The sequence below is a fragment of the Colletotrichum godetiae genome (assembly GCF_030913485.1).
Source record: "Colletotrichum godetiae strain CBS 193.32 chromosome Unknown BDP55scaffold_14, whole genome shotgun sequence".
Lineage (NCBI taxonomy): Eukaryota > Fungi > Ascomycota > Sordariomycetes > Glomerellales > Glomerellaceae > Colletotrichum > Colletotrichum godetiae.
In genome coordinates, this window is record NW_026851262.1 from 1 (window position 1) to 238,902 (window position 238,902).

At 53.1% G+C, this 238,902-nt stretch overlaps 78 protein-coding genes and 2 non-coding genes across 80 annotated transcripts; 38 read left to right on the forward strand and 42 right to left on the reverse strand.

Moving 5' to 3' along the window:
- Positions 1 to 4,181: 4,181 nt before the first annotated feature.
- On the forward strand, positions 4,182 to 7,850 carry BDP55DRAFT_727013 (PH domain-containing protein; the record flags this gene model as incomplete). The annotated part of the gene is made up of 6 exons (XM_060579234.1): positions 4,182 to 4,245; positions 4,359 to 4,492; positions 4,574 to 4,957; positions 5,007 to 5,073; positions 5,128 to 6,496; positions 6,548 to 7,850. 6 exons carry the CDS (start codon positions 4,182 to 4,184, stop codon positions 7,848 to 7,850), a joined length of 3,321 nt encoding a protein of 1,106 aa, XP_060431276.1.
- Positions 7,851 to 10,333: 2,483 nt separating this feature from the next.
- On the forward strand, positions 10,334 to 13,032 carry BDP55DRAFT_80973 (kinase-like domain-containing protein). The gene is made up of 5 exons (XM_060581233.1): positions 10,334 to 10,536; positions 10,603 to 11,161; positions 11,216 to 11,808; positions 11,859 to 12,228; positions 12,283 to 13,032. The coding sequence occupies exons 1-5, from the start codon at positions 10,492 to 10,494 to the stop codon at positions 12,711 to 12,713; spliced, it is 1,998 nt and encodes a 665-aa protein (XP_060431277.1). The 5' UTR covers positions 10,334 to 10,491; the 3' UTR covers positions 12,714 to 13,032.
- Positions 13,033 to 13,859: 827 nt separating this feature from the next.
- On the forward strand, positions 13,860 to 15,316 carry BDP55DRAFT_692651 (PCI domain-containing protein; the record flags this gene model as incomplete). The annotated part of the gene is made up of 2 exons (XM_060577143.1): positions 13,860 to 14,428; positions 14,491 to 15,316. The coding sequence occupies 2 exons, from the start codon at positions 13,860 to 13,862 to the stop codon at positions 15,314 to 15,316; spliced, it is 1,395 nt and encodes a 464-aa protein (XP_060431278.1).
- A 1,120-nt stretch (positions 15,317 to 16,436) lies between these two features.
- On the reverse strand, positions 16,437 to 17,535 carry BDP55DRAFT_692652 (UMP-CMP kinase; the record flags this gene model as incomplete). The annotated part of the gene is made up of 2 exons (XM_060577144.1): positions 16,437 to 17,107; positions 17,298 to 17,535. The coding sequence occupies 2 exons, from the start codon at positions 17,533 to 17,535 to the stop codon at positions 16,437 to 16,439; spliced, it is 909 nt and encodes a 302-aa protein (XP_060431279.1).
- Positions 17,536 to 20,145: 2,610 nt separating this feature from the next.
- BDP55DRAFT_692653 (cystathionine gamma-synthase) lies at positions 20,146 to 22,032 on the forward strand (the record flags this gene model as incomplete). Its single annotated transcript, XM_060577145.1, has 3 exons — positions 20,146 to 20,328; positions 20,443 to 21,192; positions 21,253 to 22,032. The coding sequence occupies 3 exons, from the start codon at positions 20,146 to 20,148 to the stop codon at positions 22,030 to 22,032; spliced, it is 1,713 nt and encodes a 570-aa protein (XP_060431280.1).
- Positions 22,033 to 22,838: 806 nt separating this feature from the next.
- On the forward strand, positions 22,839 to 23,832 carry BDP55DRAFT_740106 (nucleoside phosphorylase domain-containing protein; the record flags this gene model as incomplete). Its single annotated transcript, XM_060580409.1, has 3 exons — positions 22,839 to 22,862; positions 22,893 to 23,397; positions 23,429 to 23,832. 3 exons carry the CDS (start codon positions 22,839 to 22,841, stop codon positions 23,830 to 23,832), a joined length of 933 nt encoding a protein of 310 aa, XP_060431281.1.
- A 1,275-nt stretch (positions 23,833 to 25,107) lies between these two features.
- Positions 25,108 to 26,075, forward strand: BDP55DRAFT_658786 (uncharacterized protein). The gene has a single exon (XM_060574503.1). The coding sequence runs from the start codon at positions 25,465 to 25,467 to the stop codon at positions 25,663 to 25,665; it is 201 nt and encodes a 66-aa protein (XP_060431282.1). The 5' UTR covers positions 25,108 to 25,464; the 3' UTR covers positions 25,666 to 26,075.
- A 364-nt stretch (positions 26,076 to 26,439) lies between these two features.
- Positions 26,440 to 28,444, reverse strand: BDP55DRAFT_703016 (S-adenosyl-L-methionine-dependent methyltransferase). Its single transcript, XM_060577949.1, has 10 exons — positions 28,300 to 28,444; positions 28,197 to 28,226; positions 28,024 to 28,114; positions 27,912 to 27,953; positions 27,667 to 27,821; positions 27,544 to 27,581; positions 27,337 to 27,474; positions 27,023 to 27,271; positions 26,720 to 26,890; positions 26,440 to 26,645 (listed from the first exon to the last, which is right to left on the reverse strand). The coding sequence occupies exons 1-10, from the start codon at positions 28,342 to 28,344 to the stop codon at positions 26,591 to 26,593; spliced, it is 1,014 nt and encodes a 337-aa protein (XP_060431283.1). The 5' UTR covers positions 28,345 to 28,444; the 3' UTR covers positions 26,440 to 26,590.
- A 482-nt stretch (positions 28,445 to 28,926) lies between these two features.
- BDP55DRAFT_579392 (MCM2/3/5 family protein) lies at positions 28,927 to 32,556 on the reverse strand. Its single transcript, XM_060570805.1, has 3 exons — positions 32,016 to 32,556; positions 29,835 to 31,963; positions 28,927 to 29,784 (listed from the first exon to the last, which is right to left on the reverse strand). The coding sequence occupies exons 1-3, from the start codon at positions 32,401 to 32,403 to the stop codon at positions 29,203 to 29,205; spliced, it is 3,099 nt and encodes a 1,032-aa protein (XP_060431284.1). The 5' UTR covers positions 32,404 to 32,556; the 3' UTR covers positions 28,927 to 29,202.
- A 333-nt stretch (positions 32,557 to 32,889) lies between these two features.
- On the forward strand, positions 32,890 to 33,662 carry BDP55DRAFT_658793 (clathrin adaptor complex small chain; the record flags this gene model as incomplete). Its single annotated transcript, XM_060574504.1, has 3 exons — positions 32,890 to 33,051; positions 33,124 to 33,352; positions 33,419 to 33,662. The coding sequence occupies exons 1-3, from the start codon at positions 32,934 to 32,936 to the stop codon at positions 33,657 to 33,659; spliced, it is 588 nt and encodes a 195-aa protein (XP_060431285.1). The 5' UTR covers positions 32,890 to 32,933.
- A 165-nt stretch (positions 33,663 to 33,827) lies between these two features.
- On the reverse strand, positions 33,828 to 35,165 carry BDP55DRAFT_630251 (yrdC protein; the record flags this gene model as incomplete). The annotated part of the gene is made up of 1 exon (XM_060572124.1): positions 33,828 to 35,165. One exon carries the CDS (start codon positions 35,163 to 35,165, stop codon positions 33,828 to 33,830), a length of 1,338 nt encoding a protein of 445 aa, XP_060431286.1.
- Positions 35,166 to 36,472: 1,307 nt separating this feature from the next.
- BDP55DRAFT_548987 (uncharacterized protein) lies at positions 36,473 to 37,306 on the reverse strand (the record flags this gene model as incomplete). The annotated part of the gene is made up of 3 exons (XM_060568894.1): positions 36,473 to 36,832; positions 36,919 to 37,099; positions 37,182 to 37,306. 3 exons carry the CDS (start codon positions 37,304 to 37,306, stop codon positions 36,473 to 36,475), a joined length of 666 nt encoding a protein of 221 aa, XP_060431287.1.
- Positions 37,307 to 38,083: 777 nt separating this feature from the next.
- Positions 38,084 to 39,381, forward strand: BDP55DRAFT_727023 (FMN-dependent dehydrogenase; the record flags this gene model as incomplete). The annotated part of the gene is made up of 2 exons (XM_060579235.1): positions 38,084 to 38,384; positions 38,444 to 39,381. 2 exons carry the CDS (start codon positions 38,084 to 38,086, stop codon positions 39,379 to 39,381), a joined length of 1,239 nt encoding a protein of 412 aa, XP_060431288.1.
- A 1,048-nt stretch (positions 39,382 to 40,429) lies between these two features.
- BDP55DRAFT_81180 (ferritin-like domain-containing protein) lies at positions 40,430 to 42,140 on the forward strand. Its single transcript, XM_060581235.1, has 4 exons — positions 40,430 to 40,635; positions 40,691 to 40,835; positions 40,959 to 41,486; positions 41,547 to 42,140. The coding sequence occupies exons 1-4, from the start codon at positions 40,520 to 40,522 to the stop codon at positions 41,688 to 41,690; spliced, it is 933 nt and encodes a 310-aa protein (XP_060431289.1). The 5' UTR covers positions 40,430 to 40,519; the 3' UTR covers positions 41,691 to 42,140.
- Positions 42,141 to 42,821: 681 nt separating this feature from the next.
- BDP55DRAFT_630255 (GDSL-like Lipase/Acylhydrolase) lies at positions 42,822 to 44,217 on the reverse strand (the record flags this gene model as incomplete). Its single annotated transcript, XM_060572125.1, has 2 exons — positions 42,822 to 43,982; positions 44,056 to 44,217. 2 exons carry the CDS (start codon positions 44,215 to 44,217, stop codon positions 42,822 to 42,824), a joined length of 1,323 nt encoding a protein of 440 aa, XP_060431290.1.
- An 826-nt stretch (positions 44,218 to 45,043) lies between these two features.
- BDP55DRAFT_81144 (uncharacterized protein) lies at positions 45,044 to 46,096 on the reverse strand. The gene has a single exon (XM_060581234.1). The coding sequence runs from the start codon at positions 45,818 to 45,820 to the stop codon at positions 45,185 to 45,187; it is 636 nt and encodes a 211-aa protein (XP_060431291.1). The 5' UTR covers positions 45,821 to 46,096; the 3' UTR covers positions 45,044 to 45,184.
- Positions 46,097 to 50,572: 4,476 nt separating this feature from the next.
- BDP55DRAFT_727027 (patatin-like phospholipase) lies at positions 50,573 to 52,536 on the reverse strand (the record flags this gene model as incomplete). The annotated part of the gene is made up of 4 exons (XM_060579236.1): positions 50,573 to 51,295; positions 51,350 to 52,166; positions 52,238 to 52,368; positions 52,477 to 52,536. The coding sequence occupies 4 exons, from the start codon at positions 52,534 to 52,536 to the stop codon at positions 50,573 to 50,575; spliced, it is 1,731 nt and encodes a 576-aa protein (XP_060431292.1).
- Positions 52,537 to 54,009: 1,473 nt separating this feature from the next.
- Positions 54,010 to 55,792, reverse strand: BDP55DRAFT_81292 (Leo1-like protein-domain-containing protein). The gene is made up of 2 exons (XM_060581236.1): positions 55,201 to 55,792; positions 54,010 to 55,150 (listed from the first exon to the last, which is right to left on the reverse strand). Exons 1-2 carry the CDS (start codon positions 55,453 to 55,455, stop codon positions 54,200 to 54,202), a joined length of 1,206 nt encoding a protein of 401 aa, XP_060431293.1. The 5' UTR covers positions 55,456 to 55,792; the 3' UTR covers positions 54,010 to 54,199.
- Positions 55,793 to 57,578: 1,786 nt separating this feature from the next.
- Positions 57,579 to 58,830, forward strand: BDP55DRAFT_549299 (Mob1/phocein family protein; the record flags this gene model as incomplete). Its single annotated transcript, XM_060568918.1, has 3 exons — positions 57,579 to 58,080; positions 58,130 to 58,241; positions 58,290 to 58,830. 3 exons carry the CDS (start codon positions 57,579 to 57,581, stop codon positions 58,828 to 58,830), a joined length of 1,155 nt encoding a protein of 384 aa, XP_060431294.1.
- An 8,627-nt stretch (positions 58,831 to 67,457) lies between these two features.
- Positions 67,458 to 68,012, forward strand: BDP55DRAFT_630260 (uncharacterized protein; the record flags this gene model as incomplete). The annotated part of the gene is made up of 2 exons (XM_060572126.1): positions 67,458 to 67,721; positions 67,803 to 68,012. 2 exons carry the CDS (start codon positions 67,458 to 67,460, stop codon positions 68,010 to 68,012), a joined length of 474 nt encoding a protein of 157 aa, XP_060431295.1.
- A 2,896-nt stretch (positions 68,013 to 70,908) lies between these two features.
- BDP55DRAFT_727031 (bZIP transcription factor) lies at positions 70,909 to 72,791 on the forward strand (the record flags this gene model as incomplete). Its single annotated transcript, XM_060579237.1, has 2 exons — positions 70,909 to 71,696; positions 71,747 to 72,791. 2 exons carry the CDS (start codon positions 70,909 to 70,911, stop codon positions 72,789 to 72,791), a joined length of 1,833 nt encoding a protein of 610 aa, XP_060431296.1.
- A 2,894-nt stretch (positions 72,792 to 75,685) lies between these two features.
- BDP55DRAFT_713941 (uncharacterized protein) lies at positions 75,686 to 78,210 on the forward strand. The gene is made up of 8 exons (XM_060578253.1): positions 75,686 to 76,108; positions 76,214 to 76,336; positions 76,432 to 76,504; positions 76,645 to 76,771; positions 76,925 to 76,929; positions 77,092 to 77,213; positions 77,436 to 77,660; positions 77,770 to 78,210. The coding sequence occupies exons 1-8, from the start codon at positions 75,944 to 75,946 to the stop codon at positions 77,794 to 77,796; spliced, it is 867 nt and encodes a 288-aa protein (XP_060431297.1). The 5' UTR covers positions 75,686 to 75,943; the 3' UTR covers positions 77,797 to 78,210.
- A 747-nt stretch (positions 78,211 to 78,957) lies between these two features.
- Positions 78,958 to 81,659, reverse strand: BDP55DRAFT_81587 (uncharacterized protein). The gene is made up of 6 exons (XM_060581237.1): positions 80,791 to 81,659; positions 80,370 to 80,583; positions 80,234 to 80,267; positions 80,091 to 80,149; positions 79,697 to 79,761; positions 78,958 to 79,149 (listed from the first exon to the last, which is right to left on the reverse strand). Exons 1-6 carry the CDS (start codon positions 81,516 to 81,518, stop codon positions 79,098 to 79,100), a joined length of 1,152 nt encoding a protein of 383 aa, XP_060431298.1. The 5' UTR covers positions 81,519 to 81,659; the 3' UTR covers positions 78,958 to 79,097.
- A 545-nt stretch (positions 81,660 to 82,204) lies between these two features.
- Positions 82,205 to 84,456, reverse strand: BDP55DRAFT_658861 (uncharacterized protein). Its single transcript, XM_060574505.1, has 6 exons — positions 84,294 to 84,456; positions 84,151 to 84,225; positions 83,626 to 84,099; positions 83,463 to 83,574; positions 83,357 to 83,409; positions 82,205 to 83,237 (listed from the first exon to the last, which is right to left on the reverse strand). The coding sequence occupies exons 1-6, from the start codon at positions 84,343 to 84,345 to the stop codon at positions 82,705 to 82,707; spliced, it is 1,299 nt and encodes a 432-aa protein (XP_060431299.1). The 5' UTR covers positions 84,346 to 84,456; the 3' UTR covers positions 82,205 to 82,704.
- A 134-nt stretch (positions 84,457 to 84,590) lies between these two features.
- BDP55DRAFT_658870 (tho complex subunit 7) lies at positions 84,591 to 86,047 on the forward strand. Its single transcript, XM_060574506.1, has one exon. The coding sequence runs from the start codon at positions 84,914 to 84,916 to the stop codon at positions 85,976 to 85,978; it is 1,065 nt and encodes a 354-aa protein (XP_060431300.1). The 5' UTR covers positions 84,591 to 84,913; the 3' UTR covers positions 85,979 to 86,047.
- BDP55DRAFT_658872 (tubulin-specific chaperone Rbl2) lies at positions 86,048 to 86,970 on the reverse strand. Its single transcript, XM_060574507.1, has 2 exons — positions 86,439 to 86,970; positions 86,048 to 86,341 (listed from the first exon to the last, which is right to left on the reverse strand). Exons 1-2 carry the CDS (start codon positions 86,616 to 86,618, stop codon positions 86,144 to 86,146), a joined length of 378 nt encoding a protein of 125 aa, XP_060431301.1. The 5' UTR covers positions 86,619 to 86,970; the 3' UTR covers positions 86,048 to 86,143.
- A 796-nt stretch (positions 86,971 to 87,766) lies between these two features.
- On the reverse strand, positions 87,767 to 88,863 carry BDP55DRAFT_81747 (Alpha/beta hydrolase fold-1). The gene is made up of 2 exons (XM_060581238.1): positions 88,329 to 88,863; positions 87,767 to 88,262 (listed from the first exon to the last, which is right to left on the reverse strand). The coding sequence occupies exons 1-2, from the start codon at positions 88,737 to 88,739 to the stop codon at positions 87,924 to 87,926; spliced, it is 750 nt and encodes a 249-aa protein (XP_060431302.1). The 5' UTR covers positions 88,740 to 88,863; the 3' UTR covers positions 87,767 to 87,923.
- Positions 88,864 to 89,493: 630 nt separating this feature from the next.
- BDP55DRAFT_81766 (sphingoid long-chain base transporter RSB1) lies at positions 89,494 to 90,940 on the reverse strand. The gene is made up of 2 exons (XM_060581239.1): positions 90,488 to 90,940; positions 89,494 to 90,418 (listed from the first exon to the last, which is right to left on the reverse strand). Exons 1-2 carry the CDS (start codon positions 90,799 to 90,801, stop codon positions 89,689 to 89,691), a joined length of 1,044 nt encoding a protein of 347 aa, XP_060431303.1. The 5' UTR covers positions 90,802 to 90,940; the 3' UTR covers positions 89,494 to 89,688.
- Positions 90,941 to 91,998: 1,058 nt separating this feature from the next.
- On the reverse strand, positions 91,999 to 94,304 carry BDP55DRAFT_658881 (TAM domain methyltransferase). The gene is made up of 10 exons (XM_060574508.1): positions 93,947 to 94,304; positions 93,852 to 93,890; positions 93,647 to 93,737; positions 93,519 to 93,560; positions 93,300 to 93,454; positions 93,191 to 93,228; positions 92,971 to 93,108; positions 92,664 to 92,912; positions 92,416 to 92,586; positions 91,999 to 92,359 (listed from the first exon to the last, which is right to left on the reverse strand). The coding sequence occupies exons 1-10, from the start codon at positions 93,983 to 93,985 to the stop codon at positions 92,308 to 92,310; spliced, it is 1,014 nt and encodes a 337-aa protein (XP_060431304.1). The 5' UTR covers positions 93,986 to 94,304; the 3' UTR covers positions 91,999 to 92,307.
- A 153-nt stretch (positions 94,305 to 94,457) lies between these two features.
- On the reverse strand, positions 94,458 to 96,801 carry BDP55DRAFT_658886 (TAM domain methyltransferase). The gene is made up of 10 exons (XM_060574509.1): positions 96,452 to 96,801; positions 96,364 to 96,393; positions 96,220 to 96,310; positions 96,099 to 96,140; positions 95,890 to 96,044; positions 95,794 to 95,831; positions 95,583 to 95,720; positions 95,271 to 95,519; positions 95,037 to 95,207; positions 94,458 to 94,965 (listed from the first exon to the last, which is right to left on the reverse strand). The coding sequence occupies exons 1-10, from the start codon at positions 96,488 to 96,490 to the stop codon at positions 94,743 to 94,745; spliced, it is 1,176 nt and encodes a 391-aa protein (XP_060431305.1). The 5' UTR covers positions 96,491 to 96,801; the 3' UTR covers positions 94,458 to 94,742.
- An 822-nt stretch (positions 96,802 to 97,623) lies between these two features.
- Positions 97,624 to 98,118, forward strand: BDP55DRAFT_658892 (uncharacterized protein). The gene has a single exon (XM_060574510.1). The coding sequence runs from the start codon at positions 97,647 to 97,649 to the stop codon at positions 97,929 to 97,931; it is 285 nt and encodes a 94-aa protein (XP_060431306.1). The 5' UTR covers positions 97,624 to 97,646; the 3' UTR covers positions 97,932 to 98,118.
- Positions 97,648 to 97,728, reverse strand: BDP55DRAFT_t127. Its single transcript has one exon. It is a non-coding gene; the product is annotated as a tRNA-Gly (tRNA).
- A 211-nt stretch (positions 98,119 to 98,329) lies between the features above and the next one.
- On the forward strand, positions 98,330 to 102,396 carry BDP55DRAFT_658896 (NF-X1 type zinc finger protein). The gene is made up of 2 exons (XM_060574511.1): positions 98,330 to 100,769; positions 100,826 to 102,396. The coding sequence occupies exons 1-2, from the start codon at positions 98,614 to 98,616 to the stop codon at positions 102,045 to 102,047; spliced, it is 3,378 nt and encodes a 1,125-aa protein (XP_060431307.1). The 5' UTR covers positions 98,330 to 98,613; the 3' UTR covers positions 102,048 to 102,396.
- Positions 102,397 to 103,510: 1,114 nt separating this feature from the next.
- Positions 103,511 to 104,927, reverse strand: BDP55DRAFT_549077 (Alpha/Beta hydrolase protein; the record flags this gene model as incomplete). The annotated part of the gene is made up of 4 exons (XM_060568900.1): positions 103,511 to 103,688; positions 103,883 to 104,521; positions 104,610 to 104,653; positions 104,817 to 104,927. 4 exons carry the CDS (start codon positions 104,925 to 104,927, stop codon positions 103,511 to 103,513), a joined length of 972 nt encoding a protein of 323 aa, XP_060431308.1.
- A 6,473-nt stretch (positions 104,928 to 111,400) lies between these two features.
- BDP55DRAFT_548925 (uncharacterized protein) lies at positions 111,401 to 112,646 on the forward strand (the record flags this gene model as incomplete). Its single annotated transcript, XM_060568881.1, has 2 exons — positions 111,401 to 111,439; positions 111,513 to 112,646. The coding sequence occupies 2 exons, from the start codon at positions 111,401 to 111,403 to the stop codon at positions 112,644 to 112,646; spliced, it is 1,173 nt and encodes a 390-aa protein (XP_060431309.1).
- Positions 112,647 to 113,549: 903 nt separating this feature from the next.
- On the reverse strand, positions 113,550 to 114,701 carry BDP55DRAFT_511065 (Pex12 amino terminal region-domain-containing protein; the record flags this gene model as incomplete). Its single annotated transcript, XM_060567713.1, has 2 exons — positions 113,550 to 113,745; positions 113,959 to 114,701. Coding segments are annotated over 2 exons (939 nt in total), but the record flags the coding sequence as incomplete, so codon positions are not given.
- Positions 114,702 to 115,410: 709 nt separating this feature from the next.
- On the forward strand, positions 115,411 to 119,277 carry BDP55DRAFT_658931 (carbon-nitrogen hydrolase). The gene is made up of 12 exons (XM_060574512.1): positions 115,411 to 115,772; positions 115,860 to 115,937; positions 116,022 to 116,414; positions 116,489 to 116,998; positions 117,059 to 117,131; positions 117,194 to 117,669; positions 117,733 to 117,755; positions 117,809 to 117,822; positions 118,070 to 118,197; positions 118,335 to 118,578; positions 118,643 to 118,690; positions 118,765 to 119,277. The coding sequence occupies exons 1-12, from the start codon at positions 115,719 to 115,721 to the stop codon at positions 118,890 to 118,892; spliced, it is 2,169 nt and encodes a 722-aa protein (XP_060431311.1). The 5' UTR covers positions 115,411 to 115,718; the 3' UTR covers positions 118,893 to 119,277.
- Positions 119,278 to 120,283: 1,006 nt separating this feature from the next.
- BDP55DRAFT_548968 (Intradiol ring-cleavage dioxygenase) lies at positions 120,284 to 121,526 on the forward strand (the record flags this gene model as incomplete). The annotated part of the gene is made up of 2 exons (XM_060568888.1): positions 120,284 to 120,961; positions 121,053 to 121,526. 2 exons carry the CDS (start codon positions 120,284 to 120,286, stop codon positions 121,524 to 121,526), a joined length of 1,152 nt encoding a protein of 383 aa, XP_060431312.1.
- Positions 121,527 to 125,737: 4,211 nt separating this feature from the next.
- Positions 125,738 to 127,369, reverse strand: BDP55DRAFT_82263 (uncharacterized protein). Its single transcript, XM_060581240.1, has 2 exons — positions 126,717 to 127,369; positions 125,738 to 126,575 (listed from the first exon to the last, which is right to left on the reverse strand). The coding sequence occupies exons 1-2, from the start codon at positions 126,966 to 126,968 to the stop codon at positions 125,958 to 125,960; spliced, it is 870 nt and encodes a 289-aa protein (XP_060431313.1). The 5' UTR covers positions 126,969 to 127,369; the 3' UTR covers positions 125,738 to 125,957.
- A 2,342-nt stretch (positions 127,370 to 129,711) lies between these two features.
- BDP55DRAFT_82317 (uncharacterized protein) lies at positions 129,712 to 134,136 on the forward strand. The gene is made up of 4 exons (XM_060581241.1): positions 129,712 to 130,199; positions 130,259 to 130,570; positions 130,629 to 130,765; positions 130,823 to 134,136. The coding sequence occupies exons 1-4, from the start codon at positions 130,060 to 130,062 to the stop codon at positions 133,801 to 133,803; spliced, it is 3,570 nt and encodes a 1,189-aa protein (XP_060431314.1). The 5' UTR covers positions 129,712 to 130,059; the 3' UTR covers positions 133,804 to 134,136.
- Positions 133,983 to 135,161, reverse strand: BDP55DRAFT_658944 (uncharacterized protein). Its single transcript, XM_060574513.1, has one exon. It carries the CDS (start codon positions 134,880 to 134,882, stop codon positions 134,469 to 134,471), a length of 414 nt encoding a protein of 137 aa, XP_060431315.1. The 5' UTR covers positions 134,883 to 135,161; the 3' UTR covers positions 133,983 to 134,468.
- A 586-nt stretch (positions 135,162 to 135,747) lies between these two features.
- Positions 135,748 to 138,638, reverse strand: BDP55DRAFT_727047 (uncharacterized protein; the record flags this gene model as incomplete). Its single annotated transcript, XM_060579238.1, has 3 exons — positions 135,748 to 136,294; positions 136,381 to 137,101; positions 138,455 to 138,638. The coding sequence occupies 3 exons, from the start codon at positions 138,636 to 138,638 to the stop codon at positions 135,748 to 135,750; spliced, it is 1,452 nt and encodes a 483-aa protein (XP_060431316.1).
- Positions 138,639 to 139,903: 1,265 nt separating this feature from the next.
- BDP55DRAFT_630279 (RNA polymerase I-specific transcription initiation factor RRN3) lies at positions 139,904 to 141,967 on the reverse strand (the record flags this gene model as incomplete). The annotated part of the gene is made up of 1 exon (XM_060572127.1): positions 139,904 to 141,967. One exon carries the CDS (start codon positions 141,965 to 141,967, stop codon positions 139,904 to 139,906), a length of 2,064 nt encoding a protein of 687 aa, XP_060431317.1.
- A 973-nt stretch (positions 141,968 to 142,940) lies between these two features.
- On the reverse strand, positions 142,941 to 144,568 carry BDP55DRAFT_82338 (histone-like transcription factor and archaeal histone). The gene is made up of 4 exons (XM_060581242.1): positions 144,201 to 144,568; positions 143,761 to 143,871; positions 143,557 to 143,684; positions 142,941 to 143,469 (listed from the first exon to the last, which is right to left on the reverse strand). Exons 1-4 carry the CDS (start codon positions 144,355 to 144,357, stop codon positions 143,257 to 143,259), a joined length of 609 nt encoding a protein of 202 aa, XP_060431318.1. The 5' UTR covers positions 144,358 to 144,568; the 3' UTR covers positions 142,941 to 143,256.
- Positions 144,569 to 148,718: 4,150 nt separating this feature from the next.
- On the reverse strand, positions 148,719 to 149,994 carry BDP55DRAFT_713959 (Prefoldin subunit-domain-containing protein; the record flags this gene model as incomplete). Its single annotated transcript, XM_060578254.1, has 4 exons — positions 149,722 to 149,994; positions 149,532 to 149,622; positions 148,972 to 149,164; positions 148,719 to 148,841 (listed from the first exon to the last, which is right to left on the reverse strand). Exons 1-4 carry the CDS (start codon positions 149,753 to 149,755, stop codon positions 148,719 to 148,721), a joined length of 441 nt encoding a protein of 146 aa, XP_060431319.1. The 5' UTR covers positions 149,756 to 149,994.
- Positions 149,995 to 150,021: 27 nt separating this feature from the next.
- BDP55DRAFT_658959 (uncharacterized protein) lies at positions 150,022 to 150,960 on the forward strand. Its single transcript, XM_060574514.1, has 2 exons — positions 150,022 to 150,297; positions 150,480 to 150,960. Exons 1-2 carry the CDS (start codon positions 150,057 to 150,059, stop codon positions 150,695 to 150,697), a joined length of 459 nt encoding a protein of 152 aa, XP_060431320.1. The 5' UTR covers positions 150,022 to 150,056; the 3' UTR covers positions 150,698 to 150,960.
- On the reverse strand, positions 150,961 to 151,731 carry BDP55DRAFT_658962 (transmembrane proteins 14C-domain-containing protein). The gene is made up of 3 exons (XM_060574515.1): positions 151,577 to 151,731; positions 151,394 to 151,517; positions 150,961 to 151,253 (listed from the first exon to the last, which is right to left on the reverse strand). The coding sequence occupies exons 1-3, from the start codon at positions 151,577 to 151,579 to the stop codon at positions 151,060 to 151,062; spliced, it is 321 nt and encodes a 106-aa protein (XP_060431321.1). The 5' UTR covers positions 151,580 to 151,731; the 3' UTR covers positions 150,961 to 151,059.
- Positions 151,732 to 152,017: 286 nt separating this feature from the next.
- BDP55DRAFT_658964 (DAD family-domain-containing protein) lies at positions 152,018 to 153,216 on the forward strand. The gene is made up of 4 exons (XM_060574516.1): positions 152,018 to 152,514; positions 152,659 to 152,716; positions 152,769 to 152,832; positions 152,891 to 153,216. Exons 1-4 carry the CDS (start codon positions 152,182 to 152,184, stop codon positions 152,955 to 152,957), a joined length of 522 nt encoding a protein of 173 aa, XP_060431322.1. The 5' UTR covers positions 152,018 to 152,181; the 3' UTR covers positions 152,958 to 153,216.
- A 79-nt stretch (positions 153,217 to 153,295) lies between these two features.
- Positions 153,296 to 154,458, reverse strand: BDP55DRAFT_630283 (GRASP55/65 family protein; the record flags this gene model as incomplete). The annotated part of the gene is made up of 2 exons (XM_060572128.1): positions 153,296 to 154,225; positions 154,294 to 154,458. The coding sequence occupies 2 exons, from the start codon at positions 154,456 to 154,458 to the stop codon at positions 153,296 to 153,298; spliced, it is 1,095 nt and encodes a 364-aa protein (XP_060431323.1).
- A 448-nt stretch (positions 154,459 to 154,906) lies between these two features.
- BDP55DRAFT_692680 (RNA cap guanine-N2 methyltransferase) lies at positions 154,907 to 155,731 on the forward strand (the record flags this gene model as incomplete). The annotated part of the gene is made up of 2 exons (XM_060577146.1): positions 154,907 to 154,989; positions 155,059 to 155,731. The coding sequence occupies 2 exons, from the start codon at positions 154,907 to 154,909 to the stop codon at positions 155,729 to 155,731; spliced, it is 756 nt and encodes a 251-aa protein (XP_060431324.1).
- A 64-nt stretch (positions 155,732 to 155,795) lies between these two features.
- On the reverse strand, positions 155,796 to 161,719 carry BDP55DRAFT_727056 (Dopey, N-terminal-domain-containing protein; the record flags this gene model as incomplete). Its single annotated transcript, XM_060579239.1, has 6 exons — positions 155,796 to 157,112; positions 157,168 to 158,630; positions 158,679 to 158,923; positions 158,979 to 161,368; positions 161,436 to 161,563; positions 161,620 to 161,719. 6 exons carry the CDS (start codon positions 161,717 to 161,719, stop codon positions 155,796 to 155,798), a joined length of 5,643 nt encoding a protein of 1,880 aa, XP_060431325.1.
- Positions 161,720 to 162,923: 1,204 nt separating this feature from the next.
- On the forward strand, positions 162,924 to 164,720 carry BDP55DRAFT_549172 (vacuolar fusion protein MON1; the record flags this gene model as incomplete). Its single annotated transcript, XM_060568909.1, has 1 exon — positions 162,924 to 164,720. The coding sequence occupies one exon, from the start codon at positions 162,924 to 162,926 to the stop codon at positions 164,718 to 164,720; it is 1,797 nt and encodes a 598-aa protein (XP_060431326.1).
- A 181-nt stretch (positions 164,721 to 164,901) lies between these two features.
- Positions 164,902 to 166,107, reverse strand: BDP55DRAFT_630287 (uncharacterized protein; the record flags this gene model as incomplete). The annotated part of the gene is made up of 1 exon (XM_060572129.1): positions 164,902 to 166,107. One exon carries the CDS (start codon positions 166,105 to 166,107, stop codon positions 164,902 to 164,904), a length of 1,206 nt encoding a protein of 401 aa, XP_060431327.1.
- A 586-nt stretch (positions 166,108 to 166,693) lies between these two features.
- BDP55DRAFT_713965 (uncharacterized protein) lies at positions 166,694 to 169,405 on the reverse strand. The gene is made up of 2 exons (XM_060578255.1): positions 167,573 to 169,405; positions 166,694 to 167,515 (listed from the first exon to the last, which is right to left on the reverse strand). Exons 1-2 carry the CDS (start codon positions 169,313 to 169,315, stop codon positions 166,955 to 166,957), a joined length of 2,304 nt encoding a protein of 767 aa, XP_060431328.1. The 5' UTR covers positions 169,316 to 169,405; the 3' UTR covers positions 166,694 to 166,954.
- A 1,640-nt stretch (positions 169,406 to 171,045) lies between these two features.
- BDP55DRAFT_82756 (uncharacterized protein) lies at positions 171,046 to 171,765 on the reverse strand. Its single transcript, XM_060581243.1, has one exon. It carries the CDS (start codon positions 171,666 to 171,668, stop codon positions 171,303 to 171,305), a length of 366 nt encoding a protein of 121 aa, XP_060431329.1. The 5' UTR covers positions 171,669 to 171,765; the 3' UTR covers positions 171,046 to 171,302.
- A 1,683-nt stretch (positions 171,766 to 173,448) lies between these two features.
- On the forward strand, positions 173,449 to 175,034 carry BDP55DRAFT_630289 (protein disulfide isomerase; the record flags this gene model as incomplete). Its single annotated transcript, XM_060572130.1, has 2 exons — positions 173,449 to 173,578; positions 173,641 to 175,034. 2 exons carry the CDS (start codon positions 173,449 to 173,451, stop codon positions 175,032 to 175,034), a joined length of 1,524 nt encoding a protein of 507 aa, XP_060431330.1.
- A 2,494-nt stretch (positions 175,035 to 177,528) lies between these two features.
- BDP55DRAFT_630290 (uncharacterized protein) lies at positions 177,529 to 178,312 on the reverse strand (the record flags this gene model as incomplete). Its single annotated transcript, XM_060572131.1, has 3 exons — positions 177,529 to 177,615; positions 177,888 to 177,993; positions 178,164 to 178,312. 3 exons carry the CDS (start codon positions 178,310 to 178,312, stop codon positions 177,529 to 177,531), a joined length of 342 nt encoding a protein of 113 aa, XP_060431331.1.
- Positions 178,313 to 179,236: 924 nt separating this feature from the next.
- BDP55DRAFT_549056 (uncharacterized protein) lies at positions 179,237 to 180,213 on the forward strand (the record flags this gene model as incomplete). The annotated part of the gene is made up of 2 exons (XM_060568898.1): positions 179,237 to 179,501; positions 179,597 to 180,213. 2 exons carry the CDS (start codon positions 179,237 to 179,239, stop codon positions 180,211 to 180,213), a joined length of 882 nt encoding a protein of 293 aa, XP_060431332.1.
- Positions 180,214 to 180,736: 523 nt separating this feature from the next.
- Positions 180,737 to 181,355, reverse strand: BDP55DRAFT_692685 (uncharacterized protein; the record flags this gene model as incomplete). Its single annotated transcript, XM_060577147.1, has 2 exons — positions 180,737 to 181,043; positions 181,165 to 181,355. 2 exons carry the CDS (start codon positions 181,353 to 181,355, stop codon positions 180,737 to 180,739), a joined length of 498 nt encoding a protein of 165 aa, XP_060431333.1.
- A 3,716-nt stretch (positions 181,356 to 185,071) lies between these two features.
- BDP55DRAFT_548970 (WLM domain-containing protein) lies at positions 185,072 to 186,741 on the reverse strand (the record flags this gene model as incomplete). The annotated part of the gene is made up of 3 exons (XM_060568889.1): positions 185,072 to 186,338; positions 186,387 to 186,558; positions 186,609 to 186,741. The coding sequence occupies 3 exons, from the start codon at positions 186,739 to 186,741 to the stop codon at positions 185,072 to 185,074; spliced, it is 1,572 nt and encodes a 523-aa protein (XP_060431334.1).
- Positions 186,742 to 187,048: 307 nt separating this feature from the next.
- BDP55DRAFT_658988 (kelch domain-containing protein) lies at positions 187,049 to 189,848 on the reverse strand. Its single transcript, XM_060574517.1, has 4 exons — positions 189,348 to 189,848; positions 187,772 to 189,268; positions 187,451 to 187,720; positions 187,049 to 187,392 (listed from the first exon to the last, which is right to left on the reverse strand). Exons 1-4 carry the CDS (start codon positions 189,393 to 189,395, stop codon positions 187,120 to 187,122), a joined length of 2,088 nt encoding a protein of 695 aa, XP_060431335.1. The 5' UTR covers positions 189,396 to 189,848; the 3' UTR covers positions 187,049 to 187,119.
- BDP55DRAFT_658991 (uncharacterized protein) lies at positions 189,849 to 190,370 on the forward strand. The gene has a single exon (XM_060574518.1). It carries the CDS (start codon positions 189,966 to 189,968, stop codon positions 190,197 to 190,199), a length of 234 nt encoding a protein of 77 aa, XP_060431336.1. The 5' UTR covers positions 189,849 to 189,965; the 3' UTR covers positions 190,200 to 190,370.
- A 674-nt stretch (positions 190,371 to 191,044) lies between these two features.
- BDP55DRAFT_549093 (diacylglycerol acyltransferase) lies at positions 191,045 to 192,663 on the forward strand (the record flags this gene model as incomplete). Its single annotated transcript, XM_060568901.1, has 2 exons — positions 191,045 to 191,290; positions 191,353 to 192,663. The coding sequence occupies 2 exons, from the start codon at positions 191,045 to 191,047 to the stop codon at positions 192,661 to 192,663; spliced, it is 1,557 nt and encodes a 518-aa protein (XP_060431337.1).
- Positions 192,664 to 193,085: 422 nt separating this feature from the next.
- BDP55DRAFT_82983 (apurinic endonuclease) lies at positions 193,086 to 195,060 on the forward strand. The gene is made up of 3 exons (XM_060581244.1): positions 193,086 to 193,644; positions 193,703 to 194,314; positions 194,379 to 195,060. Exons 1-3 carry the CDS (start codon positions 193,290 to 193,292, stop codon positions 194,816 to 194,818), a joined length of 1,407 nt encoding a protein of 468 aa, XP_060431338.1. The 5' UTR covers positions 193,086 to 193,289; the 3' UTR covers positions 194,819 to 195,060.
- Positions 195,061 to 195,512: 452 nt separating this feature from the next.
- On the reverse strand, positions 195,513 to 198,520 carry BDP55DRAFT_83001 (uncharacterized protein). The gene is made up of 3 exons (XM_060581245.1): positions 198,314 to 198,520; positions 197,776 to 198,261; positions 195,513 to 197,720 (listed from the first exon to the last, which is right to left on the reverse strand). The coding sequence occupies exons 2-3, from the start codon at positions 198,254 to 198,256 to the stop codon at positions 195,559 to 195,561; spliced, it is 2,643 nt and encodes an 880-aa protein (XP_060431339.1). The 5' UTR covers positions 198,257 to 198,261; positions 198,314 to 198,520; the 3' UTR covers positions 195,513 to 195,558.
- A 1,065-nt stretch (positions 198,521 to 199,585) lies between these two features.
- On the forward strand, positions 199,586 to 201,418 carry BDP55DRAFT_658998 (uncharacterized protein). Its single transcript, XM_060574519.1, has one exon. It carries the CDS (start codon positions 200,041 to 200,043, stop codon positions 201,316 to 201,318), a length of 1,278 nt encoding a protein of 425 aa, XP_060431340.1. The 5' UTR covers positions 199,586 to 200,040; the 3' UTR covers positions 201,319 to 201,418.
- Positions 201,419 to 201,915: 497 nt separating this feature from the next.
- On the forward strand, positions 201,916 to 203,453 carry BDP55DRAFT_659000 (uncharacterized protein). The gene has a single exon (XM_060574520.1). The coding sequence runs from the start codon at positions 202,055 to 202,057 to the stop codon at positions 203,006 to 203,008; it is 954 nt and encodes a 317-aa protein (XP_060431341.1). The 5' UTR covers positions 201,916 to 202,054; the 3' UTR covers positions 203,009 to 203,453.
- On the reverse strand, positions 203,147 to 203,967 carry BDP55DRAFT_630300 (uncharacterized protein; the record flags this gene model as incomplete). The annotated part of the gene is made up of 3 exons (XM_060572132.1): positions 203,147 to 203,431; positions 203,513 to 203,706; positions 203,748 to 203,967. The coding sequence occupies 3 exons, from the start codon at positions 203,965 to 203,967 to the stop codon at positions 203,147 to 203,149; spliced, it is 699 nt and encodes a 232-aa protein (XP_060431342.1).
- Positions 203,968 to 205,149: 1,182 nt separating this feature from the next.
- Positions 205,150 to 206,258, reverse strand: BDP55DRAFT_659002 (calcineurin-like phosphoesterase). Its single transcript, XM_060574521.1, has one exon. The coding sequence runs from the start codon at positions 206,214 to 206,216 to the stop codon at positions 205,419 to 205,421; it is 798 nt and encodes a 265-aa protein (XP_060431343.1). The 5' UTR covers positions 206,217 to 206,258; the 3' UTR covers positions 205,150 to 205,418.
- A 546-nt stretch (positions 206,259 to 206,804) lies between these two features.
- On the forward strand, positions 206,805 to 207,839 carry BDP55DRAFT_659003 (TPR domain-containing protein). Its single transcript, XM_060574522.1, has one exon. The coding sequence runs from the start codon at positions 206,850 to 206,852 to the stop codon at positions 207,732 to 207,734; it is 885 nt and encodes a 294-aa protein (XP_060431344.1). The 5' UTR covers positions 206,805 to 206,849; the 3' UTR covers positions 207,735 to 207,839.
- Positions 207,840 to 208,002: 163 nt separating this feature from the next.
- Positions 208,003 to 208,567, reverse strand: BDP55DRAFT_659004 (uncharacterized protein). Its single transcript, XM_060574523.1, has one exon. It carries the CDS (start codon positions 208,418 to 208,420, stop codon positions 208,247 to 208,249), a length of 174 nt encoding a protein of 57 aa, XP_060431345.1. The 5' UTR covers positions 208,421 to 208,567; the 3' UTR covers positions 208,003 to 208,246.
- Positions 208,568 to 210,552: 1,985 nt separating this feature from the next.
- On the forward strand, positions 210,553 to 211,380 carry BDP55DRAFT_630303 (short chain dehydrogenase; the record flags this gene model as incomplete). Its single annotated transcript, XM_060572133.1, has 2 exons — positions 210,553 to 210,583; positions 210,656 to 211,380. The coding sequence occupies 2 exons, from the start codon at positions 210,553 to 210,555 to the stop codon at positions 211,378 to 211,380; spliced, it is 756 nt and encodes a 251-aa protein (XP_060431346.1).
- Positions 211,381 to 211,443: 63 nt separating this feature from the next.
- Positions 211,444 to 212,888, reverse strand: BDP55DRAFT_727072 (uncharacterized protein; the record flags this gene model as incomplete). The annotated part of the gene is made up of 6 exons (XM_060579241.1): positions 211,444 to 211,810; positions 211,865 to 211,891; positions 211,946 to 212,014; positions 212,065 to 212,323; positions 212,406 to 212,637; positions 212,697 to 212,888. The coding sequence occupies 6 exons, from the start codon at positions 212,886 to 212,888 to the stop codon at positions 211,444 to 211,446; spliced, it is 1,146 nt and encodes a 381-aa protein (XP_060431347.1).
- A 2,339-nt stretch (positions 212,889 to 215,227) lies between these two features.
- On the forward strand, positions 215,228 to 216,601 carry BDP55DRAFT_630306 (uncharacterized protein; the record flags this gene model as incomplete). Its single annotated transcript, XM_060572134.1, has 4 exons — positions 215,228 to 215,436; positions 215,527 to 215,964; positions 216,014 to 216,243; positions 216,300 to 216,601. The coding sequence occupies 4 exons, from the start codon at positions 215,228 to 215,230 to the stop codon at positions 216,599 to 216,601; spliced, it is 1,179 nt and encodes a 392-aa protein (XP_060431348.1).
- Positions 216,602 to 217,384: 783 nt separating this feature from the next.
- On the reverse strand, positions 217,385 to 219,337 carry BDP55DRAFT_659013 (FAD dependent oxidoreductase family protein). The gene is made up of 2 exons (XM_060574524.1): positions 219,101 to 219,337; positions 217,385 to 218,999 (listed from the first exon to the last, which is right to left on the reverse strand). Exon 2 carries the CDS (start codon positions 218,944 to 218,946, stop codon positions 217,501 to 217,503), a length of 1,446 nt encoding a protein of 481 aa, XP_060431349.1. The 5' UTR covers positions 218,947 to 218,999; positions 219,101 to 219,337; the 3' UTR covers positions 217,385 to 217,500.
- A 1,491-nt stretch (positions 219,338 to 220,828) lies between these two features.
- BDP55DRAFT_t124 lies at positions 220,829 to 220,915 on the forward strand. The gene has a single exon. It is a non-coding gene; the product is annotated as a tRNA-Glu (tRNA).
- Positions 220,916 to 222,256: 1,341 nt separating this feature from the next.
- Positions 222,257 to 225,642, reverse strand: BDP55DRAFT_630308 (uncharacterized protein; the record flags this gene model as incomplete). Its single annotated transcript, XM_060572135.1, has 9 exons — positions 222,257 to 222,616; positions 222,658 to 222,702; positions 223,160 to 223,317; positions 223,537 to 223,798; positions 223,899 to 224,062; positions 224,302 to 224,572; positions 224,741 to 225,031; positions 225,147 to 225,221; positions 225,271 to 225,642. 9 exons carry the CDS (start codon positions 225,640 to 225,642, stop codon positions 222,257 to 222,259), a joined length of 1,998 nt encoding a protein of 665 aa, XP_060431350.1.
- Positions 225,643 to 229,973: 4,331 nt separating this feature from the next.
- On the forward strand, positions 229,974 to 230,885 carry BDP55DRAFT_549282 (CCAAT-binding transcription factor subunit B; the record flags this gene model as incomplete). Its single annotated transcript, XM_060568915.1, has 1 exon — positions 229,974 to 230,885. The coding sequence occupies one exon, from the start codon at positions 229,974 to 229,976 to the stop codon at positions 230,883 to 230,885; it is 912 nt and encodes a 303-aa protein (XP_060431351.1).
- Positions 230,886 to 232,126: 1,241 nt separating this feature from the next.
- Positions 232,127 to 234,111, forward strand: BDP55DRAFT_659026 (kinase-like domain-containing protein). Its single transcript, XM_060574525.1, has 3 exons — positions 232,127 to 232,753; positions 232,866 to 233,485; positions 233,568 to 234,111. Exons 1-3 carry the CDS (start codon positions 232,379 to 232,381, stop codon positions 233,989 to 233,991), a joined length of 1,419 nt encoding a protein of 472 aa, XP_060431352.1. The 5' UTR covers positions 232,127 to 232,378; the 3' UTR covers positions 233,992 to 234,111.
- Positions 234,112 to 235,819: 1,708 nt separating this feature from the next.
- BDP55DRAFT_630311 (uncharacterized protein) lies at positions 235,820 to 237,006 on the forward strand (the record flags this gene model as incomplete). The annotated part of the gene is made up of 4 exons (XM_060572136.1): positions 235,820 to 235,945; positions 236,003 to 236,311; positions 236,362 to 236,516; positions 236,661 to 237,006. The coding sequence occupies 4 exons, from the start codon at positions 235,820 to 235,822 to the stop codon at positions 237,004 to 237,006; spliced, it is 936 nt and encodes a 311-aa protein (XP_060431353.1).
- Positions 237,007 to 238,902: the final 1,896 nt, after the last annotated feature.

Genomic DNA, 238,902 nt, shown 5'->3' on the forward strand with positions numbered 1-238,902 from the left:
CTTGTACGGAGGTGCGTCTCAATAGTCCTTGCAGTTGCTGCCAAGACCAACCCCTGCCATAGACAGGGGAGTCGACAAGGGGCTGGCTAGGGTGTGTACAAGCGGCAGAATTCGGCCACTTCCACCCACTGTAATTATCGTCAATTCAGCGGTAAAAAGTCGTCAATTGAGGTCAATTAGTGGTCGTTTGACGGTATAATCCAGCCCGACGACCCTCTTTGTATTCATTGCCGCCCTCTAGGGCAATTATCTGTTGGATGTGGTGAGGTACCCTTTCTATCCATTTCTGGATCTCCTCTTGCGGTAATGCTTTCCAGCACTCTTGCCAGCGACGTACTGCTTCGGCCCGTGACGAAGGCGCCCCCTTCCTGGTGGTCCATCTCTTCATCCACGGCCAGCAAGGTTCAATGGGATTGAGGTCGGGCGAATTACCCGGCCAGAGAAGCTTCGTAATCTCGAAAAGGCTGTACGTATAGTGGGTGAAGTGATGGTCGTGAGCGGGTGCCTTGTCCTCTTGTACGATTGGATTACCAGGTAATCCTTTGATATAAGGGAATAATTTGGGTAATAGGATCTCTTTGCGGTATCTGTACCAGTCAATTCCGCCCTTGCCGTTCCGTATTAACTTGCCCGACTTCGCATTCCAATTGAATTGGGGCTTACGGCCCGGTTGGTTCCGTAAGCCCATTCGCTCCATACCACTCTCGAGCTCCCACTGTTGACGTCGAACGGGCTCGAGCTCTGCGTTAAGCTCGGTAATCACTGCGTCGGCAGCCTTCCTCTCAGCAGCAGTCTCGGGAATCCAACAGTGGCACGGCCCTTTCGAATCGTATGAGAAAGACCCCCAAAACATGAATTCGGAATAACCCTTCCACCTCTCTCGTATGCACTGCCTAGAGTAGGCCTCGTCTGGGCGACGCCAGAGCTTATAGCTACCGCGGCGGTGGTTGAGGGCAACCGCGGTCTCGTCTGACCATACAACCCGCTTCCAATCGTCGAGGGTCCAGTATTGGTGGTCGAGGCACCACTTAAGTCGCTCTTGCCGCATCCTTTTCGTTAAGCCTGGCTTGCGGGTTGGTTTGGTCTTGTGGAAGCCATAGCGACGAAGGATTCGCCAAACAGTCATTGCAGATACGTCAACGCCCTCGTCCCTTAATAGGTCCCCAGCAATATCAGTACAGTTCTTTTCACGCCCATACCGGTCGCGGCAGACCTTGCGGATGACGGCATCGTTGACCTCTTTCGTCTGTTTGGTTGGACGGCCACTTCGGGGGGCATCTTCGTAATGGGCGGGCTCAATCGAGAAGGTAGGAGCAGTTGGGTCGAATCCGTTCTTTTTTGCGCGGGCAAGAACGTCGTAAACAGTTCGAACTGGAATTTCTAGAGCCTGAGAGACCTGTTCAGCAGTCCACCCAACAAGTCGACTTCGTAGAGCAAGAATCACTGCCCTGACGCCTGGATCTAGCTTCTTCTTTGTCGGCATCTCAGGATCCATACTGAGGAAAAAAGAGCAGCGTAGTAAGTAGCGATTTGGCGGTTTTGATATTATCGTAGGATTAGTGGTAGTATCGTAATGGCGGTGTATGGGGTAAAATCGTTGCTATGGGCAGTGCTGGGGGGAAAGTAAGTAAAGTGGGTCAAGATCAATCCCTAGGCTCTTATTGGTTCAGATGGGCAGTAATTGTGGGTCTGGGGCTTGGCAGCGACTGCAAGGACTATTGAGACGCACCTCCGTAGAGTATTTGACATTTGGTGACAGGTTGCAAATTCGATGCTGGCGTGAAAAACGCCACACAGGTCGTGAGATTGTCTCCGCAGGAACAAAAGGCTGCTGACGGAGTCAACGGGGCGGCCGCCACAACCGAAGAGAGCCCTGATGGTGATAGGTATCAGGGCGCGTATGAGATCCTCTTAACTTTGCACCAACCAGAGAGCCACGCCGCGCAGGCCATGGCGGCCGGCGTCCGTTAACCGTTGACAGGCGCACTGCTTCTTGGAGAGAAGGTCTGAAACGGCTCTTCATCCTCTTTTATCCGAGAGGCGCGGAATCGGCTGGAATCTGCTTGGCTCATATCTAAGGTAGAGAGGCGTAGATGTTATCCGGGACTTTGGCAGGCATGAGTACAATATGAAGAACCCATCACTGAACCCGACTGGCTAGGCCAGTAGTTCGATCGACGTAAAGACTTTGTTCGTTTGATTCGGAGAGCGTGTTGCATTAGGAGAGCGGCGGCCGATTGACTTTCAAGGCTGTTCAGAGAACTGGGGAGCCCGTCTCCATGGGCCCCCCTCAACAGCTGCCTACCCCTTTTCTTGATGCAATGCAGAGGCATAATTCGTAACCTGCAGGTGGTGTCGTCGCAAGTTGACGACTTGAATCCCGACTCTCTGGAATCTTGGACTGGGAAACGGGCGAAAGCGCCATGATCAAGCGAACAGTTTGCAAGAGCCGCTTTAGTGATGTGAGGCAGCGGCCAACAGAGTTGAACGGACAGGGCCATGTCTCCACGGAGAAGAAACTTGGGGACGGAGACATGGTGTCCGAGAGAGTGTTCAAGATCTCGCGGCTTGCCGGGCTTTGCTTCGCTTCCCCAAGTTGGGAATCTAGGAGGGGCAAACACCTAGGGTGGAGGTGATGCGGAGGTAGGGAAAAGGACGGCCGTACTGTGTGCCCAGTCAGCTCGTTGCTTGTTCGTGCTTGTCATGAAGACATGGTAATTAGTGTCAAGGTGCCTTGCTACGGCCCAACAATGTGTGGGATGGGCAGGACCAGGTGGTGTGGTGATCCCATGCGCTTTGGTCAATTGTCGACGGATCTTGAGCTGGTGACCCCACCAGAGATGGCTAAAAAAGTGAAAGAGGCCGCCGTTGTCCCTGGAATGAAGGAGAGACGTGGATGCTGTTCAGTACCCTAAAGAGGACCTAGGAGGACACATGAAACCCGAGGTGAGATGGCTGGCGGTGATGGTGTTGTTGGTGGTGGTGCTGTTTTTGTATTCGACAAGGCTATGGAACGTTTTGTGTTGGTTGGTGGTGAGGTAAGATGGACGTTCCTGAATGCCATGGACGTTGATTCCGAGGGGTAAGAGCTCTTTGTGTGATACTGTGGTAGATATTGTCATTGATGCAGCCCGGTGCTTGGTATTCCATTGGAAAGGCTTGACAAAGAGAGGCCCACGGGGTGGATAATGGGAATTTGAGGCCGGCGGGCAGGGGTCGGGATAAAAGTGAAATCGGCGCCAATCTCGTCTTTGCCAACCCTGGCGCCTGAAGACCAAGTGGGCTTGATTCAACGTCACAACGGGGGAAGCACCAGCGCTGTGGACAGTATCTGTAGGTACTCCGTAAGGTACCTTAAGGTGAGGTGAATGCGCAGCGCAGCTTTCCAGTGGGCAGTCGCAGCGGCAGCGCGTACCTTTCCAATTCAGACCAGGTGGCATGGTACCTTACCTTACTCCAGACCACCAGAGTGACAAGCCCAGCCTGGCCAAGTCCAGCCCACATGCATTTGTGTATATGTACCTGGCTGACGTTTGAAATCTCCGCGGCGACACAGGTATCTTGAACCGGATGCGGGCCTTGACGACACTGGACCATGCAGGAGGGGGGGCACTGGAGGGGGGCGCACATCAGCGGCAACAGGCAAGCACCTAAGCAATAGCACCACAGTGACAGCGACCGACAAGCAACAGGCCTCTGAGGCAGAGGTGCCGCAGCCCAGCAGCAGGTGGTCCTCCTTCGACATCGGATCGCAACATTCAACCTTTTGCATTTCCATGACTCTCTTATTCATTTCCCATCCATTCTACACTACAACAACCCACTGCTTCTCCGTCATCTTACCTTTCGTTCCCATTCTCCCTCATATATTCCTCGACGTCGCCGGTGCCTACCAATATTGGTTCCCCGCAGCTTTTACTTTAACCCCTTCGCTCAGGCTCTCGTCGCCTCCCGCAGCCGCAGCGTCTCGAACCTGGCTGCTCAGTCCGCGCTTCCGTACCGCCTGCCCGTGGCTGTGGCTTGGCCTCTTCTTGTGTCGCCAAATGTTCACGATCCTGGCTAACTTGCGACCCCGCGCTGCGAAGCTCGCCGACCACCAAAGAGGCGCCCCCTCTGCCTCTGCCTCACCTGCGACCTTTTACATCTCCATGCGCCGTTAACCCCAACTTCAACATCTCATCATGGGCATCGTCAGCAGCAAGCCCGATGACGGGGCTACCCTCTATCTTAGAGACCAGAATCGACGTGCGACCTCCCGCCCTCTGCTCCCCCTGCCTTACTCTCTGCTTGCCTGAGTCTCTGCCTTGCCTGTTCATGCATGCAGCCTTGCGCACCCGCTTGCTAACTCTTCGTCGCAGTATCCATATCTTCTCTCGTCATCTCCAACCCGCGAAGACGCTCTTCCGTAAACATCGTTCCCAATTCATTCCCCGCCACCAGAGTCTCGGCCTCTCGTCCGTTAGGTGACGGCAGTCCCATAGAATTTGTTCAGGTTCGTCGGCGCAATCAGCACCACCAGGCTCCCTCGGCTCTTTCTACTTCACAGTGACAGCGCTGATCATCGCATTTGCAGGACACCGAAGTCATAACGAGTCCCGGCGGCGTCCCGAATTTCATACTGAAGCTCAATCAAGACGATGAGCTAGTCTTCACCTTTACCTTCGTTATTCGTCAAGGCCAGCAGTTTGTCACCAACGGTGGCACTGACACCGTAGCAACGACCGACACTCAAATCAGCGGGCTGACCTATGTCTATGCCTCTACACCCCGCGAAGTAGAGAATCTGGTAACCCGCGAGTTCCACGCAGACCCGAACCTACACAAGAATTCCAACGTTGAGTTGGTAGGCGACTTTGCGACAGGTGGCACTCCCTCCGTCTCCTTTGAATGGACCTGGAAATGGAAACCGCCAAAGAGCATTGAAGACAGGGGTGGTGGATGGAGGAATTCCTGCAGCGTACGTTAACTACGGACCATGGCAAAGAGCATCGCTGACCCCGTCATAGTTCGTCGAGTACGACCCTCGCGCTCACTGTCTCCATACTCTGGCTAGTTTCTCATACTGGGTGTCGAGTAAGGCTTCGCTCGCACTTCTTCCTACTGCGGCCCGCAGCTGACTTCTTCTAGACCCAGTCTACCCGCTCAGCCACCCAAATTCGCCATCCCCTCCCTTCCTCCTGACCGCCCCTCCCAAGATCCGCGTCGCCTCGTCTCAGTCTGTGGATTCTCGGATCAGTCATGCCGAATTAGACGAGCCCTTGTCGCCGTTGCCGGGCAATACATCATCGACCACCATACTCCCTGTTCCCCAGTCTGCATCAGAGCCGATCAAGGTAGACGTCGCATGCCCGAAACCCACCGACGATGTTCTTGTGCCAGACGATGGACCTGTCTTCAGGGCGACAATCAAATCGCTGGAGCAGAAGACTGGTAACATGCGAACGCAGATGAAGCGCGTGCTCAAGATGGCCAAACAAGCACATGAGGCACAGCAGGAGGCCAACAAGAACTTTTCCGAGTTCATTGATACTCTTCGGGAAGCCTCCTCGACAAACGCCAATGCTGTCCAGCCAGCGATTGAACACTACTTTGACAAGATTGCCCGGGAGATTCTTGCTTATGAGCGGACAAACACTGTCAACCTCAAGCGGATTGTGATCGATCCACTGGACAAATTCTACACAGTGGACATCAAGCAAGCCGAATCCAAGAAGCGTGACTTTGAGGAGGAAAGCAAGGATTACTATGCTTACGTTTCAAGATATCTCGGACAGCGTCACGATTCTGTCAAGGCTAAGAAACTGGCAGAGAGTGATTCAAAGTATCAAACCAAACGTCGCAACTTCGAGCTCAAGCGCTTCGACTATTCGAGTTTCATGCAAGACTTGCATGGCGGTCGGAAAGAACAAGAAGTTCTGTCCCACCTCACACGGTATGCCGATGCTCAAACGAAGAGCTTCCTCGAGGCAGCGAAAAAGATTGACACTCTTCTACCCCAATTGGAGGCACTTTCAAGCGAAGTACAAGAGGCCGATAAGGAGTATCAGTACCAAAGGCGGGAGCGTGAAGAAAAGAGACGACTCCTCGAGAAAAGCAACCAGCCATACAATGAGCCTGATCCCGTCCCAGTACCTGGTACAAGCAGTGGTCCGGTTGCGGGCTCAAATGGAAATGCGTATGTTTCCGACAGTGATCTAGGTCGTGCCGACAGCACAGGATCGCAATTGAAGGTGGCAATGTCTTCGGGTTCGAATCCTTCCCTCTCAATGGCTTCCCCTGAGCTATCTCGGTCCCCTGGCAGTCTTGGTAATTCTTCTGTTGGAAGTCCTGCTCAAGCCTCAAAGTTCAAAGGAATTCGTGACTTGGAGGAGAAAGACTACGGACAATCGTCCGGTGCCAGCAGCACTCAGCGTAAAGAAGGCTTGCTATGGTCTCTTAGTAAGGGCGGAAGCAATCATGTTGACCCGCGCAACCTGAATAAACAGGGTTGGCACAAGTAAGTTCAACTGGGAACTCCCAAAGCATTTTACATTCTGACAAGCCGCAGGTTCTGGATTGTTCTCGATCAGGGCAAGCTCTCAGAGTACAGCAATTGGAAACAGAGGCTTGATCTGCACAACGATCCAATCGACTTGAGAATGGCATCTGTAAGGGAAGCACGGAATGCCGAACGCCGATTTTGTTTCGAAGTCATTACGCCCCAGTTCAAACGAGTTTACCAAGCAACATCAGAAGAAGACATGAATAGTTGGATAACGTCTATCAACAATGCGTTGCAAAGTGCGGTCGAAGGCCGTATCATGAGAGACAAGTCGGCGCCAAGCGATTCAGGGTACATCAAGAGAGATATTGGCTCAGTCCTCACCGGCAAGAGCCCATCTGTTGGCCACAATAGTCACCATCACAATCACGCGAATTCAAACAGCGCACCCGTACGCCGAATTACTGTGGGCGCTCGGCCTAGCACGCATCGATCGACCAGCTCGAGTTTTGACGAGAACCCCGACAAGCTGCTTCAATTGCTGCGCGACAACGACCAAGGAAACTGCTGGTGCGCCGATTGCGGGTCGGGCACAAAAGTCGAATGGGTCTCAATTAATTTGGCCATTATTTTGTGTATTGAATGTAGTGGCATTCATCGCTCCCTCGGCACGCACATCAGCAAAGTGCGGTCCCTCACCTTGGACATCAATTCCTTCACCTCCGATATTGTCGAGCTATTACTCCTTGTTGGAAATAGAGTGTCCAACATGATTTGGGAATCGAAGCTCGAGCCTGGGTTCAAGCCGACACCGCAGGCAACTCGAGAGATGCGGTTACGATTCATCACAGCAAAGTACGTGGATAGGGCTTACGTTGAGCCGATTTCAGCCACACTTTCGCGTTATCCAAATCCCGACGACACCTTACTGGCGGCTATCAAGAAGAATGAGATTCAGCAAGTGATATATGCTCTGGCTCTGAGGGCAAGTCCCAACGTCACGGACAGGTCTCGCGGAACCCACGCCGTTTTCCTAGCGTTGGCGGCCGCCGATCCTGCGTCACCTTCTCCTACTCCTGGGCAGCCCCCGGAGACGGACAGAACGGTGCCATTCCCTGTGGCAGAGATGCTGCTACAGAATGGCGCAGAAGTTCCGTTGACGATGCCAGCCTTCCCCTTGAGCCGGAGCGCGCAAATGTACATTGAAGAAAAACGAGGACGGAGCACTGGGTTCTCAAACGACAGCGTCGGATCACTGCCCGGCAATCTGAGTCCCAACGAAAAGCTGCAGCGGGAGAGAGATGCCCGTTTACAGAAGAGAGTGAGCGCGGGAGGACGTCTGGCCAAGAGCCCGATTCCGGAAAGGTAGCGACCTACCTGTCTCGAGCGGCTGGGACAACTCAACATGTGCCTTGCCTTTGCACTGCATGCGAGGCGCAGGTCTTCTCTTGAAGTTCACTTATCAACAGACGATTATGATGACTCTGGGTGTGACGACGGATGAAACATCTTGGCACTGGCAAGGAGGCGAAGATGGGATGCTTGGCGAGCTTTGACACTGTCATTACGAAGAAGCCATGTTGCTTTTGAAGGGTCTGGTGGCCTGTTTTCTACCAGGCGAGAGGCTATCTGTTTTCGTTGCCGACCATGAGGAGAGTCACGGGACCACGTTCTCACATATAGCATGTGTACAGAGTTCTCTTTTCGATGACAAACGCCAGCGACGGGCCGGTCAGGTACATCATTGGAGTAGTCTTCGATTGGAAAAGGCCAATGGTTGGAGAGTGCAGAGACGGCCGGTGTGTGTGCGTGCTTGTCTGTGTGTGTATGGATAGTAATAGTAATGAAATGATGAATACAAAGTAAAATGGCATATCTCGGCTGGTTGGTGGGCCATACGGTAGCCGGAGTGAATGAGGCGTTTGAGGCCGAACTGTTATCGCCACTGACAGCCAGGGAGACGGAGAAACCGAGTTGTGAGTGAGGCGTTGGGCGGCGGGTGAGCCACTCACGTGTGGGTTCGGCGGGGGATGGATCACACCTGCGGTATACCTAGCCAAGCAGGCGATGGGATGCGTACCTATTCTTACAAAGTGACCAAATGGGCTGAGCAAAGGGGGTTGGAGGGGAACATCACTAAGATGCTGGAGAAGGCACATGATGGGGATGTCTCAATTTTGGGCACTCGAGATGGGGGAAAGAACGGGTGTTTGCATCAAGCTCGTTCGGCAACCCGCATGTCAAGAACCAACTTTGGCGAGGTGCGCCGAGTCGGTGACCATGGTATGGGAATCTCGATCATGGAAAGTAGCGTACCTCAAGGCATGGGCAATAGCGGCTGTATGATTTGTGAATAGTTACTTACCAGTCCTACCTTAATCATCTGCTTGTGGTTGAGTGGGCCCCTTTCCTAGGCGAACATGGGGATAGTGTGCAGGTGAGGTTTGCTGAGGAAAGAATGGCTCACATGAGACCTGGTTCTTTCCGCCACATGGTTCGTCTTAGAGGCGGAGTGCGGGAGGGAAGGGGGAGAGAGAGAGCTATCAGTCTCACGCGGGCGCGGTTCACTTTGCCCACGCTTCTTGGACTGGGCGGCGTATTCATATGGAAGGGGATGGGAGTCATTTCCATTTCCAGAAAAATAGATTTTGAAGTGTTCTGCAATTCAGTCTCTTCCATCGTCGTCGTCCTCGTATTACGGTATTCTTGGTTGCGGAAGCACCATTACGCTCGTCGTTTCGATTCACAGCGACCTGGTGAACAACTAACTACCTTACTTCTTCTACCTTGCCTTTAAGAAGTACTTCACATCATCCCTCTTACCTCATCTATCGTATCTGTGTACCTACGTATCTGCCAGATCTGCATAGGTACCTACGCCCTGCGGCACTCGAAAAACGAGAAGGAACGGAAAAAGGACTGAGCAGGGGAAGTCCCCTTGGATCCCTGATTTTTAGCAGAGGGCGAGAGGAAGAAGAGGTCGCAAGGAAACAGCCGATGACTGCAAGTCTAGGCTGCAGCGTACCCAACTGGCAACTGCTGCATCCCGTCGCTACAGTCATTCGATCCTCGAGGACCCACTTTCTCTGGCACGGTCCTCGATCCGAGAAAAGGGAAGGAAGGCCCTGTCAAACAGTGTCAACCTGCCTCCAGCTGTTGAAGGTGACTCTGGGGCGGTCCAGTCTTCACAGTTCAGCTCACCTCAGTACTTACCTTCCGGGTGACGGATCCAGCAAGCCCCCAGCCAGCCCATCCCAGCCCAGCCCAACGGACGGGACCCTCTCCAGGACCAGGACACAGGACACCCGTGGACAGACCAAGCAGGACCACCAAGCACCAGCAACCGGCACTAGGACACAGGGACAACCTGACGGCACCCGGCAGCTTGCACAGGTCCGTTACCAGGGGCATTTGGTTGGTTCTTCCACTTTTTTGCCTGGCTTGGCCGTAGCTTGAGCACCACTGCACTTGCACTTGCACTTGCACCTGCACCAGCTCAACACCTCGAGGCACCTCCCTCACCTTTCCCCCCTCTCCACTTTGAGGGAACTGACTTCCCGGTCCGTCCAATACGCAGGCCGCGGTGCGCAGTAGCTCCTCCATTTTCCAGGCTGCACTCCACGCTCACTCCTCGGGCCTTGCCTTTCCAGGCTTTCCTGAGCAGCTGCTTTATTAATGGGAAGAGCCTCGCCATCCTTCACATCTCTCCCTTAGGCAACACTTCCAACATCCAATCTTCCCATCACCCAATCCGTTACAACATTCACAATCACTCACGTTACACGTTATCCCAAGACCTTCTGTCTGCACAAATCGTTTAGCCGAACAGAGGGTTACCATACTGTACTAGCTTGTCATAACCAGAGATCGACACATACCTGGTATCCATTAATTCACCGACGACGTAACCATTCCCACCTTACCTACCCTGCTTTACCCTCCTGCTGCCTTCGACATCCCACTCCACGAGCTGAATCCCGTAAGACCGTAGTCTTCGCCAAACCGAGGCCATGGCTCCTCCTCAATCCGAAAAGAGTCAATTGAAACGAACTAGAGTAAGTCGTCTACTGATTTGTCCGGCCTTCTGGTGTGCAATCCTAAATCGTCTTTCCCTTCCAAAGGGTTCTCTGCCAGAAAACGAACTGGATGCGAAGAAGCCCCGCCGCTCCGACAGGCAATCACCGGAACCCGAGCACAAGACGCCAGTCTCTAAGAAGCACCAGCTTCCCTCGCCGGTCACAAGGTCCGGCGACTCGGATGAGGTCTATAAGGAGCCCACTGCCACACCCCCGGAAGGACGCCCCAGCCAGGTGAACCACCGCGATAAGGAGGACACGTCACAAATCGTTAATAACATCTCCTCACCGCCGCAGGAGGCTACCCAGGCCTTCTCGCAGTATGCCCACGAGACCAAGGAGGCCCTCTCGGACGAGGTCGAGGACGAGGTGAAGGAGGGCGTATGGGGATACTTGTTCCCGCTCGATACCAAATATGGCAAAGTCGTCGTCATGAAGAGGCGAGCTGCTTGCCCCTTGCCAGATGCTCTCGAGGCGAAAGAGTCAGCGAATAACGGTCAGAAGGGGAAGTCGTCCCTGCAAAAGGAAGAAGAGGCATACGAGCGCACTAAGATCAAGGGAGTTGCCTCGGGCGGATACTTGATTGGCCGTCATCCCGAGTGCGGTAAGCCTGCAGTCCGTTCTCGAGCGTAGCCGTGGTGGTGCTGACAACCCGCAGACATCGTCGTGGACGATCCCATCATTTCCAACAGGCATTGCCTAATCTTCACGGAGAACAAGGGCGGTGATACTGTCGCAATTTTGGAGGACTTGTCAAGCAACGGAACTTTCGTCAACGAAGCTATCGTGGGCCGAAACAAGCGGAGAGAGCTCCAGGAGCAAGACGAAATTGCTGTCATCGACAAGGCTCGTTTCATCTTCCGGTACCCCAAGAGTCGGCAATCTAGTGCATTTCTGAGTCAGTACACTCTGCTCGAGAAGCTGGGCAAGGGTCACTTTGCCGAAGTGTTTTTGTGTGTCGAAAAATCTACTGGCCAAAGGTACGCCGTGAAGATCTTCACCAAAACACCCGGCATGGAGGAGAGATCGAAGCAGGAGGGCTTGCAGCAAGAGATTGCTGTTCTCATGGGCGTCAGTCATCCCAACGTCCTCTGCCTGAAGGACACATTCAATGAACGTAACGCCGTTTATCTGGTCCTCGAGCTAGCTCCCGAAGGCGAGCTGTTCAACTTCATCGTCATGAGGCAGAAGGTGAGTGAGGACGAGACGCGCAAGCTCTTCAAGCAGCTTTTCCAGGGCATCAAATATCTGGTGAGTCTCACATCATGGCAAATACTGAGCTGCGCGCTGACGTGTAACAGCACGATCGCAACATCGTTCACAGAGATATCAAACCTGAGAACATTTTGATGGTCGACAAGGAACTCAATGTCAAGCTGGCTGATTTCGGCTTGGCAAAGATTATTGGTGAAGAGTCCTTCACGACCACCCTGTGCGGCACGCCGAGTTATGTGGCGCCGGAGATCCTCGCCGAGGGCAGACACAGAAAGTACACGAAAGCAGTAGACATTTGGTCATTGGGTGTTGTGCTATACATCTGCTTGTGTGGCTTCCCGCCCTTCTCGGACGAGCTCTATTCTAAGGACTTCCCTTTCACGCTGTCGCAACAGATCAAAAGCGGTCGGTTCGACTATCCCTCGCCGTACTGGGATTCTGTTGGCGACCCTGCCCGTAAGTGTCTTGGAAGTGCATTTTCTCTGTACCACAACTGACGCTCCAAATTAGTTGACCTGATTGATTCTATGCTTGTCGTCGACCCCGAACGTCGGTTCACAGTGGACCAATGTCTCAACCACCCGTGGATGACTCAGAATCAGCCTGGTGTCAACGATAGCACTGATGGCCTCGTTGGCGGCTTTCAAGGCTTGGACGTTAAACGACGAGGCATGGCCAGAGAACGTACGCTCTTGAGTTCATTGAACTCGGTCCAGGTGGCCACCAGAACGCCTGTTGGAGACAGCAAGAAGCCCGTCAACATTTATGCTAAGAACACGAAAAAGATGACGCCGAAGGAGGTTGACCCCACTTCGCAGAGGGCCGTGGGTGAGTTCGTCGAGATGGGCGGCAAGGGCGACGAGGCACTCTTTGGGGCCGATGGGGAGAGCATATACTCGAAGAACGACATCGCCAGTGCCGAGAAGAATGGCGGGAAGTAATGTTGTGTATAATTTCTTGTCGGTTCGTTTTTTGGGAGCATGGGTTATGGGGTGCGTCTGAGGACCGCATCGGCGATGTTTTGGGTTTCTTGGCTTTTCCTGATGCCATGCAGGCATACACTATGCTTGCGACACCAATAGTCATTGTTTTCAGTAGTGTCACAGGCTTGGGGAGAAAGGTTGTGCAGTATAGCATTGGACGACCTCTACAGATGCGCGGGAATGGACGGGCAAAAGTTTGGAGTTTCATGCTGTTTTCGATCCAAGCACCGGCCCAATACAATAATAAGCTTAAACAACATAAATGACTTCCCTGTGGAATATGCTCTACTAACGACAAGTGCGTGTGATTGTAGACTCGCAAGAGCTCGGTAAGTGTGCAGCAAAGCTCTCAGCACTTGTAGGGGAAGTAGTGTAAGTAGATAGGCGGTATGCCGGGCACAAGGAGCCAAGGGGGCGCGATATCACCCGCCAACATGTCGGCTCCGGAAGGATACAGGGTGGCCAGGCTGCTGCGGGTCGCACCGGCGGACCAGATTGACGGCGTGGGGCCGAAACAACGACATGTCCTCACCGGGTCCTCACCTTGTTTTCTGCCACGTGAACGCTTTTCAACTTTTCTAGCAAGATCATGATAATGATTTCAGATTGTGTCACTGGAAAATGTTGCTGAATCGAATTTGACCCAAATTCCAGCAAATCATGATGAATGATGTGATGTAGATGGCCATTGGCGAAACGCCCGACATTGAACACTGTCACCCCGCTTTACTCACCGCCTTCGCCTAGGGCCCCAGTTACGGTTTTTCGCACAACTGCGAAAGTGGCAGAAAAAATTGCTTACCACCACCCCTCCATCAACGACGACGCAGAACGAGTCGGCCTTCGCAAATCGAAGCAGTAGGACTCACCGCACGACAGACCGACCCCCTGTCTCCGTTTTCTCAAACGACACGCCCCCTCTCTCTCTCTGTCTTTCTCACACTTTCGGCCGTCTGGTTTTTCCCGGGTTTAGAACCTCCTCTTTTTGGTTTTTCTCTCCAACCCCCCGATCAACAGCATAAACCACCGACCTCGAAACCCACCCACCCCCTCTCTTCGTCGTCGACCCTCCAAAAAATCCCGAACACCACATCGGAAGCAATCATGGCGGCGGGAGCGAAGCAACAACAGGCGCAGCCGCAGCTGCTGTTCGTCGATGGTTCCTTCCAGGAGCTGGCCCGCGAGATGGCCGAGTACCTCCACATCGCCGACGAGATCAAGCCCCTGGTCGAGAACGAGGCCAAGAAGGAGGAGGTGCTGAGCAAGCTGGTGGCTAAGTCGGCGGCGCTGTCGTCGGTGCCCGAGAAGGAGTTCACGGCCGCCTCGAACCTCATGGTCCACCTCGTCCTGCAGTCCGAGGAGCCCAAGAAGCACCTGCCCGCTCTGTGCAGCGCCTTCAGCAAGCCCATCGCCTCCAGCCCCGTCAACGGCGTCGGCCTGAGCCTCAACGCCCTCAGCACCGTCTTCAACCTCATCGCGCCCGAGAACCCGATCCGGTTCAACGTCTTCATGGCCATCCTGCGCTTCCTCAAGTCCCACGCCATGTACGATGCCGTTCAGCCCTACCTGAAGCACCTCCCCAGCTGGTTCGAAGAGTGGGCCACTGGCGAAGAGTTCCAGAGACAGATGTACGAGGAGATTGCCGAGGTCGCCAAGGAGGCTGGCAAGGAAGAGTGAGTTTTTTGATAGCCCGAGATTTTGGACGAGTGCTGACAGCATGTGCCACCTCTGATAGGGAGAGTTACGAGTACATTCTCAAGGCCTTGCGCACCTTTGACGCCGACGAGAAGGAGGAGATCGGCTCCGAGGACGCCCAGAGACTATCCCTCCGCGCCGTCCGCGACGCCCTCCTGTCCAACACACACTACCTCTTCACGGACATCCGCAGCATACCCTCGGTCCAGAACCTCTCAGAAACCCACCCCGTCTACTCCCAGCTTCTCGACGTCTTTGCCGAGCAGGACCTCGAGGACTACAACGACTTCAACGACGAGCACTCTGGCTTCGTCGAGAAGGAGAACCTCGACCACGACAAGCTCCACCGCAAGATTCGCCTCCTGACCTTTGCCTCCCTCGCCGCCCAGACGACCTCGCGCCGCATCGAGTACGCCGCCGTCGCCAAGGCCCTCCAGGTCCCCGCCGAGGAGGTCGAGATGTGGGCCATTGACGTGATCCGCGCCGGCCTCGTCGAGGGCAAGCTCTCCCAGCAGGACCAGGTCTTCCTCGTCCACAAGGTCACCTACCGCGTTTTTGGCACGCGGCAATGGCAGGAGCTCGCCACCCGCCTCGACTCGTGGAAGGGCACATTTTCGAACCTGTACGACGTCATCCGCAAGGAGCAGGCCAACGCCAAGGCGCAGAAGGAGCGCGAGGCGCAGGAGGCGGAGCGCAAGCAGCAGGGCGGCGGTGAGGGCGGTCGCGACGGTGGCCGTCAGCAGAGGGGCCAGGGACGTCGCGATAACAACCAGCAGCGGGAGCCCAGGGAGCCCAGGGAACCCCGTGAGCCTAGGGAGCCCAGAGAGCCGCGCGAGCCCAAGGAGCGGACGGAGGATGACGACTAAACGGAGAGGCATAGAATCTAGTATGTTGATGAGGAACTTGCCTTTTCCCGCTTAGTACGGCATTTCTCGCCTCGCAGAATCCACGCAGCTTTTTACGGGGATTCAAAGCGGGATGCGGGAATACAAGAGCCGAAACGAACACCAACCTTTAAGGCGAAGGTGGAAACAAGAGGATTTAGGGGGGCCAAAGGGGAGCGAGAGAGAGAGAGGAAACTTCGTTCGTGTTTATTGTAATTACGGCGAGGAGAGACAGGGAGAGAGAGAAGAGTAGGCGACCCTGGGACCGTATATGGGACCCGCACGGATTCCCATACCTTAGAGCTGGGGGCAACGCTTTTTTTTGTTTTCATGGAACAGTGGTGGGAAAAAAGGGATGGTTTTTCCGAGTTTTCAACGCTGGCACCATGACTTGCTTTGCTGCTTTGCATCGCGGGAAAGAAGAAAAGCAAAAGGTCTTTTTTTAACCACTTATTTAGGGAGTCCCCGAATGAATCCGGCGTAACGAAGAGATTTTACGATACAGACGTCTTTTTTATCCTGCTTGATCTTGACACCATCTTGCTCCATTTCTGTGGTTGATGACTACCTACTGTTGAAAAACTGACGGACTATTATGTACGGAGAGCTCTGATGTATCCACGACTAATCACGTCTACTAGTTACCCGGACATGTGATGGTAGAAGCCGCAGGACCAGCATGGGGCGATGAGGGCTAAAGAGGGTGTGAACCAGCAGTTCATGTTTGATACTCGAGTTTTTTTCCGCCTTTTTTTTTTTGAGGGTTTGGGTTGAGAATCTCAATAGTACATGTCTAGATATACAATAGACGACAAAAGAGAAAGGAATCTTCTTAGACTCCGAAACTTCTTATACAAGCACACACAGCGAGAGACCCTCTTCTAGAGTCTACGCAAAACAAACTACACCCTCTCTACCACTCCTTTGGCACTGATTTTGTCTTTTTTTTCCTTCTCTTATCCTTCCAGGCCTTCCCATCTGATGTTTACTCACTCCCAAGTAGCCAAAAGGAAGGTGCGCGTAGTCTCCCGTTCGTCCGAAGCTGTACCCGCAACTCTGCTGCTGCTGCTGCAGGAGTAACAACCAATCCCCCCTTTCAAGCTCAGATACCCAAGCGCTTGGAGAGCTCAGAGCGCGTCTTGCTGTAGACGTCCTCCGGCGAAGGCGTAGCATCGAGCTTGACTACGCGGCCCTCCTTTTCAAAATAATCCACGACGGGCATGCTCGTCTCGACAAACGTGCGGAAGCGCTTGCGGATGCTCTCAGCGTTATCGTCAGCGCGACCGCTCGTCTTGCCGCGCTCGAGCAGACGGCTCTCCATGACGTCCTCGGGGCAGTCGTAGAACAGCACCAGCTTGGAGGGGCAGACGGCCTCCTCGAACTTGACGGCCTGGTCCATCTTGCGGGGGAAGCCGTCAATGAGGAAGCGGGCCGCCTTGCCGGCCGGGTTCTCCTTCATCGTCTCCGTCATGGCGTTCTCGAGCAGCTGGACGGTGACTTCCATGGGCACGATGAGGCCGTCCTTGATGTAGTCCTTGATGAGCTGGCCGAATTGGGAGCCCGGGCGGTCCTGTTCTGCGCGGAGGAGGTCGCCGGCCGAGAGGTGGGTGAAGCCGTAGTCGGAGACGAGGCGGGCGCACTGGGTTCCCTTGCCGGCGCCGGGGCCGCCGAGGACGAAGAGGACTGTCACGTCGGCGGGGGAGAAGGTCGGGGTCGACTTTGTTGGGGAGGGGAGGGCTTGCTTTGCCTCGGGGGCGGGGAGGGCTGCCATCTCTATTGTTTGGGGGGTTTTTTGTCAGTTGAGTCTCAGTCTTGTGGTTTGCACAGCTTGGAATGATTTGTTCAAAGGGTTGAAGTTTTGGGTTTCGTGCTCGTCTTGTTGATGAAAGTGACTCGATATTGTCGGGAGGGCCAAGAAATCTGCTGCCGTGGAGGGTTGAGGGTTAGACAAAGGATAGCTTACCTGCTCTTTGATCGACGAGGAGCTTGTAAGCAAAGCTACCGGCACCAACAACAGCGAGGAAAGGCCAGAACTTGACGCCAGCAGAAGACTTCTTGGGGGGTTCCGAGGAGTAGAAGCGACGCGCCGGGAGTCGCTGCTGAAGACGAAGAGAAGAGCGAGAAGTGGAAGTGAGGATATTAGAAGAACGGATTGGGGAAGAAGAGGCTCGGGAGAGCAGACGGGGCGCAAAGGAGTGCATGATGACGGGGGATATAAGTAGGTAGCAAGGTAGGCGCGGGTTTTGACGGGCGGCAAGCGGCTAGTTCGGGGAGAGGTGGGAATGAATAGGCTTGTCAATGCAAAGTGACGAGACGGGCTGCGGATACACCGAGGACAACGAGAGAGGGAATAAAAAAGAGTGACAACGTGGTGGTGGTTGGTGGATGGTGGTTTCGAAACCTGTCCTGCGTTCACGCACTGCTGCTAGGGTCAGCTAAGGTAGGGAAGTGTTGGCGTGGCACAATTTTGGACGGTCCGGTCACCTCCTGAGAGTGGGGCAGATTTGGGGGTGAATTGGGGATTGGGATTGGCGTCTGGCATCTGGGCTTTCAGACCGCCCGACCTCACGACCCCTGACCACCCTGACGTATGCCCACTTGGCAACAGTGCTGGGGGGTTCTGGCACTATCACGTGGGAGCATCGTTGGGATAAGCTTTCGTCCGTTGATTGAAGTCGTCTAATTCCTCTATGTTTTCGGCAGCCAAGGGATTTTCTGTTCTTCCCGTGCGCTTGTTTTGTTTCTGGGATCAATCACTGACCTGTTATTCTTACATGTTGAAGACGAGAATTACGCTCGGCAGACTATGTTCTTCAAGCTTACTTGGGTAGAGATTCAAATATCTACTCGCTTCTGTCATCCTCTCTGACACCCTCGATGAATGGCCAAAACGTCTCTTCAAAGGCCGTCTCACTTGGCTGCATTTCATGCTTTCGCTCATTCATGGGAACTTTGTTTCACTCATGCCACATACACAATTCCTGCTTGAACATATCACAGTCGCTAATCACAAGGAGCTGTCAGGCTAGGGTACCCTGATCACATGTTCGAGCTAGGAACGTAGTCATGCCGCATAAATTCTGCCATGAGTCTAGAGTGGTGGTCATCCCAGCTACCGGGTGATCTCGTGACGGAGGCCTCGCCCGCAGGATCCGATCACAGCTTTTGCCGACGCAAGCGCGGACTCGGGCGGATAAAAGTTGCGGGCGGGCAACTTCATCAGAGTGACTTACGGTGCGAGTAAGGACTCGATGGCCAATCTTCGTAATCGCGACGTGCCACCGAGGCCTCCAACGGCATAATTGACGATAAGTGAGTGTGCTTGGCTATCTCATGCTCTTCATGCTAGCTCGAGTAAGTCGATATCTTACACGGCTGCGGAAGCGGTCCGGCGGGACGATCTTGGCTCGAACCCGCGACCTTGAGAAAAAAAGAAAAAAAAAAACTATTCATGGCATTATGTAGGATCATGAGCCAACATATGTTCTTTGCTAGAATCATACCGCTCGGCCATCGACTACAACGGACGCTGCTTGTTGACAACTCCTTCATCTTTGGTACCTGTGAGGGGACGGAGATCGGAGGACGTTCCATCGCAGTGCGGGTTAATGGCTCCAAGCTCGAGGTACTGGCTGGATGAACCACTCGAGACGAATACTTTCAAGACGTAGTCAGATCAAAATCATTTCTGAATACTCACCTAAAGCTTACTTACCTTTGTACTTGAGTACACCATATTAGGTAAGTGAAAGGATGGAACACTCATCTAAGTGTAGGGTTTATTATCGATACTCGCAACCCTCATACTTGTGTGCATAGAACAGTATGCTACCTAATTCTTCCGTGGGTATCGAGTGAGCCAACAGCCCTTGCGTATCACAATACATTCTCTCGGCCTAGCATGCTCACACAGGCCGTCGTGAAACCAATAATTGGTGAGAGGGTGAACACCCGACTGAAAGGATACGTCCTCCAAAATCTGGATATGTTCCTAGTCACAAGCTCCAAACCGGAAGAGCTCTCAATATCACTCCGGGCAAGTGAAGGCCCCAACTGCGGTAGGTGAGCAACACCATTCGACAAACCAAGTTTGGCATATTGTAGCGGCCGACGACATCCAATGGAGAAAGACACGAGAGGCGCGTAGCCCAACACCAATCTAATATGGCCAGGCCAGGTAGCCGAATCTCACGTCAATCCAGCGCACCCTGCCAAGGATATCACTCAACACGCAATATTGACTGGTGCCCACTCTTGAGAGGGTATTTGAAAAGCTTCCTCACTCAAGCCTATCAATAAGAGTCGACCAAACCTGCCTATTTAGGCAAGTCTCGTTTCCATTGCATTGGAAACCACGAAATGCTTATGCTGCCAGAAATTCTAGAGAAATAAGCACAAGGATGCTTTAGCCGGATCCCCCAGGTTGCAATTGGAGAGACACTAAAGATGGCACTTGTCAGCATGATGTCGAGCTCGAATTTGGCGTAGGGCTTACATGCGGTTTGCCCGAGATGCTGAGAGGCTGAAGAAACTAACAACGAGTGGCTGCATTTGCGAAAAGAGTAAGACAAGATTGGCGACAAACGAGTTCCACTTTGTCTTAGCTGCCCCTCACGAAGCTCTCCAAGCTCCTCCTGGGAGCACGCTAGACGCGGGGTCTTATTGATAAAGACGTCGGGATCCTCAAAATGGTCCAACGGTCTTGAGTCCGCGGAGATGTCATAACACCCGTGTTCGAGACTTATCACTTATACGCAGCTCAGTCCTTACGACATACTTGTCAAATATTCACCGTAGACCAAGCTTTGACAATGCCCGTACTCAAACCCAACGCTGAATTCGGGCATTGCGTGCCACCAGAGACTCAGTATGGGATAACCACCTACGCTCCAGGATGGGAAAATGCAATCAAGTTTCGAGAGGGAGATCGAGCCACCATGGCTCGCGTGGTGCACATATATCCCAGATTTGGACCCTTCGGGCCCGTCTCCAAGGTCAGTCTTGTTCATCCATGAAACCACACCGCCCTGAAATCAACAACACTACTCTAGACCACAGATGTGAAGAACCTCCCATGCTTGAGAACATAACTGACAAACCCCTACAAGGCACTCATAGCCATCTGCGCAAAGATCAAACCCCCAGAAGGCCACGGAGCACTCTTCTTCACCTCACCAGCTTCCTTCGCCACCGTCCACGCCCACGCTCTTCATCCCCACAGAAAGCAGCACGTCCTGACCGACGACGACCTAGGCTACCGGTGCGTCGATGTCGGTGACGTGCGCCTGTACCTCGTCACCTATCCAATGCCTAAGACACCAGGCGTCATTGGCGCCTGGCAGAACCCGGGCATAGGCGTCTCGATCCGTCTAGCCGAAAAGCTCCTGGAGGACATTGAGTCTCTGAAAGAGGTTGAGTTCGACGGTGCAGGAGACTCGCCTCCGCCTACGGAGTATCTCCCCGAGGGTGAGGCTCACCGCAAGCTAAAAGAGCGTATCATCGGACTCCTTCACAGGGCCGTGATCGACCCCGAACAGGTCAAGGTCGAGACCCGGGACGTCTTTTTGTATCCCACGGGGATGGCCGCCATTTTCGCCGCTCATATGACCCTGCTCGAGTACCGGCCCGGCAGTGTCGTGATTCTCGGCATTGCCTTCCACAGTACCGTTCACTATCTTCAAGACTCCTCGCCGCAGGGCTACAAGCATTTCGGTCCTGTCGACACAAAGGGCCTCGACGACTTCGAGTCCTGGCTCGACGCAGAAACGGCATCTGGGAGAGACGTGAGCTATGTCATCGCCGAGTTCCCCAGTAACCCTCTCCTGGCTAGCACTGATATCCGCCGTATCAGGAAGCTTGTAAGTGACAAAATCATCAGATATCAGGGATTGATGTACCAAGTTAACGTCTTTTTGTAGTCCCAAAAGCATAAATTCATCCTCGTGCTCGACGACACAGTCGGTTCCTTCAGCAACATCGACATCATTCCTCAATCCGATCTCCTAATCTCCTCGCTCACAAAGTCCTTCTCGGGCTACGCAAACGTCATGGGCGGCAGCATCGTCCTCAACCCACTCTCACCACACTACTCCACCCTTCACCCCCTCTGGTCCAAAACCCATCACAACGAGCTCTTCCTCGCCGACGCCGAGGTCCTCCTCTCCAACTCGGAGGACTACCTCCCACGCACCGCAGCCCTGAACCGCAACGCCGCCGCCATGGCCGCCCACCTCCACGCCGAAGCCTCCAAGAACCCCGGATTGGGAGTCGTCAAGGTCCTCTACCCCTCCGTTCTCCCAGACTACGAAACCTACAAATCATTCCTCCGCAAACCGACACCGGAGCTCCCCGAACCGGGCGCGGGATGCCTCCTGAGCGTTGACTTCGACTCCGTCGACGCCGCGCGTGCTTTCTACGACCGGCTGGCGTTTTACCCGGGCCCTCACCTCGGCGCGCACCGCACGTTGTGTCTGGCGTATAACACGCTTGCGTTCGGCAAGGACCCTGAAGAGGCGGCGTTTCATCGGTCGTATGGCATTTTGGAGGAGACGGTGCGTATCTCTGCTGGGTTGGAGGATGTGCAGGACCTTTTGGATACGCTGGATGATGCGTTGGCTGCTGCGAGGGAGGTCAAGGCGAAGTTGGTGGTGGGGCCTACGACCGTGGAGGCTGCTGCTGGTCTTGGTGTTTCTGCCTAACAGTTTGCCTTGCTAAGCTGAGATGGTTTTGCGGCGCAGAAGAGCTCTCGGCTAATAAGGTACATGTAAAGGTTCTTTCTTTCGCAGAACATAGCTCCAGATTCGTGTCTCTTGCGGCAGACGTTTCTTCTGCTGGCCATGCTCTCATTGATGCAGGACTCTAACCAGCTGCCAGCTAGACGCATCATGGCATCTGATTATTCCTAAGGTGACGTATAGTGTTGGAAAGGAACCCTATAGTCACAGAAGTCCTGTCTGCGGTTCAAATCAAGCCTTCATCATTACTATGTACATGTTGTATGTTGACTGAGAGAAGGTGGGATAAGTCGGGGCTGCCGTCGGCTGGACCTCCTCCCTTCACTCGAAACCATTTGCACAGCCATATGCTGTATTTCGTTGGCTCTCCATGTCATGTGTCAGCTTCATCTAGCCGTTGAATGCCCAGATGTTCTGAGACAGGCGGCCCATGTTAACACGAATCAAATTTGTCGAAGGCCCAGCTTGCTACAAGGTGCTGCATCAACACACGTACGGCCACATCACACAGCCAGAGCCCAATCACGCAGACAGAAGGCAACAAAGACAACGTATCCAAGTTCGCTCCTCAAAGCATACTTGATCGTTTGCTATACTTATCATTATTGCCCATCTTTCTTGCGTCCCCTTCTTGCCCATCATTCTTACGTCTATCTCTTACGTCCCCTCCCTTTCTGTTCTTCTTGCCTTGATATCACTCCCGTGCGTTAGTAGACTATTCGGACCTTGTATCCACGACACTACATACTACCGACGATTAAGCCCTATTCATGGCTGATGTTACAAATTACACCGTCGGCTGGATATGAGGCCTCCTGATCGAGTTCATCGCGGCGGAAACTTTCCTCGATGAGACGCACCGAACCCCCATTGATATTGCAAAAAACGATAGAGATGATATTGTCTGCGCTTCGAACAAGATCAAAGGCCACAATGTCGTGATCGCCGTCTCACTCAGCGGGGAGTATAAGCCAGATTCGGCAGCGGTAGTGGCTCAAGGTACGCTGAGCAGATTTCCCAATATACGCATTGGGCTTTTGGTCGGTGTTGGCGGCGGCTCACGTTACTCGAGGCACGGCATACAACTCGGTGATGTTGTGGTTGGCAGTCATGGAGTCTTCCAGTTTGGCCTCAGGAAATCACTCCAAGGCGAGGATTCTTCTTTGGAGCAACCGGTATCCTTGAATCAACCGCCGGTAGCGATTCGATCAGCTGTCTCCATCCTCGATCTTGAGTACAAACAAGACGATTATCGCCTGCATTGGAAGATCAAAAGAGCGCTCGGAGGGTGGCCGTATTTGCAAGATTATGCGCGGCCCCCTTCACATAGTGGCAGGCCCTGAGTCTGGCGTTTCTCAAGGGACTACAGGAGACGATCATCACAGTGCGCTTCCTCGTGAACAAGCTCATCTCGTAAAGTTGGCGGAGAGAGATAGTTCCAAAATTCACCACGGCCGGATTGCTAGTTCGAACCGGATCATGAACAATGCAACTGCCGGGGCATTTCCCGGCGACCTATGCTTCGAGACTGAGGCAGCTGGTCTAACAGACCGTTTTCCATGTCTGCTACTCCGCGGAATCTGTGACTACTCTGATGCATCTAAGCACAAGGGATGGGAACGTTTCGCAGCCGTGGCGGCGGCTGCTTATGCAGCGGACCTGCTACGCTCCATAAAGCCTCAAACGATTGAAACCGAGAAGCCAATCCTGGGCATCCTGGGTCAAAGTCAGTATATTAGTCCGAGTTCAAATGGCACCATCTAACTTCATGTAGCGCAGGAGGATCTTGGATCTTTTCGTGAAGACGTGATGGGAACAAAGACCACTACGATAACCTCCAAACACGATCAGGATGTCAACGAGCAAGACGACAGAGACAGCAACGCCCTACCGCATGCATCAGAGGAAGGAGATTTTTACATTGCAAAAATCCCCGTCTTGCATGTCGCAGCTATCAATGCACAAGGTACCAAGTATAGCAATGCCCTTCAAACAGCATCGAAAGCAGGCCTCGCTGGCAATGTCAAGTTCCCCGACTTGGAGACTTCCAGAGCAAAGTCATCTACGTCACTTTTGTTGCCAGTGGGAGATACCTGAATTTTATAAGCAAATGCGAGATGCATCATCGTCTTCTACTGGAAGCGACATTCTGGGGTTGTTATCCGAGTTCGTCATCCTGACTGGCGATGAAGCGGTCGAATGCTCAACATGCTCCGAATTTCTACACAAGGAATGGCGTTATGCCGGTTATATTGCACCATGAATTATGAATATTGGAATCAGACACCTTCTGTTTTCAGACCCAACTGTCTTAGGACACAAAGATCCCTTCCGTATACAGAGGCGTCTCGACATAGATGGGTTTAGCATACAATATTCAACTACGGAAGACATAGAAGTTTTGTTTCGTACTGCTAACAGCGAGGCAAGAAACATTATCGAGGCAATGATGTGGGTCAGCACAGCCATGCAACCGACTCCATCGACACCTGCAAACACTAGTACGAGGATGTTCAGGTCGACCACAATCGAGCCGCCCCTTGGTGATCTTCTACCTCAGGAAATCAACAGTAATTTCCAGCCACTGGAAGAATGGTACCATGGCACCTTCTCTACTTCTTCCAATTGTTGGACAAAACTATTTCGTACCAGTGTCATAGCTTGGCATAACATCCGTCGAGAGTGGGGGAAGGGCCTCGAAGTATCATTCGATATGATGGTTCGCCTTGCATCGGTAGAAAACTACTATCCCTTGGACAACGGTGTGGTTTTACTTGGATTCACGACAGCACTGGTTTCAGTCGAGTGGTACAAAACACCAAACAGTATCCAATGGCATTTTGAGGCTGTTGAAGCTTCGAGGGTAATTTCATAGACCCAGAAAAACTGCAGACGATACCACAAAGTTGGGTGAGGTTCCAAGACAAGTCTGAAATTCAAGGCTCGAAGTGCTTTGTCGGATGGTTTGAGGAGGCGCATGTGCTACTTGGAACTCGCGAGCTTCTTGAAGCGACAAGTATGTCTTGGAGCCAGACTGGCGAACGTTTCAGGACGCTCCGCCAAACGGGAGTTGAAGCTGGCGCGCAGATCGCTTTCTCTGCTGGCCCCCTCAACATCGCCCCGCAATGCATCAAAACCTGGGTGTTCGCTACTAATGTACAGAGATTTGAACCGACGCAGCAGTACAAGCATGCACTGTATGCATGTCGACGGAGAGTCGCACTTATTATCGATGCCGAGACTAAGCAAGCATGGCTCGCCCCGGTGCTCAGCTTGATCCTTCACCTCTGCCACATATACTGGAAGGACATCACCAGACTACCTCACAACACCAACCCTATTCCGTTTGCAGAGCCGGCACATGATGGCCATCAAGCGGCTCTAGACGCCCTCGGAATGAAGGGAGATGTGATTGTGCTGGGTAGACTCGAAGAGCCTGACACGGAAACATTACGCCAGCTTGTCTTGCGAATACACACGTCTCTCGTGCAGACAGCCCACACAAGGGAGGAACCTAGACACAACACAATTTTTGCGACAGAGCTGATGGCAATCATTGACCCCCCCCTTTCAAGGAAGCGCACTGCGAGAGGTTGACGCTTCCGGTTCAGAAAGCTCGTTCAGCTCCTGGGAAGCGATCGTCAGGCATGTTGATGTTGTTGGAGTTTGCGCAAAACTCGGGGGTGCCATAGAGCCGCTCATTCCACGCTCCACTCCTAAGTGTCCAGATTGTTGTACGCTCCCAGCACAGCGCTACTACCTGGCAGCTCACATGAAATGTCTCATGGCCCTCTCCAAGTCAGAGACAATCAGCACGAACGGGCTCAGTAATGGCTGTCGATTAGGACCTAGGACTTTCTGGCGTACAAGGTCACCATGGTCCAGTTGTTCTATTCCTGGCCACGCGCGTATTCGGAAGGACAGTACACCCTATAAGGGACTCCAGTATATATCAGCAAAGAAGCCCACAAAAAGCCCATCTCCAGTATTATCAGATCAAGTCAAAGCTATAGGTACTATTAATACTAGTGCCGTTGATACTGGTGACGTTGATACTGATGTCGTTGGCACTGGTGTTGTTGTATTCAGAAGTATACACAACGAGAGAAACTTCGTTGGCCTTAGAATAGTTTGAAATCCAATCGGACACAAACACCGTTCTTTCGGGCGTTATCTAGGTACAAGTAATTTTCCATGTTTTTTTGTAGGACAAAAATATTACACATCGGGCCTTACGGATTGGCGAGGGTTTGCATCTCAATACTGGTTCAAAACCTTGAAAAGTTTCCTAGGGCGTGCTTTAGCTTCATTGTGATTTCATGTATGTAGACTGGCTAATCGTCTGACTATGAATAGGTACAGCTTGTGCCAGTTTTACATTGCTCTTTAGAAGCTGGGTGAATAATTGCTGTGTCACAATTCTGCTCTTCCTTCCATCATTTGGTCTCCAGCTTGACTCCATCTATAAGCCCCGAAAGACATTTACTGCAGCCGTCTTTCCGGCGACGAATTCAGCCCAGCACTAAGCAGAAGCTGCGGCCTCTTCCTTCTCGGGCTTACGGCCAACAACGGAGTAGCTAACACCAAGTCAATCAGCACAAATAGACTTCGATAGGCTCGTGTCAGAAAAACAACAAGGCTCGGCACTAACATGGGAAAGTAAGCGTGGTAGCTCCTATTCTTCAAATCCTTGCGGACATTGACGAGAAACACGTCGACTTCGTCGTGGGACCAGCCGTGGACGCGGGTGAGCAGCGCTATGCAAACGGCTTCGAGGGCGCTGGCGAAGTTCTCGTGGCACCAGAGGCCAAGTTTCTTGTATCTATCGCAAGGTAGTGTCAATATAAGTGAAACTTTTGTTCTGACTATCGACGAAGCACGTTGCTTTCCGACAGAACAGTGAATAGTGGGGGGGGGGGGGGGGGGGGGGCAGACGGAACTTGGATGTACGTACTTTCCATCCTTGGGCCAGCCGTTCATAGGCCACTTGAAAATCCGAAGCTCGACGTCGACAAAGCCAGCCTTGACGACAAGGCTTTTGAGGGTAGACACGTCGACGAACACGCGGCCCATCTTCTCGGACCCTGAACGGATGAGGTTGACGTACTCGTGTATTGAAGAATCCTCGGGAAGCGTACCGTCGTCGGAAACGGGGTCAACTTGGTTTTCGAGAAGCTCGAGGTACCCGCCTGGCGCAATGTTGCTGAGGCCAGTGTCAATAAGAAACCCATTTAGCCAGCTGATGATTATTATGCGAAGTGTACTGACTCGTAGCATTTCTTGAGATATTCTTTCCAATTTGCGATGCTTGCGTTCATGAAGCGGCTGTGGATGTAATTGAAAGGCTCCGAGTACGTCCACTCTTCTTCGATGTCGTCTACTTCGAACCTCACGTTTGGAGGCACGCTAAATACATTGAAATCAGCAAGAATAGAAACGGAAGAGTCGTCAAATCAATACGCAAACCCTACTTACAATTCTTGCTGAGGAGCAGAGAGATCGATGCCCAGTATCTAGAAACATAGAACCGTCTTGTTAGATACGCGGATCGCCGCGTTGAGCAGTTCAGGGCATTCAATGGAGAAGGGCAGAAGGTACCTCAGCTTCGGGGTGCAAGTCTCCGAAATCGACGGCCCAGACCCCGGTTCCGGTCCCTACATCGAGAACGCGGCCGACTATGGAGTCTGGTTTGCAGGGAGGGGCTAAGCCAAGTTTGCCATCGAGAGTGTAGATGAAGATCTCATGTTGTTGATCTGATACCCGAGAGAGAGGATGAATCTAGTCAGAGTTTGTGCTTCATCCGAGATGGGGTGAAAGAGTATTTCAGGATGAGGAATAGGCACCTAATCTGTCGCTTTCTCTTGCGTCGTTTGGGAAGATATATTCTGCGTCGACATCAGCTTCTCAAACGCCGAGTATTGTGTAGATCCCTGGAGTAGAGGAGATGTATCTCACTTCCGTCCTTGTAACTGTGATACGTTCTACCATTCTCGATCCGATAGTCTAGGATAGATGCGGTGATGCTCGTGCTCGACGAAGCGATGCTCTGTTCGGCTCTTAGAGACTATCCAACTTCGTACCATCGCATAGAGCTGATAGCGGTCCTTCAGAAGATAAAGTTGGCCTACCTCGAGATCCGACCCATCGTGTTCAGAAGCCTATCACGAAGAGGTAAGCTTTGAACTCGCAGCCTCTGACAGCCCTTGAATTTTTGTAGCATAAAGTAGATACCTCATCTCCTGGCATAATGACGACCTCGTGGGTGACTTCTGCCATATTCTTAGCCTGCGATTGTCCAGTAACTTATTTGTATTGATGGCTTCTCAGTCGATGCTTTGTCTCCCCGATTGTACTTTGATACACGCCAGAACCAAATGCTGGCTTTGATAAGTGTATAAAAATGCAGAAAGTTGAACGCTAGAATGAGAACCTACGCCCTCTCATTATAATTTATATGAGCATCGAACCCCTCTTCCAAGACGGATGGAACCATATGTCCGCAATACCAACCAACATGCATATGCGTGTCGACGGCCCGGTTGCCCCTTTCTGCCCACTTGCAAGGATTCGCCTGTGGAGATACTTCCAGAATAGCTTTTATTGCAGGAGACATGCGATCAAGTCATGCTCTCTCAATAATACATTGATAACCTCGAGTGCACAGAGTTGATTGCTCATGATGGACGTATTCTGACCGAACACCCCGCCCGGAACACGGTGCAGTCAAAAGCAAAGAGGGCGATTAGGCAAATGCAAGCAAAATGGAACTCTGTCCAACCCAATCAAGTTCGCAGATTAAGTCTCTTGGGAGATCGCGTGCCTTTAGGGTTGCCTCTATTCTATCACGAGCATTGTCGAGGCAGTCACCGGTTCGAGGCCTTGTGCATTGATCTTGGTTTGCACTTCACCACTCACTCACTCGTAATTCAAAGTCTGCTATATTGTGCTCTGGCTTCATTATATTCCTCTACAAGCATCCCGCAGCTTGTCAAACGCAAGAGAACAAAAAGGACCAACGCCAAACTTTCCCTTCCTCACCAGGGCCAACGTATCAGAAGCCCGTACATTCCACATAATCTCATCTACAAGGGCGTCACACCATTTTCTATCTCCCCCACCCCAAAAAATGCTCTCTTACACCATCGCAGTCACTCTCCTGACACTTCTCCTCGCGCCTTCACCGCTAACCATGATAAGTCCCTCCATCTCCAAGGTCCGCATCGTCTCATTAAAGTCGCTTTGCTCGACAGGCATGCTAGCCGACTCGCTGAGCCTCCGTGCAACCTCGGCCCACTTGACGGTCTGTCCGTTGCTGGTAAGCTCGTCGAGCAGGTGAAGCACGGCGTTCTTGATCTCCTCCTTCTTGCGGCGATCGGCGGCGCTCGTGCCCTCCGTCAGGAGACTCATGTCGATGCGGCCCTGTGAATCGGTGGCGGCGGTCTTCAAGGCAGAGCGGATGAGGCGGGCGGCCTCCATGACGTCTTCACGAACAACAGTTGTGGACAGACGCATCTTGGCGTGAGCTTCGGAGAGACGGATCATAGATTCAAGTTGACGGGTGGTGGCGGTGATGCGCTTCTCTGCAGCGCGAACATCCTGGCCGAGCTTGCGCATCTCAAGGTACTGGTTGACCAGCTCCTGAGCCGCATCTTGGGCAATGGTAGGCTGTATTTGCGAGCGAGCGTAGGAGATGTAGGTGGTAAGGAACTCAACAGGCTGAAGTCGGTTAGCAATGGTGAAAATCGTACGAGTCATTGGATACTTACGAGAATGTCGTCCTTCTGTTGGGCAGACTCTGGGTTATCTTCCAAGTACAGGGAGAGAAGATGGCGAGCAAGACGAGCATCGCTCTTCTCATCCGCACGATCAAGAATAAGGTAGACCAAATCGAAACGAGACAGCAGCGTGGGGGGCAGGTCGATGTTCTGAGGTACGGGTAGATCAGGGTTGTAACGACTGCCAATAGGGTTGGCAGAAGCCAGGATACTCGTCCGGGCGTTCAAGGTGGTAATGATACCGGCCTTGGCAACGGACACCGTCTGCTGTTCCATCACTTCGTGAAGAACGGAACGAGTTGACTCTGACATCTTGTCGAACTCGTCGATACAGCAGACACCGCCGTCTGACAAGACAAGGGCACCAGACTCAAGAACGAGCTGGCGAGTCTCGGGATCTCTTGTGACGTACGCGGTGAGACCAACAGCAGAGGAACCCTTGCCACTGGTGTATACACCACGAGGAGCAATCTTGTGCACGTAGGAGAGAATTTGGGACTTGGACGTCGAAGGGTCACCGCAGAGCAGGACGTTGATATCGCCTCTGTACCTGGGGCTGCCACCCTTGGTGAAAGTCTTGTTGGTGCCACCAAAAAGTTGCAGCAAGATTCCCTTCTTCACATCGTCCATCTCGTAAATAGATGGAGCGAGTGAGCGGGAAAGAAGATCGTAAATGTCTGGCCTGGCAGCGGTCTCCTTGATCTTGTCTTCCTCCTCTGGGGTGATCTTCTTGGCCTCTTCGAGATTAGGGTCATTGCCAGACTCTTCTTCTTCACCTTCGAGGCCGAGGGTAGAAGGATCAACGCCCATTCTCTTCTTGTCCACTTTTTGGACGTGCAACACATCGACATATGTCTTGTAAATGCTCTTGATGGTCCTTTGGCGAGGGTTCACACGCACAGGGTTGACGCGGAAAATGCCCGTAAGCTCAACACGGTCACCAGCTTTGCAGAAGTCCACCAATTCGTTGTACACGCAGACTGAAACTGAGTGGGGCGTTTGTCCGGCAGGAACCGCATCGGGTGTCTCCTGAAGCTTAATTACCTGCTTGTCGTCGAAAACGCAGCGGTTGTGGATAATCTGCATCGAGTTCTTGGAGGCGCAGCGGGTACGCGGGCACTCAGTGGGCTCGCGGATTTTGCCTCTGTCGAGACCAACGTTAACCGAGTGATTGCAAACACTGCAACGGAAAAACGCATCCTTCATGTCTGGGATGACTGGCGTGGTGCGGATGACAAGACCCTTGATGGTGATGAGCCTATCCATGTCAGAGGGGTTCAGGTCTCGAAGGTTGGTCGTCTTGTCCAGTCCGAAAGGTCGGACCATGTACAGCAAGCCGGAAACCTCGTCTTCTTTGGAAGGGAGGTCCATAGTAGGTCGTGGTGTCGGGGCATCAGAGCCGGCATGGTCTGAGCTTGGGAAGGCAATCTCGGAGCTGGGTGCAGTGTTGCTTCGCCTAGCCGCATCGCCAGCACTGCTCTGAGAGGCACGTTGCCTTTGGTCTTCGGCTCTTGCTAAGTCAACCATCATGTCGCTTACAGACTGATCCATAATAGGGACGATTTCCTGCGGGTAAGCTTGGAGGTGATACCAGAGCTTGCGAGTCGGGGGGTAAGTGTTCAGATCGGCGACGTTGAGATGGAGCCTGGCGGTACCGAGAAGAAGCATGTTTTCCAAAGCCTCCCAGTATGGTTTGGACTCGGCGTCAGGGGCATTTTGGACCTCAGCCTCAGACCAGCCCTCTCTGTACAGCTGGTATTTCCGTGTGAAGTGCCTGAGGAAATCCTTGAAGGCTGCGAAGGTGTCGTCGACGGAAACCGTGGTACCCCAAATAGCACTCTCTCCTTGCCCACCAAGACGATCTGCCTCTGACGTGTTGGGGTCCGGGTTGCTGAATGAGAGCGCATCGGAGCCCGGTGCATCTGTGGTCACTCTGCCTTGGGGATCCAAGACAATGCGGCGGCGGGGTGTTCTGATGCCTTCTGAGTTGATATCACCTCTGCGGGAACGAGAGGCTCTGTCAGAGACGAAGAGACCACTGCTTTCACTGCGCAAGTCTGACTGAGGCGCCCGCATGGGTCCCGGGCTGGAGCTGGCTTCGTATCGGATTGGTGACGATTCTGGGGATACAGGTCAGTAATTTACACGCATATAAACTAAGGAGGTCCTTACCTCTCATCATGCCGCTTGCGCGAGGTGTCCTGTCTCCATCGCCAGTAGATTGAGTGTCAATATCTTGACGCAGCGGTGAGCTGGGAGCAGGCCCATTGGCGGTACTCTGGCTGTTGCTCATATTCCGCAAGGGGGACGACACATCGCCATTGGCAGGTGCATTGCGACGACCATTGGCAGACTGCGCCGGGGAAGATTCATAGAACAGAGGGCTGGATGCAAGCTGGGACCGGCGAGTTGTGCGAGGCGTCTCTGCAGGGCGTTGTTGCGCCTCTTCGTCTGCGGGCGCGGGGGTGCTGCGATCAGCGTCCGGGTTATTTCTCGTGGAACGGCGGGGAGTTCCACCAGCCGTCGAACTTCTTGTCGACCTTTTCGAAGGGGAAGACATGTTTGTTGTGCTTTGACGTTCGTAGTCTTCCTTGCGGTTGTTGATCGAACGGGGGGGGGAGTGGGATGCGGGATGCGACTGAAAGAATATGTGCGTTGCTGGGGAGAGGGGAGGTGTGGAGAGGCGTCGTTCAGGAGCAACTAAAAGGTGGGCTGCATTGCAATCTTGAAAAAGCACTTTACGCGCTCACCCAGCCAGAACGTGTCCCGAAAAGGAGTTTCGCGTTTCCACTTTACGCGCTTCCACTTTACGCGCTGTGGAAGCATTGGCCTGTGCGCTCCATCTACCGCCAATGTCACTGGGGCCACCTATCTGATGGGGCTCAAGGTCTGGTGGGTCCGCACAATCCCTGCTATCCGGCCATCGGCGAAACCACCCACCGACTTGCACCGATTCTGGGATGCTGAGGTGGTCAATTGCATCCCGCCAGAGCTCCCTACCAGGCACCGTTGACTACCTAAAGTGACATTACCCAGCAACCCACCAACAAGCGCAATCCGGCGCAACAAACCCCCAAAACGACCGTCAAGATGGCTCCCGGAATGTCCCTTTTCTCCGTCAATGCGATCCTCATCCTCAGCATTGAGGACGGATCGCGGTTATTCTCCAAGTACTACAGCGCACCCCACCAAGGCACACAAAAGGACGGTATGCGCTGGCCTCCCCCCCTCCAAAGCCGAGCTCTGGAGCTCCATGACTGACGGAATCGATCCACGATAGGCCAGACGAACCCTTACCCCGATGTCAAGTCGCAAAAGGCCTTTGAGAAGGGTCTCCTGGAGAAGACGGCCAAGCAGACCGGCGATATTATTCTCTACGACAACCGGATCGTTCTGTACAAGATGGAGTCGGACGTCATGATGTATGTTGTTGGAGGCGTTGACGAGAACGAAGTTCTTCTCTACAACGTCATTTTGGCCCTGAGAGATTCCCTGCACCTCCTCTTCAAGTAAGCTATACTCCCCCCTGTCCCCTAGGAGCTACATGAAGCTGGCGATTCTAACAGCTCTGCTAGGCAATCTGTCGACAAGCGCACAATCGTTGAGAACTACGACCTCGTCTCCCTCGCTATCGACGAGATTGTTGACGACGGCATCATCCTCGAGACCGACCCTACCATTATCGTCCAAAGAGTCAGCAAGGCCCCGGCGCAAGACGTCGACCTCCGCCGCATCGACCTCAGTGAACAAGGTGTCAACAACCTGGCCCAGCTGGGTAAGTCGAAACTGGCGGACTGGTTGCGGCAAGGCTTGTAAGGGAGAGAGAGGATGGAGGTATAAACCAGGGATGGTTGTGCAAATGGGAGTTTTATGGTGGCTTTCTAAAGGGAACGCATCATTAAAAGTATAGTCCTCTGAAAGGGGGCCGTCATGACGAATGCCTCGAATTTATGCTTGATTCTATTTTTTGCTCAAAGACCCGGTCTATGCTCGAATCTCAGAGGCCGCTTTGCGGAGCCTGTTCATTACCGCCTCTGCAATGTCATTCCTGTCGTCAATGCCGTCCACGAAGATGACACTGGCACCTCTTCTATCTAGATCTCTCAAGGCTGAGAAAAGCCCCTGAGCGATCCCCTTGATGTCGTCGCCCAGGTCTATGTCGAGGATCGTCGCCATCGGCCTATTCTCTGCGTCCTGGAGCTCGCCCTCTTGGACTTCGTACGCCGCTTCGTTCCTCGCATTCGCCGCCACAGCCCCGTCAACGTGAACCTTGGAGACCTGCAACGCGCCGTGGTGCAAACCACCCGCAATCTTCCACCGCCTCGTGCGAATGATTCCAATCTTGAGCGACGTCGGCCCCGCGCCATTCGTCGCAGTCACGTCGCCGTTCTGCTGAATCAGTGCCTTTTGCAGGTCCTCGGCAATGATACCCTCAGCACCCGCCTCGCAAGCCCACTCGTACAACACAACCTTGGCCTTGGGGCTGTAGTGCTTATACTTCATCCCCGGAGCCCGCGGCGTCGCCTTGCCCATCTCGCTCTCATCCTTGTACGCCTTGACGACGCACTCCCAGCCGGGACATCTCCGCAGCTCCTCCATGCCCACACCGCCCGGCCTCAGCACGACGGGCGGGTTGCACAGGCCGTCGACGACAGTGCTCTCCACGCCGACCTGGCACGCCCCGCCGTCCAAGATGAGCTCGATGCGCCCTTCCAGGTCGTGGAAGACGTGCTGCGCCGTCGTGGGAGACGGTTTCGTGGACGCGTTGGCCGAGGGCGCGGCCAGGGGCACGCCGGCGAGCTTGATGAGCGTCAGCGCCAACGGCGAGGACGGCATCCGGACACCGAAGCTCGGTAATCCCGCCGTGACTTCGGGCGCGAGCTTGCTCGGCTCTGGATTCCTCAGCAGGATCGTCAGGGGTCCGGGCCAGAATTTTTCAATGAGCGGCTTGTAGATTTCCGGGATCGGATCCTTTGCTGTGTCGCCGTTGGTCTGTTTCTCTGACTGCAGTAGGCCTCTCAACATGTCTAGATCGCAGACGTGCGATATCAGAGGGTTGTCTGATGGCCGGCCCTTGGCTGAGTAGATGCCCTTGACGGCGCCGCTTCTTGTTGCGTCGGCTCCGAGACCGTAGACGGTCTCGGTTGGGAATGCCACGGGCGTGTCCTTGCTGCGAAGGTATTCCGCGGCATCTCGTAGGGCGGATATTGATGCGCCAGAGGCCGAGTTGGCGATTTCCCAGTTGCTTAACCTCTCAGGTCCCTCTGCACCTCTGAACTTCCCCAGCCCTTGGGCCTCGACTTTCACTACTCGGGTCTCCATTGTGACTTTGCTATTGTGTTGTGATGAAAATAGTCGCTGATAGTTGTGGCTTGAAGTTGCAATTTGACGACTTATACGACGTATTAGAGGTAGTGCAAAAAGATACGTCGGATGAGTTTGCATAAAATCCAAGGGTAGGAGAGAAATAAAGTTGACAGAAGAGGGTCTAACGAGCTGGTTTTCTCCGACGTCAAACGAAGAATCTAGATCGTCGTCATAAGAGATTAATTGGGTATCAACTAAAGGTCTTCATGCAGATCGAGTGGATGAGAGAGATGGTCAAACAGAGTTGAGTCATATGTGGAAAAAATTCTCTGAATAAGGCTAAGTGATTGAAGTGTGTGGCCGTTGTTGGTGCGCTTTAGCGGCGATATTTCCGAGTTTAGGGAACTGGTGGTCGGGTCTTGCCCGTCAGCAGCAGTGACATCTGCCGCTAAGGTCACTTCGCCGATCGGTTTTCAGTGGGCCTGTGATGTGATTGTAGTGGGGGCTGAGTTTGCTCCAGGTGCTCGCCACGTGCTGACTCCCGTGTATGAAGTCTAACATGAGGTATGTACTCATTAGAAGCTTGGGTTGTCAAGTTGCGAGCATGGTCTCTTTCAATCTGCGGTTGAGCGGCATTTTTGGTTTGCATGGGCCAGAATGATCAGTAGATTTGGTCCTCCACCTCGCAGCTAAATCCCTAAGACACTGTTTGTGCAACACAGCATAGTTGTTGTGGCTGCAAAAGCTGTAGGTTGATCTTTTGACAATTACCTAGCCACGAAACCGTCTTCGAGTGGAGGCTAAGAGGTATTCCCAAACAACCTGATCTTTGTGTCCAAACAATTTCCTCGAGGTTCCTATTCTCTGTCCCCAGGGTGGCCGCATCAATGTAGGAGGACCATGCCACGGAATGGAACCTCCCGTCTGAGGCCCGGCCGATCGCAGCAAGTCTCGCCATCGATTTCGCAGGCTCAACGCAAGCAACCAAGTAGTCATGCGACCCTGTATCTCCTACACGGCTTTTTGAGCAGTCAAAAAGATCGAGCCTGCGTTCTCCTGCATCAGCCCCGGCCCGAATCCGGACTGGACGAGTAAATCGCGTAGCCGTCGCAGCAACATAGGCATATGCCGTGACGGCGTGACGTATGAATCTGTCCTGTACCAGCGAGCCTTCATGCCGCTAGCATCAGAGCCAGTTGGGAGTGTGCTTGATCGCAGACAGGTTGGCCTCATATCGAGGCCTCGCTGTCTCCTGTCCGTAGAATCCAAGCCACTGACCAGTGCCGAGCCTGTCCGTTTCTTTGTGCAACTGACAGGGAGCCTCAGACAAGCTCAGCGTTTCCATCGTCAACAACTGGCTTTGCGCTAGACCATCTCAGAACCAAGATGTCTCCCGTCATCGCTAGCACGGAGTCGTCCGCGTCCGTTCCCTTTCCTTCCACTTCTGTATCTCGCAGCATACGGATAAATACTGCGGTATCGAGGTCCGGCCCGTCGATCATGCTAATGTTACCAGCGGTATCGTTGAGGTTCTGTAGGTTTGGCGGGAAGGAGGAGAGGAAGGAGGAAAGATAGTGATTATGCAGTAGCGCCTGATGGCGAGTCGCGTATGCGAGTTCTGTTTCGGAAAGACGGGCGCGAAGAGACGGAGACGAGAGATAGTGGAGAGCGTGCTTATCGATCTGTAGTAGCAGAGTAGACTGTTAGCCACGCTGAGTGCCAATAGAAATGCGCCGGGTCCGGTTGGAGAGCTTAGGAGACTAGGTACCTTTGCAATGCGGGCGCGGAGAAAGCTCCTGACGAGAAACTTGAAGCGCTCAAGCTCAGTCTGAATGACGATGAGGGCGAAGTTGGTCTTGGGGTCCATGTCACCAGTCATATCCTCAACCTTTTCGATCTGGCGCTTGATGCGGTCGTTGACGCGCTCGAAGAGACCACCGGTAGGCCATCTGACGCATCGCATGTCAGCATGACGTGGAAAATAGTTTCGTCTATTGGTAAAATGCCGAGCAACAGGAGGTAGGCACACACTCTAGAAGTTCTGGGGCGGACCGCTCTGCCACCCAAGCACGCGTCAGGGCCTGTAAGTCGCGTGTCTCGGAGGGAATTGAGTATGAGACTGGGTCGACCTCGCGTAGAATGTCGTCAATGTCCATCGTTGCTGGTCTCTATAAGTGTACGATCTGTAGAGGGTGTTATAACATGGCGGTATTATGTTCAGCTGCGCGGTGTTGGTGAGGCGATTTCGAACCTCAAGGTCGATTTTGGATCGCGGGATGCTTGGGGGAGGGAGAATCGCGGGGTGCTAATTGACTTCGATGGTGGGGTCCTGCTGGATGTGGAACCACGGAGCTAGGTAGGCACGGGCAGGGTGCTAGGATAAGAGGGTACACGCAGATGCAATGACAAGAAGCCAGGGTTGAAGTATCTTTCTATCTACTTGATCCTGTCGTTTTCATCATCTTCTGTACAGAGCTTCCTTGTGACCAACATGGCTGTATTCTGGGTTCTTAGAGATCAAAAACACTGACAACCTGTTTTTTTAACTTGCTTGCAAATAATTCGCCTTGAGATCCTCGAAGACGATTTGTTTGGCGGCCGATTCGTAACTGCCGCATTGCAGATTACAAGAACGCCCCGACGGACATAGCTCACTTCCTGATGCTACTATGACGAGTAACATGGGAGCTTCGTGCCGAGGCTCCCAGCCGGGGAGCTTACGGATCTGACACTTTTCGGAGTATTTCAAGACGCCAATGCCACCCCCGCAGTCCCTCGATCTTTCCAAGCTCGTTTCTAGACTCGTTGAGATAATACGACATACGAATGTCCATAAGAAAACAACTTGCTGCGAAGGACGCCATTTGCAGTATCTAAACTGAGCAAATACCATTGATCTTCTCCAAATCTCTACGAGCTCTTACCTCTTCACAATGGCAGACTCTGGCGATGGCGATGAACGGACCCCTTACTCGGCCTACGCCGTCAGCATCTATCGAAACGGCGTTATGGCAGGTCAATTGCCCATCGTCACGACGGATCCCAACGGCTTGCAGGCCCAGGCCAAAAAGGCCATGGGCCCCGAGTCCTTCAACTACGTCTTCGGAGGCGCCGGCGAGCTGTCCACCATGGACGCGAACCGTCTGGCCTTTCGCCAGTGGAAGATCGTGCCTCGCTTCTTGAGACCCAGCAATCCTCGGGATTTGAGAACTGAGTTGTTTGGCGTGACTTATGGTACGTTCCGGACGCCAGCCTAATCTTAAATGAGACATTGCTCTAAGACAACAGCTCAGAGTCTCCCCTTTTGATGGCCCCCATCGGGGTCCAGAGTATCTTCCATGAGGACAAGGAGACAGGATTAGCAGCCGCCTGCGCCGAGCTGCAAGTACCGTACACGTTGAGCACGGCGGCGACCTCGACCATTGAAGAGGTCGCCAAAGTATGTGGCGACCAGCACCGCTGGTTCCAGTTGTACTGGCCCATGGATGATGACATTACGGGTTCGATCCTCAGACGTGCCAGAGCCAACGGGTACAAGGTTCTCGTCGTGACTCTCGACACCGTGACATTGGCTTGGCGGCCGGCAGATCTCGACCAGGCATATCTCCCCTTCATCACGGGCACAGGGAACTCGGTCGGCTTCAGCGATCCCGTCTTCCGCAAGAAGTTTTCCGAGCAGAACGACGGCGACCAGGTAGAGGACAACATCATTAGCGCCTCCCAGTACTGGATCAGCCAGGCATTCCCCGGCGATCATCATTCATGGAAGGATCTGGCGCTGCTGAAGAAGAACTGGGACGGGCCCATCGTTCTTAAAGGGGTGCTGAGCGTCGAGGACGCCAAGCTCGCCGTCGAGCATGGTATGTCGGGCATCATCGTCAGCAATCACGGCGGCCGACAGCTCGACGGCGGGGTCGCCTCCCTGGAGATGCTTCCGGAGATTGTGGAAGCCGTGGGCGACAAGCTCACGGTTATGCTCGATTCCGGGATCCGAACTGGGGCGGACATTGTCAAGGCCATCGCGCTGGGGGCTAAGGCTGTCTTCGTTGGCAGACCCGCCATCTACGGCCTGGGCATTGGGGGTAAAGAGGGTGCGAAGGCTGTCATTGCTGGACTGCTTGCTGATCTGGACTTGACAATGGGACTCTCCGGCTTCAAGAGTCTCTCCGAGCTCAAGCCTTCCATCCTTCGGCAGGTTCGGTACGGTGGGGACATGAAAGCTAACCTGTAGTTATCAGATCGTTCGCTTTCGAAATGGGGGTCTAGCAGGACGGCAAGCCGTTGTGCCGGGAAAATCCTGTGCTGTCAGCGGTCGCTTTCGCAATTACGCTGGAAGAATACAAGCTTATTTTCAGAAATGGTGTCGATCGTAGCCCCATTCCTTTGGTCTCATCACACCTTCTCCACGACTTTATTGAGATTTGATCAGCGTGGGAGCCGTGGACTAACAAAAAAAACACCCATATTGCGGTCCATCATTTTCCCCGCACCTTACCAGCGCCGGAATGCTCGCTATCCGGCGTGCTCGAAGCCCGGGAACGAGGAAAGCCACCGAGCTAACGTTCGGCTCCTGTCGACTGTCTTGGGCCGAGACAAGCCAAGACTATCAGATCGCAAGTGCCACACTTCCAGATGTCCTTCGCGTCAAAACATACCATTGGGTTCTTTGCTATTCATTCCTCACGTGGTTTGGAATCCGTCTAGGTGTAATTCGACCAACCCAGGCTTTCTCTACCTAGCGAGAGTCTTTCTCTCAGCACGCTAACATTAATGCAGTTGAACTAGGTCAAAAACTGAGTTCTTCTTCGCAGTCAATTACAATCAATTATTGGGCCTTCCGGGTATCCCACCGTATAGCCACAGCGCGGCTGGTACTACCGCCCGCAAGAGTTCACAAGCCTTGCCACTGTTCATCTCTTTCCATGACGAGATCATCATCTCTTTCTGGAGAATGTTCGTGATCTTCCGATGTGCTACCACGGGCTAGCGTGCATTCGTTCCAGTTTATCCTTTCCAATAGCTCCATGGGAAAGGGTCTATCCGAGGGAGCGGGATTTGGAGTGCAGTAAGCATATTCCTGCGGAAAGCGGGCTTGTCTCTGAGTAATCTCGTTGCGAAAGAGTCTCATCACAAGGCGTCATGTTAGGTTGTTGACAAATGGAGTGCTCACTTAGAGTTATCTGATATATAAGACGACAGCTTGGCTGATGATATGAAGGAAGAGAAGGAACAAGCCTCAGTAGATACAGCGATCTCACCAACAGTCCTTCCTTACCAAACCATCAATCAACTCTTCTCGTGATTCTATTACACATAAGCACATAGTCACTTCATATCCTACAACTCCCATCTAATACAATCCCACCAATATGCGTACCTCATCCATCATCCTTGCGGCTGCGTCCGCCGCCTCCGTCTTGGGTGCTCCTCTAGAGAAGAAGGCTAACTACGACCCCCTTCCCGGTGGTGATATCACCATCCTGAAGTAAGTCACACTAAGCAGCAAGCTGTTTGCTCCAATTCTAACAAACGTTCAACAGCTATGCTCTTACCCTCGAGTACCTCGAGCGCAAGTTCTACGAGGAGGGCTTGGCGAACTACACCGAGGCCGACTTCTGCAAGTACGCCGGTGAGGTCGGCGAGAAGTTCTACAAGAACCTCAAGACCATCTACGAGGACGAGAAGGTAAAGTTTCTACCCCCGAGCATACCGATCTCTGGAAAACGTGGCCTCTGAGCCATTACCACAACATACACTATTCTTGAATACCAGCAACCCATAAACTAACACCCCTCACCAAACACCCAGACCCACGTCGACTTCCTCAAGGGTGCCCTCGGCGCCTCCGCCATCCCCGAGCCGACCTTCGACTTCCCCGTCTCCGACGCGGAATCCTTCCTCGCCCTCGCCTCCGTCCTCGAGGGCGTCGGTGTGTCCGCCTACCTCGGTGCCGCCGCCGTCATCGCAGACAAGACCTACGTCCCCGTCGCCGGCTCCATCCTGACCGTCGAGGCCCGCCACTCCTCCTACATCCGCGCCGCCCTCCGCCAGAAGCCCTTCCCCACCCCCTTTGACACCCCTCTCGACTTCAACCAGGTCCACTCCCTCGCCTCCCAGTTCGTTGTCGCCTTCGCGCCGGGTACCCCCGCCCTGCCCTTCAAGGCCTTCCCCAAGTTGACCGTCTCGCCTACGCCCAACTCCCACGGCGCGCTGTTCGAGGGTGCTTACAAGGCTGCCGTTGACGCGCAGACCGTTCCTGCCGGAGCGACCGTCTACGCTGTCTTCTTCTCTGGTCTTGACACCTACTACACCGAGGTTGCCATCAGCGGCAACGACGTAAGTGACATCCGTCAGGCACTGCCTCTAAGTTCCCTATGCTTACCATGTTTCCCGCAGTACATCGTCGAGAAGCTGCCCGAGGGCCCCGAGGGCCAGGTCTACTGCGTCCTCAGCACCGCCAACGGCAACAGCACCAAGGTCTCTGACGAGAACACCGTTGCCGGTGTCGCTATCCTCGAGATTGAGGAGGCTGACTGGTAAACAAACCATGACAAAAGGTGTTTGGTGATGAAATGGTTGCATGACGCAGTCTGGAGCACTCTTGACGAACATCTGATACGGCTTTTTATTACTATCTCAAAATCTTCTTTGTACATATTGGAAACTTAGCTCAAACTGCGGAAACCGACTTGATAATTAATGCAATATTGTAACACAGGTTGTATGTGAAGTCTGTTGTGTGACATGCTTTCATACGGATATACCACAGTCACAACAAGGCGTCTGAAGGAGAAAAGTTTCTTCCATCCATGCAATCGAGGTCGCTGATTACCTACCTCTATAATGATAAGTGATAGTAAGATAATCTAAAAGGGGAGTGGTGTCAATCTAGCCAAGTCCTTTTCCCTTTGATCAAAAATGGAATATCCATCTACAGGTAAGGTAGTAGGTAAACAGATAAAGCATGAAAGAAGAAGACACCTTCCCACACGTCCCTTCTTCCCTCCAAAGAGGTGAATCCAAGTCACCTGACCCCCTCACCTGGGCTCTCCCTAGGGTATATATCCCACCCCAACCTCACTTTTTGTCACCAGCATAGCAGCGCCCGTCTAGGTCGGCGAGTTCAGGTCAAGCTGTGTGCGAGTTGGTCGAGTGGTAAAAATAGAGAAATACTCCAATGAAGTCAGAGTCCGGGTTGACTGAGGGGCGCGCTGTTCGAATCCGGGCAGGGGCGTGGATTATACGGTCAGTTATCACCCTCTCTTCCTCCCTTTTCTTTTTCTCCCTTCTATAGATTCTTTGATGTCTATTCTTTTCGTCTCATCCTTCTTCTTGTTTTTTTGCCTCTGGCGCTGGAGGTGTCGATAGATGAATTCCCGTGTGCTTCGAGCATCGCGATGGCTCGTCAGTCACGGACAGATTCTATGGTGTTCGCCGTCCGCTCTAGGGAGGCTTTCACTTCACCAAGCTACAAGTACCTGTGCCGTTTTATCAACAGCCAATTACACACGCGAGGCCAATCATCAACTTCCACGTATACGGCCAACCATCTGACGAATCCTCCTCGTGCTTATACGTTGGATTCGCTTATATACTATCTCTATCTGATTCACCAAACATCGCCCCTTCTTCTAAAGATCTTACCACCGCGCAGTCAGATCATATGGTTCCCTAATTCATCCCAGAAACCCCATCCTTGAACTTCTCAAACAGCGACAGATCGATCCCAGCAGCCATGGCCTCATACCCAGCCGGATTCAAATGCAGATGATCCCCCGTATCATACTCAGCCCTCAACTTCTCCGGCGCCGCAGGGTCCCTTACAATCGCATCAAAGTCAATCACGACATCGTACCGCCCGCTGCTCCGAATCCACTCATTCACCCTCTGCCGCGCCACTTCTCTCGTCGGGTCGGAGTACGGCTGCCCGTCGCCCGTAAGCGGCGTGATGGTCGCCCCGAACACTGCGATGCCGAACCGGTGAAGACGCGTGATCATCTGGTCGTACGCCATCACGAGCCGGTCCCCCACGGCCTCCTGGGCGGCGGTGGTGTTGGTTGCGGTGCCAATGTCGTTGACGCCGATGAAGACGATGGCGTATTTGATGCCGGACTGCGCGATGACGTCCCTGTCGATGCGTCCTAGACCGTTGGGACCCAGGCCGTCGGCTAGGACGCGGTTGCCGCCCGCGGCCTCGTTGACGATGGCGATGGCGTTGGTGGAGGATTCATTTTGCATGCGCGCGAGGAGGCGGTCGGGCCAACGGTTATTCGCGTTCGTCGTGGAGCCCCGTCCGTCACTGATGGAGTCGCCTACAATAGCGACGGCCGAGGCGCCCTTAGGAACCCAGCCCTCTAGAGCACTGATGAGGTACCAGTGATCCGTCGTCGTCGCGGTCGCGTTGGTCCCGTTGCCGGCGGTGGCAGCGAGGTCCTGGTCCGCGACGTGGTTCCCGCTCTTGAGGAAGGACGTGGTGCGGCTGCCCGGGTGGCCGGTGATGCTGTTCGTAGTCTGGCCGTCGGCGAGGTAGATCGTGATGGAGACGATGGACTGTGCTTCGACGGGGAGGTCGATCGGGTCTGAGAAGACGATGGCGCCGTTGGGCACGACGAAGCCGCCGCTTCCCGAGAAGGTGACGACTTGGAGGGAGTCGACGTCGACGCCACTGGTGCCGGCTGTGTTGTTCGCCGTCCGGGCAATGGTTACGGCTGTGATGGGGAGGTCTGAGCCGCCAAATGCGTTGCTGATTTGCAGGCGGAGGGTCGAGGTTGCGAGGGAGACTTTGACGGTTTGGCGGAGGGTTGCGTCATGGAAGACTCGACCTGTCTCGTTCTGGGCGGAAAGTTAGGGGACGACGCTTCTGATAAAAGCCATTGAAACTTTGGGAAGGGAGAAGAAGACTCACAAATGGCGCTGGGGGTAAGTTGGCCGGCTCGACCAGTTGAGGCATTGTTCCCCAGACGGTGACCCATTCGCTCTCATCCCGTGTAGGGTGCTGAGGGCGTGCTTCTGCCAGAGGCGAAAGGAAGAGCAAGGCCGTGAAGGCCGTCTTGAGGGAGGCGATCATCATCGCGACGAGCTACAGAGAAACGAGTGCTGGCTGCAGATGCACCTCTTTTGGGCCCCAATTAAAAGGGGGCCATCGTGAGCCTTATAAAGGCGCCCAGAGACGGAATTCGGTGCTTTCATTGCGTCGCCTGCCCCTCAATATAACATGGTTCTCCAATTGGAGATTTCATTGCAGCGCTCGCTATGTGGGCAGCCGGTGGGCAAGGGCGAGAGGGCATCCGGCAACGCGGAACCTGATGGATCGCTGGATAATGGCATGAAATGGGTTCAACCCGGTTGAAGTTCAGGCTAAATTCAAAGTTGTCGTGGGGAAATTTGGAGATCAGAGTTGAAGTGGGTGCTGCGGGAGATGAGATTGAGCAGTTCGTCCCATGCGATGCGACGCCGTCTCTCCAAGTCCCGCACTGGGGGGCCGGGGCCGCTGTCTTTCCCCGCATGGGTACACTCAATTGGTGCCGCCATGGCCTGGGGAAGATCTTGGGGTCGGCGACGAACGGAGGGAGGGGCCCGGAGAGGTGGGTTAGGTGGGCTAGGTTTATGAGACTTGGTCACGGGAGATAATGCAACTATGACGAGGATGGGAGCGTAGATCAATGATTGGCATTCCAATTGTACACAATGTGCACCTGTGTACAAGAAGAGGGGCGAGCGGCTCAAGTCCTCCAAGAAACGACCGTGGTTCATCCAAACAATTCCAACGTCAAATCAACCAAACGAACAAGTAGCGAGCGACAAGGAACGACATCCATCGACCCAGGTTTTAAACAGAAAGAAATGCCGAGCCATATGGATGGCGAACGAAAGAAGGAATCGAAGTGTGGCCATGATCAACCTTTTGCGATCTCTAGCTTCCTCGAAAACCTCGGCATGGTACAAGGAAAGGGAATCAAGGGAGGTGTAGATTGAGATGCAAAGTAGTCGGCAATTCGTAACGGATAAGAAGAAAAGCTAACAAGACCATCGCACTAGATGTCCAAGTGGATTGCCGCGGGAGCGGGACCGGCAGCCACGTCGGCCCAGTCACCGGCGCAAGTGATGAAAGCTTCGGAAGGATGGTTGGCCATGCCATACTCGTTCTCAAGGGTGTCTGTAGCTCTGCTAACGCGCGAGTGCGAGATGTGGACCTTCATGCTGTCCTTGGACGAGTTGTCCTTGATGTCGAAGCCACCAGGGCAGCCCTGGCCCCAAATCCACCGATAGGTGCTCACGGTACCAAGGGGCAACTGTGTATCGAGGAGGTTCATATTGTCTATGGTCAAAGCGGACCCAGGGACAACTGAAGTTGTAGCCGTGGCTATAGTAGCGAGTGAATTGATGACAGTGTCGTCTGATCCCGCTGTCTCCGAGGTAGTCCTGGAGGCAGCGACTTCGCTGTGAGAGATCATGTCGAAGTCGCCATCATCGTCAAGGTCCGAGGTGTATTTTAGCTCGGGGCCTGGCATGACGCGGGCAACCCGACGGTCAGCGAAGGAGGACGAGGGCTCGTTGGAGACCTTGTACTGCGGACTGCGATGTTCTGAGAAGTTGTCCACGGAAGGATGTTCCGGCGTGGCGCTGGGGAACGAAGGATGTGAGTGCATGTCGTCTTGATGAGCCATCATGGTGATGTGGGGAAGGGCGGAGAGGGAGGAGTGTATCGAGTGTGTATGAGCTCGGCGATTCAGCGACGCAAGCTGATGGTAGATGGGCGGAATAACGCTGTAACAGAGATGTTGTCAGCCTATGTCAAGAGACCGAGGGCAGGAGACATATGTTGCTCACCACAGATGCGGCAGGACTAGAACAGGCCCTGGAAAGACGAAGCAGAAGAGAGTAGAAGAAAAGTGATGGTAGGAAGCTGGTCAGCGTTCAGCTATAAGAAAGGCCTCAAGGTGCTTTCGTCTCAGAGAAGCAGTGTTGCCGTCCGTTCCAGGATAGCAACGGTGGTCAAGAAGTCTGATACCTGAACTGAGAGAACAGGATAGAATGGTAAGGTAGGTAGGTTATAAAGTTGTTGTACACAATAATATGTTTATTATACTGGGGAGTAAATGGGAGAAGGCGAGGAAAGATGGACGGCGGACGCTGAGTGCTTTATACAGAGTACGGGCGTCTGACCAAGTAGGTAAGGTAGGTCTGGAGGTAGGTTGTGACAAGTAGTGGCAGGTTGGGGTATGTGTCGACCGATGCCCGGAGTGAAAGGGTCAGCCAGACTTTTTTTCCCTCCTGAATTCCCCCCTTTCCGTTTTTGTTCTTCCCTTTGCTTTCCCCTCGGACCCTTCAGGCCCTCATCTCAGGTACATCGATCCCAGCGCCACTTGGCTGCACCGACGGGATGTGCAGCTCGCTGCATGATGGTGCTGCAGCGGGCATGTAGGCGTAGAAGGTGATGATGAAGCAAGGTGAGTGGGAACGGGGACGAGGAAAATGCCCGGAGGAGGGAACGTAAAGGAATTTGGGGGGGGCGGCTGGAGTTCCAAGTAACCAGGAAGACTTGGGCAAGGAGGATTGGAGTTGGACTGAGGTGCTAGAGAGTCCGATGCGGGGCACTAATGTGTGGTACTTTCCCACACGGTAAACTTGGTGTTCGAAAGCAGGAGCGTACGGTTACAGTGAGAACCTTGGACTTTCGCTTTTCGACATTTCATCATCTTTTTTTTTCTTTTTTTTTTCTTCAGCTGCTCCCTGCCCGCTCCAGACTTTTATAATTTGCGTCCACGAGTGATTCGTCACCTCCGGTCTAAGGTACCTAGGGTGTTGCGTACCTTAGGCGCCGATTCCCCTCACCAGGGAAGGTAGAAAGAACGTACCTTTCTCTGTTTCTCAACTGGCAAGAGGTTGAATTTGGCCTCAGGGTTGGGCTTGGGTTGGCGCCGGCGCCATGGCGTTGTTGCCGCGCATGCCACTGCCATGCCATGCCAGGCCCATGACACACTTCCGATCTCATACACATTGAACTTGTCTCCTCCTTCCACTTTACCCTTCTCAAGAGTTCTTTGCTGCTCGCCTCGTTTTTCCAATTTGGCTAGCAGCCCGAGTGCAGTACCTCAACGCTTTTACTAGCCCTTGTTTTCGCGTTTTCGGAGCAGATGCTTATGTTTGTCGTCGTCGCTCTAGCTTCTTTTGAGACCGACCAATAATTACCCCGCGTAGCTACTGGGACTTGTTCGTCGTGAGACATGACAGATGACAACCAAGACCGCCGCCAACATCAAACCTCGACAAAGTCCTGGCCTTCGCGGTCCAGAACCAGAATGGACCATCTGAGCGATGCAAAACGGGAAACCCAACGAACCGTTGCCAACCCGTCCGCCCCATTCTCAAATCGAGCTTAGACGCAAGCCACACGATGTGCAAATACACCTACAGACACGGATACTCTCTCAAAAGTCTGCGAAGTCTCGACATTCTTTCATGGCAGTGCCAAGCCACGCTGGCTCGCTGCTGGTGTTTTACCCCGGGGCGATGTCGCAAGCAACCTGGAAACAAGCATAACGTGCTTCTCCACCATCAGCCAATGTCTTGCAGAGCACTGCCCACGCTGGGTCTGCCAGCAGTGGTCAATTGGCTTGCACCATGTAACCGCAGTGCCCATGTGCCCCAAGAGATCGTCAAAATGACGCTCATCTACTCCGTACACAAGCTTTCTCACCGAAGAGGTGAGCCATACCTCCCGTACGGAAGCACATCGGACATCATCAAGAACAACCCGTCGATTTCCCCCGTACAAATCAGTACTGGGTAGTACACTATTAACATTTCTGGGTTCAAGGGGTTCGCGCGAATAGGCACCTTCGCTTTTGATAATCTCCCGCCGCTGTGTGACACAGCCCGCCGGCCACCCACCTGCAACACGATTGCACACAACGTTGCCCTATAGCCTGTTATCTGGACCATTATCAAATTCAATCTTCAAATCACGTTTGCGCACCTTGGCCTTTCACCGATCGCAAGGCCGGATAGGAGCCCCCCGGCCCAATCACCCACTCTCGACGAGTACAAGATTGCCGAGCAAGATTTACCTGAGCTCGTTAGGTTGCGCGGTTACTTTCGGCCTGGGATTCCCCAGGTGAGTATCATATGTCACTACTCGGCGCCATCATTGGTTCGATACCGAAACTTTATTAGCGAAACAATGACATCTTTGTTCCGCGCGGAACCCTCTCCTACGGTTGTGTGCCGGCGGCCAGCCAGCCGGCTCAGGACCTCTCACGTCTCGCAGCAACTTATCTGGCCATCCCAGTATCTTCGTCGGATCTTGGGCTGTGACTCAGATTTGCACTACTGTGTATCCGTAGGCTCAGACATTTTGGCGCTCTGCCATCTGATGTCTCGCATGTCTGTCAGTCACCGTACAGGGCCCGACGTCGGGGATGGACTCCGATCAGCAACCTGCCATCATACTGGTCCTGCATTGCATCAGCAGCAATGCCAGCACACGCAACAGCAACATTTCAGCTGCATTTGATGGTTGGACCAGTAAAGAGACAGGGCCCAGCGACGTCACTACACTAAACCCGAGTGCTAGACATTACCCCCGGCCTGTGTCATTTGTCCCCGGGCAGCCAACCATTCTGCCGGTTGTTTCCCCGTCTTCAATGCGTTCAAGCTCCCCACAGTCGGTGTCGCCGGCAGCATGCCTATGGGGAGCAGTACCGGTGCAGGAAGAGCATGCAAGCTTACACACCACGAACCACCCTTAGAGCCAGGCTATATCAGTCTGCTATAGGTACGATAGCATCCAAGGCCCGAGGGGGCATTATTGAGTAAATAGGAGCCTTCGAGAGCACCACGGGGCGCAACACCGACTGCTATGGGAAAGATCTTCGATGCTGTCCTTCTCACATGACGGCACAGAGCCCGGACAGCACCGAACGGCAGCTTCTAGCCCCGGAACCACAATTCTCGGGCGCGAGTCCTGGACTCTGTCCTATTTTGCGATATGGGACCCAAGACACATGCAGGACTCCCGACTAAGTCCTACACGTTGCAACGCTGTATTTGGCATTACACCGACCACCTTGTCGGATTGTCCAGCTGCTCCCAAATGACGCTCCAAGAGAGTGGACGACGTGTCTGACCCGGCTCCTTGAATTTGATGTGCTTTTGAGCAGCCCGGAATACTTCCCCGAACCCCTTGGCATGCAACGATGAACATGGCATGAGGATCGAGGACCGTCAACCGCCAACCAGCACCCTGCGAACAGCCAACGCCCTGCTTGGGAAGGAGAAGATTCACGCACTATCCGCGGCCCTGTGACCTCTGCGCGAAATATCTACCTACCCTGCCTCGAAAGTCGTTGTGCCGATTCATCCAGGGAAAAGGGCCGCCAAGACCTCAAGGATCCCCGATTATGTTTGACCAGCCCATCGCTGCCAGCCCTGCCCACCAATTCTAGCGTTGGTCCTCAGGGGCCCCATATCGAACTTCGAGAAGGCTTCTAGCGTGCTGATCTCTCCTGCGCCCCTGCCGGCCGCGGCACCGCCCAAGACATGCATACCGTCACTTCCTCCTTCACTGGATATCCCGCCAGCCCGCCAGCCCCCTTTCCCAATCGTGCATGCTCTCGTACCTGTATCTGCTTGCTGGCCCTGTAGGATGTGGCCCTTCCATGCATGACGACTTGACGGGGAACCTTCGCCTGGCCATCCGGACCATTGGTAAGGCTCACAAGCGTCGAGGGGGACAACTGCAACTCTGATGAGGGATAAATGGGCATGCAAGCACCTGCACGGCGAGGGCGCGCGGCAAGGCGTTCACGGTTCCGCCCTTACTTATGCTTCACACTCTTAATGTGCGTTCATCAGGTGCCCACTCGTTCGGTCTCCAAATTTGGCATCATGTAGGTATGGATACAAAACAAAAAAAAAGGCTCTCGTGAATTTGGGTCATCAGACTCGTCACTGGACGCGTCTCTTCGTCATACAAGCTATGGACACCTATCGCACCTCCCCTCATCCCGGCCGAGCTGAACCTCCTGCATCTCCTACACCTCGCGGAGCCCACCTCCAGCGTCTGACCAACAACCCAATGAAGCAAGCTTCGAGAACATCTTCTCCTCGATCATTACCGATGCGATGCGTACTCCCCGTGTCTGCACAACCCTGCGCAGTACACGCATAGCCTCGAGAACACCGTGTCGTTTGTTGAAGCTTGCATGGCCGCCCCGCCTAAGCCAACCAGAACCTGCTTGTATCTGTACATAAGCCGCCCCCAGCTGCGATGCCGCCTTGTGGAGAGGGTAAGCTTGCGTGCATCTGGTCTCAACGTGGGCGTTGCATGCTCCAGGATCATATTGGATTGCTCAATTCGTAGCTCCCTTGTCGTCTCCCGTGACCAGCTGCGGTTCACAGCCTGCTTGTGGTCGACGCTATCAATATGCGGCCCCAAGACTACTAGCCCTCCGTTCCTTGTTGTTGATGTCCATCGATGCTGCTGCCGCCGTTGAACCCTTCCTCCTGAGCCCGCCCGCCTTTAACCTCCGGACAGTTTGATAGGACCTGTCCAGCTCGTTTTCAACCGCGCAACGAATACGAAGCGCAGCGACGGCGGGCCATACGCTCCGCTCCCCTCTCGAGATCCAGTAGTCCAGTGTTTCCCTAGTAGGCGTCTCGAGTAGGCGCACAAAGTCGCCAGCAGTCACTTCTGGGACCAATGTCATGGACGCGCCTGGTACTTGTTCGTCGACGAGGAAGCGCCGGATACCTGCCGGAAGGAGGCGTAATGTGTCGAGCTGGCGCAGCCGGTGTCTGAGCTCCAGCCCGACCATACGAGCTAGGAATGCTGTAATTGACGTCGTGCTGTTACGCGTCTCCATGAGTGATGGGCCATGCATGTCGCTCTGCAGGAACGGAATAAGGTAAGGTCGAGCCTGGCTGACGATGAAGTGGTTGACGTTAAACAGCTCGGCGATTCTCAAAAGGGGTGACTCGCGGTCCGAATAAGATACGTGAGTCCAGTGGTGGAAGTCAATTGTGTTTGCGGGTGCCCATGGAACGATGTTGCCATGGGCATCTTTGCAGAGAACTGTGGTTTCCCGGTGACCATACAGTGTTGCAGTGGAAGCATTCGAAGCTACTGCGGCAGTCCAGATAAGCTTGCACATGTTAGTATGCTGCCGCTTCCTTTGAAGAATAAGAAAAGTACTGACCACGTTCGGTGCCGTCAAGTAGTTAAGCAGCGTTGGAACGCCGCCTTGATCGGCGGTTGCAACAGTGATATTCAAAACCCTTTTGCTTCGATTGTACGCTTCCTCAAAGGTCAGGTCACCCACATTGGCTCGTACGCAGTCCTCCAACACTTTTACGTCGAGGAAATAGCCTTCACGAGTGAATCGCTTCAGCCTCCGCAGAAGCGTATTCCATCTCGTTGCGTAGGACTGCTCCTTTTGCGGGCCCTTTTCAGACTTGGATTTCCCAGAAAAGGCAGACAGGTCAATACCCTCTCCCTTGAGAACGTTAGGAAGCTCCTCTTCAGTGTGGATGGCCACCAATGCGGCAATGAGAGCACCCGTTGCGGTTCCAGTGATGATCCGCGGCAGAAGACCTCGAAGAAACAGTGCTTTCACAACACCAAGATGGCACACTCCGAAAATGGCACCGCCCTGCAAGACGAGCGTGCTCCTACCAAAAGCCTGCCTGGTATCGTGGATAAAATCCAGCTTCATCTGGTTTGTTAGTCCGACAGGCGCTCCATGGGGGTCGGACCCAGGTGTCGTTGGCAGATGAGTGATGTCCTCGACCGCTTCAGCAATCTGCGTAATGTATTCCTCTATAAGATACTTGGTGCCGGCGAAGGATCGGTTGTAAAGCGTCGGGGCAGTGATGTTACCCAAGTTTCGGATCAGGCCGGAACGAAGGAGGTTGACCAGCTGGTTCAGGTTCCCATCTTCTCTCGCAGTGATGAGGGAGTTGAGGCGCTCGTTGATCAGACGGTAATCGTAGTACTTGGACGTTGGGTTATTCCTCCTGTTGCAGCACGAATGCCATTTAGCATGTGCTTGTGAGACACTAACACGAGGTTGACGGTTTTTGCTCACCACAGGTCCAGTCCAAGCAGGTTATCTAGATGCAGGGCCGCCTCTTCCCAGTCTTCGAAGGCTTCAGCATGGCGAAGAAGTTCGAGCCATAGTTCGATGGGGGTTTTGCGTGTATACCAATCGCGGAGTTTCTGCAGATGTGCGCATTCGAGGTTAGCTGCAGCACGGTATTATTCGGTTACGAACAAGCCCGAGTCCAGACGCCCCCGGGGAGTTTGCAAGAAAAGCACCATACGTACCCGTTGCCAAAATTGCGTCACATCTACGGCCACTTGCCAGAGCGCAACGACTACTCCCATGGTTGCGCGACGGCGACTGTGGTGGTGAAGACCATGGAGGATCCCAAGCTGGCGGGGGATAGTAATGCTGATGAGGATAATGACGGGTAATATTGGGCGTTCATGGCAATTATGGCATTATGAGCGGGTGGAGTGAGGCGAGCGGCGTGTCTCTGATTAGAATGTTGCTTGCATTCCAGTTCCTAGGGAGAGGGCTGGACGGGCAAGACAGGTTTGGAAGATGCGTAGTAGATCAAGTAGAAGAATAGATATACAGAGATAACGATAGAGAAGGACGGTGGGTTTGCGATGTCAATATAGGGTGCTGGGGTGAACTTTCGCTGATTCTGACGAGATCGATCGGGATCCAAGGAGAGAAGGATGAGAAGAAGAAGCGCGCGTGCGGTCGAACGAACGAGCGGGCCAGCGGATGGTGGACGCTAAGATGGAGAGGGAGAGAGATGCGAGAGTAAGGTAGAAATCGTGTCTTCGAACGGTCCTGCGGCTGCGGAAGAGGAGGGACGATGAGTTGACTCGAAGGCCGTGTGTTCTTTCTACGCCGAATCGGAAAAGGGAAAGTACTTGTTGACTCGACTCGAACCACCGTGCCGACGATAGGACAGACAGACAGCTGTGAGGTTTGGATGCGTAGGTAGGTCACAGGTCCACGGGTGTCTGTGGTTTGGCTTGGCCCACGGCAATAAAAGGGCTGCGGATATTAATATTACCTTTAAGTCTGCGGCCTGCCGCACAGAGGAAGGACAAGGTAGCAGCGTCCGGATCTGTCGCCGATTTCCCACAGCAGCTTTCATTTGCAATGTTTCCCATGGATGCTGCCGGATGATCTGGGGCAGGCAGCAGCAGCTTTCTTCCCCTCCCTCCCCAGGATTACCCCCCTCCGCAGTGAGTGGTGTTGCTGCATTTGTTCAGTGTAACTGTAATGCCATGGTTCATGTTGACCACGAGACCCCAAGGGGCACCCCACACACCTGCGCTGCCGCTGCTTCCCGAGCTGCTGTACGTAAAGTTGGGGGTGGGCGGGCAAGCTCCGTCAGCTCCTTGGCTGTGCCGCCCCAGTGCCCCATCCCTGGCGGAAAGCTTCGACATGTGACAATGGATGGCAATCTGGCAGTGCAAGGTAAGGTAATTAGCTCTGTATCAAGGCTCCACGGCCCCTTCACGTCATCTGTCATGTTCGCATTTGTGGTGAGCTACAAGAATTGTCTTCATGTCCGAGCAATGTTTTCATATCAGAGCAGGCTGCAGGCTGTAGAGTCCGCTAAATCAATGAGCCACAATAAGTGATGTGCCACTTGCTCAGTTCCCAACAAAGTCAAATTACCTTAGCTACCAACGGCCCGGTCTGAGAGCCATGACACAGAATTAGGTCAAACGCTGCACGTGTCGTGCCGCTTATTCGCGCCAGTCTCAGTACGGCCAAGACTCGGAGGACAATTGTCACGAAGCAACCCTCGTGGACGCTTCAGGTTCATTCGAGATACCGAAACGCATTGAAAAAGGCCCATCTTCCGCAAGCCAAGTCTTGATTTGCATGTAATAGTAATAGTCGCCGCCCTCGGCGCGCAGCTTGCACCGGAGAGAATGCCGTGCTATAGTACAAGTCCTGATCATCTCTGACCACTCTAAAGCTGCAGTCAAGCACCTTTTGTCGTCGTCGATAACCTCACTCCGAATCGTCGTCGTCGACAACGTGACGGCGTCTTCCTCTGCCACTTGTCCCCATGTTGTCATCATCATCTCCATCAGCATCCTCATCGTCCGAAACCCGTCGCTTTTTAGATCGCGGCGCCTCGTCGAGGAGCTCCTCGTCGTCATCGTCATGGTCGACCTCGCTCACTTCGTCGTCACTGGCCACAATGAAGTCATCTTCCATGTCGTACTCGTCTCCTCTGCGTGCGCCACTAGGCAGATCATCGTCAGAGTCATACTCGGGACGTCTTCTCTTTTGCTTCGGTGCGCCAGGCATGCCTCTCTTTCGTGAACCACCACCTCGTCGTCCACCCTCGAGGTCGCCAATCGAGAGGCCTCCACTACGGCCGAACCCGCGGGTAGCATCCATGCGTGCAGTTTGTGTCTCCCGACGTCTTTGCATCTTCATGCGCTCTTTCTCCGCCTGCTCCGCTTGTCTCTTGCGCAGCTCGGGGTCTTGGATGGTGTTGATGATCATGTCCTTCTCCTGAGGCTTTTGCGATATCGATGCCATGCGCTCAGCAAGTGCAGCGAGCGCATCATCCGCCACTTCCTTTCCGGGCCGGACGATGAACTGATCAGTGACATGTCCAACGAACATGAGGAAGTTGCTGGTCAGCTCCGCCGCAGCGGCATAGTAGTGTCCATCCTGAAGCTCAGAGTATGGCTGGTCAGGTCCAGGAGCCAATGCCTTGGTAGAGACTTCAAAGTGCTCGTCTCCGACTGTCATGGTTACAGAACCGTCGCTCCATCTATGAATCATGGTGTTGCTCTGCAGCTTGTTTCCTTGTCTTCGGACACGGATGTCGGCCTTGGGTACGTCGGCCCTGGCATTCTCAATATCGTGTTCGGTAGGCTCGAAAGTCTCGGGATCGTAAATCGTTGGAATGATCTTCATAAACTTGGGAACACGCAGAGATCGTAGCTGGTCATTGTCAGCGCACGTTGGATGTATCAAGCTTTCCATCGACTTACTCTCTGGTCTTTCGACTTGGGAATGCGATGACGTTGCATCTCAACGGCCTCGATGACCTTCGTCTCATAATCGGTCGGCAACGGGGCCTCATCATCTCTTCCGTAGCCATCACCTCCATCACGGTCCGATGCGTCGTCGCGTTCGCTGCCAGCGCGACTTCGGTCCTCCTGAAGATCGTCTGCTGGCGCGTCGCCGAAGAGGTCCTCCTCCTCATCCTCGGGAAGCTCGTTCAATTCTTCTTCGGAATCTGACATATTGACGATTATTGGTGTTGCGATCGATGCAAGGTCTTTGATATTGAAAGGTTGGCGGCCAATTGAGCATGCGTGGTTGGCAGGTAGGTCGCCTAGCTTCTTTCCTCTTGCGCGGAAGATGCAGAGTGAGGCTTGAAAGACCCCTGTCCAAATTCTGACCCACCTGGAGGCTGGAGGTGAGTTCACTTCTGGGTGAGGCTGATGCACCGCCACATGTGCCCGAAGTCATTTCGGACGTGTAAAACTGCCGAGCGGGGATTTCGGCACATGTCCCAGCTGTAGTGGATCTTGTTCAGGGGACTCGGTGGAGGAAATTTGTAATGTCTCCAACTCGTCTTGTTTCTTCTTATTATCGAGGAAATTACGGATACAGAGCATAAGTTGTGCAACCGCATGGTCACATCACCTCCCAACCTCTTGAGCGCCACACGAGGCTGAGAAACGTCCCCTTCCTATGCCTCTAGCGTGAGCCCAATGGCGATGGAGCGAGACCATTCGGACCCAAATGCTGTGGGGATCGGGTCCGTGCACTCGCTTAATGTGACACTTCAAGTCTAGCGCTTCTTATGCCGCTACTCCTCGTGGATGCAGGAGCGAACGTAGTCTGAAGAAGCTCACCTTCAATCGCCCCTTTTCAGCTTAACCCTCTCTCCTTGCTCGATATCCGATCATTTTCGATTATCAAACGGACTGAACTCGAATCAGCAGAGCTGAAACTCGATAGTCCCAGCCTCTTAAGTCTTCCCAGGAGGTGCGCCGGTCGACCCAACTTTATAACCCCCTCCGATTCCCCCTCACCGCGGTACCTCCTCCTACCATGTCGAACCTCTTTTCAGGAATGTGAGTTGCCTTTTATCGTCAATTGTGTTGCTTTTCCATTTTGCGAATTGCTTCTTCTTCTTCCTCCTATCCCTTAACCCCACAGTTCTCTGCATGATGGAAAGACCGAGAACCCAGCGGGCGATCTACGGTGGCTGCACAGCAGACAGCTGTGAAGTTTGGTTCCTCGGCTAGTGCCGCGGCAGCCCGCACTTTGTTACATGCAACACGGCCCGGCCACCATCCGCCGAGACATGGGGTGCATTATCACACATGAAGGCATTGCCAAAACATCCGATATGAAGAGGCGAACCAGTCCTGGGAATTTGAGCAGCATGGTTGGGCAACTTGCGAGGGCTACTTGTCCTTTTGATGATGACGAGGGGCTGTCGGATTACCCACCTCGGCTGTGTTTGACATTGCTGCCATGGCCAAATGTCAGGCTTGGAATCATCCTCCTCAGAGACATGTGAGGCATCAGTAGGGACTGGATGATAAGGTGGCCTTTGGCTACAGCATCACCCTTTGCCAGACTTTCAGCTCGGCTGCACAATGCATCTTCAACTTCAAAGGGAAAAGAGAGACAGGTGGCAACAAGAATCCAGCAACATTCGAAACCGTCGACATTGGGACAGTCAACACAGCACGCATGCAATGGACGACAACGACTTCAAAGCCATAAGATCACGCCAAAGACTGGACGGCCATGATTTGCCGACTTTGACGCTGTGCTGAAGCCATTAGCTCGACAGCCAAGTGAGCTGAGCTGGAAGCTTATCGCCATCCCCATGTTTTGTTCAAGGGAGTACTGAAGGATTTCAATAAGGAAGAGAACCGATTGCTGTCGGGAGCAGGACGGAAGTCTTGCGCTTTTCCATCGCCTCTACGACAAAGAAATCACCGCAAGATACATCTTGGTCCTTCACTACTCCACAGTACCGGACCGTCTTTCTTGGACCGGGTCTCACGCACATGTTCAGCCTGGTGCCTACCTTATATGAGCGTCTCCATCGACAACAGGCCCGCGAGCAGGATATGATTATTGCCATCCAAGCGGGGCAATATGAGCCTACTTTCTAGAAGCCACGACACCTCCAAAGACAAAAACAACTGGATTCTTTTCCTTCCGAATAAGCTCATCAAACCCGAACTCTCGCCAAACAAAACACCCCCAAAACGTATTCTCGGAACCCCAGTTGTGCCTTGTGGCCTAGTCGACACAGGTCTCAGACAGACATCCCTTCCATTGCCAGAAGAAGCCCTTGGAAGTCCCAGATGCTGTGTCTCACTCAGCTCGAAATAACATGGCTGGTGCAAACCCTAGTGGCCTGGTTCCCTCGAGTACCTGGTCTAGTGGTTGGCTTCATCATGATGTTGGACCTTGTTATGTTCTTTACGGTGCTCATCGCGTTCGTGAGATACCATCGGCTAATCAGAATACGATAAATAGCAACGCCCGCTTTCGGGGCCAAGCCGCCAAACCGCCAGGCTCGAACAAATCTCCTACGTCCTCAACCGCCGGTCAGCCAACGTCACCGACCGTTTCTCAGGGAAGCCAGTCATCTACCAACTTGGCTCCTAAAGTCCCGCCTCTGCCCAACTCGCCTTCTCTCGCCCACTCTATTGGCATGGACGACCAGGGTGGCTTGTCCGACGGCGACGGCCTTCTCGGCTCCTACCATCTGCCACGGCCTATGCCCATCTGGCTGAACTCCAACTATGGCAAGCACATTGTCAAGGGCAACTTCATGACTCTGAGTGCGAGACCCAAGACGGTCGAACAGGGCGAGTGGATCGCGCATCAAGGTACGTAGTAACTCTTCCTCCTGAATCTCTAGTCGCTGACTCTTCGCAGTTGTCGAGCACTACCGTAACCTCTGGAATTTCGTGCGTGTTCTCCACGAGAAGGAGGAAGATGGCTCGACAATCTGCAACGGCACTACGTGCCCCAGAATGTCCGCCGGAGCGTAAGTTTTGCTGGCACGTTCATCCTCAACGACCTGACATCCTCGCAGGAACCACTCATTCACTTGGCTCAACAACCGTCGGGAGCCTGTCGAGCTTCCTGCCGCCGAATACATGACTCTTATGCAGAGATGGATCTCAGGCAAGATTGACGACACCAACATCTTCCCGACCGACCCCTCAGGCGTCTCGTATGCGCACAACGCAAACATCACCACCACGCCCCTCTCACAGCTCACAAACCCTGGTGAGCCCGACTGGATCGGCAAGCGATCAGGTTTCCCGCAGAACTTTATCGACGTCTGCCAAACCATTTTCCGCCAGATGTTCCGCGTCTACTCCCACCTCTACTGGGCTCACTTCACCGAGCCCTTCTACCACCTTAACCTCGAGAAGTCCCTCAACAGTTGCTTCAGCCACTTCATCCTTACGGCCACGGCTCTTGACATGCTCAAGCCTCATGAGCTCGAGCCCATGCAGCCGCTGATCGACCTTTGGGCCGCCAACGGCACCTTCCCACCCGAGTCCAAGGCTTACGAGTATGCCAACCTCCGCGCTGGCGAGCGCCTGATGCAACTTGCTGGCGTTTGATTAGACTTCTTATGCAGACGAGTCGGGCACGGCAGTCAGGGGCATCGAACCTGAACAGATGATGGCCACTCTTGTGCCTTTCAGCCATCCCCGAGGTCTGGAAAGTCTAAGTTTCTTGGAAACTTCTTGGACTCGTCTGATAGGGGAATATCTGACACTCTTGCCACCGGAACCTTGGCCCGTCAGACTGGAAAAATGAAGCAAATGGGGCCCCAGAGCCAAACACGACAACAAGAAGGAAACGCTTTTTTTTCAGACGCACGCACGCACGAACGCATTGCATTTGCAGCAGTCCCGGGAGAAAAGAGAAAGAAACGGGCTGTATGTTGGAGTTTTCGGATTTGCTATGAAGGCCAGGCAAGGTCTTGAGACACACACCCGTAAGAGAGACGACCAAATCGTCTCGCATGGGAACGGCCATGGGGAGGGAAGAGGAATTATTGGTAGACGACGATTCCGTAAACAAATCACAGTTAACTTGACAGAACGATGATTTTCTGCTTGGTTAACTAAGTGTGACTGACCGAGTGATGCTCGCATGGCCACCTCTCTGATCATAAATTCGACCTTCCGCGAAACACCTAGACGTCCCGCAAAGTCCTGGAACGATGCGATGGGCTCATAGTAGCTGTGTTTGGCTGTGATTAAGACTTGCCTACAGATCGCTTATCTATACCACAACTTTTGACTCCTCGAGCCTACGTGTGATGGCAAATTTGTCTTCAACTCTCTGGAACTCTCACGTTCGCAGGAAAGCACTTCAAAGGAATGCTACAGACCACTTTAAAGTTTCTATCAAGATCGTCTCATGCATCATTGAGATCTACGTTACGCCAGACGAAGAGGATCCCAACTCGTCCATCAAACCTTGCAAAAGATACAACGGATTGTACATGTGAATTTCGTAACCAGAGTTTGCCTGCTCGTCCTAGGCGTCTACTCCCGACCCCAAAGAGCAAGACGATTCATTCAAGCTTTCATCCAGGGACTGTCGGTAGGTCAGTACATCTAGACCACCCCAAGTTCCCCCAATTCTGGGAGTCATCGAGGCGGCTTATGTTAGGGTTGCCCGTAGGATCCTAACGGGTATGTTTCTCTTTCATCTCTGGGATATCCTGATTTAAAAGGCTGGGGGCGGAAGCTGCTGATATGCTTGCCTTCAATTGTGTGCAAGACTGCTAATCAGAGCCACGGCGGCAAGGTTGGTTTGTTCAGTCCGGTCATCCAGAAGGCTGAACAATCCATCTCCGATGCCTCGGTGGCCCATAATTAGAAATTTCCGAAAATAAGAGCAAAAGAGACTCGATGTCAATATTGAAGAAGCATGGAGTGTCATTTTCTTTCCTCTGTGCTCAAGGAGAGTCGAGGCTGTAAACTCTCTGGCTTACGGGTCCTACTCCAATCCGATATATCTCAACCCTACTGAAACTTACATAGAGTCCTGCTTTTTGCCTATTAGTCAAGTCCTTCATGGTGCTCGTCTCGTGAGACGGCCAGACATTGTCAACTGCAAAATGGACCATGCAAAAGTACCGGACATGACGGGAACCTAAAAACCAACATCAGACGACGAAAACGTTTTCACGACGGTGATCCGGGTTTCCTTATATTTACCCACATGGAGGCTTGGCTACTCATGACAGAGAGCGTTCAGTGAAATTTACCTCTTCCCTCACTCTATCAATGCCCTGCAAAGGATGTATTGAAATCTATTCAGATGCCAAAGCTGTCATCAAATTCAAACTGATCGTCAGATTTAGGATGGATATGGGCCGAACCTCTCACCAAGACTGTCACCCGTATGCCTAGCTTGAAGACTTTATATGGTTCATGGAATATCCTGTCTTATACTTCCGTCGAAAGCAAATTGGGAGAAGCAAGGGTTGAATGGCAGGCCTTGCTCTTGAAGATATGGATGTCCGGGGCTCGCTCGAATCGAAGTTCACTTCATCATAGGGGAGATTTCAGGAGATAATTCACACGTTGGAAAATGCCACCCACATTTGGACATGGGCTGAGTAAAGACAAGAGGCGATCCTGGCGTCTACTTCCCCGAGTTCATCCTACCACTTCTACGGAGAGTCAACCACGAATAGCCCAACTTGCACAAACTTCCGCTTACTGAGAGCATACCCAAGGGCTAAACCACACCCTCATCTCGGTTCCGGATCCCGCCAGATCGACGTCCTCGTCGAAACCTTATCCCATGGTCACTTCATAGATTTCATGTGATGGAAAAAGTCTGAAGTTCAGACGACATATATATAGATCTGGGACGTCTGATCTCTCGCCTCCGCACACAGACGGCACGCTTACACCGATAGAGTTCCGTCAGACCTAGACATCCGAGGACACAAAACTCACGAGAACGAATAAGCTAAACCCGAGTTTGGGTTTAGGATGGTTTTGGCATTGTCTGTTCATTCATCGGTAGAGGGGGTGGTCTGCATCCTAGGAGGAAGGGAATACCGCAACAACTGCCATTTGGAGCGATGACTCATTTCCAGATCCCTTGTTTTCTATCACCAACCATGCCTTTCTATAGCTGAGGAAAACATATCTCATTCTTTGCAGTCAAATTTATCATCAATCTCACTGTCTCTCTTGGAGAGACCAACAACGCAGTCCTCCCGCATCTACGGAATCAAGAAGTTGTTAAACACACTCGAGTGATTCCTCAACAAGCTCCCACATAATAGAACCTGACACAATAACACTAAACCTCGCCATGTGCCTAACCCCCTTCCCCAGAGACTCCAAGCAAAAAGCCTAGTGCTCCGATTTAAAAAATAATTACACGGCACCTCACTCATCACGAAACAGCCGGGAAAGCAGCCAAACCTGAACGCACAGAGCTTTCGGCGCGCCGACCCGATGCTGGCACTTGGCCGTGCTTCGAACCTTCTCCCGCTTCTTCTAGTTCACGTCAGGAAAATGTGTTCCATGAACCGACGCGATTTCGTCATTGTGTAGGTCAGTCCGGGATATACTGGGCTTACTAGCTTCCTTCTGTGATATTATTACACCCCATCATCAATGGCCGCCATTTAGAATCATTGCAGTTTTTGGGATTCACATCCCGCGGTGCTGATACCGCAAAGTGCCAACGCCAGTCTACATGTGAGAGTATACAGCGGTACATTCTCAAAACTGCTCGACTACGTTCTTCCAATTTCGAAAGAGTCATCGTAAACAGCTCAACGATAGTATCCGCATCCACGTAGTCACGGCCTGTCACCGCCGCTGCCAAGCACCGAACACTTCCGTTATCCCTTTAATTTTAGCAAAACCCCATCGACCGCCTCACCCGGTAATCCGAGAGAGGTAGAGAGGCAGGAGGGAGAAAGGTACAAATCGTAGCCCGTGACGTCCCAAGAGTCTCAGTCGTATGACTGAACTAGTGGAGACTTTGTCCCGTGTCTCTGCAGCTTGCGTAACTTTGTATAGATATTCGCAGTGAATACATTGGGAACAACAGTCCGGAAACCTAGTTACCCGCGGCGTGCGGCGGCGCAAGCTTGCGTGTATGCAACAGGCATCCCATAGCTCCGTTTCAGAATATCCGTCAAACGTACAGATGAGTGGCTACCCCCCCAAAGAGCCAGCGAAACTCCTCCTCCAAGTAATTTACACCAAAATCTGTTTTTAAACCTGAACGTCCAAACCCCCCCGGGGGCGGTACAAGCAAGGGGTCCGAATCCGGATATGCAGGAAGCGCAAAGGAGCGTGAAAGGGGAACGCTTCACCGCCAACCTGGGATGGAGGCGTCTGCCAGGCACGACTGGACGAAAAAAAGTGGGACGAAAGAAGCAACCATGCCCAACCCTTCGGGCAGGGAGCGATGAGTCAAACATCTCGAACTTCTCGCAGAACCAACAGTCAGCTTTCGGGGCTGGGGAGAGGAGGAAGGCGATGGAAGTGGCTGGGTGAACTCAACCGAGTCGAGAGATTGTTCCAACTCTACGACAGTCTACCGGGTTGGCTCTTTGTCGCTCATCCGGACATGAACCCTAAGACCAGATCCCAGTTCCCTGTATCGCACACAAACAAGCAGACCAGTACGCAAGGTTGGGGGAGTCTTGGGTTTTGCTTAGTGATGACAATATGCACAAGAGTCTTGGACGGGTTCTTGCGACCGACTCTGCAACGGACGTACGGAGAGTCCTGACGATCGTATAACTGAAGGAGGGTCCGAGGTGTCAAGTGAACGGTTCGGCCTGTCGAAGCACGGGATCTTGATCGCTTGTATCCGTTTGGGGGCCACTTCGATAACGCATGCGCTGCGGGTTTCTGCGATGCGCCATAAACTTTCCGCTTGCGTGTGGAGGTTTAGTTGAGAAGTGACAAAGTGAGGTGGTTGAAAGGAGTGCGATAGGCATTCCTACTGTGGGACCCTTTCTTCAGGAACATCGTGACAACTGATAGGATGACCTTCCGACTGCGTTTGACGCCCAGAGCGCAGAGTTTTCATTTCCAAAGAGTCATTGCTCTGGAGACGAAGTTTTTTTTTTTTTTTTTGCTTCTGAAGATTTCCATATACAAAGCGGGATGATAGCCGTACGTGGGATGGTGGCCTGCACGGCCTCTGTTCACCGCCATGGAGGCGTCCCGAATTTGTGGACGGGGAGAGATTCCGGCAGCTCATTCGAATCCACCAGTCTCAATCACTTGTTTGCAACACGGCAAGAACCCTGGGCGTGTGCATGAATGGGATTCTGGAACCGAATGATCCAAGCTCCGGAGGTTGAATAACCAGGATACAGCTCTATTGAAGCTTCTGGTATAGGGCGGTACCGTGCGCATCGACTCTGGTGATTCTTTTTTTTTTCCCCTGGTGCAGGACCAAAGGAGCAACGAGGATGAAAGACAGCCGACGGCCCAGGACTCTGGAATGACGTCGGAAGAGTGAAACGGAAGCTGTGGATCGCGGCATCGCTTCATGGCACGCGACGGGGGTCGGATCCATCGCTTAATGCTCAATCTCCGACTTTGAAGCTGGACGGGCAAGGGAGAAACTCTGACGGTAGCTCCGGAGTGGATCCCGGGGATGAGAAGCTTAAGCTGCCGGTTGGAGCTCACCGACAAAAATTAAACCTGGTGGCAGAGACCGTGAGACGAGATTGTCTATGACTCAAATTGAAGAAATTTCACGAGGACTGCCAGTCGTTCCACACTCTTCGATCATCGAAGGGGACGCGTAGGTTTTTGGTCATTGATTTGCTAGTCCGCGACACTGGCCGCTATGTTGAACTGGGAACCCTTTGCTCTCAATGCAAAGTGAGACCGGGGATCCTCACCGGGATGCTAATTCGGAGAGGTAGTCTTGGATCTAAGCCGGAAATCCAGGGAACAGGGGTGCTTTAGAGCGTAGATGCCCCGCTGGGATCAGCCCTGTCAGGAAACCGTCCCAGAGTGGCTGTATGAGATATTGCTTCTCGTTGGCAGCCATAGACCTGGTACAAAATTGAATCAAGTTTCTCGGTAAAAAGTTCCTAGTATCAGCGAACACTGGCTGCGGTCGAGCTTTGCAGGATGTTTGCTGAAGCCTGAAAAGCTGGTCAATAGTGGCTGGCCCACCTAGCTTCACTTGTAAGCCACAATCGCAAGACGAAGCCTTGCCCAGTTGCTTGGGTAAAAGGGCAGAACGGCATGGAAATGACCGCGCTTGCCGATAGACGACTCCCTTTCCTGCCGAAGCATCCTTTAGGATCCCAAGCAAAGGGATACGATGGAAGAGGCTCTTCTACGTTCAGGGTAATAGAGGAGCAAGCGATCTCGATCCGATAGGCTGGGTCGGGCAACAACATACGTTCGGGTACGATTCCGATGCCAGCCGCGCCGGCTTCCAAGAATAAGAACTTGGCAGGAGAGAAGAGCGAGGCGGTGGGCATTCTGGGAAATGAAGGGCCGTGGTCATGGCCGGGGAACGACATGACGAAGTGTGTCTCTTGTTCATGCAAGGCGCATGAGAAGTACGATGAGGCAACGCGATCATTGTTGAAGAGACATGGGAGCTTTCCGTGTGGACAATCCGAGTCGAAAGTGACAGGCACGATGCAGGCGTTGGGCGTATTGGGATGAGATGCCGTCGACGAGAGGTGCGTCGCACACCGTACGCAGCGCACCCAATGGTGGGTTTGGCGGTCTGAAAGCTGTAAGTCGTATACATGGAGTCGTTCAGACGATGAAGGGGTCGTCGGCCAAAGTTGGCCAGGTCTAGGCCATAGGTTGGGCTCCGTCGTCAGGAACGCGTGAGAGGCAACGAGGGGAGACGGCGTATGAGAAGTCAACGCTCGGCTCCAGCTCCCATGGCCGCTGACCTCGGCGTGGGCTTGGGTTGACTAGAGTCGAGGTACCTCAGGCACAGGCGGAGGTATGGTCAGGTATCCGCGGCTGTGTGTGGGTGATGCTGTCATCGAGTGGTTTCTCTCCAAGTGGGAGAGCCGAGCTGACCTGACAATACTGCGTAAGGGACCGATTTGGCCAAGAGCCGTTCGACAGTCAACTTTTTGGTTGGTGAGGTGTATCCGTACTTCGCACTAGACTTGGGATTCACAGCAATGGAGACTGGTCACTGAACAGTGAGGTGGATGTCGCAAGTTTCGTTCGCGTCTTGGTAGCAGAATTCGCTCGCCTCACTTGCACGATTGGTTCATGACGGGGACGGCGTCGGTCCATTAACGGGTCGTCTAAGTATAATCTCCACTTTTCAAACGGCGCCATCGCGTTTCCTATTGTCGCCAGGTGCCCACCCGACCTTTTCCCACCTTCCATTCTGTCCAGGCGGTGCCAGGTTCCTTCCTTCCGGCTTTCGCGGTGGCCGAGTTTTTCCAGAAGGTGAGGAGACGACGACGACGACGATGAGGGATCCACCTGCCGGGTTGGTGTGCCCGAGAAACGCAGCTATGGAGTAATACCTTAGCTCAGCCGACCCAGGTATATCGCATCCGTACATTAGGTAAGATCGGTAAAGTACGGAGTACCTTACTGTACTACATAGGTTGGAAGAGGAAAGAGAGCAAGCACCCCTCCGTCCGCTACACCAGATACAATGCGAGGATGTGGGAGTGCAGCATCTCGCCTTTGCAGATTCACCAGATTGTGGTCCCCCGGGGTCCATCGGTGGAGTCGCGCATGATTCACGTCGCCGATGCATCTCCGTGACGTCGCGACTCCTGGAGCACCTCGCTGGTCTTGATCCGGTCGTCTGGCGCGCTTCAGGACGCGAAACGCGTGTGATGAATCACTGGCGGGAGACGATAGCAAACACACTTACAATGGCCTCGTCTACTCCAGACCACTTCCTCTGGTACACCTCACAAGCGAGCAGAGGCGAAGACGTATGTCATGGACGCATGTTCCTCCAATATGGTAGAGCGGGCCTCAAGGTACCTTGCTTTCCCTCTTGCTTGCCTACTCGTTCCATTCATACCTGCTCTGGGCACGAGGGCCGAAACAAGCACCGTGGCACACCGACAAAGCAGAGTGAGGGTCTTCAAGTTGGTGATGGGCCGCTGTGTATGCGGCCATGAAGCACAGTGGAGCTGGGGGCTCACGCGTCTCTTCAGGCTGAGTGGCTGGCCGGTGTTGGATGTTGTTGCTTGGGCATCACCGGCGGCGTTGGAGACGTTTCCCGGATGTTGTTTTCCCAGCCACCGACTTTTTGATCCCCTGTTCCTTTGTTCTGGTCGTGTCTGTTGCGGCGTTGCCCCTCTATCCGTATTGCCACTGGGTGGTTTCTCCCGATGTCAGAATTGACTTTGGTCTGTCGGTCGATGCGTCCGAAATATAGGCGATGGGTGGCTTTCCGTATTCCAGGGATGTGGCTGAGAATTCGTCTGAGGGTACGAGCATAATCCTGACTTCGCAAGAGATGAGGTTGGCCAATTGCGCATTGTGTCTCGCGGGACCGGGAGAACAAAACGGGGCATTCTAGTGAGACTAGAAAGTTAATTAGGAGCAAGAGAAAAAGAATCCATTCCACGGCATTTCGGCCAAGGATGGCAGAGGGATCGATCGGATCGGGGGGCCATTGTCTTCCTGCCGGATCTCTCATGTCATTTTTTTTGTGGTTGAGGCTTGAGCAGGTGAGTCGCGACCCGGCCCAGATGATCTGGGGAATATTGGACGATACGACTCTGAATGAGGACTCGTCATGCTCTATCTCTGAGCCCAAAGGTACTGATATCGTCGCCAATATTAGATTAGGTCAGATTCCCTGGCCTAGTGTGGCTGCTTTCGATTGTGCTTCGCCTTGTCATGGTTTGCCTCGTTATCTGATTTGGCTGCAATGACACTGGAGTGACTGCACTACTGGAGAGAGCTGAACATGACAGTCGATAGCATCATCTCCATGGGATCTGATACGGGACAGGAGGGTTTCCATCTCCATCCGCGCTTACTAGGAAGGTTCAGAGTGAACCCCCCAGTGTACCGCCTTTGCCTCGTAGCCAGTGTCCAGATCCGTGTGATCACCCCACTGAGAGCCGAGCAATAGGAAGCCGGAGACGAGAAACAGTGGCTTGCTAGTGGATGCAGGAGGGCTGCAACGGGCTTCATAGGTCACGTCTCGGGGGGGGGAAGACTGAAGTTGGGGGTTATTCTTGGGCCCTTTGGGTATCAATAACATGAGGGTGAGTGAGCCTATCGCGCAAGAGCCAGCGGCCGTCGATGCCCAACCTGTTGGAGCTGCCCTCTCCGCGAGTCCGCTCTCGTCCAGCCTGGTCCAGTGGATGCGGGAGGCAAGGAGCGAGAACCGCCAGGGCCGTCATGTTATTCGCAAGGGTTCTTTTGGGTGTACCATGTGTTCACCACTCAAAGGGCTCACCTCACCTCTTGACTTTGTATCTTCCCTTCCGTTTTTGGTCATCACCATGGCTTCGCCCATCAAGGTACGAAGGTACGTCATCCTTGGCCGTTTTACTATTTGTTAGAGCGTCAAGTGAGGTAGAAACTATTACCTTACTCCGTAGGAAGGAAGACGTGGAAGAGTCCACTTGCCTCCCCACGTTGGCCGTTTCCCCTCAACGACATTTTGGGCACATAACGGTGTCTCTCCCGTCCCCCAGTCTAACGGCCATTACGTTCCGTTTCGTTCCGCTTACGGTTCAGCCATCCATCCACTGCCGTCCTACGCCACCTTCCCTGCTTCCTTCGGTGCTTCCTCAGCCACTGATCAATGATTTGCCGAACGGACAATGGCCCGAGCTGCAAGCCCAACCCCCACCGTCTATGAACCGTGACCGCCATTCCGTTTTTGCTCATCAAGTTTCCCTTCCTTGAGTTCCCTCCCGTCTGTCTACTTCTTTTTTAGAAAAATTAAATTCTTCTTTTTTTTTTCTGCTCTCTATTGGGCGGTTCCGGCTTGCGGCCGAGCCGTAACCCCATCCGCCGGGCCTCTCAATGTCGTCTCCTCCTCCCTTGACAGACCCGCCCGCCGCTCGCCTGTCTTCCGGCAAGATCCCCGTCCACCCAGACCCGGCGCATCGAGGTCATGACCCAAAAGGCCCAGAACTCTGAATCTCTTGTCATCCTGCTCACCTCTGACCTCATTCGCCGGCCGGGACGCTGTCGTCCCCAGCAGCCCTTCACTGACAGACGCATACCCGGCCACACTTCCCAAGCTGCTGCCCCCCCCAGTCGGGGAGCCACTGGCCCGAGAGAGCGCACAGAGAATCCAGTCGGAGCGCATCGGCTGGACGTGGGGTTGGGTTTCGCTTTGGCTCTGAGCAGTCGTCCACCTTTCGACTTGTTCCTTTCTCTATTCTGTATCCGTACCTCGCCTTTTTTGCCCGCCCTGGCGCGCGCGCCGCGTTCCTATCAACAACCCCCAGAGACTTTTTCGCAACTCGCAAGCCCCAAGTCTGTTTCTAAACCAGTCCTCTCGGCCTCCAGGTACATTGCCCCTAGTTTAGTACGCCGAACAGTACCTTAGCCCGCCTAGCTTGCCTTCTTTTGGGTACCAAGAAAACAAGAGACGATGGCAACCAAGTCTATCAAGTTGACTTGATAGAGTCCGTGAGGAGAGTTCGAGGCGGTCTAAAGCCAAACGGAACCCCTGCTCAATGCTTCTTTACTCTGCCCGCGCCCCTTGTCTCGTCCGTGTCTTGTTCCAAGGAAGTATTCTACGGCGCTGTGTGTCCGTCGCATTGTCTGCCCTTCTGCCTGCCGTTCTCAAGCTCTCGGTTTCGCCAGATTTGGATCAAATCATCGCCACAAGACATTGTGAAGAGACACTGGCTTCACTGTAGACTATCTTCGACAAGCCATAGCGAGAGCAGACTGCGTAGTGAATTACAAGTCGAAAATTGTGTAGCAGGTGCTCACCGTTAAGCTCCGAAGGTACCTTGGCTGAAGGAAACAGGGACAAGAGGACTTATCTCGCCTTGGCATCCTGATCTCTCTCTCTCTCTCTCTCCCGTCTTCTCCCATGGACTCACTCTCTATCTTGCTCGTCCTATACTCGCCGAAGAGCATGGCCGCTCCCACTCGCCAGAAACTTGTCTGGCCGACTGGGCCCGTTTATCACACCCCCACCCGGTCCATCTCCTCGGCCACCCTCCACAAACGAGTGACCACACACCCACCATTGCTCATCGCATCCCACCCGTAACGGGCTGCTCTTTCCCAGTGTCCAAGGTATCCGTAGACTCTAAGGTACCCTCCAGAGTATGAGTGCTTCCTTCCTCTGCCTCTCTACGCAGTACCTAAAGTAGCTCCACTCAGCTCTCCGTCTCGTTCCCCTCCTCTCTTCTCTCGCGCGCCGTCCGTACCGTACCGTACCGTAGTCACCCTCCTCCTCCTCCTCCTCCTCCGTAAGCTCTCATAGTCTATCCGTACGGATGCTCTCTTTCTGTCATACTGCCAGTCTGGATTCCCGATTCCCTCAGTCTCTGGTTCTTTCCCCACTGCCCTTCTAACCCTGGACTGGGATCTGGACCCGGGCCAGCCTGACCTTCCACACTACCCGCGACCTTACATTGCCTTACTGCAACTCTCCCCCCCCCGTCCCATGTCCACCGTATTCTTCTCGAAGCCAAGCAAAGTACCTCACCCCCGGCCACCGTTTCTGACCAGGTACCTCATCCCGGGACTCGCGCAGAAGTGCCGCCTTTGCTGTTGAAAATACAAAACCTTCCCTCTTCCTCCTCCAGCTCTACCTTGTTCGCCCACCAAGAAAACGAGATCACACACCACACACCACACTCACACATACAGACACCATCCGCATTCGCTCGCCCATCCAGCATCAACCGTACATACGTACATACATATACATACTTTCGGCACCCCATCCTTTGGACGGTTTTCCCTATCATTGCAACACACATTTGTTTATTATTGTCCCATCATCCTCTCTTCCACACTTCGTCTCACCCTCGACGCATCCCATCTACGCCGCTTCATCAACTCACGCACATCCTCAAGGCTTTTCCTCCGCCTTGTGTGTCTGACCGAACCAACGACTCTATACCTCGCCACAAGATCTGGAGTGCATCGCAGCACCGTTCCACTCGAGAAAAAAAAAGAATAACCGATCTCCCAAAGCCTGTGAGTGTGTTTCCCCCCTTCCGAGCCGTTGTTCTACCCTCGTCCTGCACGCACTGCCCTTTAAAACTTTCCGACCACCCTCCGCCCGCACATCCTCTCATCCCATCCCCACCAACCTCTCTTATCACTCATCCGCTCGACCACCTCCGCCCTCTGCTTTTTTCCTTACTTTCTTGCCCTCAACTCAACCCGTGCACGTCTTGCTTGGCCCTCTGAACGAGTGTCGCACAAAAAGCTCGCTTCTCGCCTCTGAATGCAAGTTCCCGCTGCGCATTACATGCATCTTCGCCGCTCTATACACAGCAGATTAAGCGCACACTCCGTACCCTCTTCTGCAATTCTCAGAGTGCGCAGCACAGCACCCGTCTCCACATCTCACTCGCACCCAAAGATAAACCCTGGGCCACCAACCATCCTCACCGCTGCCCTCGACTAACACGCCCTCGCAAGATTAGAAAAATAGGCACCATTGCCATCACAGCACAACACCGCAGTCTACACCCGACTGCTGACTTCACACAACCAGAAATGGTCTCAACGTACCAGATGCCGTCCTACTACAGACCGACACCTTTGACTGTAGACACAACACAAGCGCAAAAGTACTACGAAGAGGAGGACCACAGCATCCTCGACGAAACCATCTTGGATCACAGCGCACTCGACTCGGGCCTGGAAATGTCGCCTCCCATGGTTGATAGCAGAAGAGATTCCTTCGCCGTTGGCGGCTCTCTCTTCTCACCAAAGACGGAGGACTGGCAATCGGTCGATATGCAATCCGTGCCATCCAACAACCCCTTCATCGAGCAGCAGCACAACAACAACCCCTTCATGCGCCTGGATCATGCTCAACCCTCTCCTTTCGGCCCCCAAGGCAACGCCTGGTCCCTGAGCAATACCTCTGGCTCTTGCACTCCCCTCCAACAGTTCGATGGCATGCCGGCTGAATACGACAATGGCGCTCCCATGTTCCAAAGACCCATCCCGGGTCAGACGCCTTTCACAAACCCTACCGGTCAAATCAACATGTTTGCGCCCATCGGATCAGGCAACCAGTCCATCCCAACCTCACCGCAAAAAGGATGGATTGGTCAGGCGGAGTCCATGGCCAAGAAGATGCGCCCCGGGAGCCCCACCATTCGCTCACACAACGACATGAGAAGGGGAGATGGCATTCGCAAGAAGAACGCCCGCTTCGATATTCCGGCCGAGCGCAATCTCAGCAACATCGATCACCTCATCGCTCAGTCCACTGATGAGCAAGAGATCAAGGAGCTTAAGCAGCAAAAGCGACTGCTGAGGAATCGTCAGGCAGCGTATGTGTACACCCACTTCCCTTGGATTCCATCTACTGACAGTGCAACAGTCTTGACTCTCGCCAGAGAAAGAAGCAACATACCGAACGCCTTGAGGATGAGAAGAAGCAGTTCAGCGCTGTGCTCACCGACATGGAGGAAGAGATGGCCGACATGAGGAAACAGATGGAGCAGCTGTTGAGAGAGAAGCAGTTCAACCAGGAGTACATTGAGTCACTCACCATGGAGAAGGAAGAGATGATTCGCTCCCACACGATCGAAACGGGCGAACTCCGGAAGAAGGTCAGCGTCCTCACCGACCACGTTCAGCGTCTCGAGAGCGCCGCCATGACTGCCCCTGCCAACAACAACTATGTTTCCGGCTACGACGACATGAACGGCATGACCATGCCAGGCAGTTGGGACAACGTCAACTTCCTCGGCGAGTACCCTATGGAGCAGGAAGTCAAGCAGGAGCTCCAGGTGGTTTCGGCCAAGAAGGCCGATGTTTCCTTCCCCGTTGACTCCGAGAAGTCTTCCTCCCAGGGCGGCATTCTCTTCATGCTCTTCCTCGTCGGCGCTTTTGTGCTGTCCAGCCGCTCTACCCCCGCCATTCCCCGAGTCTCCGAGGACGTCCGCGCCGAAGCTGCCACACTTCTCGAGAACGTTTTCAAGGACGCCGGCGTGAACGGAGCATCCAACACGATGAACGCTCTCGCTCCTCAGCCTTCTGGCGGCTCATGGGTTGACAGCTCTGCCATGCCTATGGGTGATACCTCCATGGGCGGCGTCGCGCCTTCGATGCTCGGCCAGCTTGGCGATTCACTCACTCAACCTACCGATGAACAATCCAATGAGCAACTCTTTGGACTTTCGGCTGCTCAGTACAACGGCGTCAGCTCCCAGGATTTTCTCAACAACTCCCCCGAGCGCACCACCAGCCAAGGACGCAAGAACCTGGCTGATGCCCTCTCAGCGATGCGGAACAACAAGCAATCCGTAGCCGACGTCTACACTAGATCACTACTTTGGGATCAGATCCCCAGCGAAGTTGTCAGAAACTTTGCCAAAATGGTGTCCGAAAGCAACAGCGCGAAAGCGGGCGCTAACGAATAACGAAGACAAAAAAAAAAACACGATCCCATGATCACATCAACGAATCTCAACTCTTAGCACAAAATATCATTCTACCAACCATCTTATTTTTCTTTCAGCCGAAGCTCATCATACACTCCTACCGCTCCCGCGGAAAAAAAACCCCAGACATTGTTGCTCACGCACCAAACAATCCTCTTTTCACCGCCAAATGATCGAAGCTCTTCGGGCATATTTACTTTCCACCGTTTTATCTTTGTGATTTTCATTTGGGGACGCCATTTCCCTCCGGTATCTAGCAAGCGAGCGAGCATTCTGGATTTAGTCTGGTATCAGTGTATTTCACATATCTAGTTTGGTATCTATTGCTCTTTCCAGGCAAAGGGGGACGGGACAGGGGGGGACGAGCATGGGAACACGGGACGGCCAAGCTTTTCCGACGTTTGTACAATGGGGGCAACGGGGTTGGCTTGGAAATGGAGGGTAGTCACATGGAATCTTGGGTTAGCGGAGGAGAGCAGGTCTCACAGAACGAGGGACGTCATCTCACAGGAGACGGGGAAACGGAGGCGATGGTGTTCGGATGGGAATCATGTTGTTCTTGATTTTGTTCCTTTGTTTGACTTTCCTTTTTTTTTCTTTCTATTTCCTTTTTACCCTTTTTTACCTTGACTGGAAAGATGGACAGCACCGCACAAGTTGCAGATTGTTGACGAGAAACGAGAAAGCGTCTCGCGACGAAACGTGGAAACGGAAATGAGTCGAAACGAACCTCATGATCAATGACAATCAAACGAAACGAAATTTACCACATCATTATTCTTCGAAAGCCTTTCTTCTTGCTATTTTTCATATCTTATTGCGACATAAACCGACATTAGTACCGGCACACACGCGCACAAACACCAGGACAGACAGCCAGCGAGCGAGGAGAGAGAGAGCATTTGGATATTCGGGTGACGAGCAGTCAAACAGCCTGCCATTGGCCCCCAACTTCTTTATGTTTTGCCCCCACTGCCTATCTTTTGGCTGGGGGGGATCATTCTATTCGTGTAGCTACTTGCAAATCTCCAAAAAAGATACCAAGGATTCTTCATCATCTTACCGTCTCTTGAATTATGCCTATCTATACTTTGCCATGATGTGACATGCACTCAGCCGACATGGGAAACAGGTGACACTTGAGGTTCCCGGCTTCTCGTTGATCCTAGGTGAGGTTGTCAGTGAAAGCCTAAAACAAGGGAGTCATCTTCCTCGTGTATCGCTGATCGGTTGATCCGATCCGCGAAGAGCGCTGGAAACATTTGGCGCATGGGGAGGGGTTCTCAGTCAACGTCGCAGTGGGCAGAGAGAGAGGAAACAGGCTAGGCAACACCCAATGCGGACCAGAGCTAAGACGCTGAGTAGCGTTTCCTTGCCGAAGGGGGCGATCGCGGGTTACCATACCATATAGCAACGGCTTCTGCTAAGCCGATCAACGTTTTTGGTCACTCCTCGGTCTTGGATGGATTGTTATTGGGGGGGGCAGAGTTCGTTGAGGGGGTGTGAGGTTACGAAGGCAAAGCAAGCCGACGCCGGTCCGGAAACTTGGAATGAGGGCGAGGATATGAGCGTGACTACCTGGATATAGAACGGGGGGAAGGGGCGACGGCACGAACGAGTCGGGAGTCGTCAAAACGCAGCGGCGAATGAGTCCATCTATTGGTTTCTGAGTTTTGGAGTGTACGTGATAAGATGGGCATGTAAGATCGCTGGGTTGTGGCTTGGGGGGGGCGGGCGAGTGAGGTGTACATAGAGGGGGGGCATGATCCATCGTTCCCGGTTTCCGAAGTGCGAAGTGTGAAGTGTGACTTGTTTCCCGTTGGCCAGAGTCGTATTCCATAGGTTCTGTTTCTGGGGCACTGAAAATGCAAGGTAGGACTTTGGGATCATTAGTGTTATTGAATATTGACCACTGAGATGCGAGAGAAGTGGGTGAGTGACCAAGTTTCATCATGGTTTTTGGTTTCTTTCTGCCTACCAACGTGGGGTTTGCCTACGGCCCCCTTAGTTTAGTTTTTCAAGTTTCTACTTTCGGGATGATCGTTCTCTTTTGTCGAGTTTACCTTTGGGGGAATCCGGGAATAGTGCGAGAGTCAGGAGCAGCAGGTTGAGGGACGGGGTGGTGGTGGTGGTGGTGGTGGTGGTGGTGGGAGGGAGCATGCGGGCGTTAGCGTTGGTCGCATGAGGGCAAGACGATTTTGGAGATGTAGGATTGGTTGATAATGCAGCTTATTCTGCCCCATCGGGAGCGGCGCGTGAGACTTTGGTGCGAGGGGATTGGATGGGGTTGAGGTAACTGCTTCTCCAAGGTACTGTGTATACTAGTGACATGCGGGTTTAGAAGCGACGGACTTTTGCGGGTTTGGGGGGAGAATCTAAAGTTGAGGCCTGGCTTGCTGAAGATGTGTGTGTAAGTTTGAGCCTGAAGGTCGCGGGGAGATGAAAATCTGGGTGGCTGGGCAAAGGGGGGAGCTTGGGGAGCTGTGAGCTGTGAGCTTGGGAGCTTGGGGCAGGTCAGTTGCATTAGGTTAGGAATTTAGACCCCCAAGCTTGGGAGAAGAATGGTATTGTTTTTGCTGAAGAAGTATAGAGTAGCGCCGTAGAAACTTCATTGTTTCGCGCGGGTAATGCAAAGATGTGAGGCGAGAGCTGCGGAAAGGTGAGCCGCGAGGGAAAAGAGAGGGAGGCAAGCCACACTTGTACGCGCAACGCTAGGGGTAGTCACTTGGGCGGTGGTGGTGGGCAGGATGCAGATGGTGGTGGTGGCGGCGGTGGTGCGTTTGCCAGGATTCTTCTCTTCCTGCAGGTTTTCTTAGAGACTTGGGCCCCAAAAATTAGCTAGTCTTTTGTTCGATGAGTTCACTTGTGTCATGGAAAGAAACTCGGGTGAATGAAGAGGTGGGGCAAGGTGAGAAGAGGTACGTTAAGAGGGCATATGTGAGATGCTCCTGAACTCTTCGCCATTGTGTGACGTCCCATGTGGTCATGATGGTGATAGAAATGGCAACAAGTCGCACGACGACCGTCTAACCGTATATGAAAAACAGGAAAATCAATGATGGGAGGAAAAGGTGGTGAGACGACAGGCAGACGCATACAGGGGCAGAAACAGAATCCTTCTCTTCCTCGCGATGTTATTGGGAGTTCCGACTTACATCGTGGGCAAGGAAAATACCACCCACCACCCAACATGTCGTCGCTCGTATGCGTGTCTTAGACACTCTCGAGACCGCATGCTTGAGCTCGCGCTCACGGGAGCGCAAGATGTGGGCAGGGAGAGAGAGGGGGAAACGGGGGTCCGTCACGAGTTTGAGCTGATGACAATGTTTCTTGTCTTAACCTCTGCTTGATCTCTGTCATTCTCTCCCATCCCATCTACGGATGTCTCTATTCCCGTGCAGTCCCACGTCTTGTCCTGCATGAGTTCGCATGATGCTTTCCCACCCCCAGCTGCTGCATCAGTAGCCGCCGCCGCCGCTGCTGCTGCTGCTGTGCGTAATACAGGAAACCATGCGAGGAGGCGTGTAAGTTGCGATTGCGAGTACTCATGTATGCGTGTAACAGAGAAGGGAGAACATACCAGAAAATGCCATGAGGTGGTGAAAATGAGCCATGTTAGTCTCACCGTACTTTACACAGAGACGGAGATGGCGAGGTGACTAAGGCAAGGTCAGGGTCTAGGTCAAGGACCGGTGAGTAAATTAGTTTCAAGATGTGTGTGTGTGTGTGTGTGTGTGGATGAGGATGGAAGGGAAACGGTTCCGCGCATCGCGATTTCTCGCATTACCTGCGCCTTTTCTTCATTTCGGGCGAGACTGCGCTTGTGCTGTAGGTGAAGAAACGGTCCGGTGGCGATGGGGGATTAATCCGATGCTCGCCGGTCCGCTCGGCTTCTTCCATACTACTATCGTGGGGCAGGCAGATGAGCAGACGGGAAAGAAAAATGAGGAGAAAATCATGTAAGCCATACTCTTTAGCTTGTGTCACCAAAGTTCGGATGGGTGGAAGGCGGATGAAGATCGGTTCATCTCTTTTTTCTTTGTGCAGAGAAACTTCCCTTTCCCCCTTCCCCTTTCCCGACATCGCAATCCCGAAACGGAACTAAGGTGAAGCCAAGGTGAGTCTTGCGATGGTCCGGTGGAGGGAATCTTGGTGTTTTGCTGACGTTGCATCTTCTCATTGGGCTCCCGTCAGACCTTAGCTCTTTTGTAAGTGAACTTCCCTTAGCTTCGAGAGATTTTCTCTCCCTACTTCTCGCTTTTCTGCAACGCTTGACAAGATGAACTGCTGCTCCGTGATCTTCAATCTGGCGGAGCATTTGAAAGCATGATGGCCCGATCGATCTACACAAGGTCCGTCTCCGCCATGCAGATTCCATGCAGCAGAATGCGCGCGGCACGTGTGAGTTTGCGGATCTGATTGCGTGGATGGCGAGGAGAGTGCATGGCAAACTCCCCTCTTTCCCCTCCATCCACCCCGTGCCATTTCCCTCCGGCTAAGGTACGTTCTACTGCAAGTTTCAAGAACTCCGTCCGAGTCCAGGTGAGCTTTGGAAGAAGAAGAAGGGGTGAGTCGATGACGAGCATTTCGCTCGCGTCTTCGCTTCTCTTACGCCTGAGTTAGGGTGAGATCAAGCGCTCGCCACCGTTTTGTGGGCAGGTTGGTATACTTACTTTGAGTGAAACGGAATTGATAGACGGTTCACTCGATATAGACGGTCAAATCCAACTCGCCAACCTGGACAGAGGAGCCTCGAGTGGTGTCTCGTGGTCCCATTTAGAAGGGGGGCAAGATATCCCCCCCCCCCGGACGCCACCGATAGGTTCAGAGAAGACGGAAAAGTTCAAGGTATGTCTCATCGGCATGGTGTCTCACAGAGCCAAGCTCGATGGACCTGTAAGAAGAAAACATTGTCTCGAAAACGCCGTGTAACCCTTTGGCGATACCCTTCGTACAGCTCTCCACACAGGCACCCCTGAGGTGAGCGGGAGCCCGCAAGAGCAAACACAAGGTCAGAAGAAGAGAGGGGGTTTGGTGAAGTGAGTGCGAAAAATAGTTTGAGTAAGAGAGGGTCTCGTGGTAGGCCGTCGTGAGACTCCATGGCAACTGTCTGAAGTTGACGTACAGAGCGCCAAAAGCATAAAAATAAAGAGAAGGAAAGAGAGGGGTTTGAATGTTACGATGCTACGATCTTTTGGTGATACCACTCCGTGACGACTTCACCATTCCCCATAGGCTGTACGAAGCAGTCCGTGACACCTTTTGGGGAAACAAGTCGATCGTCAGACGACGTCGGGAAAGGGCAAGATGTTGGTTCGGCCCGGCCGAAGCGCACGGCGTGCTTCCCTCCCGTATAAATACCCGGGTCGGGTGCGCCCGTGGCCCTGTGGCTCCGTATACCTGGCGTCCGTCATCAGTCACATTACCCGCAAGATGGACGGCTGATAAGATCTGATTTAATAGAATGCATCACTCTTTCTTGTATTATGTGCTATGGCGATAATGCGGGGTATGTAGAACAGTAAAATAATCAAGCAAAAGGACAGTATTGGCCTCTGTAACAGCAGCTGGAAACATGCTGTCGACAACGAACATAGCCACGGCCCCGATATATCCATCCCATGCAGAGCCCGTGGCTTAACCTGCAGGTCCAGCTCGACGATGGGCTGAGACTTGGTAAAAGCTCCACGAGAGGTCCATCACAGCATTGCCCTCCCCCCTTTTCCTGCGCTGCCGCGAGCCAGCTGCTCTGCTCTCCCTACACTCGCGAGACCAACATGTTCGCCCGTCCGACGGCGCACAGCGTAGAGCAGGTCGACAACTCTCTCGTTTATCACATGGAGTACCTGTGTCTATTTGTTCGCCGCACGCACTTTGTCCCGCCTGATGAGATCTCCGTGTACCCCTATTCCACCCCCTAAGGGTGCTCAGGAGAGGGGTAAGGGGGTTAAAACATGAAATCAGGAGGGAAAGGCTGACAAAAGACTCGTGTTTTGCGTCACCCATTCCTACCTTCCCCTCCCTTCGACGTTATCGCTGTGCTTCCGACGCACAATCAGGATGCCTCAAGGGACGAGTGAGCCCCGTGTAACGATCTCGCGCGTTGGGTGGCACCACAGCAGGAAGACAGAGAGAGGAAGGGTAACCACCGGATGGAAGCTGAGCGGGACTGCAGAACCGGAACGTCCCACCCGTTTCGAGTATGTGATGCCGTGTCACCAGTGGTTCGGTCATCTCACGCACACACTTGCTCCCACCGTTCCGTAACTTTCTGCCTCCTCATCTCTACTTTTTCTTCTTGTCGCCGGCATCTGGGTCGTACTTTTCCTTCCAGATCCTATTGGGTTTTGCGGGTGGTTAGCCTTGGGTATCACAGAGGAAATTCTGGCCAACAGGGTGGTGCCAGATTGTGTGGGCAATGGCGTCAGGAACGCAAAGATAGGGGGAAGAACAGGGCAGGCAGGCGGGCAGGCAGGCGGGCAGGCAGGCGGGCAGGCAGGCAGGCAGAAAGAAATGGGGACGAATTGCGCCCCCGGGAAGCAGCATCGAGTCTTTCGCGGGCGTTTCTGGGGAACGCGGCGCAGCGCAGGAGGGGCTTGCAGCGGCAGTTTACCGCGTGCAGCTCCGGGAAAGCTGACTGACACTGTCATCCAAAAGTATCGAATGACAGGGCGAGCTTCCGCATTTTGGGGGGAAGGCAGACAGGTTAAGAAAGCCTTGGGAGCCTATCAATGCCGCAGCGCGCAAGTCATCCGCGACAAGAGAGCTGCAGCTTTCCCCCTCCACCCTCAGCGATGCATGCGCCGGATCCAACTCTGGGGAAACCACCAACGAACCAGTGAATAAGAAGGAAAGAAAGAAAGGAACAAACAGGCTCGACTTACCATGAATTGCCTAGTGTTTTGTTGCCGTTCTTTTCAGCCAACCGGTAGTAACGGGCTGCTGCGAACTGGACATGTTGTCAGCCTCATGTGATGACATTGAGCATGCGTGCTGCGCGGGTTCCTGTTTGCGGCCGTCTTTCAGGGTTCGCCGTATTGGTGCCCAACCTGGGCCAAGACGGATTACCGACGGCCCAAGACGGACGTCAATCTGTATCTGCGTGCTCTCTCACATCCCATGACATTTGTGCTCTCACTGAGTGCAAGCCACACAATATCTGGGGCTGCTGAGGCTGATACTGGCTGGCCCCTCAAGACCAAGTTCTGGGCCACATGTCGCAAGACCCGGTAGACGCAATGCCGCTTGACATGTTGGGTGATACATGGCCAAACGTACCTTGTCCTTTTTGCATCCGAAGCCTTCTACATAGCACCAGGCTACCTCATTCATAGCATCTGAGGCGAACAAGGCGGGTTAGCATACTGGTATATATCAATTGGGCCTCAACGCCTCAAAGTGTATCATCAGGGCAGGCTCACCGGTATCTCCAAGGTTCGCCGCAGTCTCATAGTACTATGACGACAACATGTCAGTTCTAGACCTCCAAAGCGTGATCACCTTATGATTTCAAAGGCACCCCTCGTGCCCCTCCGTTATGTGGACAGAATTTCTCACCTGCTTTGCCGCTATTGGGTCCTTGGCTGTGCCCCAACCGTGTCGAAAGGAATTCGCCAGCTCGAAAATGGCCAGAACGAGCTCGCCCTTGGCAGCACCACCCTTTTTGAGCCCTGCCTTTAACGCCATCTGCTCGACAGTTGCCGCATTCGACGCCGCTGCCGAGAGATACTTGATAGCCCCTTCTGGGTCTGGTTCGCAACCCCATCCGTGCCTGTCAACCCTCGTCAGCAATCCGTCCAAATAGCCCAAGCATCGTGGCACCTGTGAGGTCCTGTCCCAAAGCCCTTCCCCGTCCCCGATGCAACATGATCGCCCGGCGAGCCGTAGCGCGCCCCCGCGCATGATCCCGTCTTATAGGTACGGGGAAGTGCCGAGTAGAAGTCGAGACCAGTCCACATGCAAGCAAAAGGCATCTCACCTCAAAGAAAGACCGTATAGAAACTGGCTCAGGGTGTTATTCGCCCCTTTCGGATCAGCCAGGCGGGCGAACATGGCCGTTGAGTTCTCGAAATCCCCCGCCTCGTGCAGCCGGATAGCCTCCTGAATATCCTCGTCAATGGCCGGAGACGATACCGCCGCCGCCGCCGCGCCCTGCGGCCTACCCCTCGTCATGTCTCCCCCACCCCCCGCGTCGTTGGCCAACGGCGTCGCGGGCCTGCTCTTGTTCGCCGAAGCCAGCATGGTCGCGCGCTTCTCCCACTGCAGCTCGTCCCCCTCGCCGCCCTCGGCCGTGGTCACGATATCCGGTAGGTTCTGCGGGACGTTTTCCGACGAGGCGGGCGAGCGGCTGAGGTGCAGCCGCTCCGACAGCCGTCTCCCAATCTTGCCATTGTTCGAGTGGGCGTTCGAGGTCGAGCTCGCCTGCGAGGAGGCAGACGCGCTGCGCGATCGGCTGTTACCGAAGAAGACGTCGAGGCTGCGCCGGGGCTTCTGGCCGCCGCCGCCGTCGTTGCCGTTCGGGTTCAGGTACTGTTCCTTGCCGTCGTCGAAGCCTGGGGGGCCGCTCGGGGGGTGGATGACCTCTTGGGTGTGTGTGTCTGACCGAATGAATTTGAATTCGGGGGCTGCCAGCCTGTTTACTGCATCCTCGCTGCTGGGCTCGCCTTTGAGTCTCTCCTTTTTCATGAGAACGTCGCGTATGCCCATGATGACGTCGGGAAGGATTAGTGCTAATCCAGGTGTAAACTTCGAGCTTAGGACTAGGTAGGTTAGGTCAGGAGACAGGAGGGCCGGATATTAATAACAAGCGACGAGAAGAAAGAAGGTATCTTTGGCAAAGGGAATTGTTCAATTATCCATAAGAAGAAAACACAACGACCTATGTTCAATACAGGACAGGCAGTGTTGTCAGACTTGGTGCTATTCTCAGCTTCGGAAAAAAGGATGAGAGAGTGTGTAGTCCAAGGGGCTGAGTAGATGGCGGTGCTGTTCAAAGACGCGAATCCTCCAACAAGGCAGCGGCCAGCCTCAGATCAGCAAGCCCCGATCCGACCACGATATGGCCACCAAATGACGGGTCTTCGTTAGCGCCTCGCAATAAGCTCCCTAGCCCGCTGTCCGAGGGACAAAGGGCTGTCCAGAAGACAACATGTGGCGCCGACTGCTCCGACTGGAAATGGGGGCGAAAAAGGGCCAAGAGGGGTCTCTGGGCAGTGGGAACTTGAAGCTTGTGTGTGTCAGCGCAAGGAATTGTCATCGAATGACGGCTGATTTCAGGAGTCCACAGGGGGGGAGGAATGGCGGGGTAAATTTTAATGGAAATTTTAATTGATATAGTTGAGACACCCGCGAACAGTTGGGCCGGCCCGCACACGGAAATGATGCTTGGCCAATGTCACTCTTCCACATGGGGATTTTGCACCAATATCACGCTCTAATAGTAGTCAATATATATCATGTTGGATTGAATCTTTACGAGATTCAAGTGGGCATCAAAAATCAACAGATGACGGAGAGCTAAGAAGCCTTACTCTCCAAGTATATTCTCCAAGCTCGAACAGGGCATCACTTTTTCAGTTCTTCTTTTCGTGTTCCATGATTTATATTTCTATCATTTTCTGCTACATCTTTTTCGTCTTCTTCTTTCATCGGCATCATTATCATGCTCTTCTATTCTTCTCTTTCCTCCTTGGTATCAACGCTCTGGCCCTCCATCTTCTTTGTGGGTATCGTTTGTTGTTTTCTTCCCCAATCGTTTTCGTAACCGGAAACACGTCCGACATAAGGAGACTCGAAGCCTTTCTTTGTCTGGACCCTCTCAAGGAGTGGATAGCAAGCATGTCAGTAGTGAAAAGAGACCATTCGGCCTCGGCAATGTGGCATCAGATCACAGTCAGAAAGAGATAAAGTCCTTCTGGACCTTGAAGTCAGTATCATCACCAGCACCGTCGGTGATAAACTCCTCCACTTCGTCCGAGTCCACGTCATCGCTGTCGACTGGCTCGTCGTCGCTCGACAGATCCTCCATCTCGTCGCCGTCCGCCCGCTTTCGAAGGACGCTTGCCCTCTCGCGGTGAAGAAGCTTGCAGCCCCTGGTCTTACACTTGCCCGTGTTGCTGAAGTCGGGGCATTCGAAGACGTGGCGCTCTTCGCATTCGTCTCCCTTGTCGCAGTAGCCGTACATCCCAAAGGAACGGCAGACCAGAGCACCTGAGGATACACTAGAATGAGCATAGGGGCAAGTGGAGTTGGCACAGTTGCCCTTGAGGAAGTGGACGCAGGTCGGAATGCGCTGGAGCGTCAAGTCATGGGACAAATCACAAGACTCCCCACTGGCGCAAGTCCCCTTGTGCAGCATCTCCCGACAGATGGCAACTTTTGAAGCATCGTGCTTGTATCGACAAGATGGTCCCTTGGCACATGAACCTAAAAAATGATGGTGGTTAGTGGAGTCCGGTATATCATACCCACTTGAGCAAGAAATCGTCCAAATCTGTCGAATCGGATATTGCGTGGGCGATCGGATAAGATTGTGAATGAAATACCAGTCAGCGAAAACATGCTGCAATGCACGTCGACCTTTTTGATGCCAGTTTGGCTGGGGGAGTGACCCAAGTTAGCAATTGTCAGCCATGAAGGAATGATTCATACCGTTGAGCTTTCAGCACACCGTCGCGGTACAGGTTGCCGGTCTTGCTGCGGTGAAATTTCACGCCCCCAACGAAAGCGACCTTGGGGGTAGCGTTGACTGGGTGTAAATCTCCTGGACGATTGTAAGTTCGCCCTGCTGAGCGAAATGATAGTGACGACGCACCCGACACTTTGATGAGCTTGCTGCCGCCGTTCGCGACACGGAAGCGAATGCCTTGAATCTCTATCTCGTGATTGCCTGCCGCTATCGGATTAGTAGAAGTATGCGGTGCGCTTGCATTGCCGCTGTAGCGTTGAAAATGATTGGCAAGCTGCTGTTGCTCGCGCACATCCTGCTGACGGATCTTCTGTTGGCGCGACGCCTCGATAGCTTTGGCGTGTGCTTCGTTGTTCTTGTCGTAGACGGCCGAGTTGATCAACGACCTCTGACCGCGGGTATTCTTCGAAATCCAGGCGCCCGAGGAAGTCGTCAAGCCAGAACCCTCAGCAGGAGATGACGAATCGGAAGGAGGTGTTTGGGTTCCATCCTTGTTTACCACCAAGGACCGGTGCCGGAAACCTGTCGGGCCTCCTCGAGTGGAGGGGTACGGCTGGACTCGATGCTTGTGAGGGAAGGCGCCATGTCGGTGAGTGTTGTCTATAATATATAAGCGCCAGGATGGTTTATCGGTCCTAATATTCAACATACGACGATTGTAGGAAGCATGGCTGCTTGGTACCGACTGAACGCCAGCTTGCTGGGCCTTGTGAAGATTAATCTTGCCTGTTTGCCACCATGTTAGAGAATACGCGCTCTTTTCGCCTGTGTTTAGTTACAAAATTATCACATACCGGCAAGCTGGCCTATTCTGGCCAGCAGTTCTTGTTCTTCCTGAGACGGCATATCCGAGTGTTGCAGAGTTTCACTGTCTTTTTGTTGTGGTGTTTCTGGGCTTTGCGACCAAAGAAATGCTTTTGCGCCCGAGGAAGTTGTGTGTTTTTAAGAGGATGAGATCATTGAATGTTGGGAAAGAGGACGCTTTGACAGTGCGATCGGAGTTACCTTATCTAAGGCAGGTAGAGGGGGCGGTGACCCACTTCACAGCGCTTAAGGCTTCATGTAGCTGACCAATCCCCACTGGAATAGGTAAGGCATGCTACTGCAAGGCTGAGGTGTGAGAGAAGGAAGGTGCAGGAGCTTCTTTTCATTCGCAGCTGCTCCTTTGAGTCCAGTCTAGCCTTTCCATCACTGTTAACTGTGGTATGTGTCGCGAATCATTGTCGCTCACATCAATCATACCACTTTGCACCATTAACTCGGCAGAGCTACGACCTGATCATTTTTAGGCAAACTCACAGGACCAGCAATAAAGCGTCCTCCACAGCATAGCCTCAGGATAGAAGCTCGAGCATCTGGCTTTAACAATTCAACAAGTGGCACAGTTCGTCTTTCCTCAATTCAATAACGCAAAATGGCGTCGTCTTGGGATCTTCTGGACGACAAGGAGGAGCAGGAGTTGCACAAGACCCGACTAGTCAACATTGAGGAGAAGCCCTTCAAGCGAATCACCAAGCGGCTCACATCCATCTCGGCGATTGTAAACGCCCAATCGAAACAACAACCCACCCCGCCACCTGAGGGCGCAAACGGCGACAAGGATATTGATTCCGAGGCGAAGTGGGAGACGAAGAACGCTCAAACCCTGCGAGAGATTGACCAGATCAAGGACGATCTCACCCTCGACTTTGCCGCATTCGACAGCAGCATCGCCCGGCTGCAATTCCTCCTCGACGCGAATGTCCGCGAGCGCGAACGCTACAAGGCCGATCAACAACGCATCCTCGAGGAATGTCAAAATGTCCGACACAACAATGCACGGCTGCGCGAACAGCTGGAGGGCGCTAGAGCGACGCTTGCCCAACGTAAGGAGTACGACAAGCTCGCCAACGCGCTCATGGCTAAGGGCCTGCGGCCGCGCGGGGAGCAGGAGTCGAACCTGAAGAAACTCGAGGAGGAGATTCGCGACCTGGAGAAGGAGAGCGAGACCTACGCGGTGACTTGGCGGGAGAGACGCGATCAGTTCAGCAAAATTATGGATGAGGGCATGCAACTGCGCAGACAGATCCGCGACGAGAAGGAGGAGGTCGAGAGACGGGAGGGCATGAACGAAGACGGCGAGGAGGATGGCGAGGCCTCTAGAGGGGGCAACACGCCTCGCCACGTCTCCAGCGGCAACGTCACGCCGCACCCAGACAGCGGTGCCGTGCCGAGACCGACTTCGGCGCACGAGGGTCAGTCGGAGGATCAGTCCGAGGGCCTCAAGCCTCGACCGGGTGGCTTGGGCAGCTTTTCGCGCTCCGGCAGCGCCGTCCCGAGCCAGAGTGGCACGCCTCATCCTCAAGACGATGACGAGGGCGAGATTGAAGAGGGAGAGGACGTTGAGATGGATGATCACCATGACACACAGCTCACTTCGGGAGGCGATACCCCTCAAATCACAGTGGACGCACCGGAGAGTATGGAGGTGGACAGCTAGACGAATCAAGTGCTTCGGAGGATCCTAGAATAGTCCCTCAATTGAGATACCCATTAAACCAGGCAGATATCGTGCTCATGCCGCTCGCCTGCCACTGATCACAACGCAATCCCGAACCTCTTCTCCTGTTTGATATCAAAGCGCGAAAAAAAAACAATCACACCTCTAAGCAGAGACGTCGTCCTTGAGATACGTCTTCTCCTCCTTGCCCTTTGCGAGCGCAAGTCTCGCCGTCTCCAGCTCCTCGGGAGATGCACCGCTGCTCTCGGCCAGGGCAATCTGCTCTTCCAGCTTGGCGGTTGAGTCCTCGACGCGGGTTCTCAGCTCGGGAAACACCTTTTGCGTCTCCTCCACTGCGAGTTTCTAGTCCCAAAGTCAGTCGGCGGTGTGTACCCTTCAAGATTGGCGCCTCGATGGACCGAGAATTCCAGCGGCATTGGGCGACGGGAGGTGAACATACCAACTGCTTAAGCATATACTCCCGGTTGCCGTCCTCATCGGGCTTGCCCTCCTTGATCTCATTCTCCAGCGTCGTGACCTTGCCCTTTTGCTGGATGAGTTCCTTCTCGTACGAGATCTCCTCCTTGAGGAGTCTAGTGACGGAGAGGGTCGCGACGGTGAGCTGGGAGGGGGGTGCCATGGTGTCTGTGTCTGGTGGTGGTCCTGAGGAGTTTTGAAGTAGGCGCGGGGTTGAAGATTCAGTTGATAGTGTCAAGATGGGGTCGTCTTCCTGTGTTGATGCGTGAGATTGGAGTCTTTCAGTGAAGTAAGGTAAGTGAAGTTGAAGTCAGTCTTGTAATTACACACCTTCCTATGCTTTTCGCTTCGGCTTGGCTGATTATTTCCTGCTTTTGTTTACACGGGATCCCGGCTGTTCCTGCTGCTTGGCTGGCTACGTCAAGGTGCACCACAGGCTGGTGCCTTGGAAAGGGTTTTGGTGGGGGTTTCACGGCGGGGAGCATCCCGGCAACCTTACCTCATCTTAGCAACCCTTTTTGGGAACTCTTCTTCTTCATGCAACCACCCGTAGGCATCGACTTGTCTCTCAAGGCACTACGGTACGACCTTTTGATGGCTGCCTACTATTCACTATGTCTAGTCAGCGATGCCTATTACGGGATTCTCTCTTCTCCCTCTGTCCAAAAAATTGATGGGATGAATGACATTACGCTCATTCGTGTATTCGCATTCGGTCATGGTTCATGCCTCGTCACCGGCTGCACAATCCTACGAGAAACGTTGAATACTTACGTCGAGACTCACATGAGGTTGTTCGCTACCTACTATCTGCAACTCAAGATATCTTATCCGCAGTATAAGGAGTATGAACTGAGAAAATTTGAGGCAACGGCAGGGAACAAACTCAGCACAGTGAACATGCTTCATACTCACTGGATATAGACTCCAACTGACAATCGGTTACCCTCTGAACTGAACATCTAGAGCGACAACCTACCCATTCATGCGAGTATATATCGGAGGGAAGTACGCATGATGGTGACAATTGGTTTCAGTTGGGTGCTGCAATACATGAATTTCCATGTGTTGCAGTAAAGTTGAGACGACATCACACAATGGTATTGTCGGGTTCGATAGCCATATGCATGAAGAAGCCCATGCGAGGGATGCATTTGGAGGTATTTCCAGCGTCTATCCGCCGACAAACTTACGAAAGATGGTCCAACACAATCTATCTCGGCTTAATCAAAAGTGCAACAAGTACGATGCAAGCGCCATCACTCACATCATCTACTTTGATTTTCAAACCGAATACCTTTGGGGCTGATTCACTGGATATGTACAGTATTGATTCAGTGTCATCACTCGTGGCTACGGTATGCCGCCACATCGCCCTCCAGTCGATGGCAATACAATGCTGCACTCAAAACACACACCTCCATAGCGATAACAACCACTTCAAACCCCCGACACCTCTTGTTCAACCCTACAAAGACTCCAGCCCCTTCTTCGCAGCAAGCTCAACAGCATCAGCCGTCTCAGTCACCATGGAAAGGAACGGCGAGTGCGCAGACTTCAGCTTCAACTTGGTCGCCGTGGGCCCCAGGAGCTCCTGCATCTTCTCTTGCGCAAAATAAGGAATCGCCTGGTCGTCCTCGCAGCCGACGTACATGCAAGTAACGTCGTGCCAAGGCTCGTACGTCACTGCCTCCTCGAACGAGACCGTCGTCTGGTGCTTGAGGAAGGTCTTTGCCTTTTCCCGTGCCTCTGAGGGCACGTCTCCGTAGAAGGGCTCATCGGTGGCCAAGAGAAGGATTCGGCCGTCCTATTATTATTTTGTTAGTATATCAAGACCCTCAGAGAAGAAGAAGACCGAGAAGAAATTTCTCACCTCTACTTTCGTCCACGGGGGGTACACATCGCCCGTCAAGCTCAAGATGCTCTGCCCCTTTTGTCCCACAAACGCAGCGAGGTACACAAACATGATGACGCCGCCGGGTTTGCCTTCCGCGGTCCTCTGCTTGATCCCGAACCCCTTGACGCCTTCGGCCGCCGCAAGACCGCCATACGAGTGGGCGATAAGAACGATTTGTTTGCCCTGATCGGCGAGCTCTTGTAACACGGCAGCGGTGGCGGCCGCGTCGTCGTATAAGCCCTTGGTCGGCGGTTCAGAGCCGACAGATTGGTTCCTCACGCCGTGAGTCTCCCAGCCTCTTGTGTGTAGTTCGTCGCGGAAGTCTTGGAAGTGCTCTGGCGAGTGCCATGCTCCTGGGGTGAGGACGATGACGGGTTTGCTCGACATTGTGGGAGGGTTTTATGTTTGGTCTAGTTTTTTTAAGAGTCGAAAGCAAGTTTGGGCCGGTTACAAGAGAAGAGAGAGATCGTGTTTTGACAGACCCCATGGCACCATGGTAATTGGCTTTATATGACTTTCCATGTCTGTTTGGTCAGAGTGGTATTACGTTGGCGGGAGAGGCGTCTTATGTGGACCTCGGTCATCTTCAACGGTAAGCACTATTGACGATCTTGGGAATTGCGTTTCAAGACCAATTATGTTAGCCCCCCAAAGTTCCTTAATTGTGGACTCGGTCTCTGACATTGAGATCCGACATGGTCTGAGTAGAGTCGTCCTGTCAGACGAGGCCCCTCCCGCGTGCGTGGATTTGACGGACTCTCGGGTTGTAGAATATGGCGACGGATGTCACTCAGATGGAGAACCAACCCATGTTGCCGAGGTAGTAGTCGAGACCCATCGTGGTTACTACCACGCACGTTTGGACAGCTCACCGGAGCTCTCACGGTCGTGAGCTTGCATGGTTGAGGGCTGACTATTACACATTGTGAAAAGAGATGCGCACACATAGGAAATGTATATAAGATGGATTGATATACTCGACATAGCAATCAGCAATTAGTCTGTTGTTGTAAATCGAGTAGGGGCTTTCTTCTATCATTTTGTAGATTCCAACCTACTTAGATGCTATATCCAACTTGCTTATAATTCTGCGATAACTGCTAGATGCCGCAATGGAGCTATTCTCCTATATGAGCTGCAAGAACTTTCCGTCGATTTGTGAAAGGGTTGATTTGCACTTGGAGTATGCGATACGTACTGCAACATTCCGATATGAGCGGAAGAGCCTCAAAGAACCAATGCAGGAATGACATAATAGGTAATTTTCACATAGGTTCCTTTAATAATGAACTCAAAATTATCAACGCACGCTACTTTTAAACGGGGGGTATCATCTTCAAACGCGATCAAATCTCGACAACCTCTGCTCCTCCTCGTGGTGCCTCTGATACACCTTGCTCAGCTCTTCCAAATCCCTCTCGTGGTCACCGTTTCCGCCGGTACTCCCAACACCGTCGATACCGACAAATGGCTCTGACTCAATCCTCGAAACCATCTTCCCATCCTTCAGGAACAGCGCCGGATGGCACCCGACAATCGCCAGGAGCGCGTACCCGACAAGGAACCCCTCAAGGCCGAGAAACAGTCCCTCCCCACCGCTCCTCGTCAGCGGACCCCGAAAGCCCTCTGCGTAATCGGCGACCCTGAAACACATCCTGCTGAACAGGACGACCATGGCGGAAGGCATCGCGCCGGCGAAGATGCGAAAGCGGCCTGTCAGGGGCACATAACCCACGTCGCGGTGGAAAGTGGTGTAGCCGTACTGCTGGTAGGAGCGGGCTGCGCGGAGGAGGATGAAGGCGAGGGATAGGCCAGCAGCAACCAGGGTTGCGAGCTGGACGGCCAGACCAGCCAGGATGATTTTCGCGCCCACGTCGTTAGGGGCGTACGAGTCCTGTGGTGAGAGGGTGTATGGCACGTTTTGGAAGCCGATGCCGAGGCCTACGATTTGGAGGAGGAGGGCGAGACCGTCTAGCGGGAGGAGGATGATGGAGTAGAGCTCGGGTTTGATGAAGGAGTGTTCTGTGCCTAGTATCCGGACCATTGGTGCGAGGCAGACGTAGATACTATTGCGGCGGTATCAGCATACGACTTTCTGCTGAGGCTAACACGGTCTCGTGGGGAACTAGACGTACCTTGAAGTGACAAAGATGGGAGCAATAGTAAGCAGGGCCTTGCTCTGCAGGAGAGGGTACAAGGCCCAGGGATCGCTCCAGCCGGCCATGCGGTCCACCCAGCCCAGCAACTCAAGCACGCAGGCGAGGGTCACGATGACGGAGAAGGGGGTTGTGGCATGTCGTTGGGTTGATCGGGCGGCGACGGCGCCGTTGATGACCAGGCAGAGGGCCGAGACGGTAGCGAAGACGGCGCTGCCTGTGAGTGTTGGGCGGTAGCCGTACGGACTGTCGGAGACGTCGCACGTCGCGAGCGTGCAGGGTGATGAACTCATGATGGCCGGTATGCTGTTGATGATGATTCGTCGGTGTAAGTGGTCTAGTGTTAAGATGGGATCGAGACGGGCATCAAGTTGGATCTCCAGAGTGAGGATCACACTCGTCGAGGCTGAGGGGTATTAGAGATGAAAGATACAGTAGCACAGCAGAGCCCGACTGCATCGTCAATGGCGGCACCACCGTGGTTATATGTCCCAGCAAACATCGTGGCCTTGAGTTCGACCGCCTAGCTCCAATGTCATGAAATTACAAACTCCCAACGATCCTCCATGGTTTACCAGATAGTCGGTAAGGTAAGTAAGGTAGAGTTGTTGGCGACAGGTGTAGGTAGTACTCCGCAGTGTGGCCGTGTCTGCATCCTGCCTACCGCCAAAGGACCTAAGTTTAGAAACGGCGGTACAAGTTTGGCGGGTTCTCTGGTTATTTCGGGTGGGGAACAACAGGAAGTGGCAGTGCAGTAGCGAACTTCGCCGGCCTTGCACCGCAGCACCGCACGGAAAAGTGGAGACACGCCGGGGCAAAGAACGCTATAGATTTCTACGTTCTAGGCATCCGCAACCCGAAGACTGGGTTGGGTGAGCCGGGGGACCGGTTCCCAGTGTCGGTTCCCTAGCTTCTAAGTTCCATATTCTCTTCTAGCTTCATCCGGTTCTCCTCTTTTACGAATGCTTGAAATGAGGGCCCCCTTTTAAGCTTACTAGACTTGACCGTAACGCCACGCTAGTTGGCTTTTCCGTGGGGGGTTTGAACGGCTGCCTACCTCAACTTGCCAGGTTCTCCGTAGGCACCGTCGGAAGATGGACCAGGGCATTTCAGTGCTGTTGGTGGTACTCCAGTGCGGCGCCTCTACCCTCGGCGCGCCTACTCCAACATCGTACCGCCTCAGCCCCCCATCCGAATGCAAGCACTTAGATCTGACTGCAAGCTTGATCAACTAATCAGGGCCTGCATCGGGTCTCGTTGGTTTCATTGCTTCGCAGTTGGTGCGTGGTATGTCACTTATCCACCGTGTTTACTGGCACTTTTCGCCAAATCAGAGTCGTCCGGCGTGTCTTGCCGCGAAGAGCCACCCAGTGAGTGAGGGGAGTGAGGTTTCCTGTCATGCATCACTGTGGAAAGAGAAACTGGAAAGACGTTTCCGGGATATTTAGATAACTTCGCGATAGCGTTAATTGGTTGGAGAAGTATTGCTTTGGTAATGGGTCAATTATGCACCCAATTTACATTCTTATCCATAGTTCCTAGGTTCCTAATAATCTAGGTGCGAGAATCAAGCACTTTGCAGTCATTTTGACCACTTTTAAATAGCATCGCTGGCTACTTGACAGCCTTCTTTCCTGTGTCTGGTTGAAACATTCTAAATACGGGCGGTCGAATGGGTTGATCCAGGTTCCCAAAGTCCCAAATTCATTTCCATTGGTGTGCAAACGCCTGGGACATGCCTCGATTTGATAGAGTCTAAAGCCAGTCTCCTGTTAAGACGGAGTAGGTTTCTCAGCCCTTCATAGAAAGTCTGATCTGCGCTGCAATGGCTTGCGGCCGGCAATACAGTAACTTTCCACGATCGTTAGCGAGAAGCAACATCGGACGCTCCACAGGACGGCACATACACAGGGCAGTAAGCATGATAATTCGTGTTTCTCAGGTCCTTCCGAACGTTGATGAGTAACACGTTGACCTCGTTTCTGGTCCATTCGAGGACGCGAGTGAACGGCGCCATACACAGCGCTTCGAGGGCAGTGCCGAAATTCTCCTGCGTCCAATACCCTAGCCTCTTGTACCTGTTTGTCATTTAGCATGTATGGCCCTTTACCTACAGAGGTCTCCGATGGGAAGCCACTCTGAAACTTTGAAGTACCTGTCTTCTTTGGGCCACTCGTTGTGAGGCCACTTGTACATGCGTAGCTCGACATCGACGAAACCAGCTGCAATCATCTTGGCTTTAAGAGAACTTGGCTCAATGAACTTGCGGCCCGTCTTCTCGGAGGCTTCGTTCAGCATATGTACGTATCTGATGATGGCGGCATCTTCGGGGAGAGTATTGTCGTCCGATCTCGGCATCAAATCGGCTTCCTGGAGTTCCAGCCATCCGCCAGGGATAAGATTGCTGTTTTTGTCAGAGTACCGATGGTAAGAGAGGTTCAAAATATGGCACATGTTCTTACTCATAACATTGTTTGATGAATCGTTCCCAGTCCTCAATACTTGCCGTCAAGAATCGACTATGGATGTACTCGAACGGATGTGAATATGTCCAGTCTTCCTCAATATCATCAACCTCGAATCTGACGTTTAGTGGCACGCTAGAATTTGAGTGCGCTTGGTCAGTATCGCTCTTGAAAGCTCAATCCCGTGTCAAGAATGCGGTGGGAGGCTCAAGCATACAATTCTGCTTTCACAGGCGAGAGATCGACACCCAACACCTGTAGAGTCACTTAGATTCCTTCCGTTCACAGTAGTGAGCTCGTGAGAGGGACGTAATGCTATGACTTACATCAGCCTCGGGATGTAAGTCGCCAAAATCCATGGCCCAACTCCCGGTCCCCGTCCCCACGTCGAGAACTCGACCGACTTGGACGTCTTCTTCGCAAGGTGGGGCTATGCCGAGTTTGTCGTCGAAGGTGTAGATGCAAATGTCGTGCTGGAAGTCTGAACAGAGTGTGTCAGCTTGTCAATTCGTTTCTCGTGAGTTTCTCAGTGTAGTAGCGCGCACCTAGTCTCTCGCTCTCCGTCTCGTCATTTGGCATGCTGTATTCTGGGGTGAGAAGCATTCGTTAGTTATATGAGTTGTCATATTGCAACCATTCGTCTTTCGTGTAAGATAATTGGAAAATCACTCACTTCCGTCCTTGTATCGATGATATGTCCGGCCATTCTCGACTCGATTCTGGAGGATTGACGCTGTGAGGCTATGTGTTGATAATGCTACTTTCTACCATTTCCCATTAACATCAGCAATTGTCACGAACGGATCATCCCCTTGCTTAGTGAACCATCATGTCCGGACACAAAACCATGGTGAAGGAGGGGCCATTAACTAACTCACACCGAATTCTGAGGTGAGATTGCTGAGATTATCAGTCTCCTGCTGACACGTCAGGACATCTGCCACCTGGGCCAAGCTTGAGCTCAACAAAGTACCTCAGCTACAATCTTAACTTCGCGGTCAATCTCAGCCATGATGACAACGGGGTTCCGGAGGTACAAGTCTTGACAGAACCCTGTCGGAAGCGTGGACTAGCTTTCTTGGGATGCGGGGGCTTATCCAGTCTGCGATCTCACATGCGAGGGGGAGAGAGGTGGAATTGACAGTCGACTTTGTGACGAAATGGAAACAAACTACATCGAGCCCGAACACCTGGTTTTCGGAAAACGATTGTAGGGGGGAAACGAAACAAAAACCAACAGGAAGCGCACGTCTTTTTGTGAGGTGACACAAGAAACGGCGCAACTCTGGACACATACACACCCCTGTCCGTCCCGGGAAACCAACAAAGACACAAATCAACCCGCATATGCGAGTTCGCGGCGATGTTGCCTTATGCCCACACTTTTCTGCAATGAATTGTGGAGCATGGAGAGTCTCTTGAACGAATGAGATTAATGACAAGTATCACAAACACAAGCGCGACGGGCTCCGAGTACCAAATATGGGCAGAGGTGCGGAACGCCGCTTGCGCTCCTCCCAGGTCCTTGGGACCCATGTCAATTTGCATATTTAGTAGCCGCCCCCAACTAGTCTAGACTCTCTCCCCAGCATCTAGGTTGTAGCACAATGGTCTTTCAGCTGCTGCAACATGTATGAAAAACATTATGGCTTGCTAGAATGATAGCCTTCCCCCCCTCCCCTTGGGTCTCAAGCTTGACTCTGTGTAAATGCATTCAAGGAAGCCATCAGTGACAACCACGTCACTCTATACCGACACACTTGACAAGTCTACGACTTTTCTTGAGCAGCTGTTGCAGCCTTTGAAGGAGTCACGGGGCTCTTTGGACTTTGCGGGCTCTTCAGACTCTTCGGACTTGTAGATCCAGCAGTCGCAGGCGTCGCGGGACTCGTCGGACTTGTAGCCGCAGGAGCTGCAAGAGACGGAATCTGGGGAGGAGCAGCTGGCGTCTTCTCAGCCTGCGTCTCAGGCTTGCGGCCGACGACGCAGTAGCTGTCCGTCTATCGTCAGCATCTCGAAAGTAATGTCTACCGGCCTGGAAGCAGCAGATCGGGACAACTCACATGCGGAAGTACGCGTGATAGTTCGTGTTCTTCACATCGTTGCGCACGTTGATGAGAAAGACCTCAACCTCCTCTTGTGTCCACTCGAGGACGCGCGTGAAGAGCGCCATGCAGAGAGCATGGAGAGCGCTGCTAAAGTTATCCTGGGTCCAAAGGCCAAGCGTCTTGTACCTGTCCAATAACACTTAGCATGAGAGTCATGAAAAAATGGAGGGTCCGCTGCGATTTGCATACTTAGGATCCTTCGCCCATGGATTAATAGGCCACTTGAACATCTGAACAGAGACGTCGGTAAATCCAACCTCCTCCATGAGACACGACAAACCAGGAATATCGACATAGTCGCAGCCCGCCATGGTTGCGCCTTCTTGGAGCAGGTTGACGTACTCAGCCAAGGCGCAATCCTTGGGGAACGTGTTGTCGTCGGACTGGGGATTGATATCTGCATCTTGAACTTCGAACCACCCGCCAGGGTTGAGGTTGCTGTAAGGAGAGATCAGATGTTCGTTTCTATCCGTAAATAACAAAAAGAGAAGGGACTCTTACTCGTAAGCAGACCTGAAAAACTTCCTCCAGTCGGTGATAGCACCCGTCATGAACCGACTATGGATATAATCAAAAGGTTGCGAATAGGTCCAATCCTCGTCAACGTCGTCAATCTCGAATCTTACATTTGGCGGTGTGCTATTGGACATGGAAAGTATCAGCATGCTCAAAATAGTCCTCTCAAATGATGTTGAGCGATGATTCCTCTTACAACTCTGGCTGAATGGGCGAAAGATCAACCCCATAGACCTAATGATGTATCGAAGTGAGAAATTAGCCAAAAATAAGGCGTAGATAGTTCCCTTACCTCGGCCTCGGGATGGAGTTCGCCAAAGTCAATAGCCCAAATGCCGGTACCGGTGCCGACGTCGAGGACGCGCCCAACGCGTGCTTCTTTATCACACGAGGGTGCCTGCCCCAGTCTCCCACCAATAGTGTAGAGAAAGATCTCGTGTTGCATGTCTAATCACTTTGAGCCAAAGGACTTCAGGATATGTGTAGGAGGGGTGCTGAAACCTAGTCTATCGCTTTCCGATTCATCATTCGGAAGAACGTATTCTAATCACAGAGCACTTGTCAGAGAAAGAGGTTTGCCAATTGACATTAAGGTCAGCTAGAGCGGAGAAGGGAGGCTCACTGCCATCTTTATATCGGTGGTAAGTTCTTCCGTTCTCGATTCTATAATCTAGAATCGAACTGCTGATGCTCGTACTCGACGTGGCAATGCTCTACACAAAGGTCAGATGCGAAGGTGGGAGGTCGGTACTGCATTCTGACTAACCTCGATCTCGGAGCGGTCATCATCTGTTTGCTATAGCAATGTGTTAGTTTCTCACGCGAGGCGACTGATGGAATATTCGAATTCATACCGCGTCTTCGGCAACGATGACTTGTGGTGGCTGATGCATTTCTGGAGATGTTTGCGTAGAGCTGAGCGTTGATTATCGCGGCTTGCCTTGAGACTCTGATTTACCAAACGACCCAACTTCTTTCTAATCCGATGGCAAATGCGACACTGGATACTATTCAGTTACAAAGAAGAGAAAGTGTCAGAGCAGCGGTCAGATTTTCAAGAAAAAAAGATCTGGGGGGTTTGACTTTTTTGTGATGAAGCCAGCGCCCTGGGCAACTCTTTCAACCCCTCTTCTCCTTGTGATGAACTTTAGAGAACATAACCAACAGAGCAAACATGCATATGCATGGCGACGGCGAAGTTGCCTCTTTGCTCACTTACAGGGTACACATGTGGAGATGCCGGCATCTTGAGCGAATTAGAACGGTATCATGCGAGACAACCATGAAGCGACTGTAGCAGAGGATTTCGGGGTCCTCGTCCGCTTCCGGCGCGGCCAAGAAGAGGACATTCATAGGCCCAGTATCGGTCCAGATTAACCTTGATCACCTCTCAAGTCTTTCGTGCACTTGGATGTAAGTCCACCAGAGTGATGATAAGGTATGAACTTCCAGATGGGTCAAAATGATCAGGCAATTGCTAGCCATACGCTATGGGTCGTAACGGGCCGTGAATGAGGCTTCCCGTCCCCATCCGTGATAAGCAGAGGACAATAAGGGCTATCACAAGGTCGGATGACAAGACCTCCTGGACTAGTTTTCTCACAGAGATCTCTAAAGTCAGCCACTTTTGAGTCCGAAACTTACTCTTCCATTCAATGGCATTCGTGGTCTTCACGAGCGCGCAAACTCTGTTCTAGTTGTTCAATATAACACTTTGTTGCAGAGTGTGCACTATTCGTAGTCCCAAGGAGCTCCCCTCCAAAGATGTATAAATTGTTTCGCACATGGTGTACCATATTTTTGAACATTCTAAGCTCTAGCATGAGGAACTCTCCAGAGACGTGGTTTACCTTGAGCGATTGGGATGTACCGGAGAGTTTTCATAAGCTATCGTCCACATATTATGGACCTCTGCTTTAGACTTCCAACTTCTGCCTGGAACTAGATAAACGCGTAGTCTATCTCGCGCACTCATTGACTGAACATTCGACAAAAGAGAAAGAGAAATATCATAGATACTAGAACCTGGACGGCGAAGATGCAAAAAACATGCGTCGAGGGGGAATCGAACCCCCGGCTCCCCGACGCTGCTGGGTGGCAACGGAGAATTTTACCACTAAACCATCGACGCAATTGAGAACGTTGGGGTCTGGCACACCTATAAAGTCACACGAGGATGGCCGCGCGCAAAAAGCCTCAGCAAGCGACGAGACAAACGAAACGTTCAAGCTCGCTCTCCGAATCTCGAGGTCTCGAGACCCCCGTATCTTGAGAAGCCTGTGTTTTGATGATTTGACGGGTGAGAACTCAGACAAACTACCGAAGCAATGTTGACTTGCAAGAGGCAGGGTGCAGAAGCAAACAGCGTATCCACTGAGGCCATTTGCTCTGCGACGAAACATGATCTTCAACCAGCGAAAAGACAGCGGATGATAACCCAAAGCGGTCTAACGCTGCACGAAACATGACTGCAGTCTGCAAAATAATTCAATCATTGAGTCAACTTGAATTTGTCTTAGCTGGCGGCAGATCCGAGCCGCAGGAACGATTGATGGTGACTCATAGTGACTGGACCGGGCTTTGCGTGTGCCTTAGGTGATGACCTCCTGCTTGTTTTGTCAGCCTTACAGCGGGCGAACAGTGGCAGTCGCCACCTACACCTGTCGGGCCCAAGCCCGGAAAGGGACCTTCTCCCAAAATTTTAGCGGGTCCACTCATCCGAACGCTCAACCCGCCCCGTCGACTTCACTCCATCAGAGTCTTGGACTTTCTCTGTTGCGGAATCCCTTTTAAAAGTCGCCTCCCCAGGTCCGGGTACCGAGTGGAAGTGGAATCTTGGATCTCAATCCACTTCGTTCCTTTAACGTTCTCATTTTCTTACGAGGGCGCGCGGCCTCTTGGTTTACTTCCGCCGTCTATTCTGGCAGCACCTGTACGAAGACGCTGTATTTCAAAAAGCGCAATCACGATTTCATCAACACATCATCACATCATCACGCCAGCTCGAGTGTCGAACATGTCGGACGGTGGTGCAACACAGACCCAAACCCAGACGCAGACCCAAGTGGGCTCGTCGGCTGGAGGAGGTTCTCAGCCAAGCCGTAGAGGCAGGTCAGGAAGAGGGAGAGGAGACGGAGGCAACGGCCGTGGTGGCCGGCGAGGTGGCGGCAGGAATGCCAATCCTCAACCCCGGAACCCAGCACAGTCAGCACCGGCTCCTGAAGTCTCAACAGAAAATGCACCCGATTCAGAGCCATCTAGCTCGGGGAGGAGAGGTCGCGGCCGCGGAGGTAATCGGGGCGGCCGGCGAGGTGGAGCGGTCCGAGGTGGTACGGTGTCGGGAACTCAGCGAACGTTCGGAGGCAGCCTGACGACCGCCGCGGATCCAAACGCGTTGGATGCACAGGGACTGAGTGCAGATGCCCCGGACTTCATTCCTGGGCAGCCTGTTGTCCACAGAGGGTACGTTGATAGTCGCCACATCCTAAGACATAGGCTGACGGATATCGTCAGCAAACAAGCTGCCCCGAAGCAAAGGAAGCCGCAGTATCCTTTGGCACCAAAATCTGCAGCTGCAGATTTGCCCACGCGCATCCATGAGGATATCAGCAACGGCCAGTATGAGTGTGTCATCTGCTCCAGTGAAGTGCTGCGGCCATCTCGAGTATGGTCCTGCGGGCTATGCTGGACGGTGCTCCATTTGTCTTGCGTCAAGAAATGGTTCACGAGCCAGCTCAAGAAGGACGACGACACTCGCTCCTGGCGCTGCCCCGGTTGCAATTCTAGTTTAACCGAGGAGCCGAGTGCTCACCACTGCTGGTGCGGGAAGGACATCAACCCTCGAAATGTTCCCGGTCTTCCTCCTCACTCTTGCGGACAGACCTGCTCAAAGCCTAGAGCAACATGTCCGCATCCATGCCCTCTCGAATGCCACGCCGGCCCATGCCCGCCATGCACCCTCATGGGGCCCACACAGTCATGCTTCTGTGGCAAGCACGAAGTGACGAAGCGGTGCACAGAGACGGACTATGGCAACGGATGGAGTTGCAAGGAAATCTGCGGAGACTTGTTGCCTTGCGGCGAGCACTTCTGCGCTACCCCTTGCCACTCTGACTTATGCGGAAGCTGCGAGATTCCCGTGCAGGCAAGATGCTACTGCGGGAAAGAGCACAAGGAAATCCCTTGCGATCGCCGCGACGACCTTCAGATGTCATTCAACTTTGGCCAGGTCTCCAGCTCGGATTCTGAGGATGTTTCTGAGGACAGCTGGTTTGATGGCTCATTCGACTGCGGGGCGACTTGTGGGAGGAAATACGATTGTGGTGTTCATGATTGCGAGAAGACCTGTCATTCGCAGAACGAAGTGCCGGCTCATTGCCCGTCGGCTCCAGATGTTGTCCTTGATTGCCCCTGTGGTAAGACACCGTTGGAAGAGCTCCTCGACCAGCCGAGACAGTCTTGTAAAGACAAGATCCCCCACTGCAAGAAGACCTGCGACAGAACCCTTCTTTGCGGTCACCAGTGCATGGACACGTGTCATACCGGTCCTTGTAATCCATGCTTCCAGAAGCAGGATATTTCTTGTCGATGCACCCGTACTGTGAGCAAGTCTCTCTGCCACCAGGGAGAGATCGCGCCTCCGATGTGTTTCAAAGTCTGCCAGGCCCAGCTCAACTGCAGTCGTCACAAGTGTGGAGAGCGCTGCTGCACAGGAGAGAAGAAGGCAATCGAGAGACAGGCCGCCAGGAGGAAGCACAGACAGCAGCAGGCTCCGGACGAGGTGGAGGCAGAACACATTTGCCTCCGCGTATGCGGAAGGACACTGAAGTGTGGGACTCACCAGTGTTCGCAAATCTGCCACGCTGGGCCATGCCCAAGCTGCCTCGAAGCCGTCTTCGAGGAGATCAGCTGTGCCTGCGGCAGGACTGTCCTGCAACCTCCACAGCCGTGTGGAACCAGGCCCCCTGAATGCCGCTTCGACTGCAGAAGAGCACCTCCTTGTGGTCATCCCACGGTGAAGCATAACTGCCACCCCGACGATGTCGATTGTCCCAAGTGTCCCTTCTTGGTAGAGAAAGCATGCATCTGCGGCAAGCAGAGGATGAAGAATCGGCCTTGTTGGCTGGAGGGGGCTCGATGCGGTCTGCCTTGTGGTAAAAAGCTCAAGTGCGGGTAAGTAACACAGATATCCAACACAACTGTTGTCACATATACTGACCAGCATGCAGTACCCACACATGCAGAAAAGAGTGCCACGGTCCCGGCGAATGCGAAGATGCTGATATTCCCGGCTCTCACTGCGCCCAGTCCTGTGGCAAGACGCGGAAGTCTTGCGATCACTCGTGCCAGGATTCATGCCACGCTCCCTACCCGTGCAAGGAAGACCGGCCGTGCCAGAGCAAGACCTTCATCACTTGCGACTGTCAGCACCGCAAGAAGGAGGTTAAGTGCATGGCCACCAAGACCAACCCGACTCCGGATCGCGACATCCTGAAGTGTGATGACGAGTGCCTCCGTCTCCAGCGCAACCAGCGCCTCGCTGTCGCTCTTAATGTCGACCCGGACCATAATGACGATCACATCCCCTACTCGGACACGACGCTTAAGCTCTTCCGTGAGCTCTCTCACACCTGGGCCCAGAACCAGGAGCGCGAGTTCCGCGTCTTCGCCTCGGAAGCCTCCGAGAAGCGTCTGCGCTTCAAACCTATGCCTTCGTTCCAGCGCGCTTTCTTGCACGCTCTCGCCGAGGATTTCGGCTTCGACTCAGAGAGCCAGGATCCAGAGCCGCATCGCCACGTCTCCATTTTCAAGACGCCGCGCTTTGTCGCCGCACCGAAGAAGACGCTGGCGCAGTGCGTCAAGATCCGCACCGAAGCGGTCAAGACAGCAGCAGCCGCAGCCGCAGCATCATCAGCGGCGGCCGCCGCAGCGTCGGCACCGGAGCCATTCAACGCCCTACTCCTGTCGGCCCCACGCTTCGGTCTGACCATTGACGAGGTCGAGTCCGCCCTCGCCAACCACCTCAAGGCCTACAACACCCTTTCCTTCACCACCGCCTTCCTCCCATCGGAGGAGATTCTCATCCGCGCGGTTCCCGTTACCTCATGGGGCACCACCCCCTCGGCCATCGAGTCCTCCCTCGCGTCCCTGAAACCCCTCGTCGCGCAGACCGTTACCAAGGACGGCATCGCCGCGGCCGCGACAATGGTCCACGCTGACACGAGTCTCAACGTCCTCCGTCGCGATGGGACGTCGGCCAACGGCAGCAGCGGCGGATGGAACGCCGTCGTGGGCCGCGCCGCGGCACAGCGTAGGACGGTTGCGCCCAAGCCTGCCGCCGACGCGCGTCCCGCCAGCGGTTTCGTCAGCTTCTCTAGGCTGGCGCGCAAGAAGGTCGTCGAGGACTCTGTTGCGGATGACTGGGAGGCTGCCGCTGACAGCGATGAGTGAGGCGCGGCGCGGCGCATAAGCTTTTGCTTCGGCCAAGGAAGTTGTGAACTTCTGGTCTCTTGATCTTGGATGCAAGCAAGGAGAGGCCTGGCATGGCGAAGCTTGCAACGTTGTTCGCCTTGCTTCTCCACACCTCCCTTGTGGTTGTGATGATGTGTCTGAAAGGCGATGTCGGAAAGGCAAACATTTGTTATGGAGGATAGACGGAGAACATGGGACATCAGGTTCTCCAGGTATCACCAGCGAAAACAGGATAAAATAGCGTTATTTGAAAGAAATACATGAAAACCGAAAAGCGAAAAAAAAGAAAAGAGCAATGAAACATGAAGAATAGGCCACGAATGTTATGAGTTTTGTGATCTCAATGCAAGAAGTGACGCCATGGTTCTCACCATCTACGACAATCATCACGATAAGCCATCCCTCCTCTTCCGCCCTCCAGCCCTTCTTACCGCCATGAACCCCGCGACATCTCACATCCAACTCTCTGCCACGTCAGAGACACATTTATAGAACGCCGCAGATGGATGGACGGGGAGGAACACAAGCGCAGCCCCCGAAAAAACGAAACAAACCCTGACCCAGCCCGTCCTAATCCTATCCTAACCCCGTCACATCCCTCCTGTCCTCTTCCCAAAATCCGACGAACTCAGCTCGTCGCTGGCAAAAAAAAAAAAAAAAAAAAAAAAAAAACACGGAGAAAGGTGTCATGGATATATATCCCCGCTCTTACGAGCGAGAAAGGCGGCAAGGTTGACCCCGGCTCCGGGCGATCGTGATAAACTCCTGGCCGTCGAGCATTATTCCGCAGATCGTCCCCTTTTCCCCGGCGACCCGGACTTGCCCATTTGACGTTTGCCAGACGTCTGACGGTACTCAGAAAGGGGAAGGCGGGACGGAATGAAGTTCGAGACCGGTGACTGTCAACAGACCTCAGTGTTGTTCGTGGGGATGAAAGTTGTCTGTCAAAGGGCAATTACACAGCCTGGCATCCCTTGCCCTCAAACCCCCGTTGAAGACATGGCCAACCCCAGTTCAGATCAGCATGTCACCATCGCCTCACTCCAAACCTCACATCTTGACTGGTTACTTGGCTACTCGTACTCATTGCTTCATTACATTTATGTTGCGTCTAAGATATGCTGTCGCATCCCGATCCGTCATGGGAGCGGGGGGTATCATTCTTGAAGGACCAAAAAGGTGGTTTAGAGAGGAAGATCACCCGCCGCCGCGTACTGTTTCTCCGTTCCATGCTTCTTCTGTTGCCGCAGTGTATCCAGGTGATCGGCGCCTTCATGTGTGGCGACAAGGGGGCATTATATCTACTCGTTGTCCTTCGTGGATGAACTCCTGCAGTGGAGCCGGCGGGACACGCCTGTGAAGACGGACTGCCGGTCTGCCTCTGCCTCTAGTATTTGAGCCACGTACTGTTGAAACCGTTTCTCGGTTAGCAAGTGCTCGTCCTAGAGGCGCTGCTTCTCCTCCTTGCCTGTCACGCCGGTGACATTGCCAAGAAAGTCCGAGATGGCTTCGAAGTAACCCTCCTCCAAAACACTCGAGTTATGGTCGCCTGCGGGCAAGGGCTTCCAAATTTTTGAGGGCGCGGCAGAGAGTTCGTAAAGTTGGCGCATGTGACGGGGTCTAAGACATGTGTTAGTCTACAAGAGGCAACAGGTGAGACAAGCAAAAAAAAGCCGGTGTAGAGAAAACCATATCAGACTCCATGTCGTAAAATTCAAATCAAGCGTCCCGAAGGACTCATATTTTGTGGGTGGTGACTTGCGATCATCATATGGTGTAGGAGAAACGAGAAGGAAGGGTTGCACGGCACTTACGGTACTATCTCGTCCTGGAGACCAGAGAGAAACAGGATCGGCACGGATGTGATGCTGGAAATGATTGATTCGCTTGGCCAAACCTGGTGGCATAGAAGCGTCAAGTACTTTGCCGGTGGCAATACGGAAGGGATGAGCTTCCGCATGGAGAGGAAGGTGTTCTCCAAGATCAGGCCAGCAATGTCCCCATCTTTTTGATTCTTAGATACCAGTTTGATACTGACAGCGCCGCCCAAGCTTTGTCCGTAAACAATCAGCTTATGGTTGCTCGTCTCTGCGCGAGATCGGAGGTAGTCGAGGGCGGTTTGCGCGTCTAGGAAGAGACCGGATTCGTCTGGCTCTCCTGTTGATAGGCCGTAGCCGCGGTACTCAAGCATGAATACGTTGCAGCCGATAAAGTTGATAAGCATGCGGGCGATTGGCAGGCGGTGGCCAATGTTACCCGCGTTCCCATGGAACATCAGGATGGTGACATTGGAGTTCTTTCCACCACGCGGGCCGCGGATGTAGAATGCCGACAGCTTCTCGCCATCGTTTGTGGGGATGACGAGTTCTTCAAAATCCTTGATGCCATACTGTGAGGGTCTTGGGACATCGGTTCGAGAGTTTGCGGGCATATGCGAGGGGTAGATCAGAGCTCTGGAGCGGCACAGCACAAGTCAGTCAATCTGTTTGGTGAGGGTGGGATAAGGAAGTGTCACATGGACATTGGGGTGGAGGGGCCTACTTTTGCTTGAAGTAGAGGAGGCTAGTCAAGACAGCTGCGATACCCTAGGTAGAAGAAGACAAGTTAGCCTGCAGCACTAGCGAGGCGAGGCAGTCGAGGCACGACCTCGGGCGAAGGCCCAAGAGGAGGGGTTGCAGACAGGAAGGTTAAAATATCGGTGTGAGAAGATGGGTAGCCCGTAGGACGAGGAGGCGGGAATGGCCATACCGTCGAGGCTATGGCTGGTAGCCGCATGTACGCGCCAACAGTACTGAGCATAGACGCCGTCTGCTCGAGGTAACTGTTGGAGGACGGCGATGCTGAATTGGAAGAGGACATGGTTCGAGAGAATCGTGGGCAAGGCGAGAGGGAAAAGGCGGAGGAAAGATTAGATTCGTATTGCTGCTGGACCGTTCGGCGAGCCCTCAGAAAGGAATGGGCCTGTTTGATGGGGAAGGTAAGGCCCGAAGCGAAGAGAGAGAGAGCGGTGCAGAGTCCAGGAGAGAGCGGAGTAGCCTTGCCTTGGCCCTTGGTCGCGGAGGCGGTGGAGGCCGATGCTAGCGGAAAGCAGGTACCTCGGTAGGCAGATTAGAGGGGAGCGGGTACCGCGTGCGTGTTAGGCGTAATCGATTGTCGGCATGAGGCGACTACGGACCTGGACCTGGTACTGGGATCGTCTGGGGCTCTCTTTCTGGATAGAGGTGGGCAGGACGCGGACGGACGAACGAACAAGGGGTCGTGCACGAAGCGGAGGTGGTGGGTGCTTGGTGGTGTACCCTAGCCGCGGGAAAGAGAAAAAGAGGTTACTAGTCGGAACGAAAGCGAGGATCGGAAAGCTGATTTGTGTATTCGGTCGATAGTCAGATGTGTCAGTATCCACAGACGTGCCGTTTGTGAGATGCCGCTAGGTGTATCTAGAGGCAATTAAGGTGTCTGCGCAGGAAGGTCGATATCCAGCTATGCTATGGAGGATGGTATTGACGGCGTGAGAGGTGCGATTGAAGGTGGTGGTAGTGGTGGTAGTGGTGATGGTGGTGCGGTTTGTCTCTAGCAAGGCCGCATGATGCAGGTCAGGAGGGAGCAGTGCTGAGGTGGGATCTGATAGCCGTGCGGCCGTGATGGATGGCCGATGGCTGTCTGCTAAAGAGATGTGGCTGCAGAAGGTTCAGTGCAGACACACGCGGAAAGGCACTGTTGTATGAATTTCCGTAATGTCCACCTGGTCTGGGACTCTGGGTGTTGAATCGTAGGATGATGTTGGGGAGGAAGAGGGGGCTAAGAAGTTGTGGCGGGCCTCCTGAGGCTTGTCGATGCGGCAGGTGACCTGATTTGGCGGTAGGCCGCAGGGCTGCTTTCGGGGGAGCACGGCAAACAAGGATCGCAAGTTGAGAAAGGCTTGCCGGATGGAGCCCAGTGGCGGAGGTAATAATCAATGTGAGAATGAGGAGAGAGTCAAGAGATACGATGTGCGATGCGATGCGATGCGATCGGTAATGATGGTGGGTAGTTCAAGCTTGATAGGTAACAACAAACGAAACGAAGCGACGAGTCCGATGTGACTTCCACTTCCGCCATCCGTTTCTACTTTGAGTTACGTCCGAGAAATAATGGCTTTACTATCCGTCCTTAGGTTCGGAGCAAGTGAGACTGTGGCGGAAGCATAAAAGCGAGGATTGAATTCTTTGAAAGCTTATGAGATGGCCGAGCAACAAGTACGGGAATGATAGGTCGGCAATGCCTCACTGCGACGGGAGCAAACGCGTTCGGGGTCGTGTGTGGTATCATTATGTTTACTTGTAAAACGCGACTAGCATGAAGCAATAGACACCACTCGATCTCCCTGCATGAAGCTTCATCAACAGCCGAATGCCTATATGAGGCAATACTTTGTCTACACATTTGCAGGCTTTGCAAGGTGTAAGATAGGTTGGAACTTACACAGTAGGATAAAGTAGCTCAGGGGGCCATCAATGCGAATGTCACCGCTTTCTGGCGTTGAACTAGACGAATTAGTGACGGGAAGCAATCCTTCATTACATAAGTAGCTTGCATGCGTGACCTAGCGGACTGCTCGTGTTGCTGTGAAAGTATGCAGATGAAGAGGAACTTACGGAGTATTCCCTTTGTACACTATCCGTACTCTGCACAGTAAGGTAGAATGTATTTCATCTCGGACCTCCGGGTGCGCCGTGGGATGACCTAGCGGGAACCGGTGATTGGGTAAAGCCCGGCAGGAAAGGGGGAAGCAACGACGGCGATGGGAGCTTCCCGCTGAAAGACAACCGGCGGCATTCGTGGCTGGAAGTGGAGCTGAAGACGAGCTGTCAACATCCACCTCACTGTTCACCGTTCACCGTCCTACCGCCTACGAACATACGTCTGCCGCCCACAGCTCATTGCACATCGTCATTCACAACAGCGGGGGACCACGTCTTCCATTCCAGAGGAATTGGGGTTCCCGAGCCATCCAGATCCCGCGCCAGAATAAATCAGGACAGGTGAGACTTCCACGGTTTACTTTTGGCTACCTCAAGGTACAGGTGGGTACGGAGTATGGATTTCAATGGTCATGTCTTGACCCCGTCCAAGGTTCGACTTGACCTTTAAGCTTGACCACAAGCTTGGCGTTCCTCCGGCGGGCTTCGGCCTCCTTGCTGTTGACTTGAGGGATCATGAATACCGTCTACTGGGCGTGGAACAACATGATATGTTTCTTGACGAATGGCAAGCCTTCTCAAGCTGCAGCGTTTGACCTAGAATTTCCCATTCGTTCCCGCCTCGCTTTGCATGCAGTGCAGAGCAAACATGCTTTGCAAAAGCTCTGCAAGTCATTTCGGCATCCGCATCTCGGCCCCTCTACGGATACAGTACCACGAGTACTTTGGAATCCACGATCCAACGCCTTGCGTCAGTTCACTGCCCAGAGACGCCGGGGGCCAGGGCGAAGCAAGGGCGTGTGCAGGAGGAGACCGTCCCAACAACGCAAAAGAAAAAGCAAAAGCGACGACGAAAGATCTCCAGCAAGCAGCAAGCGATCCGATTTCTTGCGTAAAGACCAGGCCCTACGAAGTACAACCCACAAAGCCACGAACCTTCCGCAAAGCACGAGATCAGGATCAGGAACAGCTCTTCTACTATTCTAGTCACCCTACATGCAGCAGCGGAAGCTCTTAGCACCCACAGCCGACAATGCCATTGACCAACCCGTCACCAACGCTGGCCGTTGGATCGCTCGTCAACTTAGACGCGCGCTTTGGATGGCCCTGAAAATCTATCTCGTCTTGGGCAAATTGGCGATGCACTGCAACTAGGGGCCCGTCATGCAGCCCGCTAATCACCGTCCCAGAGGACGATGTGACGGCTCTGTGGGAAATACTAGGTCAAGGCCCAACGCGGCGGCAGCAGCCGTTCCGTCCCTCTGGGACGGTCGTCGTCATCTCCTTTGATTCGCGGCGGCATCCAATGCCATCCAGACGGATAGGGGCAGGCACATCTCGTTTGGTCACTCTGGTGAGTATGGTCTCGTCCGACCCCCGGCCTCGCCTGGTCTTGCATGATGTTGCTCGTCCGCAGGAGTCAGAACAGCAGGAAGACGCAAGGTTGAAGTGGTTTTGTCACCCGTGGCCGTGCTGAACCACCCTGGTCATGGAAGAAGATGCAGGAAGCTCTTCTCTCTACGGAGGTGCCCAGAATAGAAGCAGAAGCACCACCCGTTTTCTTCGACTTCTTCTCGGCCCCTGAGTCGTCTTCTGCTAAGCAAGGGTTTCTCGTCACCTCCCGTGAAACCGCGGCAGGCCAGTTCTGGCGACCGAGACTACGCTACCGCCCGAGATCAACAGCCCCGCCGGGTCGGTCCCATGTTCCCTTACTGGCGATGCCTTTACTCCGTACTTCGTACCCATGCGAAGCCGCGCACTTCCTAGTTCACGATATAAGGCCGAACGGCGATGCATTGCGTACTACGTGTCACTGTGAGGTGAGGGAGTTAGTGTAGGTGCCTGCGTCGGTTCAGGGCAGAAGCACACATCTACAACCGAATCAGCTAGAGTCCCGTCATTAGCAGATATGCGGCGTTACGGTGAACCCACAAGTTTAGTACCTAGGACATTAGCTTTGCATACCCACGTTCCTCTATTTCCACCTGGTCTCGCCTTATGAAGAAATGGGGGGCGGTCTACAGCTGCAGAATCAGAAGGGACTTTTCCAGCGACATCGCAGCATTGAGAAGGGACTCTACGTACACTGGAGACCATTCAACCATCAGGTAAGGGACTGCATTTGCAGTGAACATCTCCAGATTCGCCCAGCGTCCTTGTTCCCGCAAGAGACTGGAGTGAGGCGGACGGATGTAACCACCCCCACCGTCCCGTACTCAGTGATGATGATTGGATCGCTGCAGACGATCTGCTATCAGCAGACAAGCCAATGATAGAGGCGCATCAGCTGAGTATGGGATCCAATGGGCCACTCGAGACCATTGAAAGTTGCTGAATGACCTTGTTCCCCTGGGATACCGCCTGTCAACGGTGGAGGGGGTGGGCGTGGGTCTAGAAACAACATGTCAAGCTGCCCAACCTGACAGTCACTCCGAAAGATGCACTCCAGTCTCCAGTCCCCAAGTCCCCACGCGCAAAGAATCTGAGGAGGGGCCCAAATCCGAAAGGGACGAAAGGGCAGGGTGGTGGGAGAAGGAAGAAGAAAAAAAAAAAGTAAAGAAAAAATCGCTGCGAAAAGTTTCGGCCGATTCCACTTTGTTTGCGTAGAATTTGCAGTGCAGCCAGCTCTCAACCACACTCATCTCTACCTTACTTGATAATTTTTTTCTCTCCCAACTTCATCCGTGGACTAGAGATCCAACTGTTCGGCACGCGCAAAGCTTCATTCGGTTCGGACGAGAGGCCAAAGTAATCTCAGCATTAATCCAATAATTCACAGCACGGCCGCCATCTGCCATTTGGGTAACTTTAGGACCAAAGTCTCTGCGCCATTGCCCCTCGATTCGGCGCGCCACCATCAGCTCTCTCCCATCCATCCTCTCTACCCGCCCAGAAAAAAAAAAAAAAAAACCATAACCACAACACTTCACTCCCGCGCAACCAACTCTGGCCCCCAGCTCAGCTCAAACTTTCTCAGGTTGAACTCATTCAGTAGAGGTTCAGGAATTTGCAGTCACTAGTCGCTTGCTTGCGCTCTTGCCGCTCCATTGCTACGGACCGTTTCTGAATCAGTTGCTTCCTTCTGTGGAACAGACAAGATTGTGTTGCGTTCCTGCTGCCCGTTCCTCATCACACTTTTCCCCGTGTCGCTTTCTCTCTGTCACTTTGAGTCTGCCATCGGTCTCTCTTTACTACTTTTCCAACACAAAACCTGAAGCGCGAAACACCACACTTCACCCCTCCATTCCCCCTGCCACCCCTGCCGACCAAACGCCCCCTTGGACCCCTCCAAATAAGGGATTCCAACATTGGAGATCGACGGCACAGCTGCGTATTTGAGACGCGAAACCAACACGGAGAGGAGCCCCTGATATCTCAAGCTGAACTCTGAAGTTTGAACCTTTCTGGTCTCCTCCTCAGTGCTCACTCCATTTTCCCCCGACCAAGCCGAGAAACTGAGAGAGAGCCCATCATCTCGCCATCTCATTATCTCTTCTCATTCCCTAACAATACTCCAGCTCACTCCACAACACACACGAACGGCGGCGCTTCCACCAAGCACCTCATCAACTCATCTCACTCTCACTCTCACTCTAACTCACACACACACACACACCTCTCGGGCTGTGTCTATCAAACCCGCTAGTTCCTCGCACAGCCGCGACGGACTGCCAACGTCTCACCACTCCGCTTTTCAAAGCTCCCAGACTCTTGGACTCTTCCCCAAATCCTCCAAAAAGAGAGTCCCGTCTTGGTCTCGTTCTGCCCTGTCCCCTCTCTCCTGGTTACAAGGCACGTCCCGGCTTGCATTACAGTCCACTTCTCGACGATCCCCCGAGCCCATCAGTCCCGGCCAGTAAGGCGACGTCGTGCTTCTGCATTCTGCAAATCCACAAACCGACATACACCACCATCCACCGTCCACAACCGCCCAACCAAAAGACACTGAAGCTCGCACTCGTCGCCTCCCATATCGACCCTCCCCATTCACCTCCGTCAAAAAACGCTATCCAGTCAGAACCCTTTTCTGCCCAACCCTCGCGCCCAATAGAGACTCCCATCGCAAGGCCAACGCATCATCATACAGCGTCGCTCCCTTCACCATGGTGTCCTTTTCGTGTGAGGTAAGCCGTCGCCGCCCTCTTTCTCTCGTTCCGTATCTCTCTCTTCCTTCCATTTCCCTTCCCCATGATCCCGTCTTCCAGGGTCCCCCTTTACTACCTACCTCTCCGTACCTCCCCCCGTCGGTATCCCCCCCCCGAAGATCCCCATGTCGTCTTATTATAAACTCGGGGGCCTGACATCACATCCTCACACCACACCTACCACACCTCCCACACATGGCAAGACATCGCCAGACACACACCCCTCCAACAACAGAAGCAAACCCCCCTCCACTTCCCCTTTGGATGCCGTCTTTAATAGCCAGTGTCTCGTCCCGTCCCTCCCTCGCCTCCCAGACCATAGCCATACAATACCATACACCCCTCTCCAAACACAACAGAATCCAATAACCTCTCGAATACTTCCTGCGCAACATAACTGACCTGTCTTCTTCTTCCTCCACCACAGAACTGTGGTGATGTTATGACCAAGAAGAAGCTCGATCCCCACAGAAACCGTTGTCGAGGCGCCACTTACACCTGCATCGATTGCATGGTCTACTTCCCTGGAACTGAATATCGCAGCCACACGGTAAGTAGCATCAGCTCCCACTGGCTATTGTAGTCACTTCTATGAATTATGACACTGACTCGACGGCGAAAAGAGTTGTATGAGCGAGGCCCAGAAATACCAAGGCGCTCTCTACAAGGAAAAGAACAACAATAAGAAGAGCAAAACGAACAACAACCAGGCGTTCGCCCCCCAGCACGACATGGCTCAACACGCGTACGTCGAGGACGTCCCCGATGCCGAGTTCGAATCTTTCCCCTACGAGGCTAGCGATAATGGCAACTCCCCCGCCGACCTTCTCCCCGAAGCACCAACACCTCCCTCAGCTGCCGAGGGTCACGTCAACGTCTTTGACTTTCTCGACCCATCCGCGACGCCGAATGCGTCTGCCCTGGGTGCCAAGGAGCCGAACGAGGAGACACAGCTGGTGCGCTACGAGTACGAGGCCGAGGCCTATCTGGACGATGAAGGAGCAATGGTTGATGAGGATCCGGGCGCCCTCGTACAGTACGGCACTGGGGCCATTCCCCAGGGCTTTGAGACTCCAGCTCCGAAGCACGAGCGAAGAAAGAAGGACGGCAGCGAGAAGAAGGATAAGAAGCGCAAGCGTCTCCATGTCGACACTGACCAAATGATGGTCGACGCACCTCCTACAACCTTGGCTCACTCCGGCCTGACGGGCGGTCTGAACCGCATGATGTCGCGACCTGTTTTTCCCCCTTCGCCAGAATTCTCCGGAGGCGACGTCGCCGCACCAGCTAGCCCGCTGAAGAAGACCAAGTCTTCCAAGCACAAGAAGGAGGGCGGTATCGGCAGCAACCTCATGGGTTTGTTGAACATGAACGGCACCAAGACCAAGACCAAGAAGCGCAAGGTCTCCTCATCCGTCAAGAAGCACTCCTCCAGCCGTCACCGATCAGACGGCGAGAAGGCTCCCAAGTTGATCGAGTATCGACCCGGTTCCCGCGACAGCAAGAAGGGAGAGGATGGTGACGACGAGGGCCAGATGGTTGTCTACCGCCCGCGCGCCGACCTGTTCCTGTCCTTTATCAACAAGGGCCCCGAGAGTGAGCGCGGTTGCAGCATGAACAAGGCCCTCAAGCGCTTCCACCGCGAGCGCAGTTCCTCCGGAGACGGCCTCGGCAAGCTTTCAGAAGAGAAGGAGCTCTGGCGCTCGCTGCGGATGAGGCGTAACGACCGCGGCGAGATTGTACTTTTTCAGGCCTGAGACTGCTGGTCGATGTGTACACAATGATGCTGTTCTTCTCGAGGGATTGGCCGCTCTACGGCTCGGACGGGATATCCAAGGGTAAACTCATAAAGGACAACGGAGTTATCGAGCGTCATTTTGTTTGCTTTTTTTGTTTTCATCTGCTTCTTGTTTCATATTCCCATGCTAGGCACTCTGGCACATGATACCTACAAGATGGACGGAAACCATCAATGGCCCGGAAGGGAAACGGACCAAGGGAGATAGGCAAGGGGGAGGGGGCTTGGCCGTGAAATATCGGATATTACTCTTTTCTTTGGTCGACGCTTCGGTCTCCTTATCTTATTCCCATTTGCTCCGGATAACCATGTCGTTGCCCCTTCGTCCAAACCCACGTCCACGTGTTCTTGGATGGTCTTCGAGCCTATTCATCGAGCCATTTGGGCGTGTTTGGTACGTACGAGGTTTCGACTAGGCGAATTCAGAATTACCTTTTTTTTCCGTCTTTTTCCTCTTTACCTGTGTTCAAGGAGGAACTGCTGGTCGGGGTTGAAGGAGAGTTAATGATGATGGGGGAAAGAAGAGAAAGGAGGGTTGAAGTTGTGTGGCCTCAGTTCTATGGTATATATATATATCTTGTTCATCTTCTTGCCTTCGTACAAAATCTGGTAACGCAGAACGCTTCCCGCCATTTGGGTCGTTCATCAGAGGTTCCCCGTCCCGAGCCTGTGTGTCCATTATCAATAGGATTCCCATAGGTGTACAAATGCCACAAACCCCCACTCTCAATAACTGTAAATGCGCTAGTAGTTGAAACGATAGGCCAGGTCGTATACATGGTCAGTGTTTTCAACGTAACTATCATATTTGCAAAGTGACCCTTGACGCTTCGTCACATTACTCTTGAAATCAAGCAATCCGCAAGGGTAGTATATGCTGCACCATAGCCTCCCGTCTACACAGCGGACACTCGGGCTTCTCGCGCACCCAGTCCCCGATACACGTCCAGCAAAACACATGACCGCACTGCGTCGCGGACGGGTCCTTGAGTTCTTCCAGGCAGAGTGTACATTTCCTCTGCGCGGCGCCCGAGATGTACGCCATTGTCTTTTCGTCGCTCAGGTCGAAGCGCGCGCCGGGCTCGCCTGCTCCTCCTCCGCTGAAAGAGGCAGCATCTGCGGGAACGACGGGCGTGTGCGTGACGGCGGCGATGTCGACTTTGCTTGTGCTGCCGTTGCCGCCTGGCGTTCCTGTCTCGGTGAGGAGGAGGCCCGTGTTGGCTGCGTAGGCGTTTGCGTCGAGGGAGACGTCTAGCAGGGAGCTGTTGGACCGCGTGCGTGCCGCTGCTGCTTGGGAGGAAAGATCGGAGATTGTGGAGCGGATGTGCAGGTAAGATTGCACGGCGAGCTGGGCGACGAGGAGGACGCCTAGGACTTCGTAGCCTGCGCGGTCGGGGGAGTCGGGGACGCGGCGGGTGAAGACGTAGCGGAGGCCGAGGACGCGTTTGGCGAGCTCGTAGTAGGTTCCTGTGAAGTAGAAGATTGCGAGGGTTGCGGCGTGGAGGGGCGCCGCGGAGGTTAGGGAGGGGAGGTTTGTGGAGAGGTAGGCTTTTATCGCTTCTTTTGTGGATGCTGGTTTTGAGGAGGATTTCGAAGAGGAGGACGGTTCGAGAAGAGTTCGGAGGCGGGCGCGGAGGGCGGGGAGGGCGCGGCCTGCGATGTAGGGGAGGAGGACGGATGTCGCGATGTAGGATGCGCGACGGGCTAGGGTCGGGAGGGCGCCCGAGGGGTCGTCGTCGGTGCCGACGTGGAGTTGGACGAGGTCGCAGTATTCCTCGCCGAGGGTGCGGTTCCCGGGGAGGGTGGTGAGGCCGAGGTATAAGGTGTCTGCGAAGAGCCTGTGGAGGGCGGTGGCCGAGTGTGCGGAGCGGGCGCCGAGGAGGAGGCGGTGGAGGGAGGTGAGGGTGTTTGAGAGGTGGCCTTTGTAGTAGGCGTCTTTTTGGTGGGCGCGGATGATGTCTGGGGCGGAGGCGTAGGGGTAGGGCGAGGAGGGGAGGGTTGATGGCGAGGAGGAGGAGGATTGTGATGGTGATGGAGAGGTCATTTTGGAGAGGTGTTATGCATTTGCGCTGCGGCGTGCGCGCGGTTGGGGAGGTGATGATTCAATCGATGGGTCGTGTGGGAGAGAATGGCGGCTTTTGCGAGTGGTATCGTGCGGTGAGGTTCGTCTGTCGTTTGCTTTTTTGAGGGTATCGTCGGATTGGTAAGGCTGTAGGTTACGAGACTTGGAGTCGGGCCCGTGGTTGGGATGTTTTTTGAGCCGAGGCGATTTAGGCGGCATGCCGGGGCAGGTTTGGAGAGGAGAGCTCGGCCGGCCGATTGTCAGCGACATCTGTCACTGGTCAGCATGTGTGGCAGCCAGTGCAGCGGCGCCGGAGTGTCAGTGCTGGGGTTCCATAGCGGGGGGGTTCGACAGGGATGTAGATACCCTGCCTATCTCTCATTGTCTTTCATATGAGATGTAACTGCAGATAACTGTAATGGTCATTTGTGATTCTTGAGCAAGTCGATCAACTATTTGCCATCGGCTTGGGTTTGTAATTCCAACGTTACACAAGACACGAGATTGTAGCTATTGTGTTAGTGACAAAGTCTGGGGAAAGGTAGATAACCGGCGTTAGGGCGGCCGGGCTCCCGGTGCTGTGTCGCTAACATCCGATAGCGCACGAGGGGTTCAACGCTTCCCGCCCGTTCAAAGCTCTTGTTCGTCTCAAGTCAAGCTTCCACCTATCCGAGACTTCTCCGAGTAAGTCGACACGAAAAGATTTCAAGGTCTTTTCAACGTCTTGGAGACAAGACTCTGAGCATCGGGATAATCTCATGACAGTTTTTCCCCGCAGGAGAGAAGATTTAGGAACTCATCCGACCTTTGGATGACTCATCTCATACCCCGCGGTGATTTCCTCTTATACTAACTCCCGCCAAGTTTGTACCTATACATCTGGAGGTGAGATGCTATGCGTCGCAAATCTGCTCATCAACATCAACTGACTAACGCAAATTCGGGGTCAAATAAGTCAGGCTGGCCAACATGGGGCACCTCATCACTGTCGCGACTTGTTCGCTGAACCAGTGGGCATTGGACGTAAGATTTGCGCAACTTACATAGTTGGCATAAAAATAACCCCTCAGCTATTCGTAAGAGGCAGACGCTGACAAGGATCACGTACAGTGGGAAGGAAATGCTGCTCGTATTGTTGAGAGCATTCAAAAGGCAAAGGAAGCTGGAGCTCGCCTACGTGTCGGTCCCGTAAGTATTTTGAGTTGTGAAATGCGACGCAGCACAAGCAACAACTTGGTCGCAAGTCCTCGCTAGAGTCTAACACCACCACAGGAACTAGAGATATGTGGCTACGGATGTCTTGACCACCTTCTCGAGCAGGATCTCTACTTGCACTGCTTCGAGATGCTCCGCCGTATCCTGCTCGACGAGACCTGTCACGGCATTCTCCTCGACATCGGCATGCCCGTGCAGCACCGCAACCAGCGCTTCAACTGCCGAGTCCTCTGCCTCGACGGCAAGATCCTGATGATTAGGCCCAAGATGTGGCTCGCTAATGATGGTAACTACCGTGAGATGCGCCACTTCACGCCCTGGATGCATCCCAGACAGACGGAGGAGTACCATCTGCCCCGGATCCTGCAGGATATTCAGGGGTCTACCCACGTTATCTTTGGTGACGCTGTGGTTTCGACTCCCGATACGTGCTTTGGCGCGGAGACCTGTGTGAGTTTATTGGAGACCACGTTGGCTAGATGCTTCGATGGCCCTGAAAGATGAGCTGACACGCTCGTCCACAGGAAGAGCTCTTCACGCCCAACGCTCCGCACATTGCAATGAGCCTCGACGGCGTGGAGATCATCACCAACTCCAGCGGTTCGCACTTTACCCTGCAGAAGCTCGACACCCGTCTCCAGCTCATCATGGAAGCCACGCGCAAGTGCGGCGGCATCTACCTCTACGCCAATCAGCAAGGTTGCGACGGCGACAGGCTGTACTACGACGGCTCCGCCATGATCTTGGTCAATGGAGACGTCGTGGCCCAGGGATCGCAGTTCAGCTTGAACGATGTCGAGGTCATTACGGCTACTGTCGACCTTGAGGAAGTTCGCGCATACCGCTCCGCCATCTCTCGCGGTTTCCAGGCTGCGCGGTCTGATGCCAAGTATCAACGAATCCAGACTGCTTTCGAGCTCAGCTCCGAGGACGAAGACGCGGATATCATGACCACCCCTTCGCCCCCTATCAAGCCCAAGTTCTACTCGGTCGAAGAGGAGATTGCTCTGTGTGCTGGCTGCTACCTCTGGGATGTGAGATGGACCAAGTACCCCTTTTCTACATGCCCGGCTAACCCAATTCCCCCCGATTAGTATCTCCGCAGGTCTGGTACTGCAGGCTACTTGGTACCCCTTAGTGGAGGGATCGACTCTTGCGCCACAGCGAGTACGTCTCTCTCCTTTCTTCAGTTACCCCTGAAAACAGTTGCCACTAACACCCCTTCCCAGCAATCGTCTTTTCCATGTGTCGCATCGTAATGAAGGCCGTCGAAGAAGGCAACGCCCAGGTAATCGAGGACGTCAAGCGTCTCGCAAAGTACGACGGCGAAGGCGTACTCCCCAAGACGCCCCAGGCCCTCTGCAACCAAATCTTCTCAACCATCTACATGGGCATGAAGACGCAGAGCTCCGTCGAGACGCGTCAGCGCGCCAAGGACCTCGCCGAGGCCATTGGTAGCTACCACATAAACCTCGACATTGACGACGTCTACAACGCCCAGAAGAGCCTCGCTGTCACAGCACTCAACTTTGAGCCGAGGTTCAAGGTCGAGGGCGGGACGAACCAGGAGAACCTGACGCTGCAGTGTATCCAAGCGAGGGTCCGCATGGTGACCGCGTACGAGTTTGGACAGCTTCTTCCCACAGCCCGTGGACGACCAGGCGGTGGCGGTCTGCTTGTTTTGGGCAGTGCAAATGTTGGAGAGGTGCGTTTGCTTTCTGATACCCACGTTTATCCGCTTTTAAATGTCAACTAACAACCGCTGCAGTCTCTCAGAGGCTACTTCACCAAGTCAGTGATCCAAATATGAAGAAGTGAAATGACTCATACTGACCAGTTTTTAGATATGATTGTTCCAGTAAGCTTTCATCCCGATACGTTCTATCCACGGGAACTAGTACCCCACATCACTTTAAGAGGAGTCTGGACTAGGTTGTCTACATGTCTCGGAGACCCCATTTGCAATTGTTTTGGTATCCCACAGCCTGCCCACTCCCTGGTATCATTGCCAGTGCGAGCAGGGGAGAAAAGACTGCATGACGACTCTATACCAACGGAGGAAGTCTACCTTAACTCCATGCTTGACTGACACTTATTACGACCAGGCGCGGATATCAACCCGATTGGCTCCATCGACAAGGCCGACCTCAAACGCTTCATCGCGTGGGCCGAAAAGGACTTCAACATCCCATGTCTCCACGACTTCCTAACGGCGGTCCCGACCGCAGAGCTTGTATGTGATAACCCGCTAGCCCCTCAAGCCCCGCTGAACGCGCAAGAGCTGCGGCTCAACTCATGCACCAATCCTCCCTTGTCTTGGAAAACACTTTGCGGGGACAACAGCCAACTTACGTGATCACAACGCATTAGGAACCCATCTCAGAGACCTATGTACAGAGCGACGAGGTGGACATGGGTATGACCTACCAGGAGCTGACCATTATGGGCCGCCTCCGCAAGGTGAACAAGCTTGGGCCGTATGGCATGTTCCAACGTCTCGTCCACGACTGGAGCGTAGACCGCAAGCGCGGGCCCGATGATGATGCTCCTGCGTACGAGCCTAGTCAGACAGCCGATAAGGTCAAGAAGTTTTTCCACTTTTATGCCATCAACAGTGAGTCCTGCTTGGAAAACCGAGATGGATGACTGCCGTTTGGTGGTTCTAACTGGGTGAACAGGACACAAGATGACGACGCTTACACCGGCTCTTCACTGCAATGACTACTGTATGGCAGCACCCGCATCCGCTTTGCTCTCTGTTCCACCCCATTTAGCAAGTCACTGACTGGTCCATGAATAGCGCCCGACGACAATAGATTCGACCTCCGCCCCTTCTTGTATCCTCCCTTCTGGAAGAGCTGGAGTTTCAAGAAGATTGATGCGGAGCTTGCAAAGATTGAGAAGCGGAGGGAAAAGACAAAGGCATAAGTGTACTCGTAGTCCGTATCCCTACCTACTTAGAAGTCGCTTGGTATCCGTTTCCTCGTAGATGATTGGGGCATGTTCCGCCGTGGAGACGGGGGACCCTGTATTTACCCTTGTCACTCGCACTCGACCCACAGCGTAGGGCTAGCGTTCCGGTGATCGGGTGGAAACATATTCCTAAAGAGAAAGAAGAATTGCGCTAGAAACAAGATGCTGGGTCTCCATGGGTCCAACCGTCCGTGGAATCCAGGGTTTCCGCGGTATCGTCGGACCCCGAATCTACAAAAATCCCCGAAGACCATCCGTACTGTACAGAAGTGTTGTATAGTCACTAGAAAGACGCGTGTAATGAGGCTCCCTATTCGTTGTTGGGCCATGTACCTCTGTAGAGCTTGTCGTAACGGGCCACGGCTCCCACATGCCGGCCGCTGCCCCCTTCCCGCCCCTCCACAATTTACCCCACATTTCCCGACTTCGAGCCTCCGGCAGAGCGCCGGCTGTCCAGCCGACTATTACCTCACTCGGATCCGAAAGTTCATCACTGCCCAGGCCTGCCGTGCGGATGGCCAATCGGCATTTCCGCGATGGCAATTCGTAATTCTCTCCAGGTGGGGGTGGTCCCGGGAAGGGACACCCATGTCAACATTCAAGGTATACTTGGACGGTGGGATCGAATAGTATGCTCTAATACGCGGCAACGCTCTCGCGATGCGAGATTCCTTGCGAAATCCAGCCCTCCTGCCAAGACGCCAGGGGGGCAGGGTGACGTTTGCTCCCGTCCCCGTCCCCCCGCCAAAAGCTTGGTTGTCGTAGGTAAGCATGAGAGCTTATTGGCTTGCATGGCCGTGGCTCGTCTGAACGTCTCCGCGGTGTGTAGGTTAAGGTAGGCAGTGAGATCCAGTAAGGATGTGGATCAGGCATTACTATGTGCGTACGTATTTCTCTGTGAAGGGGGTAAACAATGGAGATCTGCAAACGTCAGGAAAGGGCAGTGTTTTTTTGCTTCCTATGCGGCGGGAGTTCATCCGGAACCATGACAAGGTTCCAAAGTCCACTTTGGAAGAAGTGGACGAACATTTATCGATGGAGAGCGGAAATGTAGTGACGACGACGGGTGACGAGTTGGCAAACAACGCAGAGGCGAGCATCGCCAAAGTGGGAGGTAACGGGATAGGAGAGAGGTCTCTTGAACGAGATGGAAACATATAAGGAACGTCGAATCGCCCTCGACGAGAGAAGAAATATAGAACATCACCAACCAAGGCATTGGGAAGCATCAGACAGAACAATCTCCCAAACTTAGACTCTCTTTCACAGTTCTCACGACTCTCACTCACTCACTTACACAACAAAACCATCACTCTTTTCTCAGAGACAACAACAACAAGCTAACAATGCATTCCTCCGTCCTCCTCGTCCTCACCTCCGCTCTCCTCGGCACCGCCCACCCAGGCCACCACGAAGAAGACCACCCATCCCTCCTCGCCTCCCGCCACGCCCACCACGGCCTCGCCCGCCGCGGCCTCGAAGCCTGCTCCTCCTCCAAAGTCTACCGCGACCTCCAAGCCCGCGCCCTCGTCCGCCGCGCGGACGCAATCGCTTACCACCGCGCCATCCGCAAGCGCGCCACCGACAGCGCGGGCGTAGGTCACAACCTCACCTCCTCCCACGTCGGCATCGACACCTCGTCCCCCTCGGCGGACCTCTTTGGCTCCAACCACACCTGCATCCTCGACCCGGAGGGCGAGATCGGGCCCTTCTGGGTCAAGGGCGAGCATCTTCGCGCTGACCTGCGCGACGACCAGGAGGGCGTTGATATCGTTCTCGATGGGCAATTTATCGATGTCGAGACGTGCGAGCCTATTACGGACTTGTACTGGGACCTGTGGAACTGCAATGCTACGGGTGTCTACTCTGGCGTGCAGAGTTCCATGAACGGGGACGTCAATGACGCCAGCAACTTGGACAAGGCATTCCTCCGCGGCATCCAGAAGACGGACGCCGATGGTGTGGTGCAGTTTACGACCAAGTTCCCTGGTCACTATGACGGTCGCGCCACCCATCACCACATGGTAAGTCTTCTCTCCTTCCAGAACCCTCACAGCCCCCATTCCATGACCATTCCCATACCAGAAAGACTCCTGACTAACACCACCAACACAGGTCGCCTTCCTCGACGCAACAGTCCTCCCAAACAACACCCTCTCCTCCTCCCACGCAGCCCACATCGGCCAACTCTTCTGGGACCAAGATCTCATCACCGAAGTCGAGTCCCTCTACCCCTACACCCTCAATACCGTCGACGTGACCCTCAACGCAGACGACCACGTCGTCACGAGCCAGCTGGGCTCCAACGCCGACTCGGACCCCTTCTTCGACTACGCCTACCTGGGCGACGACGTCGCCGAGGGATTGTTCGGCTGGATCACCATTGGGGTCAACCGCTCCGCGTCCTACGAGACCAGCTACGACTTTGCGCTTACGGAGGCTGGCGGTGTTGCTGTCGAGGGAGAGTCTGAGGATGGTGGGCTCAGCGGCGGTATGCCCAGTGGTTCTGGCGGAATGCCCAGCGGTACTGGTATGTTCAGCGGGAGCGCGCCTGTTGCTACTGCTGATGCCACTGCTGCCTGTGCATAAGTTGGTCGTTGGAATTCTGGAAAGGGGGATAGAGGTGGCATATCTCCCTTTGGGAGGGGACATTCTTCCCTGCTGGGTCGATATCACATCATTCTTTTGACTTTTACAAGTTGTATTGTTTCTCTTATCCGAGGTTGGGTCTCTTCAAGTTGTTAAATAAGCTTCCTTGGTGTCTTGGGCCTACGATATCTATGTTAGAAAAGTGTATACTCTGAATTTCGACTACTAGTCCACTCGATTTCTGACCCCGTAAAAGAAATCTACCCTGAATATTCGTACTCCCTTCGGCTACTACTAGTAATGCTGTTAGGAAGACCCAGTTCGTTCCCTCCGTGAACTAATAATCAGATATCGCGAGACTCGTCCATTTCAATGTGACTTGCAAATGTTCTCGCAATCGTAGAGTTAAAAGAACTCTTTCTACTGACATCTATCGACCAGAAATACAAATAGCAACGGGTACATAGGTGCTGAGGTGTTTACTTGTTGATACAAAGTCTTAACCCATACGTACCGGATAGAAGTCATCAAGATGGCGAGGCCGCGCGAGTGAGCTCTAGGTAAGTACATTAGAAACTTGAACACCCGTTTAGATGTGTTACCCAGAGACTTCATTCGTAGGCAATTTAAATCCCAAACTCGACAACTGAATCCCAAACTCCAGGCAGCCGTAAATACGACCACTTCTCACGAATACCATTGAGAGGAAGAAGAAGGAGAGTGGTTTTGATGCAATCAGATTACCGTCCCGAGCAGCGGCACCGTATCACGTTGAGATATGAATTCTGTCCCTTTCCCCCCCGACAACCCAAAGCATCGCAGTACTGTAGTTGGAAAAGGTCACAAGACGTCGAAAGAGAATTTCAGGTGTCAGTCGTTCCACTCGTTCCACAAACCTACCGAGCAAAGTCAGCGGCGACGCAAGACATCGTTGCGCTGACGATTGTCTCTGCAGTCGATTCACACCGGGACTTTCTTTTCTTGCTTCTGGAATTATACAGTGAAGAAATATTTTGATTCACTTTTTAACCAGTTTTGTCTAAATACCAAGGCAAGGGAGAAGTTAGCCTCGGGGCGCTCGGGACGAGCTCCCAGTCCCGCACTGAGAGGAAGGGAGGAAGCATCTGAGTGTAGTGAGACAAGGAAGGCATCTGATGTTCTATAAGAGACCTCACATTGGCTTTTGCCAGTCTCGAGGTTTATGTTGACTTCTTGTGCCTCGAGACAGAGATCCCGCGGTAAGCCTGGCAGATTAGCATTGAAGTAGTCGCGATAGTGCGATGTCACCCATTGTGATGCTCGTATGGCAACAGGAACTCTGCCAGAGCGCTGAATTGCCCATGTGCATGCGCATGAGTTCCCTGCCAAGCACACATGTCTCAGAAAAACAAGCAAAGATGTCGGCGAATGAGCGGACGATCAATCGAAGTCCTCTCTCCACGAAATCGGCACTAAGAGAACCTTGATCATCATCGATTGGCTCTTGTGTCAGAAACTACAAGAACGTCGAGATCGGCAAGGGACCATCCTCGAATTGGGTCCGAGAGATCCTCTAAACAGAAATGTCTCACAACATTCCCGAGAAAGAAGCCCTGCCAACGAGATAACCTTTTCCCCAAGCGTGAGCCCTTGCATGATTCCCAAAGGCAAGGGGACTCCGCGTTTCCACTTTGAAGACGACGTTGATCTATCAGTAAAAAAAAAAAAAAAAAAAAAAACACTGGCCTTTTTCCCTTTACTTTTTCTGTTCGCGTCGTTTTTAGTAGAGCTAGTAGGCTTGCCTGAGATCGAGACCGCCGCTGGGGCCTTTTGCCTTCCTTTTCTTACGTTGGCAGATCTACAACGGCTGCGGGTGAAAAAAAAAAAAAAGGATTTGATCGCGGAGACCTGAAATGGGCCCGCCAACGTCAAAGCCCGCCGCCTACTGCACGTAACGTAGCTCCGAGCAGCTGCTTTGCCTCAAGCTCGAGGTATTACAAAGTTCTCGAAGCCCTACTCGCCGCATTCCTTTGACATAACCGAATTAATTGATGGTCCCCGCCCGCCAGCAGAATTGGCGCAGATAGCTCCCGGTTCCTTTCTTGTCGGTATCGAAGTAGGCCACCGCACCTGCGTTACTCGGCCGTGGTCATCGGGACCGTTTCTTCTCCCCGGATGTGACTGCGCCCAGACTGGTGACATCGGTAGGGCTGCGGGTCGTCCAACGGTGTGTTAGGGTGTCTTGTTTGTTTAAAGGTGTAATGGTCTGTAGACTTGGCTGTCGGGGATCGCGTTCTGGTCTTTCGTAGCCGTCACAGCCGGCAAGACATTGGGACTCGAAAAGATGGCTGGTCTATATTGCCCGGCTGAGCTTCCCGCGACATCATCCGTTTCTGTCTCAGGATGGCGCCTCGGACTCGTTTTGTGTTGTCGAAGAAGGCTATTTTAAAGTCGCGGTCAAGCACTTTGTACGCTGGTGACACTCGGAAACCTGTTCGTTGGACAAGGCGGTCGGAGTCGGTCAACTAATGATATCCCTCTGTTGTCGCACACGTACAATTTGCTCGATCGACGGGGACATCATGCGCTCTTTAAGTTCGATAAATTCGTGCCAAACAGCGAATACATTTATTATCGTGGCGTACACCAATGGCCGCTCCCAAGCACTTTCGCAATCGACTCGAAGCTTCCCCCGCACCTGAAGCCAGCACAGGGCTCCCAGTCTGATGCCACAAAGCTTGGTATCACCACGAGATCTCATGCCGAGAGAAATGGCTTCTACTTTTGCTGCTTGGCAAATATGCCAACGCAGTGCGGATGCAGGAAGAGCAGGCTGTCGGAGCCCATGGAGTTCTGCTGCGTAGAAGGTCCGATAGCAGTCCATCAAGGGTTTATCGAGGATGTGCAATTGATTGGCAATGTGGAAATGAGGATCCATTAGAAAGCCAGTGCAGGTCCGTGATCAAATCATCCCTCGAGGCTCAATCAAGTAGGTAAGGGACCGTGGGCGAGATCTAAGCTTCAGGAGCGCTCGGGTGGCGATGGTGGCACTTGGCAAGTGGACCAGTCTTCGGACGAACCCTTCAACTCGCAAGAAGATGGATTACAAGTAGAGCTGCCTGTGTTTAACTCCGCAGTCTGTGCGAGAGCTCGAGTTCGGATGGGCCAAAAGCCGACTGTTGCCAAGAGGCCTGCACATCTGTCAGAGTGAGTGATCCACACTGCAGACTTCATCGCTGTTGTCAATCACGAATCTGATATTTCACCAGTGGCGAGAATTTTCCATTTGGTAGCGTTTGGCGGAAATCAAACAGCGTTTGGAGGCTGAAGATGTGAGTGATTAGTGTGGAGAGCTGAGAGGAGGAAACAGACTATTGTTTGGGCTAGCGATGCCAACAATTCTAGAGCACAGCTTTGCGGACAGAGCCACTAGTCAGGGGTCGAACCGTCGAAGGGAGGAGCTGATAGATCCCGTTTCCAAAATCCGCGACTCTGGATTAGACTCTTGGGAGCTTCCGGCCGACTCAGTCCAAAGATAAGGCATCGGCGTACGGAGTAGTAGGGCGGGGTTCCGCGTAGGCCTAATGTTAAAATGTCGGGGGACGTCGGCCATGGCCGTCTCATATCCCAGCGCTAGATGCATTGTGGAAGCAAAAGCTGAGCCAAGAGGGCTTTTCTCTCTGGGTCCTCAATATTTGGCGGTAACCGCTAGGAAGCAGCACGTCAGCATCGGCAAACATTGCTTCCCGAAATGGAAGTCATGGCCGTTGACCGGCAGGCAAAGAAAGGCAATGCTGGCCCAGAACATGAGAGCAAAGAACGCAACTTGTCGTCCCGATGTCTTGGGCTACGGCACCTCAAGCCCTCGCTGTGAACCAGCAAGGGTGGCGCTGGCCACCTTCGACGCCGCCGAGTGCTTTCCCAAACCACTGGGACTCGGCTGTTGGTCAAGTTGCTCTGCAGGCAATTACCACATAGTGTCCGTAACTTTGACTGGTTCAAGTCGGCAGTGAGAAAACTTTAGTAGGTATTGGCGGCAATTGATGTAAGGCTAGACAAGCTCAGAGACATTGATGAGTGGCGGAGACGGAAAGTCAAGAGTACGCCCAGGTTCGTTTGGACAAATCTCTCCGAGCCATGTCAACAGCGTCAAAGATGACAGTATGGGTATGAAGAACGCACGGATTGTCTTACTTGTCTCAGTCGTCGACACTGGACTTTTTGGATCTTGGTTGCAAATTTTCTTGGCCAGCTTTATGCAATTCGGCCAATGCTACCACCTGTATCGTGACGGAGAGGCCATCCAAGACCCCGCGAGCTATGAGAATGGGTTTTGGATACGAGGTTCCTAAGTAACATCGTCATGCATTGTATGCATACGTGCCGTTACGATGGCTGTCAGCTCCTGCACATCTGACAGAAAGACCAGCTTGGCATTGGTTGGCTTGGCCACTATACCAGATTGCAACCCCAAGAACAGGTCCAAGCATACACTGCAGTCATGGTCGAGAGAAGCGTCCCATACCATGTAGAGAGGCAGGAGGCGTTGGTATTATCGACGCAAGAGGAAGAGGTAAGGCGACACAGGAAGTGGCTTGCGGCTTGTCGGGGCTGTCGAGGCTGGCCGTGGCCTCGCCCAACGCTGCTGGTTTTGGCTGGCGCTATTGAACCGGGCCAAGTATCTAGTCGACTCAAATAGAGTTGATCAGCGTTTGGGACAGTTCCCGGCAACTGAGTCGTTGGACTCATTTGAGGGTGGTGAACGAGTAACCGTGGGGGCGGTTCAGTCGAGATTTTTGTCGCTCTAGTTATTTGTGGCTTCATCGCGGTCGACCGGCTGTTTTGTAGCCCGTTGCAAGTATATACGTCCCAATAAAAATACTCATTTGGTGGTATCATCACAAAGAAAGCCGACCAGTGCGTCCAGACATTCGATTTTTGACTGCTTCCAAGTACGTTGAGGCCATGATCACCCGCATTCTTCTGCCGAGGATGAGAACCGCATCGATCAAGTGCCAAGTTTCCGGCCGATAAGGTTGTCTCGGCGAGCACCATGCTAATGCAGACTTCCTAGGTGGTGGTCAGCATTTGCCAATAATGACACCTGCATGGCCTCAGCTATCCCGAAGTGTAGGCGGCTCGACGACAGCAGATGATGGCGGAGATGATACGGATAGCAAAGCTCCGACCGAGTGCGAGCTGGTCAGATACCTCATATGAACCGGGCAATCTGCGCCTGCAGCGCCAAAGTGGAGAAAGTTTTGAGAGAGTTGGCCAGGTCGAAACAAGAACTGCACCCCCAGCCGTAGCTGAGAGCAGGGAGTTGTGTCTAGAGCGGGGGAATGTGACCTCCAGGTGTTCGTCAGAAGCCTGGGGAGCGCCTTGCCGTATGCTGGATCGAAAAGTGAAAAGAAACTTGCTGCGATGTGTTCCACGAACTGCAGGTCGGTACACAGTTCCCATGCCGGTTTCCAAGGCTGAACTGGATAGTGTGATGCGATACCGAAGCAGCTGGATATCTTCAAAGATTTAGGTTTAGTCGCCCCCAACCGACCGCATCTTTACGTCTGTTGGCGACGGGCGAGGCTCGTTACCGTGTCGTTGGTAGCGTGGTTCAGTTCGAGTTTATTCTTGTATTTGTGGACGGTGTGGCCGCCGGGGGATTCGGAGAATGGGACGGATACACACTAGACGTTCCTGTGTTAGGCCTCGGGATGTACCTTACTCCCACTGGATTCCGCTGACGGAAGGAAGGGGAGGAAGCCCGCCTATTCGTAGGTAGCTTGGTACCTTGTTGATTAGGTAGATAGGCGGCGGCAGTCTCTTTTTTGGGCAATGAGACAGTTGCCAGTGTCAGATGAACGTGGGCGGGAAACATCGAATGTTGAACAGCAGGAAGGTGGCACAGGATTACGGCCTCTGAACTGGAAGTAGCGACTCAATCTCACACCTTCTTTCATCCACCCCCTTTTCCTTCCCATCCAGGGGCGCATTCGATCCCACGTTACCCACTTAACCTAATCTGGATCAAGGTAGCCAGGATGTCAGGGTGCCAGGGCACCGAAGATGCAGATACGTACCTTTTAAGAGTGGAGTCGCAGGGATCTCTCCTTCCGCGATTCCGCAACACGGGTCAGGGGACCTGGTTGCCGCCCGTCGGGATGCCAGTCGAAGAAACAGTCAAGTCATCCCGTCTTGACTCGTCCAATCTATAGCAAGTCAGCAACTACCTAACAGCTCGTATCGTCTGATGGCAGAAACCGACAAGAAGCACTGGCCATCGTCTAACTCGCATCGCAATGGCTTAACGGGTCTCGGTTATTGGACACATTCTAGGAGGGGGTTTTCCTCCTGTCAATCTCAAGCCAAGAAAGTGATTGCTAGGCTTCGGATGAGGACTACGACCAACTGACCGAATCAGTGGGAAAGCTGCGCTCTCTTCTTTGACACTTCTTGGCAGAAAACAAGTTCCCAAGCATCCGGTACCACAGCAGTAATTATTGCCTTTGTTCTTACAGCCCACAATGACATTGATGTCTGGTCAACCGTCACAGAGCTCCACTGACGCCAACCATGAACGCCTCGGGCCCCAAACGTAAATGGAAATTCTTAATTGTCGAAACGGATACGATCATGCTCCAAATTTGGATGCGGCTGGTGAATCACAACGTCGCGGACAAGTAGTTGAAGATCTAGATCGTCCATCTCTAGGATATCGACCACAGAAGAACCAGCAACTCCAAAGAGGCTGCATTTGTGCCGGCACTATATCTCAGCTCCATTATATCGGCTGAGCCCCAAAATCGGCTTGGGGCTCAGCCAAGATGGCTACTTATGGTGCTCTAGATAAAATGACTGAGCAGAGCAATAATGATTTTGGCGTTGGGGTTCAGATGCCTCACTGACAACTTCTACCTTACCTGGTGAGTCTGGAGTTTCACGACCGCATGTTTGACGCGTGACTATTGTCCTGTGATCCTGTATCGAGATCATGGACCGGCATGGTTTTGGGATGAAGATGATCTGCTCATGGGACCGCGGTGGATGTCGGAGTTTTCTTCACCGAGGATCCCGCCGCCATGAGGCAATGGATACAGCAAGCAAACAAACACCCTCCATCCTGGATGAGTAAGGATATCCTTCATTGGTGCCAACCAGGATCCGTAAACGCGAAGTCTCTTACTCGTATGGCAGCCACGAAAATTGTGCATGAAAGAACTCTGCATCTACAACGGTTACAGCTTCCTCGTATCTTACTCCCGTCGCTGCCTGGGTAAGGTACTCCGTGTGAATACACTGGCTAAGAATGACAATAAACAGCATCAGTTCCCTGCTAGGCACTTGCCCCTTGCCAGTAGGAACGCCTTGCCGAAAGGAGAGATGGCCAAGTGCTGACTAGGATGGCCCCTGCGTGACCAGACCCCACATCATCCCAAGGTACCCGGGGTACGAACCCCTCTGACGCTAGCCTGCTCGACGACCCTGATCCCAAAGCGCATCTTGGAGAAAACACAACACACAACTTCGCATCACTATTCAATCGAACGAATGGCATCAAAGTCAGCACATGCACCGTCCTGCCTGGTATTTTCTGCCCACCTCCCTGCGTCTGATGCTTAATCTCCACATAGTCAAGGTTGTCATTTGGGCCAAGAGCTGGTCGAGGAGCCCGGCGTTTTCTGCTTCTCGTCTGTCCATACAACCGTCTCTTAGTCCCAAGCCACGAAGCCTCCCACTTTGGGCTCTCGAACGCCCCTCTCCCATATTGCCCCTTCTTACGACCTCGCACACTCAAGGCGCTTCGCTCAAGTTGGGTGTGAAGGAGACGGACAATTTCATCTGCCACAGACACGGCCATGGGGATAACGAGAGCGGCACCACTAGAACGGTCCAGGGCGGCTAACGTTTCCTTACCAAGGCGTAATGAGTCCAGAGGTTATTCACGGCTAGCGCCTAAATCTTTTCATTGTTTCTCGCCTCGTGTGTATCGCCTTCAGCCCTCAAGCCCGGTTGACGACCTAACAATATCCCAATTCTCTCTTCCACCCCCTCCGAGTAGCCTCGGTCATCTCACTTCATCCCAGCATGGCAACAAGAAGTCAGCTCCCGGCCCACCACGTAGGCTAATCCCACACTTTATGCTGCAAGTGCACAGCTCACACCCATTTAGCTTACCCGGCTAGCCTTACTGATACTCTTTTGTGCTAGTCCTCCATGCGAGCATGGCAACCCCTAGTCCCCTTCTTGGATTTTGTTCCGTCGTGACCCTCCAGGCACCCCTGGCCCACGAGGAGGACATCGCCTCTCTCGAGGTGTGAGAAGTCGCCGGGAGCCTAGTCGGGTCTATCACGTACCCGTTCCCCTAGGGCTCCTTCGTCTTGGGCCGCTCGCTGCCACATGAGATTACCCATGCCGTGAATCGAAATTCATATATACCTTCATGATTCCCGGGCCCATTGTGCACCTGTTCTCTCTTCACCCTTCACCTCTTCTATACACTCCTTAGTATCACCATCTTGTGTTGGTTTCTGCCTCTTGGCACACACTTGTCACCATGAGGACCACACAGTTGTCTTTCGTTGTTCTTTCTGCTTCTTCTCTCACAAATGCTCTCGCTTATCCGCCTGGAATTTACAAACGCGCGGCGCCTCCCGCAACCCTTCCTCACGGCTACACCTATAAGGGCTGCTATGTGTATGATACCTAGTGGAAAAAAGATTCTGAGGAAGTGTCGAGTGCTGACCGGGGAATAGCGATGTTGGCCGAACAATCTCCGATGCCGGCACGGCGAACGGACAGATGAGCAACGATGCCTGCACAACGTACTGCTACAACAAGGGCTTTTCCTACGCTGGTACTGAGTACTACAACGAATGCTACTGCGGCAACGCCTTGGCCAAAGATGGCGTTCTTGCCAACGAGGCCGACTGTTCTACGCCATGCAGCGGAAACGCTACTCAGCCTTGTGGAGGCCCTAACCGACTGTCGTTATATCAAACATCCCTCATCATGGGCCCCTCTGTTAATCCTGGTGTTGGCGACTGGAGCAGCATTGGATGCTACTCGTGAGTTGCCTGTTGTTTCGTCAAAACTTGAGAACTTGACAGCTGACAAGATTAATAGAGAGGGAACTACCGGCCGTTCTCTCACTTACGGAATCGGAAGCATCCCTGGTGGCGAGATGACCGTTGCAAAGTGCACTGCTGCTTGCGCCAATGCTAACTTCATCCTTGCTGGTGTCGAATACTCTGGCGAATGCTGTAAGTCGTCATCGTGCTGGTGATTCTCATGGCAAACTCATAACATTTCTTCACCAGACTGTGGCAGCACCATCTCCAACGGCGGCGCCCCTGCCGTCGATGGCTGCAACATGCTTTGCAACGGCAACTCCTCTGAGTATTGTGGTGGCCCCAACCGATTGAACGTCTACGACTTCCAGCACCAGTATAAGCCTCTTCCCACCTCAACATCAACCCCTGCGCCAACTGCTAGTTCAACTTCCAGCTCAAGCACCCGCATTTCCTCGAGCACGGTTGTTTCCTCTTCCAGCAGCGTCATCTCTTCATCCAGTAGTATCGTCTCTTCCTCTAGCAGCGTGGTCTCATCCTCAAGCACTGTAGTCTCTTCCAGCTCCGCGACCCCCACCCCGACTGGCCCCAGTCAACCCGCAACGGTCGGCGTTTGGAAGTGGTATGGCTGCCAGACTGAAGCGACAAACGCTCGTGCTCTCAACGCGAAGACAACCGCTTCCGACGACATGACTTTGGAGAAGTGCGCCGCTTTCTGCGTCGGAAACACCTTCTTTGGTGTTGAATACTCTCGCGAGTGCTGGTGTGGTAACTCCTTTGCCACCGGCTCCATCGCTGCCCCGTCCAGCCAGTGCTCTATGAAGTGCATGGGCAACCAGTTCCAGTACTGCGGAGAGGGCAACCGCCTTTCTGTCTACACCATTGGAAGCGCAACCCAGTCTTCGTCCTCTTCCTCATCCTCGTCAGCTTCATCGTCATCTGTTAGTGGCTCAGTGACTGGTGCCGCTTCATCTACCACCTCCACTGCAGCTCCCTCTGGCACTGGATACCCTACTGGCTGGACTAATCAGGGCTGCTGGGTGGACAACCTGAACGGCCGCATTCTGCCTAACCAGCTTCAAGACGACCCCGCCATGACACTCGCTTCTTGCGCCAAGGCCTGCTCCGATGCCGGTTACACGGTCGCCGGTGCCGAGTACCACACTCAGTGCTTCTGCGGTAACGCCATCTACGGCGGCGGTGCTCTCGCATCTGACCCGACAACCTGCAACACTGCTTGTGGTGGTAAGGCTTCTGAGATGTGTGGTGGCGGCAACCGCATGACAATCATCTCCAAGGGCACTCCCCAGACGTACGCTCCTCCCGTTCCGCAGCGAAGTGGCTTCAATGGAAGCTGGACCTACCAGGGCTGTGTACAGGATAATGTCGGTGCTCAACCCAACCCGCGCACTTTCTACTGGCAAAACTTCTTCCCTGGCACCATGACTCCCGGTATGTGCTTGGACAGGTGCGCCCAGTATGGCTACATGGCAGCCGGACTTGAGTACGGTGAAGAGTGCTACTGTGGCGACCCCGCCAATATTGTCACCCAGAAGGCCCTCTTTGTTGCCGAATCCGAGTGCAACATTGTTTGCCCTGGAAACCGTAGCTCCATCTGCGGTGGTGGCGCTCGCCTCTCGACATACTTCTGGACTGGCACCACGCCCCTCTACTCATGGAACTTCGGTACAGATGCCGCCACTGCTGGTGTCTACGAAAACCTCATTGGCGGTGTGACCATCCCCCTGATGACGATGGAGACCGTCACTGGTAAGGTTTCCTTCCTCGAGAAGTTCGGCACTGGCCCGCCTAACTCCACTGGCGCTTACGAGCTCGACCTTTCCCTTGTCTCGGATTTCAGCAAGGCTTGGAGAGAGATGCACGTCAAGACAGACATCTTCTGCTCTGCCGGTATCACCCTTCCCGACAAGGCCGGTCGCCAGCTCAACATTGGTGGATGGTCTGGTGATTCCACCTACGGCGTCCGTCTCTACTGGCCCGATGGCAAGCCTGGAACCCCTGGCACCAACGACTGGCAGGAGGACGTCACCAACCTGCGCCTTCAGGATGGCCGCTGGTATCCCTCTGCCATGATTATGGCCAACGGCTCCATCATGGTTATCGGCGGTGAGGAGGGATCCAACGGCCGTGCTGTGCCTACCCTCGAGATTCTGCCCCCCACTGGTACCAAGCCTTTGTACATGGACTGGCTTGCGCGAACCGATCCCAACAATCTGTATCCCTTCGTTGCTGTTCTCCCCAGTCAGGACATCTTCGTTGCGTACTGGAACGAGGCTAGAATCCTTGATCACGTCACCTTCAACACCAAGACGGTTCTCCCCAACATCCCCGGTGCTGTCAACAACCCCTTGGGTGGCCGCACCTATCCTCTTGAGGGAACTGGCGTTCTTCTTCCTCAGCACGCTCCCTACAGCGATCCGCTTGGCGTCCTCATCTGCGGTGGTTCTACCGACGGCCCTGCCACTGCCATGGACAACTGCGTTTCCATTGAGCCCGAAGGCACCAACCCGAAGTGGGTGATTGAGCGCATGCCTTCGCGTCGTGTCATGTCCTGCATTGCCCCCCTTCCTGATGGAACTTATCTCATCAACAACGGTGCTCAGCACGGTGTTGCCGGGTTCGGTCTCGCCAACGACCCCAACTACAATGCTCTTCTGTACGACCCCTCGAAGAAGATTGGCTCGCGTATCACAGTCATGGCCAACAGTACCGTTGCTCGTCTCTACCACTCAGAGTCCATCACTCTTCTCGACGGTCGCGTTCTTGTCAGTGGTTCTGACCCCGAAGACGGCGTCAACCCCCAGGAGTACCGTGTCGAGGTTTTCAAGCCTCCTTACCTCACCTCTGGCAAGACTCGCCCTACCTTCACCATTGCCAACACGGACTGGAGCTACGGCCAGCAAATCACTGTCAACCTCGGCCACGCACCCCTCAACGGCGACATCAAGGTTTCCATGCTCGGTGCCGTGGGATCGACGCATGGTAACTCAATGGGTGCTCGCACTCTCTTCCCCGCTGTCACCTGCGGGCCTACCACTTGCACCGTCACAGCGCCTCCCAACGCCGGTATCGCCCCTCCGGGTTGGTACCAGTTCTTCGTCCTCGACGGCGGCATTCCCGCTGTCGGTGTCTATGTCCGCATCGGTGGCGACCCCGCCGGTGTGGGCAAATGGCCACAAGTCAACGGCTTCAAGGTTCCTGGTGTCTAAAATTCCAAAACATTCAAAGCGTCATTTGTTTCCAAACAGACTTGAGCTTCGTGTCCCAGAAGCTCTTTTCATTTTACCAGACTTTTTTTTCACAAGCGATATCCCACACTTTCTCTTCTTCTCGGGCATCTTCTTTCTTTTAGACCTAGGGATGATAACACATGTCTATACAGGCATATACACAGTCACTATGGCGACAATATGATTTGGGAGTTTTATTTTCCGTTCTTCAAAGGGAATACAAATACTCATGATGATGTCCATCAAGGACTTGGGTAAATCTCCTACAACAACGAGGCCACACTTGGCATTTCTGCAGACTAGTTTTTAGTATATATTATAATCACTTAAAATTCAAAATTGTGTGGTGCCACTTGGAACGTGATGTGCTCTGGGGCCGCTCCATTGCATTGCCCAACTGCATCGAGTGTTAACCACAATCTCTTTGTAAATATGTCTCGAAGTAGCTGAGCATTGACTTGGGCGGAGTCTCCTACTGCCACTAGAAGCTTGCAGTAAACCGGTCCTCCCCATATCGACTTTACTAAAACCAGTAACATTGTCGTCGCAGCGCAACTGCCTAGTAGCCCCATTCTGGTGATACGAAGTGTTCTTCGGAAAATCACAGCCCTATAGACTGGGAAGATGGATCATCTCACCGCTACTCATCTCTTCAAGAAGAAACAAAAGAAACAGTGTAACCTCAGACCACGGTCCTTTCCGCATTCTGTAGTGCTGCTGGGGAAAAGGTTGCCACAACCGCTTTTCCATTTCAAAGCGGTTGGCTCTCTTTTCCCAATGCAAGCCCTCGGATCTGAACAAATGGTTTTCCATACAGGATTGTCGATGACTGTGGAACGGAGAACAGGGACCCCCTTTTCCCTTTCTCCACCAGACGCTCTTTCCCAGTTTTCCCTTCCTTGCTGTGCCCTGCATGCTGAGGTTACAGCGGTGAATGAAGAGGGAAACAATGATTCCAAAGATTTTTTTGAAGTACCTGAGGATCGACGTATTACATACATAGAGACATTCCTATAGCCAACCAGCCAACCTCTGTCGCCTACCGTGGTCCTCTGCATTCTGGCTCTCCGCCATTGTAAGACAAATGTGGAGTTTTAGTCTTTTTTTCTTTTTTCCCCCTTTTTTCCTTCAAAAGTACGGAGTACGTTTGGCTTATACTATTTGGCAAGATGGCAAGTCTGATTGGTGAGGTACGGTAGGTACGGTACGGATACTTGCGCAAGCTTACGGTATTTACCTACGTTTTCCATGTGGCGAAAAGAAGATTCCACATGCATTGCATATGTTTCTCCACCTTCTCACATGAGCAGCAGCAGGAGTCTGGCCGTCCAATCACGGAGGTGCTTGGCGCGCCCCGTTGACAAACCGTTTGACTTCACTCCATACTTTCATACTGAAGCCGAAGGAGGACCTCCGTTGTTGGAAGGTGTAGCGTCAGAGACTTTGTCTTTTTTCTTTTTCTTCTTTTCATCTTATCTCTCTGGGTTAAGTCCGAGTGGGCTGTATGCTTGAGCGTACTGGCTCCGTTTCCCATCGCCGACTGGCAGTTGCATGAGGCTCTTGATCGATGTACTGCGAGTAAACACCAATATCTCAGTTGAAGTTTATGAGCTGAACTACTCTCTCTTAATTGATATGTATCTTTGTAGAAGTCACCCCTTCCTACCTTGGGGACCATGCTCTCTCTGTGCAAAGTGTATCCGTCTCTCTCATCCCATGGTCTTCAGTCTAGAGATGCGAAATATGCGGCCTAAATCCTATTCTCCTTCCCCTTTTGTAAGGTCGTAAAAACGTCGTAAATTCATCATCTTGGCGCAATAAACGATATGCAATCCAAGCCAGGCAGCGCTTCCACTCTTGCAAAAATGCTTCGTCACGGACTCCCACTCTCCCTCTCTTTCACTCTCTGAACAACCCTCACTTTCAAGCCGTAATCTGCTGCGCACCATACACCATACCCCCAGCTCCCACTCCCGCCCCAACCCCCTCATCAACATCCATCTCCCACTCCAGCTCCGGAACCCCAACCTGCTCCATAACCCTCGCAACAACACTCTCAAACGCATCCCTCTCAATAATCGCCCCAAAGTGAATACAATCCACCACCCCGCAAAACTCCCTCTTCAACGCCTCAATCACATTGCCCCGCATCAGCGCCGCGGCCCCGTACCGCGCCGCGAGCTCGAACCACGCCTGCACGGGCGTGAGCTCGATATCGCCCGGGTTCAGCGTCTTGGCAAGGGCCAGCAACGATTTCAGCGACAGAGAGGAGCCGGCGCCCGTGTCGGCTTGCCAGGTGTGCGCTATGGTCTCGGCCTCGCCGCGGCGGATGGTGCGGTAGACGCGGGCCGGGGCGGAGGACATGCAGAGGGTCGAGGCCATCATTGTGTGGCCTGAGGCGGCTTTGCAGGTGTCGCCGTGTGTGGGGAATTGGCGGGGGTGGAAGTGGTTCCAACAGATGTGTTCCATGCTGTGTGTTGAGAGAAGTTAGTATAAGTCGTTTTGTGCTTTCCATGAATCACGAACGTGGGGTGGTGGAAAGGTGTTTCAACGTACGCGAGAATGAGGTTGATGGCAATGATCTCCTCTTCCGCAGACAACTGATCTGGTGACGGCGGCTGTGACTGGGTATACGCGACCGCGGCCGACGGCGACGAGATCTGGAAGCACGGTGTGCCGAGGGCGTCGTCCTTGCGCATCGTGACTGTGACCTCGCCCATGTTGACATCGGCGAAGAGGTCGACGGGCGGGTATGGGTCGTAGTCCAGAGTCTGAGGTTGATATGTCGCCACCTGGGATTCTTCCGGGGCAGCAGCCGCCGAGTCCTGTGCTTGGTCCTCTGAATGTTGGGAAAGTTGTCGCTGTGCCGGGACGGGAGGTAATTCCTGCTGTTGCTGCTGCTGCTGCTGCTGTTGGACCACCGTCGGTACCATCGAGACTTCTTCCCTCTCCGCCGGAACCGCCGCGGGCTCCTGCGACCCGCGAATCTGCACCTCGTCGATGACGTAGCTTTGCCCCTTTGGTCCTTCGGGGGGTACCGCGAACCCGCGCGCGGTGAGGGCGCCCCTCATGCCCTCGTTTTCGCGGCGGAAGGCGAGGACCTCCTTCTCGGCGGCGGCGATCATATTTCGAAACTTGCAGACGTCGAGCTCGAGCTGCTTGATGTAGTTCGCCTTGCGGGTGCGGTGCTGGATCTGGGCCTTGCGGACCTGCTGACGCCGGAGCTTGGCCTTTTCTTTGGCCGTTTCTGCGGGCGTGAGGCCGGGTGTTGTTGACTCTGCTGAGTTTAGGAATTGGATGAGTTAGTTCCCTAGTCCAGAGATCTGCGGCCTCTTCCTCAAGTAATGGGGTTTCCACGTGGGAGAAGGAAATAAGGAGGGAAGGAGGATATAAGCATATATGAATGGGAGCCAAGACGGGAGCTTAGAAGTAATGGGGAATCTAAACAGTGTAAAGATGGCATGGGAATATTGGACATGGGGACAAGTGTGGGTGTGTTAGTGAAGTGAGGACGACCAAGAGACGGTAGTCTCCGAATAGAGATGGATTGATTCCAGGAGCCAAGCCTCGTCTAGACGTGATCCGCGGGCTCCATGACCAGCGGTGTGCCCGCATCGGGCAACCGTCGAGCCGGGAGACGTTGGAATCAGGTCGGGAAGGGATGGGATGCAGGGACAACCAACTCTCATCCCCCGGAATTGCTCGTGCGGCTTTTCCAGAACGAACAGAAAACGTGATTCATTGGGTAATGGAATGGGATGGCGAGGTAAGCATGTAGTGTAGGGCAGGCCAAGCACCAAGCAGGAAGCAAGCAGCGGGTTGTGATCGGTTCGTTCGCGAATCCCCAAGCATATGGAATCCACCACACCAACTTCGGACTTCTTAGCGGCGGGAAGGGTCTACGCCACAAAAGGTTTCGGGTGTGATGCGGGTGGCATGATGATGAGGAATCATGAGGGATCCGGCATGGGCTTGACAAAGCATAACTCACAAAGCCCATTCCCCATCCCACCATCCACCACTTCTGGATTGCTCGGTTGTTGAACCACCCATGTATTTCTCTCTGAGACATCCATGGACATTGATTATGGGGAAGAGAGGTGGTTCCACACAAGATCACTGAAATCACCAACATAATTGATGCGATTCACCAGGACCCTGGCGGGACACTTGTCGATCGGGGGAGCGGATGGGCGGGCCACGATGTTACAGGGAAGGACCGGTATCCGAAAGGAAAACACAAAAAACAAGCATTGAAGGGGTGTGGAATCATGGAGGCCGAGAAAGGTAGGTGGATATAGTGAGTCAAAAAACGGCGCGGAAGGAGAATAGGAAATAAGAAGGTATCCGTAAATAAGAAATGGGACGAGCGGCATGTGGAATCAAGGATAAGACGGGACGAGGGAAGGGTGTCAGTGTCGTCGCAACTTTGCAAGACACAATCTTACAAACATGAAGTTCAGAAGAAAAAATTCCAAACAAACAGAAGACTCACAAGAACCCTGCCGTTCCTGATCACCTCCTCCTCCTCCTCCCGGAAGCAGCTGCGATTGGTGATCCAACGGCGACGACGATGATTGATGATGGGGCGGCCCCTCGTTCACGAACTGTACCTTCCCAGCCCTCTCACTCTCTTTCTCTTCCCTCCAGTACTCCTCGAAGCCGGCTCGACTGTCGCCGCTCGTTGACCTGTCATATTGCTGCCGTTGCTGCTGATGCTGGTCTTGGGGTTGGTGTTGGGTGATGTGCTGCTGTTGCCCCTCCCCCGCCCTCACCGAAGCCTCGTTCTGCAGCCACACCTGGTTATCCGCCATTGCCGCGACACACCGTGATTTCAATTGAGAAGGACACACAAGCTGGCGCTGCGCTTCACCGCCGACAATGGGTGGGGGGTGTCGGTGTTCTGTGGTGAGTGTGTGTGAGATGAGAGTGCAATAGTGAGTGCGTGAGGTGAGTTGGATGATGAGATGAGTTGAGCGGGGATGCTGGTTGGCGTCGATGAGTTCCGATTGATCGCTCACAAAAGTGTCGTCACGTTTTTTTTTTTCTCTCTTTCGTTTTCAGGTAAGGTGGAAATGCTCTCCCCCGTTCGGAGCGGAGTTTTGAAACTATGATAAGGGGACCGTCGTGAGGGGATTTCGCCGGCCTTAAAGATGGGCGAATTCCAAATCCCATGGGCGCTTTTTTCTTTTCTTCTACCCGCCGCCCGGGGGGGGAAGACCCTCATTCTCCTCCTTCTCAGCGCACCTCCGCAGCTCCTCAGGAGGAAAGGGCCCGGAGAATGGAGATAGAGGCGGCAGAACAGCTAAACTTCCATTGGCAGGGGCTATCGAGTCGAAGCGCCAGCGTACAGCACAGCATAGCACAGCACAGAAAACCGCCCCCTCTCAGGGATTAGTTGGGGGGGGGGTTTCGTCCGTCTGCCGGGTGGCATGGTGGCACGTCAAAGGGAAACTAGCCGACAGGCGGAGGAAGGGGGAGCGAGGAGGAGGGACGGCGCTTATCCTATTGAAGCACAAGTGGCCGATCACCTCACGTGCCTGGCGCCCAACACCCGTACCTTGGCCCATCAGGGGGAGGCAGTGTCACCTCAGCTGCAATCTCGATAAAATCTAAGAATTTGAGTTGCCTTAATAAAACCCTAATAAGGTAGTGGGCATCCCTTTCCGTCTTTTCAAATCACAGCAACCGCCGAAAGTTGGAGGTGGGAAACGGTTTGTCACTGATAAGGTGACATCCAGCTTCAAGGAATGGGCAGCGGCTGAGAGGGCTGAGAACAAGTGTTGACAATGATTTGATTTCATTATACTCTAACAACCTTGTGCTTGACGACAGCCATCTCCTATCCTAGGTGCTCACACCCCTAGAGCGATCCAGAAGATTACTTCTTCAACATCTTCGACATGGTCTTCCATAAACGATTCCACCACTCCCAACATCTGAAATCTCCTCTTCACGCCCAACGCCTTGCGGGAATCATATAATCAATGCCAAATTGGCCCAGATTCGCTTTTTACTTTTTGGTGACCGCCCAACGCCGTATGAATGCATTTGATCTTCCTCCGCTCACTGAGCCGCTTCAGTCGTCGTCTTCGTCTTCGCTGGCGGTAGCAGTGTCCTCCTCGACGTCCGTCTCCGGAACGTTCTCGTCGTCGTCGTCTTCGCTGTCACTATCGGCTGTCATGTTGAGACCCGGGATAGCCTGGTAGTGCACGTAATCGTTCTGAACCCATCGCTTGCTCACGGGCAGCTGGTAAGGGTCGAAAGGGAAGTAGGGATCGAGTTGGTATGCCTCCTCGTCTTGTGCTCCCGAGCCCGTATCTCGGAGAGCGCCGCCTGTGCCGTATGTATCTGAGACGAATTGTGATAGTCTAATCCGCTTGTTCTCCTCGACACGCGGGAAGATGTACATGAGACCGAGCTTGTGTGATAGTGTAGCAAACTCCTCAACAATAGCCGGTGCGCAGATCTTGAGAGGGTTCATCTTGCAGTACACGCTCGCAGAGAGTTCTTCTCTCATGCCTTGCATCCACTCCAACTCGTGGCCAAGATACGATGCGGGATCCTCGGCGTCGACAAACTCGGGTGTAGACACGATCAAGTCGCGCCAGCGGAAACAGAACATGTACAGCGCGGCCTGTACTTGTGCGTAGTAGATCTGGTGTCTTCTCAGATCCGGTCCTCGAGCGTCCGCGTCGTGTTTGAGGCGGTAAATTTGCATCTGCTTGAGCAAGAGCGCAAAAACTGTACGCACCAAGTCGGACGGCACGTGGGCTCCTCGCGCCATGAATCCGGCAAGATATGTTGCCGCCGCTTGACGCACGAAGCTCGGTCGGTTTTGCGAACCAAAGATGTGCATCAGACTGCCGACAAAGGTGTCTCGCAGGCGAGCTGACATTTGGCCAAAGTGGAAAAGGAGGAATTGGGTATGACGGGACTTATACGTTGGCAGCACAATTTTTCCAAACGACTGTACGAGCAAGGCGTACCGCTCCCATGCTTGGTCCGAGTCGGGGTTCTCGAAGAGAGGTGTGTAGTGTGCGAATAGCGTATCGAGAATGGCATCCAGCTTTTCGACATTGCCTTTGACCACGCGGATCTTTTCTTCCTTATCGTCAAAGTCCGAATCATCGCTATCGACAGACTCGTCGTCGCTGTCATCGTCCGAAGCATCCTCGTCGCCCTCCCATGAGCCGGTGTCCAGGGACTTGCTCAGTGCGTAGGCAACCGATGCCGTGAGGTCGTCGTCGAGGTCGTCGAGATCCGTCTGCATCTGGACATCAATCTTAACCAGTCGTGACAGCAGCACGTCGACAATTTCGAGGTCCAAATCTCCCGCGTATTCCTTCAGTCTCAAAAGGTTGTTGACGTACGCAACGAACAATTTCTTCGAATCGTCGTCAAAGGGGAACTTGGCATCGAGGAGGCCGCGGAGAACGGGTGTGGCGGCGGGGAACATTTGAAGAATGTACTGAAGACCGGTGTGTAGCCTTTCGCGCATCGTTGTTCGGCTGACGGTAGGGAAGTCGGCAACGCTCCACTCAGATTGTCTGGAGTGGGAGAACTTCTCGACAATCATGGACAAGACATGCGTCAGGTAGGATCCCTGGGCGCTGACAAGGGCGGCCAGGAACTGGATGTACACCTTGAAGAAGTCCTCGTCTCGGCCCAACCACGAGACCTGCAAGACCGTCTTCACGAGGCCATTGCAGGCCTTATTCTTCAGTAGCGGCACGCAGCTGGTCAGCGCCAGAACGTAGCCCTTGAGCTCCTGGGGCTTGAGCGTATCCTCGTCTTCTCCGGCGACGGGTGGCAGGTATCGCTGTTTGTCGTTGGCGAAAATCTCCTTGAGCATGTCGTAATCCTCGTCCTCGCCCATGAGGTGCTCCTCCAGCGCTTTCCTCACTTCCGAGTTCACCTCGTCCATGGAGCGACTGCCAAACTCAAAGACGCGGTTGTTCATTTCGTTGATGAGGACTTTCCGCCTCTTTGTTGGGCTCGAGGGTGGGTCATCGAACTCGATTTCGTCAGCTTTCCTCCGGCCGAGGACTGTAGACGTTTGACGCAAAATGCTTTTGATTGGCGTCGCGGTTCTCGGTGGCGGACCAGACCGATGTCTGGAAATGGGGGTGAAAGGACGCATGAGAATGGGTTGTTTGTGGTTGTCAAGGCTTTTGTTCTCTCCTCCGTCTTTTCTCTTTCCTTCGGCGGCTCGGGCTCGAGGTCAGATCTTTAGTGGTCGGCGTCTGGCAATTCTCATTGAAGGGTCAACGTGTTGCGCGTGGATCTGCAGGGAAAGTCGGCATGCATGTCTCGGACTATTGCGACAATGTGGACTCGTTTCGAATTATTGTCGTCGTCGAAAGAATGAGTTGATTCCTGGGCGTGGGTTGTGTCGGCCGACCGAGATTATTTCGTGGTACGGTGGCGGTTGGTTGCCTGGGAAAGTTTCAGTTCGGCGTGAGCTGCCGCCGATGCTTTTTTCTTCCTTTCGTAGAGTGGGCTGCCCGCCGTTCTGTTTGGCTGTGACGGGGGGAAAATTTTGAGACTGGAGGGGCTGCGCACGTGCCTCGTTCGACCTGGAAGACTTCCATCCATGCCACCACGGAGACTTTGCCTTTGGGGGGGGGGGCTGCTCCAGGCTCACAGCACTCAAGACCCCTGTAATTCTTCTGGACCGTGCACACTCGGTCACGGAACAATGAACTTGTTGAATTCTAAGTAGCGGCCAAGATACTGGGGAACCTGGAAGCCTATGACGACGTCCTTTGAGCTTCTTATTGGACATCTTTTTCAACATATCTTACGGGCTACCTTATACACACTTTACCAAATATAGGCAGTTTGAAGTTGATAGATATAGCAATACCCAGCAACTCAAACCCGTGATTATGCTGCACAAGATCACGACGAGAAAAGACAAGACGCCGTATACCTCATTTACGCGACGGAAGTGGAATAATAAGCTATCTGAAGTGCTGTAGCTACCAGTGCTTTGGAGATACGGCCCGGGCCCGTTTCCAAAAGCTTCGATGCTTGCTGAACTGCTCTCTGCCGATGCCTCGAAACCACGAATTGGTTGGGCATGGCCTACTGAATCGCAACGCCATAGGGGGGAATCTATCAAATAGACAAAGAGTCAAAGAAAAGACGAATCCCCTCCACTCCACACTTTTGGGTTAACCGTTCCGCTCCCCTTCCCATGACTGACTCCTGAGGCCCTCATATACAACCATGTGCCCCTTTCCATCCGTGGTCAGGCAGTCATGAGACCTCCTGCCTCCGTACTTATACAGACTTGAACTTATGTCCAGGCGTCCTTTACCGTCGGGCTTGGTCGTCGTCAAGTCGCAGCTAGTACATATATGTCGAGATGGAAAAAAAAAATCGCCCTTTCAAAACACTATACAGCCCACTCAGGTGCGAAATGCATCACTGGTAGCCGTCGGCGCCGCCGGTGCCATTGTGCCCAGTTTGCGCGCCGTACATGTAGCCCTGAGCATCGGCAGTGCCGTCTCCTTGCTGACCTCCAAGGACGCTGTTTTGAGGCTCGGCCTGGAAGCTTCCCGCTCCTGTTGGCGGGTTGGCGCCGTAGCCGCTGCTGCCTGGACGGTGGGAGGTTTCTCCCCTGTTGGATTGAGATTGCTGCTGGAATGGTCAGTTGAGCTCACGAGTCCTGTTTGAAAGGGGGATACCGGCTGGGCTTCGAGCCGATGTGTGGACTGTACATACTTCTCTGTATTTCGAGAGATAGATCTTAAGGGCCTCGGCGTAGTTCTCGAATCCCAGAGAGGTCATGGCGAATAGAATGTCTTCTCCGTTCACCGTCTTTCTCTTCTCCTGGTGGCACTTCTCCGAGGCTGTGATAGGTCAGACATCTATTCAATCAAGTTGTCCCTGAACTTGGGAAAAGCAGCTACGAGGAACTATACATACCTTCACTCGTAATGAAGGAGATGAATTCGCTAACACATTCCTGCATGCATTCTTTCGCTTCCTTGGCGATCTTTGCATTTTCGGGAAGCGCGTTCTTCATGATGCGGGCAACTGGAGCAAAGTTTCGTATATTAGCGTCAAGTTCATCGTATTTCTCACCGCCAGAAGCACCTGTCGTTTCTGGCGACCTTGGTGACGATTCGTGAGACATTGATTGCTTCTATAGCCCTGCGCTGCCGTCTTTGATGATGCTTCGATTGAATGATTTCGCAATAATGTCAAAAAACAGCGAATGGAAGCGCAGAGCAAGCAAGCAGACTGGCCAATCCACTTCATAGACCATAGTCATAGCAACCGCAAGCAAACATGGAGCCTCTCAGGTCAAGCATCGTCGTCGTCGCCGTTGTCTCGATCTCGTTGGGAAATGGGATCTGGCTTACCATTGGCTATGGGCAACCAGCGGTCCTGCTCCTTGACCTCGAACTCATAGGTGAGTCCACCGGACTGTGGGTCTTGAGCCTCGTTCATTTGTTCCTCTTCCGGTGATTGTACACCTTGGTCGACATCCTTGGGAGGAGATTGGGGGGAGTCCGACATATTTGGCTACCTGCAGCGGCTGCTGGCGTTCTTGTAATTTGCTTGGGCTCTTGCAGCTCACACACACGACGGGCTTAGGATGATGTGTTCCCTGACACGTTGCAGGTCCGTAGGGCTTGCAAGTCTGGCGGCTTAGCTGCAGAAAGTGTGCGTCAATCCTGTCGTAGGCTGTCCTGGGAAGGATTATTTTTACTCGCGATCCCCTGGCAGGCCTGTCTTGACTTCAGGCTATGACGGATCTTTCCTGGGGTGGCCTGTATACTGCCTTGCCCGGGTTGAGTTTGGCAACAGAGACTTGGAAAAAAGCGGGATGAGGGTGGCTGCGTTTGCGGGTCCCACAGGAATGGCCAATGTCTAGTCCAAGGAGAGGGTAGCGTCGAACTGGCAAAGACGTTTCTCGATCGCCCTGTTGCAGCTGTGGATATGCGCGGTCCTCCGGGTTGGTGCTCGAAGCTCGGCGCGGGTTCGACCTGTAAGGCGGAAGGTAGATGGGGTTTGCGAGTCGCGATGGGGGTGGGTGAAGTTGGGTCGAATCAGGTATCCCCAAGGCGAAGAGAGGTAAGGTACTTGTGTGCGCTTCTCGGGGCGGAGGTGCGGAGCGCTGCGTCGAGGAGGCGCGTGGGCAGCCGGGCCTTTGCTGGTACAGTACGGATTTTCGCGTGTCGTTGAGACTTATGGCCGAGCTTTGGGCGCGCAAATCGTCAACTTATGGTTACACACCGGTCAACCGGACGGGAAAGCCGTGATAGGGGAAATCAAGAGGTAACAGCTGCAAAAGCGCGTCAGAGGAAAGCTTCGCTTGACCCGAATGGGACAGAGAGAGGGACGGGAAACGGGGCGTGAGACGAGTGGGAAGAGGCCGAGCAGTGAAGAACCTAAGCACTCAACGCGCGCGTTGTGTGTGGTTGTGGTTGTGTGTGTGTGGATGGGGGGGGGGAAACATGGGAGAGGGGCCAGCAGCAAGTGCCGTCGACATGGGGTTGTAGAATTCTTTTCCTTACATGAATTCGGGGTGTCTGAGTTGTTCGATCGAGGTCGCAATAGACCCTAACAATGCGCCTTGAATGGAGGATACACCTGTACTTGTTGATGGCTGTAAGAACGTGGGGTTGGTGCAGAAGGGAGAAATGGAGGGAAAGTGGGCAATGAAGGTGCGGTCAACAAGAGGCCGGCGCATTAAACACAATAACAAGGCCAAAGTCCCTCAAAGTCGCGCTGCCCACCAGCCGTTCTATCGATAACGTCACGTATACTTATCCTTAATATGTGAGACTCACCAAAGACGCAAGTACATGTCAGCTCCATGTCTCCCTCCAAGGTTTAGCGCGGTACATTCATCACCCTTCCATCCGATCCTCTTCCCTAACACCACGCGGCTGAGGTGATGCGCTCCGAGCCTGGAAGCTGCGACAGCTTTTCGCATTCTCCATTTTACCACAAGCTCACGCGCTCGGATGTTCAGTTTGGGCGTCTGTCAGTCTGACGACATCTTCAACCCTGCAAACCCCCCGTCAGACCACGAGGCATCCGAGATCAAAGATCAAAACTACCCTTCGGAAGCTAAGAATCCGTCGTCGGACGGCACCACCATGGGACAGACGAAAGGTACAAGAAAGGCAGCTCTTTTGACTTACCTCTTCCATCCCTTCCGACACTCCTGCCTAGCAAAGTTTGATGTGTCATTGCATGCATTCATGCTGTATCAACACGGGCGCTGGTCATCCTGCCCGTCCTCCCGTATATGAGCGGTGTAGGCAGCGCAAAGCCACTTCACTAAGCTCAGAGGAGGGTAGCAAGCACGGCTACCTTGCCTTTCACCGGCCCATGGCGGACGCCAAGCGGGTGCATGAAGCACGACCGACATAACGGGACGGAAGTATGAGGTGAGCTTCTGTTCTTGCAAGTCTGCTGATGATCGCTTTGATTCTGAGGTGGGGAGACCCAACGACGTCCGCTCAAGAGCATCGGCAAGCTCTATCGAGCGAGCTCATCGCCCTCAACGGGCGTCATCACAAGAACGATGCAGTTGGCGTAATGCGATAAATTACCTACAGCTTTGCCCTTGTGGATTCATCGGCGGTGCGACTTGTAGCAGTTTGGGTAGCTCATGCGTTGCGACAAGACCGAGTAGGAGGGCGAGGGCGCCGATTGATTTGACAATGGCACCGTCTGGAGTAAACAAGCCGTCGAACCTGTCAGCTGTCTTTCTCAACATCGCCCCCAACCTAACCGTGTCAGGCACGAGAAGGCTGACGGCAGCCTAAGCAAGCGCCGTGGATGACGACCGCTTGGGCCGAAACATGCACCTTGGTTGGCTCGTACAGCTACTTGCCTCTTCAGGCACGATAATGCTGGAGAGGAGCCTCTTGAATGGGCTATTCGAGAAACACGCACACAAGGCTGCGTGACATGATGTCCGACGATGCTTCCTTAGCTCTAGAGGGACACGGAAGAGCCCAAGCCAGTTGACGTCGGTTGCCCTGGGTACACCAGCCAGACGTGCGACAAAATCGACCATGTCTGAAGAGGAATAAAAGCGCGGAGAAATTCTTCCAATCTTTCCTGAGGAGGCGCCGGTCACCAATCGGCGGCCCATCGCCTTACAGTACGCCTGACCCTGCATGCAGCGCTGCGACAGACAACCGCCAGCTCAGCCAGTCACCCTCATCGCAGTTGGGCTCCTCTGCTCTGTCGGGAGCCAATAACCCTTTAATTGGGTTGGGCTCGGATTGGACGATGCCTGCCGCAACGAACAGAAGGACCACCACCAAAAACTCCTGCGATGCAGCGATGCAGCGGTGCAGCGGTGCGCTGACCTTCCACTCTTGTTTTCCACGACCCTGGTCCGGATGATGCGGTCCCTACCCCTCCTTTTCCCGCTCATCAACACGAGAGGGGTAGGTATACCGTGTATACCATATCAGTAGGTATCCATACGCACTTCGGCCTTCCCTCGCCGTTGCGGGTGATTTCATGTCACAGGCGAAAGGGTTGCATGTGTTGGCTGCGGTGCCTCTCACCCCAGAGCTGGTGACAACTCAGAGCCACATTTTGTGTCGACCCTGGTCTCTTACAGCAACGCCGAGGGACACCGGTCTAGTCTGCGTGAGCCATCAAACTCCTTAACTGCCCGACACCAGCATCGGGGAACCGGGCACTACTGTCACTGGTCGCTGGGTCATCTTGACTGTGAAATTCTGCGCCCTGTCTATAAATCTAGATGACACTTCCTCAACATCATCCGAGGCCCAGGTACAGCCATGCATGACTAGGTCTAGGCGGTTGTCAATAACCCACAGCTTGCATCCGCGACCATGTCCGCATTGGGTAGTCCATGATGTCGCTAACCCACCTACTGGATGTGATTTCGTACTTGTATGCACAGGACGCATGCGGCTATGAGGAAACTCCATGGAACAGCGAGGCGAATCTAGACCATTGGATGCCTCCCGCATCTACTTAGCCCGCGGCTGATCACAGATGAGGACGGCCACATCGTGCCTCTCGTTGGGCATCAGTTCAAGCAAGCATGATATCACGGCTGTAGGAACCCTCAGAATGGGACATCAGTCGATCACCGCAGACCTCACGTTTCATCCCTTGGCAGCTTGCGAATCGGATGACCGCCCTCTGCCCATCAGACAGACAGGCTCCATATACGCACACACGGGACAGCATCTGACGTCTGGCCAGGCTCCAACCCGTCACCGGCCGCATGGGCCGGTCCGCCTCCGCTCCGTGTGCCTTCTCTCCCGAGTGGCAGACAAATCTTTTGTGTTTAGCGTCTTTCTTCCGAAAGGAACGAAGTGAACTAATAGGTAGGCGTTGGTCTTCGTAGCCTCGGAGAAAAAGGGGGCTTTCATACGCGAACTGCCGTAAGGTTGTCAGAGACCTCGCGCAGCACACCTTTTCGTCACTAGGCCGCATGACAAGCAGCCAGTAAGCACGCCTCGCCAGTTGGGTCGATCTCAGCCAGCCATCTTGAATCGCCAGACGTGCCAATGGCTTTTCCTGAGTGGTGTGCTAGTCTGACGACTTTCGTAAGTACGCATCTTGTTGGGCACTGAAACGCGGTTACCGCCGTTATCTATTACTTCTGGTGTCTCTCAAGCCTACGACGTTGGACAACGCATTGATGCCACTGCGCGGTCTTCATGTCTCTATTTTCCGAGACGTATTGCTGATTTGGCTTCCTCCCTCATCGTAACATCAACCATGGGTATATTCGATGCCGCCTCATTTTTGACGCCTTTGATTTTTGCATGACGGCTTTGCTGTCCCTGTGCCATTCTGTGTTGGCCGCAGCTAGAACTCGTGGTCGAAAAAGATTGAGCGGAAGTCATCTTCTGTTCCATTCCCAATCACCCGATCCAAGGGCCCTTGCGCTGCAAACAGACTGAAAGGCCGTCGTCCGTGTATGCACAAAGACTCTCGAAGCCAACGCCGCCGGACTGAGCCTTTTCGTGGCCCAAATCTAGTTGTTCCTAGATAGTCTCAGTTCTGGACAACCTGAACGTTGTTCTTCTTCTATAATCCCATATTCGTCAGCAATCGGTTACAGCCCAGTGACATCATGGTGCGGGAAAAGGAGCATCCTTCAAGGCCCAAACGAACCTTCCACTTCTCCAGCTCGTCCTGCTTGGCCTTGTACTGCTTAACAAGATCTTCCAGGACCTTCTTCAGACCTTCCGAGTTGGTCGTCAGGGCAGGCATGACGTCCTTGACCGTCTGCTCCATGAGGACCCCGTTGATGAGGCGGAAGCACTTCCGGTCCTCGGACAGCGGTTGTAGGGTCTCTAGGACAAGCCTGTCAATGAGTCCAGTTAGAAACGAATCAATTTCGTAATAGGCGGTGTGCCGGGGGAAGAGGTGAAGGGGGCAGTTCATCAAGGGTTATTTGAGTTTCTGGAGGAGTGAGATGTGAAAAGCGGTGTGATGGAGGCAAAGAGTTGGCGACGGCCATGCCGGAGTGAGTTCCGGTTTGAGGATGAGGAGGAAGGGGAAAATCCATCATGTGCCTTGCCCCTCCCCTTTCCCTGGGCGGCGCAGGGTTCACGATATCATCCAGGGTATGGGTGATGGTCTCCCTCTGCACCTCTCAAGGTGACGCCGTGGAGGTGAAGGAATGGGATGAAGTGAAGATGAGGAAGACGAGAGAAAGAGAGAAGACGCACTTGTGTTCTTCAGCTTCTTGTTCTACATCGCCAATCTTTTGCGCAATCTGTTGGAGAGTGTTCTTGTAGACGCCATACTGCGTTTGCAAGTCTAAAAAAAAAAGTAGGTTAGCATGGAAGCATGGCGGGGTTATCATATCTCATGTGTTTCTTGGCCGACGGTCGGGAATAGTGAGTTGAGTCAACTTACCTTGCTGCTTCTTCTGACTTACTTGCGCCGCCATCGTGAGAGGAAACTTCTGTAAAGGTGAATGGAGGGGTGTTGATGAGACCTCGTTGAAGAAAGTGAGGTACGATGCAGGGCAATGAATCTCAGTGAGGGACGAACGAACCAGCCTGAGGTAATCGACCCTCCCTCCACCAAGCAGTGACCAACTGTGGGATGGAAGTTCTAGAAGGGCATTCGAGGTGGCCCGAGCTTTTGCCGGGCTCGCTCTCTGAATCCATGACTGAGTGAGACTGGACCCCCGAAAATGCACAAAGCCCGGCGCGCCGTTCTGTCTGCTCCATACCCCACCGAGCCGAATGGTCTTATCCAATCCCTCGCTGGCCAATTCCCAATCTTCTATCGGCATTGAACTTCACCGGGAAATTCCTCTGGCGCATCCTATCCGTACAAACCACAAGCAAACGCCGACGACGACGAAGAACCTCTTTCCTCCCGCCGATAGACTGACCAATTTTTCCTTACCTTTCCCAATCCTACAGACAAACACGAGAACTCGAGTCAAAATGCATCCTCACCTGCACACCAAGGACAACTTCGGTCAGTCACGCAACAAAAGTGCACCCGTCATGGTTCCATCCGCGCCCCTCCTCATCCTCCTCTGCCCTGGATCATCCAATCCCCGTCGCAATTGCCACCACAAGCCCCCCTTTCCCCTTTCCCCGGGTCTTGTTACCAACAAGAGAGAAAGTCCATACTAATCGGCTTTTCCCGCGAAACAGAGTGCGAAGACATCATGGTCGCCCTCGAAGAGTGCCACGCAAAGGGCTTCATGTTCAAGTCCCTCGGCGGCTGCAACGACGCAAAGGATAAAGTCAGCGAGTGCCTCCGCGGCGCGCGCGCGAGGCGCACCGAGGCGAACCGGGCCGCTGCGAGGGCGAAGAGGGAGGAGCGCGAGAACCGGATAAAGGAGCTGAACAAGTCGCTCGGTCTCGATTAGATCTACGGGGAACAGTGATCCTTGAAGCGAACGACACGAACGAACCTCTCTGGTCTGCCGGCCGTCGAGACGATGGGCCAGACCGGGCATTGTATTATATCACGAACACTCGCAACTACATCCATTTTTGGCGACGGCATGGAGCGGGACGGAGGAATACCAAAATTACCAAAGGGTTTGGCGTCCTATAAGGGAACAAAAGATTGTACCATGTACTGTATCAAAATCGGTCTGAACCAGCGGAGAGGAAAAAGACAGCAAGGTTCTTGAATAATTGTATTCCTATAGTTACGAAGCCAGTGCAAACGACACTTATACTCTTTTCACCCCAACAATCCCACAACTCATCTCGGACAGCCTCTTTACAAGGTGCGACGGAACTCGTTGCCAAATGTGAAGAGACCAAAGACTGACAACACACTGAGGAGGATCGGCACGGGCTTGCGGAGGCGGATGGCGCGGGGGATGGCGGAGCCACCGAGGACTGCCGAGGCGAGCAGACTCAGTTCGACGCCGTAGGGCTCGCGGTTCTGGATGCGGTAGCCGCCGAGGCCGTCTGCGTGGGTTGGTGATCCAAGGTCAGTCCACCATGTTGCCATACTACTTATGCGACAGCATGGAGGCAGGGATGCTGGGGGAGCGGATGGGGATGCGGGAGAGATGAAGGAAAGGGAGAAGGCGAGGGACTGTACGTACAGAGAAGGCCGACGCTGACTCCGGCGACGATGGACGGGACGGACTTTGTCCGGGCATAGCCGGCGATGCCGCCTCCGGCCGTCAGTACGGCCAGGGCGAAGGAGGGGACGGAGAGATCTGAGGACTGCGCATGTGTCTTTTATTAGCTATGTGTTCTCTTTTCCGAAAGACAAGTCATTGTACCATCTTAAAGTGTTTGATTGTGAAAATTGAGTCAGAGAACAAATTCACTCGGTGTCAAAATTGCGATTGAGTTGAAATTGAAGTGAGAGAGCAACTGGCTCTTTATGAGCAAAGAGGACGGAAGTTCGATGTTGCTTCGGTGCCTCGGGAAGTCCAAGCTTCGGCCGCCCGCCCACTCAAAAAGAACAGCTTATGAGAGCTGCTGGATGATCTCATCCATTCCCGGGACCCTGACTAATCACACCATTTCGCAATTCCAGGGGCGCGCACCGGGACTCGTCAGGGACCACTGAACTGCTACCCCAGATTCGTGGCTTGGCAACGCTTCTGTGCAGGGGTAACAGGCCACACCAGCCACACCCATCACCTGACGCCCTGTGGCTTCAAGCTTTCGTGTCCTCCAGAGCTCCCCCCCAGCTCTCAATTGCAGCAATCGGCCGCAGTTGCAGTACGTACGCCAGCAATCGAGACAATCTGGAAGGAGACCTTTCCTCAACTTTTCGGTCCACCACCAACGCCGACCTCACGATAGACCCTAGAATTCCTTCCCAAAAAAACCACCAACCCCATCTTCCCCCGACCTCGACGTTCACAAACTTTCAACAATGGCGCCCAAGCGAACCGCCTCCTCTCAAAAAGCAGCAGCTGCTGCTCCCGCAGTCCACCACCCCGAGCCGCCCACCTCGCCCGCAGGACCGACCGCCGCGGCCGCGATCCCGGGCACGATGACCTCGCAGCCCAAGGCCGTCCCCATCACCATGACCCCCAAGAGTGCCAGCGGCAGTGGCGCCCAGAACTGGGACCAGGTCCTTGCCAACATTTACAACCACTACGTCAAGAGCACGCCGCAGCGCACCAAGCTGATTGATGTCTTTATGGCCTTTTTGGTCGTTGTTGGCGCGCTGCAGTTTTTGTACTGCGTTATTGCTGGAAACTACGTATGTCCTTCTCTTTCTATACCGTTCACTGGTCGAAAGTTACGAGAAGGGGGTTATTTGTTCATGGCATTGAGGAAGGGACCTTGCCGGATCAGAGGTGGAAATCTGCAGAAGAGTGATTGCTAACATAACGGTGCTAAACAGCCCTTCAACGCCTTCCTCTCTGGTTTCTCTGCCACCGTCGGCCAATTCGTTCTCACCGGTAAGGCTAACTCATAGCAATGTGAGTTTCAATGGCTAACAACAGTCACCAGCATCCTTGCGCATCCAGACCACTGAGGCCAACAAGTCCGATTTCCCCTCTGTATCACCCGAGAGGTATGCCAATTCCTTTCCCAGAGACCACAGACTATAGAAACTAACACTACAATAACAGAGCTTTCGCCGACTACGTCGCATGCAGTCTGATTCTGCACTTCTTCTGCGTCAACTTCATAAACTAAGGGCACATGCCAGATAAAGCAACAGGGAAGGTTTTCTTCCTTACGGTCAGGACAAGATTAGGGGGGTGGCCCCCAAATCAAAGACAGAGGTTCGATGTGGGGGTGGATAGACCAATTGGTGGTAGAGCATCAAAGCTACAACATCATAACCGCATGAACATGCGGAACGAACAAAGCAATGTACATTATTCGAGCAGGCGTTGCATCACAGCACGGTAGATGTCTAAGAGAAGAAGAAAAAGTGCAATTCTGGGAATCATCATGACAGCGGACTCCAAAATTCTAGTTCTATAAAACCGACACACGCCCACCAACTTCAGTTTCTCATCCCTCCTTCATCATTCAGCAGCGTCCTCGGCCCCAGGCTGATCCTTCGGCGGCCCCGTCGACCCAGCTCTAGGCGGCGGCGGCGGCCCTCCCATCTTCGGAGGCGGCGCAACAGGCGTGCCCCTCCCGCTGGGCGCATTATCCGCCTCCCTGCTCTTCTTCTCCTCCTCCTTGAAGTAGTCGTCCATAAAGTTATTATTTCCACCGTGGGCCCTCTCCTTCTTCTTCCTCGTCGTCGCCGTACCCGCAGGAGGCGGCGGTGCCGCGGCGCCCGCATCTACCATTTGCGCAGGGACCAAGAAGTCTCCTCCCGTCGGAGGGGGCGGCGCGCCGAGACCAGGCGTGGCGGGCGTGAAGAGGTTCTGCTGCACCTCACCGCCAAGGGGAGCCGCGTTCCCGTACAGCGCGGCAGCCGGGTCCTTCTCCCCACCAGCGTCAAACATCATCTCGCCTGGTGCGTCGACGGGCTCGTTCAGCGGCGCGGGCAACCTGTGCAGCGCACCATACCCTAGCACGCATCCCAGCGCGCCTTCACCACCCCACTCGCGCGTCGGCTGGATCGTCACCTCCCGCGTGACGTCGTATTCGTTGTTATACACGTACAGCCTCAAGGGCCGGCCAATGTGATCCTCGACGAGCTCGCTCAGTCCGCCCTCGCCGTGGAGGGCTCCCTCGGGGCTGCCGAGGATGTAGTCGCCGTAGGGGAGGAGCCCCGCGCCGTCGGCGGGGGAGTTTGCTGCGACGTCGAGGACGTGCCAGATGTTGGCGGCGACGGCGAGAGGGGTCCACTGGAGGGAGAGGCCGAGGGAGGCGGTGTCGTGGGGGACGAGGGCGTGGAGCTCGCGGGTGCGTTGACCTTTTGCGGACCAGAGGCCTAGGGAGACGGAACCGCCTGCGCAGTTGCGGACTTCTTGGGCGAAGAGGCTTGGGTCCGGGTTGTCCTGGTGAGGAGGGGTGGCTTATTAGTATTTAGGGTAGTTTGAGAATGTGGATAACACATAGTACGTACGATGGGCCGGCCGTTGATACCGATGATGAAGTCGAACCAAGGCTCGACGTTGAGTTCGAGGTTCGTGTTGCGAAGTACCTGGAAACCGAACGAGCCCTGGTTGTTCTGCTGGGTTGGTTGCTGCCCGTCCAGGCGGGACATGAAGCGGTTCAGCGCATTGAACATGGTGATGCGCTCGTCGCTCGAGCCGAGTTTTCCTCTTGTATCGTTGTGTGTTCGTGAAAGGCGAGGTTCCAGTCTTAATATGGAGCTCGAGATCGGTATTGAGGCTTGCGGTGGTTATTTGCTCAAAGTTTGTCGTTGCGAGCATTCCATTCGTTCCTGTTTAGAGCAAGCTGTCATCCAAGGTCCCTCGTCAGCCTTGCGGATGATCCAAGCTTCTTCCCACGCTAGTGGGGCCACCAAGTGGGACCCTGACTTTTAGCTTCCTCTCGCTTCAGCCTCGTTCATCTCATTTTCATCACCGAACCCTCGACACATTTTCTTATGCAGATCAACATGTGATTTTGTCTCAATGAGTCTGACGGACTAGACTTTTGAACTCATTGAACTTCACAATTTTGGAAAAAAGGTGGACTTGAGAATACCTCGTACTTCATGCATCACCACCAAAATGAAGGCCGCCAGCAGACTTCCCCTAACGGATGAGTGCCATCACTACAAGTCCAAGGCAGAAGTGCCTTGGGATCTCCAAAAGTGAGCCGCTTCCCTCTCCTCGGGGAGATTATGTTGATTCGTAAAAACCAACTGACAAAACACCTCCAGATACTTTTCCCAGCGCTACTCCATCTTCTCCTGGTACGACGAGGGCGTCTACCTCACAGACAGCGCCTGGTTCGGCGTGACCCCCGAACCCCTCGCCAATAAAGTCGCAAACGAAATGTACCACACCGACGCCTCCAAGCGCGTCCTTGTCGACATATTCGGCGGCGCCGGAGGCAACACCATCGCATTCGCCCTCTCGGCACGCTGGGACCGCGTCATCTCCATCGAGCGTGACGCCGCGACCCTGGCTTGCGCCCAGCACAACGCCGAGCTATACGAGGTCGCAGAGTACATCACCTGGATCCACGGGGACTGCTTCGACTATCTCCAGAAGCTGAGAGAGAGCCCCGACGAGCTAAGCGAGGAGTTGAGGGTCGACATGGCCGAGACGGTGGTCTTTGCTTCGCCGCCTTGGGGTGGGCCTGGGTACAGGACCGCCGAGGTGTTTGATCTGAGTAAGATGGAACCGTATAATCTGGAACAGCTGCATGAAGCCTGCAAACCCATGGATCACGCGCTGTATCTTCCTCGAACAAGTGATCTCAGACAGGTGGCAAAGCTAGCTCCGGAAGGGGAGAAGCTCGAGGTGGTGCAGTATTGCATGGAGGGGGCGAGTAAGGCCATGGTGGCATTCATACCAGGAGCATTGAGTACAATACAATCAAAACCTTAGTCAATATTCCTTCTTGTTCTGGCACTTTCAGATAGGGCCACACTCTAGCAAGCAAAACCTACTTTTACAACGCCTTGACAACGCTACGTTCATCGAACAAATCCTTCAATAATCCCTGAACACAAAACTCCCGGTCTAGTGGCGCCATTGCATAGGTCGACTCGAAAGCATAGATACTAAGCTGTCCAAAGAACGGCCGTAGGATCTTGCCAACAAGCTCGTCCTTTCTTTCAATGCTGACTTCGTCGTTGATGCCGCCAGGTCCAAGCAGTGGCCGTCTGTGGGAGCTGCTCGTGGCCAAGTGTGCCGCCGGATTACTACCTAATGAAGAGCTGACACCCATAGTGCCAAGCTCCTCTGCAAGCTCGTCGACAAGTGCAACAGGTTGATAGTTGGTAGAGCGATACACAGCGTCGATGGTGTCCGTGACGAAGAGCCACTCATGAAGCTGGAAGTCATCAGGCGCAACGCAAATGAGCAGGTCTAACAACTTGCAGGCTTGTAGGATAGATATGTTGTTGTAGGTATCAGATGCGGTGCTGTGATCGGCAGCTACGACAGATGCGATGGCTGCATGAAGTTCCGCATTGATGATCGGCCACAGCATCGCCAGGTGGATAGCACTGGTCTTCAGTACAAGTGCGCGGACAAGCATGAAGATCTCAGCTCTCGTTGTAGAGGAAGGTGAAGACGTCGCCGTGGCACCGAGAAGTTCCACTACCTTATCAGTGATGATGGGAAGCTCCGTGACAAATGCATCTTCTGTAGCTGCGAGGACTAGTGATGCAGTGCGACGAAGGTTGAGCTGCGTCCTCCGGTCTGCCTCTAATCGAGCAGAAGTGGCACCAACACCAAACACGATACCGGCTGTGGTGGGCGGAGTCATGCGGGCCAAGAGCTCAGGCATACGTTCCTTATCACTGACGGTCCATTGTCTAAGCAACGGCAACCAGTCGCTTCGTACGAGCTCAATGCTCGAGCTGAAGAACCGAGCATCGTTGAACGCGTCTCCGACATCCTTCTTCCAGGTCTTTTGGTTGTTGGGCAGCCGGGACAGTTCTTGTAGCAAGATTAGTGTGTTCTTGGAAACAGTGTCAGGGAATGCCTTCGCTCTGAAAGCTGGATTGATGACATTTGTTGAAATTGTGCCGGCTGCAGACAGTACACGGTCCGTTTCGACTAGGATCTTGGGAAGGTTCGGCACGATTGAGGCTAAGATTGCGACTACATCCTCGGCTCTATCGATAACGCTGACCAGGGCAATCGTGGGAGTGCGGCGAACACCGTCGCGGTTCTTTTCTGACTTGTCGTTTGGTGCCGTATCTGAGAATGTCAAGGGCTTAGTTGTGAATATCGCGGTTAGGAGTCGGAGGAACAGGTCCTAGTATAGTTGTAAGTACGTGTTCTATAGATGGCGATAGAGTAACAATGCTTACCCCGAGCTCGCGTCTCATCTTCCGCTGCTCACCGAAATTGGTGTTGTCAACCTTTTCACCCAAGATAGCCGCGAACTCCAAAAGACTTGGTAGCGTCTGTCTGTGTGGGAAAGGGTTCGTGAGCAAGTCGCGCAGGAACGCCATGCAGTCGAGCCAGATCTCGTCCATCGCGTCGTCCTCCAGCGAGCGGGCATATTCAACCAGAAATGTGACTAGGTCAACGTCTTGGAGAGATGTTGTCAATGTTGATTTTCTTGAGGCGTCCAATGCCCCAGGGTTTGTTCTGCTGTAGATAGCGTTAAAGATGGCAGGAATGGTGTGCTTTGGCCGTGAACCATCCAATGCTGGTAAGAGATTGAACACTTCTGACTGTGGTATAGGCGTGGTAATATTGATAGAACCCCGCCAGATTTCGATGACTGTCTCGAGACACTCCAAGGTCTCTGCTGCGAAAAGATGCTCCAACAGTCGTCTCGCCCGGTTCCTCATTCGAAGAGATGTGTAGTTGAAAGACGAGACAGAAGTCACGTCCTGGGCATTGATATCGCTGCCCTGGCCCCAGGACCATATTGTGAAGCAAATGCGAACAGCATCTGCAAATGCAAGGTGCACCGTGAGTCTATCATTTGCAGTGGCACTCCGCGCCTGTGGGGCATCCGAAGTGAAGACACCAGATACCATGGTGCCGAAGAATCCCGATGGCTGCTGATCCGGACCCTTGACAACTTGCGTTCTGGCCTCTTCAACCAAAAGCCGCTCGTGTGCCCGGGCCAGTACTTGCTCCAAAGCATTGAGTAGCGAGATCAGCGTAGACTCTGGTGCATTCCAATCATCCTTCTTTGAATTGCCGTTGTCTCGGAAGATGGATTGCAAGTCGCTGAAGGTATTGGAAACTTGCCGACATAAAGTCTCCACTAGAGGAATGAGAACCTGAAAGATGGTATCGGAGTAGAACGGCAGGCATTCCGTCAAGAAGCTGACCCAACTATCGAGAACACTGCGACTGCTGGGAGAGCTCAACCCAGCCTGGAGACACTTGAGCAAATTGGGAGGCGGCGATGTTGGCTTAGTCTCGGACTGCGTCGATACTCTGAGACTCTTGCTCGGTTCGAGACTCAGCTTTCTCTTCTCTGATGATGGAGAGGCAGGTACATCGGAGATGATGATGTCTCGGAGTTTTAGTGCATCGAACACGACGTCCAGAAGAAGAACCTGGACGTAGGGGTCGGGTCCAGCGAGCGATTGGAGGAGGCGCTCGATGAGAACATTTTCGAGATGGAGGCTGGCTAGGGGCTCGGCGTAGGGGTTCAGGAGAATTTGGTGCATGACAGTCAAGGCATAGCGATGAAGTTGAGTAGCCCGGACTCGTATGTTCTCGTCCGCAGGTTCATTGTTGCCAGCGATGCACCGTAGACAAACGTGGATGAATACCTCTTGCATTGAGATGTCACCTTCGTGGCCAGCTATTGCGGGTTAATGTCAGGTACTTTCAGTCACAGATTTCTACTTACTCATCTGCGCGACTTCCGGATGACCGCCATCCACGGTGATCGTTGTAGAGGCCAGAACAGCCCAGATCACGTCTGGGGCCCAGCGGAAGACATTTGATAGCGTCCTCAGGTAGTAGAGACAAAGGTCTATATCGTCTTCAGCCGTGAAAGTCGTTGAGTTGGTCGAGGTCGATGCCGATCCAATCTCGTTGCTCGCTCTTAGGAACTCTAATGCAGAAAACTTCCTAACAAAAAGCAAGAAGAGTCTGTTGGTGTCAGTAAACGCCCAAGATCACTGTCTCCGAAGATAGGGAAACCCACTTATCGATGCCGACTAAGCTATTCAGCCATCCTTTGACAGTCATGAACAATTGGGTTCGTTCGTCTAAGAGGGCATCGAGCATGAGAAATAGAGGTCGCGTCAACATGACATCGTAGTTCTCTGACCCAGCCAGCCGGATCTGGGGAGGTTTCTCGGTCATTGGTGTTTTGGATCCACGCCTTTCAGCACTAGAGTCCTGCAATGTATGAGACCAAAGCACGCTGAATCGACGGCCAGCATCGGCAGGACGCGATGCGAAGGATCCCTGAACGTCATTTTCGATGATGAGACTAGCCAACGCGGCTTCTATATCCCGGTTTTGTGATGTAAGAGCAGTTTGGAGCTGCCATAGTGATCTAACAGTTTCGACGTGGTACTTTGGTTCCGAAGCTGACAGGAATTCCCAAGCCTGCTGGACGAGTGGTGTGACAAGTTCGGTCAGGTTTGGCACCTCTATGCGCTCTGCAGAGTAAAGATGGGCAGAAAGGTACAGAATCGAGTTAAAGGAAGTAAAAGACAATCTGCTTTTGTTGTTCAAACACTCGTGTAGACAAGAAAGAAGGAAGGTCGTGTTTAGCTGGTAAGTGGTCGGTACTTTGAGCAGCAGGGCGGTTAGAATCCTCCCTTTGGCGCCTAGTTCAGACCCTGATTCGGGGTTCTTCAGTCCTTCGCAGACCAGCGCCCCTGACTTTTGCAAGAGCAATTCTCCAACCTCTATAGGCGAGAGCGGAACATGGACGGCATCGAGATTGCCTTGCTCGTCAACATAGAATGCCTTGATCCGTTTCAAGAGTTCGACTGCAGGAAGTGAGGCCAGAACACCGGCCTCCATTGTCCTCTTGGACTTGCTGCCATCTGAAGACGGGAAGGCTCGATTCGGAATGAGGTCCAGCACATGCAGGGCGATGTGCAGTGCCTCGTCAGCGGTCTTCTGCGATGACTTCTTGGGAGAGTTACTCTGCTGTCGTTCCCTCGTGTCCTCTAGCATACAGAGGATGGAAAGAGCTGTAAGGGGCGCATGAATAGTGATCATCTCTTCCTCGCGGACATTGAAGTTTGCCAGGATGAAATTGACCAAATCCAACTTGTCGAGCCGCTCCTTTTCTGCAAAGTTTCCCGGTCCTATACCCTGCGCTAAAAGACTCACAATTTCGCCGTAAATCAGACCACTCTCGACACCGTCGAAGAAAACGCTTGCACTACGGAACACTTCGTTGAAGTCGGCTTTGCTGGGCGCATAGTCTCTGTACTGCCGAACGCTGTTGACAATCGGAAGGAATACCTCGGGAACTACGAGCCCGCCAATTTCCCATCGATCCATGAGTGATAAGCATATTCTGTAAGGTCTCGCTCTTTCTGCTGGACTCGAATCGCGGTCAACATGAATCATGCTCAACAGCGCTCTGGTTAAAGGTTGCAGCCCATGGTCTTCGAAGTAGCTTGTCTTGGACGCAAAATAGGAGTTGTGATGGTCTGTCGAAGATGGTGACTCGATGCCACTCTCACTTTCTCCGGGTCCAGGGTCCGGGCCAAGGAACCATGCCCAAAGCCTCCGGTTGAGACTCATATCTCTCCGGGTGACAACGCCAGCCGCCGCACGCAGAAGGAGCTCCAAGTCACCTGGTTTGACATTTGTCTGCAACACTTTGGAGTGTAAGGGAAGGTGGGAGACCAAAAGGTCTAGGAATCCACGCTGGATCAGCAGTTGCTCGTCTGCAAGCCCCGCAGCGAATGAACGCAATAGCAGCCCTGGTTCCGGCGAGGTGACCATTTGTGCGAGTTTTGCAGAATGTTCGTCTTCCTGAACGCCATTTTTGCCTGGTTTTCCCGGGCTGGAGCTCTCGCCTAACTTGGGCAGGTTCCTCACAAGGTATGCTAGCGCTCCAGCTCTCCGACTTGAACCTGTGATAGAGGCCAAGAAGAAGCATTGCCAGAAAAAGTCATCTCCCGATGAGTGTGGACCATCCAGTTCGTCGCTACCTGTGGGCCGAATCGCGGTCTTGAAGCTATCCATCAATCGCAACGTCCGTTCAAAGTCCTCGCTAGTTTCGTCCTCGAGGCCAGGTAAAAGGGCCAGAACAACGGATTTCATGGCTGGTCGAAGAGATCGGGGATCCAAGTCTAAAAAGTGGCGTTCAAGAATGTCGAGAAAAGGGGATCGGACGGATAGAGAGGCAAACGAAAGGGTCGACGCGAGGCCAGGGAAGTACAAGGGTAAATCCTTGGATAATCCATCGGTTCCTATGGTTGCGAATATGTAGCTGTAGACTTCGAGTGCTTTTTGGTGCACGCCGGACGGGAGGGAGGGGTTGAGACACTGCGACAGACGTTTCGCGACAATGGCTTTCGAAGGGATAGTCGTGACTGAGGGGTGTCGGGCTTGCAGTGCCTGTTGAGTAAGATCAGTCTATCATCGTTCTGAAAATCTATTTAGCATCATCAGAAGCAGTTCTTACCTTGAGAAGGCGATTCAGGAAGGAAATGTAGTCAGCCCATTCCTGTAAGGCCGTTTCAAACAGCGTAAGAGCCCTCTCAACACCGGAAGCGTATTTGCGGTAGTGCTTGTCCTTGGTCGGAGTTTCCTCTGTTTCATAGAATCAATACATGAAGACCATGATACATTGAAGACAAACTGCTTACCAGCTCCGAGCTGGTTCCTCCATTGACGAGGAAGAGGAGACTCGCGGCCTGAGCTCTCTGGGGAGACAGACCGACGGCCAGAGCCAGGCTCAAGGGCCATGATTGCTGAGAATGGGCGTTGATTGAACGAGTGAGTACATCAGTCTGTTCTTCTGATCTTGTAGAGACGGTATCGCATCGCTGCCTAGCCTTGCAAAATCAAGCTGGCGTAGGTAGTCGTCGCATGCATTGATCGTGAACAGGGTTTAAATGGGGTCGGCGTTGCTTGAGCTCGAAAGGCTACCATGTCTCCTTCCAAACGACAGGTGTACAGTGGGGGCACCCTGAAAGCTCCCAAGCTTCCCATTGGGCATACTAGTTTAGCGACCGTTCTCGCCTGACGAGGCTGGCACAATCCTCTCCATCAGCGCCGAGATGGGATAAAGCGCAACGTCATCAAGCATTGGATTTGGGGTGCACCTGGAAATTGTGGGCTCGTTTGCATTCTGTCGCTTTTCCACCTTGATTGGACACTCCACCTTCGAGCCTCACGATATGAGACACATCAGTAAATCCTAGAGACAACACTTTGGAGGGAATCGAACGTATTGTTTCCGTTCATGTCTGTCAACTAAGATACCTAGCGTGCATGCAAAACATTCTGGGTAGTAATCAGTCCATGCCATAACTTGGCTCTTGTCTATGCTTGAGATACTACGCATTCCCACAAATGCACATCCTCTTGCAGCAAAAAGCATTGCTATTATCTAGATAATCAGCTGCCAATATACCGATCAGTTCCGCTGAAGTAAGCTGTCAAAGTCCGGAATGTTTCCTCCGGCAAGGGAGTTTCCGCTCGGCCATGGGAATTGCAGATTCCCATGTTGCTCCCTGCTCTGGGGGCATTTGGCCCAGCTCCGGTCCCAGGTCAGGCGAGCGAGTGGGCCTAAGCCGACTCTGATTAGCGGACCGTTCCCACTAAGGCACTTTACCAAGAGGCTGCCGCACCACTAGATCTCAGCGGCCCCTCCTACGCATCATCAGCAGGTCTGCGCTAACTTGAGACGACTTTCTTTCTTATCCCGTCGGGTCCCTCTTTCGCTCCTCTTCCCGTGCTGTCTTTAAACCTCACGTACCAACCAACCTACTTACCTACCTATACCCTAGGTAAGGTCTCGAATGCCAGTCATGGCGGCTTGAACCTGGTTTGCACACCCAAACTCTTGAAAAAGTCAAAATTACTCTACTTCCAGGTAGTCTGCATCATCGCCGCGCTTCTTTCCACTTCCCGACCACCTAGCTGAAATGCTCCCGCCATCGCAATCATGGGCGAGGACCACGAAAACGGCCCCAGCGAGGAACAACCTCCCCCTCTGCCTCCACGACCCTCGATGGAATCGAACGCATCGATAGACTCGAGAATGGCCATGGCAGCCGCGACCACCGCAATCACACCTCTCGATATCCAGACCCTGTCATTCCCAGATGGCTCGCGCGGCACTTTCTCGACCCCAGGCAGCAGGGCGGTCTCGACCCCCGTGCAGTCCTCGACAAGCGGCCAAGCCACTCCAACGAGGACGCTGGGCGAAGGCGAAGACTCTATGAGCATCGCCAGCTTTTCCCCGACCCTGCGGCCGCCCAACGACATTGCAAGTTTGCTGATGGGGGAGTTCAACAAAAGAAGCCCGGCATGGAACCTACTTAGGTCGCAATCGGCAACGGTGCCGCCCTTCGAAACCTTGAGGATGGACAACACAACCCGTAATCTGGCTGGGTTCGAGCATGAGTTTGACGACCTACCCGACGAGGCCGACACGAGTTTCAAAGACGAAGACCGAGTCACCATGTGGAAGGCAAAGTTGAAGCACTACATGATTCTTTCCTCGGCGGGCAAACCCATCTACAGTCGTCACGGAGATTTGGGACTGATCAACTCGTCTATGGGCGTCATTCAAACCCTCATATCCTTTTATGAAGGGGCCAAGAACCCCTTGTCCGGTTTCACTGCTGGAACTACGCGATTTGTTGTTGCAACACAAGGGCCCCTCTACTTCGTCGCTATCAGTCGGCTCGGCGAGAGTGACTCACAATTACGAGCGCAACTCGAAGCACTATATATGCAGATTCTATCGACACTGACGCTGCCCACGCTGAAGAACATTTTTGTACATCGTCCATCGTCCGACCTGCGGAAACCACTTGAGGGAACTGAGCCCCTGATTTCGTCCCTTGCCGATAATTTCACAAAAGGCTCCCCGTCAGCACTGCTTGGCGCATTGGAATGTCTCAAGCTGCGCAAGTCTCAGAGACATGCCATCAACAATGCCTTCCTCAAGCAGAGGACAGACAAGCTTCTGTACGGCTTGATCGTAGCCGGTGGTAAGCTGGTCAGCGTTATTCGACCACGTCGCCACTCTCTGCATCCTAGCGACCTCCAACTCATTTTCAACATGCTGTTTGAATCAGGTGGGATCAAAGCCGGCGGCGGAGAAAATTGGATTCCCCTATGTTTACCGGCCTTCAACAACCGTGGATACTTGTACATGTACGTCAGCTTCTTCGACGGTGTCGACGGCGAGCAAGCTACGGGACAGGAGGCACCGGTGCACAAGGACGAAGAACTCGCCATCATTCTCATTAGTCCGGACAAAGAGTCCTTCTTTGAGCTCAAGCAAATGCGCGATAACGTCGCCGCTTCCCTGGCCAAGTCGGGCCACCTCTCTCTTATACAGACCGCCGCGCGTGCTGGACGGCCAAAGACCACAGACATTGCCCCTGGTGGTCAAATATCCCACTTTCTCTACAAATCACGCGCAAACGTGCAATTCAGCATGTCCGCCCTCGATCCCGTATTCTCCTCCCTGATGGCCCGTCGCCGCCTCATGGGCCTATATCATCAACTACACGCCGCTGTTCACGCGAAACACTCCCATATGCGCGTTCTACATTCCGTCTCCGAGGATGCTACTTCTTTAGCCTGGATCACACCAATATTCGAATTTTACTGCGTAGCTGGCCCCAACGTGAGCCGTGCCGTACTCACACAAGGAGCCAATAAGGTCATTCAGTGGGCCCGCCGCGAGGAGGAACGGGTTTTCATCATTGGCGGAGGCGTATTCTGATCTAGAGAAACGTGATAGCCCCTGAATCTTCGGGAACACTTCATACGCTTGAACTGATTAGCTATTAGCTATTAGAAATTACATGAGCGGGCCCTTAGTGGCCATGCTGACTGAGAGGGAAAGCCTCTCTCGACAGATTACTTGGGTATCAATACAATGATGACTCTACAGTCAAAGCCATCTACAATGTCCACCACGCCTCTGGGATCTTTGTAAGACGAACAGTCGCCAACGTCGAGCGTGATTCACCCGCCGCCGCCCCCATACCATCGGCATCGGTTCGATCCATGTCCTTCTTGTCCGAGTCCACGTCGAACTTTTGCTCACCAGCGCCGCTCGACGTCTCCTTGCCCACCGCAGCAACAGCAGCAATCTCTTTATCTTCTTGCCACTCCGCCCGCTCAACCGCAAACCCCAGCTCATCACCACAAATCCGACACCGCGCCCTCCCCTTCCCCTTCCCATCCTCCTTCTCCCTACCCCCCTTACCGAAAAGCCTACGCAGCAAATCCACTGACCGCGCCGCGAACCCGGCCATCTTCCTCCTCCGTCGTCCGCGCTTCTGGCGACACCCGCCGCTCTGGTGGCACCACGGCACCTTGGGCAGCACCAGAAGCTCCTCCTTTTCGGCCTCTTCCTTTTGCTTCTTCTTCTCTTGTTTAGTTTGTCTCTTGCTCTTCTTCGGCTCGGGCGAGAAGACGCCGGCGGTGGTAGGGTCACCAGCCGGCTGCGGCGGAGGCGAAGACCGAGGAGCTTCGGGCTGAAGAAAAATACCGGGAGCATCGCGGCCCCGACCTCGTGCTCCATTCACCCATCGAGCGTCGCCGCCCCATTGACCACCACCGGGCAACGGCACGGATTCCCCCTTCTCCTTCTTCTTGTCCTTCTTCTGCTGCTTCTCCATCTCCCTCTTACGTATCTCCCTCTCCTTCATACGCTTCCCCATCTCCATCTCCTCCGCCTTCTTCTTCTCGTCCTCAGAGGGCGCAGTACTACTCTCCCCCTCCTCATCAAACTCCTTGACCATCTTACGGACCGTCATGATCTCAGTCTTCTCTTTGGCCCCCAACTCGGATGAATGGACCGACGACGACTGCGGCAATACATGCGTCTTGTCAACGGAGTCGTCCGCCATTCCATCCGTCATGACGCTATCCTTGCGCTCCACGGGATCATCCGCATCCTTCTTCTTAATGTCCTTGGTTCCTCTATGCTCCATATGAAAGAGCTGCACCCCGGGGACACTAGTATACTCCCCCATCGCCGAAGATGATCGCGACGAGAGGTGTTGGGCCGGATTCTCGAAGAAGGAAGGGTGTTGGATAACTAGGGGGAGACGGTCCAGCGGCGACTTGAGGTTTTTCATCTCGGCGAGGGAGGAGATCATTGTTGGTTTTGGTTTGGGTTAAGTTGTGGAAAGCAGGGAAGGAAAGGATGAAAGGAATAGGTTTGCCGGGCTACGATGCGGATTGAATCGTCGATGGAGTTTGGTGGTGTCGCTCTTCAATAGAGTCGATGGTAGAGGCCGATGGTGAAAAGCTGATGTAGCTATTGGTGAAGCTGGTGGAGTTGATGTAGCAATAGGTGAAGCTATTAGTGAAACGAATGGCAATATTTAGCGAGTGGTCAAGTCTCGAGATGACTTTTGGGATTGTATCACGATAGTTTCTAACGAGTGTCGGTTGAACGAACGGTATGGTGGAGTACCTCAACGAATGTACGGTGGTCGCGTGGACAGTATGTACCGAGGAAACCTCGACGACGACGAACTCCCGTGGGGATAGCTCGGTTTTGTGAAGGCCAGTTACGAAAGCCATGAGAACCCTCATGGCCAATCAGCCCCTCCGTCATGTATCCCGTATATGGCCATATATGGCCGTACATGGTACGGTAAAGTCAACATCATGATGCAAGCCCTCCAATTCTCGTTTAGCGCCTCCTGACCACTGCGAGATAGATGTAATAACTCATATCGTATTTTATTGATTCTGTTAATCTGGCCCTGACCTGGTCAAGCCACTTCACGATGTCTCGTTCTCAACAAACCCGCCATCGCTCATTACGTCCCAACCAACCGCATGTATCATCTACTCGGGCCCCGGTCCATCACTCCGCTTACAACTCTCCCCAGAAACAGCAACAAGTCTCTTTTCAAGAAGCTCATGTCCTTGAGAATCAAGCAAGAAAAGCACCCAATGACGCTAATAATGATTCCAACATTTTCTCCCTGGTGGCTAAGAGATAATTTCGCTCTCTCTTCGCCGGCCTTTGACGCAGATGCGGACAGCTTGCCGAATCCATATCTTCATCTTCCTTCGCACTTGTTTCGGCTGGCCCGGGGTGGCCGTGGCCCATTCACTGTGAACAAACGTCACGTTAGAGTTCGTCGGGCCAATGAACCTGGTTGGTCGGGGTCGCCTGCCAGTGTGCTTGTTCACGCGCTCTCGAAAATTCAAACGTGACTTGGTGAGGCAAAGCCTGAGGTTCGATAGCTTTTTCTTGAGGATCTGCGGCCGGAAAAAAGTCAAATCGGAGCTGAAGCTTCGGGAATCGCTGAGGTCAAATCCATCGGTGGACGCACTCAACCTATAGAGGTTCGCGTCAACAGGGTGCGCCAGAGGAATGTCACGCTCGTGAAGGTGCCCATCTCTGGAGTATCTTGCTGTTGGAGAGATACGGGCCGGTAAATTTTCCCCGCCACTTGGTGTGAGCTGGATAAATCGTCTTCCCTTCCGCCGGTAAGTCATGCTACTTTGGCGCTCCTCATGGCGCTCCGGGGTGAAGAGGTCTTTGGCCTGATGAGTCGGTAAGTCGGAAAGTATGCTTTGCTTGACACTGGATCGACGTCTCACTGTGCCGGTCTGGTCTTCTGGAATTGTGTCCACATCCAAGGCCAGTCGAGATGCTTTGAGTCGAAGTTTTCGCTTCGATGGGCTTGACACCACAGCCACTTTCATTTTCGGGCTTGGTACACCAGGATCCGCCGGTTTTTGCCCTCTCCGGGGTTGAACGACTTCGAGCTCAATGCTGGCTCGGAAAGACTCATGGTCTCCCACATCTGAATGTGCAGTAATTCTAGGACTCGACCGTGGAGTTGCAAGGATTTCGAGCTGAAAAGGTGAGAACTTTATTGGAAATCGCAAATCATCTCCAGAAGCCTCTGAAGCTCGTCTTAGTTGAAGTTGCGCTTCTTTGGGAAGAGAGGGCAATGCCTTCATCAAGTGCGGGACACTGCTACTCGTACTCAGGAAGCGAGTCTTAAAAATTGGCGCCGGGGAGAGGAGAGGAATGTCTGTGTTGGCGACTGGTGGCGCTGTATGACTTCGGAGACTTGCCGTACTGATCCGGGCAAGGGCTCGATTTCTACGGTGGCCTCTGAAGAAGGGCCTCCACTTAAGGTCGGGATGGGTTCCGCCACTTGTGGCAGCCTCATCCGCCATGTTGCCCGGTTTCAGGGGTTGATCGTGGTAAAGTTCAGTATTGAGGTCTTTCGGCTCATCTTCATAGGCCTCGCGAAGCCCAGTTGAGTCATCATCCTTGCTCATGAATGGTGACTTGGCAATCCGCTCAAATGATGAAACTAAAGCCGCTAAGTCGGATAAGCCAGGCTCAACCGAATGTCGTAAGCTCGAGCGGAGAAGCGCCGCAAGGCCACTGTGGGATGGTGCTCTTCTGGACATCCGCTCTCGATTCACCAGCTCTACTCGCGACGAGTTTGGTTCGCTAGGGCCTGAGATGAGCTCTTCTGGATTTTTGCAACAGGACTCAGGGGGAGCTTTCGTTAGATGTTCCTCAACGGGACGGAAAGCATCAGCTTTAGCCATGGTCGTATGGCCTCCATTCGCCTGCTCTTGGCCACAAGTGGGATTCACGCAGTCTTCCACGTTGTATTCGACATCTTCTTCGTCCTTGGATTTGCCATTTCTGGTATATGGAGGCTTTGGAGTCGTTTGAGATCGCCGTAAAGCTGTAGTATCAACGACTTGTGATAATTGTGCAAACATGCTCGGATCAGCATCAACGTCGACAGGGCGAGAAGCCAATGTCCCATCAACTTCGAACGGAAAATGTTCCAGCATTGGAGGGGCGGTTCTGGAGTTCGAGCGTTGTGAAGGTAACGTTTCGATGTCGTTGGCAGGTTTCCTGACTAATGCTCGACAGTTATCACCAGACGAGTCGCTTGAGTCTTTCACAGATATGTCGACGAGAGCGTCAAGACGAGCCTTCGTTTCGTCTCGAAGTACTAAGGCTTTGGTAAGGCTCGATGCTCGCTGGGGAATTGGAGCTAAAGGCAGCGCCAGGGTGGATTCGCGAGGATCTATCTGGTGTTCCGGGGTTTCAAAACCTTCAGTGTAGTCGTAGTAGAAAGATCCGGCGGGGCGAATTGTGCGTGACAGTTTGGGTTCCGAGTTTGAGGGTGACCTGTAGTACATCTCAATGACCGAAGTCAGGCTTGAAGATCTTACACTGCGATCCGTGGATGGTTGTTGTGGTCTGCTCGCAAGCTCGTTACACCACGGGTTATGGTTCCCACGATACCTGAGAGTGGATCTGGTTGGCGACACGAAAGAGTTGGAACACGGTAGAGACGGCATGGATTGGTTGATGCCGCCACGGAACGCATTGGGGGGACCAAGTCGTTGCGGTTGTGGAAAGGTTGGCTTACACGAGCCATGCACAGTCCTCTGGTGGCTGGTGAGCTATCATCCCGCTACACTTGATAAGGAGCCAAAAACGCTTACATATGAGATTCGATCTATTTCGACCATCCTACTGTAGTCAACAAGTCCATTCTCTGTGAGAGCCGGCGAAGACGGCCGAACTCCGGGGCGTTTCAATCGAGTCGGGTACGGAAAAGGAGAGCGTGGTCGTTGCAAGATGCCACTACTCGAACGACTTTGGAGAGTACCAGACGACTTGTTACTGGACAAGTTCCGAAAACCACATGTGGTCAGGGAGTACGAACGCTGATATGGATCATCGATTCTAGGAGAAAACGAGCTGGAGAAGGAGGATGGAGGACCTTCTGAGCCGTACATGGATATGATCTCTGAATTGGTGTCTCTATCATAGCTATGCCATCGGCGTCGGGCTCTAGAGTTGGTTCGATCGCTGGCACGAGACTTAGATCTGAAGATTGTGCCAACATCGAGTCCGGTCCGTGATCTTGCGCCTTGATGGATTGTAGCCGCTGGAGCTATTGGCTTGATGCTGAAGATGCCTATGTCGCCTGTCTCCGTTGTAGTCTTGAGCATGCTCTCAAGAGGACCGGGCGATGGAAGTAAATTAGCATTCTCGTTGACGATTCTCAACGGCCGGCGAGGCAGACCGTAGCCAATGGGTGGTCGAGCGTGAGACTTGTAGCTGCTACGAAGCGAGCCATGACTGGCAGAACGACGTTGAACGTGGACGTTCTCCATTTGGAGAGACTTTGGCCGGTTTTTGGCACGGGCAGGACGGTAAAATGAAGTATCTCTACTCGAAGGACAGAGCAAAATCGTCGGGCACTGGAGAGATCCCAAAGAGTCGACATGAAGCTATGTTGAGGCCGGCAGGCTGGCATGGCTAGGCGTTGTGTCGGACAAACATTTTGGCAGCATTAGCACCGGAGTAGACGTCACTTGAGGTTGACTCCTTCATAAACTCGAAATGGGAAAGGACGACGATGCGGTAGAGGCAGGTAGGCTCATTTGGTTCGCCACCGCAAGAGAGTACCTTCTTCGTGATGATTCAAACTCACCAGGAAGGCACTCCTCCAAGTACTTACTAGCTACCTCATAGAAATATCTCTTTCCCTAGTCATATGATGGCAGGGAGGAGGAGGAGGAGCTCATGGCTGAGGACTGCGACGAAGGAAGTCGCATTCTCCAAGGAGTTTACTGACATCTATTCTTATTTTTTTAACACCGTCGTGGCTAGCAAGATGGAATACTGGAAGGATAGGCGGCATGAAGCTGCTGTTCGAGCTTATCAAGAGATTGGACTCTCTGTCCCTGACTGCAAGCTACCCGGACAAGCCTTGATTGGGGTCAAAGCTTGCGAGAAGACGACTAAGCTTGCAATGAGTGCTCATCGTTACCTATTATCCGTCCGCGATGTGTAGGTGAGGGTATTCAGCCTCAGAAACGAGAGGTAGGTGACCAATCAACGGCCGAGTACGGATGGTCAACGACTTCGATCCATACCTCATAAAAACGAGAGAATAATAGATAGTTGAGTCGCTGAACCTCACAACCCTGAGGATACGATGGCTTGATTGGCCTGTCATCTAGAGGCACTTGCCTGTCTAGGTAATCATCTTGAGGATCAGTCGGTTTATGTGGTGGGTAATTTCCAGGGCGAGATTCGATATGGGATAAAGTAAGGATACAATGCTCACGTTTACCCTAGGGAACTAACATCTGTCCTTTTCGCATTTCAGCCTCATTTATGGTTGAACGACTCAGTGACGCGACGATTGGTTTGCGAGATAATATACGGAAATTGGAATACGATGCCAACGAACGGCGCTCCGGCCAGCATGTGTCTTGTCTGACCATTTACATAGCACAAACCATGAGACGGATTCTGAAAGCTTCCTCGTCAGGGCCCCACTTGCGGCGGAGCGGCCGGGTCGGAGGCAAAGATGAGATGGAGAGTTTGGGGCGACGCGGAGCATGTCAGCCGCTGCGTTGTTCGGGACACGGTTCCACTTTGCAGGCAGCGAAGCAAACGGACATGACGGAGTAGCATTTTGGGATTTATTCCGTAGAGGCGAAAAATACCATACGTAAATGTGGCGATGTGAGTGCTACTTTTCGAGTCTTGTGGGCTTGTTTCTTTCATCTGAATAGCTCTGCCGTCGCTCAAAGGTTTTGCCGTGGTTTCCGGCAACGCCCTACCCAAACTCCACAACAAGTCCAGATGCAGCATCGCAGGTGCAATTATGGTTTGCGTCGATATTGCCATGTTGGACCCTGGAAATGAGGCTGGGAGGTTTGACCACGGTATCCAGTAGAGCAGCGTGAGCGATAATGGGTGGCTGGAGCTTCTCGCAGCAGCCACTTCCACTCTTTTGTCGGACTGCGAGTCGAAGCACCAAATAAGAAGCTGCCGAAACTGGCCAGATCTGGCTTAGTGATCCGCTCCACAGTAGCATTGCCGATGGATCTCGAGCCGGCAGGGCAGCTTGGCGGGTGGTGGAGACGTTGGAATCCCACGGACAGATCCAATGGCAAGAGGGATGCTCCTTGTGCCGGTATGGACAAGCTTGCAAGGCAACAAATACACCGAAGAGCTTGTTGCTACCTACTTGTACACGGCAAAACGTGGAAATGTGTCCTTTGGGACGTTAGGAAACCTTGCCGCCCCCAAGACCGACGGACCCTATTGTTGGCTGTGTCTGCGTTGCATTCCTTTCACGGTAGAGGAAGGAGCAAGAGACACAAACGGGAATGGAATAAGTCCACCACCACCACACACTCCCGTCACAACCAACCCGAGCCTGGCGCGCACTGAGCTGGTCCGGGCTGGAACTGGGAGAACATGGGATGGAGGTCGGAGAGAAGACGTGGTTTGAGGGGCAGATGTCCTCCCTCATGCTGCCTGTGCCATCGCCAATGCCTGTGCCATGTTGAAAGCCATTCCTCGATCAGCGATGTCCCGTCTTGTCTCAGACCGCCCAGGCATAAGGCGGAACGCGAGGAAAGGGGGGCGGGCTGTCAATGACAATGGCCTCCGAGCGCGTTTGCCTCCCGGCCTATCTCGCCTTTGAGGCTCTCAGCCTCGAGAGACTGCTGACAAGCGGGTCGTGGAGCTCCAGCATCTTCTTCATGCACTGGCGGAGACTTAAAAGCAGAAAGGGGATTTTGGTGTAGGCAGAAATAAGCGTGATGCCAATGTAGAAAGATTAGGTACCTACCTGACGATGGCAAACTGAGCTTACCTTTCCACGGCAAAAAAGGGCAACCGTTCCTACCTTAGCTCAGCTTCACCTTAACGGCCGGAGGTCTGGCTTGATTATCAATTCACCGTAAGTTGGTGTTCCTAGCGGTCGAACGGTGGGGAGTGCCTGGAAGGGAGGGGAGTGGAAGCGAATTTGCCCCTCACAACCATAAGGTACCTTGGGAGGCACGGGCCCGCTAGTGGATTGGGGTAAGTATCTTTCTGCTCGATACATGTATTCACCACGCATGTGCACGACTACAGAGACCTTGGACTACTTAGCCCAAAAAGAGGAGAGGGGTGGACGGGGGAACATCCATCACAGACACTGCAGCCGCCTGAGTGAATGCATGAGCTGACGGGCGGTTCCTGGAAAAAGGGACACCTGTTCTCAATTGCCCTTTAGAAATCCGGAATCTGTCTCCAGAACCTCTTCCACCCTCTACTTAAGACCAAAGCCTTCCCCATTCACCACGGTCTGAAGTTAGATTTGACAGCCTCGCCTTCTCCACGAGTGTACTTTTTTTCTTTCTTTCTTCACTGTTTATTCTTCAGATCAAAGAAAGGTAAGCTTCTTCTCAATTTCCTCCTTACTCCCCAAGCTATCACCAAGCTTCATCGGTCGCCTGAGGTAGCAGCAAACGGTCGCCACCACTGCAAAATCACAAGATAGCTCTCGTTGCTGAGGCTTCATTGAGCCTACAAGCCTGCTTGCTTCTACGAATCACCCAGACCATCGCCACTCTCTGAGATAGCATCACCAATCGCTTGTATCAAAGCTAACATTTCTCCTCACAAGATCAAGATGTTCTGCAAGCGTGTCGCCCTTGGCCTTCTGGCCGCCGCTGCTGCGGTTTCTGCTTCCGATGTTGCTCAGTTGAAGAAGGATGACTTCGCTGACTTCATCAAGACCAACGACCTCGTCCTCGCTGAGTGTGAGTCTCCCCGTTAGCCCAGCTCCCTTCGAGTCGAATACATACTGACCGCGGACCTCTAGTCTTCGCTCCCTGGTGCGGTCATTGCAAGGCCCTCGCTCCCGAGTACGAGGAGGCCGCCACCTCTCTCAAGGAGAAGAACATCAAGCTCGTCAAGGTCGACTGCACTGAGGAGTCTGACCTCTGCCAGGAGTACGGCGTTGAGGGCTACCCTACCCTCAAGGTCTTCCGTGGCCCCGACAACGTCTCCCCCTACTCCGGCCAGCGCAAGGCTGCTGCCATCACCTCCTACATGGTGAAGCAGTCCCTGCCTGCCGTCTCCATCCTCACCAAGGACACCCTTGAGGAGTTCAAGACCGCCGACAAGGTCGTACTCGTCGCCTACATCGACGCCGCTGACAAGGCCTCCAACGAGACCTTCACCAAGGTCGCCGAGAAGCTCCGCGACACCTACCTCTTCGGTGGCGTCAATGACGCCGCTGTTGCTGAGGCCGAGGGCATCAAGGCCCCTGCCATTGTCCTCTACAAGTCTTTCGATGAGGGCAAGGCCACCTTCACTGAGAAGTTCGACGCTGAGGCCATTGAGACCTTCGCCCAGACCGCCGCCACCCCCTTGATCGGTGAGGTCGGCCCCGAGACCTACTCCGGCTACATGTCTGCTGGCCTTCCCCTCGCCTACATCTTCGCCGAGACCCCCGAGGAGCGTGAGGAGCTTGGCACCGCCCTGAAGCCCATCGCTGAGAAGTACCGCGGCAAGATCAACTTCGCTACCATTGACGCCAAGGCGTTCGGTGCTCACGCCGGCAACCTCAACCTCGCCACCGACAAGTTCCCCTCTTTCGCTATCCAGGAGACCGTCAAGAACCAGAAGTTCCCCTTTGACCAGGAGAAGAAGATCACCCACGATGACATCGCCAAGTTTGTTGAGGAGTTCTCCTCCGGCAAGATGGAGCCCAGCATCAAGTCCGAGCCCATCCCTGAGTCTAACGACGGCCCCGTTGCTGTTGTCGTCGCCAAGAACTATGAGCAGATTGTCCTTGATGACAAGAAGGATGTCCTGATTGAGTTCTACGCCCCCTGGTGCGGTCACTGCAAGGCTCTGGCCCCCAAGTACGAGGAGCTTGGTGAGCTGTACCAGAAGTCTGAGTTCAAGGACAAGGTCGTCATCGCCAAGGTTGACGCCACTGCCAACGATGTTCCCGATGAGATCCAGGGCTTCCCCACCATCAAGCTCTACCCCGCAGGCAACAAGGATGCCGCTGTCACTTACTCCGGCTCCCGCTCCATTGAGGACCTGATCGAGTTCGTCAAGGAGAACGGCAAGTACAAGGCCGAGGTCTCCGTCAAGGAGGAGGGCGCCGAGGAGAGCCAGGCCGCCCCTGCTGCCACCGAGAAGGAGGCTGAGAAGGCCAAGGAGACCGAGAAGGCCAAGGAGGATGCTCACGACGAGTTGTAAAAGAATTCTGGATTCACTATGAAATGACACTTTGGGATGTCCCATGGGATAGGGATTATATACCTCTTGCGCGTTAGGTCGACTCTTTGCATTATGGTCTGCGGGTAAATTAACGTTATGAAATTCGAGCACATGTCTAAACATTGTCCCATCCACTAAAGGAATCGTGACCTGGAGCTTTTCTACGTGAACGTTGGAAAAACCTACAAGATGATTCACCGCATGTGGACTGTCTGGGGATGACTGAGCAATACTGCGTAATATCGAGAGTCACACCACCCCTGTCTACTACTTGCTGAAGGGTAGTCACAGATTCTCGCATATGGCTTCTCGGCCTCAGTCTTCGAGCATGTTGTTTTTCGAACTCTCCCTAGCACAGTCGCGTCTCACGCCGCAACTTCTGATGGCATTGCTGGCCTTCTAAAGTAGTAGCAAGAGCCTGTTACTTGGTTCCCGTTGCATGGTATCGTTTCTGAGGCTTGCTTCAGTAGTCGTAGCAGATTGGAAAAGCCCGGGGATAACGATCTAGGCTGTACTCGTCCCTGCGAGATAAGGGCGGCAATAAAGTTACTTCATTCCTGAAATTGCCTCAAAATTTGCTCGTTTGTGTATGGGAAGTGTGGCATCTGGATGTGGTGGACTGCTGTGTCGGGTGTTTTGCCACGACTTTGGGGTTGATGATGAGTCTTGTCGGAGTCGCTTACTTCACCTAGATGTGAACGAGCGGCTATTGGGAAGACGAGCCGCGGATTGAATATTGTGTATATGTGTATACACACCTCGGAACGTAAATATCTAATTAACCTCAACAACGTGCGTTGTTCCACTTCATGGCCTTGTGTAATTTGTCAAGGCTCTGTACGGAAACGCTCAACAGACTTGCAAGTGATTGAATACACACGCCCCCTCATGAGAAGGTTTCTTGCCCTCTTTGTTACTATTTTCAGAATATTTGCGGGTTGTGCGGTCCATCGCTGACCAAGTGGAAGGGCAAGGAAAGAGGAACTGCTCATGAGCTCTGGAGGGCCGTGAACGGTGAAACTTGGGCCCTTCTCTTTCTGTGGCTGGCTGCTTCGCTTCAGGATTCCCATGGGATCTGTTAACCAAGGTAGGACAAGTACCTGTAAGGGTTGGTTTGTTTCCTTCTCAATGCCTCAAGATCGACGGACCAAAGAGAAAATGACCTTATATACATAGTCGGGCTTGGATGATTGTACGCTCCTCAAAGTTCTTGCAGTGATGTGATACCTATCTTACAGCTCGCAGGTCTAATCTGCAAACAATGTTCAAAACCTGCCATCTTTCGTCGAAATATTGACAAGTTACGAGATATCATGCCCATTTGAATGATCCCAGAGCAAACTCTCAAGCCATAGTTGCTTTTACTTGTCTGTGAGATGGCATGAAGTTTGAGGGGCTGAAAGGTAGAGAAGTCACCGAAACTTGTAGAACCGGGTGTTGGACTTCCAGCCAAGTCTTGACCGAAAAATGCCTTGAATTTAGTCATAATCTACATTACGAGTACTTGTTCATTCAAAATGTGGGAGTTGGTAATTCACCGAAAGGGGGGTATTCCAAATATAACCATCGTCATTGTCAATAAGCTGGAATCAACAGCCGAGAAGCATGAAATAAAAGAGAGAGAGAAAGAGAGAGAGAGAGAGAGAGAGAGAGAGAGAGAGAGAGAGAGAGATCAAAGTATACAGTGAGATCGACTACCCACTTGAAAACTTGAAAATCTAGAAAAAACAAGAATTCAACGGGGCTGTGACTGGCCAGCGGGGGATGATTGCCTATTGTGCTTAGTTGAGGGTAGGACAACCTCAACCTTTGCGCCAAGGATTTTCATTCGAAGGTGACAGACCTGGAGGAGAGATGAACTGTTGACAACGCGGATGGTCGTTCCGTCATATCGCAATTTTAAAGTCCTACAATGAAATCAACCTGGATAGCTGTCTGCACGGCGAATGGAGCTCGGACAAGTGGCTTGTCGAAAACTTGTAGGATCGCACGAGATGCTAAGCCCAAGAGGAAGCGAATGAGAGGAAGGATGTAGTCAAATATGTCCTGCCAGACGATGGGCGTCATCCGAATATGCCTGACCTAGTGACGACGAAGGAGCAGCTTATACCATTGAAGAACGTACGACGGCCAAGAACACGTTTGAGCATATACTTGCAGGAACTCCGCGCCTTACAACCATATTGCTACACTCTTGATATACACAAGCTCTTCAATCTCGACTTCCACGGCACGGTATACAAATCATCACCGCTGAATCGAAAGGAACTCACGAAAGAGAACAGAATCGGACGTTGTTTGGAAAAATTCCGGTCATAACCATTGTGCTGTGCTGCTTTTTTGTGCTGTTTTCGCCTCGAAAAAGCCTAGACCGTCCATTACCACGGCGTCACCCTCGGCCATTCGATTCCTCGTCACACTCGCGTCATCCTCCCTACTTTTCTCCCTTCAACAAACGCTGCGACCTCCACGTTTACTTCCTCTTGCGCTCAATGGCGTCCATCTTCTCTTCCAGTACCTCGACGTACTTGCTCACGCGCTGGACGGCGGCCTGGAGTGCCTAGAGTAACACGGTCTGGTTAGCTTTCTGAATATTTGTGTAGGGTCTGTGGCGATGATTGATGGTGTCCCCAGGATAGTGAGAGAGCAGGAAAGGCGAGGATGGTCGCGCAGTGTTGTAGCGAGACAGCATCGGGACCGTTCCGGTACAGCGCACAAGACGCACACGACGCCACGACCGGGACTTCTCCAGGACGGAAGAGAGACCAGGGTGATAGATGCGAGAGACTCGAGGGGAAGCTTGGAAGGTAGTTAATGAGGTGAATGACGCACGTAGATATCCTCTGTCAGAAGCTCGTTGGAGGTCTTGTATTCTTGGAGGATGTAAGAGTAGACACCGGCGCCGGCGACGGAGCTGCCGAGGAAGAAGCCAAACAGACTGTTCAAGGTTCGATTGGTTAGCAAAGTCCTCAAAATCTTTCTTCGAATAGGCAAGGGCCGGTTATCGGCATCCTGAAGCCCTCACGAGACCCAATTGGGTCCCGTGGACCAGACACAGGAATAGCTGCCCCGAAGGAAGAGGAGGAGAAGAAGAAGCTCAAGACGTACCCTCCACGGAAAGCACCGACGGGTTTCCGGGCCGGCAGAGGCGCGGCGACGGCGTCGCGCAGAGGCGAGGAGGTCTGGAAGTTGCGGGCGGCGCGGAGAGGGAGGCCGGAGGCGCGGGGGAGGGCGCGGGTGACGATGCGGGAGGCCATTGTGGTTTTCGGGTGATGTCGTGCGTAGAGTTCGGTTAGAGAGGGAGGATGGTTCTGTCGGGCGGAGGATTGAATGCGACCCGATCTGAATTGGACGCGGCTTGTGAGGATGCGGAAGGGGGAAGCTCGGTCAGCTTGCTTCGATGTTGGTGATGTTGTGTTTTGTGGTGGTGGAAGAAGTTACGGGGGGTTTGGGGATGGCGTAGACCAAGTTCGATGAGGTCGGTCGGGTCGGTGCTCTGGGGGCGAGGTACGGGTAATTTTGGGCGGGAACCTGGAAGCTCTCTCCCAGCCGTGTTACGTCGTTTTCCCTTCTCTGCGGCGCCGCTGAGGTGCGGCGCTGCAGCAGGTGAGTACCTCAGTCAGGTACCACCTCCGCCTGCGCCGGACCAGCGAGAGCAAAGAGGGCGGGATTAGCCGGGACGCCATTGACGGTATCCTATTGGCCAGAACTGTGCGGCCGAGCAGCCGGCTTTTGCTGGGGATTGTCTGGGACTCTGGGGAGTGGCTTCATGATCCACTGAAGGGGGTTCGGGAATGCAGCTCAAAGGCGCTTTCGGCACTTGTCGGCTTCTGAAGGTATGGAAACTTGTCATGGCGTCGAAATACCTTTTCAAGGTTGATTGAATTGTTTACGCTGAACCAGGTCTGTAGGTGTTTGATCATTGATAGTAAGTCACTGAGGCCTCGACTTACAACCTGGGGAAGCTCTCAGCTCAGTGCTTGTCTGTAACCAACAAACTCTCATTGGCCAATAATCAGCCACTCAACGTCGTCTCTTCTGATTCGCTACAAGAAAAAGTTCAAGCTCAGAGACTCTCCAGAGAGCTTCGAGGCAAACCACCAACACCACACTACCCATGAATCACCCACCACACTCATCCGCCCACTCCAAGACTCTGCCACAACACCTTCAACCTCGAAATGAACAACTTTGGCGTCTACGAGCTCGCCAGCAACAAAGTCACAAACGCCCCGGGATGGGCTTACGTTCCCGACACGGGTCTTAACCCGGCTGCCGCCGCCCTTCAACCCGCCAACCGCAAGCGCGCCGCCCGCAGCAAGGCGAACCCTTCCGCCTCGGACCTTACCGTACGGCAAGAAGCCAAGATCCGCAAGGAGCTCGAGCAGCTAGACCGCGACGGCGGTCGTGATGCCTCGATACCCATCCCGGCCAAGGCCGCGAGAGGTATGCCTACCCCTCCTTCCACCCTTTTTCAATGCGCCGTGGAAGCAGTCTGTAGTGAAGCGCAACGTGCCAGCCAAACTAACGACGGACCACAGGCCAGAACAAGAGTACGCCAGCGATCCGCAAAATTCTTCAATCCCAAAAGACCTTCCACAACCACTGCGACGACCACCTCGCCCTCCTCTCCCACGCCGGAAACGCGCCCGTTCCGCACCCGAACCAGCACACAGCCAAACCGGCCAACAAGCCGCCCCATCCGAACCAGCACACCAAGCGCAACGCCGCCAAGCGCTCCAAGACGTCGACGCCCAAGACGCCAGCGGAACCGGAAGACGTCGAGATGACGCCCGCGCCGTCAGTAGCCCCGGAGGACTCCGCGACGGCAACAGCAGCGACAGGCCCGGTACTCACGCCCTACGAGAAACCTGGTCCGGCGCCGCATCCTGGTGACGACGATCCGCTGCTGGTATCGCGGGTGCCTGCGATGCCGACGGATGAGGAGCTCAAGTGGTTGCTTTCGCGGCCGATGTTGAGCTTTTGGGACGCGCGGGCCGAGTGGGGCGACGACGATACGCGGTATCCTGAGCGGACTTTCTGCGAGGTGTGTGGGTATTGGGGCCGCGTTAAGTGTATGAAGTGCGGCACGAGGGTATGTGCCTTGGATTGTCTTGCGACGCATCGGGAGGAGTGTTTCACGAGGTATGGTATTTGAGAGAGCGAGGGGCTTGTTGACTATTGTAGTAAGGCTTTGGTAGGAGCACACGCTATTACCATTGCCACTCACGGTATGTTTGGATATGGGATAAGCATGGAACTGGAATTGTGAGGCGTTTATGATACCCCCCTTTGTCAAGTTTATTTTAAAAGGATGGAAAAAAGTGATTTGAATTGGACGGCCTTGACCGCCAACGGGTCTGGATTTCTAACAAAGTCCCTTAGAAGGCATTTGTACAGATACGCATGTGTCTTACAAGCGCAATGTATATATATACTGTTGAAGATGTTGCCCCTGGAAGACGGCAAACAAACTCCTATCCCGTAACCCTTTTCATCAAAATCATGAAGCCACGGCATAGAAAATGCCTATAGCAAGAAGAAAAACGAGGTATCCAAGTCCAAGTGAACAACCTCTGTGAGAAGTAAGCAAGGGAAAACACATCAGATACGATAACATCCCCTCATCCACCGCCAGAGCACGCAAAAAGTGAAAGTCACGTTGGGGGCTTCCGTTGCATTTACAAGTCGTCCATGCCGAACGAGTTCTTGAGCGTGAATTCCACATCGCCGGCCGTCGCGCCGCCGGCGCAGACGGCACGGAGGCTGCCGGTGGGGCACTTGTCGCGGGCGGCGCGGACGCACTGCTCCCACTTGTTCTTGGAAATGGTGATGCTGGCGCCCTCGACGGTGGTCTTGAGGGCGAAGCGGGCGGAGCCGGCTTGGCCGACGGTGGTGGAGGGGTTTCCGTGGCAGGCGGCGACGGAGCCCGAGATGCCGCCGCAGATGGCTAGTTCTGCTGCGTTTTGGTCGTGGAAGACGATGTGGCTATGATTGATGTTAGTGATGATTTCATGAGATTTACTTGAGATGAAAGGGTGGTGGTTGGATTTGGTGTGAGATTTCATGGATAGGATCTTGTGTGTGTAAGTGATGAAAGGAAACGTACGCGTTGCGGTCGATGCAGGTGGCTTCCACCATGGCTGCCGGGTTCACGGGCTCTTGCATGCGCATGCTGAGGACCTCAAAGTGCTGCTGGGGCACGGTGAAGCGGGGCCAGTTGTGTCTTCCGGCCGGGGCGGCGAGAGCCGCGGTGGCTGTGAGGAGGAGGACAAGGGTCTGGATGAGCGTGGAGAACATGGTTGCGGTTGTTGATAGTAGAGGTTGGGTTGGAGAGAGAGAGAGAGAGAGAGGTTTTGGTGCAAGTGAAACTTCGAGGTTTGTGAGGGTTCTCAGTTGTGATGTGGGTTGGCTGAAAGTGGGATGTCGTTTCGCAGAGTTCGTTCTTGTTATGACGGATAGACAGATCGATACTCTGGAGTTGATGAGAGAAACTTTCGAAGTAGCCTGGTAATCGATCGTAAGATATCTCGAGTGAGTTTGGTTTGTAAGTCTGGTGTTTTTGGTCGTCGAGACGAGGTTTGGTTTTTAGAACGGAGCGTAGAGGGCTTCTTGGAAGAAAGAATGGAACAGATCACAGATCATCAAAAGTTGGGTTGAAAAAGAAGGAAAATGACTGTCAACAGACTGTCTGGTTTGTTTCTTTCGAAAAGAATGTGGAAAGAGAAACAAGTTTCGAACAATTCAAGCTGGGAAAAGAAGAAGAGGTGGTGGAAGAGAGTAGGGAGGACGGGCAAGCCACTAAGTAGGTTTCGCAAACAGCCATATTCACAAACCAGAAATCCTTTTCCCGCGCAGCACTTTGGGCTGGTGAGTTATTACTAGGTTGCATCCGTAAGGTATTACTCTGTAGACTTCCTCACTTCCAGTTGCACGCCCCCTGGACCCTGGACCCCAGTCTTTGCAAATCCAAGAGCCGGCTTCCCCATGTCGCAATGAAGAGCGAGGGTCCAGGGGGGAGGGGTGGCGCGAAACTTGGCTGACGGTATCCGCAAGAATGGCCTTGAACTTGGTAACCGCCTCTCGAAGATGGAGCTCTGAGCCCCATCCCAATATGGATCCCTGACTTGCCTTCCCAACTCGAAAGGAAAGAAGAGGGAACGGGCTGCGGGACGGAACAGACGTTTGTCACGTTTGTGCGTGCGTACGTTGCTTGCGTTGCGTGGATTGCGTTGCCATTTGCGTGCCTTTCGTGGTCTTGCAGGTCCGGACTCTCCATAGCCACAGGTTCTCATCTTTCCTGTTGCCGGCCCGGTAAGGTGGGTGAAAGTTGAAACTGGGCGGTTTTTTTCACTAGCCAAAGAGAACTGCGCCGGGATCGCTTCTGTGCCTTTGCAGCTATGGACCGCTTCCCGCCGGTTTGGATATGTGCTCACGCGAGAGTTGAGGGTCGAGACTCGTTCGAGTAGATAGATGTGCAAGTACTCGACCTCGGTGGTGTAGCACAGCTTCAAGTCCGCCACGTTCTGGTACCTGAAGGCTTTGACGGGGGCTGACGCTGTCGTCCGAAGGGGGGTTGTTCCCTCCTAACCTTAGTATCATTAGAGTAGGTGTCACTAAAAGTAAAGCCTGTGTTTAGAGTAGGTATAGTGGTTGCTGCCAAGAGCAGTATGGCTGTGTGAACGGATGAAACCAAAGTCTCTCTTGTTCTTCTTCTCTTGGCTAGGCATTTCTTAGTCAGTCGGTGTCTCCTATGGCGCTCTCCTACTCTGACTGTCTACGCAGTAACAGAATATTGTGGCCAGATGTCCAGGACATGGGGCGTCGTTCCCGTCCTCGGATCGCCGGTTCGCTGTTTAGGACACCGCTGGGCGCATGAGATTCGATACTGGGCGAGTTTGCAAGGGTAACACCACATATCAACTCTAAGGCACGGGGAGGAAGGGGGACCTGAGGGAAGAGAGAGGGGAGCGTTCCATCGGAGAAAGCCAAGCATCGTCATTCCATCATGCCCTGCCAGCCAACTATGGGACGGTGATAGACGTAGCCGAAGGGATGATCGGACACTGGTCTGCAGCGTAAATGCAGAAGCACAGAAGGTAAGGTGGTAGTCAAAGTCCCCTGAGAGTTCCTTGAAGAGCAGAAATATTCCCAGAAGGATGGGTTCTCTGAAGGAACAAGTTTCGGTGATCACCTGGCCGTCCAATCGACACGGCGGCGGTCATCCGGAGTCGCAAGGTGAAACGGGGCCAGCGCTGAGTAGGCCACCAGCCCACGCCCCCCCTTCCAAAGCGGCAGGCGACCTTGGCTTATTCGTGCGGTAACGGTCGTCGGCAGGAACTCTCTCGCGACTGCTGCAAGCAATGGTGCTCTTCGACTCTTTTCGGCCCAGGCGATAGGTGCCCATTTTAAGCCTTCTGAAACTCGACCGGTGGGGTCCCCTATCCCGGTATTCCCGCGTCTCTCCACGGCTGGCGCGACTTTGGGGGATGGGCTGCGAGCCTGCGAATACCACCTACCACAGTCGTGCAGTTGCCCCGGACTCGCCTCCCCTTTCTGGAGTGCATCTTTGGTGATGGGGTGGACGATAGGCTGAGAACATCTCTCCCGTCTGCAGAAAGAGAAGCTTGAGAAGCGCTTGTTTGCACTTCTGTTGAATGGAGAAGGCAAAGAACGCGGGGTTATTCGATGATGATGCGGACGCGGTTCCTTGCACTGCAAAAGGCCTGCCGGAGCTTAAGCTCAGCCCAAGGTCGGGTGTTGCTTGCTTCTTCTTTCATCTCAACTATCTTGATAAGCTGCTGCCGGTCAATAGGATGCGCAGCGATATAGAAGATCCCCGAGAATAGGCACAGAGTGCAATTCACTTCTAACCCCCCACCCCGCCGCTACTACTGCTGATGGTGGTCTTAACTCTCGGGTCTATGGTTCCTGTTCATGCTATTACTTACCGATCAGTCATCTGTGTATCTGGTTGTTTATCAGACACTCTGGCGAGTTTGCCCAGACTTTTGGTCTATCAACCATATTTTTCGTCCTTCCTTCTTCGGACTCCTCGAAATCTCCAGTCCACTGTCCAGGTTCTTTTTTCCCAGATGCCGAGTAAGCGAGGCTTCGCGTCTTCGCTTGGCCCTGGCGATCCCCGAGCTGATGATGACATATTCAACGATGCATTCTGCTCGACGGGCCCGATACACGGATAGATATCTGATGTTGCCCACCATGCGATTCCATGACTTGAACTTGAATGATGACCTTTTTTCCAGTCATGAAAGCGATAATTGATGTTCGTGTCCGTAGAGTCTTCATACGAATTCAGTATCTGTAGGCGAAGCCGTAGTTCATGATCAACAGCCCACTTCAAAAAGTCCCCCTGGTCCCATCGATCGGCTGTCCGCCTTGCCTGGCCTGCTCTTTCTCCATGTTTCGTCCTTATTATCACCCCCTGGCCCGACCTTGGTGGCCGAAGGGGATCCCATGCTGAGCCTGTCCGTGGCAAGCGTGGCTTGACTTTTGGACGAACCCACCCGCAAAACTTTACTTGACGAGTTGACATATCAGTCTTAGATGAATAAGAGCCATTTTCGTAAATTGTGTACGAGGGGTGTATATTCCCGCTTTCCTCTTTTTGAGCAGGGAAAGCGCAGTGGAAATGGTTTCCCAGAATAACTCTTCGTTCCTGGAAAACAGATCAATCACCAAAAGCTGAGCCCTGCGCCGCCAGGAACGAGCCCTACCACCTACCGCCTACGGCCCGTCACTTAGTCAGTTGACGAGGGTGCGGATAGTGACTCGATATTAACATGCGCTCATCGCCTCATCAAAAGCCATGACTTGTTTGCTTCCTTTTCCCTGCCCAAGAGATCCGTACATACTTTTTCTTGTTTAATTATATGCGAGTATACGGTGTACCACGGTTAATTAGCAACACAGACGATTTGTCATTATCTTAAACTCATCTCTTTGACTGCAAAGGTCCTGTGTCACTCCTAACCTTAACACGTCGTGACCCAAACTCAGCCTTGCTTTTTTCGCTTGCTCTGCCCACAGACACCGCACACTCCAAAGTCGCCGGGGTTGAGATACTCGCTCCCCTGGCACGCGGCGCCCTCGCAGCGCCAGGCGTTCGGCACGCTTGCCGGGTCCAGCACGTGGGAGCAGACGGCGCACGTTATCGACAGGGCAGAGTTGGCAAACGAGCAGACTCCACAGATGGACTCGGCCTCACTCTCTTGTCTCTCTTCGGCCGTCGTCGTTGCGGCCGCAGCTCTATTAGACTTTGGCGCTGGCATCGTCGCTGACGCCGTCGCCGTCGCCGTCACACTCTCGGCCGATGGCGGCGCGATCGAATGACGGATTGCTATTGACCGGGGTTCGTCTCGCGCTTCTCTCTTGATTGTGGGGGTTGCGCTCGCGATATCTAAAATTGGCGCCTCCTGATCGTCATCCGGCTCCTCCTTGACCTTGACTCGGGGAAGAACTTCTTGCTTTGGTTCCCGGATCGTCGGTACTTCCTTATGTGATGAATCTGCTACTGGGTTCTGTGGTGGCACAGTTGCAGCTTCAGCTTCGTCCACGGGCTCGCGCTTGAACTTGAGATGCGTCTGTTGCCATTGCTTCACCGACGCCTGTAACTCCTGTAGCTCATTCTGGGCGTCCTGGTCATCGGGGTTCTCGTCTTCGCAGACCTTGATCATGCCCCTGCCTTTGCCATCCTTGATCACCTTGCCATCGATATCGACGGCATCTTCGTTCTTGATGTCCGCCGGATCATCTTCGTACTCGCTTTCGCCGCTGTCTTCGTCCTTGACCTCATTCTTGATGTCTTCTTCGGGCTCATTTTTTGGCTGGTCGAATCGTGCGAGCGCCGCTGCAGCTCGCAATTCACGCCCACGAGCACTCCCAGCCACGCGAGGCTTCGCTTGCGTGCGTTTGCCGCCTTCCAGCTTGACCTTGGTCTCCTCGTCGGCGCCCAGGGCCGTGCCGTTGGCGCCAAATTTCTTGAGGATTCGGCGCTCCTTTTGCTCCTTGTAGGATAACTTTGGCTTGACCTTCCTCTTGCGTCCACGAGATCGATATGTGCCACCGCACAGGTGTTCTGGCAGCGGTTCAGAGGGGAGTGCGACGTTGTTCTGGAACTGTCCTGTTCCCAGCAGGGCACCACGACCCCAGAGGCCTTCGCCAGAGTACCCTCGCTGCCAAAGCCCTCGCATTTGCTCAGCATAATTGTTCCTTACGGCCCAGAATGCTCTGGAATGATTCATTTGCTTGCAGTGCGCAAGCCTTCGTCCAGTCAGCAAGGGGTCACCGAGGACACTGTAGCAGACTTACTCGTGCATCATCACCATCTGGACGTACTCAAATGGCAGCCATCGTCCTGATTGCGATTTGAGCACTAGCTGAATAATCTCACCGGCGTTGAAGTTTCTGCCGACAAATTCCCTGTTGAATTCGTACTGCTCTAGGGACATCACCGAAAGGTGGTGCTCTTTCATAATGGGTACTTAATCTGGTCAGCTGAGCCCGGACTTCAGAACAGGAGAAGCCACTCACAACATTGTGCAGCAATTCTTTCCAGAAAATCCTGGGCAATCTTTTCATCGCGACCTTTCAGAGGCTTGATGAAGATGATTCGGTCGTTCGGATGCGAACGTTTCGCATTCAACCGCTGAATGCCGATCGGCATAGCGACACTGACAGGGACTTGGGGACAGTGTTCTCAACAGTATGAAGCGTGTAATCGTGTAGTTTTTTCGCCTTTAGTTTGGCAGACCTTTTGTTCTTCACTGAGTATCAGTGATACCAGGATTAGAGTACTGATGGAAAGGAGTGATGAGTCTAAGACCGGACGTGACGAGGGGCAAAAGACGGCAGAGCGGGAGTGACGCGCAGTCACGTGCCCCACTTTTCGAGCGCTTTGGTAGCCACCACTCGCCTGGACCTGAGCAACACGGCTGCCTAAGTTAACGTCCGTCAGGAAAGAAGTAAGTGTTTGCGCCATGAAACTTTTGTTTGTTCCGCATTTCTATTTTCCAAAATTATTTGCATCTTTCTGCTGACATGATCATCGTCTTCTGGCACCACCGGCGCTAGCATCGCCCCTCTCGGCGAGGGAAACAACCTCACTGATACCAGCGGCCTCCTGCTCCTCCTCCAACGCCGTGATCTCCTCTCTGCAATCCCACCACTTTTCCTCACTGAGCTCAAAGGCCTTGGCTTTGATCTCCTTGATGGCAAGCGTCTCCGGTTGGATGTTCTTCCAGAGAAGGTTGGTCATAAGAATCTCTTGCCACTCGTTCGTGGTACGCACGAAGAAATCACGTCTTGTCTCGAAGGGCTGTGATATGTTTGTTAGCTTGATTCAGACCCCGATGATAAGTGCCGACGGAGCTTACTCTTGGGTGCGGGAGACCGTCATCAACGGTCTCGGTCGCCTCCGTCTCGTCGTCCTCTGTCGCGCTCGTAGCAGCAGTCGAGGAGGTTGCGTTGGTCGTCTCCGAGCCGGCAACGGAGGCCTCGTCGCCCTGCTTCTTCTTGCGTTTACTCGGCGTGTAGAACTGCTTCTTGTCCTCCTCTTCCATCTCGATGTCTCCTTCTTCATCTTCATCGTCTTCATCATCTTCGTCGTCATCCTCATCATCATCATCGTCTTCGTCCTCGGACTCCTGAAGTGCTATTAGTGATGTGAACCCAGTTCCAGCAGTGATCTGACTTACGATCCAGTCCTCGACAGGCCTGTTGAAGATTTCTTTACAGCCGTCCATTTTGCCAAGATCCACTGCATACAAGTCGTCAAAAGTAAACTCGCGGTCCTTCGCCTCGAAAGTGCCGCCATAGATGTAGAGTACATCATCTTGCACAGCCAATTGGGCATTGAACCGTTGATGCGGCAGCTCCATCGTAATTGGCATTTCTCTCAGAGGGCTCGCGTCCTCCTCGGGCTCCTCCTCCTTCTTCTCAATCTCCATATCGTCGGCATCTTCCAAGGACTTGCCAGTTTCGAGAGCAGCCAGCTGACGGAGGAGTTCCTCCTCTCGATCCTGGGCACGAGCACGACGGCCTCCACGCTGCTCAGCCGGGTTGGCCTTCTTTTGCTGACGGGCCTTGCGAAGGGCGAGCGGGAAGAAGCGGTTCCTCTCAATGTTCCACGCAAAAAGCTCCCTGAAGAACTCGCTGTCCATGCCTTCTTCACTATCCTCGACATCGTGTACACCACCAAACAGAATGCCACGACCCTTGTGCCATGCCATGGTAGCGCCTGCGCGCTTGGGGCTGGGAGCATTGGCAGGCTTCTTGCGCCGTTCCCAGCGAACGACCGGAGGCACCGTCGGGGGTGATCCGTCAGCCGGCAGAGACATCCTCAGGAAGAAACAGTCATCATGAACCATTGGCTTCAAGATGTTCTTCTGTCCTTGGCTTGAACCCCTGGCCTGCTTGTTGGCTGCTACGGTAGCTTTCACTCTTGAGTAACCTCCGTAGAGAACAGCGCCTTGCTCATGGGGAAGAAGCGTGAAAGAAGACCGGGCATCAGGCTTCAACTGTGCAGGAGGCAGAGTCGGACTGTGCCAGGAAAAGTTTTGTGTATCAAAGATCCACACATCGGCAAGATACTTGGTCTGATTAGACGTATCCTGGAAACCGCCAAACAAGATGATATACTGCTTCCAGTATGTCATGCGGTGACCACTCCTGGACGGAGGCGTCTTGCCCTTACACTCAATCTTTGTCCACTCTCTCGTGGCAGGCTCCAGCCGCCAAAAGTCCGAGTAGTGATGGAACGTACCCTGCTTTGGCGACGAAAATTCTCCGCCGAACAAGTAGACATGATTCGGGTTTGATGCTCTCGTCCACGCATGTCCGGAGCGCGGCAAGGGGGCGTTCGGGGACGTCACGCACCTCCACTCATCCCGGTTGATGTAGTAGATGTGCAAGTCGTTAAAGAAGTGGGCCAGCGAGCCATTGAAGTACTCGCCGCCAAAGAGCAGCAAGTTGTTGCTGTCACAAGGCGAGGCCATGATGGTGGAAGCAGAACGGGCCTTGGGTGGTCCCTCGCACACGGTCTCTGTGACTTTGAGGAACTGCTCCTGCTGCTTCCTATACTCCTCGAGCACTTGCTCGAGGTCAACATCCTCGGCATCGCTCCCCTCGAGCTTTGCAGTCTTGGTCTTTGCCTTCTTCTCGCCCTTGTTGGCCTGCTTCTGCTTCTTTGCAGCCTACTCCATGTCAAGTTAGGCACGGATTCTCTTTCCCTGCTTTGGGGGGCCCTTGAAGACGAGGCAGTGGAATACGTACTAGCTTAGCTGCCTTCTCGTCACTCTTCCCCTTCTTAGCCTTGGCCATTTTGAAGGTGTTGTGCAAAGAGTTGTGATACGTAGGGACGGAAAAGGTCAAATATTGACGTTTGTGACGTCGGCGGGGTGAAGGGTGGGATGATGATGGTGGGGTTCATCTTCTTGGGGAAAATTTGAGTCCAGTCACGGAGGGGCAATTTGCATTGGCCGATACAGTCCTCGTCTCTCCGCATTTACTGTGCTCTTTGTCATGTTGGATGCGAGAAACAGTGCGAATTGATAGATGGCCTCTGAATGTCCATGGTGCAAGCATTCGAAGGCACAGATCCCGATTTGACGGCAGGAGGTCGATTGATTGTTCATAGTGATTCTCTCGCACGAGGAGATCGATCCATGCGAAATGAATTTTGATGCGGCGTTCACGTTGCCGGCTCAGTGGCAGGTTTAAATGTCGCGTGCTCCCCTGCCGTTCACCCGATCCCTCGACAATTGACTTGGCACGGGCCGGAAGCTGGCTGGTCACTGTCTCTCTGCCCTTCAAGTTGGCGCGCGAATAGCTGGTGATTTTCACATGTTTGAGCTGGTCCAGCCCCACTGAGGCTTTTCGCCAGTGTTGAGGATGGCAAAGGAGCTCTGGCCAAGGTCCCAGGGAGGCGTACGCGAACATGCGAGGTACCTTGTCCGCGTCGTGCTTGTTTCCTTATCCCATAGCTTTGCTCGAGCCAGGCAAGTCTCAGACCAACAGCTCAACAACGCTATGTTCGAGACAGTCGCGTCGATCGTTTTTGAGCATCTAGTGCAAGCCCACTGTTCACGAAGTGTCGAATCCTCTGTGGAAGAAGCTTCATTTTGATGGCAGTCTGCACTTCGCTGAGATGGAAGAAATTTTGAGGGCCGCTTAATAAACTTGAAGTGACCATTGTACGTTATTCTTGTGAGTAAAAGAACGTACTTGTGAGCTTGACAATCACATGTAAGTTAGGAGTTGAGTGGTGGTGGTGAGATAGGATCGAGTCTGACCGGGGTGTTTATCGACATATCGAGACTTATGCATATCTCGCATATTATGCACGCTTATGCATAATTTTTGGACAAAGGCCAGCTTCTGTGCTCAGGGGGACAGTCGTAGACTGCAGCCGCTTGCCGGCATGCGGACGGGATGCTATCCGTAACGTCATCGTCATTGGCGGCAGCTCCGGGATGCTAGCTGCTGATGCTCCCACGTCCCTCTCTTATCCGCACCCAGCGTAATGCACCCAACCTGCCCTCGTTTCGCAACATCAGGCTAGCTGCCACCAAGCAACCTTTCCGCCCTCCCTTTGTGCATTCCTTCGCCCGCTCCCTCATAGACTTCGGACCCTGTGCGCCAAAAAGTTTCCGATCATCGCTGGTCAAACCACCGCCCTTACTGAATCAAGCCGTGGGTCTTCGACAAGCAAAGGAGGTCTCCTCCGAGCTCTCAGCCTACGCCCACGCCGCACGCCTGTCCGAGGTCCGGCCCTGCCGCCATCCGACGCCGACGCAACCATGTCTAACTTTGGAGACGGGACCAAGGTGACTGTCATTTCAGGTAAGAGACAACCTGCTTTATAAACACCTTTGGTCTCCGCATCCTCTCTTTGTACACGTTCCCACCGAGAGCTAGACCTGGCTTGCCGATATCGACGTACAAGCCGCCATCATCCAACATATGCCATCATGCCTCGCAAGAAGGGTTCCGCAGCTCGTTCCAAGTCGCCAGCCAAGAGGCAACCTGTCAAGAAATTCAGCAACCCTCAACTCGCGTCGCAGGCAGCTGAGTCTGGGAACAGCAAGATTAATGTTGTAGCAGAAGCTCCAGAGCTTGGGCCACCAGCGTCCACCACCACCAACACGCAGACTCCTGATGATACTGAGAGACCTGCCGCTGAGAGGCAGGAGTCCAATCACGAGTACAGTGCCACTGTAAGTCGACATGAGATTGAGCAGCTGCTTCGGCTTTTTTCTAACCATGATTTCCTCGGTAGGGCTTAGACGATTCCCCGAAAAGCCCGAGCAGAGGCCATCGACGATCACCATCTGCGGCGAGGAGCAACGGCAGTAAGGTCGAGGAAAATGAGAGCAACGGCAATGCTTTGGACCCCGAAAAGAGCTTTGGTAGCGAAGGCACCGCAGATGAGACTCTCGTCGATGGATTTGATGCCGACCGATCGGATTCAACAAGCGTCAAGGGAATGAGCGACGACAACTACCCGCGCCTCACTCTCGCAGCACACGGCCGAAGGAACAGCCATCGGTTTGGATTGAAAGCTGCAGGCATTCGCTTTGCACCCCTCCAGGTCCCCTTCCAGCGCCGGCTCCAGACTGGAGCCGTCCTTTTCCACGGCCTGTCGATCCTTACATTCGTCTCGATCTTCTTCTTCCTCGCTGCAATCCCGTTTACCTGGCCTCTCTTGGTCCCTTACCTCATTCACCTGTCTCTCTCTGGCGTTGCCTCCAATGGCAACCTGAAGCTCCGCTCCGAATGGCTACGATCGCTTCCGATTTGGAAGTTCTTCGCTGAGTACTACCCTGCCGAGCTTCACAAGACCCACGATCTCCCACCGACGAGGAAGTACATTTTCGGCTATCACCCTCACGGAATCATCTCACACGGCGCTTTCGCGGCATTCGCAACCAATGCCCTCGGATTCGCCCAGAAGTTTCCCGGGATCACCAACTCACTGTTGACGCTCGACAACAACTTCCGCATCCCCTTTTACCGCGACTACATCCTGTTCATGGGCGTTCGATCTGTGTCTAAGGAATCGATCTGGAACACCCTGAGCAAGGGCGGAGCCAATGGTGAGGGAATGGGACGGGCTGTTACCATCGTTGTGGGCGGTGCGAGAGAGTCGCTCGAGGCTCAACCTGGAACTCTCAGACTGATTCTGAAGGGACGCAAGGGCTTCATCAAAATGGCCCTACGGACTGGAGCTGACCTTGTGCCCGTTCTGGGTTTCGGCGAGAACGACCTCTACGACCAACTCAGTCCGAAGACCCATCCTTGGGTGCACAACTTTCAAATGTTTGTGCTTCGCGTCTTCAAGTTTACCCTCCCGGCCCTCCATGGCCGGGGAATTCTGAACTACGATGTTGGTATGATGCCGTATCGCAGACCGCTCAACATCGTGGTTGGCAAGCCTATCAAGGTCACCACTTCCCCCACAGCACAACCTACTCAGGAAGATATCGACCGGCTACACGAACTGTACATGGCTGAGCTTCAGAAGATCTGGGACACTTACAAAGACCAATTCGTGCCTGAGCGCAAGGCCGAACTTCAGTTCATTGCTTAAAGTACCTTAGCATAGCACCTGCTACAAGAGGTGGCTTCTCCTGGTTTCCTTACACATTTCCCTTGAGCTTAGTACTCAGTTCTTATCTTACACAAAACAAAACACGGCAGCGGCGGTCGAATTTGGCGCTTGGATATTCGGGTGGAAAAAGGGAAGCAAAGTACACTGGGCATCGGGGTGGCTAGGCATGGTTATGGCAGACATTCCGGTACTCAATTGAAAGTCTGATTAAATCCAAATTACTATTAGTCGTCCGAAATACCGATGCGATTTGGCTATTTTGTGTGCTCTACCTCGGTCCGACCGCGAGATTTTATTAAAGCCAGGTAAAGCACGGTATGGATACCGTCAGGTAATCTAGCGTTAAGGTATCCGTAGAGCACAGACTTCACAGCTGCATGCTTAACTGCACATTAGAGTCACCTGACATCGCGCATGTATGACGCGGACCTCGACGCGTGCTAACCGCCGACCCGCCGACGACGAGTCTTTGCTTTTTGATAGTCTCGATTCTTACTCCAATCGCTTCCTCCACCTTTCACTCTTTTCAAAATTGATTTTTCTTAATACCCATTTCATAGCGAAAACCATCCATCTTGGCGCAAGTTGAGAAGACGGGAATAACCATGCCTCCCCGCACTTCTGCACGCAGAAAGGCGCAAGCAGTCGTCGAGACCAAGGTCGAAGAGACATCCACCACGAAGACGAACGGAGCCAAGACCACGAACGTCGCTGCTACGAAGGCGAATACCACCACCGCAAAGAAGCCAGCGGCAAAGCGCAAGGTCTCTTCGGACGACGAGCACGAGGCCTGCGGAAGCTGCGCCGAGGAAGAGGAAGAGAAGCCCACGAAGAAGAGGAAGACCGCAGTAGCGAAGGGCAAGGTGAAGAAGGAGGAAGATATGCCGTTGGCAGACAGGACAGCGGTGCCTTCTCTGAAGAGGGCGATGTACATTGGCGCTCATGTCAGCGGTGCTGGCGGTTGGTGGTTGCAACTCCCTCTTCTCAAACCTGTGCGCTGACAAAAGTATCGTATTAGGTGTACAAAACTCAATTCAGAATGCCGTCAACATCGGTGCCAATGCTTTCGCCCTGTTTCTCAAGTCACAAAGGAAATGGGAGAGCCCTCCCCTTGCAGCCGACGCAAAAGACCAATTTGTCTCCCTCGCAAAGGAAAATGACTACGATGCCGGCGCACATGTCCTCCCCCACGGCTCATACCTCGTCAACCTCGCCCAAGCGGACGCAGACAAGGCGAAGCAGGCATACAAGAGCTTCATAGATGACCTTCAACGATGCGAGCAGCTGGGCATCAAGCTGTACAATTTCCACCCAGGCAACACGGGAGGAGAGGCTCGCGAGGAGGCGTGCGGACGCATCGCTGCGCAGCTCAATACCGCGCACAAAGCGACGAAGAAGGTGATTACTGTGTTAGAGAACATGGCAGGGACTGGGAACGTCATTGGCACAAAGTTTGAGGACTTGAAGCAAATCATCGACAAGGTCGAGGATAAGGAGCGAGTTGGCGTGTGTATTGACACTTGCCATGCCTTTGCGGCAGGGTATGACTTGCGGACGCCGGAAAAGTTCCATGAGACGATGAAAGAGTTTGACGAGGTTGTTGGTAACAAGTACCTCAAGGCTTTCCACCGTAAGTACAAACCCCCTTATCCAAGTTTCTCGCGCTCTAGATGGCCAATACTGACACAACAAAGTCAATGATAGCAAGGCACCCTTCGCCTCCCACCGCGACCTCCACGCCAACATCGGCACAGGCTTCCTCGGCCTCCGTGCCTTCCACACCCTCGTCAACCACGAGCCCTTCCAGAACCTTCCCATGGTCCTCGAGACGCCAATCGACCACAAGGACGCAAACGGTAAGACCGTCGAAGACAAAAAGGTATGGGCGGACGAGATCAAGCTCTTGGAGAGCATGATTGGCATGGACGCCGAGAGTGACGAGTTCAAGACGCTCGAGGCGGAGCTGCAGAAGAAGGGCACGGGAGAGAGGGACAAGATACAGGATCAGGTCGACCGTAAGGCCGAGAAGGATGCCAAGAAGGGGACCAAGGGGGCCAAGGGTGCCGCGAAGAAGGGCGCGGCGACTGGAAAGGGTAGGAAGAAGAAGGTTAAGAGTGACGATGAGAGCGAGTGAGAAGACTGAACTGGCTTGAATGTCTGGGCTGTGTATCAATATGTACCTTATGAACACCATGGATAGCTGGGTACTAGGCGTGTAAACCACAATTACGAATTCGGACCAACAACTGGGAGACGACATATTTACAGTGACAGACTCGATGCCTCCGAGACTTATGTGACACTCCAGGGCATCTAGGAAGTTCTGTAATCAGGCGTCTCAACAATCTTGCCATCTTGTCAATCCCATCTGTTGAATCAGGCACCAAGCACTTCACGTAACCACTGAAACCTCAGGCTCGAGGAGGCTTTTCATCCGATCACGACACCAAGCCCATATAGGTCCCCCCAACTCCATTCCAGTCACCAGCCAACAGGCGCCTTCTAGGTCGGGGGTCAGGTCAAACTGGCTGGATGGTGGCGTGGTTAAGGGTCAACAATCAACGCCAACCAGCCTACTCGACGACAGGCTTAGCGAGTACCCGAGTTCGAATCCTAGCATGAGCACCAAGGGATGTAGCCCCCAGTTCAACACCGAGGGGATGAACTCTTTTTTGGTTTGTGTGTGTATATTAGACAGACTCTATCGTGAGTACTCTTGTGTTCCAAGTCTAAGAGAAAGACGCAAAAAAAACCGCACCAGTGGTATAGGTAGTTCAAAGTAAACAATCTCCTTCCCCTCCATTTGAGCCCGGAACGCCCCCCACGCCTTCCTTCTCCGTCAAATCAGACGTGAAGATGTGCCAATCCCTTTCCTCACCTCCTTCCCTTGGCAAAAGCCTCAACCTTGCCAACGAGACTCTTCAATCCCACACCCCTCTCACAGTTGCCCTCCAACCAAGCCTCCATCTTCTCCCTGACCCCGCACATGCTCTTGAGAACCGGCATATGAGCACCTTCCTCTACGGCGACAAACGAGCCAGGGTTAAGCAACAAATCGAAACACTCTGACCAGATCTCCGTCTGCCAGTACCGCTTTAGGCTCTCGCGGACACGGTACTTGCGCCCGCCTGCCCCGATCCCGCCCTGGTCGCAGCGGACCGTGTCGATGTACTTGCCAAATAGCAGGCAGTGAACGATGCCTGCGAGACCGTGGTAGTCAATCTGCCACGTCCACGGCCGACCCTCGCGCATCTCGGCACAGTCTTGCGCGCTCGTCTTCCAATCTGCGATGAAGCCCACGTCGGGCGCAAAGTTGCGCATGTCGATGCCGCGGCCGAAATCGATGAGCGTTACGCCCCGCGCGTCCCAGCCGCCCACGCCGGTGGCACTGTATTGCGTTGACAGGGGTTGGTCGTTGCCGCCGTGGTCGAGGCGGAGGAGGCAGTTGTCGACTTTGAGGTCACCGTGGAGGACGCCACGGGCGTGCAGGGCCTCGACGGTGCGGAAGAGTTCGATGGTGAAGAACATGGCTAGCTGCTCGTCCATGACGGCAGAGGGTTCAGCGCGGAAGAAGTTGACGACGTCGAGGACGCTGCCGTGAGGGTGGTAGGGGAGGAAGAGGAAACCCTCATCCTGGTAGAGGTGGAACTCGTGGGCATAGGAGACCGAGGCGGCTGCGCGGTGCTGAGGTCCCAGGCGCGTATGGGCGAGACGCATCATGTGGAACTCCCAGGGCGTTGGGGGAAGTTCCATCTTGAGTGCTTCTAGGGGGCTGCGATGGTTGACGGCAAATGCGCCCTTGCCCATGGCCACGACCCCGTTCTCGTCCTCGTCCTCGTGGTCTGCGTCTGGGTTCTCGACAAGATAGACCGGAGCAAAAGCGCCGGCACCGAGCTCCTTCCTGATAGTGTACTCTGTAGCAATGTCGGGAAACTCGATTGTGACCATAGCACAGGCATTGCTCACTCTGTCTCCGCCCTTGGCTGCCTTTGTTATGGCCTTGGCGAATTTGCGGATCTCGTTGCCCTTTTCGTACTTCTCGTGGCTATGGTCGTAGAATCCAGGGTATGAGTCCAGCGAAGGATGCATGTTATCCAAAATTTCGTTTCTCACAGCTTCATCCACTGGGTTGCACTGCAGCTCCTTGATGATCGGTCCCTTGGGAGGTGCCGGCTTTGGCAGAGCAGACTTTGCCTTGCCGAGAAGGGGCTGAGCAATCTTGATAGGGCGCACTTCGCTCAGAACCTCCCTCAAGGGGCTGCTACCCGGCTCTTCCATGTCAGAGCCCTCCTCGTGGATAGTTGACTCATATTCCTCACGAGACGGAGTCTCGTACCTCGCCTTCCGTTCTGTAAACGCAAGAGAAGATTCGGTTCTCTCCGTAATTGGGGTCATGAAGGGGAGACGGTTATTGGCCATCTCGACCGGGTCCCTAAACGGTCGTGTCCTGGGTTCATAATCCTCTGGCGGAATCGGAACGAAAATCGTCTTCGTTCTTGGCGGGTAATCCTCATCATCTTCCCTTTCTTCTTCAGCCTCCTGCTCATCACATGATTCTCTGCCATCCTCGGAGGCGGTCTGCTCATCTAGTAGAGGACCAGTACGTTCAGAGTAGTTTGGATCCGTCAAATCGGAAGGCTGGGTCTCGTCTATACCGGCTTGGGTCGCGTCCTCGTCGAGAACTGGGACGTGCTTGCGTGTGGAGAAGTCAGACCATTCACTGATACTCTTGACATCCGAGCCGTCTTCATCAGCTTCATCGGCGGCGTTATCGTTCTCAACCAGGCGAGTAGTCATGGTGTTTTCCACCTCGGTGTAGTCGCCATCTGTCTCGTAGTCGTCGTCGTCATCATCGCTATCTTCCTCTTCGTCTTCCTCCTCCTCCTCCTCATCATCTAGAGGGTTGGACTGGATGGGTTGGTTGAAAATCTCGTAGATCTCATCCGTAGCAGCCCGAGTGTGGAGCGTCATTGTCGGCTCAGCCGTATTTCTCTTCTTCAGCTTTGGCCTGGACGGCGAGTCTAAGTTTGCTTTTACTATAATATTGTTAGTTGAAATGCGTTGTAGCTTATTGAAATGGAAACTGCTTACTGATTTGAGTCTCGTTCATCTCCATCGTCTTCTTTTTCTTGCTCTTGCCCCCCTTCTTTTTGACTATGGCTCCGTTCTCATCCATTACGACAGTTTCTGTATGGACAATCAATTTCTCCTGTACCAGGTGGCTGAGATCGTCAACCATGGAAGGCTCGGCGCTCATCATCTCTGACGGGACTTCTTCGGTTAGTGACATGTCATCCCAGGAGATATCCAGCCAGCCTCGGGTCATGGCCCAAACTTCCTCAAAACTAAGCTCCGAGCCAGGCTCTTCAGGAGTGGGATAGAGGGCCTCGAGGCTGACAAAGATGCGCTCCTTTTTCCCGCTTACAGGGTTCACTACTGTTTGATTCTTCGATGGCACCAGTGTAATATGGGACTTGGACATTTGCGCTCGCGATGATCGTGATTGGGCTTTGGGTTGCACTTTTGACTGCAACTGAGACTGAAATACATGAAACGCCATAAAGCCAAACATTAGTCCTATAATCATCAACATCCAGGCATTGGGAAGTTCAAGTAAAATCATGCTTACCGTATCCTTGAAGATAGCCATCTTCGGAGCAATGCTCTTCTTCCCGCCAGCCTTCAATGTCTCTCCTGCCCACGGCTTGGGTTCCATCACATTCTCCTTCTTGCGGTCACCTAAGGAGCCGATTGAATCCCAACCCTTTGAACTCGGTCCACGTGAGGACAATGCTGGGGGCGCCGAGTCGGCATCTGAGAAGATAGACATCTTAGCCTTGCCAGGCTTCGCCGCTGTTGTGCTCACGCCCTGGCTGGGGCGAGGGGCCTGGGGGTCTGCAGCTACTGCAGCTGCAGAACGGGCAGCGGCAAAGGGATCAATCTTTGCAGCCAAAGCGGGCCGCACAGTGGGAAGTGCTGGTGAAGAGGGCTCGTTGTCTGCCTCGGGCTGGTGGGCGAGTCTCTCCTCGAACTCCTTGAACTTGCGAATCAGACGCTGGACCGGCCTTGCCTCGCGCTCAATTCCGAGCCTGTACACCTCCTCTGCTTGGCTCCATCTGCCAGCGCCCTCGAGCCAGGCAGCGTACTCTTCGTAGAAAAGCGCGAGCGTCTCTCCGATGTTGTGTCGCGACAGGAAGAGGAAGGTCTCGCGCGGAGAGTCGGAGAAGAACTGGATGTACAGGACCCAGATCTTGAGGTATCTGGGATCATTCTTATACTGTGATGATCCGATGAAGGTCTTGGTTGCGCGCTCGAGGAGCGTGTGAAGCTGGGACTGTGGCGTGGCCTGCGCCGAGGGGTAGGCGTCCAGGGTCCATCGCACGTAACGGTCGAAGATGTCTAGAGGATCGTCCGACTCGGAGATGTTCTGAAGTTCCTCTTCGTACTCGACTCGAATGCAGTCGTTTACATTTTTCGTGTCAGAGGGTGTCGGGGTGTTTAGTTTGTGCAGGGGCGACGGCGAGAACAGCTCGGCCAACTTTTTAGCGGAGCGTCCACTGGGCAGCGCCTGGATATTTTCTTTCTGCGCTTCGATGACGTCGAAGTTGATGAGATCGTCGGAGGCTGCCATGGTTAGTATCGTCGCGGCAAGTTGCCGTCGAGTCTCCAAGTGATGTGGTGCTGGGGTGCTGCGTCTGGGTTGTCGATGTCTGAGTTGGGAATGGGGCAGCGTTACCTAGAAAAGGAAGCCCAGTGTTGTGGTGTTGATTATTGATAACGATAACAGATCGCCCATGTGGGCCAGGTCGTACGTTGCTGGGACAACACGCCTCATCGCTCGGGCTTATGTAATGACATTTCCTTCACCGAGCTCGGTGTGCTCACATCGTCATTTTCCCTTGTTCAACGGCACTTACCAAGGTAGGAAGTAGCAGTACACCTCCATCCCTTTATGTGACCCCCAAGTAGTAATCCCACGTCATCTTGTTCATCACAAAGAGAAAAAAATCGACTTGAAGCCAAAGCTTTCAACCGTTTTGCGAATTTCAGAATGACAAAAGATTTTAGCGTCGAAAAACCTCGGTCCTCCGTTTGGCCTCTTCTAGCGCTCGGTCCGTCTGATCTTAGTGGCCGGTTCTGCCCATGTACCCCTATCTTGTCCAACCTCTTCGACTCCAGGAGTCAAAATTCAGAATGACGCCACCCCGATCACTCCTTTTTTCCGGCAAGTTCATATTACAGATCGATCTTGCTTGTCGCGACACGGCGGTTTTCTTCCATGCTTTCCAACTGCTGTACGGTGGCCACAACTTCAGAACCCTCAAAAAGCCCTAAGCATTGGAGAGGGGCTCCATTATGGATCACTCAACGTCGGCGACTTCGGGGTCAAGTCTGACGTCCAAGAAACGCCTGCTGGACCTTCCCACCGAGCTTATATGTTGCGTCGTCGACTCCGTCGCACTTTTGAGGAAAGACAGATACGATGATTCCAGAGATACTCAGACCTTGTCGAATCTTTCACAAACCTGTCAATTATTCCATCTTCTCTGCAATTCTCAACTCTTTTCAAACATCAACTTGGATGAGTCCAAAGACGCCGCAGGTCTTTTGATCCGTTCCCTTATCGAAGCACCTGAACTTGGGGTTCACGTGCAGCGTCTGACGCTACGCGTCATATGGGAATCAGCAGAGCAATGCGAGAAGGGATTACGGAAACGGCTTACACATACTCAGAGCAATGCGACACATCATCCGGGAACTTTGCCAAATTTGCGGCACTTGGAATTGGAAGACCCTGCAGTGTACTTCATGAACATTGCCGAGGTTCCTCGCATATTCACTGGTCTTCTTGCGCTACCTCCTCTCACATCGATTCTTACACGATACGACAACGATCGGTGGGGAGGTCTTGCTCAAGTCGCCTCAGCTGGACCTTTCGCCTTGGAACAAATCCGCTTTCACGAAACTGCCATCCGGGGACCCGAATTATGCCGCTTACTGCAGCTTTGTCCCGGTCTTCGAGTTCTCGAAATTGAGATCGATTATCACTTTTTCGCTCCTTGTTTCCAGCCGACCACACACCCTGGTATCACAACCCACCTGTCCACGACGCTTTCAACACTCTGTCCGCGCTTGCAGAGACTTACGCTGCTACATGGGGACCTCTCAGCTCTTCGGCCCCCTGATGAACCATGTCTCGCATGTCTTACGGATTTGGAGGATCTCACTGTGTTGGAGACTGAGCTGCCAACCATATTTCGAAGTCCCGAAGACATGGCAAATGCAGACATCACTGCTCGTCTGCCTGCCAAGCTCACGCAACTGACCCTACACGATATCTGGTACTCGGATCCAAGGTACTGTCTGTACTCTTTGGCCCCAGGCTCTCGTCCCTGGATCCATGAGAGATTGGATGCCGGTACTGAACCTCTGACTGCAATGCTGCTCCGTCTGGCGTCGTCATGTTTGGCCGGCCATCTGTCTGGTCTTCGAAAGGTGGCCGTGAAGACTCCCACTTACGAACACGACAGAGGCAGTACTTGTGACAAAATTGTAGAAGCATTTGCGAAAACTGGAGTTTTGTTCGAGCTGATATCCGCTCACTCAACATTTCCATGTCCATTAACGCGGTAAAATCAGAGAATGGTCAAGAAGTTAAATTGCGTAAGTCTTGAGTAAATTTTAGTATGACTTAGCTGCAAATTGTAATTAAGTGAAGTCCATACTTCAATACCATTACCTTTTCCTTGAAGGAATTCTAATGATCTATTCAATGTTCCTTGTGTGACTATCGCATGCTAGGCATCTACCTATAATTGAAAGCTTACTTCGACTTCAGAAAGTTTTCAAATCCGTGATGTTGATAGAATTGGCTTGGCCGTGAATGAGATATTTCGTCGAGGTGTTTTTTTCTCCTTTACTTAGCTCGGTTATATTTGCCATTGTCAATCAATATGGTGTACGGAGACGTGTACGTGGGTTCATTTGCGTTGCAGCAGTTTCCAGGAAAGCTTGCAGAATTCATGGCAACCAACAAAAAGCCTTTAGTTCAGGGCTCCAGAAGACGCCGTCTGAACTTGCAGACGCCGATACCTTTCAAGTCGTCAAGTCGAGGTGCATGTGGCTGCAGTCTCAAGAAGCTCTAAACCGACTTCCGGGGCATTCCCAATCCGCACAGCGGGGTTCCTGCATCACGTCATACGCGCCGAAGAGTGAGTCTTCTCGGCCATACTTCTACTACACATTGCTACCAAAACAAGAGCAGTGTAGTCGACAGAAAGAACGCAGCAATTCATAAATCACTTACCTCGAAGCTCGAAAATCACTTGCTCGGCCAACATTTGACTTGTTTCTTTTTCTCACTCTCAAAATGCGTGTCGAAAAGTTTCCCCTCTCACCCCCAAGCCTCGAAGAGCTGGCCGAACGACTCAAAGCTCCCTTGACCGCCAATTATGAGCATGCATCGGTGACTGTAGTTAATTGCCCAGACCTGCGAGAAGCGCCTTTTCACCTTGCAACCGAGGGCCTCTCGGGCGACGAAAAGATCGCAGACGTCGGCGGCCAGCCGAACCTCTTTCCCCGCCCCCGGCTCGACAGCACCTGGTCCATACCAGAGATTGGCAGAAACATGGGAATGAGCCCTGAAAAGGGAAGCTTGATCGGCGCCGGCGCCGGTCCTTTCCACGTTATCGGGCAGAACAGCGAGCTTGCGCCGAATCTCAGCTGGCAAGGCGGTCATGACAAGGTCGATAACAAGAGCCAAATCATCCAGATTAAACGCACCACTGGGAAGGTCAGCGTGGGAACTAGTCCTTCCGTAGACTGCGGGCTGATGGTCAATCTGTACGGTTCTCTGGGCGAGCCGGGGCCGGTGCTCAAAATTACAGCAAAAGGCCGAAAGGGCTCCGAGAAGAGCTTCACCGAGTGCATCCGTAAAGGACTGAAAGCTGCGTACGGCGATGAAAGAACTGTTAGCCTTGGAGGAGCCTTTGTCGTGAAGGCAGGGAAGGCGACATACCACATCATGCCTGATTTTCCTGCTGAACGCGACCTTCCTTTCAAAGATAGGAAGGAAGTTGAAAAGTGGCTGACATTTCATGATTTCGATTCGCCCATTGTGGGACTGTCTGTGTTGCACTCTGCGGACCCGGACAACAAGATGGGCTTGCGGATTGAGCACACGCATGCGTTCTCTCCACTGGGAAAGAATGCTGGAGGTCACTACCATTACGAAGCCGAGGGAGAGGAAGAGGTTATTGAGTATGAAGGTTACTTCAATACTGCGAAAGCGATATACAGGATAGACAGCCCAGCGGTCATATAAGTATAGAAGTAGTAATCATTTCTACAGTGTCCCTTCATAAATCTTTTACCAAAGACAGTCATCCTCAGACTCTTCGTCAGGAATATTGAGGCTCTGTTTGAACTCTTTCGTCCACTATCGGACAGGTTTTTCACCTACTCAAAGTTCTTTGTAGAACGACTTTATTGGCTCTGGAAGTTGACTGGAGTCAAGTAAACCGTCATCATCGACGTATTCTTCCATGTAGGCGATCATAGCCATGGCGAAGGAGCCCACTGGCTTTCCCGAGCCAAGGGCATAGAGTCTCAAGTATGCCTCTAGTAGTACGTGGGCTCTGGGAACAATGACAGAGCTATTGCTAGATTGGAAGGCACCCGTTCCACGACCAGGCCGCCACGGCGGAAGTACGTCTCGGTCGCAAGCGAGAGCAAAGGTAGACGGCAGCTTGGGGGTTTCGACAGTCAAGAGGGAGTCATCCAGGAGTGGTCAGAACCAAAGAGTTTCCGACTGTATATAGAGGCCCACGGTGACTTCCGAGGCTTTGATGTGCGCATGGAATGTTGGTGGCGGCGTTCGACGCTCAGGAGAGCTTGCGGAACAGAGCTCCGCGGATAGACATTGCTCGAGATTGGGTAGCTCTGAGATGACATCTGCGGCGACCGAGATCAGTTGATCAGGGACAACAAAACCTATTGACTTTGCCTTTGTTAGCATGAACACTGATGGGATTAGTACATTGTTTTGAGACGTGCCTACTCACCCCTATGATTGACGGTACACGATGGACATTGAGGAGATAGTGACCCAAAGTACACAAGGGATTCTTGATGCTTGAGGGCTGAGGACATCGACTCCACAAAGGGTTCTTTCGATTCGAACATTCTGAGCGACCGCTGGACAGTGACTGTGTGACTCTGAGGTTGTATGTTGCTGATGTGCGATGAGATCAAAGGTCGCTGAACAGATGGCCTGACCAGCATGTCATAAAATTGCTAGCGATTGAGCAAATTGGTTGGGTCAGACCGTTGTGTTTGCTATATATATATATGTGGAGAAAATACCTCTGAAGAGCCTCTCATAAGTCACAACTAACTCACTTTCAAACCCTGAAGTTCCATATCGACATTTTTGACCCTTTTCCAGCTGTTCCTTTGATCTCAAACATGTACACAGACCGCACCTTCACGCTCTTTGCGCATGGGCCTTGCCCCCGGAACTACGAATCCAGATATGGAACGAAGCACTGTCGGTTCGAACCGTTTTAGCCACAGTACTTGAACCCGATGCAACCACAAGTGGCGCCAACGACTCGTCTTTGCTGATTCCTCTCGATATGGTCCACGTTGGTCCGGCTCCCTTTCAGGTAGGCCTCGCCTGCACGGAATCGCGACAATTGTTGGGAAATATGTATCCCAATCCCATACGCTTATCAAGGGGCCCCAGGGCAAGCGATGCCGTTCACTGGGTTGATTGGGAACCAACAGTCGTGTATTTGCGTGTTGCGCCGCGCACAGTACATTCTCATTTTATACCATCCATGACAGACGCTTTTGGGAATTTTTTCGAAGCATTCCCTAAGGTAGAATTGGCAAAATTCCGCCATGTTGTGGTAGAGGAATCTCCCGACCTCTTCTATACTGTCGGTCTCAAACTATTCCAACACTGTCCTGGGCTGCATACACTCGTCATACAGGGTAAACCAACCGGAAGCTCGATGATGACCAGCCTTTATGTGCCCCTGACTGAGGAGATGGCTGCGCACTTCCTTGACATACTCTGTTGCCCCGATAATGGACCCACATGCGAGGTCAAGCGCTATTACATTGAAATTGTAAGGAAGGCGGGAAATAACTGCGATCGCCAAACACCTCAAAATGTATACTACACCCATTCCAATTGCTTAAAGTACCCAAATGAAGACCGCATGGAGACGGGCCGCAAGCTTTTCGATCTCCGATGGAAGCACAGCTGGCGATCATGATGATATTGGTGGACATCGAACCTAGAGCCTGTAGAAGTTGAAGTGTTCTATTCTGGTCATAGGTAGGCATAAATATCAAACCTCAAATGAAGATCGCGTTCATGGTTTATATTTCGTTGATTGGTGCCTGGAGATCATTGATAATTTTGACAAGTATTCAAGCTATGTGTGTCAAGTTGATCCTACATGTGACATTTACACGCCGCCTAGTCAACGACGACAGATATAGCTATCTTTCTACTAGTATATGCTTGGCAGAGTTGAACTTTAAATCGATGTCTCACATGAGCTCTTATTTTGAAGATCTGACTTATGCTCAGGTTGCTGTCCAGTCCCGTTTGCCATTGTAGTCTGACAGTTTGTCCTTGATCGGCATAGGCTATTAATACATGCTTCGTCTAGGTACTTAAAAAACACTGTGCTTGAGTCCAACTCAATGACTACCTCTGATCATACGTCAATGACCTTCTCCCTCTCGAATCCAGCTGCCTGAGAGAAGTAGTATCCTCGCTGATTTGCGATCAGTCTCAACGGTTCGGCGTCACCCCCCCTCTCTACCGTAAAGTCGCAGTTGTAGTGTGTGTGACCAAACGCCCATATCTTTACTTTCTTGCTCCTGAAACATAATTGTACTGACAGGTCTGTTGCAAACCCCGATGTAATTGGACTTTGCGCAAATCTCGGGTCGATGGAGCGTTCATCTCTGCTTGGATTCCAGTGCGAAAGGATAACCTCGACGTCGGAATTTTCAAGCTCCAAGACCTGCGCGTTGAGCCAAGCTACATCTCGGTTGTGGGCATTGTTGTGGGCTTGTACATCCCAGTCGCTGGTCTGGAAGAAGTCGTTGAGCCCCATGCTCACTTGCATCTCGCTTTCGGGCGGCACGAGTGAGAAGAGACTACAGCCCAGGATGACCGTGTTGGAATCGGGCACTCGATATGCAGTACGATCCAGAAGAACAAATTCGCCAATTGAGTCGTCTTGACCGAATTCTTGTTCAAAGTCTCGCAGAAGACTGATGGTTTCAGGCCAGCTGGAGTGGTATGCTTCGTGATTTCCAGGAACGAAGAGTACGGTGCGGAAGTTTTGGAATTGCCGAATCAGGAAGGCGCGGCACTCACCCTTATGAGCAACGATGTTCCCGATGTCGCCGAGCAAGGCCAAAGTCGGTGCGTGAGGGGAGATTTCGAAGACATCGTAGGCCTTTGGCGCCTCAAGGTGCAAGTCAGAGACAATCTGAACATCCATGATGAGAGGAGATTTTGTTGTTGTTGGCAAGTTGCGTTGCTGCCTGAAGAAAGCCGTTGGTTGTCTTGACAGGCTATAGTGTGAAGAGACCTTAAGTTCTTGCACAACACTGTGCTGTACTTGATCATTGGCTGAGCGTACCTAGTAACATACTTCGTTTACTTTCTATAATTATTACCCAAACCGAAAAAGGGCCATCTTTTATGCGTCATTCTATACATGTATAAACCAGGGAGAGAATCTTTGATATTGCTCGAGACTCTTCAGGACTTTCCAAGCCTACAAGGAAAGAAGAAGCTCCTTGTGTTCGTGCAATGATGAGCGACGATGTAGAAACAATGGAGAAAGTGGAGGCAAATGCTTCTAGATGTAAGTTCCCAGCAAGTGATGAGCACCATGATTTTCCAAAGAATATGAACAAAATGTCGATGTTTCTTTCGGTTGTAACACATCGGGAAGAATAAACAAATCGAATACCCTTGGTGTCCCGGCACGCTCTTAAAATCGGTAATCTCCGTAATCGCCCCCTTGCCTCTTTAGGCCACGGAATATTTTCCTCTGCCAGGGGCCGCCGCTCAAACCTTCCACATTACAATATTATTCGCGACGACGTCAACCTACAAGCCTGCTAATATGTTCATCGTCCGACAAGCAATCGGAAAAGGCCTTGGGGTTTTTGCTTCAAGATCCATTGTCACAGGCCAAAGAATCCTCACTGACCAGGCTCTACTCACAATCACCTCCTCAGACAGCAACTCGATCCTGCGACAAGCTCACCTCCTCTCAGCAGCTGGTCGGGATTCGCTACTCTCACTATCAATCAATCCCAGCAAGTCAAGCGTCTTCAGCTGGCTAGAGTCAATATGGCGAAGCAAGTCTGCTCCACAAGACACAGTGTCTAACCACACCATCCTCAACATCTTTCGGAATAATAACTTCAACATTGGCAACCAGACCCAGGCGCTCTTTCCTCGAGTTGCGCGCTTGAACCACTCCTGTGTCCCCAACGCCCAAGGAAACTTCAACAAGGACTTGAACGCTTTCACTATTCACGCTACCAGAAAAATTGAACCGGAAGAAGAAATCACGATATCCTACCTCGACGAACATTTGGGCCTGAGGCAATCCCGACAGACCGCGTTGCATGACGGGTACGGCTTCACGTGCGGGTGCTCTGCTTGCAGTTCGACGACCTCTTCAGAAGCTGGTGAGGTGCGCCGAGCGGAGATCCAGCGCAAGCTGGAGCTTTTCGCCGAAGCTGCTTCTGAGGATCCGGAGGACGAGTTCAAGATGATGCTTGCGCTATTGGACGCTCACGAGGCAGAGGCCATCCGTGGGCGTGAGGTCTCGACGATGTATATCGCTACCGCTCGCAAAGCATTTGACTTGGGAAAGCGAGAAGAAGGACGGGAGCTGGCGTTGAAGGGCCTGCAGCTCGAGAAGGAGGCTGTGGGTGATGACAGCCCTTTTTATGCTGCTACTCTGGAGACAGTGCAAGCGCTCGGAGTTGAAATTTGATCTTGGGTCAACGAATAACTATTGTCGACTAAAGGCAGCAGACTTTCATTTCCGAAGTTCCGCATCTCGAGATACCCAACATAATTTATTATCTTTCGTTCCATGCATCTCGTCCAATTCAAAGTAGTCTCTAGTCATCTATTGTTGGTATCCCTATCACAGGGTAGTTGGTTCGAACCGTGGGTTGACGACGAGGTCAAATTGATATGTATTAACTTCTGCGTCAAGGGTGTAAAAGGGAGGTTCCAACCGTAGGTTGGGCAGACCGTGGTTCTCGTAAGTACGGTCTGTAAATGGCCCCTGCGCGGGCCCCTTGCCTCGAGGTCGAATTGGACTTCCAATCCGACATCTGTAAACTAGGGAATACATCTCAAACCTGAAAATCAGCTGCAATCGACCAATGGCCGGAGACCGCGACCAAGACCAAACTCATCGACCAGTTGCGTAGGCAACGATTCCAGCTCCTTGCCCAATGACTCAGGGCTGGCATTTCCTTGCGAGTCTCTTCCTTGCTAGGATTGAAAATCGAGTAGCTTCACACCTTCTTCCATGATATGGAAGTTGCATTGGTTCGCATCCCTGTGTACGAGTCCTAGCGCGTGAAGCTTCTTCAAAGCGGCCTCGCAGTCGTTCAGATCCTCAATGGAAGCAAAGCGCCCATCCAGCTTCTCCAGCAGAAGACCCATCACGCGCCCATTCTCATGGAAGTGAGCGAGGAAGCGCGGGGCCAGTCCGGTACCCTCGAGCAGTCGATACGCTCTCGTTTCTTATTCGATGTAAGGTATCTCTCATTCGAACCGGGCAATCTTGGCGATCACGGTGTCTGATGATACACCATTTACTTGGAGACTCTGGGGCGTGAGGGTTTCGAGTGCCGCTAATGTGAGCTGTCTGGTCCGTTGCAGTTCTAGACAATCAACCATGGCAGTATGCCATTGGCACTTGACGCCAACTAATGTTCGGTTCCGCTAAGAAGTTTTAAAGTCGCCGCTGATTTTATCCCGAGAAATCTCGGCCACAGTCCATGCCTCGTCGTAAGGAAGGTCAGGCAGAAACTCAAGAGGGAAAGAAAGTGTGTCTTTATCCTCAAACATCCCGGGGGCGATGCACCTATTGCGGGACGGACTAAAAGCTGATTCACCTCCTTTGCCATTCTCAACAGCAGTAAAAGGGACTCTTGCCCAGAAGCTTAAGATGGCTATACCCCTAATCCTGAAGTGCAAATCTACTGAGCTGTAGCTTGAGAATACGAAGACCATGAGCGATCAAGTTTTTCTTCTTTTCCTTTCCATGTGTTTATGTTTGTAGTTTGGGTACCCGCCGATTCGTTCTTGGAAATCCCTCATGTAGAGTCAAGGGTCAAAATTGTTGGGGTTTCGGGTCTGAGCCTCGATGTTGTCCCCAGTGACTGGCGATCTCGGCGACGGGCCCCTGTGTCGCGTTCGCATACCGTCGTTCAGGATCTGGCCCGTATAGCTCGTCAAGCTATGTGACAAAATTGGCCATTCGAAAACGTGATTGCCTGATTTCTACCTGGATGACGCTGCGCTAGAATTGCTCCTGTAGTCAATATGTGTCCTAGATTCTTATCGTGGGTAGAGAAAGGTGTGTCTTTTTCAGTTGTGCTGACTAGAAGGAACTGGAGATGTAATGAGACTAAGGAACTCAGCGCTGCACCGGTAGCGGGCTTGGTTACCCCATAATGGCCAGCGATAGCGGCACAACCGCACGCGCTTAGGTGCAACTGTTTCGCGGTAACGCCTCAGATGAGACGTGAGACCTGTAGCCGTCAGATTCGGCAGGCCTCTATTGATGGAGAGTATGAGGGCTGATGGCTCACATTCCGTGGCAACCGAACGAGAGAATCGATACATGCAGTGACATGCTTAGTGGCTCGTGCGTCCGGGGCACTTAATCCGCCCAACATCCATCACTTCAACCAAAGCGTTTATTCTAGTCGCTATCTGCGTTCATAACTTTTCTTCTATTCCTGTAACGTGCGGTAGTATGCTAGGCGTTTCGAGCTTGCCGAGCGTCGCTGTGGTGATTCACGTGTTCAGCTAACGGTGTTCATGTTCGCAGCTTCCCCACAGACGCCAATCCGCGGAGTGCGGCAGTTCCAACTTCCAATAGAGGTTATCTCCTAATTCCGGAAGTCATCTCCTTCAAGAACGCACGTCATGGAAGACTTATAGACAGAGTTACGCCGAAAAAAAACTAGCTCTGGGTGGAAATACCTAGCAATTGGGGGTAACCCCCACCCCAAAACCATTGCAAGCTTCGTGGAACCGTATAACCAAAATATTCGTAGTTTTCACAGGGTTTTTCTGTCGCAATGTAATGACGGAATCACATCAAAACTCATCTTCGTAAGCCATGGGATAATTCTTGTTCGAAGAATGCTGTAGAACCACGACCTGCTTAAAAACGTATCCGAACCTAAAAAATATCCGCTTCCTTGGCGTAAGCTGCATATCTCTTTGTGCCGCATGAGGAGAATGCTGAATCACCATCCCCATAAACACAAGCGCCACTAAGTTACGATTGGTGCATAACGTTAGACTTTGCAGTCTGAGCAGCCTGATTGCCTGTCTCTAGATTTCTAATTCCGGACTTTGTGGCTTTAACAGGACGGAGAAACCACGACACTTCACCGGTTTCCGAGGAATGCACGTGGAAGAGCTTCAACACTTCTGTTTGCATTGAGACTATAAATACAGCTCCAAGGTATTCATCAATGGAATCCATAACAGAGGACAAGCACATCGAATCTCTACTACTACTCGCAATACTCCACGTACCAACATAGTTTCTCAACATGTCTTCTAAGAAGATCATTCTCATCACTGGTTAGTTCTTGCTCATGATTAAAGCATACATGCCACCAGTCAACGATCGGATTCAGAGCTAACATAATTCAGGCGCAAACCAGGGCATTGGTTTCGACAGCACCTGGGCTTTGGTCTCCGCATCCCCCGACAATCACGTCGTCGTCGGCTCCCGTAGCGCGGAGCGGGGCGCCAAGGCCTTGGAAAATCTCCAAGCCCGGAAGCCGGCCGGCACTGTGAGCCTCTTGGAGCTCGATATCACCTCCGACGACTCCATCAAGGCGGCGGTTGAGAAGCTCACCGCCGACTTTGGCGTCCTCGACGTCCTCGTCAACAACGCCGGCATTGTCATCACACAACCCAAGGATCGCCGGTCCGAGCTGGTCGACACTTTCAACACCAACGCAGCTAGCGCATTGATCCTCACTGAGGCTCTGGTACCGCTCCTCAAGAAGTCCAAGGATGCGAGAATCATCAACGTCACGAGTGGTCTCGGTTCCATCCACGAACGCACTACTCCGGGCGGCGCGTTTTACGATGTTCCCGGCGATGCCTACCGCATCTCCAAGGCAGCGCTGAACATGGCGACGGCGCATATGCTGTGGGCCTACAAGAGCTGGGGCGCAAAAGTCTGGGCTTTCTGCCCAGGCTGGGTCGTCACCAATCTTACGGGTGAAGGTGACAGGCAGAACAGAATTGAGGGAGGTGCTGAGAGTTCGGAAACCAGCGCGCAGGGCATTCTCGAGATTGTTGAGGGCAAGAGAGATGGTGAGGTTGGCAAGTTTCTTCAGAGGAATGGTGGGCAGTTCCAGTGGTGATCCGTTCAGAAGTATTAGGAAGATACCAAACTATTCGAACACTAGAAATTCGGGTCTCTCAACTCATCGCTTTATCGATATTTCTGTGGTCCGCATAATCCCCTGGCCTTTATCATCCTGGAGGATCATGTCCTCGCTTCCAGACCCCCTACTCCCGTCTTTCTCATATGGGCTTTGATGTAGGTCACTACCGGCGCTGCGCTGTACCCCAGGAGGTCCAGCAAAAGGTCGGCTGTGCATCTCGTATTCAACTTGGCTGTCATGCACTCTGTAACCCTGGCGGCGCTTCGAGGTATTTGTTCCGGCCGGTCTTCTGTTCTCGTACAATTTGCCATGGTAACGGTCGCTCGATGAGATTTTGAGAGCATGACCGACAAGAGGCTTCAAAGATGGTGCGCAAGCGGCGATGATTCCGAGGTTAAGTTGTAAGCTATGACGATTTAGTATCGAAGAAAGCAGATGATGGTTCAGAAAAGAAGCTTACAATTCCCAGAATTGGATACTTTGGTAACTTTGTAGTTGTTAGTTGGAAACACTTGCGAGGTGATAGCTCTATGCGACTTACAAAGTCTTGTCCATGTCTTTCCCATAGGCTATTTGGTAGACTGACTTGATGACACCCATAGCTACCGCACTATGAACACTTAGCACAGAAAGCGACACCGCCATTGGGGTTCAACACACAAGTAACCAAGACTGAGAACAATGATGAGATATATCCGTGTCCTCAGCTTCATCTGCAACGTCCAGATGATGCTCACAGGAAGTGTAGCAAAGCATACGTCAGTGAAGATGTTGAAGGCAGTATTGATCAAGCCGAATTTGATGAAGAGAGTGATTGGGTAGCATTTGGGGTTCAAGCTCTTGTCCCAGTATCCTTCCAGTGGCTGACAGTAGAAGAAGAACGTCATCCAGGCCATGAAACTATAGGCAGACACAAAGACTGTAGGTAGTCTCAATCAGCAAAGCATCGTTCGTGGGGTCTTGTGTCTGGTCAGTCACAGTTTGAGGTAGCAGGCACTTACCAATCAATGCCCAAAGAGATCTCGAGTACCAGATGCTCCTACTGAGCCGTAGGAGAGAGAGACCAATCGATACTTTCAGCAATGCTAAACCGGCGATGGAAGATATAATCGACTGGAAGAAGCTTGACTTTCTCATAATGACCATATTCTCAGCAGGGATGATCAGGGTGTGCTTCCCGAGACCGTAAAAGGACTGCACTGAAAAGATTGTCATGCCTGCCACGGCACAGAGCTTCCAAAAATTAATATTTCTCAACCCTAAGGACAAAAGTTGGACACCAGGAAACGTACCACAGATGCGATGGCAACATAGTCGTCTCTTCCCATAACTTTGACGATGGCTGCACGGGTGTACACGCGAAGGCCAACAAAAAGCAGAGCAAGAGCGTGGAAGCCACCCGTCACGCCGACAATCATGGCGGTATTGCTCTCTTTGGCCCATTCCGGGTCAAGGGGCTTGGTAGGTGGAGCAGCTGAGGACATTTTGACCAAATATAGCTATCCAGGACGTACATCGACACCAGGCAAATTAAGAAGCTGAATACATAGATGATAGAGAGAAAGCAATCCCAATTGAAGAGCGAGTCATGAGTTCATATCACAAATACTTACATGCAGCATGTAAGAATCAATTTGCTCAACTGTCTGTGAAGCCAGGAAGCAAAGCAGAAGCCGAGAGCGTACCACGGTTGTCTCAAAGCAATCATTGGTATGGGAACTGAGATGATGCGAGTTGTTCGTACACTTACGTTCCATCCACTTTAGGTGTCAAGGGGGTTTGAAGTCCACCTGCCTCTTGAGAGCGTGAAATTTCACAAACATGGCTCTGGTGTGGCGAGCTCACTCCTGCAGCCGTCTTCATCGAGAGTTCGGGCATCCGGTGGGATGGAATCCGCACTGCTGTTAGTCAACGGCATCGCTGCGGCACAGAAAAGTGTGCCGTCACCCAGCCACCCGAGCCCTCCGAATGTTGAGTTCTCGTTACATGGGTGAGCTGTGTAAAACTCAAGTCTAATATATTCAGCCAAGATTGAAACGGCGAATGAGCCTGAACACTCTTGAAGGTACTCACCTGCTTTTCTTTCCTCGTTTCCTTCAAGTTTACCAAGGACGGTCTAGTGAAAATTCTTCCCGGGTAACTTGCCACCTAAGAAGTTTGTTCCAACTTGAAGTGAAGGTCAAGTGATACTCATTACTGTTTTTTCGTCTACTTCCAGGGATTAGCTGAACTTGGGCTGCGAGACTGCGGCGAGAGTCTGTCGAAACACCCATCGCTCAGGTTGGGCTGTGAGGATTTGTCTCCTTCACCAAATTTTGCGGCCTTGGCTGCATGTATGTCTGCCTACACCATATGTCGCCGAGTCTTTCGGAAAGCCGGCCAATGCCAATCGACGGCCTCTCGGTCAACAAGAAGCACGATATTATTTCCCAAAGCGATGTACGAATGTCCGAAAGATCAGGAGAAATCAACTTGGCGGAAAAGTGATAGAGGCGAGAGGCGCAGTTGCTCCACTGTTTAATGTCTCCTTGAGGTAAATGAACCGTGTTAGATGATCTTTTCCCCAGTGATCGCGGATAAAAGACTTTCTTGTAAGCAATTCTCCTCTACTAAATGCGGGATGTAAGTCGACTCGTCGACCCAGGGCAATAGAGGCTTGGGGGCCAGGGGTAAGGAAAGAAATGAGAAAAGTCATTCGTCGACGGTCTTCAACCGCAACCGCAACCGCAGCCATATCCGATTCTGACGCACTAGATCCATGCCCGGTGGTGTGATGCGGGCCGTTGTAGGGCATGTTCCCCGAACTCCCCTAGCGGTTCTGTTGGAACTAACATCTAATGTTGATAGACTGTGGAGCCCCTGCATGAGTTGGAACGTTGGAGCTAAGATGACGTGACATTCTGACGAGCGGGGGTGGGGGCCCTCGTTGTAACTCATCTTCGAAGCTTCCTCAGAAGCTCAGAGGGGTGGTCCTGACTCCTCGATATGGACTGGCTTGCGTGTTCGGGACTTTGAGAACTTTCCCATCAACCTCCAGAGTATGATTCGCACACTCAGACTGTATCGAATTCATGCAGGCCGTGGGGTGAGTGAGGGCAATGGCGTCCTTGGCTTCCTCGATGAGTGGGATTGCTTTCCGCAGTCCGGAACACCTGTCAAGCCGAGCTACCTTGCGAGATGTGGTTTGCTTGTCAAAAGAAAGACCTGTGTGGTGATAGCCTCTCCAGATTTAAGGCTGAAGCAATGGCCACTTATACTCACATGCAGTATTTCCCAGCTGAAGAGCCCCAAGTAACTGGAGTCGCTCCGGGATGTTGCCCTTTATCTCATTCTGCAATATAACGTCCTATCCTCGTGCGGCTCATTGGCCAAATTCCGACCACAGATTCCACTATGTCAAGGCGCGGGCTTGAATTCAAGGGTCAGGGATCAGTTACGAGGACGACTTGCCTAGTTCAGATATCACCACCGAAGTGCCGAGAAATCGAGCCTTTCCATGGGCCTTATGACATCCACATGCAAGATGTTGACCAACACTTGAGTAACTCTACGAATTTGGTCAACTGTGGCGATGGATTCGCTCGCCAAGTGGACTCGTATCAATATGTTAAAATTACATCCGGCAGTGACAGGAATGCTCTTCACCGGTGGGAGCGTGCCTCGGTGTATATAGAAGCCGTCCACATTCTTAAATGCCACGTTTCTCTGTTCCTTTTGCTCACCCACCCTCGCTCCGCTGCCCTTGCAGATCTCTTTCCCCTCCTGAAGCGGAAGCTTGCATCTGGAACCTCCTTTCATCAAAAGCAGGATTTAGCCGAACACGATGCTTCCCGTCAAGATCACAGCCGTCCTTGGCTTGGCGGTTGTTGCCAACGGCGCTCCCCTCGACACCCCTCTCGAGGCTCGTGATGCCGGAGACGTGCTTGCAGACCTGCAAGCACAGGCCATGGAGAGTTTGAAGGCTGCTGAGGCCAATGGTACAATTTCCAAGCGTGGTTGCAACCTTTTCAACGCTAGTGTTCGCAGGGATTGGTAGGTTCTATCTTGTCTCATAATTACTTCGAGTCTTTCTTGTAAGACCAATGGCTAGCATTTGGGCACGTATCTGACGTCTCGTCTTAGGGCTGCTTTCTCTGCGGCGGAGCGCAAGGAGTACATCAGTGCCGTTCAGTGCATGTTGACGTCTCCTTCCAAGTCCGACCCATCGTTCGCACCCGGAGCCCGCAACCGATATGACGACTTCGTTGCCGTCCATATCAACCAGACTCGTACCATCCACGGTACGGGCAACTTCTTGACATGGCATAGGTACTTTACCTGGGCGTACGAGAATGCTTTGAAAACCGAGTGTGGTTACAAGGGGGCCCAGCCTTACTGGAACTGGTTCGCTCACACTGATGATCCGCGCAAGTCTCCAGTTTATGACGGGAGTGACACCAGCCTGAGCGGCGATGGTGCCTACGTTGCTCACAATGGTAGCGTGAGTGCTTCTCCATACGGCGAGATCGCAGTACCGTCTGGCAATGGCGGCGGTTGTGTCACGAGCGGCCCTCTCGTGAAGTAAGTAACATCCTCAACTTCTTGAAAGGGTTGATCTGACAAGATATAGCATGACTGTCAATCTCGGCCCAGTATCTCCCGGCATGGATGGCATGGATCCCAACCCTAGCGGCCCGATGGAATACAACCCACGTTGTTTGCGCCGCGACTTGAGCTCATACGCAGCGTCTACTTGGTTGACAACTCTCAATCTGCTCAATGTCACTGTTGGCCAAGCTTCTAAGAATATTTCCACATTCCAAAATGAACTCCAGGGTCGCTTCTGGGATGGCTTCTTGGGTATGTGCGACGAGTTCCTGAGACAACGGAACTTGAGACTAATATTTCAATCGCAGGCATGCACGCTTCAGGCCACTTTGTCGCAAATGGAGATGCTAGTGATCTCTACTCCTCCCCGACCGATCCGTCCTTCTTCCTCCATCATGCCATGGTTGACCGCGTTTACTGGATTTGGCAGGCCCTTCACCTTTGGGAGGCTTTTGAAATTGCGGGAACCATCACGATTCTCAATCTGCCACCGAGTCGTGATGCCACGAAGGAGGACATAGTTGAAATGGGCGTTTTGGCGCAAGACCGCCCTATCAAGGAGCTGTTGAACACGGTTGACGATACTCCGTTCTGCTACATCTATTTATAAAAGCATAATGAACTTCCATCTCTAAACCCTGAGGGAGTACTAGGATAAATGTGGTTTAGAGTAATGAGGTCAATAATGCAGACCAGTCTTTATGAAGCAGGCTTTGAGTTGCTTAAACAAAAAACTCATCATGAAAGTGCAACGAAGATTCCAACATGTGAATCATTCCAGATCCAGCCCACTGTGCCAGGATTTGTGCCTGCAGATAAGCCTGCGAGGGTTGCCTCTACTTTTGCACGTGAAGCCATGTAAACCTATCCTGGTAGTCTACTTGAGAAACATCAGACGCATGTTGGCCGGACTTCTTTGAGAAGTTCATTCTTTACCGGTGAGAGCTCTCCTCAGTGACCTTCGATTCAACGACAGTGGTGAATGCTAACGAGTCGTTTTAGCATTGCCTATGAGACTGTCGGCTCTGTCCGCAGTGCCTCTTTGACGACCAACCTAGTCATATCTGTCGTCGTCTTCTATATAGGAGCACCAGCGATGACCTGGGCAGCCCTTCTTGTTAGGGACCGACTCCCAGGTGAAGTGTCTGGCCTGGAAAGCGACATAGAGATCTCGAACACGAACGTAGCCCAGCAATCTGACGCGGAGCATATTAAGTAAACTCCGGGTTCAAAGCATGATCTGGGCTCCAAATTCGGGATCACCCCGTGGACCAGAGCGTACAAAGAGTTGTAATTGACTCCTTTGTCATGGCTGGGACGATGGACTTGCAAAGCACGCGTTTATCGTATCCCTTGACCCCAAAAGAGCTACCAGAGTGGCGCAGAAATTGATCCTGAGATGATTATTCTATGTGGGCTGGGGGCCAAGGCCTTCAGCCATAGCTCTAATATGCCCATTTCATATTTCCAACCTCCTTCGCCATGCTACCTAGTAAGAGTGTTTCTTGATTACAGACCAAGATCCTTCTTCAAACCTGGCAAAACCGTTCCCTCATTGAACGACCACACCAGCGCGCTGTTATGGCCAGAGAACGTAGCGCCAGCCCAGTACGTGTTGCGCGCTCCCTCCAAAGCAAGCAGCTTCCCGTAAAACCCGCTCTTGATCTCTTCGGTCGAGACGCGGACATTGTAGGGCTTGTGGTCCGAGACATAGGGAAACGTGACCGTCTGCGCCGCATCCTGAGGCACGGCGCCGACGGCGGCCAGCGTAGCCAGGTTCTTGACGAGGACGGCCTTGGCGTCCGCCTCCGTGTAGTTCGTATCCTGGAAGCCGACGGCGACGAGGAAGTCGTTGGGGGACCCGGCCGTGTTGAAGCCGTTCGTGCCGGGGATCACGGGCTGGTTGAAAGGGGTCTGGACGCCGACGTTGGTGAGGCTGGTGTTCAGGCCCGGGATCGTGGCGACGCCAGCCCAGTAGCCGAGGGCGGAGAACTTGGAGAAGAGGGCGTGCTCGTCCGAGCTGAGGTCGTACTTGGCCACATTCTCCATGATAGGGGGGATGGCGATGAGGAGCTTGCGGGCGCGGATGAGCTTCTTGGGTTGGCCTGGCTGTTGGACGAGGACGGTGACGCCCGAGGTGGTGTCCTCGTCGATCTTGACGTCGCGCTTCACCTTGAGGATGTCGGAGTTGAGGAGGACACTGTCGCCGAGCTCCGCCGCGGCGGCGTCGTACAGAGCCCGGGTATCACCGTTGCCGGAGAGGATGAACTCGCCAAAGAGACTCTGGAGCAGACCGGGCCCGAGGCCCTTGATGCCGTACAGTGCCGGGATCGTTGAGATGTCCCCGGTCCACCAGTTGAACTGGGCGATGACGGTCAGGAGCGCCGTGAAGTTGTACTTTTGAGCGAGCTCCGCAAAGGGGAGCGTGAGCTCCTCCGGCACGGGGTCGGGAACGAGGAAGCCCTGATCGATCCAGGGGTACTTGGCCAGCACGTTGGTCGAGTAGGCCTGCGCGGCAGCCTGGAGCGCCTGTTGCTGCCCGGCCGTGGCAGAGGCATTCTGCGCAGGGATAGGGAAGCCGAGCGAGAAGTCGTAGCTCTTTGACGCGCCGGTGGTGGCGCTGGTGAGCGGGTTGGCCTTGATGGTCGAGACGTTGAGGCGGGAGAAGTAGTTGCTGACAATCTCCCGGTTCTCAAGGAGGACGACACCGACGTTGGCCGGAACCTTGGTCTGCGGGTTGATATAGGTCTCCGCGTGGCCACCGATCTGGGACTTCTTCTCGATGACGGCGATCTTGGCGCCGGCGTCTTTGAGCTGGATCGCGGCATGGATGCCGGCGCTGCCGCCGCCGATGATTGCGACGTCGACGTCGATCTTGGCCTCGGCGCAGGGCTTCGCTGCGGCTTGGGAGAGCAGGAGAGCCCAGGCGGGCGAGGCGAGCTGGTTGAACTTCATGACGTGAAAATGGAAGGGGTAAGGAATGACTGTAGTTGAACTGGATGATAATACTGACAAGTGCACGCCGTATTAGAGATTATTTAGCTATGCGGCACGTATTCGTGGGAAAGACTCAAGAAGAGAGGATGCAAGCGTGTTCTCCGAGACTCACAGCTACCTTATATTTATTGATTTACTCCTACCAAACCATTTCCCAGGGCCATGAACTCTCTTAGAGAACCTGCGCCGGTACGGCCGGACGACCCGGAAGTCGAGATGGCGGGCATTTACGAGTGCCGAACCAGGCAAAGTTCCGCATCCTTCACAGCCCCCGGTTACCGTGTAAGTTGTCATGACACCCGAAGCGACCGCTAATGGTGGCCACGGGCGCACTAGCTCTCAAGGGTTGGGAGCAGAATGCCGGACTACAGAATGAATGAGATTATTATTAATCTGGAAGGAAACTTTGACGTTGACAGTAAACGGTGCAAATGACTTGGCCGGCTCCACAGAGTCCTTTTAAGCTTTGACTAGCGGTATTGACGCAAGGTTGTCAATATAGCCTCGATGGCATGCTGTAATTATCGTAAACGGAGTCCGAGCTGTCATGTTGACTTGGCGCGTGCCCGCCGCGCGCGAGGGAATACAAGCTCTTCTGGTCGGGGTTATAAAGTGTCGTGAAAGTATCGCGATATTTTACTAGGTACTTTTCTCAAGCCGCTGCTGCCCTGAACTGGATACAGAGTTTCTCATTGTAAGGCACAGTCAAAAGCTCTGCCACGTGATCTTGTAGCTGTAGTGAAAGACGACTATCGTATTCACTCTTCTATGGCTTCACTGGCTTTGTTTCAGTTGCAACTTCTCAACCTACCGTCTTGAACATCGCTGAGATCCCAAAAGCCTTGCTGGACAATGATAAACCCTGCTGAAAATTACCATTCACTCATCAAACTCTAGATAACTAGGGTTTTTTTTAAAACATTGACTATCGATGTCACTACACGCGGAAGAAAGTGCCATCAGAATCGAATGAAGATTAGAACTAAGACTTCCTCGATGGTGCACCATTGAAGTGTACATGTAGGCTTTAGAGAAAGAAATCAATCAAAGCTCTTGAATATGAACATGTTCACCAGAAACACGTAGATCTAGGCTTTGCAGCGCTGTATGCAAGGCGGTTCAAAGCTTCTGGTAGTTGAACTACCTTATTTACCATACTGTAACCTCCCTGCTAAGACTCGGATATAGCAAAGCAAGACTTTTCTTCCAGACTTGCTTCCTTTTCATGCTTAATCGATAGCTTCCTGCCCGTTGAACTCATAGCTTCTTATCGAAGGTTCTCATGCTTTCGAGATTCGTTACGAAGCTGTAAGCACAGTCTCTTTGACATGGTCATGCAGTAAATTGAAAAGGCCGAGAACCATATTCAGCGTTTACTGGGTATGTGAGACAACAACTTTCGTTGACAACTCTTTATCCTCGAGACCACCGGCTTCTCAAAGTTGAAGAGCCGGTGATTTAGTGCACATCTTCAGCATCATATGTAACCTGCACGGTTCTCACACTCAGTTGGAAACATTGCCTACGTTGTCTTTGCAAGTTTACAAATTACAGCAATACCTTGTGCTAACACACGAATGCGAAAACGCCTTCTCTCTACCTTAGCCCAGGATAAACTACTCAAATGATTCAGGAACCAGACTTCGAACCCTCGATTAACCCGCAAACGGGGCAGCCGCCCACTCTGAGCGGAAACCCGCAGGCATCTAGCCGGTCGACATAAAGAGGAGCCACTCAACGGCTCGGAATCCGCGCAGATATCTCCACATTCACCGGGGCTGTCTCCAGTCATTCTGCGCACCATTCCTATTGCCTAACTCGCAGAGAATTGACATCAACATCCGATATGGTGTAGTGGCCAACATGATGCCCTCTCATCTCTGTGAGAGGTTAGGCATAGCCCCGAGTTCGATTCTCGGTTTCGGAATCTTTTGCCTTCCACTGCCTTTTGTTACTCTAACTACCTTGTTGACCGACTGACAGGTTCCCGCTGGGCTTTCTTTGTTTGCTGTGTACGGAGTATCTGACTTGGAGCAGACATCAAAGTGGTCTAAGGAAAATGTCAATTTTGCATATGACGCGAAACCCGAAATCGGAAAGCTAGCCAGGTGATGGATCGGTCGTGCTTGTGGTACAGTCATTGGAACAGGCCGGGTGCCAGGAAACCTGGTCGCCTATCGGCGTGAAGCCCGGGTCCGCTGTAGCAATCAGAAACTTGGCAGCGGCAGCCGATCGCCGGGCCTTGGTTCGCAGAGAAAACATTGCATGCAAAGGCTGGTATGATAAAAGGGTACAACTCTACGATCACAAGACGGCGACTCGCCCCTAGTAGGTTTGGGATCTCGTCCAACTAGACGTCTCTTATGTCCATCCAAAAACCGTCATCTGTCACAATCACAGTAGCAGGCGTCCAAGGTGGATATCAGCAGAGAAAGGCAAACGGACCCTTGGAATAAGAGACGACCAGCACGGTATCCCGTAACATCTCTGCAGCCATTAAATGGGAGTGGAACGGTCCATAGCAAGCGCCGTAGATATCCGTAAACCATAATACACGAAGTAAGCTTCGCCGGCGCACCCGGAAAGACGGATGGTAGCACGAATCATCACGCGCGCCGGGGTGCAAGCAGCAATAATGACCAACAAAAGCGCGCCTACGGGCTTTCTGGAAACGCAGATGCTCGACGCGTCGGCGCATTCGTTCATCAACCGTTGATAAATCGCGCCGGCTTTGTCTAGGGGCGCCCCGCGTCATTCAAAGTTCAGCGCCAGGAACAAGAGACATACATCCACTACGAGCGGGTAGTTAGCGCAGTGGACGAGTAGACTGTAAGAGAGAAGGGGGAGAAGGAGGGGGAAGGGATCGTGGCGTGGTGCTAGATTTCGAGGATGGAGGGGTTTGTGATGCGCCGAATGGGAAAGCAGAGGTCAAGAAAACGGTCCTCATTCGTCGCGAGAGAGATGCGGGAGATCCCTTCTTGCGACCGGGGTGGAGGGGTAGCTGATTGCAGAATCGGGAAATGGAATGATTGGAACGGGCGCGTAGGTACTGAGAGTGTAACGGTGCCACTGATTTTGAGCCGCGTCTGGCGCGAAACTCGAGAGATATCATGGATACCGGTATTCGTTTTCTTCATGTCGTTTAGAGTATATGAAGGCCGAAAGAGACCGGAGCCTGGTGACAAAACAAGATGGGCCGTAAGTCGATCGCACGACGTGCGGGAGCGCCCTGGGACGGAATTGCGCCATAGACGCAACAAGATAGAATTCAGCAGACATCAGACGTCCTCCGTGCGAGAACGTCTGTGTCCTGCGCTTTGGGAGCAAGGCACGGATTCTCTCCCAAACTTATTAGCAAACGCTGTTGTCTTGACTTTTGCCCGGGAAAGTGCGGAAGTTGCTCATGGTCTCTCAGAGGCATACGCGTCTCTGTCCCTCGGCCATGAACGAACGGGAGATTACTTATTGACCATCGCCTAGCGTCAGCAGCAGCAGCAGCAGCAGCAGCAGCAGCAGCAGCAGCAGCAGCAGCAGCAGCAGCAGCAGCAACAAACATCTCTTCTGCCGGATCAATGAGAATAGCTCGGTTGACGGATGTTCTTGCTGTTGAGGGACGGCTGATTAGGCGCTTCAGGCAAAAAGCCACATCTGAACCCAATGTAAACATACGACGGCAGCTGGCAAGGCGACCAGGCGAAGTTGGGCAGGATGTATCTGTACGGAAGTACGGATACCTTGGTCGCATAACCGCCAACGTGATGGGTGAGAAGTGAGCCGTGTCAAAGCTCGGTTCCAGTTAGAGTCTAGACCGCAGTGACCGCACGGCTTCACGAAAAGGGGTCTGAAGCGCTTATGATTCCTGTGTCAGTGCAGGCAGGGAGATGTGCCTCCAGAACGTTGGTCAAGATAGCTGTAACATCAAGGAGGCTCGGCATTCCCAGACTGACGGTGGCCCTCGTCCGAGATGTTGTCAGCCTGTCACGCCAGATCGAGCATTGATAGACGTTGATAGTAAATGCCGGGCGACGGGAGTGGCAGAGTAGCGTAGGTAGCGTGTGGTTTGTCCCCTCAGCCCTGGTCATTTGCCCTCAGACTGGCTCAATGTCTGTGTACCCCGGGAAAGGCGTGACGCTTTCTCACCCACTCGAATCGTGCAAGAGAGACAGCTGACCATTAGGCAGCTGCAGAAATGATGTGTTTCCAACCACTCAAGTAATCCGTTTGAGGCGAATTCTGGTCCAATCGTTGTCGCATCACGACGTTCGCCCGCTACTCGATGCGTGCGAGCATGAGGCGGAGGCTCTCCATCAACGGATAGATGGTCGAGATCTGTTGCGACGTTCCAATTTCTGGTTCTCAGCTCATGACGGATCACCAGCGCGGCCGGATTCACCTAGGTCGCTTGTTGGCGCTGCTCACCTGATCTCGCGCATCATTCCAAGCACGGGGCAGACACGAGGAGTGAGCAGATGTCTGCCTATCAGGCTATATCCGTACTCCTGTATTTGTGCTCCGTGGGTACTCTATACAGCTGCCATAGTCTCTCACTCCCCGCGTTGTTGCTAGCATGCTGTGCTTCCTGCTGCTGCTCGAGCGAGTGCAACGACCGATGCACCCGGGCAACCCCACTGCGACTGTCAGCCCGTGAGACACCAAGCCTTTGATACTCAAGCTGCATGTCCTTGCTGCAGTCAGAGTTCTGTAAGTAGCTATCTCCGAGCGGCCGGATGCAGGTTTCGTGACTCCGAGTCACTCGGGACGGAGACCTCGCACTGGATGCGGTACGAAAACACGGACTCAACCGCGTATGCTGTGTAGGTACGGAGTAGCGTACGAATAGTCCGTTGTCGGCAAGGTTGGATACTGATGCTTTTCGACAATTGCGCTTGCAATGCGTAGCTTCCTCTTACAGGCTTTTGCCGATGCCAAAGCCTTGAATACTGGATGAAGTCCTCTGCACGAAAACTATAGAGCTGGGACTTGGTGTAATTACCATCCTCGTCTTCTGAGCTTCCTTGGTTCATGAGTGCCATTCCAAAGTTCCCCGCTCGCGTTGCTCGAGGAGGGTGGGAGCCTGTGAGGGACGATGCAGGTACGTACCTGCACAACAGACCGGCTCGTCAGGGAAGCGCTGCTTCAGAAACCCAAAGTCATGGAATATTTCGTCAGAAAATTATGCGGTGTGTCACGTGGGGCCGAAGTGGCTGAAGGTGGATCCTCGCAATATCTGGCTGTGCTGTCCCAAGCTGCGAAAAGAAGAAAGGTGTGTGATGCGGCGCGGAGGGAGCTGGGACAGGAAACCCGGAGACAGACAGTCGCGTCGCAGTTGCAGGGGGGTATCCCAGCCCGCACCAATAGTCCAGCCCAACCGATCGACAGTGTGAGCTCTGAGCCCCTCCCCTGGCGAGCTGCCAACCAGCGCAAACCGTCGGTCCGCATCGGGACCAGTAGCAACAGTATCCGTAGGTATTCCGTACCGGCAGCAGTAAGCTTGGAGCTGGTGATCTTGCCATGGCCCATGGAACTTGGAAACAGTGATACGGAATTCCACCCGGTCGTTTGAAATGAGAGTACCATAGCCGGCCTGTGACAATTAAGCGCTGGTACTGAGATTGAGGCTTTTTTGCCATATGTTGCCAGATATTGGAAACGATATCACATCCGGCAGCAGTACCCTTGGGGACTCCAATTCGAATGTCCCAAGTCATCAGGTCGTCGTCTTCCCAGCCTCCCCGTCGCTCGTCAACCTGACCTTCTTTTGCCCCTCACCGTTCCAAAGCCAACAGCCGAGGGAGGCTAGCAGAGCAGTTGGCGGCACTGGGCAAAGCAGAACAGCCGTCACCGCCTCTTCTTTTTCTTGCTCTTTTTCCATTGCACCCATGCTCGCACTGTCCGTGGTGTCCCACTCCCGTCGCCCGTCGCGGCGAGGAAAATGAGGCAGCCTGGCAGCCTGGCAGCGTTGAAGGCGGAAGACAGAAGATGCGCAGCCCCGAGTGAATCGTCGGTCACTAAAATTAGGCACTGCTAGGTGCCAGCTCACAACCTGTCGATCGGCTTCATTCCTCGGAGTGTTGGATGATACAGATGGATCAGGTTTTCGCTTCAGTGCCGACGCTGACCGGCTGGTTTGTTGCGTCACCCACACCGTACACGCATACCGCTGCCATGCGGCCCATGCTATGAAACCACGGCTGGAAAAATGAAAAGACGGAAGAGAGGCTTAGTGAGGTAGGCTGTAGCCCAAGGTACAGTGCAGTAGGGTCCGCCTCAATACCTACCTACCTCTAGGTCGTAGAGCTTCAGGAGAACGCAGAGCAGTCTACCACATATCGCGCGTCGTGTTAGAGCTTGGGTCAGCATGGACAAGAAGTGGTCATCCTGTCGGGAGGTCGGGATGGGCATTGAGCGACAGCGGTGCGATGAGTCCCTCCTCGTCTCATCTTTTTGGTCGTCGCTGGTGTGTGCAGCCTTGCTTTTAAAAGAGGGAAGTGCTGAAGTAACGTGGCAGATGGAGACTTTGCCCCATGCGGAAAAGTCCAGAGTTCGAGAGCCAGGGCAGAAAATCAAAGAGGTTGACAGGCAGACGCCGGGAGCTCGGAGGAAGAGAAAAAAAAAAAGGAACAAGGCCGCAGTAAACGGAAAAGGACGAGCCATGTTCAGGAATTCAGACTTTCCACGGATACTATCAATGTCACACTGGAAGATGCCGACTTGTTGACCATAACGGAGATATTCGGCACGAAGTCGAGGAATCTCAGTCCTCAGTTAGAGTACGCCGAGTACTTAGGGAAGTGGGAGGCACTTCTGCACCTGGCTTTCTTGCACTCAAAACCCCAAGGCCTGGAAATTCGACAAGCAGTGAATGAAGGAGCGACGGGAGGATGAGAAAATGACTGGATGCCTTACTGGACAGGCCCACTCCTTCCCACAGTTCCAAAGCACACCCCCTCCTTCTCCTCTGCCAGAGACGAAGGGGTGTGAACGCAGTAGACCCAGCTCAAGATCACGTCATGACAGCAAATCAGAAGCGAAGACAGCGACGCCAGCCACATCCACGGCCCCACTAAGACCCGCTGATTCAGCCAGTCAGAGATGTTAAAGGGTTAATGGTCCCGCCCCTCAAATCATGGCTCAGAATTCTCCCTCGTCTTCCACCTTTTCCTCCGCCCCAACCAATCAATACTCTTTGACCCACCCAAACGTGACAAGGTGCGAAGGCAGAAAAAAAAAGGTGGGAAGAGAGAGAGAGAGAGAGAGAGAGCAAGCAGCAAGAGAGTGAGCGAGTCGAATCATTCAATCAGCTTTCGTCCCTCAGCAGCACTTCGAAACAGACACCAGGGTCGCCCAAGCTGGTGTCATTCTATTGGATCCTCGACCATCAAATCAATCGGTCGCCAATCACCAGCTAAGCCTATCCGCTCCGCATTTGAAGACTCTACCGATCTTGCATCTAGGGCGTGCGTACGATAGCATAGCTGCGAAGAGACGCGCGCGAAGAATCAAAAAAGAGAGACGTGAAGAAAAGCAGAAAAGGTCTACAGCAACAGTGAGGGGAAACCCATAGCGCGGCAGGCAGGCAAACAAGCAAGCCGTCAGCGGCACGCAACGCATCACCGAGCACAACGCCCGCGCGCACTCTATCCTTCTTCTACGGTACTTCACTTACACACACCGCTAGAACACCGCGGTGGGAAGACGTCCAAGAATAAGACAGCCAGCGCAGAGTACGACGACTCAACCCAAGAAAGAAAGAAAAAAGGCAGTGACGCGACATTGCTCTGCCCGGCCCTGCCTCCCGACTCTGCCACTTTGTTATTGCCAGCCCAACTTCCTGTCTGGTCTGGTGCACTTCTGACGACGTTCTGAGAAAGTGGAAAGAAGATAATTACAACACGGGAGGGGGCGTGTGTGCTCTGTACCTTCCATTGCTGTAAGTTGGACCACCACCACCACCACCACCACCACCTCCACCAGCACGGTACGACTTTGCCAGGACTTCCTCCCTCACCTTCACCTCCCGTTCTTACCCTCTCATTCTGCTTTGCCTTCCTTCCCTCACTGCGACGTCAACGTCAGCATAGGTACCTACCATACCCCCCCACCCCACCCCACCCCTACCCCTCTTCTGCCTGGCTGCCTTGCCTTCCTCGCCTTTTTCGCCCTGGCCTTTCTTCCTTTCCCCTCCTTCCGTCTTTACTGCTGTTAAACCCACCCCCTCTCTTCGCAGCCTTAGGCCCACCTGATCCCAGCAAGAAAAGAAAAAAAAAAGGTGACCCATCTTCCGCCGACGCCACACACTCACACTCGTGTCTTTAGGATCCACGCACCTTTTGCTTGGTTTTTTTTCCCTCTCGACCCTCTTGACCCTCCGAAACAGGCGTACAAAGTGCCAAAGGGCCCCGGTTCGCCAAAAGGAAAAGCTCCAGCGAATCCAACGAGCCAAAAGCCAGAAAAAACCCGCCCTCCCACAAAACCCAGCAAATCAGCTCGGTTTTTTCTTGCGACCACTCACGTCCCTCCCTCAACTCTCCAAACGTCTCCCCCGACCTGACACCACCACTCACATTTCACCACTCACCATTCACCCAACAGTCGTGAATTGTTCGCGACTTGGAATCCGCTCAGAGAGGTCCTATCATCGTCGACTTCGACTTCTCGCTATCCTCCGACCAAGCATCTTTGTCTATTGGCCAATATCAGTAGCAAACCCAACTGCTCTCTTATCAGGTGACTGAAGCAACCTGCGGAAAAGAGCATTTCTCCCGTCTCTGCCTGTTTGACCGCAGCGCTCCGGACCGCACGCATCGCATCGCATCAGCCCAGCGCGACCACAGCAAAAGCCAGTTGCTCAACCGCGTCGCACTTTCGCCCTAATACCAAACAACCTATCGCGCAACGCGTCATAGCTTCTTTGGAGGCGATTTCAAGCTCATATCGTGACACTCGAGTCAAAAGCCTATCAGAAAGCTTCGCCTCGACTTAGACCAGGAGCCAATCCCCGAAAAATTCACCCCCAAAGCCAAAAATTCAGCCAACCAGGTACGTTTCGCATGCCACTCGACTCAAGTCCTTTGGCGCCCCTCCTGTCCAGCCTTGTACGCGCGCTTCCTTGTCCCTGAAGACGGCTGCCATCTTCCTTCCCTATCAAGTCTTGTCATTTAATTTTTTTTATGTACGCTATCCTCGTTTGGCTTCTCTGTCAGATCTGGCGCTTCACAACTTGAGCTACCTACTCATCTGGCACTGCCAAGTACATGAGGGAGGATACTCGAGGGTTCCTTCGAGTAGAAGCAGTACGAATACTTTTTTTTTTAAGCCATCGTCTTTTCTTTTCTCCCGATTCCTCTCACACACGTTGTATGCGCCTGTTGTTCTTTTGAAACCGGGACGGACAACACATGCTTACTGACTTGACCAGGGCGCATAACATTCACACCTCCTTCACGGCACATCGCTTTCATCGGCGATTACACCCACCTCTCCAACTTCGGTTGTACGTTTATTGTGCTTTCTTCATTATCGCATTGTTCTCGGCCTTCGCAGCACTCGTACTCTGCCCGTTCCCCCCGAGGTGTAACCATCCATTCCTCGGTGGCCCCCCTCCCCATCACTATGTCCACGTCAATATGTCTCTTTCCTGTCATCTGCGGGCCCATCGCGTCACCCTTGGGGTCTTCACTACCTCCTCCCCTGACGTTACGCTGTCTCGACTGCTGTGCTTCGCGCAGAGATGTGCATCGGCATACCAAGCCTTCTATGCCTTCTCGGGAACCACTTCGGCGACATATCGAGGTAGCAGCTGCGCGTTACGAGCGTTCCTCACGCCAGCCACTCCCACTCTACCGACGTGCACTTCCAGTGGAATGGACGTTATTGCGAAGCGCTTAGTGAGCCCAGCCTGGCTTGTGGCAGCGACACAAGACAACGCCTGTACAGGCACCCCTTCCCCTCCACCGGTGCAAGCACGGGCTCTGTCACAGCAGCTCGGACTGTCTTTTGGCTCTGCGCCGCCACCACAACCGCATCAAGGGGAAGTGTCGCCGCCTAGGTTGGCATGGTGGGCCTTGTCTCTGCATATTCCGTCATGCATGCGAGGTCTGCCAGCGCATCAAGTGGTGGCCCGAGACGCCAGGAGAGGAACATGAACCCCACCCCATCTTGCTTGTCTTTGTCGCATCATCTCGAGCTTTGGCTTATATACAGGAGAACTAACATTTTTGGTTGGACAGATCCAACGACGCGAAGTGGAAAAGGATTCAACGGTCTCTAATTTCTGGAGAACTCAAGGCATCGACCTGTTTCGTCCAAAAGAACAAGGACAAGCCAACTTTTGCCCTACCCGCTCTCCCGCTGTGCAGCCGGTAGACCAGCCCAGGACCAGCCCGGACTACGGAGCCCTCGATCGGCTAGAAGCAACTGAACCCCCGCCGCCTCGCCTCCGCCTTGTACGGTAGCAGCCTCGACATACCTACCTGCCCGCCTCTTGTCGAACCCACACACTCTCGCCGCCCTCACGTGGCTGTCATTCTGACCCCAGGCTCAGCCACCCACCTCGTCCGCCCCGCGACTACATCAGCCCGCATATGCCGTGGTCGGCCACTTGCGTCGCGCACCACTGCCAGCTCATCCACGCATCACCAATAGATTGAGCCCCTCCGCTCCCAATACACTGGAAAAAGGACCCTAGGACACCGCCGGCTCCCAATCCGTGTGCCCAACTCTACCCAAACAGACGGGCCGTCCCAGTCATTTTAAAGCTCACTCCTCACGAGAAAGGCAGCTTTCGTCGCAACTCATTCGTCACTCGCGACCCATAGCCGTGATACCCTTTTTCTCTCCCACGGTCACGTTTTTTCAACCGCGCCAAAGCCGTTGTCAAGCTACACCACTTCGCTGGCTTTTTATTGGTTCCGACACTCTACGCGACGAAGACAATTGCCTTCATTGCACAGTTTGACCACCCCTCGAACAAGCTTAACCCCAGTATGATGGAATACGCACAATATCCTCAACAACCTCAAAACGCGCACTCCGGATACACCAACTCCACTACAGGAAACAACATCACCTCTCCTCACGGCGTACAGACGTCACCTATCCTGTCTCAACAGCAATCACCCTCTCAACAACAGGGACACAACATGTACCAGCCACAGTACAACGTTCCCCAGCAGGGCATGCATTATGGCATGCCTCAAATCCAAGCCGCTGCCATGGCGGCAACTGCAGCTGCGTCGGGATCCAACTACCCTTACATGCAGTCGGACCCTAGTTTGCCCCAAACCTCGCCACGAATGGGCGGAGCCAAGAAGGAGAGCCGCGATCCTCGATCACCCACCCAGATGAACAACGTTTCGCAGCTACCGGGCCAGAGGCGCCTCAGCCAAGTTACCAGCCCCGGCGTTCCTACGGCGCAGGGCATGATGAACCACGTCGGCGCGCGACCTGGTGTTGCGCCGCCGCAGATGGCTCAGGCTCAAGCCATGCCTCACCCGCAATCGCCCGAGATGCCCGCCGGTGGTGTCGAGGAGTCGCCTCTCTACGTCAATGCTAAGCAATTCCATCGCATCCTCAAGCGCCGTGTCGCACGCCAAAAGTTGGAGGAGCAGCTGCGTCTTACTTCCAAGGGCCGCAAGCCATACCTTCACGAGTCAAGACACAACCATGCTATGCGCCGGCCTCGCGGACCTGGAGGCCGTTTCCTCACCGCTGAGGAGGTTGCCGCCATCGAGCGCGAGAAGGGCGGTGGCTCCGGCGAGGGCCCCGAGGACATCGTCGAGTCCAAGGCCGGCTCCAAGAGGAAATCGGAGGCTGACGACTCTAGCTCGAACAAGAAGGCCAAGAAGGCATCTGAGACTCCTGAAGAGGAGGAGGAGGAGGAGGATGACGAGTCTTGATTGGCAGCCATACAACTTTGTTCTTATTTTGTCGCGCATTCCGATCACGAAGTCACGACCGTCTGCAGAGACGACTTGCAGCCATCTCCACCCTCTCGAATTTGCCATAAAGGAGACTAGGGAGCTTGCACGGAAGATGTGTTTATAGGGGCTGGATTATTCCACACAGACGTCTTTGTATGCAGCATGCGGGCCGGTACACAGGACTCTCGTTGCTCTCTGGCTGCCAGGTCTAGCCGATGCCACTCCGGTCGTCATTGGTATTTTTTAACGCGTCTGTTTTTTTCCTTTTCGTTTTCACGGCTAATACACATTATCGACTGGCAACAGCATGGCGCCCGTTTAGACGGGTGGCCGCAAGGGAAATGGGAGGGAAGAATGCATGGACGACTCGAAACGACGGATACCCCTCTTGTGTTTACTCGATTACCCCCTTCTCCTTGTTGTTCTTGATTTGACTTCACTTCGTGTTACAATTCTTTTCCTGGATGAGGGACTCTTCTTCTTGGGGAACGGTCGGTAGTGTAGGAATTGGGCAGATGGTCTGGCTACCAACGGCTTCCTTTTTTTATTTTATATTTCGTGATTCAGCAGGGAGTTGAAACGAAGAGAAAAGAAAAACCCAAAACGAAAAGCCGCCAGCGATTGGTGTGCCGCGAGTTTGATGTACGGGAACAAGAGAATGATTGAAGATGATATTTACGCTTATACTTATCTACCTCACCACTTCTTACTTGCTGGACTGATGGAGATAGACTCTGTTTCCTGGCAAATCCGTCGCCGGATTCGCATGTATGGAGAGAAACACGGATTTAACGACCTTTTACTCTTTGAACAATTTATATCTTTTAGTCTTTTTACTGCAAATGACTGCCATTGAGGGTGACCAGAAAGACACTGGCTACCACTCCCGGAATAATACTTCGTATCTCCATGTGAAGGAGCAATTAACATGACAGCGACTTGGACTTGGGATGGACTTCTGTCCACGGTACCCACAAGATGGGTCATTCAGCCCAGGAACGAGGCTTTTGCGCCAGCAAATCATGGAGCCGAGGCGACGGATCGTCGATCAGGGCCATGCATGGAGGGAAAGAATGGCTGACTTCCACAAGTTAGACCTGTCGGATCTCTTGCTCGGTCGGGTGCGGCTATCGAGGCCCGCCTCCACCTCCGCATTCTGCTGCATCCAAGGACCTCTGTGAAGGAGACCCCGGGCTGGGCGGGTGCAGGTCCCCCAAGTGCGTCCGTCTCCCCCGCTCTAGAAAATGGCAGTCCCAAAGCTAAGTCAGCTCTGCAGCTCCTTAGGCCGGTGGACCTCGGCATCTTTCTGTGCTGGTTGGGGACAACTTGGGGCACTCAATCAGCTTGCTCTCCCGGCCGCCCACCTTGCATGGAGTTTTGGTTAGCAGTCTAGGCCCCGGCTCACCCCCGCGTGCCCGCTAAAACGTCAGTGGGGGACGAACCGAGGCTGGTAAAGGTCCGAACCAGAGATGCGACGGCCAGCCCGGTATCATTTTACCCCGGACTCACTCACCTCTCCGACTGAGAACTTTGACGGCAACGGCAGACCTGCAGCGCATTTGACCGACTACATCTATTCCTCGGCAGCCAGGTCGACACGAGACGTACCCCTGCCAATTAGGAACTTGGGACAATCCAGCCAATTGCTACTACAATCCGCGATACTCGACTGTAAACACGCACTGGACACGACCCTTACTCTCGGCATCCATTCTTTCTGCATAGCGAGAACGGCAAAGGGCAAGATGGCAGGACGCGTGCGGCACCCAATCGACCAGCAGGCGCTGGAACGGTATATCGAGAAGAATGTGCCGCAGATCAAGACGCCATTGGAGATTAAACAGGTACGTCTACGGTTTGCCTCCTGTGCCCGCATGCCCCCTCGGTGCCCTGTCCTTTCCTGCCCATGACCAGAAGAAGCTTCCTTTCCTTGACTGACTTGGACCTTTTCCACAGTTCGGCTTTGGCCAATCGAACCCGACATACCAACTCACCGACGCGACGAACAAGCGCTTCGTGATGCGCAAGAAACCCCCCGGGAAGCTCCTCTCCAAGGCCGCGCACAAGGTGGAGCGCGAGCACCGCATAATCCACGCCCTCGAACACACCGACGTGCCCGTCCCCAAGGCCTACTGCCTCTGCGAGGACGAGTCCGTCGTCGGCACCGCCTTTTACATAATGGAGTTCCTCGACGGGCGCATCCTCGAGGACCCGGCCATGCCCGAGGTCTCGTCGCCCGAGGAGCGCAAGGCGCTATGGAAGGCGGCGACGCTGACGCTGGCGAAGCTGCATAGGGTCGCCCCCGAGGACGTCGGCCTGCAGACGTTTGGGAAGAAGAGCGGGTTCTACGATCGGCAGATTCAGACGTGGACTACGATTTGCAAGAGCCAGGCGGCGGCGGTGGATTTGGAGACGGGGGAAAAGGTTGGGGATTTGCCGCATTTTGGAGAGATGGTTTCGTTCTTCAGTGATAAGAGTCGGCAACCTAAGGATCGGGGCACGTTGATTCATGGGGATTATAAGATTGATAATCTCGTTTTTCACAAGACGGAGCCAAGGGTCATTGGTATCTTAGAGTATGTCTCTCCTTGCCCCCTTTCTTCCCCTCTTCTCCTCCGATTATGAAGCCCGTCACAATAACTAACAAAAATACCCTAGCTGGGAAATGTCCACCGTAGGCCACCCCCTCTCGGACCTCTGCAACTTCCTCCACCCGTACTTCACCGCCTCGCGCGCGGGAAGCGGCCTCTACGCCAATGACGGCTTCCTCCCCGGCGCGACACCCGGTCTGCCGACGATTGAAGAGATTGTCGGGTGGTACACCGCGGAGGCGGCGCAGGCGCCCGCGGGTTCTCCCGTTGGCGGCGGGTGGACGCCCGCGACGGAGCTGTCGTGGGGCGCGGCGTTTAGTCTGTTCCGGCTGGCGGGCGTGTGTCAGGGCATCGCGGCGCGAGCGGCGCAGGGGCAGGCTAGTAGTGAGCAGGCCAAGAGGTTTGCTGTTACGAGGGGGCCGTTGGCGGAGTTTGCTTGGGAGCTTGTTGGGAGGAGTCAGGAGGAGAGTGGGGGAAAGGCGAAGTTGTGAGGGGGGTTGGTGGTGATGTTTGTAGGTAGCCAGCGTCTGGTAGATGTGAAATGTGAGGTTGAGTTGTATTGTGATGTGGTGTTTCTTCTGCAATGACTGACAGAGTGGATGGTGAAACTGCCGTTGGGTTCTATGATGCAGTATGTATGCTGAAGAAGTCACAGACCGGCAACGCGCAATGGAACTCATCTTAACAGGAAGGTGTAAGTCTAGACAGAGACAATGATCAGAACTTTGGTGAGCTTAGCGATGATTGCAACTAGTTGGTCCTTCAAGAATATCGTCATTCGAACGATGCGTACGAAGAGTGTATGGACTTGCTGCCCCTCCAATATCTGCTAGCTGGACAGGTATGCTGTTATATCATCAACTTCCGATGTAATGAAGAAGCTCAGTAGTTGAGTATCAATAAACATCTTCTTTTCCGGGATCCCAATGTCTACGTCCGGCAGCTTGAGTTTTGTTGCGATGTCGATGTTTTAGCAGCCGAGGTGGCGCTGTAGGTGATATTAAGGCGAAAAATATCTTCAATCCTTGCTTATACTATAGTGTAGACGTAGAAATAGAGGATACAGTCAAGTATCTTAGACTCATATCATGTACTTGGACATTCGTTTTCGAATACTCTCGAAGAGGGTAAGAAGGTAAAGGATAAGGGGGGGTTATAAGTTCTAAGTAATAAGTAAGGGAGATGGGAAATATCATGTATACAATCTAGGTTAATAAGAAGGTGTCATTAAGTAATAAATTTTCACAATGACGATACCTGACTATAAAAGCCTAGAATGAAAGGGAAGCGTTATTCTTCCTGTTTAGTGTACTAATTAAACGGAAGCTAAGCCTTAGTAGATCTATTATACAGCGTTCCGAAAGCCAAATACAAGATTCCATTAATAGGGAAGAAGACTAGCTCCTGATAGCATATCTATCTGACGTGTGATTGACGGCAAGGTCGTAGTTATTCGAGACCTAGCATGCCGCACTTGACTTGGCTCGTTTCACCGGTCACAGAGTCATTCCTTCGGCCTCGCCCACCAATCTCGTCAATCTATTCGGCCTGTGGCCGTTCATTGCTGAGTTATCATTGACGACAAGAGCACATTGTTCATCAAATCATCATCACCGCCCTGTTGTTCCCAAGCGGCCGTTTCGGGTTTCAAGCCTTTCACCGTCTCCATGAACCGGTAGAGGTCTAAAGCTAAAGTGTATGCTTAGATTTTGTCGCTGTCGTATGATATTTCTATGGCGGTGCCCGAGATTTTGCGCCGCCTCATTGATTCGGCTTTGGTGACTGCATTGGTGTGCTTTTTCCCATTCATGTCGGCTGCTCTGAAGACTTTGAGAGAGCGGCGATATCATATCATCCCTGCTGAGTGCTGAATGTCGTGTGGGGGGGTATCATAGGGTTTAACGAAGCAGTCTTGTACTTGTTTTTCACAAAGAATCTGCACGTTTGACAGACGAGCTGAGCGCTTTTTACCCTTGTAGCTAGAACCGGCGGTAAACGGTTCTTTATCAATGAAAATTGTGGCAGGCAAACAAGCAAGAAATGAACAGATGTGCTGATGTCTCGCGTCCGTCATCCAGCTTGGCTCCCCGGCTCTTGCATTTCTTGTGATCTTTTATATCATTGCTCTCAGCGCTAAGCGGTGCTCTTCTCCTCGCGTCCCATCAGCGGTGAGCCACTCGATCACATTCGTCGTCTATCGCACTTATCCACTCTGTGCTGATCCACGGTCTTCGATACATAGGTAGAGCAGCCCTCTCTTTCCGCATCATCCGCAGAAGCCAAACTTTAGACGTGTGCTGCTTTATCAAGTGACTCGCGATGGAATCGTCTGCCTATTCCGAACTCCAAGCTGCAACGGATAAGGGTCCTTTTCAAAACTTCAAGCTGGTCAGCTTACAACAATCAGGCAACCATCACCGCCCCCCGTACTGCGCTGTTTTGCATGTCAGTTCCCCGCCAAAGAATATAGAACCATTCAAAAACTGAAACGATATCTATCAGCGAGTTACAGAAAACTCACCCGGATGGCTGGACAGTAGATCAGACTTTGAAAGGGCGATTCCTGTTCATGAGCCCACGCCACTCGAAACAACCCAATTCTTGGAAACATCCGGACTCTGGGTGTACAATCTAGTACAAGGTCGGAGAGCATCCCATGAGAAAAGCTTGCAGTTGAGGGTACAACAATATGAAGCCTTGTCCTGTTGTTGGGGAACGGAGGAGGCCACAGAGCACATTTACATTAGCGGCTTGTCTCGTCTCGACATGAAGGATTTTCCATGGATGCGTATGTCGAAGTACTTGTGCGAGGTAGGACCAGCGACAGAGCTCCAGGCATTAGTCAACTTCGGTCGATTCAGCAGCTTCGTGAGATCTTGACGTCGGTATTGTCTGGTGCCGAGCTTTATGGAAAAGCATCACAAGAATTCAGAGACGGCTTTTTTGTGAACCAATGCCTTTTTCTTTTTAACCCGGGAAGGGTATATGGGTGTTTCCGCAAGGGGCCTTCGCAAAAGTAAGCCATCCCTCCCCCCTATTGTGACCTATCTCTACCTTATTCACCTCTCCCCGTATGGCATCAACCCTCTACGACTGTGCTAGATGACGGAATTTGTGTGATTCTTGGGTGTGACTTACCTATGATTATACGACCTATCAGTTCCGGCCGATACGAGGTTGTCGGGCCGTGTTTCGTGCATGGATTAATGCTCGGCGAGGCCTTGAAGCCGCCTCTGGAGCCGCCGTGGATATACAGGTTTCCTGAGAGAAAGGCCTGGGCATTGCCGTATTTTTTCAACACCAAGACAGGTGAGCTGTTGGAGAGTGATCCAAGGCTTGAACCTTTGCCTCATGCTTGGGAGGAGGTGGAGTCGATCGATCCTTTTGAGCCGCTCTCCGTGTTCAAGAACACAATTAATGGAGAAATCAGCGTGAATGATCCGAGGATATCAGCAGAAGCTATTCAGAAAAGAGGCATCAAGCTTGAGACTCTAGAGTTGATCTAATGGTTGTAGAAGTTGCGCTGTAGGCTCTTTCTAGCCCGAACCTAGAAAGTTGGGCTTGGTATAAAATAGTAACAAGCATATATTGTTAAATTTGCCTACGCTAGAGGATTTCTGGGTTCTATTCAAGCGGCCAAATCACGTTCAGATGCCTCGGAATATATGTAATTCCTCATGAGCAAACTGCCGGGTAGCAGAACTGTTCAGTCTTTTTGGGCCTAAGAAAACGTTGTACTGTGCTAGAACTATTGAACTGCAACTCCAAATTAGGACACTGGACACACCCTCTAGTTGTATACGAGCAATGCCAATACTGTTTCTAAGAATGTAGGTTGAGGAAAGCTCACTGCAAGTAAGTGGCCTACCTAGCTATTGTAACTTTACTAAAGTAAATCTTGTAGGAAGTGTTTTACCAATATGTGAAACCTTGAGTTCCATACCTTTCTCTCTACTCATTTTTACGAATGAGGATTACAAGCATCGATGGGTCTGTAGTATTTCCAGTTTGTCTACATATCTGAGTATCTTGTATCGAGTTTTTCCCAGCCTTATCAATCCTATTGTTGGCAAATTGAGAGGGTGAAGCAGATGCTAAAATGGGAATAAACTTCATCCCGTCGGGTCATTCGCGCATAACGCCTTCTTTCTCTGGTTAGAAATGGCGAGCGCCCAAAGTTGTTTCTGGTCCGTGGAAAAGTCGGGCCACGATCATCCATGCACGGGACCTCGGCGACGGCTGCAAGCTGAAAGCGTGACTGCATTGACTTTCAACTTATCTTGCTCAGAGCGAATCCCAGATTAGGCATGCGAAGCTAGTAAAACGCATCTCTTCCTTACCATTGTTTGATGCGCAGGATGCTGCCACCCTTTCCATCAGAAAATGCAGCAGTGGCACGTACAGAGGTTGAACAGCATTGATCGTGAGGGACATGTTCATATATCAATCAGCTTGATAAAGTCTACGATCAGCTTCATGCCCAAGGTCTTTCTACTCGACAGAGTTCACGTTACACGTATGCCAAGGGAAACGAGCGGTTGGTTCCAAGGAGACGAGAGCACTGGCTTAGAAGGGATCGCGAGGAGTGCACTCATTAATAGCCCGCATCTTCCACGTGCTGCACTGTCAGCAAGGAGAAGCTAGTATGCAGGAGCGACAGGAATTATGGAGTCGCGGATTATGCGAGGCAGTGAGAGAGCTAGGAATTATCCCCAGAGTCTTTCATAGTCCAGGCCACATAGTTGTAAGTGGAAACCCTCTCATTTCCAGGGGGAAGCAAGCGAGAGTTTTTAGCAGTCCGACTGCCACGCTGGGTGGATGTTCTTGGTCTTTGAGTGTGCCGGCCCGTGGTATTTAAACCTCTACCCCAGTCAGAGCCGTTGAACTCTGTCTCCCCATCAATCAAGTTATCAACTGGCAAAGACAGCGGGACATTCCCTTTCTCAGTCATCGGATGGGTCAAACAGTGGCCGGATGCTTGTTTCATAGTCGTGCGATGACGACGGTTGTGGGTGGTAGTGGTGCTGGACCCAGCGTTTCCCATTTGCCTGGGCAACCCTGAAGCGGCCATGATATGCGAGTCCGCTTCGCTTATAACTTGGTAACGCTTAGTAAGTTACTGCTTGTTAAGGACGAAATGCCCTGGAACGGGCCTCTCTGAAAAGCTCCAACAAGAGTGACACTAGGCCGATTAACTCTCCCCACCTCAATATGGCAGCTCCCGCTTCAATCTAATAATTTCCCCTAACTCAACTCTGTTGCTGTACCTTAATCACGAAGCATGTCTCGAGGGCCGGAGACTGCAGAAAAACCCCCGAGGATCGTCCTCGTCGGTCTGTCCTCGGGGCTGACAAAGCTTGTGTAGCGTAGCGTCGGGGTAAACCTCCCGACGCCAATCCTGG

Coding starts and splice junctions, on each gene's coding strand:
- BDP55DRAFT_82338 (XM_060581242.1), bottom strand. CDS start 144,357: ATGTCGGACTCCCCCCAATCTCCTCCCAAGGATGTCGACCAAGGTGTA. Junction 143,872..144,200: donor CTGGTTGCCCATAGCCAATG/GTAAGCCAGATC, acceptor ACTTTGCTCCAG/TTGCCCGCATCATGAAGAAC. Junction 143,470..143,556: donor ATCTCTCGAAATACAGAGAA/GTATGTACAGTC, acceptor CCATTCCAGCAG/CAATCTCAATCCAACAGGGG.
- BDP55DRAFT_658892 (XM_060574510.1), top strand. CDS start 97,647: ATGCGTCGAGGGGGAATCGAACCCCCGGCTCCCCGACGCTGCTGGGTG.
- BDP55DRAFT_83001 (XM_060581245.1), bottom strand. CDS start 198,256: ATGTTTGGCTTTATGGCGTTTCATGTATTTCAGTCTCAGTTGCAGTCA. Junction 197,721..197,775: donor GATGAACGAGACTCAAATCA/GTAAGCAGTTTC, acceptor ACAATATTATAG/TAAAAGCAAACTTAGACTCG.
- BDP55DRAFT_658861 (XM_060574505.1), bottom strand. CDS start 84,345: ATGCCGTCTCAGGAAGAACAAGAACTGCTGGCCAGAATAGGCCAGCTT. Junction 83,575..83,625: donor CAAGCTCATCAAAGTGTCGG/GTGCGTCGTCAC, acceptor ACAATCGTCCAG/GAGATTTACACCCAGTCAAC. Junction 83,238..83,356: donor CAGCATGTTTTCGCTGACTG/GTATTTCATTCA, acceptor ATCATTTTTTAG/GTTCATGTGCCAAGGGACCA.
- BDP55DRAFT_658991 (XM_060574518.1), top strand. CDS start 189,966: ATGGCAAAGGAGCTCTGGCCAAGGTCCCAGGGAGGCGTACGCGAACAT.
- BDP55DRAFT_658988 (XM_060574517.1), bottom strand. CDS start 189,395: ATGGCCAAGGCTAAGAAGGGGAAGAGTGACGAGAAGGCAGCTAAGCTA. Junction 189,269..189,347: donor ACGAGAAGGCAGCTAAGCTA/GTACGTATTCCA, acceptor GACATGGAGTAG/GCTGCAAAGAAGCAGAAGCA. Junction 187,721..187,771: donor GGCCTGTCGAGGACTGGATC/GTAAGTCAGATC, acceptor ATAGCACTTCAG/GAGTCCGAGGACGAAGACGA.
- BDP55DRAFT_81747 (XM_060581238.1), bottom strand. CDS start 88,739: ATGTCGAGCAAACCCGTCATCGTCCTCACCCCAGGAGCATGGCACTCG. Junction 88,263..88,328: donor CCCCGTGGACGAAAGTAGAG/GTGAGAAATTTC, acceptor AAATAATAATAG/GACGGCCGAATCCTTCTCTT.
- BDP55DRAFT_659026 (XM_060574525.1), top strand. CDS start 232,379: ATGCGACGGCCAGCCCGGTATCATTTTACCCCGGACTCACTCACCTCT. Junction 232,754..232,865: donor CGCCATTGGAGATTAAACAG/GTACGTCTACGG, acceptor CCTTTTCCACAG/TTCGGCTTTGGCCAATCGAA. Junction 233,486..233,567: donor AGGGTCATTGGTATCTTAGA/GTATGTCTCTCC, acceptor AAAATACCCTAG/CTGGGAAATGTCCACCGTAG.
- BDP55DRAFT_658786 (XM_060574503.1), top strand. CDS start 25,465: ATGAAGGGAGATGTGATTGTGCTGGGTAGACTCGAAGAGCCTGACACG.
- BDP55DRAFT_81144 (XM_060581234.1), bottom strand. CDS start 45,820: ATGATGGCTCATCAAGACGACATGCACTCACATCCTTCGTTCCCCAGC.
- BDP55DRAFT_659003 (XM_060574522.1), top strand. CDS start 206,850: ATGTTCATCGTCCGACAAGCAATCGGAAAAGGCCTTGGGGTTTTTGCT.
- BDP55DRAFT_658931 (XM_060574512.1), top strand. CDS start 115,719: ATGGGGCACCTCATCACTGTCGCGACTTGTTCGCTGAACCAGTGGGCA. Junction 116,415..116,488: donor GCTTTGGCGCGGAGACCTGT/GTGAGTTTATTG, acceptor GCTCGTCCACAG/GAAGAGCTCTTCACGCCCAA. Junction 118,198..118,334: donor CGGTCCCGACCGCAGAGCTT/GTATGTGATAAC, acceptor ACAACGCATTAG/GAACCCATCTCAGAGACCTA.
- BDP55DRAFT_81587 (XM_060581237.1), bottom strand. CDS start 81,518: ATGGGCATACGCGACGTTCTCATGAAAAAGGAGAGACTCAAAGGCGAG. Junction 80,584..80,790: donor CTATACGGTCTTTCTTTGAG/GTGAGATGCCTT, acceptor GAGGGTTGACAG/GCACGGATGGGGTTGCGAAC. Junction 79,762..80,090: donor TCGGATGCAAAAAGGACAAG/GTACGTTTGGCC, acceptor CAACATGTCCAG/TTCGCAGCAGCCCGTTACTA.
- BDP55DRAFT_713941 (XM_060578253.1), top strand. CDS start 75,944: ATGTTATTGGGAGTTCCGACTTACATCGTGGGCAAGGAAAATACCACC. Junction 76,109..76,213: donor AGAGAGAGGGGGAAACGGGG/GTCCGTCACGAG, acceptor ATTCCCGTGCAG/TCCCACGTCTTGTCCTGCAT. Junction 77,661..77,769: donor AGAAGACGGAAAAGTTCAAG/GTATGTCTCATC, acceptor CCCTTCGTACAG/CTCTCCACACAGGCACCCCT.
- BDP55DRAFT_658998 (XM_060574519.1), top strand. CDS start 200,041: ATGGATCACTCAACGTCGGCGACTTCGGGGTCAAGTCTGACGTCCAAG.
- BDP55DRAFT_579392 (XM_060570805.1), bottom strand. CDS start 32,403: ATGTCTTCCCCTTCGAAAAGGTCGACAAGAAGTTCGACGGCTGGTGGA. Junction 31,964..32,015: donor CGCAAGCGGCATGATGAGAG/GTAAGGACCTCC, acceptor CTGTATCCCCAG/AATCGTCACCAATCCGATAC. Junction 29,785..29,834: donor AACAGAAGGACGACATTCTC/GTAAGTATCCAA, acceptor AACCGACTTCAG/CCTGTTGAGTTCCTTACCAC.
- BDP55DRAFT_658870 (XM_060574506.1), top strand. CDS start 84,914: ATGGCGTCGTCTTGGGATCTTCTGGACGACAAGGAGGAGCAGGAGTTG.
- BDP55DRAFT_658962 (XM_060574515.1), bottom strand. Junction 151,254..151,393: donor AGTCAGCGTCGGCCTTCTCT/GTACGTACAGTC, acceptor CAACCCACGCAG/ACGGCCTCGGCGGCTACCGC.
- BDP55DRAFT_658896 (XM_060574511.1), top strand. CDS start 98,614: ATGTCGGACGGTGGTGCAACACAGACCCAAACCCAGACGCAGACCCAA. Junction 100,770..100,825: donor GGTAAAAAGCTCAAGTGCGG/GTAAGTAACACA, acceptor ACCAGCATGCAG/TACCCACACATGCAGAAAAG.
- BDP55DRAFT_713965 (XM_060578255.1), bottom strand. CDS start 169,315: ATGCCGTCTCTACCGTGTTCCAACTCTTTCGTGTCGCCAACCAGATCC. Junction 167,516..167,572: donor CAGAAGACCAGACCGGCACA/GTGAGACGTCGA, acceptor CCGACTCATCAG/GCCAAAGACCTCTTCACCCC.
- BDP55DRAFT_82263 (XM_060581240.1), bottom strand. CDS start 126,968: ATGGGAACTGTGTACCGACCTGCAGTTCGTGGAACACATCGCAGCAAG. Junction 126,576..126,716: donor GATTGCCCGGTTCATATGAG/GTATCTGACCAG, acceptor ACCACCACCTAG/GAAGTCTGCATTAGCATGGT.
- BDP55DRAFT_658886 (XM_060574509.1), bottom strand. CDS start 96,490: ATGCATCAGCCACCACAAGTCATCGTTGCCGAAGACGCG. Junction 96,141..96,219: donor CCACCGATATAAAGATGGCA/GTGAGCCTCCCT, acceptor CTCTGTGATTAG/AATACGTTCTTCCGAATGAT. Junction 95,520..95,582: donor TTTTTCAGGTCTGCTTACGA/GTAAGAGTCCCT, acceptor CTCTCCTTACAG/CAACCTCAACCCTGGCGGGT.
- BDP55DRAFT_80973 (XM_060581233.1), top strand. CDS start 10,492: ATGGCTCCTCCTCAATCCGAAAAGAGTCAATTGAAACGAACTAGA. Junction 11,162..11,215: donor TGGCCGTCATCCCGAGTGCG/GTAAGCCTGCAG, acceptor GACAACCCGCAG/ACATCGTCGTGGACGATCCC. Junction 11,809..11,858: donor TCCAGGGCATCAAATATCTG/GTGAGTCTCACA, acceptor GACGTGTAACAG/CACGATCGCAACATCGTTCA.
- BDP55DRAFT_658872 (XM_060574507.1), bottom strand. CDS start 86,618: ATGGCACCCCCCTCCCAGCTCACCGTCGCGACCCTCTCCGTCACTAGA. Junction 86,342..86,438: donor AGTATATGCTTAAGCAGTTG/GTATGTTCACCT, acceptor CTTTGGGACTAG/AAACTCGCAGTGGAGGAGAC.
- BDP55DRAFT_658881 (XM_060574508.1), bottom strand. CDS start 93,985: ATGGCTGAGATTGACCGCGAAGTTAAGATTGTAGCTGAG. Junction 93,891..93,946: donor AAGTTAAGATTGTAGCTGAG/GTACTTTGTTGA, acceptor ACGTGTCAGCAG/GAGACTGATAATCTCAGCAA. Junction 93,109..93,190: donor TCGCCTGTGAAAGCAGAATT/GTATGCTTGAGC, acceptor CTCAAATTCTAG/CGTGCCACTAAACGTCAGAT.
- BDP55DRAFT_658959 (XM_060574514.1), top strand. CDS start 150,057: ATGGTCTTATCCAATCCCTCGCTGGCCAATTCCCAATCTTCTATCGGC. Junction 150,298..150,479: donor GCACACCAAGGACAACTTCG/GTCAGTCACGCA, acceptor CCCGCGAAACAG/AGTGCGAAGACATCATGGTC.
- BDP55DRAFT_658964 (XM_060574516.1), top strand. CDS start 152,182: ATGGCGCCCAAGCGAACCGCCTCCTCTCAAAAAGCAGCAGCTGCTGCT. Junction 152,515..152,658: donor GCGTTATTGCTGGAAACTAC/GTATGTCCTTCT, acceptor GGTGCTAAACAG/CCCTTCAACGCCTTCCTCTC. Junction 152,717..152,768: donor CGGCCAATTCGTTCTCACCG/GTAAGGCTAACT, acceptor AACAGTCACCAG/CATCCTTGCGCATCCAGACC.
- BDP55DRAFT_81766 (XM_060581239.1), bottom strand. CDS start 90,801: ATGAGTTCATCACCCTGCACGCTCGCGACGTGCGACGTCTCCGACAGT. Junction 90,419..90,487: donor CCCATCTTTGTCACTTCAAG/GTACGTCTAGTT, acceptor CCGCCGCAATAG/TATCTACGTCTGCCTCGCAC.
- BDP55DRAFT_659002 (XM_060574521.1), bottom strand. CDS start 206,216: ATGGATGTTCAGATTGTCTCTGACTTGCACCTTGAGGCGCCAAAGGCC.
- BDP55DRAFT_658944 (XM_060574513.1), bottom strand. CDS start 134,882: ATGCAGAGGACCACGGTAGGCGACAGAGGTTGGCTGGTTGGCTATAGG.
- BDP55DRAFT_82756 (XM_060581243.1), bottom strand. CDS start 171,668: ATGGCAATATCGACGCAAACCATAATTGCACCTGCGATGCTGCATCTG.
- BDP55DRAFT_81292 (XM_060581236.1), bottom strand. CDS start 55,455: ATGTCAGATTCCGAAGAAGAATTGAACGAGCTTCCCGAGGATGAGGAG. Junction 55,151..55,200: donor CCAAGTCGAAAGACCAGAGA/GTAAGTCGATGG, acceptor GACAATGACCAG/CTACGATCTCTGCGTGTTCC.
- BDP55DRAFT_659000 (XM_060574520.1), top strand. CDS start 202,055: ATGCGTGTCGAAAAGTTTCCCCTCTCACCCCCAAGCCTCGAAGAGCTG.
- BDP55DRAFT_703016 (XM_060577949.1), bottom strand. CDS start 28,344: ATGGCAGAAGTCACCCACGAGGTCGTCATTATGCCAGGAGATGAG. Junction 27,475..27,543: donor TCTGCTCCTCAGCAAGAATT/GTAAGTAGGGTT, acceptor CAATGTATTTAG/CGTGCCTCCAAACGTGAGGT. Junction 27,272..27,336: donor TATCTCAAGAAATGCTACGA/GTCAGTACACTT, acceptor CACTGGCCTCAG/CAACATTGCGCCAGGCGGGT.
- BDP55DRAFT_82317 (XM_060581241.1), top strand. CDS start 130,060: ATGAGGACCACACAGTTGTCTTTCGTTGTTCTTTCTGCTTCTTCTCTC. Junction 130,571..130,628: donor AGCAGCATTGGATGCTACTC/GTGAGTTGCCTG, acceptor CAAGATTAATAG/AGAGGGAACTACCGGCCGTT. Junction 130,766..130,822: donor CGAATACTCTGGCGAATGCT/GTAAGTCGTCAT, acceptor TTTCTTCACCAG/ACTGTGGCAGCACCATCTCC.
- BDP55DRAFT_82983 (XM_060581244.1), top strand. CDS start 193,290: ATGCCTCCCCGCACTTCTGCACGCAGAAAGGCGCAAGCAGTCGTCGAG. Junction 193,645..193,702: donor TCATGTCAGCGGTGCTGGCG/GTTGGTGGTTGC, acceptor GTATCGTATTAG/GTGTACAAAACTCAATTCAG. Junction 194,315..194,378: donor GTACCTCAAGGCTTTCCACC/GTAAGTACAAAC, acceptor GACACAACAAAG/TCAATGATAGCAAGGCACCC.
- BDP55DRAFT_659004 (XM_060574523.1), bottom strand. CDS start 208,420: ATGGGTCTTCTGCTGGAGAAGCTGGATGGGCGCTTTGCTTCCATTGAG.
- BDP55DRAFT_659013 (XM_060574524.1), bottom strand. CDS start 218,946: ATGAAGTTCAACCAGCTCGCCTCGCCCGCCTGGGCTCTCCTGCTCTCC.
- BDP55DRAFT_81180 (XM_060581235.1), top strand. CDS start 40,520: ATGCGTACCTCATCCATCATCCTTGCGGCTGCGTCCGCCGCCTCCGTC. Junction 40,836..40,958: donor CCATCTACGAGGACGAGAAG/GTAAAGTTTCTA, acceptor CCAAACACCCAG/ACCCACGTCGACTTCCTCAA. Junction 41,487..41,546: donor TTGCCATCAGCGGCAACGAC/GTAAGTGACATC, acceptor TGTTTCCCGCAG/TACATCGTCGAGAAGCTGCC.